The 288,358-nt window shown below is 41.6% G+C and overlaps 4 protein-coding genes across 4 annotated transcripts; 3 read left to right on the top strand and 1 right to left on the bottom strand.

The window, feature by feature from the left end:
• Window positions 1-38,391: 38,391 nt before the first annotated feature.
• On the top strand, window positions 38,392-67,909 carry EDNRA (endothelin receptor type A; the record flags this gene model as incomplete). Its single annotated transcript, XM_084266984.1, has 7 exons — window positions 38,392-38,790; window positions 51,255-51,382; window positions 59,193-59,391; window positions 63,195-63,347; window positions 65,374-65,507; window positions 65,888-65,996; window positions 67,769-67,909. The coding sequence occupies 7 exons, from the start codon at window positions 38,392-38,394 to the stop codon at window positions 67,907-67,909; spliced, it is 1,263 nt and encodes a 420-aa protein (XP_084123110.1).
• A 21,510-nt stretch (window positions 67,910-89,419) lies between these two features.
• Window positions 89,420-100,715, top strand: TMEM184C (transmembrane protein 184C; the record flags this gene model as incomplete). Its single annotated transcript, XM_084266792.1, has 10 exons — window positions 89,420-89,536; window positions 91,647-91,777; window positions 91,875-91,911; window positions 93,803-94,008; window positions 94,708-94,782; window positions 95,663-95,756; window positions 97,075-97,187; window positions 97,811-97,910; window positions 98,396-98,567; window positions 98,929-100,715. 10 exons carry the CDS (start codon window positions 89,420-89,422, stop codon window positions 99,222-99,224), a joined length of 1,341 nt encoding a protein of 446 aa, XP_084122918.1. The 3' UTR covers window positions 99,225-100,715.
• Window positions 100,716-102,533: 1,818 nt separating this feature from the next.
• PRMT9 (protein arginine methyltransferase 9) lies at window positions 102,534-123,521 on the bottom strand. Its single transcript, XM_084267052.1, has 14 exons — window positions 123,501-123,521; window positions 123,054-123,129; window positions 122,337-122,549; window positions 121,140-121,288; window positions 120,034-120,270; window positions 118,946-119,113; window positions 117,216-117,318; window positions 115,856-115,962; window positions 112,841-113,033; window positions 109,063-109,246; window positions 106,481-107,192; window positions 103,646-103,799; window positions 103,074-103,196; window positions 102,534-102,848 (listed from the first exon to the last, which is right to left on the bottom strand). Exons 3-14 carry the CDS (start codon window positions 122,520-122,522, stop codon window positions 102,633-102,635), a joined length of 2,532 nt encoding a protein of 843 aa, XP_084123178.1. The 5' UTR covers window positions 122,523-122,549; window positions 123,054-123,129; window positions 123,501-123,521; the 3' UTR covers window positions 102,534-102,632.
• Window positions 123,522-130,150: 6,629 nt separating this feature from the next.
• Window positions 130,151-287,596, top strand: ARHGAP10 (Rho GTPase activating protein 10; the record flags this gene model as incomplete). The annotated part of the gene is made up of 23 exons (XM_084266799.1): window positions 130,151-130,304; window positions 175,268-175,363; window positions 175,451-175,512; window positions 189,998-190,069; window positions 192,089-192,190; window positions 195,361-195,471; window positions 197,797-197,901; window positions 202,250-202,379; window positions 204,007-204,113; window positions 205,804-205,898; window positions 210,281-210,362; window positions 211,477-211,519; window positions 212,770-212,835; window positions 219,283-219,357; window positions 224,617-224,704; window positions 226,165-226,223; window positions 228,819-228,924; window positions 229,553-229,712; window positions 244,963-245,113; window positions 262,555-262,720; window positions 275,912-276,025; window positions 277,910-278,001; window positions 287,340-287,596. 23 exons carry the CDS (start codon window positions 130,151-130,153, stop codon window positions 287,426-287,428), a joined length of 2,325 nt encoding a protein of 774 aa, XP_084122925.1. The 3' UTR covers window positions 287,429-287,596.
• Window positions 287,597-288,358: the final 762 nt, after the last annotated feature.

The following is a 288,358-nucleotide window of genomic DNA, read 5'->3' as shown; positions in this document are numbered from 1 at the left end:
TATAACAATCTGTTGAAATACAACATCAGGAATGCCTAACTGCTATTATACACCAGCCATAGTTATCAGTACCTCCTTTTCTGAAGGGCAAATCATATGAGGAGCAGCTGAGGGAGCTGAGGATGTTTAGCCTGAAGAAGGGGAGGCTGAGTGGTGACCTTATCACTGCCTACAATTACCTGAAAGGAGGTGTAGAGAGGTGGGTGTTGGTGCCTTCAGCCAGGTGACAGGACAAGGGGAAATGGCCTCAAGCTGCACCAGGGCAGGGTCAGATCAGATGTTAGGAAAAAGTTCTTCACTGAAAGAGCTGTCAGGATGTGGAACAGGCTGCCCAGGGAGGGGGCTGAGTCACCAACCCTGGATGTGTTTACAAAAAGGGTAGATGAGCTACTTAGGGATATGGGTTAGCATATTTCTAAGGACAGAAATGGTTGGACTTGATGATCTTAAAGGTCTTTGGAGGTTTTTCCATACTTTTTCAAACTCCTGGAAGGGGAATCCCTAGCTGTCTTTTTGCATGCATTTTGCAGCAACTGGGCTTTACTTCATCAAAGTTGTCTTATCTCACCATTAGTCTGGTTAACAGGTGATTTTACAGACCCTGTCTGACTCTTCCTCACATTGAAAAGCTCCAGAACTGCAACAGAAAGTTAACTTGTTCTTGTATATGGTTTTTTTTGCATGAATTTTGCTTAAAAAACTCCAAGCAAACAAAAATACCTCAGTGGCTTGTAATCAAAACCAAATGAGTTTGCACAGCAGATAAAGAACAAACAAACCTCAGAAGCAAAGTGTGAAGGCTCTGCTGTTCCTGCCTTACAAATAGGCCCACATTTTACTCCATCAAGATCACTGCTGCTTTTGCAGAGCATAGTTCAGGGAATTTCAGTCACACAGTGACAAGAATCACTATTCACAAATTGAGTTGTGCCAAAAGACAGGAAGGAGGAAGGGAAGACAGGGAGACAGAAGTCTGCTTATTAAGAAAAAAACCCAACATAGCAAGGGAGAATTTTGCTTTGAAACAGTCTTGGAAAAACACTGAGATCCTCAGCAGTTCAGTTAATTCATTTGCTTTAAAGGCAGTAGAATTTCTTTTGAAGAGACTACAAGAAACAAGTGAAAACACCAAGTCAGAGGCTGAATGCAGACCCAAGACACTTCTAGGGTGCATTATGAGGAACAAGGCCAGCAAGTTGAGGGAGGTTCTCCTCCCCTCCTGCTCTGCCCTGGTGAGGCCACAGCTGGAGTGTTGTGTCCAGTTCTGGGCTCCCCAGTTCAAGAAGGGCAAAGAACTACTGGAGAGAGTCCAGAGGAAGGTTATGAGGATTGTTAGGGGACAGGAACATCTCTTGTGTGAGGAAAAGCTAAGAGAGCTGGGGCTGTTTAGCCTGGAGAAGACTGAGAGGGGGTCTCATTGATGCTTATAAATATCTAAAGGGTGGGTGTCTGGAGGATGGGGCCAGACTCTTCTCAGTGGTGCCCAGTGACAGGACAAGGGGCAATGGGCACAAACTGGAACACAGGAAATTCCATCTCAGCATGAGAAAACAACCTCCTTCACTGTAAAGGTGGCAGAGCACTGGGACAGGCTGCCCAGAGAGGCTGTGGAGTCTCTTCTGGAGATGTTCAAGATCCTCCTGGACACAATCCTGTGCAACCAGTTCTAGGTGATCCTGCTTTAGCAGTGGGTTGGACTAGATGACCTCCAGAGGGCCTTGCCAAACCCTCCTGCTCTGTGAATTTCAAGCCAGAAATAAAGCATATTCTGTTTGACTGGTTATTTCTTAAACACTCAGGATAGATTCCAGTTGGAATAACTTTGGGGGTTTTTAAATAAAATATAGCAGGTTTTCTAAAATGCACGCTGTCTTTCAACAAGGAATTAGTTTCTATTAACCTGAAGCAATGTGAGAAGTACCAGAACACAAAGTCCTTATAAACACAAGAGTACAAGAAGCCTTAACCTCCTGATATTGGGGAAGTTTTCCCCTTCTGAAAAATGATCTTGTAGCAGATGTGCCCTGGCCTCAGTACTGGCAGCAATGCTCTGTTTCTGCATCAGATAAGGGAAACAGTAAACAGAAAATCTCTCCCCTTTCCCCACTGGTTTCAGTAGTATGTCAAGCAGCGGCCCCAGCAAGTATTTTCATAAGGTAGAGATACGTGAACCATAACTTAGCTGCAGTGGCCAGCATTTCCCTGTGCTTCAGTGAAGTTTGAAAGAAAAACAAAAAAAAAAAACCCTACCATGTGAAAACTCTCAGAGCAGGTCTGCCTGTGCCCTTCTGCATCGCTCAGCGGATACAAAACTGACTCGATGCTACTGCTGTGCTGCTGTTCCATTGCCAGAGGGGTTCTTGCCAACAATTTCCCCTTACTTCAAAGTTTAGGGGAATTTAAAGGGCAGGATTAGATTTAGATCCAGATGACTGTCTGAACTGAGTCAGGAACAATCTGGAACAAGAGAAAAAAAAGCTGTCTTGTACTTGGAGAACCATGTTACAGCACAGTCTGTTCCACTCTGCAAGGCATCTCTAGCCAATGCAAAATGCTTCTGCCACCTCTCCCCTCTTTTCCTCCATATAAAGTGGCTACTGCTTTAAAATCAATTGTTTCAGTGGGAAGTTTCAGAGTTCTATGCTCACAAATTCATTATGTAGTCTAAGAGAGGTAGGTAATCAACTGAACGATGACATCACCTAAACAGAAGTACACTAACGCTCAAGTCAGGGTTTCTATCCACCTCACCTTGCATTGTACTGTTGGAGAAAGTGCATTCTGGAATGGGGAATGTGTGGAATCTTACTTGTGTCAAAATATGCTCAGAGCTAATGGCTTTACTGTGTTAAAAGACCCCGAAGATAAACAAGTCCTAATAGTCTACTAGGCACAACATTGCTGTATTTGCTGCAGTACCTCTCCAGAAAATGATCTTCTCCAGACTTAACTGCAGACATGCCCAGTGACAGCTACCAGGGCTGGTTTTCAAAGTTCTTTCACGATTTTAAAACTAGGTTTAGTTAAATGGAGGTTCAGGAACGGTTGCAAGAAAAACTGAGCAGAGAGACAACAAAGAGAGAACCTAGGAGAACAGCTGGCAGGTACATGGCACAGTCTAAGCAGCTGCTGTGGGGAAGGCCAGCCAAGGGAGTTGGAGTTTGGCCAGAGCAACACGCTGCCAGGACACCAAGGAACTCGGAAGTGACGGAGCTGAAGTCAAGTGAGCTTGCTGAACGTGTCATGCAGGGCTGCCTCTGTATGAGCAAAGGATTTTCAGTCTTCTGGAAGCAATGAAACTTTTTTGATCTTTGAGATCAAATCAGACCACATTACTGAAGGGTCACTGAAGCAACTCATTACAGCCATTGGCTGTATTTTTACTGGGCGACAATTAAAGCTCATGTTTTCCAAGCTGGTGCTGACCATTTAAAAGAAACAAAGTGACAAAGTAGACTTTAGAAAGATGGAAAACATCTTTTTTTTTTTAATTTTTTAAATCCAGCTGTCACAGAAACATCATTTTGTTTAGCTGGCTAATTTTCAGTAGGAGCTTCCAGGTTTTCTCCAGATTTCTGACAACTATATTTGCCTCACAAAAAATTCTCCCCCTTTTCCAAGAAGCTTTAGGTACAATAGTGTGGAAAATTGATAGTTGGGCATCATTTGTCTTAGACATGTGTAAGGTAACGAAGAACTGTGAAGTCTCCAACTGCAGAACTATTTGCAGCATATGTTCTCTTACTCTAAATTTAAAATGAAATATTTTGATGGCTTGCAATTGAATACAGCATGTAATAGTTAAAACTTTGGTTTGCTACTGGGCACTTGGCCAGCCCTTAGGAGAGCAGTCATGGGTTCGGTTCCCACTAAAGCACAGAGCATCTCCTGAGATTAGAGGTCTATCCATCATGAGCTCATATGAATTTTACATTCCAATTCTCAGAAAAGCATTTTGCTCTCGTTGCTCATTGACCACCCTTTTACCGTATCAGAATAAGATTTCAGTGGTTTATTTCCTAATAATTACAATCTTGGGTTCAAAAGAAGCATCATGTTTTGACTAAAATTTGTATTTGTTACTTTCTGAAGCAGAGGAAGACAGAAAAAGACAACAGAACAACAAACCAAGGAAAAGTATCATGAACTGAGGTTCATACAGTAAATAAAAGCCATCACTCAACACTAGCATCTGCTTTTCCACGTCAACAGCCTCTCTACAGTTGCTGTCTACCCTCTCTTTCCTTCTAAAAGGGATTCCAAATGATTGACTGTAAATCCATGAGACTGATCAGGATTGTTTTGAATCATTTGCTTTTTATTTCAAATAAAACATTCATTTGAGGCACTCAGCATTTCTTCCCAAGTAGAATACTTGGGAAGTGACTCTGTTCTGCAAGTGAGGAAAATGTTCCCTAAGTGATAATTGTTTCCTGGAATGTTTATCAGCCCAAACATCTTTAATGTATTTCAACCAATTTCCTATGCTAAATGATGTATTAGTCTCTGGGAATAAAAAAAAAAAAGTAAGAAAAGTTTTCTGCTCAGGCCTCTGTTAGTCATGCTAAAGAAACAACATTTTTCTTGTTACAATATGGAAATAATTAAAATGTGTGCAAGAATAACTTTCAGTATCATGCAAAAAATCCCTGTATACTTTTTGGCCACACTTTTCATCTCTCCAGTCTTCTCTGGGTTTGCATAAAATCATATTATTGTCCTTATCATCAGTTGTCAAAGTGATATGATCTGCCTTATCAGACTACATGTAGATTAGACACACAGAGAATCACAGAATTGTATCACAGAATTGTAGGGGTTGGAAGGGACCTCAAGAGATCATCGGGTCCAACCCCCAAATACCACTGCTTTTATTGACCAGATGAGGTAAAAAAAAAATAGATTTGAAGAAAAGATGTAGGTATCCAAGAGGGAGTTTAAGCAGAGTTTAGACAGCTAAACTGAGCTCAATCTTCAGAAAGCTTTGTCACTCAAGAGAATAAGCACTGGTAAGCACCTATGTTTTGCTAGCAATCTTACTTAAATACATATGTAGAGGCACCGGTATCTCTCATATTATCCATGTTTTTAAATTAAATATTAGGGGGAAGTTTTTTACAGAGAGAGTGGTGAGGTGCTGGAACAGGCTGCCCCATCCCTGGAGGTGTTCAAGGCCAGGTTGGATGGGGTCGTGGGCAACCTTGTGTAGATCCAGGCCTGGAGGTTGGTGTCCCTGCCTGTGGCAGGGGGTTGGAGCTCTGTGATCCTTGGGGCCCCTTCCAACCCAGACCATTCTATGATTCTATGACTCAAGTCTCAAGTTTAAAATCTGCATTCTTTACCCCATCTCAGAAACCACAGTCCAGCAGATGTGTTTGGAAATGAGCAGTCAACAATAAGTGTAGCCTGGGGACACCTGGATAAAAACTGTAATTCTGAACGATGACAAGTAGTAGAGATCAGTGTGTACAAGACACATTTATCACTGTGCAAGCTCCCAAAAAAGGGAACTTGTGCAGTACAGCTAGGCTGTTTGAGTCAATCTTTGTGAGCTCTATTATCATCCTGCTTAAACTATCATAAATCAAGAGCAAAATTTAAGATAACAGACACATTCAAGTGTAAAAGTGACTAAAATATCTGAGATAAAAATCTAAGAACTATAGCAAGAATGTTGAACCAAACAAAGATTCAAGCTGAAAACTGATCTTTTGAAGTGCTGCTCTCTGCATGCCACTCATTATACCGAAATGCAGCCATTAAAGTGGAGATAAATCAGAATCAAATCTGGGGCTATATGCAAATTGAAATATAACAAGGTCATAAATGTGTATTTGCTTTGTCCACAAACTCTGGAATAGTAGTTATTAAACATTCAATACTTACACAAAATTACCAGGTAACCCATTGATATGCTACCCAGAATGCAGGAGTGTCATATTGCAGCTATAATTAGTCTTTAAAAAAAAAAAATCAGGTCTCATTTGTAAATCACTAATGAATGTGACTTGTCAGTGCTAGGTTAATGCTAGACTTGATAACCTTAGAATCATTTTGGTTGGAAAAGATCTTTATGATAATCTGAGGGAAATTTCTCTCTTCCAAGAATAGGTCGAGTAAGTGGGAAGGGATCCGTGTGACACTTCCAGGTACTTGGTGACATACCCATAATGGGGCTGAAGCATGTTCTGGCTTGACATAAGAAACAACTCTTGTAGCACTTGCCACTGTTTCATTTGCTAAATATAGAGTGGGACAAAAGGACAGTTCAAAGAGAAGAGATAAGAGGGTAAGTGCTCTCTCAGGATGCAGGTTGATGTATGCATTTTCCCTATCTAACTGGGTGCTATGCCTTCCATCCCCCTTCAGAAAATAAACTACAGTTGGAAATCATTTTGTGCTTGCTTTCTTCCTCGTGCTTTCTTCCACCCATCTGCTTTTCTGTTCTTGACATTTACTGAACTCTTCTCCCCCTGAGGCGGCTCCTATTTCTTCCTCTACTACAAAAGAGGTAAATTTCAGCTTCTTGCTGTGGCACAGAGAGGGGAAAGAGGCCAAGGAGCGAAGGTGGTATAAGGAAAACCTCACATTGTTAATGAAAAAGCCATGGATAGGAGAGAATACTGGAGTTGTGATCATTTCTTCTAAGAGAGGCTGCCTGTACAGGTGTAACCCATACATTCAACCTCTGTGTCAATAGCAATGGCAAGGGCAGGAGATAGATATTAGTTCTTCAGGCTGAAAGCTCTGCTTCCTTACACACAAGTAAACTAGATTGTAAGCCATTCCCTATAAACTTCTGCCTTTAGCAGCCAGTTACTCTGTCTGTTCTTTGGGACAATCTATGACTTCCTTTCTTCTATTCTCTATCAAGGTGTCAATTGTTAACCTACCCTAACAGCATTTGTAGTGATGACAAACTGCTTTTAAGCTCTCTGATTTTATTGACACCCTTATTCAAGCCAACCAGTATAAAGAGAGACCTGCTTAGCTGCTTTCTACCACATACCACTAAGACATTAGTAAGGCCTGTGGATACTTACACAGGAGGTGCCTGTGAAGTGAACCTACTCCTCAGTTCTTGGGGGTCACACTTCACAAACAGGCAAAACTTCTAATTCTTGTACCTTATATATACCCCTTTTCCAACTAGCCATAAAACAAGCTTCTCCTTTCAGGTCACACCTGAAAGTCTTGACCAAAAGCCCCCAGCTGACCGTTCCTGGCATCAGCCATTGACTTGGTCTTGCCACATGTCTTCAAAAGCCAAATACCTCCCTACTCCTTCCAGCCCATGCATCCAAAAAAACCCCAGTCATATTCCACAAGCAGTCTGGAGAACCTCCCAGGTCAACAAAATACCCAGAAACTACATAATTACTTCAAGTGCCCTTCATGACTAGCAGCCCCATCCAGACACAGATGCTTTGAAGACCTATCCAAAGATGTGTCTTCATTAAAAAAGCTAAATTCCATCCTTCCTTACTTCTTACATGAGGCGTAGCATCCTCCCCCCATGCAGTCAAGAAGTCACATAAAAAGCTGTTTATAACCCACCTCATACTTTGTACATCATTAGCCACAACCAGCCTGCATACCAGACTTTACAATCCACTTACCCTGTGCTCTTTCCTTCCACAAGCCATGAATGTATGACCCTCCCTCTCTCATGACCTGGAGCTACAAAAGGTCCCACCCAGCCTACGCAGACCTCTGGCACACCGTTCCACCTTCTTAAGGAGTAACAATCTCTATTTTTTAGCAAAACCCAACCTGATTTTCAGCTAGACTTTAGAATCTTATCTAGATTTGACAAAACCAGGAAGCATTAATTCACCCTTGATTTTCTTGCCACTCTTCTGATGCAACAGGGTTTTCTGGGAGATGCTGAACCATATTTAAGAGTGTCAGCAACCGTTCCTCTGACTATTGCTTGCTTTTAGAGTTTGGGGGTTTTAAGTGTTGGGCCACAGGTTCAGGCTGGTACAGGCTGTAAGGATTGATTTTGGCAGAGGAAGGAGTAGGGGAGCAGAGGCAAAAGAATAAGACTTCTCACCATTTCATCATGAGCAGCAGTTGTTGATTGCATGCCTGAAATACAGGGCTGCACACTGATTTGGGCTTAGACTGAGTATTGATGTCAAATCAGTGGGGAATGGGTGGCAAGATCAAAAAAGCCTGCCAGGGTAGGTGTAGCCAGCACACCCACAGGTTTCACAGCCCTTTCCCTGCTATTTCCCCAAAATGGAAACATGGGGGAAATGCATTTTGCTATTAAGGTTGTGTCAAATTGTCAGATGACTTAATCTCTGGTACTGGAATCAATCCCAGGAAAAGGCACCTTGCCTTCCATCCCCACAGATGGGCATTTCTGCTTAGCCAGGCATGTCCTACTTCTGCCAAGCTACATCCAAACTCAGAAGTCAGCAAACATTATCAGCCAGAAGGTATCTGAAAACACTCGTGAAAGACAATTCTTATCTCACCCCTAACCCTGGCCCCATGACTCTTGCTGTCTCTAAAACTAAAGTTTGCAAGATCAAGACCCCAGCAGACTGTTCCACAGAGCAAAGGAGCTGCTCCTGACCTGAAAAGCTAGCAGGAAGCACGTACCAAAAATGCCAGCAAAATTCTTCTGTGGTTTTATTCCTAAAACCTACAAAGAAGTCCACAAAAATGTTTTTGTCATAAGGTAAAGTCAAGAAGATATGTCAAGGGAAGAATAATAATCAAAAGCAACGATCATGAGCAATAAGCTATGGAAACAAAGAATGTTTTTACCTCTGCAGCTAGAGCTGATTGAAGGATATGATCAAATTCATTCCATCACATGGTATCACTGCACTACAGCTTAGATCCAGAATAGCAAAAAAGAAATAAAAGAAAAAAACCAAGAGCAACATATTTGCAATACTGGCTTGCAGTAGATGTAATCATGCAACATCAAGAATCAGATTACAAAAAGAAGTGATCTGCTACTTGGATCTGTTTCTTTAGCTCATGTTTGCTCTGAGGTTTCCCAGCTGGGGGTACTAGGCACCATTCAGCATTTCTCAACTTTATATAGTTTCATGAATATTTCAGTATTAAGAATTTTCTCTGTTGAATTTTTGAAATTTATCCTACAATTATTATATCAAAACAAAACATACTGATTTGCTGTTTTCCCTAATCAGTGTTGTCAGCAAACTTAAAAATCAGATATTCATATTACTTTGTTTACCTGTACGTGGGTTCCTGAACTTTTCTCCTTCTTAGATTATGTCTGTCAGTCAATAGAAAGAGTGTCCCATGCCAGAAGCAGACCTATAATTAGCCTTGCTCTCAAAGTCTTCAGTTTAAGAACACAGTCCTTATATAACCCAGTTTATAAACAAATTGGGGAGTGAGGAATTAGGTTTTTAGAGTTTGTATCTGCACCTTTAAAGTTTCTCCACACACACAATTAAATCTTATAGAATCCAAAAGAACATAGTCAAGAAGAAATCTGAACACAAGTTATGAAAGTAGCTACTGATTTTAGACTCAATGGAAACAGCTGAGGGAGCTGGGCCTCTTGAGCTTGGAGAAGAGGAGACTGAGGGGTGACCTTATTAATATTTATAAATATGCAAAGAGAGAGAGTCAGGAGGATGGAGCCAGGCTCTGCTCAGGGATGGCCAGAGACAGGACAAGGGGCAGCGGGTGCAGCTGGAGCAGAGGAAGTTCCATGTGAATATAAGGAGGAACTTTCTCCCTGTGAGGGTGACAGAGCCCTGGGACAGGCTGCCCAGAGAGGCTGGGGAGTCTCCTTCTCTGGAGACATTCAAACCCTCCTGGATGTGTTCCTGTGGGATTTAGTCTGGGTGATGCTGCTCTGGCAGGGGGGTTGGACTAGGTGATCTTTTGAGGTCCCTTCCTGCTCCTAATGGTCTGTGATTGTGTGAAACCATATTTGTCTATTTTTCTTCACATGAGATACAAGTATCCTGGGGCAGAAGCCCTCTCAGTGAGACACAAAACATCCTCAGGAAATAACATTTCATTTAAGAATGCTTATTAGTGTCTTTAGTCACACATCAAATTACAATAAAAGCTATTCCTGCAACAGTGTTAATTAGTGGACACTTCTTTCTTCCTGCAGTTTCATTTTATATTTTCTAGATGTAAGAAGATTCAAGAAGTTGAGATCATAATTAATAATATGTAAAGTAATTAAAAAGATGCCAGGGAAAGAGGGAGAGGGGGAATTCCTTCACACAAACAACCATTAGAAAACCCTACTTAAAATTCTCACCTTGGTGTTAACCTGAATTACCTCTGCAGATCTAATTCTGAGAGTTCATACTTAAAAAAATAAAGTCAGTCTCATTTTTATTTACTCATATGAAATCAGGCTTGGTGAAAACGTTCCAGCTAGTTAGGCAGCCAAAATTTCATTGCAGTGAGAAGGGATGATCACATACGCGTTCAAGGACAAATCTCATGAAACTTGTGTTTGACAGGAAATTGTACAGGAAGTTAATTTAGAGAGATCAAAATGAGGGTGGTATGTTCCCAGGACCCAGGGCAAGGCAGAAATCTCGCAGCTGAATTTTGTACATATGGTAATTTGATCAGAGTGGCTATAGCAGAGAAAGGGAAGAAACAGTTGATTGAAAATGTAGGAAAAAAAGGAAAATCAGCATGGGAACAAGAATTCAGTATCTCTGGAAATAAGCCAGATCACAAAGTCCCCAAAATCAAAACAAAAGCTACTTTTTACTGTAGTAGGGTCAGAAATACCATATTTTGGGATACATGCATCAGACATCCAGCCACTTAAACTGTAGTATGTGAAGTTGCTATGCCTGTGTTTTTATTTATCCTCTAGACAGTGTACTAAATGCACTCCTGCCCTAACACTGCAAACTAAGACATGGAGCATGAGAGCAAAGCACAGAGAAGACAGCAGACTTGAAGGGAACTATGCCTTTGAAGCTTACTTCATTCGTGTGTGTCCAGCATCAAATTCTTACAAAGAGCTTGTAGCTTTTATATTGTGCATCAGTCCCAATCCCTGTTCCTCTCTTTGCTACACCCTCTGTATTGCCAGGGCACTGATAGAGAGGAATTTTGAAAGTCTGTAGGAAACGTATGTGGGCTGCAGCCTGCAGATCCCACAACCACTGTACACATCCTTTCAGCCAACCATCTGGTGACTTGTGGTAGCGTGAACTTTGATCATAAGTCAAAACAGTTTAGTAACACAAAGTCCAGTGGTGTCCAAGTAAGAGCAGAGAGCAAAGCAGTGATTTGAGCTATAGCACTGCCTTTCTCTGGGAAAATTCAAAAAGTGTTCTTCCATGGATGAAAGAATAAAATCTGGTATTTAATTTTCTGGTTTATATCAAAACCCACATCATCTTATTTTTGATCTTTTAACCAGTTGAAAGCTATAGTGGCTAAATCATAATCTGTTTGAATGGGTTTTCCTTTATTGCTCATAAACACAGGCAACTCAGCTAATACCAGTAGGTGAACTGGAAGTAATTTGAACTCTCACCCATTTGTTCTTTCAGGAGGCACAAAGTCCAACTCTGCCTCTACGTCTCTGTATATTTGTATTAAAGAGAGAGTCTTTGTCTTCAGGGATTCTCCCCAAAGAAACCCAACAGGAAAGAGGAGGAGCAATGAATGGGAACACACAAGAGAAGTTCAATGTTTCCCACACAGCTATAGGATTTCCCTCAGGCTTTACGCAACTTAGACCAAATTCTGCAGTCAGTTACATTTGTAACATCTGACCAATTACTGGCCGTTTGTGGATGCAGGGAAGCAGGATTTGGCACTCTGTTTTTATCACAGGAAAAATAAAAGCAAACTGAGAAAACCAATTAAAAGCCATATTCTTCTAAAGCGACAACAACCACAAATGACAACATACAAAGAATGAGCTCTAGCTTATGTAATTCTTCAAGGACATTTTTAAAACTTCCTGCCACAAACCCATGAGGAATCTATAAAAACCCCAAACCAATCTATCAGAATCTAAACTGAAAGTTAAACATGTCTGCAACCTGAAAGACAAAACAGAATTGGCCCGTGCAGCTTAAAAGAATCCATGAAGTCAGACCTGTAATGAATGAGAGTCCAGGGTGCAGTTCTAGCACAAAACTCTGCCCACCACTGACCACTCAGGACAGTCCCATTGTGGAGGCTGAAGGCTCTCACAGATTTCAGCAGGATGTACAGATAGGAAGACCCAGATCACAAGACAAAAGCGTGAGAAGAGGCAGCTGAAGTCACCTTCTTCCACTCTGCTGGATGATCTCCCCGTTTCCGCGCCCCTGTGAGATACGCGACACCTCTCGTTGCTGGTGACGGGGCTGTATCACGTGGTGTGATGCTTCATCCACTTTGTCCAACATTTTGATAGAATCACAGACTGGTCTGGGTTGGAAGGGACCCCAAGGATCACAGAGTTCCAGCCTCCTGCCACAGGCAGGGACACCAACCTCCAGGCCTGGAGCTACACAAGGTTGCCCAGGGCCCCATCCAACCCGGCCTTGGACACCTCCAGGGATGGGGCATCCCCCATCTCTCTGGGCAGCCTGTTCCAGCCCCTCACCACTCTCTCTGTAAAAACCTTCCCCCTAAGATCTCATCTAATCCTTCCATCCTTTAGCTTTATTCCATTCCCTCTTGTCCTTCCATTATCTACCCTTTTAAAAAGTTGATTCCCCTAATCTATTACCCTAATGTTATTGAAGTGATTTGACTGAAAACATGAGAAAGTCAGTTCTGTGCATGTTTTGCTTTTCATTTGCTGGGCTTTTGCTCTAAACAAACTAAGAAGAAACTCCTTCAGTTTGCCTGACCTAGAAGTGAACAGCCACCCTCCTCCTCATTGTAAGCAGCAGTTCTCCCAGAACCTGCCAGCATTACAAAACAAGCTGTAAATGACTATTCATTAAAGTGCTCCTTAATTTAGGATCTTTGGAAAGTTTCAAACAGTCCACATGCCTACTGAACTGCTTCTAGGAAATTAGAGAAGGCTGAAAGAAGGGAGAAAGAAGTGTCTAAGATGGGGGATTTCAGTGTATTTAAGGTGCATCTGCATCTGCTTTGTTCTCTGTTGCATTCTGGGGCACAGTTTCCCAGCCATTAATACAAATACAGGTTCACAATGACATTCAGTCTTAATTGAGCTGAGCTTATTAACAGGTATGAATGAGAAGCTAAAGCAGACAAGAGTCTACACAGTGCATACAACAGGGATGTGAGATAAACCAAATGTTTCCTCCTCCTCACCATCCTTCTGAGATAACCAGTCAGGCTCCTCATGCCTTGTGGTTCCCATACCTACTTCAACACAACAAAGCAAAAGCAGAAGTCTGACAAGCCAAAAGTGGTCCTCCCACTCTGGTTACTGCTTTGCTTCCTTCCCTGATGTGGGAAACGTGGAGGTTTCTCTGAGTGACAGCCTGCACATGTGGCTTGGCTGCCAGGATGGTACCCACGTACAGTGTGAGGAGGGGAACTGACCACGAACCATAGCAGTGAGCGCGGCTTTTAGGAGTTTATAAAACTGAAAGCAGAGTACTTCAAAGCCCATATCCTGGAGCCATAGCTCAGTGTCACACACACTCAGATTATCCACTGGGTTTCTGACCAAGAAGCCACAGTACAGCCTCATCCCAGCCTTGGATTGGAAACTCCAAAATGCATCTACAGAGACTGATGCCTGGGTGTTTTTTCAGGTTATAAAGACAGCACAGAATCAAAACAAAAGCTCCTCCTACTGATCCAGAACATCAGCCTTCACTGTTCTTTCCCTGAGGCATCAGGAGCACCTTCTTTCTCAAGCATAGTCAGGAACCTCCACATTTGCCTATATTTGTTTAAAACTTTTGTGGAAATCAAAGGGTGAAGAACATGAGTTCTGCTGTTCCCTGTGCTTTAACCCTGTGCTTTAACCCTGTGCCCTGCACCATGTACACACAAGGGCAGGAACTCACTCATCAAGTGACTCCCATGACCTGTATCTCTACAAGCCAGCCAGATTTTGTACATGAGGCACAATAGCCGTGAGTGAGTCACATGGCAAATCACAGCACACTATTGCAGCAACAACTACTACGTGATCATCTCCGAAGGAAAATTGGCCCATCCGGTGCCCAGCTGCCTGTGTAACCACACACACTCACCACCCTGCCCACGTGGTGCAGCTTCCAAAACAGCACTGCACTTGGAATGCAATCACATCCTCAGTTTCGTAACGAGCAATAGTAAGCACAATGTCCTCTGTTACTTTTTCATCCAGAGTGATTAGGGACTTATCAATGCTGCTGTTTCAACATGTTATTTGAACCCAGCTCCCAAGAGAATGCTGTGGGTACTGTAACACAGTATGAGAACCAGTTACAGTTGGGAAATGGTGCTGGAAAAGATACTATTTAATTTGCACTGGTGTTACTTTTCTTTGTGAAATTCACACGCAGTTGCATGGAAGAGGAAAATTCATCTGAATCTGGTTATTTAGTAAGGAAAGCAGCATCATCTTTTCACTCTAATGCCTTGTTTACAGTGTAAAGAGCTTCCAGCTTCCTGAAATGCAAAACCTGAGCTTGATTCATGACAACATCAGGAATAAATCAGCTAAGTTTCATGAGTCACTGATTCTTGGAAGACTCTGCCAGGTATCCATCAGAAAAGTAGATGATAGAATTGCATTCTTGAAATATCCCAGTAGGTCTGAAGATGTTTGTTGTGGCAAAGTCATAATAAAAATTAAAAAAAGAATAATGCTTGGAAACTGGCAGTGATAATTCCAGTAAATCACAAATACAGCTGTCTTAAAACAAGAGTTCCAAAGAGGTGGTTTTAAAACTAACATATATCTGCAAGGAACCAATTACTCATTCACCCTGTCCTACTTTTCCTTGAAAGCTACTGTTTCTACATGGATACTCAATATGACGGGGCTTTTTCTAAAGCATGAGTAAATGGGGAGAAAGAGAGATGTAGGGCTGAAGAACCAGAACTTGAGTTTACAGAGTTTCAGTTAATGATGTAGGATTTTTGGTTTATAGATGCAGATGTTTCTCAATGATTCCTTTGTGTTATTGCCTAACAGTTGGCTTTATATTACATCAGTTCAAGACTACTGTAATAAAAAAGGATAAACCTTGTCTGAATGTCAGGAAACATATTTCATGTTTCTTTATCAGAAGCCCAGTCACTGTGAGCAACAAGAAGTTGGAAAGCTTTGGGCACTTAAATAAGCTTTTAACCACCAGGATGAGCAGAGACTAGCAGTTAGTAAGAAGTCTGGCTTCATCCTTACAAGTGGATAATACAGTGAACGCTTTCTGAACTGAAAGCAGTTAGCATAAATCATTTTGTCCTTCATTCAAATGACAAATTAGAGGCTTAAGCAGCAGCAACTTAGCTGATACCAGTGTAGTAAGGGAAAATTCTTCTGTGTTCAGAGGTTGTATTTGAGCTAGACCTGGTCAGAAAATTTTGATAGAACTTATATTAATTGGAAAAGTACCAAGTACCACCCCCCAAATATTTCAAAGAAGCGTGCTGATTTCAGCAAGAACTCATCTTTACAATAACATTTTTAGAAGTTGTTTCAGCCTCTGCAGGACAATTAATTTTCCAGTGTGAAGTTTTATAAAAGTTACTTATCTTTTCTTTAATTTCCGTAGTGTTCTCCAGCTCTGTCCTTCACAATACAAATGTTCCTTAACTGCTTTAAAAGCAAACACAAAACCCCCTTGTCTTTATTTGCCTTTCAACAGCGTCTCTATATCCCTTCCACATTTTATCACTAGTCTCACTACTTTAAGCTGCTGTTTTGTGCTGTTCTTGAACATGTCCCATATCTTGCTCCTGGCCTCTGGATCACCACTGAGTCATTAACTCCCCAGTGACTCTTGGTGCAGACCTCAGAACCCATACTGTCCTTGTTCTTCACTAACAGTCAGATCCTTCACTTTTTATGCCTCTGCTATTGCGTACTGATTATCCCCTGTTCATTATCCCAGTGTCAACTTCATCTACTGATCAGACATGGATATCTTATCTTACATTTAAAAAACAAAACCCAAGACAACCCACACTGGGCTTGTCCTCATGCTGCCCTTCACACTTAGGTAGAATTCCCCATAAACATCCACAGTTATCTCATAACAGTTTTAAGGCTCTTCTTGCTATGCTCCCCATTAAATTACTAGTGCTTCTAATAAGCTCTCATGCCCTCCTTCCAACCCAGCATCACATTAGCCAATACTGCATCCCAGCATCATGTTAACCAATACTGTTTGATTGTTCCTTTAGGTTCCCTATGTCTAATTACCTACTTTGCCTCTTCTGTGTACTGACATTACAAACTTTAAGTGAGCTTTCCACTCTGTGATTTGTTTACTGCACAGCACAAGCTGACACTAGTTTCTTACTACAAATCACAGAAATATAGTACTACACAACAAGACCAACCAAAAAAGGAGGTGCAGTAAGGAAACACTGAGTTTGGTTTTCAAAACAACGAGCAGGTGAGATTCCTACATCCCGATGGGATTCAGACACCTACATGCTTCCACAGAGGTCATTAGGAATCCATTGTCATCTTTAATGGTCTAGAGAACATTCTGCCAAAATCAGTTTCTCAAGATACAGCTTCTGAAGGACACCACAAAAGATCAGCTGCCTAGTTTTGACTCATGCAGATATTGAGACAGCAGAAAAGAATTTCACAAACAGTAGAGTTACTTCGAACAAGCTCTCCTTGAGTACCAAAGCCAAAACCACACAGTATAGATACTTCAAAATATATTGTTCCCTCTGAACCTTCCCCTTTAAGAAATGTGCAAAAGTTGAAGTGAAAGAAACATGAGAAAAAAACCCAAGAACGTGAGAGAAAGATCGTGAGAGAGGTTACTTCCATAACACTTCTGATCTGCCTGACACAGAGAGGTAATAAAAATTTATAAGCAGCCTGTTCTTGCTCCATTTCCAGGACAAAAACATCTGGATATCTATCCAAAGCTTACTCAGCCTGGATATCTTTTGATCCCAAGTGTCCTATTTCTTTGAAACCAAAGGTATCGTGAAGCACTCAAACACACACACAGTTCCCAGTGCTTTTTGGTGTAGCCTGACCAGAGTCGAATGGGATGAAAACCGGAAGTAACAACCATCCTGGATACAAAACACAAAATCCCCACCCAACCCACCATGGGAAGAGTTAAAACCTCCCCATTTGTAATAAACACATAGTCTATTTATGTAGCTCGGCATGCACACTGTCCTGGGACTGCAAGGCAAACACTGGGTATGAGAACTGGCAGATGATCTTATCAATACACATTGGCAGTTTTTAAAAGTGGGATTTTTTTGCTGTACAAATGAAAGAGAAGAACGTGATATGTTTCCAACCAATGAAAGCCAAAAATGTAAATCAACATTGTCCAGAGAAGAGGATGTAGGAATTTCAGAAGTTCACACATTGGGTGGTTGTAATGTGTCTCAACTGACTAATAATGCTTTGCACATTCCAAGCTTCTTTTGATTTTATAAGATCAAGAAGATCACAGAATCTCAGAATTACAAGGTTGGAAAAGACCTTTAAGATCACCAAGTCCAACCATTCCCATCCTATGCAAAACCAGATATGCTTATGTTCTACAGATACATCTTTGTCTACAATTTAGAGGACGTGGAGTTTAACATTTAAGTGTCACATGATGCATGCAAATCAATTATCGCAATATCAATGAGCTTTTATTATGAAAAAAAGACCCATTCTCCCACTTGCTCTACTAGTACAGAATAAAATACATTAACTGAAGAAAGCATTACTTTATTAGAACTATTATAGAAAGCCTGTTGTATTTTAAGTCAGTAAATCAAAGGTATTCACAGTTCTTGATTTCACGCCATTGGTCAGCATAGTCATATTTTGCTCTGACTCTTAAGGTGCTGAGCTGAAGTTTTCATAGTTACTTTTCCTCATGTTAAGTTCTCCAAGCCAGTATAATAATCATGATAATATGGCCTAAGCTTTAGAGATGCTGAGCACAGATAATTTTTACCTCCAGAGGAATTCTGGAAAGCTCATCCTGTTTGACATTAGGTCATTAAATACCTAATATTACCTTTCACATTCAATTTTAATCGACCATAGCTGAAATTTTGACCTAATTCAATTCAGTTTCATTCAAAATCTATTTGATATCACTGTAAATCCAGATTTAGCACACCTTCACACAATCCACAACTTAACATATGGATTAACATATTGACTGCATTTTCCATTTCAGAGAAATCTTCAGTTCCCACAATCTAGCCACAGACACACACTACTATGTATTATTTACATATTTGTATTTGCTGTGTCTCATACAATTATAAGCTTTCCTAACACTGGATTTATTCAAGGAAGTAAACTGTGAAAGCAATACATTTTCACATGGCATGTCACTTTATAAATACAATGAGAAGCCAAAGGCTACTGAAGGTTGAAAATGATACACCACCATCCAAAGTTTATGTTGTTGACTATAGTCAAACTTTTAAACTGGGGGAGGATTTGGATAACGCTGTTTGGATACCTTCAATTAGCTTTTTCCATACAGAGAAAGCAACAGTTATATAGCCAGCAAACATGGAGTTTGCACACATGCTCACTTTGGTATGCTTGTATTGAAGACTCCAGAGTTTCTACTGCAATAATAAGCTGTTGCTTGAAATTCCAAACATTATTTGCAACAAATATAGTTTGAAATATAAATTACATTTATTTTTGTTAAACACACCTGATAAACAACCAATGACTGTCTGAACATGGTGCTGAGCAAGTAGGGTGGCCCTGCTTGAGCCACAGGTTGTTTCAGACAACCTCCAGAGTTCCTCTCCAAACTCAAGCTTTCTGTGATTCTGCTATTCTGTGTGTCTATGTGTACAGACATGGATATACAAGTATGTATTTTCTTTGGAAATTTAACACTCTGAAGAAGTCCCTCCATGAGAGTCCAAATATTAAAGTCAAAGGGACCTCTCAGTAAAGGAAGAACGCTAAGATGCCAAGAAAAATAGTAAAATCATACACTGTTAAAACACTGCATGAGGAGTAGCAAAGTGAAAGTTACAGGGTTTGCACAGAGATGCAAATTGTTGATAATAAAACCTGTAAGTTCATGTAACTCTTCTTCCAGAGACCCAGCATAGATTGCCAGAAGAATTTCAAGAAACTCTGGTCCCCCAAGGCTTCCAGACCTATTTTTTTTTCATCTCAGTAGGCATATGTTTTAGAAAAGCCTCAAACTTCCACTCACTACCCAAATTCTTAAAGTCTGACATGTAACAATTAATGTAAAATCTGAGCACACAACCCTTTTATCATTTTCCCTGTGATGGTCTTTACAATTGCAAAGCAAAGAAGCATCAAGAAGCTTTTTCAATCAACACTGATTGTGGTAAATATTTTCTTTTTACTATTTTCTTTGTAGGTTTCAGTAAGATCACCTCATGTTTAGCTTCAAGTCTAAAACTTAAATAAACCTAAAGATCATTCTAAAATGGCTTCCCATGTTTTCAGGCTCAAAATGCCACATTTCAACTTAATGTACGCAATTCATGGTTCAGTTCCCTATTATAAGTTAGCCAGAGAAGCCAAAGGATATCATAGGATCAAAGGAAAGGGTAGAGCAACAGAAGAATCGCAACAAAGAATTCTGGACCATGGGTTCTTTCTGAGGCTACTTCTGAGATGCTGGGCTTACCTGCTACTTTTAACAGCTCTGAACATAATCCCTCAATGACAACACTAACACATGTGATGTTATTCACATGCAAGCATTCCTACAGGTTTACTCTGTTCTCTTGCCATCCCTCCATACACAGTTAGCTACCTTTCCATATTCATTTAGAAGTCAGAGACTGGCTGATGTCAGTAAAAGAAAATTAATAACCCCTACCAGCAGTGGTAGAACCAGCACAAAACAGCACTATCAAAGCCAGAAAAGCTTTTGGACTGCCAGAAGTTTGGGATTCATTTGCAAGCCACATTTAATCATCCCATGGTTACATACCTGGCTCTGAGGAAGGTTAGCACCAGTACAGCAACACCACATCTTTGCTTTTTTGCATTAGGCAATTTACTTCTAATCCGTTTTGTGCTGAGCTGAGTTGTCTTCCTGTGACAGACAAGAACAAAAGTGTAAAACTTACAAGAGGTAAGATGCAAATGTAAGGGCACATATATAAGGTAGAAGTACTTTACTGGAGCAGTTTGAACTTACACTGTATGATGGCATAGCATTTGCCCAGTGATGGCTGCTACTTCACCAAGCGTCCCTTCCAATACAGAGCTCATTCTGTCTGTAGAGTTAGTGACAGTTCCCATGGACCTTGAATGCTGTGGGTAGTTACCATCAGAAGGCAAGCACAGGTATCTCCTTGACTGAAAATTAATTGGTAACAAATAAATGGAGGAAACTAATCAGCAGTGGATATACAAAGAAATACTCTTAGTATGCACCATCCCTATTCTATAATGAGGTTGTATTCAGTAGTGAGAAAGCCCAATGCTTCTAATGTAATGTCAGCAAAAGAGTCATAGAATGGTTAAGGTTGGAAGGGACCTAAAAGATCATTTAGTTCCAACCCCCTGCCATGGGCAGGGACACCCTCACTAGACCAGAGTGCCCAAAGCCCCATCCAGCCTGTCCTTGAACCCTACCAAGGGTGGGGCTTCTACAACCTCTCTGGGCACCCTGTGCCAGAGCTTCACCACCCTCATAGTAAAGAATTCCTTCCTAACATCTAACCTAACCCTGCCCTCTTTCACCTTGAAGCCATTGCCCCTTGTCCAGTCGCTGCACTCTCTGGTGAAGAGCCCCTCTCCCACTTCCCTGTAGGACCCCTTCAAGTATTGGTATACTGCAATTAGGTCCCCCTGAAGTCTTCCCTTCTCCAGACTGAACAAGCCCAACTCTCTCAGCTTCTCCTTATAGGAGAGGTGCTCCAGCCCCCAATCATGTTTGTGGCCTCCTCTAGTCCCTGTGACCCTCTAGTAATTGTGACTTTTGGACTTGCTGTTTTTCTGCTGATACAGCTAATGTTCTTAATTCTTCACAGGAAAAGCCATTCCATATATAGCCTTCACTGGAGAGTCACAGAAGCACGGACCTTACGTGCCCTTCTGTTTTTCAGTGTGAAAGTTTTGAAACTTCACATTGGCTCTCAGCCCTCTGTGACTAGGTAGAGAAGTTGAAGGGAATAATCTGTTCTTTAATGAGTTCAAGCAGGAAGACAGTTGGAATTTATTTTAAAGTTAAAACAGGGTAATGAAGTAAAATGGCAATCTGACTTCCTCCACAAAGACATTGGTCTCTAAAAGGCAATTAGAAGACTGCAATTTTTCAGTTATTTGGGGTGAAATTCTAACTTCACTGAGAAACAAAAAGAATTTTCCAAGTGACTTCAAAGTGGTCAGGATTTCATTCCTTATATGCTTCAGATACTTTATTCGAAGGGGGAATAAGCTGTTGAAGTTTAAGAAAATATGCTTCGTTTAGTTAATTTTCAAATGCACCAAGAGGCTGGAAGTACACCAATTCTTAAGCTCTAAGAGGGGAAGAAAACCTTTGAAATGTCACTTTAAAGAGACTGAGCAGACTTTTTATTAAAGGGTCTTATTTGGCAACAACAATTTGCAGCATGCCTTCCCATTCCTCGTTCTCCTCTCATAACTATTATTTATTGCCATTACTGGGATGTGTTCTATAATTGGATTCTGGCACAGATGGGTGGAAAGAGAAAAATCTTTCCAATCTGATTCAAAATAGGTTTTACTTTGTAAACTACACATACAAAGAGTGAAAGATTATCTCTTTGCTCCCCATTTCAACATTTTAGCCTAGGAAGCCTTTAAACCTGTAATTTCTGAAACTGTTTTTGTAAGTTATCTGTGTAATTTGGCATTGGGATAATTTTTTCCCTATTTTTTGGGATAGTTTTCTACTAATGGATTCTGGCTGAACAAGTGGTGTGCTCCTTTCAAGAAATACACTGAACAAAACTTGCCTCTCACCAGTCACACACTCTGCAGTCGAAGCGTGGTACTTTACGGTCAGAGTTCACAGCTGAAAACCAGTCACATTGGTCAGGCATGAATCAGTAACTCTACTTCAGTGTCTATCCAGAAACCACATTGCAGCAGTTAAGAAAAACAATAAGGGAAAATGTAAAAAAAGCTTAATAGTGTAACACAATAACAAGCATAACTAACACCAAAAACCAGACAGCACAAGGAAAAGCTAAACCTTCTCCCTCTGGTTAGATGGTCTGGCACCACTGAAGGACTTTCACAATGGATTGAACATAAGTGGCCAAACTAAAAACTGTCCACACAGTCACATACTCTTCAAAGAGCACAGCTTGGACCTCAGGCTAAGCAGAGCAATACACAGACAAAGGAATAAGGAAGGAAAAAAATAAGGAAAAGTCAAACTACACAAAACAAGAAGCTGGAAACTAACAAAAACTCCAGCTTGTTTCAGGAATTTTTCCTTTCTATAAAGCTCAACCTATAGCAACTGCCAGCACACACTAGTTAATAGCACCAGCTACTTAATAAATCAGAAGAAACTCTGTAGGCTTGGCATAAAAACAATTGTAAACTTTCTTGAGCTTCACAACCCTTCTAGAGTCAGAGCCACCAACTAATGCACTTTTTGTATAAAAATAACTATAAATACTTTTCTTCTCTACCCTTACTTACTTACCACTACCAACCCCCTCCACAAACACAGCCTGCCCAAAGATCCCTTCATTTGTTTCAGACCAACTCAGCTGTTCTAGCTTAAGGCATAAATACAAGCTGGACCAACACCAGGTGGGTTGGCAATGAGATTTGTTAGAAATGGAATAGAAATGTCTTTTCTTAACAAAGAGGTGGGGGATATGTGGTCAATGTCTGATTGGTGACAAGCAAAGGATAGGTGGCATCATCTTAGATCTGGACAACTAAATTCAGAAAATGCCTGTCCACTGCCTACTTTGAACTAGGAGAGAGGAGCTATTTTACTTTGAAGCAGAGAGCAGATGCTGTGTACCAGTTCCTTCTACTAAAAACCCAAAAGAATACCACAAACTTGCAAAAATGTTCCAGTTTCTGTGCAAAGTTATTTTTTTTCTACTGCCAGTCATTTTGAGTCTTATTTTAAAAGCTTAGTTCCAGCTTGTTTTTATTAAGAGGTTGAAAACATCTAACTCAAACATTTTAAAAGCAAAAAAACACCCTAAAATATTTGCTTTCTTTAAAAAAATCACAGCACTGTGCTGAATATGCATCTATAGTGATATTACAAAGATGTATTTTTAAAAAATATAGATACCTTAAATTCCACTGGATGCCTGTGAGTACACAGTGGAGAGGAACAGATATCAGACATATCCGAAAAAGTAGATGTTTAATGAAAGATCTGGTTAAACTGACAGTTCAGCTTTTTAAATGCTTTCCAGGATAAACACATCCCAGGAGTATTTCTCTGAGCATGATTTATCATGTATGCATAAATAAAGAAAATGGCAAAGGACCTGCAACCCTTCAGATAAGTGCATACATATCATGATATGTGTTGTCTTCCAAACAGAAGAGTGGCTTTCAGGATAATCTCAGCCCTCCATTATTTGTAGATAATCTTAGGATTTTAGTTCTCTGAAACTCTAGCATGAACGACAAAGCTTAAAACCTGAGCAGTAAGTATAGTGGTCTGGAAATAGATGACCTAAACCAAGATGCTGTAAATAAGTCACAAGGACTGTCTGTAATGAAGACAACAACAGAGAATTCTTTTCAGAAGTATATGGCTCTAAGAAGCACAGACTTAATCAAAGCAGAAAATAATACACTGCAAGGTGCATCTCTTTGGCAGCAATACCTCAGTAACAGGGCAAAGTGCTGTGTACTTAGGTACAAGTCTTAAAGCACAGCATCCAGCCTTGAGAATACTGTAGGTCATGATAGGGCACATAACCAAGAGAAGTAAGGAAAACGCTCTGAACTTAAATATGCACGAGCAGATTAGAGGATAAGAAGGCACAAAAGAGAGTTGCTTGCTTTGAAGAGCCTTCCTAAGGTGGTGACTGACTGATGAGGTGACTTGTTTAGCAAGGCAAATGGTGTTACCCTCAGGTAGGGTACATATTAGAAGAGAATAATGCTCTCTGTCACTCCCTCTATTTGTCTGCATTTGCAACTGTTCCAAGCACGCTTTACATACAGGAGTCTTGTAAGTTCTCTAAGAAACAAGTTCCCCACTAGACCTTTATGTTTCACATAGGTGATTAAATAAGAGACCAAAAATCTCTGTGCTCTACTAGAAGAAATACAAACCTGATTAGTTAATACCATTTTATATCTAAGATCCTAAGTAAAAAGGAGATTGTCTCCAGAAGTATTATTCATCCACCTTCCTGAGAAGCTGAGATCCTCCCTGAGATACTCTGCCCTGCTGAGACCCCACCTGGAATATTGGGTCCAGTTCTGGGCCCCTCAGTTCAAGAAGGACACAGAACTCCTTGAAAGAGTCTGGTGCAGGGCCACCAAGATGATGAAGGGAGTGGAACCCCTTCCTCATGAGGAGAGGCTGAGGGAGCTGGGGCTCTTGAGCTTGGAGAAGAGGAGACTGAGGGGTGACCTTACTCATGTTATAAATATGTAAAGGGTGAGAGTCAGGAGGCTGGAGTCAGGCTCTGCTCAGGGATGGCCAGAGACAGGACAAGGGGCAGCGGGTGCAGCTGGAGCAGAGGAAGTTCCATGGGAATATAAGGAGGAACTTTCTCCCTGTGAGGGCGACAGAGCCCTGGGACAGGCTGCCCAGAGAGGCTGGGGAGTCTCCTTCTCTGGAGACATTCAAACCCACCTGGATGTGTTCCTGTGGGATGTAGTCTGGGTGATGCTGCTCTGGCAGGGGGGTTGGACTAGGTGATCTTTTGAGGTCCCTTCCAACCCCTTATGGTCTGTGATTCTGTGATACAGTGTAAGATGACAGAACCACCAGGTGACAATGGAGGGCACGGTGTACTATAATGGACCATCCTTCTACAAGGAAATAGCCTGAATCTGAGTCTCAACTTTCCTTTTTTTATATATATTAGTTGCCAAACATATCTGTTCAAACTAGCATTTCTTAATATACCAAGTCATACCAGCCCTCCAGGGCAGAAGGAATTAAACTATCAGTTCCTATTCACCACTAGAAAAACCCTTAGACTTTGTTTCATGTTGAGACACCTCATTAGGGGTGGGTACTTAAATCTACAGACAGCATTATAACAAGTAATGATTAATTAAAAAAAAATTTAAAGCACAACAATTGAGAATTTGAACCCATTAGAAAACTGCAGAGACGAGACATGTGACTATCTGGAGGCAACAATTATTGTTACTATCTCTAGAGAGTACTTGGCCCAGACATGTCTATTAATACCAGACTTATTAGGTCTTGACAGCTTATAGGACATCTGTTTGTTTCATTTCCCTTTAGTCTCGCCAAATGCTAGCAGCGAAAAATCCTACAGAGTTTTCCTACCCCTGCATGACTTGAAAGCCTCTTTTGCATACATGAATTTTGACAATAAACAAGATCTTCTAGTGTTCTGTATCTGATCTGTACGTACAGGCATGTGCATTCAAAGAACTGCAACGGAGGGTAAATTTCTCTCATCTGAGGACATTTATCTAGGACTAAAGGTGCAGTTAACCTTTGTGGTGCTAACCAACATTCTTCAGAGGACCTGGATTTGCTTTTGAATCCCAACTAAAAAAGGTTACAGAGACTAAACTATCTCAGCAGAGGTTTTTCACAAGCAACTCCCTCAAGTGTTCCAGGATATTGCTAAATGCCAAGAAAACATTACAAAATTTCAGAAAACAATACTGAGGCTTTTGATACAGCTTTCCCCTTTTTTCCCCATCTTAACATAAATTGAGAAGACAAAGTCAGGAGGCAGACCCTAATCAAAGTGAAATTCTGTCTATAGGTATAAAGTACAGGTACTAAATTAAACTGGGAGCATTTTTAAGCCCATATTCCAATTGGCTAGACTGTTAGAGTATTTTAAATCTAAATCTGAAAGGCATTTCTTTCCCATATTGTTCATGATTCCTGTAAAGCTTCTATTGTTCTTGGCCATTATTTCAAAAGCAGTAATGTAGATGAGATTTAAACGGCACCAACTGAAAAAAAAATTAGGAGATAGCAACTTGTATATTATAAATCAATCACAGGCAGCTGCTGATGCCTTGATCCAGATATCTTGCTATGAGTATATGCCAAACAGCTGACCGATTTCATTTACAAGAACCCAGCTTTGCCCACTCGTTTGATCTTCACATGGCTGTATAACTAACCTGTATAAATTTTAAAAATAACTTTATCTTTGATTGGAAGCTTCATGTGAAAAATATAATTTCATATATTTAAAATTTTTGCAATTACTAAAAAAAGATTTAGCCTTCCTAAAGCTTTGATTGAGGCCCATTCACAGAGTCGATACCTGGGGGGTTCAGTTCAGTTTAAAGCTTGTTTGGATGCAGATTTAAATCTTTTCATACACAGAAGCCCCCATTTCCAGTAAGAATGTTTTGGATTACAGATTATTTCAGACTCAAAACTTTGCTTTGCAATTATTTTTCAACACTTATTGAATATTTCTCTAGGTTACTACAGCTACTAGTGAATTAATACTCATTAAAAAGTCAGGAAGTACTAAAAAATATGAAAATTAATCAAAATTCTTAACAAGCAGAAATAGCTTTTGCATAAAATTGCTGCAGCCAGTTTCAGATATATTTTGAGATACTCATGCACGATGGCATGTTTCCCTACAACGTACATTAATGAGTAGGAAAGAATTTATGATTGCTCCCTGACAACACAAATAAATGTCTTTCCATTTCTATCAAGAGGTTTACACTCTCTTATGCCAGCACTGATCCAACAGTGCTGTAAGCGTCTCACGACACATCTTAGTTCTGAGTGGGTCTTGAAGAAATATTTGATCACAACATTGATACGTGTGTTTTTAGCATGTTTAGCAACAGTATGCATGTTTTTTGGTATATTCATAATACACCGTTCTAAATACAGAGCTTCCATCGTGCAACAGAGAATGGTACATTCCCACCATCTTAAATCTGACCTAGTTAGAATCCAGCATTATACCATTTACTTGTGGATTAGAAAATATGCCTTATACATCCATAAGGAATTGGAAAGTGTTTTTCCAGATGTTCTTCCCCAAGAAAGTATGATGCAAATTATAAACTCATGAGTTCAAAGAGTATATAAACTGGTATTTGCATGCATTTATTGGGTTTGGTTTTTAACCTACTTCCTGAAAAATTAAATAACACATTAAATCAATTAAGAGTTGATGAAAGTTTGTGACTAGGATAAGTAGTAGTTAAATTTAAAAACTGGATCTTGTTACCTAAAATATATTCTTTTATTTAAGAACTAGCAATGATTTGCATTTGGCTATATTTAGAAGAATTGTCACAGAGAACTAACAGTGTTATTTACCCCACTGCACCCAGGAACTGCATAGGTGTTAATTATTTCTTTTAAATCTATACAAGAACAATAGTCTACAAATTGATAGAAAGGATTCGTTGGACTTTATTCTGTATTTTATGTATGCTCTTGTGGTACTGGTTTTTAACATGACAAAAAAACAAAATTATAAAATCTTAGACCTTATAACTGTTGGACAATATTGGACAGGAAGTGGTGAACAGCAAAATCATCTCTTCTTCATTGTCATTTTGCATTCTGAAAAATCTGGAAGTACTAACTGTGACAAGATTAAAAATGACATGTAATAATACACATATAGTATTAAGATGCCAGTATATTTTAACAGATTATTAATTTATCTTCCCATAAATTCCCTTTATTTGAGAGCACAGAGATTAATTCACAGTGGCTTGACACATACAAATCAGCTCAGTTTGGAGTTATTTTACAAACCAAAGTAAGATTGCTATCACTAGAGAAAGAAATATTTCTGGCCAAGGACAGCAGAACTGAGTTGGGTCTTTTGTCTAAGATACTTGGACTAAGAGACAGAAAATCACTCCCTGTTTTTTTACAGCATGATCTCTCTCTGTCAGGGAGCAACAAGGGCCAGCTGGGGAGCCAGCAAGGCAGTGCCATTGCCAGCCCGAGGATTGACATTCTCCCAGTTTGCTTGTCTGTCTTTGCCCACCGCACTGAATGCTGGCACCATGACTGGGATCAATGGCATATAAGATATAAGATGCTCTCTGAACAAGCTAGAATGGAAACGGAATGAAAAGAGCCGAGACAAGTTGTCTCCCAACCCTCTGAATCCTCAAGACAAGTTCAAATTTCTTGACAGTTCTGGCACTTAGTATCACTGAGTATTGTATTAAAACAGCCAAGTACCAGTAAAACCATTTCCTTTACATAGCATTGAACTTCAAGAAAAACAGAAAGATTCCCAGTGATGAAAGGTGCCTCATGGCACTTCTGTTGTAAGAGAGATTTTTTTGGGAGATTTGATTCTCTTGAATAAATCTATGGTATATTTATGGAAAATGCTCAAAACAGAATTTTGAATTATGATTCTGATCAAAAAGCAGGTTTTCAAAATAGGCTCTTAAAATCAATACGTTACTATTCATTGTGGATCTGTGCACCACTCTTAAGAAGTTACTGATCATTGTAGTTTTGTATCAGTCATGAAGAAAATGCTGGACTTTGTCTAATAAAAAAGTTTAGTAGGGCACTACCCTGGGTTAATTTTTTTTTCATGAGATTACTGAAATTTCTTCACAGTATGAAGTAAAATAAAACCCACAAAACATGTATTTAGGTACCAATTGCAAGGAACCAACTTGAGGCCTGAGTAAGGACTTTCACTTGTCTCTTGACACAGTAACATTCATTTTTGGCTTTTCTTATCTCCATAAAAGAGGGTGGAAGTCATTCCAATGGAAGTTCATATCACAGCAAGGTAATTAAGGTAACTTGCCTAACAAAAACTTCAATCAGTTGTAAGTATCACAATTTAGGTGTTCTTGTGCCTCGTACAAAGGCTGTGACAACACATGATAGCACATCGCTTCCCTACAAGAAGGACATCAAGATGCTTAAGTGTGTCCAGAGAAGGGCTACACAGCTGATGAAAGGTTTAGAAGACAAGTCTTATGAGAAGTGGCTGTGGGAACCGAGATTGTTTAGTCTGGAGGAAAAGGAGACTGAGGGGAGACCTCATCACTCTCTACAAGTAACTAAAAGGTGGTTGCATGAGGTGGGGGTTGGTCTCTTCTCCCTGATAGCTAATGACAGGACAAGGGGAAACGGTCTGAAGTTGCATCAGGGGAAGTTTAGGTTGGATATTAGGAAAAATTTCTTTGCTGAAAGGGTTGTCAGGCATTGGAACAGACTGCCCAGGGAGGTGGTTGAGTCACCATCCCTGGAGGTGTTTAAAGGAAGAGTAGATGTTGTACTTGGTGACATGGTCTAGTGTTGGACTTCACAGGGCTGGATAGATGGTTGGACTCAATGACCTTGAAGGTCTTTTCCAACCAAAACCATTCTATGATTCTCTGATCACACCAATCCTATACCCATAAATCCAATCATATCTAAACATGGGATAGAGGCAACTGTGCTGTTCAACAGACATAATGCTCCATATGCATAAACATAAAATTAGAAGGGTCATTCTTGAATGGTTGGAAGAGTTTTGTCACCAAAATCTAAAGAGCTGTCTGCCTCTTCTTTCTCAAGTATTACAAACCTAGATTATTTTCCATATACAGTGTCTTACTGTTATTGTAGCTACTTAACTGCGTGCTCAGATTTCCAATAAAGAATGTTTCTCTAGATAGCAGACAGGAGTGGTGCAGCCTTTTCCAGAAACCTTAATTATTTGAAAAGCCTTTGTCCTAAAATTGAGTTGCAGGACATTCCTTACATGTATAAATGTGTAGATCTATCACTTAATGATAAACCTGTAAATAGGCCCACGCATATCACTTGTGGCAAGTTAATACGTGGAATACTATATGCTAATCATGAGATGCTGAAAAATGTAAGAATGGGAGTTTGCTCTATCAGAATTAATCTACAAGGAGACCATTCCAATTCAGCTTTAGTTAGGCTAACAAAAATTGGATAACTTAGAAAGATTAGAAATAAGTGAGATGAGTCAGGGGCTTCCACGAAAAACAGCTTCACTGCCGAGTAGCCAATGGAAATAATTTTAATGTTATTAGATTAAGATAAAATGGCATTCTAATACCTCACTATCTCATCTAGATAATTTTATTAGTTCTTAAGATAATAGAAGAAGCCTCTGGCAGCAGAAATGCATTCCTCTATCACAGAACGTGTGATCTGTACAGGCTCCCAACTGCAAATGCAGATTGAAGCTTACTTTGGTGAAGTAATGCAAGTTTTCTCATCCAATATATGCCCTTCCTCTTGAAGTTCTTTAAATTAAAAAAATCTCTTTATATCTGTGCTTCCTTATTCTATTTTTTCTTTAGTATGCATATAACCACTCATTACATAATTTCATTCAGTGCACAATTATGTAACAGGCATCTCCACAGACATCTCTCTACCTCACTGATCTTTAAGTATCATTTCACTACATAGTTAGGGGGTTATGTAAAAATCTTTATCTATTACGATTAAAGACTGGGGGTTTTTTGGAGCATGTTCCTTAAGCTTCCTTAGGTCACAGCTAGTTTCATTGTTGCATGAAACAATGGCCATGAAGAATGAGAACAGCTGAAGATTCCCAAATGCTATCTAAAGTCAAACACTTTGCTGCCTTGGCTTCAGAAGAGAAAAAAATTCTTTATAGCACTAACATTTTAAAAATATACTCTTTTATAAATACTTCAATATTCCACATTATACTTTTGGACAATATCTAACTTGTCATAGAATATTAATTTGCCAGTACTCTTTGTAATGTAGTTTGTTTTCAATTCAATACCATATCGTTTCCCAGTAGAACCAGTATAACTCAAATATTTTGAAATTCTAAAACTCAACTCAAAATACTCTTGATATAATGTAACTTTCATCTGAACCACAGAATTCCCAAATTGCAGAGCCATGAAGATTGGAAGGGACCTTTGGGAATCATTTAGTCCACCCCACTTCTCACAGGGTTGCAGGTTGCTCAGGACTGAATTCATTTGGGGTTTTAATATCTCCAAGGATGGAAACTCTCCAACCTCTCTCAGTAACCTGTTCCACTGTTTGACCATCCTTATAGAGAAAATACCTTTTCCTATGTTTAACTTTAGTATCTTATATTTCACTTTTTCCCCACTGTCCCCTGTTCTGTCACTGAGCACCGCGGAGAGGAGTCTGGTCCTGTCTTCTTTACTGCCTTCCACCAGGTGTTTATACACATTGATAAGATCCTGCCTGTGCCTTGTCTTTTTGAGGCTGAGCAGTCCCAGATCTCTCAGTCTTTCCCCATACAACAGATGCTCCAGTCCCTCAATCATCTCTGTAGTCCCTTGCTTGATGTGCTCCAGTAGATCCACGTTTGTCTTGACACAGCACTCCAGATGTGACTCACTGTGCTGCTTAATGCAGCTGCAGATCCCACTGGCCTCCTTTGCTGCAAGGACACAATTGTTGGCTCAGGGGCAACTTGTTGTCCAGCAGAAAACCAAGATCTTTCTACGCCAACTCCTTTCCATGAGTAGTCTTTTCATGAGTAGCCTTGCAATGACATTGGTCGACTCCCTCAGCACTTGTGGGTGCATTCCCATCAGGTTCTAAGGAACAAGAGCTTGAAAATTAGTTTCCATTTATGGAAGGGGAGACCAACATTGCCTCTCCCAGTAAATCTTTCCTGAAAGGTTCTTGGTTTACGGCATTTAACACCGTAGAGAAACTGCTCCCCAGATGAAGCTAAAGCACTCGGTAATTCAAGGGAATTCACATGTTACCAGTTCTCCAATCTGCACGTGAAGGTCCAGCAACTTCACTTCTTACTAAAACATTTCTATCCTGATTCTGCAAAATTCATATACAGCAAATCCACAGTTCCTAACTAATATTCCCTTTTGGGGTGCAATAGCTCCTGCAGTTGTTCTTATGTTAATTGTTTGGCACCATGGTCTACTTTTTCCTTTAAACTTAAATCCTTTTTCCCTTTTGATTTCATCTCAGTTTCAGGTTTCAACTTCCCATAGTCCAAGGGCAGCAATATTTCAGTGGTTCTAATACAGATACCATTCCAGTTACCAGAATAAATTAATATAGAAGTATTTCCCCCTGTAATTCTCTTTGAGTTATAAATTCATAATAACATAATATTTTCCATTGTTTAGTAAAGGAACCAAAATTACATCAGAAATTAAGTGGAAAAGAGCAAAATAATCAGTTATTTACATATTTAGCCATGAATAGCTCTTCTTTCAGAAAATGGTAGATTATAAACACAACTGACTGTTTATGAAAATACCAATTATAGACAATATCTGTTTTCGATTTTGGTGTTTTGAATCTCAGGAATGCAATTTAGGACTCCATGGGCTGGTGGACATGTGTTCCTATTTCATACCAAATCTGAAGGGATAAGTGGCTTAACAGGTAATACATCTCACTAGAGATTGTTTCAATCAAATAATATTAACTCCTCCAAACACTCCTCTTCTATTGCCTCTGATGCAGAAGTGACACTGCAGATGCAGTTTCCTTAGGCTAGTAACCCTTGCAATAAAGTATTCCTTGCTAATACCTGAAGGTTTCAGGAAAACAAGTAACTTTAAAAAATGTTGAGAGTCTTCTTGAGCATGAATCCAGCTGCAGAACCCAGTTAGCCTTAAAATCAAAGTTTAATGAGTCATTTTGTATATGAGATGAATATATTACCCTTACTCTGAATCTTTGAAGTTGTGCAAGACAAGCTAAGTGGTTTGTTGAAGACATAAACCAGAAAAGGTCAGAGGAAACACTGTGCTGAATCTGGGAGACAGAGTCCTCAGTCAAGACCTCTCCCATAGAAGAATGCACACACGGGACAGCAGTCCTATAATGATGGCCAACGTGTCTCTAATAGCTGAAAATATCTTGGTGTAAAGAACTGTATTGTATCACTCTCCTTAGTAGCTGAGGTCAACCATGTTTGCAACTGCAGTTTTAGGATAATTCATATACAATACCTTTCTTTTCCATGCTACTTTCCCAAACACAGGAAAAAAACCCCAACAAACTAGCAGAAGCAATTAAATAAAACTTGAATTTAACTTAGTTTAAGACAAGAATTTGACTCAGTTTTAGACACTTAAAAGATTAAAGACAGAACAAAAGTCCAATTAATAAATAATCAGCAATATGATAACTAAGAACACAGGACTGAGCAATTCAGCAGTTTCTAATAATTAATACCAGTTATGAGGGTTGGCAATAATAGAAGCATTCACAAAGGTAATAAAGAGCTCTCTTTTTTGACATTTTGAGATAGATCTTTAATAGCATTAGTAAATTGGTTTATTTCATGTAACAGTAAATATAGACTTGCACAGCAGTGTCTGAATATGTGATATAAACTTTCCAAATTAATGAAACTAGGAATTGGAAGGACAAATGTGTGTTTGAATCAGATCAGAAATGTAAATCCTTTGTTTTAACAACTTCCAGTTGTTTAGACATAAAGGTCTAATGATCCAAGGAAAGGAATAGGGTGTAAACGATGTTTAGAGAACACAGGAGGGATTAATGAATTGCATTCAATAAAGCACTCCATAAAGTGCTTTCAATACACTCTTCCTAGGTCTTCAAGAGTTTTTTCAACAAGTTCTCATACAGATGAGTCTTGACAAAGTGAATCACTAATACTATGCATCAACAACCAAATTGTAATGAATTTAAAAAAACTTTTATTAATACACGAGCAATTTAATGGCTAATCAGCATTTATTCAATTGCAGAGCAACTTGAGATTTTGAATTAAACTTTTTTACCTGATTTGCAAGGAGGCAGCTTCTTGTGATTCTCAACCTGAACGTTTGTCACTTCAAAGATCCTGTGCTTTGACACATCACTTAACTGAGATGTGTTCTAGAAGAAAAAATGCTATTTCAGCTCATCCAGATGCTGGGTTTTTTTCCTGTTCAAGATTCCTCTGATGATTTAAAATAATGTCTACAGAAACTGTGGAAAACTCATGAAATTCAAAATGATTTCTTACCTGATTTAGTGCCAGATATTTTAATCCTGCAGGCCACTAGCATCATGGTTTCTATTGTTTTCAGTCTTGTTTTATCCTTTTCAGATCACCTATTTTTATGTCCTATCTAGGAAGACTGCCTTTTTGTATTCAAAAGAAGCCCATGTATGTTCAGAAAATAATGCAGCCAGATGGAAACTTGCCATGAAATGAGGATTCTGAAATGATTCAACAAGGGACTCAAAATTTCTTGACTTTGCTACCAAAAAGGGGTTTTGTAACAATTTCCACTACAGATTGCTCCCTCTGATGCACCGGTATTTATTCATTATGAGAAAAGATTACTACCTCTGAGAGAACTTCCCATTTTTTTCTGCACAAGTTGCTTTGTACCACTACCTTGAGAGAAGAACAGCATTAGGAAACACAGGAATGCCAGAAAAGGCGACATATTTATTAGCATTTTCATTTTGAAAACTAAGAGGTGTTGGCAACATGTGTCCTGGATGGACCACGGAAATTTTCACCCAGGTACAGTCACTTTTTAGGGATCCAGCATTTTTTCATCTGCTAGACATAAAGTTTTACTGATTGCCATGGAAGAATAATGTAATCCTGGGTCAAAACAAAAAGCTGAAGCTATTTTGTCATGAGAATTTTTCCTGCTTGGCTGCTGGCTCCTATGTCGTGTGGTTCACCAGACACACAGCCTTCCTGAGGACCAGACACACAGCCCTTCTGAGCTCCCTCCGGGCTGTTAGCAAGCACTTCGGTCGTGGATTCCCAAGGCTGTTGTTCAGCAGAGCCCGGCGAAGTAGTTCGGCTCAATTTCAGCGAGGAAACAGTTAAAGAGCTCCGTGTTCCCCTGTGCCCGGGAGGCAGCCTTTGTGTTTAACATTGGCAGGGGCTCAGTTTGGGCTGGACGTTTGTTTTAATTGGGGGAGGGGGCAGAAAAGAGGGGACGCTCTGACTTCTTCACTCCGTCTCTTTCCCTTACTGATTCAGCGGAGGTGGAGATTTCCAATCCCACCCAGTCAGAGGCAGGCAGGAGGATCTGGTAAGACTATCCCAGGAAAAAGCCACTCAGAGGAAATTCTCGGCGGCGGCGGCGGCCCCAGCCCCAGCGTGAGCCCGGCGGAGGACGCCCGCCGGGGGTGAGTGCGCGGTCGCTGCTGGCGGAGCCCGGCGGGAGCCGCTGCCCGCTCCCGGGGAGAGCCCGGCCCGGAGCCGCGGGACGCTTTCAGCGCTCCTCCGTACGGCTCCGGGTGATGGTTAGGTGATGCTGCACCTCTCTGTGTGAGTGTGTGTGTGTGTGTGAGTGGGGGAGAGAGAACAAGAGGCGGGCACAAGGCTGCTCGGGTAACTATTATTAAATAAAGTTTAAGGGGATCTCGGTGTTGTCAGATGCTGCAGGGGAGGCTGCGCTCATCTGCCAAGAGCGCGTTGGAATCGATCTTTTGATAGCGTTACAAGGGGAGAAGGTTTTCTTTTGTGTTGGGAGGCGGGCATACAGAGCGCTCGGTGCCTGTGCGGGACTGGGAGGGAGGGAGAGAGGGGGAGAGGGAGGCAACCGAGAGAAATCCGTCTTGTCGGCAGGATTTTCCTGCCCTGGTCAGGTTTATTTGCTCCTGTTTACATCCCGGCTGCCTTTTGGGTGGATTAATCGCCGTTAACTTTTTTTAGCTCGTCTTTAATAGTGGGAACGATTTCATTTCCAGTAGTACGGTCTCTCCCTGTGAATCTCGGCATGGGAATTTTTCCCTGGCTTTAACACCCCGGGGCGAGCCAGGAGTTTTGTTCTCCGCATGTGCGGCTGCTCCCGTAGTGCTACAGGGGCACAGGCACAGCACATGCCTGTGGCCTCCGGATGAGCACCACAGCCTCTCACACCCCGGGGACTCAGGTTACATGTCAAGGAGAATACTGGATTATAAAAAAAATGTTATTAGGGATGCTGGTGTGTTACTTAGACGAGGCGGTTTGCCTGTTACATTCTGTAACAATATAAATACCTCCAAAATATGCACAGAGGAATGAAGGGCTGTCAGGAATCCACAAGGAAACAGCCTGAGAAAATTTTATATTCCCAGGTTTCTAGTTTTGCTTCTTAGGAAGAGTTGCTTCTGGGAGAGGGATGAGGAATTTTCTTCCTAGCTTTGCATGCTGGCTGCAGGATTGTCGTGCTACCACTATGTTCATCTCAGATTTTCACAGGAAAACGTCATTAAACAAGGAGGATAGTAACATAACCAGTAGGGCTGTGGGTTCTGTTCATAGCTGTATCACATTTACTTGGGCAAGTATGAACTTGGGAAAGTCATTTAAGTCATTAGCAATTCAGTTTTTCCATTGGTAAATTGGGGAACAACAGTCACAGCAGATAATAGAAGTACTAATACTTGCCTGTGAAGAGCTACATTCTAGTATTTCTGCTGTTTCTGATATGATTTGGAAAGCCAGAGTGAAAGCGCTTACATCATGCAAACTGTTGCTCACGGCCCTGGGCTACCATCGTAACTGGCATTTTATTAAAGAAGCATTTACTATTTAGTTTATTAACCTTGTGCACAGGAAGGCACAGCTGGTCAGATGCTCATCGCATTTACACCCATAGAAAGGCTCGTAAGGGGGATCCCTGCACTGTGAGGGATGGTTCACTCATGCCAGGCAGGAATACTCAGCATAACATTGCATTTGGTGCTGTGTATATAGGTACAGACACATTTCTGCAGACCACACACAACAGAAGAGGGTAATAGTAGTAAATATTTATGCTGTGGCTGCTCCAGAAGTCCTATCAGTAAATTGTCTCCCACATTCTTTCTCTGGTAAATTTCTTGCTATAAACTCCAATTTAATAGCCCCACAGGGAATGGAATTAGGATTCATTTCTTTTAAAAGGATTCTCCCAAATTGTGAGTCCCTAGAAATGAGAAAGTTATAAATAATTGACTTTCTACTCTGCTTTTGGCAACACTGCAGCACTTTTGTCTTGTTTTGCAGATAGGAGCCATGTAAAAAAATCTTTATCCTAAATTAGAATCATAGAATATATTGAGTTGGAAGGAACCCATAAGGAGCATCAAGTCCAACTCTTGAGGCTTCAAGGCAATGGGCTTCAGAGTGGCCTCCTTGGTTTCCCTGTAAGTAGTATCTATACTCCCTGTGGCAGGGAGCCAGCTGCTGTGATTACACATAGGCAGTTGTACTTACCAGCATCATGCTCTCATGCTTCCCTTCCCATTGGGAAACATCATGAGTAATCACTTAGAATACTAAACCAAATATTTTTTGTCTTTAAAAGAGCTTAAATTTTTAGAATGAACTTTGCTGTGGCTACGTACTGAACAGGATTTGGATTGACATCAGGAAGCAGAGGCTTATGTTTATTACAGTAAAATGACATATAAAGTTTGATGGTCAGAGGTCTACCCTGAGACTATAAAAGTCTTCCTCCAAATATGTAGGGACTTTGGATCTGGTCAAAAATTGAATTTGACATACATGTATTACTTCATGTATTTCATTTCAAATCCAGGCAATTATAAAATCCAAGAAAAATAATATAAAGCCTCATTGTTGGAATATATCAAAAGTACTCAGAAAATTACCAAAATTAGTACCTTTAATTATTAATGCACTTCTGTTACTATACTATAAAAAAAACCCCTTTTCATTTTGGCTAAAATACCATTTGGCAGTGCCAATGTGTTTTCTTGCAAAGAAGCTGTACTTTGCTGGTACACTTTCCTTGCAAGACTGTAGTTTAAAACACAACTTCACCCACCATGTTTTTTCTGTTTATAAACAATTTCTGTCTGAAACTCAGAAGGTTTTAGGGTTGGTTGTTGTTTTTTTTTTTCCAGGATCTTATTTGTATAACTATGAACTACTTTGTGTTTGCATTTTGTCAGACAGTTAATGTGGGTAATGAAGATTTCAGAGGAGCACAGTGATGATAAGCAGGTGCTTATACATGTGTGTGGTAGGAACTGCACATGCAAACACCTTTCCTACGTGAGTAAGAAGGTGTGTTAGTCTCATGTATTATTGATTCCATGTTTCTTCTTTGTTTTTGCTTCCTGCTTCTCTCTGCAGGTGAAGAAGTGAGGAGGAACTCACTGAAATACTGAGAAGTACTCGGTCTCACCGAATTTGCTGTTTTGGGACTTGAGGATGGAAGCCTTGTGTTTAAGAGTTTCCTTGCTGCTGCTCCTTCCAGGATTTGTCCTCAGTGACAGCTCTGACACATACGCTGCCAATCGAAGTGATTTGGGAAACTACCTTTCCACTTTCTCAGGGATGGAATCCAGCATACTCACCACCAGACAGCCCCTGGTGTCCAACCAAACTGTCAAATGCTCCCAGCAGACTAAGATTGCTGAAACTTTTAAATACATTAACACGGTGGTATCTTGTGCTATTTTCATCGTTGGAATGGTTGGGAATGCAACTCTGCTGAGGATCATTTACCAGAACAAGTGTATGAGGAATGGCCCGAATGCACTGATAGCCAGTCTGGCACTAGGAGACCTTATCTATATTGTCATTGATATTCCTATCATTGTGTACAAGGTAGGATGCAACCACAATACATTCTAATTGCTGTTCCCTTACAAGTATGCTGTCTGTTCCTATGGTTAGTTCTTTGTCTATTTAATGCTCTTTTGTCAGGGCATAGCCTGCTTAAGAAAAAATACAGCTCCTATTTTTTCTAGAAAATAACCCTTGCTCTCATGTCTCACCTCCATAAAAATAGGTGCATCTCATTTTAAAGATGCTGTAGCTCTCAGCTCTTCACCAAAGCATGTTCTTGGGCATTTCACAGGAACCTCTCACTTATAATAGCTACTGTAGCTAGCAAAGTAATTTATGAAGGAAGACTTTCTATAAACTGTTCTCTTCCTTGATGGACTCACAGATTTGAACTAGTTGCTGTTTTTGCAGTATCCTATCCTTACTTTGTTTTTGCAGAAAATACTCAGTGGTCTGCAGGCTTCGTGTTATGACTTTGTGGAGAGAGATTATGTCAGTTAAATCAAGCATTAAGGTTTTAATTTACCATTCATTAGCAGCAGATTCTCAAAATTATTCCAGGGTTAGTAAAATCAAGTATATCACAGGACATTTTTGAAATATCTGGATTTGCCAATGTACAGAAAGGATCCTTACCAATTCTTTAATCTGGTATAGTTACCTTGTCACAGGTTTTTTTATTTTCCATTTTAATTAAAACCATAAAGCAGTGGTTTTTCTCATGCAATATATGTTTACCAATGCAACCTGCATGATTCCAGGAAAAGCTCGAATGAACTGAATCCTATTTATATCTCTCTCTGACAATAACTTATCTTAGAAAATTGTCAAAGAGTTTAGTAAGCTTCTCCCTGTATCTTTGTGGATTGCGTACAGGTGTATAGTTGAGAGGATATTACAGTTTTTCTTTCTTTCCCTGTAAAAACTCCAGGTGTTTCTGTTAGTAAATAAAACACTAAGCAATACAATGAAAAAGCCCTAATTCCTCACAGTTTTGGCCCTTAAAGGTTTTAGAGATTTAACTTCTATTTATACGCATTTTAATCAAATAATTTTAATACATAACATTATAATAACCGGTGTCCTGTGGTTTCAAATTGGATTTTAAATGTAAAGAAATGGTGAAGAGACATATTTTCTGTCTATATAACTACTGTCAACCTGCGTTATAATGCAGGTATTGACAGGATAAGATGAATTTGAATTAATTAATGGATTAAGAATATGTATACATATGTAAGTTGCATTTATACAGAGACATATTACCTACAGTAAAATGCAGTACCTGTTTCTGAACTTCCAGTACTTAAACTACAGATAAGTTTTCTCTCTGGGTATAATATAATACGAGTTTGAAACTAGGATAAAGACTGTTAATAATAATACATGGTATTTAATGGAAATTCTCATTCCTGCTTTTCAATATTCTACCTGGAAAATTAAATCATCAATTTGTTAAGATAGCAGATATCAGTAGGGCACTTTGGATTAAAAAATAGATGAGAAAGATTAGCCTCTGCCTGATTTGAGGTCCACCTGTATTCCCTAGCTGTGTGGATGTCTAATGGGACATGGGATTGGGGTTCTGCATGTTTTCTGGACTCATAGCCTGGTCTGCATCTCCCATGACACAATACAGTTTCCTCCCCGATAAATGACCCTGATGCCGTGCTGGATAATCGCGTAGCGCACTGTTCCTACTTCTTGCGGTATTTCTGATAAGAAACTCTAAGGAGAAATGGCAACTCTTCAGAGCTGAGATTGGGAAAGGACAGGTATCTTTATCACACATTTTTTTTCTAACCTTTCAAGAGCTCTGCTGTTTCTTCACAACGAGGAATGGAAATTTGGAATTAATTTCGCCTTTCAGAATTGCCTCTTGATGAGCTTCTGAAATGTCTTTAGAAGTTCAGTTAAAAGTAACAAACAATATTTTTCACATTCCCTTCATTACTTTGCAAGGCTTTTTTTCCTATTAATTTTCTGACACTTCTTTGGCATTCTACAGGTTCACTGGCCTTGCCATACCATATATCTTGAACTGAGCTGTGGTCCTGAGTATCTCTGTACAAATCAAATTGCCATAGCCTATATGAAAGGTTATTTCCACGCTGCAGAGAACTGTTTGATAAAGGCAGGCTGTGAATGAAACCGCAGCCCCTTGACATCAATGTACATCAATTCCCATGTGCAAGAAAGCAGAAGCAAAATTGCATTTACAAGCATAATTCTAGCTTTTAGTAGTACTTTGAGTGCTTGACCATCTAAAATAAATTACTTCAAAATTACCATATACAGCCATCTTCTTGTATAAGCTTAGCTGCATGTACTCTGATACAGGGAAGCATTTATAGCATCTACTAGGGAGCTCTAGTAAGATAAGAAACCCTATTATTATCATTTATAGTGCATTTTTCATATAAAGCATTCAGTATTATGTCTGCTTACATTAGGAGTTGGGTTTAAATTTTGTTAAATGGCATTCCTGTTTGTAGCACTAGCGATCCTAAAATCTGTGGCGCCATTTAGCTCCTCTTGTTGAGTGACATGTTAAAGGTATCCATAGGAAATATCAGGATTTGTAAAAAAAAAGTGGTTTTATTTTAGTTTTAAAGTTAAATTTTGAAGTATTTTACATGCTTAGTTTTGAACTTTATTTTAAATAAATAAATAATTAATGTTGAACCATGCATTATTAGTAGCCTAGGTGTGAAACACTTAATACCTTATAGGTCAGATCTCAATTTTTAGGAGGACAAAACAGATCTGAAATCCGAATTAAACTAAGCAAGCATTCATCTGCATGTTAAAATAATGAACTGTGCAGTACATTGTATAGAACAAAATGTGTGATACTATGTAATTATAATGTAATATCAGAAATTAGTATAATCACTTTCCAGAAACAAAAGTTAGCCTTAACTATTTGAAACTAATTTCAAAAGAGAAGTAGGTAATGTTACTGATACTCAAGCCCATTTTACAAATCCTTAGAAAGAATCAGTTATAAGATGGTAGTAACTGAAAATGTAAGGTCACAGGAGAATTGAGTCTGTCATTCTGTTATGCATTTACAGAATTAACAAAGATGTGATGCTAGGAAAAAAAAAGTTGTGTAGTTTATGTCAGCTGAAGTTATGGTCAGAGGTGTTTGACATTTTTAACCCTTTTTCATGGTGCAGTAGGCTCACAAATCCCCCCCTTACTTTCTCCAGTTACTGTAATTATATAGCAGATCCCCCTCAGCAATTTGTTAAATCAATTGAAATGTGCGTAATATTCACTAGTCTCCTTTGAAGATATTCTGTGTGTATTAAAGCCCCGTCATGCTTAATTACTGCTGGTATATCCACTTGTAATATCAAATCAATATTGAAAATGGTAACAAATTGAGTTTTACAGGAGGGGTGCCAGTTATAAATCCAGCCTTAACAGACCAAACTAAGACAATTTCATTTTCATGTTTATAGGACCTGGACCCAAATAGTTTCCTCTTTACCTAAAACACACCCATCTCAGACATTCAAGATGTTAAAGCTTAAAAATGACTTTGCAGTGAAAAGAAGATCAGGAAATACAACTTTTATGTTTCCTGCTGCTATAGAAGTAGGGTTAAGACACTGAGGAAGAGAGGATTTATTCCTCCTTTTCTAGTGTCAGGTGGCGTAGCACATAGCTGAAAGCTGCTGCATCACCCACGTTACCCATCACTGCCATGTGTACTTGTAACAAACGAGCCACACTTGGATGTGATGCCCAAAAGCTTCTTTAGAGGACTGCTCTCATAAAGAAACCGGTTTTCTAAGGCTACACGTTGGCAGCAGCAGGATATCCACAGCACCACTATTGCCTTGGCTGCACTTTGGAAAGCCCTTACGGCTGCTGCTCTAACTGGCTGAAGTTTAGCAGAGCAGTAGCACGAACAGGTGCTCCCCACAGAAAAAGCTTCTCCATGAGCTCTTTCCTGAGCACATGGAGCAAGAAACACTCTAGGCCAATATTCTCACCTTTGGGATGGCAAAATTCAATTTTTAACTATGTTATTGGGAAGTCCTGAGCTGTCTCTGCTTCCGTTTTTATGCAGTTTAGAGAAAATTGCTTAAATCAGTTTTATTTATTGAAAATTGACCTATATAGGATTGTGTCCTCGTTCCAGGACAGACTGATATTAATTGTATTGTCATACCTCTTATGCTTAACTACTTAACCATTAGTTTGTAAAGAAGTAGATGAAGCAAATTGGTCAGCTTTTAACCTGTTTCCTATTTTACTGGTATAAAGTGAAAGACATCTACTTTGTCTTCAATGAAGGACAAGTTGGCCGAGGCCATTCAAGACATGGACGTTTTTCTACATCAAAGAATATGCCTAAGTATTTGGATCAATCCCTTCTTAATCACAAATTATTTGGCATATCTGGTTACCTTTACTAACAGTATTAGTATTAGACATAAGCAGGGATGATAGTTAAAAACAGGAATGATGCTTTATCCTAATAGAGCAAGTGACAACCACGGTAGTTACAGATTTGATCCAACGGAGTATGAGGCCAAGCCCACAAAGTGTACTTAGAAGAGAAGCCCCTCCTTTAAAAACAAACTTTGTCATATGTGGAACATATATTTGCCAGTGAAGTACCAACACCAGTAGGAAATTCTGAGTCCACCAGCTCAACTGTAGTCTGGCTTTCACTGAATTCTTATCAGTGACTCCAAGAAGCAATGTGCTGGTAGCCCAGAGTGATGCAGAAATCCATATAACTTGCTCAGAATGTGACCAGTTATTTGGGAGTATGTCTCCATGTAGTGATCACACATAAAAGAAATCCAGAGGTAGCTCAGGAATTAACTGCTGAGTCCTGAAAGCAGGACACTTGTAACAGGGAAGGAAGGTCTATCAAGAATCCCTTCTCTCCATTTACAGCCTCCAGCTGCCCAGCAGAAAGTGCTTAAGGTGCACACCAAGGTAGGAGGTACGGAGAGTTTTTTATGTTCTAGGCCTAAGTTCCAGCTCCACTCTGCCTTTAACTAGTGGCTGTACTTTGGGCAGGTGATAGATATGTTCCCTTCAACGCACACCCACTTCCTCCCTCATCTTCAATTCCACTTCTCATCCCTGCCCCTCTCTTCTGTGGATTCATAATACTGTACAGTACCTACAAGCTCCAGGTTTAACAGAATATTTGAGTATGTTCTCTCTCTTTATTCTTTGATCAGCTGAACTCTCCAGACAACAAGGAATTGTTTTTATTGTGCATGTTCTGCAGTAATTTCTCAGCAATCCTGTCACACTTTAGCAACACACAAAAGACAGCACAGCTGGAAGAATAACAAAAACAATTTTTTTTCTCAGAAATTGGAAAAAAAAACACTTTTCAACAAATCACCAGGCACAAAAGCACACCTCACACAGCTCATTTCCCTGAAGAAGTGCAGCACAGCTTGAGAAACAGTCTACCTAAGAGGGTGGGAAGTTAGCCAACACTGTGGAACAGCAAAAAAGAAACTAATCCTACTTTGTAAACAGCAGAAATACCACAGGGGAGATGTCTAGAGTTGTTGGGAATGCTTTACCACTAAGTAGATTTTTATAATAAACGTAAATATTTGAACAAACCTAGGATTTATTTTTTTACCAGTTAGTTGAGACAGAATGTTGTGCTTCCAAAACAAGGCATTTGTTTTCTTGCCTTTCAGGATCTCTTGAAGTATAATCCATTTTCTCTCATGTAAAAACTATACATTCCCTTCCATAGCTGCCAGAGCATGAGAAAAAGACTTTAGGCATTTATGAAGTGGCAGGAGACACTCTGCTACCTCTGCCTTCTCTCAGATGGGCAAAGATAAGCAAGACAGCAGAAGCTGGCGTAGGGCTATTCAGAGGGAGTCTTTTATGGTTCTCATACATCCCCACATAAACAACTTTCCTTCCTTCCTTCCTCCCTCCCTCCCTCCCTCCCTCCCTCCCTCCCTCCCTTCCTTCCTTCCTTCCTTCCTTCCTTCCTTCCTTCCTTCCTTCCTTCCTTCCTTCCTGAAAAAAACAGTCTTTTATCCACCCAAAGTGGAAAAAAAGACAATTCTTGTAGCAAAATTAGGCACATATTTCCTCCAAAGAACAGCTGAAGAGATTTCACGTGCCTTCTTTTACCATGGCAGTGTCATGAATCTAAATTTAAGGAAAAAAACCAAGTGATACCAAAGTTAGCAGAAGCCTGAACTATCATGTCACCATGATATATGCAATATTGGTTTTGTGCCCTGCATTACAAAGTTTAGCCTTGTTCTTTGCTTTACTTTCCCTTTACTCACTGTCCTTCCCAAAGCTGAGGTTTCTCACTCCAGCAGTGGAAAGGGAAGGAATACCTAAAGACAGGCTGTGTTCTCTCTCCTTCATCCTTCCAGCCATCCCTCTTGTCAGCAAAGTGGTGGAGCACAGCTGAGTTACCTATGTGGGATGAGCAACAGCCTGGGGGTCACAACCAAGAAACGGATGAGGACTGTCCTGCAATTCAGTTCTCTTCTTGGATTTATGGGTTGTAAGAAGAAGAGAAAGGCTTGAGAACAGGCAGTGGATTCTTGTCCTATGAAGTTTCATTGGGACAGAAAAGTCACAGAGTCAGAGTACCCCAAGCAGGAGACTCAATCCACCCTTCTTCCTAACTAACCAGTACTACAGATCAGGGACAGGATCAGTCAGAATCATCATCTTTTGTCACGTAATGGACTCGGCTCAGTCAGCAGTACAGACTTTGGAGACTGCTGTGTTCAGTCAGATTTCACCTGGACTTTAACCTAAACACCAAGTACCATATTTGGTCCATGCCCTGAAGCTAACAAGGGCATACAGAATTGTAGAACACACTTTGAGACAGAGCTCTGCCAAGACAAGTCAATGCCTCCTAGAGGAAACTACCCTTAAAACCCAGATGTTCTGACATGACAGCACCAGGGGAAGTTCTCTTGTCTTTCATTCTGGACTATGTTGCAAGCAAGGCAAATCATCCCAGAATACACGTGTTTTGCAACTCCTACTCCATAGTTAGGAGATGCTGGCCACTTATGACATTATCTATATAAATTGAGGGTTGGATTAGATGATGTTGGAGGTCTTTGCCAAACTCAATGATTGTATGATTAAATATAGATCCACAAAAACAGAAGTCACAGAGTAAAGATGGTATTGATGATTGTCCTGCTTGAGACAAAGCAGAAACTTGTGATTGCCAGGGTTGTGCCAGAGTTGTTCCATCAGTATGACTGAGCACTTAAATGCCATGAAACTCCAGAGAGTATCCTGCATGGGGGCAGCATGAGGGACAAGCACTATCTGTGTGAAACACAGTTCAGTTTCCAGGAAACAGATCTTGGGTGTCAGCACAACAATGTTCCTAAGTGGATATAGGAAGAGGAAGGCTTTAGAGCACTAGGGTGAGATCAGAGCAAGAAAAGGCAGGTAGGAAACCTTTGCTTTCAGTGCCATGTGGCAGAAAGAGGACACCTCCTAACATGTAGTTGTTGAAACAAAGCAGTTTTTATAGAGCAGCTCAGAGCTGGTTCATATCCAGCACCTAACCCAGTCCATCTATTTTGGGCTGAGCTCCAGGGTCATCATCTGCCTGTAAACAGCCAGTATCAGCCTAGTATTAGATAAACACCGTGGATGCTCACAGGCATGTACTGCTGGTGAACACTCATGTGGTTGGATTATAACATTCTCCCCTTTGGACTATATATAAATTGCTTGGGATGCACAGTGGGAGTTTATCTGTGTTTTGTCCATCAGCTACCATACTAATGGGGGTTAAAAAATAGTAACAGCAGTAGAATCAAATCAACTGAGTGACATTTAAAAATCATTGCAAAGGAATGTTCTCAGCACTGCTGTCTTGTTTGCTACAAGCTGCAGCGTCAGGGCAGAGGCCATATAAAGCAGCAGAGAAGGGGGGATGCTCAAGGAAGCTGTGGCTGTCTGGTCACTTTACTGAGGTTTTTTTAAGACCCACAGTAGAATCCTGAAATCTTGTTTTCTGATTTCAGTGTACAAATATGCTGTTGACTATACTCTTTTCCCACTCAGGAATTGCACCACAGTTGATCTGTATCTCTTTCTTGCTCCTCTTAAGTGTCAAACTGCACAAGGGGAAAGGTAATTTCCTTTGCCACATGTCTTATTTTGAAATGTCAAAGGCTTTGGGAGTGGGCTTGCAAAAGCACAATCCATTTCAACAACTCATGGAGAACTGGGATGCAAGTTGAGATAATCAGCCTGATTCCTCCTATCCTTGTGCTTTGAGAGAAAACCTAATCTGGTGAAATTTTATATTCATTCTGTTTGTATATTAAAGCATGCAAAAGCACTGGAAGAACAGAGCCTGTAGTCCCAGTTCTTACATTGCACTTAAGTAAATCAGGAGTAATTCAATTAAATTCATGGGCCCATTTTTAATACAAAATAAATGTGTTACTTCCCTCTGAAGTTTCTGTACCCAGCTAGGGCAGAACAGAGGGCAATGGACTTGTTTTGATGTAAAATTAGCAAAACCAAAGACAGGATTGGATTTGCCAACTAAAAATATCTACAGAAGGAAAAACTGGCACCTGATCCAAGAGGAAGTAATGAATGCATAGCAGATGTGGAATGATAATGGAGTATACCCACAGAAGAGATTGAAAAGTTAATCTTAAAAATCAGATAACTTAATTCTGATCCCAGTGATTTTGATTAAAATCAACTTGAAAAGAATGTCTAATGATTTGGTACTGATGTTATTTCAATTAGTGGAAAAGTGTAAGAAACAAAAGGAATAAAATACTTTTAATCTTAAAACAGGAGAGCTTCCTGCGGTGTGGGAAAGATGTGTACATGCTGGAACCATGATAAAGCTTCCCTGTGAGGAGTAATGAGTTAGTGAACCTTTTTCAAGTACAACACTTTTCTTTTTGAAGCTAATATTTGCCTTGTAGTAACAGAGTTTCACAGTCACTACAAAGTGCTTGTTCATTTCCAGGGCTACACGCTACAGCCGCAGTCAGCGCACAGAAATGAATAGGTGGCCACCTTTCAGCTGCCTTTCAAACTGTGGTCTGTAATGATAAATCAGTTCTGGGGCTCTGGTTGGCACGGGGGATTGACAAAAGTCTGCCAAGGCCTCTTGTCCCTGGCAGTACCATTTATAATTTATCCTTCACTCAGCAGCACCTGAAAACTATTCTGATTTTCTCCCAAACCAGACAAGAGTCTGAAGCTGAAATTCCATGTGACTGCAGCTGGTTGGAGAATTACATGGTTTTGGAACATTTTTTCTGCAGCCCCAACATAAACTAAGCCTCATGCAAAAGTTCTAGGCAAAAATATGCTCTGCAAACACTTGTTATAATATTCTGAAAGCCATTCTGCTGGAGAACTGTATTTCATTAAGTCTATAAATACAGATAAAATCAGAGGAACTAATCAACAGTTTACAAGCATAATCTCATTACCTTTGTTACTGAAGGTACTGACAATATTTCAGTCACCAGTCCTAGTGATCCGTTCCATAGCCTTCTGGCACAAAGAGGGGTTTGCTTTCATAAAATACAATTGTCCTAAACTGGAATACCACTGTGAAGGTGCTGACATCTTACCTGCTGTGGTGTTGATGGTAAATAAGATACTTGAGAAAGGGAAGAGTTCCCAGTATCCCAGAAAACAGAACCAGAGCAGATGGAACCACATTTATGTGATATTCTAACACTGACAAGAAATGGGGAGTCTAAAAACTTGGGCTGATCCTATAGCTTATGTTTAGAAATCTTATTTTACTGTTCAGCTAAAGAGAAATAGAAAATCCAGTAAAAATTATGCCTGACAGATAACACCTTTCCTATTTAACAAGTAGTCATGCACAGAAGTTTGCTTCATAGTATTAACAGCCAGTTGGCTGAATTGCTGGAATCTGCCTTGAACTGCAAGTAATCAAATGCCAACATGAATATGGTCCTAGAGAGACAGAGGCAGCATGTAGTACATCGCTGCTTCTAGCATCTTTGAGGTAGTATTCGGGGGGGGGGGGGGGGGGCGGGGGGGAAGGAGCACAAGTGATTTAATATTGTGATGAATGGCTATAAAAGAGAAGGGATGTGAAAAAGCCATATCAGGAATGACTATCAAGAGATGAATTCCTACAAATCTGTCATTCAGTGATAAATATCCTGTGCAGCAAAGTGCTCTGAAAAACTCACGCTGTGCAAAACCAGAAAGGTAACACCTACCTTAACTGAGATAAAGACAGACAGGAATTTTAACTCCCCACAGTTACCACTGCTATTGGTAAAGGTAGTGATTATTAATATGTTTCAATTTAACAGGAGTTTAAATAGAAATAAAATGTTTACCTTCAATACTACAGTCCTGAGCTACAACCAACATTTGTTTTTCTAGTTCTGCAGATAGAATCCACCCACTCTTACTAGCTGAGTGAGTTCCAGAACCCAAGCTTCTACTGAAAAAATTTTCTTGTGATTGCAAAGATAACTTTCAAAACATGAACTGACTGTAAGCAAAGACGTCTGCCCAAGTATGAAGATGGCTTGGCAGAACAGGTCTGCAAGAAATTAATCTTGGAATACAACAATTCAATAGTACAAACTTAGTTCAGTTTTCATGGTAAAAATGCTAAAAATATATTAATCATAGGTGAGAGAACACAACTGCTTTTTGAATGCAGAATGTAAGGGTGCCCATCCATCCCTGCACATTTGTGCAGATGGAAGTATGGTTCCTTGTTCTCTCTTTCCCATTTTGTGCTCACGCCCATGGGCAGCCAGACTGGGGCACATCACATGGACTGTATTTACTGGGAATGCCTGTTGTGCCACCAGCTTATCTCCACCTCATGCGCTTGAAAATAAAACCGTTGTGAAGTTTAAATCTATTTTACTTCTATAAAACATTCCCAGGTCTGGATCTGACTAGATTTTAAAAATCAGCAAAATTGGTCTAGAAACTTTCAAAAGCTTGGGTTTGGCTTATAATTAATTTACACCATCGTGTATCATTTGCTGTCTTCCTCTGAAGCAAATATAAAAAATCTCCAAATTTAGATGGTACCATCAAAATAGTCTGTGTTCTAGCCTTTGTTCTGTAAAGCTTAATATAAATACAATAATATAAATCCTTGCACACTAGTAATAAACATTTCACTATCCAGTAAGACAATTATCATTACTGCCTTTAAAATATGATCCCTCTATATAGGGGACACCCTACTAGGTTACTATCCACTAGGATGTTGACAATGTTATGTATTTTGCTCAAACACTTGATATTTCAATTTAAAATGTAATGCTTTCTATCACACACCCAATTTAACAGAAGTTAAGCATAAGAGCTGCTGGTCTATACCCCGCAAAGAACTCACCTTATCCCTTATTCAGTGTTCTACCCCTCGAGAAGGCTCAGTAGCAGAGATTTAGGGAAGAAGAGTAAAAAAAAAACAGTAGAGTGACTCATTTACCCTTTTGGTGAGAAGGTTTAATGACTGTTTTTCAAAAGAACTGTTCTTGGTGACTGTAAGATCCCTTTCTTGAGTGGAATCGCCCGAGTTACAACTCAGTACCTTGTACAGACTTAAAAATTTTTCACTTACGACATTCAGTTACATTGAATGTGATTTGTCATTTTGCTGCTGGGCACTCAGTAAAAGGAGATCTTCTGTGACTCTGCAGTCACTTGCAGATTTGACTGTCCTGAATAATTTCGTATCCTGCAGTTTGTATCTATACTTGTTCAAAGCTTACAGCTACAAAGGCTACTGTTTACATGCTAATTATTCACAACTATCCACATTAATCCATTTGTTATGTAAATACCTCTTCGGAAACACTGATCTAAACCCCAGAAACTCATTAGCATCTTTCCCGATGGATGCTCTTCCCTTGCCTTGTAGCACAGCCCACATGTATGTATGATGGTAGTCCTTCAAAACATCATATGGAACAAATTATGGATGTACCATACTTTCTCCACACACTTAGGAATTTGGCAGTAAATATTGTCATGAGTTACACAGCGGTACATTTACAATGACAAGAATCCACTTGCGTGCAGCAGGAGAATTTGGCTCTGAGGTATTTCATAATGAACTTGGAGTTACGCTTTTGACTGCTTGGTCCTGGGACATTGTAATTGCAACTGTTTGTGCCAGTGGAGTTAGATTTTCGTTATTCAGTTCTGGTGGCTGAAGAACCATAATAAAAAAAATCTTTTAACACTGCAAGTCACTACTACAACAATACAAGGCCAACACCTAAGTTTAAACTTTCACCTTGTGCTTCTACAGTAGCAGTTACTTCCCTGTGAAGTAACTTCACTGAGTGAAAACATTCACTCAGTTCTAAGGACAATCTTCAGTTATGGTCAAGGTTAAAATGGTGGCTGTGTCTAAGACAAGCAGTAATTGTTATTGTTACATACTTGCTAAGTGCCTGTTTAAATATTCTGATTATTTTATATCTTCTCTTTAGCTCCTTGCTCAGAAGTGGCCATTTGGAGATACTGAATTTGGACAGTTTCTTTGCAAATTCCTTCCCTTTATACAGAAGGCATCGGTGGGAATCACAGTCCTTAATCTCTGTGCCCTTAGTGTGGACAGGTACAGTATATTTTACTCTTTTGACAGGCACTGGCCATGTCCTTGCAGTCTTCCTAAAACTAGGAGCCCTCAGTATAGTGTCCTTAGCAGGCAGTTCCATCTGCAGTATAGATGTAACTTACATTGTTTTTTGATATCCTGGTTATAACAAAGCACCACATCTGTACCTCTACATGTAATATGAAGCCATTGGCTAATTAACTTTACAGGTGCTTAAATGTAATTAAAAGCTCTACTAAAGCATTATTTCAATTGCCTTTACCAGACAAAAATTTATTGGGTTTTGCCTCAATATTTAGACTTATTATATAATTACTGGTTTTATTTTGATAACTTGTATAACTGCTTGAATTTTATTGAAAACACATTGGATACTTGCTTTGATAGTTTGATCAGTGCTCAGGAAGATACATAAACTTTTTGATAGAACAACAGCTAAGATGCTTTTGAACTTTATTTTTTATGGTTTTTTTCTTCATACACATAGGGCAATAGCAGATGTAGTCTTCCCTTTGGTAAAAGATTTTTATATTGGCCCTAACTTTACTTGATAATGTTTTAGAACAAAATATCAGTAATTCTGATACAGAAAATACTGATTATTAATACTCAATGTGTGTAATAGTACAGTGATGCAAAGGTAAAAGAACCTTTAAAATTAATCTTGGTTTGGTTTTACGTAAAAAAGTTTATGTACAAAGTTTGCAATGGATGAGCAATTTAGTAGTATCCATACCTAAGTCCAGTTCCTTATTGGATTTGTTACTCACTAGCTGAAGCCAGAAGGAAAAAAATGTAACACGGGCAAGTGTTCTACTTCAATTTTTTGACTCTGAGAAGTATTAAAACAATTCTATTTCTCAAACAATATCTGCCCAGCATGAAATGCAATCCTATGGACTGCTCTATCAAGCACATATGATTTGTTAGATAAGTTCTGACCAATGCAGTTTCACTGGATGTAGTCATAGAACCATGGAATGCTTTCGGTCCTACTGTAGATACATTTTCACAAATTGGAAGTAACTCAGTCAAAGCTACTTCTTTATATATGCACATAGATATTTTTACAAGCACTGATTTGCTAATCCTCACAACAACCAAATGTTGTTTCCATTTGAGTATAAAGTCTTGTATGGGATGAGACTCAGACGATTTAATTACCTCACCCAGTTTACATGCTTTGCCAAGGACATACTCTTTACCATCTGGTACTACTCTAGTAAATGGTTGCACAGACTGTGTGTTAGAAGCCAGGCTGAGTGAGCTGGTGTTGCTCAACCTGGAGGAGTCCTTATTCTAGCCTTCCAGTAGCTAAAGTGGGCCCACAACTGAGCTGTTTACAGCATTTAGTGATAGGACAAAGGGCAATGGCCTTAAGCTGAAGGAGGGGAGATTTAGATTTGATATTAGGAAAAAACTATTTACTGTCATGGTGTTGAAACACTGGCAGGGCTCAAGGCCAGGTTGGAAGGGGCTTTAGGCAACCTGGGCTAGGGAAGGGTGTCCCTGCCCATGGCAAGGGGTTGGAACGAGATGAACTTTAAGGTCGATTCCAACCCAAACTGTGCCATGATTCTATGATGCATACAGATGTATTCTGATATTGGCAAACATGAAGTGGTAAATCTAGGTTAAACACCACGAAATAGGGATCTGAGAGCACCTTCAATAAATTAAGTCAAGCACTGGGAGTGGCACAGTCACATTAATACAAAATTCCATATCAGCTTATGTTTATGTTTATGTTTTAGTATGGAAAATGAGTAAACATGGAATTGTGTGCTGTCACAGTTGAACTGTTTCTGGTCTACAGAAGAGCTGTTTGTTGGGTTTTTTTCTTGAAAAAAATGTGAAAACCATCTCATTTGTAGTTAGTTTGGTTGTCTATATATGGAGTTGCATTTACCAGTTAGACAGAAAAAGAGAGTCAACTGGTGTAACGAATTCAGAGCTCCATCCCTTTAATAATTGTTCATGGTCCCTCTTGCAGACTACAGCCTTAATTTAGAACAAGATTTTTTTTTTCCTTCAAGGACTGTTCTGTGTGCTAACTACAGCCTATTGTGAAACTCATTACTACTGCCCCTCACACAAAGTGACTTGCCCTGACAGTGTATTAAGGTTTAGCTGAGCATACTTAGGGAGAACAATGTGCACTCACAGTGGAGAGGGCTTTAAGAGGCTCACAGAAAACACCAAACCAGCCATTCACCCAGAGGAAGCTCACATTTGTTTCAGATGCCTCTCAGACATTTTTAAACTCTAGGTCAGACAGTCTGACTATTTTTCCAAACAGTGCCTAACTGTGACTAAGAGGAAGGATATTTCCCTTCCTGAGCTTTTACTCTTGCTTATGTCTTGGGCTTAATGATTTTAATAAAGAAATAGTTTTAAGAAAAAGAGTGAAGATATGGATCTCATTTAATATGTTTACACCATCTTCTTGCCTTCTCTGCATACCAAATTGCACAGAACTCTAATCTCAGGGTAGGCACATTAATCTGGCCCAACTTCCAGTAAATGTATTAGGTAAGTCAAGATTTTACCACTAAAGCAAAGTTCTAAGGGCTTTATTGTATTAAAGGATTTGCAATCAACACTGCTGGCTATCTATAAAATGAAGAACAGCTGTGATGTCTCATAATGAAGATGAATAGATGGGTATCAGCAACAGCAGTGTCATTCAGGAACTGTTCTGACACTGATCTTGAGACTGGGACTGCTTCCTATGCCCTTGACCAAGACTCTTACCTTTTCTGCACTGCTTTTCCCTCTCATAAAGTGCTGATGATACTTGCAGAACAGAGATATGTTATACTAGTGAACCATTTAACCAAATAATTATCTAATGCAGTCAAAAGGAATAGGGAAACAAAAGCATCTATTCTGTAAAACAGCAGAGTGGATTGATAGTCCACAGAAAAGCTCATTATTTAATTTTCATATGCTCCTTGATTTAATTTCATAAGGCCCACAATACCTTTTCTTTTTTAATTCTGATTAGATACCACCAGGGTAAAATTAATCCAAATTGTTCTAAAACCTAATTGGAGCTGTAACAAAAATCACAACTGTGCTGCTTTAGTGAGACCAGTACTGGAAGGGTAACTACAGTTCTAAAGTTATTCTTTCCCAAAGAATGACAAATTCATGAGGAGGGAGTAGAAACACATCAGAAATGATTCAGTGGCCTTACAGATCTCAATTTGTTGCTTATCAGAAATGATACTTAAGAAGCCACTTAGATATAATACATCATCTATATTTCAGTACTTGGGTGTCAGATATACATGGGGTGTTTCGCTTACCAAAGAAAGGTATAAGAATCTACAGAGCAAGGTTTCATCCAGAAAAATTCCAAATGAAAATGAGAGACACATTTTTACAATGAGGGTGATTAACTACAAGAAGAAACCACCAGGGAAAGGTGAAGGTCTCCGGCCCTTAATGTTCTCAGATCAAGACATGTCCTTCTGAATGAAATGCTTTACGAAGTCATAACTAGATAGGCATGTAAAATATTTAATTGTATGTATCTGTGCTTCATGATGTACTACTGATACCATGGCCTTTAATAGTGTGCCTTTCTAAATGTAAGTCACAGGAGGGACTGCAGAAACCATGAAAGCAAGTTGGGATAAATAGCTGAGAATGGGAGAAGAGGGAAGAGGAGAAAACAGGAGAAAGGGCACAACATACTAAGGTTGACAGCACATGGATGAGCTCTAGAAAATGAAAAGTGGGGAGAACAGGAGCCACACGTTAAATAGGAAATGACCTTGAAAAGAAATTAGTGTTTTAGACAAGGTTGGAGACAAAAGAGAAACAAACAGAAAAAGGAAAAGTAAGACAAAATACACACAGAGAGATTTTACATTGGGGAATTAAATGATGCATGTACTTTACATCAGTTCCCTGGCAGGCTTCCTATATTTTCTAAAGATGAGGGAAATAAACCCTGCAGTATTTTCCCACTCCTAATTATGGGAGGTTTGTGGCTAGACAAAGATCCTATATATTGCATAACTCACAGAACACCCACTTGAAAAATTATACTACCACTCTTTTTCAAATCGCTCTTCTAGCAGTGAGTAAAGAGACAGAGTAATTGCAGGTTCATATGCATTCAGCAAACTCTGATCTAATTACTGAGCTTTTGTGTTTTAGCTGAAACCACTCCAAAAAGTCTTCAGCCAATAATCCTTTATCTAATAGTTATTTGAATTGTGAACTGGAAAAAAGTTGCTAATAAAGCACATACATGTGCACTTATATGTTGCACTTCTCATGTGTAAAACAGATGTGACTCAAACTGAAGAGAGAGAAAAATGAAAGAAAGAACTGGATTCACAGTTTACAACCCGTTTCTTGTCACCTACATGGTTGCACAGGTGACACAACATAAACTTTACATTTCTTGAAAGATATCTACAGTCTACAGGCCCTAAGATGCTAAGAACATCATTCAATCAGGGATGAGATAGTCTCATGCACTTGTGCAGCTGATGGGATCAATTGTAAAAGTGCCAGTTAGTAGAAAGTAAACTTCAAATTGATGGTTAAGTTTCCAAAGTTCACAAATATTTGAGTATTTGCATGAAAGGTTATGTTTCTATGGCATTAAAGTCAGAATTTTGTATGTTCTACTACTGCCTCCTTCTTTTCTGATATACCTTGAAGATAATGATGTCTTCAGAAGATGTTTTCATTTGTAATCTGCAAGTGCAAAATGTAGTTTGCTTGAGCATGTTTAAAATCTTTATACATAAATTCCTGTTAAAATGATGGGCTGAGAACCTGTCCATAGCATGCCTGTGAGCGTGCAGTGTATGATACTGCTATAGATACCAGCTGAAGGTTTCTAGCCTGTTTACTGCAAGACTGATGGCATACAAGGCTGTGCCTCTTCCAGCCATGCTCTGTAATAATGCTTTCTGAAGTTTTTGGGAGAGCCTTACGGCCTGATCTCACATTCATGCATCTTCCTTCCACTAATATCGAGGCTACAGGGGATTGAATTCATCAGTCTTCCATCCTGTTAATAGGCACACTTCCAAAATAAAAAAGGGGGTGTGATAGAGGGAATCAGAAGACATTCTCTGTGTATGAATCCCAAATTAGTATCTTGATTAGAGGGGTGAGGATGCCTTTTACTGACCACTGTAGCCTAGGTCCTATATCCCGCAACTAATGTTTCTTCTCATTGGAAACATCATTCTTTCCATCTCAGAAATTCAAAATCCAGTACTTCCTGGTACACTCAAAACATCCCAACCCAGAGTTCTCAACTACTCTTTTCTTTAAACCTGTATTATCCCTGAGTCTTCTAGCCCATGCTGAAACACTGTATTCCTTCCAATCACCTTTCTACTACCTGTGGTGGTTTAGCCCTGGCTGCAGGCCAGACGCCCACCAAAGTCACTCCATCACTCCCCTTTTCAGCTGGACAGGGGAGAAAATATATATTGAGAGGCTCAGGAGTTGAGATAAGGACAGAGAGATCATTCCACAATTAGTATCAACAATGTAATCAGTGGAGATATATATATATATGTTTTGGGGTTTTTTTGAGGGGTAATTTTAAAACCAACAAAAAGAGATTTAAGTTGGGTATTAGGAAAAAATTCTTCCCTATGAGGTGGTAGATCACTGGCACAGGTTGCCCAGAGAGGTGGTGGAGGCCCCATCCCTGGAGACATTCAAGGTCAGGCTTGATGAGGCTCCAAGTGACCTGATCTAGTGAAAATGTCCCTGCTCACTGCAGGGAGGTTGGACTAGATGACCTTCAAAGGTCCCTTCCAACCTAATGCACTCTATGATTCTATATCCAAGTAGTACTGTAATTCCAAATATTTTGGGGAAATAAAATAAGCAGTTTAGAAACTGATAAATCACCAATGACAGAAAGCTCTCCAGCATGCATTTCAGGTTATTAGAAGATCAAAAATAATATTTTATTCTTTTCATAATGTTTAAATAGCACTGTCTCTGCTGAATTGTTGGAAACAACTTGTTTACTACACCTCGGAAGGAACAACCGTTTGTATCAGTACAGGCTGGGGGATGACCTGCTGGAGAAGAGCTCAGTGGAGAAGGCCGTGAGGGTCCTGGCATGACAGGCTGGCCATGAGCCAGCAGTGTGCCCTGGTGGCTAAGACAGCCAATGAGATCCTGGGCTGCATCCGGAGGAGTATAGCCAGCAGGTCAAAGGAGGTGATCCTCCCCCTCTACTCTGCCCTGGTCAGGCCCCACCTGGAGTATTGTGTCCAGTTCTGGGCTCCTTGGTTTAAAAAGGACAGGGATCTCCTGGAGAGAGTCCAAAGAAGGGCCACAAAGATGATTAGGGGCCTGGAACATCTCCCCTGTGAGGATAGGCTGAGTAAGTTGGAACTCTTCAGCCTTGAGAAGACTAAGGGGGGACCTAATTAAAGTCTATAATTATCTGAAGCAGGGGATGCAGGGGGAATCAGCCAGCCCCTTTTCAGTGGTCTGTGGGGACAGGACAAGGGGCAATGGCTGCAAGTTGGAGCACAGGAAGTTCCGCACCAACATGGGGAAGAACTTTTTCCCAGTGAGGGTGACAGAGCCCTGGGACAGGCTGCCCAGGGGGTGTGGATTCTCCTTCTCTGGAGATATTCAAGACCCGTCTGGACGCCAATCTGAGTGACCTGTCCTAGGGAGCTGCTTTGGCAGGGGGGTTGGACCCGATGATCTCTTGAGGTGCCTTCCAACCCCTACAATTCTATGGTTCTATGATTATTGCTAGACCACAGTTAAGTCTGCCACTGAAAAGTTTATTTATGGACTGGTTTGTATTCTGTATTTTATGCCTGTCAGTTTCCTCCAAATAATTTTTGAACCTTTTGAGTAGAGTAGACAGAGAGGTTGAGTTCTCAAAGCTAATAAATTTCTACAAGTTCCTTGAAAATTGTCAGACAAGAGCAGAACAACTCTCTTGGTTTCCTGTCTGGGGAAAAGGCTGCAGCTTGGTAACAAGAATCCTCCAGCATTGGAAGGACAGAGAACATCAAGAGAGGGAAAAGGGAGATATCCATGGGCTGTATTTGAAACTTCTTTAAGAGTTCTCACCTTTTACCAATGTTACAGTTATGAGACACATACACACAGGAACACAGATTTCAATAATTCTACTTTTTACACAGAAACTTGCTATCTAAGGGATAAAGTAGTGGAAAAATACGCTGGTTTTGGCATTAGGCAGACTTCTTCGCCACACACTTCAGTTTCTCATCAGAAAGGTGATGCAGAGGCTGAGGTAGCTGTCAGACAGTCCTAACTAGCACTCAGCTGTAGTCTAAGGCAAATACAGTACATGCTGCATAAACCCAGTATTTTCAGGACTGAATAGTGTAAACAGAACAAATGCATTTTCATTTTATGAAGAGTATTTTCATAGTATTTCATTGCATGGAAGCTGACAGCTTCGGATAGCGCTGCTGTTACAGCTGAGGTAACTGAAGGACATCTCTGGCTTAGATCTATTAGAATGGCTTCTGTGTCTGGAAGCTTTTTTCCCTCTGTTATGTCAGTTCATCTAGTGAAAGATACAGTCTGTCCTCACAAACCTCACCCACTTGAATTAGAAGGCATTAGTGTAGTCCACGTAGCTGATGTGCCCCAGGTGGCTTGATAGCAGGCAGAGCCCCTCGAACAATCAGAAAAAAACCCAAGCAATACAAGTATAAGATGTCAGCTTTAGGATTGTCCTCAATCTATAAAATTGAACCAAAAAATTTGAAATTAAGGAAGAAACTGAAGGTTGGAAAATATTGCCTGTCTCTTTCAGGTACAGAGCAGTTGCGTCCTGGAGCCGTGTTCAGGGAATTGGAATCCCTATGATCACAGCTATTGAAATTTTCTCCATTTGGCTTCTGTCCTTCATACTGGCTATTCCAGAAGCAATTGGTTTTGCTGTGGTACCTTTCAGATACAAGGATGAAGGTTATGTAACCTGTATGCTCAATCCTACAAACAGTTTTATGTTGGTAAGTAACATCTTCTCTTCTTGGAATCCACATAGTATGTAGGCTAGGCAGTTAAGATATGGGATTATGTTATGCTCTTTCATCAATTAAAGTCCAAAATGTATTATAAAGTGTATTGGATCCTTCATGTACAGAGATCTTGTTTTACTTTCAGCCAAAGACACTAAATGGGAATTTTCAACAGTTTTAATTTCTTCACTTCTGAGGATTCTTAATACAGAAATTTCCAATTTTACCTGCTTAAAGTACAATCAAGAGATGAATCAGGTTAGGAAGAGTCTTTGAAAGTATTTTGTTTCTAGGTATAACACCTTGGTGCTCATAACTGTCAAAACTCATGTTTTACCATGATTAGTCATCATTTTGCAAGCAGTAGCCAGCTCTTCTGGCAGATGAAGAAAAGGGTGGGGCCATGCTCTGACATAACTTTTCCTATTCTAAATGCACTTACAAAGTCAAACAGGGAATAATCCCTTCATTTACAAGAAATCATAGCTACAAATCTGACAGACACACATCTCCAATCTAGGAAGCCTGGACCCTGTTAGCTCTCCTATAGGTACAGGAACCCAAGAGCATGAGACACACCAGGCTTCTTTGGCACATTTCATAGCCCTCAGTGCTATTGGGAGTTTAACAGTTGCCAGTACCCACCTGAGCTTGTTCAAAGCATGTCAGGTGAGTAGTCACTATAGAATTAATAGATCTGTACTGCACAGGGGCGGTAGTGATTTTCCACCTGGCCTTAGACATAGAAAATGTGAAAGTGGTATCTTAATTTTTTCTTTGTGGACCCTAAAAGGGGCCAGCCCCCATTCACTCAGCACTAAAAACAGAGTACTATTCCATTTTGTCTCAGAGAAGGCAGATAGTGCAAGGTCTCAAATCTTGAGGGGAACTCCATATTTTTTCCCAGACTACAATATTTCGTGATAGAGCGCAAATTTCTCTCATTTTTAAAAAAATATCTGACAGTTCTCCATTTATTGGATCTGAATGTGGCTGGACTTGGGAAGGATAGGGCAAGATGGAGTTAGGAAATTTAGAAAATAAAATGTGGACAATTAGGTTTTTTCAGATGAACATCCCCAACTTTGGTAGGGTTACATGGACAGCAGGGATTGCAGAAAGAGCAAAAGACAATTGGGAGAGAAGATAAAAGCAACTCCCTAGTCGAAATAATTAATGCAGGTGAAGAAAGAGTATAATTGGCCAGGACTTCATATATGTTTGTTTCTAAACTCTACAAACCTGTAGATACTGTAGCTATAAGAGTATGATTTATGAAATGCACACTGCAGCAGATTTCTCATCTGTAATGGCTGGTTCCCTCCACAACTGTGCCTGGACCATCTTTACTTCCTCTCTCCTTAAGGCAAAGAATAGCTTTCTCATCCCTCTTCTCAAAATCACTACAGTTTAGGTTTTCAGTAGGCACACTAACTTTAATGGTTATTGTTCTGTTCTTAACATGGTAATGAGAATAGCTTGTTTTGGCTTATTAGCAGGAATTAGTATCTTTTACTGGCTCAGCATTATTCACCAGCGCCAAATCTCCCCATGCCAGTTTGATTTTCAAGGAAACAAACCAATATTTGTGTCCAAGCTGAGGGTAAATCTTGGATGTGCCAGTCAAAATGGAGAGTGTTGTGTTTCAATGTGTTGCAAGCAAGTACAAACATGAGATTAAAATGAAAATACCATTTTAACCCTAACTATAGCATTTACTACCACAAACATCACAATAAACAATTACTAAACTTTGGGAAGGATTTATCTTTAGCTTTTGTTTTTAATAGGAGCTTTATCCATGTTTAAAGCTATTCTTGAAAGACTTAACCGATTCATGCTAGACGGTGGTTCCCAGGAGGCTGAGTGCACTAGGAAACTTGCTTAAAATGCACATTTCCTGTAGAAAACCAGTTCCATGTGGGCTTTCAAGGCAAACAAAAGAATGTCTACTTCTCTTACATCAACCCAATATTGTGCTTTGATGCAAGCTTTGTGGAGCTCAGATTCCACAATTAATCGTTTGCAGACGTTTTCCTGGAAGTTGTGTAACTTCACAAAGCCAGGTCCTCATAGAGAACTGACGCGCAGGGCAGGGTTGTGACACAAAATTCTCTGTATGTCTTTTCTTAACTGGCTCAAAAGCTCTCACAAGCTGCTAGATTGGTACAGCAGAAAGTTTGCCTCGTAAACATAGCACAGATTCACACAGTACACATTCTGGTGTGGGACTCAAGTCTGGCTTGGAGAGATTTGCCATGGAAGAGAGAATTGACTCCATGTATTTGTAATCTTTCTTGCTACAGAAGGAGTGGTAATTGGATTTCCCCTTGGTACAAACTCTTCAAGTACAAGGCATATTGTTTTCGGGTTTTGTGCTGGCAGCAGCTCTGCTCCCACTGGGAGAAATTCTGCCCCCAAGGAGACTGCAAGTATGCAGCAGACTGCAGCCCCTCCTTGAGCAGGGATGAGGCTAACAAGGAGGAGGAAACAAGCTCATCAGCACAATTCAAAATGCCCTGTGAGGTGGGGTTGTGGCCTAGATACCAGCAGCATATAATAAATTAGCAAACTCTGGAAGTAGCTAACTGGGTTGGGGCAGAGGGAGAAAGGGCAAAACCCTTTCCTCTTTCTTAATAAATCTACTTTCTAGAGTGGCTAAGCAGATTTAAATACGCACATGATTAAAGACTAGTCTCTATCAATTGCATCAATTTTTTTAATCTTTCAACATTTAGGACTGTTCAGTTTCAAATGTAAACAAGATGCCAAAAGTCTGACTTTCTCATATAATCCTCAGTTATTAGCATTTTGACATTTGGTGTGGGAATTGGGATGTTAGAAGAGCAGCACATCCGCTAGGAATAAACAAGCTTAGGGGAAAGATTATGAGAAAGAAGGTTGCCTTTTACACACATCCATCCAGTGACTAATAACATAGAGACAGGAAGTATTTAAAATGTCGTATTTTAGGGCTCACTTTTTGGCTGGGGAGAAAAGTCTAAACCCACGATATAATATTTTCTCAAGTCTGAAAATATAATTGTCTGCAGGAAAGAGACATTTTAAACATTTTGTCAAAGGTAGTATTTCCCATAATATGTAAGTGTATTAATTTAAACCACAGCTTAAATCACAGCTAACACTTAAAATTACACAGGAAGGTACTGCTACTTTGTCAAGCCCCTCGACGTCCTGTCACGAAAGCAACTGGTGTATGGCAGGCAAAGGGTTAAAAGTAACCGCCCTGCTAGAAGCCACCCATCCACACATCGGACAGACACTTGGGAAGTGGCTCCTCTCTGTCCCAGTACATAAGCAAACCAACCAGCAGTCTTTCCCTGGATAACTAAAGGTGATAAAGCTTGCAAGACATTGTGAATTTTCCTTTTTTGGAATGGGGACAGGAGCCGTAGAGGTAAATGGCATTTCCTGAGACCGGCTTTTAGTAGGATTTGTTATCTCAGACCGGCACCCCCTACATTTTGGGCATACCTTTTTTAGGAAACTGCATTCTAGTTTTTGTGAACGAGTGTAAATGTACAGAAAACACAGCAAAAAAAATTCATTCCAACCCATGGCAGATTGCAACAAAGGTACAGGCAGGTGGCCCACAAGGTAAAATAAGTGTTTACACTGCCAAAATTCCCATTTTGATGTTGGTCCAAACCAGACCAACAATACGAGAGTTTACATAATATGTGAACCAAATGTCATGCTTTCTGAGACCTTCCTGTGGTACTTCCCATTGAATCCTATGAAAATATCTTCTCTTTTATTTACCTTATCTACAGTTTTACAAAGATGCAAAGGATTGGTGGCTGTTTGGTTTCTATTTCTGCATGCCCCTGGCATGTACTGCCATCTTTTATACGCTAATGACTTGTGAAATGTTGAACAGGAGAAACAGCAACTTGCGAATTGCTCTCAGTGAACACCTTAAGCAGGTAAACATTAGTAGCTCCAATGTTTGAAAATACTGTTGTTCTCTTTTTGGGTTTCAAATGTTTCAAAGTGTACATGAACACAGTCAACTGCAGAAATAGAAGGAGAGGATGTAGATTATTTATGACATTAAGGTATTAATTTAAACCTTGAGCACAAGACTAAGATTACTTAGTATAAGAACATGTTGAAGACAGGTCACTCAGAAAACTACCCAGCTTCTTTCTTTTCTTAAGTGCATATGACAGTTGTACTCTTCTGCTCTGTAACCTCAAATCACTCTGGGATCACTGCTTTGAAATTTAACAGCAAAGATTTGCCAAAAAAAATGTTTCTTTTTATTCAGAAAGATATGACTCCATAGTTACTCCCTACTTTTGGCACACTTGGATGTGCAACTTTAGTTTCATGTAAAAAGCCAACTGCAGAATAACCTGGTTTAGAATAGAGTAGGCTTGCTTTTCTGATTGTTGCACTGTTGCAATACCACCACTGTAGCTGCTTTGAAAAGAGCAACAGGAGAATAGTACAAACAAATTATCATAAAGCCACTTATATCTCACTTTTCTGATTTTTAGCACTGCCAGATGTTTAATTCCTAACTGAAATTAGGCCCCTACTGAATTAGTTTAATTCCTAACTGAAGTTTTTCCCCTATGTTCATGTCAGCCCTTCAAATTCTGCTCTTTCTTTCCAATTCCACATTCACAGATTCTACTCCCCACAGCAGTCCCTTCTGTATTAGAGTGAGTTCTTGCAGAGGTTCCTCCTCTGCTGGTCCATTCCAGATCAGGGCAGAGGTGAAAATCGTTCCCTTGTGTAGATCCTCCACTTTTTCCCCTCATCAGGCCCCAGGGCCTTCAACACAGCCCATCCTAGGGTCACACAAGCTACTCCACCCATTAGAACTGGAATGGTATGTACAGGGTGGGGGAATCCACCTTCCAGCTTTCCCATCCAGATGCACAGTGCCCAGCAAGCTACTCTGACTGGTTGTTGGAGGATGGTTTTATGCCAGAGTTTATAAATCCCTCCCTCCTTCCTCTAATATCCAGTCACAATCCTCTTCATATTCTGATAAAAATTGCTATCACAAGAAACAGTAAGAGCCATATTCAGAGCCTAACAAGACGTATGGTACTCACACATTTGACTTGCAATGTTTGTAACTGTTGCATTAGAGTGGCAGAAGGAGTATTCTTACCCCTTTATACGTTTCATGCCTCCCAAACACCACTGGTATGCACTGTCAAAAATCCACTAAAACATCTGTAAATCTCTAGAGCCATATAAAATATCCATTTGGTTGAAATTATTTCCTGACAAAGTATTATGAGATTAAGCTGTAATAGAGATATTTCTAACATTTTGTTTGTAGAGGAACTATTTACTTAAGAACATCAAGATCACATAGCAAAATTAACATACTGTGCAATCTCCCTTTACGTAACATGATGCAGACTAAATACAAAATAATACATCAGGGAGAACTTGGCATCTTGACATGGTTAAACCAGCACATGGTTGAATGGAACTCTTATTGCCTTGGGTTTACAGAGTGCCCCAACGGGAAGAATTAGCTACAAGTACTTTACCAAACAGGTGTGATCCCAGTTTCCCTCACACATGAAAAAGTTTTCTTGTAGGTTATGCATGTTTCTGAAGAAAGAGATTTATCTGAGGGATTGCCAGAAAACTAAGCCAGTGTAGAGGAGCAAGAAGGGCTGGGAAATTAATCAGCTCCAGGAAAGCCCAGCAGTGGATTTTCCTTGGCTAACATCTACAGTGTCATGGCAACAACCTGTATGCTCCAGCTGCTCCAGTCTCAGCGATGAACAGGTTTTCTGTTGAGGATGGCAGATCAAAGACAAGCCCCATAAAAACCAGTTCAAGAACACTAGGTAGTCTAGAAGCTGCACTTTGAGAACCCTTGCATGCTTTATCTAGGTTATATATTTCGCTGCCAACGTTACTATATTAGCCACCAATATGAATTAGGCACTCAGTTATCTTTACTTCTTTTTCTAGCGTCGAGAAGTTGCAAAGACAGTGTTCTGTTTAGTGGTGATCTTTGCTCTTTGCTGGTTCCCTCTCCATCTGAGCCGAATTTTGAAGAAAATGGTATACAATGAAAGAGACCCTGGCAGATGTGAACTGCTCAGGTATTTCATTTTCTGTATTAATTGATAGTTTATACTGAAAAAATACAATGAGTTTATGTGAGAAATGCCACTGTGGTTTTAGAAGAGCAAACTTTTTTTAGTAACTTGTCAGCTGCATCCATTTCCAGGGGTTTCAGGTTTAATGGGATAGCATAATTTCAGTAAATGTTGTATGTCACCATTGCAATCACTTCCCTCTGGTTTTTGTGAACTTCTGTGAGACACGTTATTATTGACCCAGCGTGGTACAAGATAAGGTTTGAGGGCGTTAGATAAGAGAGAATTAGTTCTCCTGGCAGAAGAGATTGTTACCACAGAGCATGGATGTTTCTACAGCATATGAATAGTTTAAATATTTTGCTTTCTCTTTTGTTGCCTAGTTTCTTGCTGCCATTGGACTATATCAGCATCAACCTGGCAACCATGAACTCCTGTATAAACCCAATAGCTCTGTATTTTGTGAGCAAGAAGTTTAAAAACTGTTTCCAGGTAAGATCTCCTTGATAAGATTTTGTGTCCAGTTAATGAAGCGTATTAAATCAGTTAGTTATTATCTATTAGTAGCAGCTGGGAGAAGAGGCATGCAAAGGAATGAAAGATTATAAATCATCTGGTGGCTCACGTAGCACACATACCAAACAGAAAGTGGAACTATCCAGTTTATCTGAAATGCTCAACCAGTAAATAAGTTTGACATAGTCCTCACATGGAAACATGTAAACTGAGATAAACAGGCTCTAGTAAGTGTGATTTATCTGCATGTGACATTTATATGAAATACAATTTGGTTGATAACATATTTCCCACTCTAGATGAAGACATAGAACACACACCTAGGACACTAAGATGCCTGGAGTTAAACAGTCCCATTAATGACTAAAATTTTCAGGCTTGAACACCAAAGCAGGCTGCTGCAAGTGCCTCTGCAAGTACCCATTCACCTAATACAAGCATTACAGGGAGAAAATGCACATTCAGTGGTTAAAAAAAATGGAAAAAGCCTGAAATAGCTTTATCTGCAAAGAAAAACAGAAGATGACAGAACTGTACCACTAAACTTTAAGTCTGTGAACAGGCAACCCAAACTACGGAAAAAATGCAGTAAGTTATTAGAATAGGGACTACCTGTTTGTCTGTCAGCTGCTCACAGTTACAGACCATTTGAAGGGAGGATTTCCACACGATAAATAAGAAGTCAGCTTTGCTTTTTACGGTCCCCTCCTTCATTTGGTAACTGTGGAGAGGATAATATGCCTGAACTTGTCCTCAGGTGAAAGGGAGAAGTAACAGTGAGTACTACCAGGCTGCTCCTCGTATCATTAGTTCATTCTTTCCATTTGTCCTTCCAAATGAAGTTACCATCCAACAATTCTAACTAAAGAATTCTCAGCTATTATTTAATCCTTCCCAGCTTCTCATTATAGTTTACCCTTTCCCTTCTAGTATCAAAGTCATTACTTCAGGTAATCTTTCCATTGTGTATTTCAGTTTCTCACCCTACCTCTGTTACTATTTTACATACCCACCCACAGGTAGATAGCACGTGCATTTTAAATCTGACTTTACCTCTGCAACACTCCCTTCTCACAAAGTTGACAGAAGTCATGGATCTACTTCTATTACTGCCACTGCTCCTCTGAGGCCTTAACGCTTTCCCCTCGAGTAGAATTAGGCACTAGTTTTTGTGAAGGGAGGGGAAGGTAGCTGAAGAATTCTTTCTGCTTCTTTCAGAAGAGACAACTGAACATACCAGCCTGTGAAAAACCTGGGAGTATCTGTGAAAAAAATAACACACCTTAATATAGTAATTGTCCCTTTTCCTGAAAAATTTTCTGTTCTAAGGTGCAAGAAGAGACCTAAGTCACAGGCTGGGGAATTTTCTTCTCTTCTCCTTACATGCTAAGCAGCAAGCTAATCCTTAAGTTTAAAGTGCACTGATAAAGAGGGGGAAAAAAACCAACGCAGCTCGTATTACAATATGTGTTGAGTCTGTCAGTTCTCAATCTCCTCACTTTAGTCAAGAAAATTTCCCTTTCTTAAATAAGAAGCATGGGCTGGGCCTAATTTGCTGCACTTGTGATGTTTAATCACAAGAACTGTTTGCATCCTAGGATAAAAAATTGGCTTGAGTACAGCTATCATTCCCTTCAGCTAGAACTGTCTGTTCGTTTCTGAATGAAAAGTACAGCTGGCAATCTGCACAGAGCTGACAGATTTGTACTAACCTTTTTTATTTTATTTCATTTTATTTTTATTTCCAGTCATGTCTTTGCTGTTGCTGCTCCCAGTCTAAGAGTCTAGTGACTTCAGTGCCCATGAATGGAACAAGCATTCAGTGGAAAAATCAAGAACTAAATAATCACAACACAGATCGAAGCAGCCACAAAGACAGCATAAACTGAAAGTTAAGAACTCTTATACCACTTCAGAATCAAACAGGAAAAAAGAAGAGTCACAACAAAGCTATATCAACAGGAAGCCCAGTGACTGTTCCACAATCAATTCTGACATGTGCACCCTTGTACCTAATTCTAGAGGTGACTGAGTAGATCGACTGGCTATAACTGTGATGTCCTCTGAACTGAGATCCACTGGATGGTAATTCTGTCTCTGAAAATGATATTGATGTGATTATGACACCAAAAAACCTGACTTGAACTACACAAGTGGTTTGCTCTTCTGAACCAAGCAAGAACTGTCCAGTGTCTGCGACTGGTACAATGCAATCTTTTTGCCTGACTGTCACCTAGAATATTTCAGAAGATATCAACATGGAATCTGTCTGTGACAATATTTTCTCTCTGCCCATTTGTCTTTTCAATTCTATTTGTGTGGTGGATATATTCCATGCACCAGTATGTTTTGCATGTTGTTGTTTGTCAGGTTTCTGTTGGAACATGTTTTGGTCCACAACAGTATTTTATTTACTTATGTTACAGTGGTCAGGACGTCAGCTGGGCAGTTCATACTTGTAGCACTTCAGCACTCAAAAATAGGAAGAGACCATTTAAAGTAGCGTCAACGTTTGGCACTTAAGCACAGATTAATACCAAAAAAAGAGGTATTAATAATGCAGTACTATACTGTGTTATTTATTCTATTTCTCTGTACAAAATAAACATAATAAATATAACCAGCAAAAAGAAAGATGCCCCCAGAGGGCACCTTACAATGTTTTTTTAATTAACCTGCCATGTTAATTCTTAAACTATATGAACCTATTAATCTATTTAGACTACAGCTGTGCTAAATCTAAGTCAGTGAGGGTCCGTGGACCAGAGCGAAAGCTGTCCAAAGGGTTCTGAGGATATGGTTGCTAGAATCACAGCAACCATACACAACACCTGTGTCACACATTGTGACCGTGAGGCTACAGTCATAGTGAATTGCAGACCTGTGGAAGTGCAGAACAGTTGGATGTGCATGAGGGTATTTTGTGCCTTATGTTCTTTGTCTTACTCTCACTGTGTTTAAGGATTTTAATGGGGTTTGATAGTTTATTAGAATTGTTAACCATACAAATGCTATGAATAATATATAGAAAATATTGCTTGCATACATGTAAACTGGTGATTTACTTATTATTTCCATTCATTGTGGTTACATGGCAAGAAATTCCTTGTTTGGCTATAAAAATTTTTAATTGGTAGCCTTCCATGAAATAGTGGGATTCAATAGTGTGATGTCATATATAATATGCCTCATGCTCAAATCTGCTATGAAATTTATAGCATCTGTTCTGCCAGGCTAAGAAGCAGTAATTAAAATTCCACAAATTTTTAAACATCTGTTACATTTCCAGGGAAAGATATAATCCTGCATATTTTTATTTATGAGGTCAAAATGCTAGTGCCTACAGTGACTTCCACTGCACAAGTTTCCCAAATGTTTACATCCACACAAACCTTCTAAAGTGTATTAAAAAGAAAAGTTTCTTTAAATTGGTTTATGTATTTTTGTGTGCTTTTGTCTCTGTGACTTACATGTGTGTATAAATACATATAAATTTATGTTCATGTTATAAGCCTAAATACAGTCTTCTGACAGTGCTCTGTAGTAGTGCCTAAGAGCATGTATTGAATGAGACATGGTTGAATTTTATTCAAAACATTTCATCCTCAAACTGTATCACAAAATCATAGTAAAGGAGTAACAGTGCTTTCCTTGAGAAGGTTGAATTACTGAGTCTCTTTCCACCCTGACACCTTCACTGCCTCTTTGACAGAATGTATTGACCAGATGACAAAGGTAAACAGAAAATGGACATGAGGAGTGGATTTAAGTTGTAAATTGCTCCTTTATTTCAAGGCAGGAGAAAGCTTTGTGAGTGTTCCCCTCTTCTGTAATTTATCTGATGATTAGATGAATCAAAAACTTCCTAATATACCAGCAAGTCAATAATCTGATAATTCAGCAACAATCTTTGCTACCTGTTTGCATAAACCAGTGACCAACAGTAGAGACAATACAGGACCAAAACTTTAGGAATCTTCTACCCCCCCAAAAAAACCCCCATCTACCTGCAAAAGTTTCAGACCTGGAAATGGACCATTTTTAGGCTTTATCAGCACTGATACCAACCACGAGTCATGAAAAGATAACAGTTTTCCTTCCAGCATTAACACTTAAACATCTATTGCTTTCAAACCAACAGCTGGCTCTGTTATGTGGCAAAGATAAATACAGATGCACTACACATGCAAAGCATGCTTTAAGAGTTCAGCCGAGATGGAAAACACATCTTCCTACTCCCCAAAGAGATGACTGACCTGAAGTAAAAAGGTGGGGAAAGTATCTAACAGGTGTGAGAGGTGTTTTTTTTAAGAAGTCTTCAGAATGATTTTTGAAAGCTTACTTAGGGATCATGGCCTGCAAAACTAATTGCTGATCCTCATTTCTCCAGCCAGCTGAAGGATAGACAGAGTCTAAATAAGAGTGACAACTGAGGTCTTGGGAGGTCTCAGACTCTTTTGCTCTTTTTTAATTTTCACTCTTTCCACTCACAAACAGAATCACAGAATCACAAGGTTGGAAAAGACCTTTAAGATCATCAAGTCCAATTGTTCCTGTCCTGTGCTAAACCATATCCCTGAGCACCTCATCTACCCTTTTTTTAAACACATCCAGGGATGGTGACTCAACCCCCTCCCTGGGCAGCCTGTTCCAGGCCCTGGCAACTCTTTTATTGAAGAAATTTTTCCTAACATCTGATCTGACCCTGCCCTGGTGCAGCTTTGTGCCATTTCCTCTTGTCCCATCTCCTGTCCCCTGGCTGAAGAGACCATTGCCCACCTCTCTACAACCTCCCTTCAGGTAGTTGTGGGCAGTGAAAAGGTCTCCCCTCAGCCTCCTCTTCTCCAGGCTGAACACCCCCAGCTCCCTCAGCTGCTCCTCATATGATTTGCCCTCCAGCCCCTTCCCCAGCCTGGTTGCCCTTCTCTGGACTCGCTCGAGACCAATCCTAACGACTAAAGGTGTTCTCTTGTGGCCCTCACAGTGAAGGGAGAAACTGTTTCTGTAAAACTTACTACGACACCTTTTACATTATCTCCTATTCTTCACACTGGTAACAGTGAATATTCCTCTTAGTATTGTATCTACCCTCAATTCTGAAAAAGCTTCTTTTCCAAAAGAACTAACAAGTCTTCCACAATCCTGAAATCCAACCAGAATTTTAACCTTTCATTTTCCTGCCACGTCCTGCAAAAGGTGCTCTGGCATTTCTGTATGTGCACCAAAAAACGGTTTAGATGTAGTAGAGATTATCCTCTGCTGTCTCTTCTACATCAGAACAACTTTCCACAAGTATCCTTCTCCTCCCTCTTATTTTATAGATGGTTTTATGTCTGCTGTTTGCATTCCTCTCAGCTGAACCAAGCCTGGCTTTTCTCTACAGCTGACGGGATCTCTATTCTATGAGTTCCAGATTAATTTCTTACACTTTTTTGTAACATCTGTTCATCATAATCAAAATTCATTTAATGACTGTCACTATCATCATTTCTTTAACTGTCACAATCATCATTTTTTGCGGTCTTCACTGTAAAATTTCATAGACTGCTTCGTTTTATAGAGTCTCACAGTTCAAATACTCTACAGTTTTCTTTACTTTTAGCATCCAGTTATTCTCCTTGTTTAAATATGCCTTTTTATATATATTTTTTCAAACTACCCTCTAAACATCTACTGTTTGGTACATTTTACTCTTATTTGCTTCAAAGATGGAGTGTACATAGTTTTTCACTTACATTTAGGATTTTATTTATTTATTTATATGTGAAACTGTCCCTCAGAGCTGACCAGCCAGCTCCTCTGCTTTGGAAAATAGTGACCATGTGGTAGTTCATCATAAATATCACCTGATGGAAATGTGAACTTGGGTCTGTGAACCGAGGCTTATGCAACCCTTATGTCTGAAGAGATTTATTTTGCTTTTAATACAGTCTACCTGTCTGTCCCTCCATCTATAAAAAAAGCTCCTATGAACCCTCTACCCAATTTCAATAAATTTTATGTAACTGTCATCATCATTATGAGGTTACAGAGAATTTCACCAAAACTGCAGGATGGGTAGAAGAACAAGATACTAGTCATGCTCTACACAGAAAATTGCTGAAACAGAGTTTATATGTACTCAAAGAATTCAGAGAGATGTTAGGAACATTATACATGCAGAAAAAGCTTTGATCAGAGCTTGCAACTTGTAAGACATCTGAGAATCAAACCACAACACACAAATTCTTGGAAACCAGTATTTGTAAGTTCCATTGCTTGTGGAATTACTTGCTTTTTTCCTGTTTCTCTCTCATCATTTACATACTTACCACAATCCCGTTACTGTATCATTAGATTCTTGAAGCCTTATGGGTTTCAGTTTGCAAGAAGACATAGTACAAATTCAAATTCTGCTGCATTTGTATGAACAGATTTCTGCTCCAATGTCCCTGAGGCAAAAGCATGCATTTTCATTAGAAGAAACACACTTGGACTGCATGCTAACACTGCCTTGCAAAATGTCTTCCAGACAATCAGTTGGGCAAAGTTTGGCTCAGCAAAGGATTCCTAATTTACACTCCTAACCCTTTCAAAGACTAAATGAAGGCAATTATCTCTAAAATCAGAATAAGAGAAGACACATAAAAAGTTTACAGAACAGAAAGAATTCCCAAGTTGCAGAGGAAAAAAAACATAACAAACCTCAACCAAAACCAGGCATACTTAAAATGTGGCTCTGAAAGAAACACAGATTATCATTAGTCCGAGTGTGGGAAAGGAAGATAAGAACTAAATAAAACAATGTAGGTCATCTTCAGTTTCTCTCAGGAAGCTGAAATTAATTGTCCTCTAGTATCTCATCTAGCATCAGCTTTTTCCCTGCAGAGACCACTGTTTCTGAAATGAACTGTTGTTTGAGTCACAGTTTTGCAGTCTCAAGAGTTACAACAGCCTGCTATTACAAAAAAACTCGACATAATATGTGTTACAAATGATAAAAACAATTTATTCTATTCTTCAGCATCACTCAGAGTAACTGAGTACCTGCAAATTCCTCTTGGTGCTTCATTTGACTTGTGATAGCCCCCAGGAGGATTAATTCCATAACTTTCCCAGGGATTGGAAAACAACACTGATGGTCCTCTAATTTCCTGGCTCCTCCTTTAAGCCCTTCTTGTGAATGGGGCTGATGTTAGCCTTCTTCCAGTCTTCTGAGACACTCCCCCAATCTCCATGACTTCTCAAAGACTATGGAGAGCAGCTTTACAACATCAGCCAACTCTCTTAACACCCTTGGATGGGTATAATGAGGACCCATAAATTTTTAAGGGTCATGCTCCTGCAATAGTTCATCTGTGTTTGCATCAACCTGGATTTTTGTTCCCATGGCCTGGGGCCCAAGAGTGCTGGTAAAGACAGAGGTGAAGAAAGCATTGAGAACCTCTGCCTTATCAGCACTGTTGGTAACTAATTCACCTCTCCTATCTAACAGTGGGCCAATATTATCCTTCTGCTTATTGTTTACGTACCTGAAGAACCCTTTCTTGTAGTTTTTTATATCTCTGGCTAGTTTCAATTAGAGCTGAACTTTTGCTTTTCTGACTGCGTCTCTGCATGCCCTGGGAATTCCCTTGTTTTCAGGGGGTATTTGTCTGCTTTTCCATCCCTGGTATGCTTCTCTTTTGGTTTTGAGCAGACTCAGAAGCTTGCAGTTAAGCCAAGAGGGTCTCTTGCTCTGTCTGCTTCCCTTACCTTCAAAGGGGATGAACTGGTTTTGTGTTTCTAGGAGAGCATTCTTGAAAAACTCCCAGCAGTCGCTAGCTCCTTTATCCTCCATGGAAACTTCCCACGGAATGCCTCCCAACTAAGCTCTGAGCAACCTCAAGTTTGCTCTTCTAAAATCTAAAACCTTAGTCTTTAGTACTAACATTCAGCATGCTCAGCAGGATCCCAAACTCCACAATATTGTGATCAATGCAGCCAAAGCTATCACTAACCAAGCTATTACAAAGCAGGTTTTCTTGGTTTGCGATCGGGAGGTCCAGCAGTGCTTCATTCTTGGTTGGCACATCTAACATTTGCTTGAGGAAGCAGTCCTCTGCATTCCAGGAACTTGATGGATGACATGTGATAAAAGAACCCAAACTGTGACTTTCTTACTTAAAAAGTGTGAGCCATTTAGAGAGGAAGCAGAAACAAACTCCATATAATTTAACTATACCACATAGGATTGTACATTATGATCACCAAGGATGCAAATAGCCCACTGGGCAATCAAATACCAAAATGTTTTAACATAAAAGTGCTTGTTGAAGCAGAAAAGAATGAATATATTCATAACAATCAGAGTTAGTTTCACTTGCAGTGAACAATCCTTACTATAGAATACAGATATTCTGAAAATCCAGAGTATTGTCCTAATTCTGTCCCAAATGTAACTCACACAAGTTATCACACAGATATCAATAGAATGATCGACACTGATGCACCTACTGAATGAGTCCACTGTTCAGGCAGATACTGGAAATGTACAGTTGGCTGGAATATCCTAGCATTAAATATCCCTGACATGCCTCCTGCAATTATGCAGATGAGTTTTACTGAAACAATTCTGGTCTACACTGATATCAACGTGGACATATTATAGTGTGAGCACACATCTCTCAGAAATACAGCAATCCTATGTCAGAGGAATCACAGGATCAATATTTATTACTGCAGGGGATGCAGTATGCTGTATTCCTGAAGAAGTTGAAATATATAAGAGAAAAGTATCTCTGTGGGGGTTTACCCTGCTGAGTCGTACTGAAAACCCTTACAATTCTCTTGATATACAGACCCCTGGGATCTGTCTCCTTTTGGAAAATTTCATCTTCTGTACCTGATTACATATTTAGCTGATCTAAGGATGTATTTTCTAGGCTTTGGGAAAACACAGTTTGCATCAACTAAACACACCCTGAGAACTGTCATGTACATTCATTTCTCCTTTGCAGTTTTGCCATGGGTATGTGATTTCATAAACATTGTTTTGTATGCAAATAAAATAATCAAGGAAAATAATATGGAAAATGTATGACATGAAAAAGAATTAGATGTTACAAGAAAAGGAGCTCTCTGTAACTAAGCCAACGTGACATACTTCTTATCAAACCTCACTTGGTAGTAACAGGTTACTCTTTAGTTATTCTGCTAGTAAATTACAGTAATGCTTCCCTTGAGTTGAAAATCAGAATGCCACACAATGCTTAATTTATTGGATAATCGTTTTTTTCCTGTCGAGTCTCAATACTGGATGCACATAATTAATTTAACATACCCTTTATGTCATACTTCACCACTACTTTGTAGCACCAACTGTCATGCCTAGAACTGGTTAACAAGTCCAGACGTGTTAGCAACAGTGTGTTACAGTGGGTGCCAAGATGGAAAATGGAAAGGATTGACCAACCCAAATAAACAAACAATGCAATTCAAGAACAATTTTGAGCTCACCAGGGAGCTAAAAATTTATTCCAAATGCTGCTTCAACTACGTGTTGCATAAATACTCTAATAATTTTTTCCAAAACTATGCTCTGCAAGCCCATGGCAACATAGGCTGCATAACAAATTTATGAAACATTAAAAATGAAGCCACAGCAGACACCTAGGGGAGGGTGTCAGGACAGTATAAGCATACTGTAACCCTTCACTGGTAGACTGTCCAAGCCTTCACCAAACTGAGGTGCAAATTGGTACGTAATGGGTAAATAATGGGTATTTCACCATGAATTTATCTTTTTGACACATATAATTCATTGGTATTCATAGCATTCATAGGCAATGAGTCCAATGATTTAACTTGCATTGTGTGAGGCCACGATAGGAAATTGCTGTTTGATAATTTCAATATCCTACAGTTCTTAGAGTTGTTCTTTGTTTACCTTACTACTCATGAATTTATAGACTCAGATGTCTTTGCCAGGCTGGCTAGCCTATTCACTCAAAAAATGTCTGAAAGCTGTTCTCTTCCATTGATGATAATCTGCCCTTTTCTGTATTTTCCTGAGTTCTGCCATGATATTTTCAAGATGGAAGAGCTCCAAGACAGACCAGTATGACCTAGATGCAGCAGCACAATCATAATCTACTTTGTTCTTTATCCCTCTATAGTAATTCCTAACACTGTATTTGCACCATCAAAACTTAGCTGATTTCAGTCTTTGAAGATGGAATTTGTAAAATGACTTCTAGAAATCAAAAGAGATTATACTGATGTGATGACCCTTATGAACATGGTCAGTGACACCCTCAGAGAACGTAATTTTGTGAGCTCTAAGTTCTCTTTACAAAAGTCATGTTGATTCAGCCATTAATTCTATTCTTCATTGCAGGTTCCATGGGTTTCCTGAATATAGAATTAGCTTATCAATCTGTAGTTTTAGGCAGAAATCCCTCTCTCACACCCCCTGAGCACATTTGCTATGCACAGTTTTATCTACAGCTAAAAGCTCATTTGAGTTTCTTCGGTATATTTAGGTAAATATTATTTGCAATGGTGATTTGTTACTGGGGTTGGGTTTTTTTTTTCATTTGACCTATAAGCCATCTCAGAATATAAAGGTTTGTTCTTTTATGTTTTCTATAGGCAGATATGTTTGGAAGAATTTGTTCACAACCAGCAATGTCAAATCTGTCCAGTTTGTATTTTGCTAAGTGAACACCTGCCTTCTTCCACAGATACTGTCAGTGGTCCAGTGCTATTTGTCATGCCATCCTGTTTCACATGTGTTACAGCATCTGTGTACTTGAACAGAAATGCATAGTGTTCACAACTGCCTCTACACGCTCCACAATTGCACATGGATTCACATAAATTACTTATTTGGGACTTTGCTTCCTTCTCCCAAATAAAGATATTTCTCCTGGCTTAACTCAGTTTATGAAGTGTACTTGGAATTGTGTCTGGTTTCAGAATACTGCAAAACCATAAAAGTGTACATTTTTGAAGCTGCTGATGTATTTTTTCATTAACTGTATCTGTAACTGTAGCTGAATAAGCTTTCTTTTAAGCTTTCCAAAAGGAATCAGCTTGCCAATGATAAAGCATGGACAGTTTTGTCTACAAAGTGTACTATTGCAGAATCAAAGAAGTAAATAAAAATAGGGTTTTGCAATGGCAGTATGTCATTTTGAAGACAATTACGTGCTCTGTAACAAAACTCACACTGAAATGGATTTAACTGGTGTTTTACATGGTAAACTGGACTCTTGGAAGGCAGTGGAAGCTTTTCCCAAGTAGGCAGGGTAAGGACCAGATACTTAACAGCTAAGTAGCTTTTTGTATCAGATCCTGCCTGAGTGTCTCAGAGCTGAGTTAACCATTTGACTCAAAATTCTGTTTTGAGTTATCTGAAAGCAATTCCCAGCCAAAACCACGGGAGTGCTCACATGCACCTGGGAGTGCTGGCACAGAGAACAGGACCAAGTCTGTTGTAATAATAATCCCCTGATGTGTAAACACTCTGTGTTTATTGATGTACAAGTGCTCTACAAATTAACTGAAAAAATCAAGCTCAGTATTCCAGCCCTACCACTGGAATATCAGCTGTAGCACGCTGACTAGGAGTCTGAGATGACTAATGTGAACCTTTTTGCTGTCACTCTCTCCTTGCCACCTCCTATGGACTTCCTTCAAAATACATCACAAGAATTTTCCTGCTACTTTAGCTTTGAACTACTTCAAGCAAACACAGAACAAACAATATTCCTACCTGGAACATGAAATGGGCTTATGCCAAACTCCAGGTAGCACAGGCATTAGAGGCAAGTGTAGGGGAATAAAAGCAATTATACAGAAAAGCCCCATTTGCAATGGCAGCTGATATTCTTGTTTCTAATGGCAATTAGGGAACACTAAAGTTTGACAAGGTCTAACAGTCCAAAGAAATGCTAATGACTTGTTTAGGGTCACTTTCTCTAGTCTAAAGAGCTGAATTTGGCCATGACTCCTCCAGTGGGTTTCTTCTTCTGGGCAATGTGTCTAAATTCTTTGTAGTTACAAAAGATTTTAATGTGCTTGTAAGTAAATATAAGTATGGTTTAATGCCTGGAAAAATCAAAGCATACTTGAATTAGAATAAGCACATCTGATTTATAAAGCAGTATTAGGAATCAAAGTGTATATTTACACTTACACTGCTATACCAGTGTAAGACAACTGAATTTCTTGCATTTGTAAAAAAAATCAAGGAAAAATATTGCATGGGTTCATTCAGAGGCTAGTTTCTATATTGTAGGTATTCTGGAATCCTGTAGTGAAACCTCTCTTTGGGAATTGTACTACTCTTCTGTCCAGCACTCAGTTTATTAAAGTTTTGTGGGAAAAAAGCTGTTTGGCAGCATCCCAGTCCATAAGGGTCTGAGAAGGATGTGCCAGAAAGACTCGGGAGGCCAAAAAAGCCACTTTAAAATATGGAAAAGCTTTTTCTTTTTTTTTTTTTTTTCCAGAGGCCCAGTTCAGGGGGTTTCAGTCTGTTTCATGGAATTTTCTAAGCTCCAGCACAAAAGCAAGCAATTTGTTACAAGCATACAAAAAGCCTCGAATATCATCATGTTTAAACAACAGTGCTGCTTTAGAAGGAAAGGTTTGGGGTTTATGTTTTTTCATGGCTATTGAAAAAAGTTCTTTTCCCCACTAATAGTTATTTATCTATTTGTAGGTACATAGAAATTCACTTAGTGTGGATAATATCTTCCAATCATGTTACTGTTTACGTGTTGGCAGGGATCAAAGTCTGTTTTCATCTTCACGACTCTACGTTTTTCTTTATACCAACATTCCTCAAAAAGTGAAAGCTTTGCCTTTATGATTTTGTTCCATGAGTGCCCAGTCATATACACAAGCTGTTAAAAATATTTTAGCTAAACATATCCATAAAAGAATAAAAGCCAAATCACGCATGTATTCTGGAAAAAAAAAAAAGTCTATTTACTTTTCCTCCTTTTTAGCAGTCCTTTCAGACACTTAACAGGCCACGTTTCAAAGCATTTGAATTTAAATCACTATAAAATCCCTTTGAATTCATTTGTTTAGAATATTGAGACAGGTACTAGCTTGGCAGAAATAGCAGCTTTGGCAAATCACAGCAGAAGTACACGAGTTTTAGCTGTAATACGTACTGTACAAGAAACCTCTCCAAAAAAAAATCTTCTTCCACTAATACTTGGAGGCCAATTCTGATTTCACTAACATCATACGGATTTTTCCCTTTGACTTCCGATGAAAAAGATCAGGCTCAGACTATATTTTTTAGCCAGTCATTTTAAGAACTTGCCATGAGCACTGAGAGAAATACAGAAGGCAAGCAAGAGAGAAGGGGAGAGAGATTCTGTTCACTCTATCCCATCTTGTGGATCCCTACGGATGAACCCAGGACAGGTGTAGAAAAAGACAAAGCACTGCAGTCCTGTGTGTCATACCACCTGATTCTCATCTTCCTGACCTGCCTAACTAAATCCAGTGCTTAGAGTCTTTATACAGTATATGAAGGAAAGGATTTGCATTTGGCCACAGAAGTTGTATAGGGTGCAGTCTAATATAAGCAGGCGTTTGCTGATGAGCTCTCTATCCTAGGTTCTAGTCCCAACTCCTGCAACTGTTTCTGTGCTCACCCAAGATTGAGTATTTCTCTATTTTCTGTCCAACTTGACAACAGTTCCTTTTTTCTCACCAACGTGCCATAAGTGCAAGACTTAAATGCTGATGGTCAGTATCTTTGGAACATGAAATTGAAGATGGGAGAATCCTTCCAGCACAATCTGCTGCCTGCTGACTAAAGCACGGTCGAAAGGAGGGGTTGAGTCCTTTCAGACAGACAAGGGAATTGAACCTGGATTTCATCCACATTTCTGTCTGTTCTAAGCACTCAGCTACAGTCTGAAGGGAAACAGATTTTTCCACTGTGGGGCCAGCTGCTGCTGCAGGGTCCTGGCTTACTACGTGTTTTCAGAGCTCACCTACTGGACTGCACTCTCCAGGGAGACGTGCAGAGGAATGCATGATGTCCGGACACCTACTGGGCACTAGCCTGAGTTAATTACTTGGCTGCTCAGTCCTATTAAGGCTTAAGTACCTTTGAGAGCATAAAGGAGCGCTGCTGGAGTACTTTATACACCTCAAAATAAAAAATGCCTGAGCTTCCAATCGAACTTAAGTACCTCTAGGGTTACATGGCAGATGTGTAATCATTTCTGGGACTGCGATTTTGACCCAGGACATCTAAATTCCACCTGGCGAGCATCAGGTGTTTATGTCCTTTTCTGGGCCTCATCCCAGATTAGAATAAATTGCTCAGAAATAATCATAGTATCTGCATAATGCTGATTTTCAAAACGATTTATAAATACTAAGTAATTAATCTTCATATTGCCCCTGGACAAATATTTCCATTTTACATATATAAAAAAAAATGTGATAAATTGCCATAGGCTACAACTGAATCAGTAGCAGAATGAGAATGGAGGAATTCCTGGAGCTCAGAATAGAACTTAGTTCATGCCTCTCAGAAGAAAGAAAAGAGAAAATCTTCCTCTTCAGAAGCAAGAGTTGTTATGCTAACATGTTTTAATTGGCCAAGGACATTTTCCTTTAAAGTGGTTTATGTTGTGGGTTGGGGCGGGGTTTTTTCCAAATACACTAAACTGCAGCACTACCTTTCAATTCTGATAGACCATGAGCAACAACTGAGAAAGCATGATCAAAACTTATTTGGAGCAAACCTCAGTTTTTGTGTGGTAGAAGGAATGATTGAAACACTGTATTTAACATTATGCAAGCTTGATGCATCAGTTAGACCATCACTCAGATTAAAGGAAAGGCTTATTAGATCACTTCATCACTGCCAGTAACAGCACTGTCTATACTGCATGAACATTAAAGTATTTTAGGAATCTTTAATGTTCTATACTCCTGCTATGCTGTTAAGATGGAAAATCCAGAAGAAAAAACCCAAGCAAACAAAACCAGAAGTAGGATGCTGAAGAATATCTGTAATTCTAGATATGTGCAAGAATTGTTGCTGGCTTGAAAGGATTGCCAGCTACCAACATCATATTCTTGGCTTGAACAGATAAAGCAGATCCTTCTGTGAGTTATCACATGGCTTATCAATCAGTTCCTACATATGGAACTTAAACAGTATGTTAGCCCCTATAAAGTGGCAAGTGCTGGAAAATCCTAACATAACAACAAATTGTCAACTTGAACAACTTAAGGTCTTACTACAGAGCCCACACCTTGCAATGCTATGAATAATTTCCAGCAATAAGAGTTCAAAAGTTATTCAACAAATCGAATGTGGTGATGGCTGTGACACTGCTTCCGTGTCTCGCTTCAACTACGCCAGCTAAGGATATGTGCATGGTAGGAAAATTTTCCTATCATTGAAATACCCCATTCCTTTCCTTAAAAAAAAAATCAACAAATCTGTAGAAGTACAAAAATTTTGTACTTCTGTTCTGTAATCTCCGAATGAGACTACTAGGGGTTTACATTTTCATCATGATTAGAATTTTTAAACTTGTCTCTTAAACACCAGGGCTTCAATTTTAGGCCGACAGCACATCCTAGTGGTTATTCACACTATTGTACCTTATTCGATTTACACAATACCTCGGTCACAGCTCCGTAAATACTCTTCTGGTATCCCTCAATGCATGCACTGTTCTCCTTTCCTTCTATGGAACACTTAAGCCTGAGGTTGGGATTTAGGAAGCATCAATAAAGATAACATAATTCAGGAACATGGAAAACTTTAAAATTGTTTCAACACATCTGTTAAGCAAAACCATGCTTCTGAATATGGAATATTTTACCTATTTTTCGGCTGAATGTGCAATGAACATGCAATGACCAGTTTGCTTTTGTTTTCCAAACATCTTTGGTTTTACCTCAGTTTCATCTGGCAATTTTAATTTTTAAATATGAGTAAAGGGCTATATGCATTACTAAGTATGTAGCTAGTCAATAAAACTATAAATTTAGCCATCAAAAATGCATCTATTCCAGCATTTTAATGTATTTTTTTGCCAGTCAATTATGCAGCACAATGAGGCAGCTGTCTGTGGAAGCAGGCAACAAGCAAGAAAAAAAATGAAAATAAAAATGCAACTTGACTGTCTTACAACATTTTGTATCAGCCCTATTAAGGGATTTTTTAAATGACTTCTTATGGGGAGGGCTGTGAAAAGGGGAATGCCTACATGGAAAATACTGAAGATATTTGTCCCCAGGTAAGTTCACAATTCTGCAGAGCTGCAAAACCTTCCAGTGTATTTCTCATTCTCTAAAATTACTATATTTATAACTATATCATCTAAGTAGAAAATACAAGGTAACCTGCTTGTTTCTTAAAGGAACAGACCTGTAAATGGAGTACTGTATCCCTCACAGGTTGTATACACTGAGTTGCTTGTGAAAGAGCTGGAAAGAATGTCCATGAGGAGCAGCTAAGGAACTGGGCTTGTCTAATTTGGAGAAAAGAAAGCTAAGGGGCAATGTCATTGCTCTCTCCAACTTGGTGAGGAAAGGCAGAGGGAGATGGATCTCTTCTCCCTGGTATCCAATGATAGGGCAGATTCACAGAATCACAACACAGTGGGGTTGGAAGGGACCTTTGGAGACCATCTAGTCCAACCCCCTTGCCAAAGCAGACTGCATGGCAAAACGTCCAAGCAGGATTTTAATATCTCCAGAGAAGGGGCCTCCACAACCTCTCTGGGCAGCCTGTCCCAGTGCTCTGCCACTCAAAGTGAAGGAGTTTTTTCTCATGTTGAAATGGAACATTCCAGTTTGCACCCACTGCCCCTTTTCCTGTCATTGGGCACCACTGAGAAGAGTCTGGCCCCATCCTCTAGACACCCACCCTTTAGGTGTTTATAAGCACTGATCAGATCCCCTCTCAGCCTCCTCTGATCCAGGGCATGTGGGAATAGTTCCAAGCTGTGCCAGGGGAGGTTCAGACTGCACGCCCACCAAGAGGAAGGTCAAACACCAGAACAGGCTTCCTAGGGAGGTGGTCAATGCCCCAAGCCTGTCAGTGTTTAAGAGGCACTTGGACAATGCACTTTAACTTTTGGTCAGCCCTGAAATGCTCAGACAGTTGGACTAGAAGATTGTTGTGAGTCCATTCCAACTGAAATACTCGATTCTGTTCTATTCCATGTTACTCCATGCTGTTTGCCTGCTTAACATCTGCTTCCAGCTGTGGCAATATTAATCAGAAGGAAGCACATTTCCACAGCAGAAGCTGATTCTGTGAAGGAGGGAAGGTAGTGATCATGGAGCTGACCCTTCTGTGTTCTTCTTCCCTGATATTTAGGTTGACATATTTATTCCCCCTTCTTGAATCACCTTCTATTATTCTAGGGTAATTTTATTCCTTTTGGTATTTTGTTTGTGGTCAAAATGTTTAAAATTGTATTATATGGGAGAACATATTTTCTGCTACTAATACATAGGTTTTCCAAAGGCTCAAAAATCAGAACTCAGTTAAAAGGATCCCTAATTTTTAATTTAGCTTCACAATCATCTGCCTAACTCATGTTCAACATATTATCAGCAATCCTAATGTTTCAATTTAGCTGAGATGAAAACTTGCCCAGAAATAGTCCCTGTACACCACCTACAGGCGAGTCCATCCTTCCCTGTAATGCTGAGGAACAACACATGCAGGTCCCACACACTCTCCTAAGAAGAGGAGTGAAAGAAGTGAGAGGTTCCAGGATCAGAAGCTCTAGCAATCCCAGATGAGTATCCATACTGTGATTTAAAGCTGTAGCTGCAAGGTAACAAAAGTTGACAAAACATTTCTTTGATCACAGCTCACAAACATTTTCTGGATGAGCACTGACAGTGGCTGTAACAGCAGGTACAACCTAAGCTACCATACTGCCTGCTTCTCTACCAGGACAGATCATTTCCTGGGACAATTCACACACCAGAGTTCGGTGTCATATACAAAACCTCAACAAAGGGAGTTCTCAATAAGAATCTGCCAATCTGATTTGTTTGTATGATCTTTGTCAGAGTTGAAAAATTTAATCAAGGAGAAGGTGCTGAGCAGCATCTTACCCACCATATTATTCTGGCATGGTATTTATTCCTGTGATTGCCATCAGGATGGTTGAGGTTGGAGGGGACCTTGGAAGTCATCTTGTCCAAGCCCCCCTGGCTCAAGCAGGGCCACCTAGAGACAGTTGCCTGGGATGATGTCGAGTTAGGTCTTCAGTATCTCCAAAGATGGAGACCCCACAATCTCTCTGAGCAACCTGTTCCAGTCCTCAGTCACTCTCACATTAAATAAATGCTCCCTTAACAAATCATACTAAGTAGTCCATTTTGTTACAGGAAACATCCCAAAAATCTGTGAATTTTAACTTGTCCTTCATCTGGAGCATGGACTTTTAGTCCAATCTTATACCAGCTCAGATACAACTGAATCTAAACATTGGTTGTTCTTTACTGTGAGTCATGGCTGATAAAACTTTGGAAAGGTTTTTATATTACAGAATGCTACATGGAGATCCTTCCTTTGAGAACCAGGTGGCCAGAAGACTTCATAATAATCTTGTTGAATTTCCAAACATTTGGTTTGCTTTGTTTCCATTCTTGCACAGGAATGACTGATGTGCCCTTCTGAGTTGTATATGAAGGTTACTTACATGTGTTTATTTCATGTTCACTACTTCCTTTTACACAGCCCCTGCTGTTACACTGCTTAGTATATTTTGAGGCATCATATGTAAAATAAACGAATAAAACTCTGTCAGTGCTTTGTCAAAGACACATGTCCATTAACCCCACCCACAGCAAGAAGAGCTCTTGTTTTAAAATGCCAAACATCCTAGTGATAGCAGGTAGCTAACAAGTCCCCAGCCAGCTGGCATGCAAAAATCAGAGTAACCATGAAAACAAAGAAGCCACATCTTAAGTTACCACCCAAACTGCTGGGTACAGACGCTTCTGGATCCAAACAACAGGCATTCCCTTCAATGATCATCCACAACAGAAACAAGGAAATGATCAGAATGTGGTGACAGCTTTTCCATAACAAAGATCAATTTCTTAGAACTGATGACAGCCACGTGACAGAAAATTGATGGTAGAAAGAAAAAAATAAATTGAGTTTTTAACTCTCATTGAGTTTTATTAAAATGGAATAAAAATGCACTAGAAAGGTTGCTGATGTGAATAAGCACCAGAGTGGAGTGTGACCTACTCAGCTGTATGCTACTGGATCCGCTCCTCAAAGAGCTGTTGTAATACCACCATGAAACAAGAGGGGACACCTAAGTGGTTTTCACCATGTGAAAAGTTCAGTTTAATCCTTACTGTCCACCCCACAGTGAAATTCTGATCAGGCAAGACGGACAGTTCAGTTATCACTAAGGGTCTGTACCAGCATAATACAAAGTAAGAAGGAAAAATGAGAAAACCTATGAAACTAATGGCATATAAATAAAAATATAATTCATGAATAATATATACCACATAGTTTTCCAACTGCAATTATAAAATACTCTATTTTCTTTGCCATTTTAATTTAGTAAATTATTTATAGGGTTCCATATACTAAGGAATAATCCCAGTTTATTATGTTTTGACATAACTCTCTTTTAAATAAATTTGAAATTCATGAGAGCAGAATGTACATAATGATTGACATCAACAATAATTCACATCAGTCTTTCCAGTAGTGGAGAATGATACTAGTACAGCTGTTATCTCCAAGTTCTGGGAAGTAGATTTGTTACTTTTTTCTCTAATATTAGAAGCCTTAATAGTCAGTGAAGATGAACTGGGTTTGTTTTTTAGCAGTATTTCATGTGTAGCCTCTTGCTGAAAACAAGGAAGCTTGCGTGTGTTCTGGAGGTAGAACTAGTCCCACACCGTGGTGCAAGTTCACTGACAACCTGTAACAACCCCTTTTCTTACGTGTCAATTATGACTTTTTCTCTGCACAATACTTTGAAACACGAACACAACTCTGTGTGTGAGGATGAGATTTCATACAGTTGTTTCCTGAGGAACAAGAATACTTACAATACTCACGAGGATGCTATGTTTTGAGAGCCATATTGTTATTAACTCATATGCATTGCTGTTTTAAAATTGTTTTGGTTTATGAAGCTATTTTAGAAGAAGAATTGGTTCTTGACAATGGACACTTGGCAGAACAAAGACAGAACATGGCCTTGGTTCTCTTAAAAGATGAGTAGTGAATAAGGGGATTTCCTAACAAAAGACTGGAACCTCACAGACCTTTTCTGATCAACACCCAGAATCATTTCTGGGATGTGAAGTGACTTTCAGTAAGAACCTTCAGCAGTGGAGACTGCTGAAACTAATCGATTTCAGTGCTTAATTATATACATTTTCTCTCAGACTTTCAGCACACTTGTGCTATCTACATCAAAAATAACAGAATATAACTCTTTGTAGCAAAGATATACACATTTATCATGTTTCCCTTAAATCTTCCCTAAACACAATTGTTAGAGTCTTTTCTGAAAGTGTCTGCATTTTTAACTTCTGGTCATGCTGGCTGTTTCTCAGCAGACACATCTATCCTTGTTCTCTCTTCTTAGTATCATGCATAGCTAAGCCCTTACCAATGCTAATTAGAACAGTGCCTGTTTCACTTCTTCTATGAAAAATACTTTTATTTACATATTCTAACATTGTTCTGGCATTTTCTAAAGCTGTTTGAACATCACATCACTTGCTCATGTATTGTGACTTGAATTGGTGGAAAACTTGCTTTCCCTCAAAACTGTTAAAATACCTTAGAGTCTTGGATTTTATGGTAAAAAAACCAATCTGCATCTGATTTGTTTTGTAGAAAACTCTCTGAAAGTATTTAAAACAACCTGCATGCAGACATGCATTCCTTTAACCTTTTTTGGAGGGATTTATATGTACTTATTTACAATACATATTTACAATATTGCTTTACATAACAGCTGTGACTGGAGAAGGGTATCCAATTTAATACCCTTGTTACCTTGCTTGCATAAATTCAGACTAGTTTATCAATCCCCTGCAGCATCACAGGCAATCAAAGACAGCAGGGTTGAACAGATTTATTACGTTTTCTAGTCCAATGTTATTCTATGTGAAATATTAATTAAAACCAATCTACAGTGACTGGCCATTTAGCATGCTTGGGATAAGCAGTGTGAGTGAAGTGAGGTGATCCTTTCCTTCAGGAGGGCAGAGAGAAACAATAGTTTGGCTGTTTCCCCTTTACCAGCCTTCATAAAACTTAAAAGAGTGTATTTTGGAGTTTGGAACTTTGACCCTTGACTCAGATTTGGCTGAAACAGGCACAGAGGTTCAAGTTCACTAGAGGGGGTGGTCAGGCCAGTAATCATACAACAAAACTGTGTTAAGCTTTACTTTATAAGACATTGAACTGTAAAGAGACCAGATTGGTTCTGGCAAAGATGTCTGCTTTGGAACCTGAGGCTGGCACACAAAACATCAGAAGACATTAGAAAAAGACTGGATAAAGTCTAAATGATGATTATCCAGTAAGTGCTGAAGAAACCCTGAGTCCACGAACACACTGCAAGAACTTGTATCACAAACAGCCTTAAGAAGCCAGATCTCAACCTGTTACTTGTGGGGAAGTAAAAAAAAACACCACACCAAATGCAAACTGCAAAATCAATTCCCTGAGCAAGAAATTTCCTTTTGCTTTGCATGCATACAATGAAAGTATGCTCTCAGTCATGTCCATAAGAGACAGCAACCATTTTAAAACAAACCCTATGCAGCTTCATTATTTGAATAAAGGACTGCACCACTGGTAACTTAAAAGTGGAAACCCCAGGGAAACACTTGCAGTGCTGAGAATAAGAGGGGTAAAAAAAAAAAAGCAAATCAGGAATTTAGGTAGAGACAAAAGTGAGAAGCCAGCCAGTGTTCCTGGGTACCTGGTACTTCCTCTGGCTTCTTCCAGCATACACTTCTCAGTCGTGCCTGAAACTTGACGCTGCATTTGCCTCCTTCCAGGAATCTACAGCTGCTGCTCCTCTGACGTTTGGCAGAGTTATCACCAGTGGTTCTAACGGAAGTCCTGTGTTTTCTCAGTGACTACTACTGAGTTAACGGGCATTTTAAGTGTCCAAGTGTTAAGATCCTTGAAATTTGATGTATATTTAGCACTGTTCACATGTTCGCTGTTTTTGTGTCACAACCCATTGAAATCGTTACGTGCCTCTCCACGCCAGACTGGACAGAGGCTGAGTCCTGCTGCTAAATCGTAGAGGTTGTGCCTATTAACTTCAATTTCTGCACTGCCTAACTTAAATCTTGCAAAGTCTGGCTCTCCTCAGGGCCCACAGGCCCGGCACAAAGCAGGCTTTCCTCACTCCTTTGCTGTGACATGTGGAACCACTGAAGGTCAGGAGTTGGAAGGGACCTCGAAAGATCATCCAGTCCAACCCCCTGCCAGAGCAGCATCACCCAGACTAAATCCCACAGGAAAACATCCAGGCAGGGTTTGAATGTCTCCAGAGAAGGAGACTCCACAGCCTCTCAGGGCAGCCTGTCCCAGGGCTCTGTCACCCTCACAGGGAGAAAGTTCCTCCTTATGTTCCCATGGAACTTCCTCTGCCTCACGCACGCGGTCCCTGCGGCGGGCACGCCGAAGCGCCTCAGGAGAGGCTGCCCGTTTCCCGCCCGCATGGCTCGCTACTCGTTACTTCTGCCGGGAAAGGGGAGGGAGGTGTGGACAGGGATCTCCCGGGTCGGGTCGGGTCGGCAGGGCTGGGCTCGGGGGGGAACACCCGAGCCGCAGCGCGCTAACGGCCGCCCCCGCGCCCAGCAGCGACCACCGCCATCAACACAGCCTCGCGTCGCGAGCCCGACCCCACCCATCCTCCCGCCCAGAGGCAAAGCGCCAACCCCGCCCTCCCAGCGGGAGCGACCATTGCCGAGGGGAGGGGGGGGGGCAAGGGGTGGGGGAAAGGGAAGGCGGAAGAGACCACCCTTCCGGGGAGGGCACGGCCGCGCCGTTAGCGGCCGCTGTCCCGGGCGCTGTCCCGCGGTGAGCGCGGCAGCCACAATAGGCAGGGCGAGAGGCCAATCGGCGCGGCCGCTGGGGTTGGGGAGGGGCGGCCGGAAGCGCCGCCAGCCGGAAGCGCCTTGGGGGCGTGAGCAGAGGGTGTTGCCGAGCTGCGCCGGGCCCGGAGGCGGTTCGGGACCGGCCGGGGTGGGGAGGGCGGCGGCGGGGCGTGGAGCGGAGCCGGCGGGGTATGTGCGGGCGGCCCCGCCGGTGATGCGCGCCCCGCGGGAGCTGCCGAGCCCGGCGCCGGTGTGAGGAGCGGCGGTGCCGGTGCGCCGGGCGGTGCGGCGGCATCGTTGCGGCCATGCCGTGCACCTGCGGGAACTGGCGGCGCTGGATCCGGCCGCTGGTGGTGCTGCTGTACATCGTGGGGCTGCTGGTGGTGGTGCCGCTCTGCGTGTGGGAGCTGCAGAAGCTGGAGGTGAGGGAGGCGGCGCGGCGGGAGCCCCGCGGCCGGGCCTGGCGGGAGCGGAGCGGGGGGGGTGGGGGGGGCACGGCCGCTGCCTCTGAGGCGGTTTGCGAGGGGAGGAGAGGAGGCGGAGGGGTTCCGCGGTGCTGCCGGCGGTCCATAGGGCTGTGCCGGCACTGGCGAGGGAAGATGGAGCGGGACGGGGTTTCCTTCTCCTTCCGGGTCGGTGGCAGCCCGTGTTCGGGCGGGTGGCACGGCGCTGGAGGGCCCTGGCACGGCGGGTCGGTGCCGGCAGCGGGTCCTGTCTGGCCCGGGCGCTGGAGGCAGCGGGCGGGGAGCCGCTCCTGCCAGCTGCTGACAGGGCGGCACGTCCCGACAGTAACGCCTTTCTGCCAGCTGCTGTCAGGGCAGCGTGTCGCAGCAGTGCTGGGTCCAGCTCTGGGCACCTCACTGCAAGAAGGGCAGCGAGGTCCTGGAGTGAGTGCAGAGAAGGGCAACCAGGCTGGGGAAGGGGCTGGAGGGCAAATCCTCTGAGGAGCAGCTGAGGGAGCTGGGGGTGTTCAGCCTGGAGCAGAGGAGGCTGAGGGGAGACCTTCTCCCCACCTCCACTGCCCTGCCAGGAGGGTGTAGAGAGGCGGGTGATGGTCTCTTCAGCCAGGGGACAGGAGATGGGACGAGGGGGAATGGCACAAAGCTGCCCCAGGGCAGGGTCAGAGCAGATGTTTGTAAAAACATTTTTACTGAAAGAGTTGCCAGGGCCTGGAACAGGCTGCCCAGGGAGGGGGTTGAGTCACCATCCCTGGATGTGTTTAACAGACTGGTAGATGGGGTACTTAGGGATATGGTTTAGCTTGGGATGGGAATGGTTGGACTCGATCGTAAAGGTCTTTTCCAACCTTGTGATTCTGTGACAGTAAGGCATGGACTCCACATGCATGTGGCAGTGCTACTTTCCTCGCAAAAAGTTACATTTTAACCTTAAAATACGTATTTTCGGCTTGTTCTGCTGGGGGTAAGCCTTTTCATGGTATGATTTCAAACACTTCATGATGGTAGATTCTGCCTTGAGTGCATTTTAAATTTCCTCTTTGGAAACCCTGATCTGATGCCTCTGTATGTGTGCATCAGAGAGGTGTCTGACATTTCAGTCATTAAATCTGACGCTGGTGGAGAAACTACTCAGCAGCGGTCTGTGAACTGGAAAGGGACAGAACTGGGATGTTGATGTACAGTGGGAGGTCAGAGTAGATACTGTCAACAAGACAACCCTGAGAAGAGCCTACTGTGTTTCTGGGTTACTGGGATTTAGGATTATTAATACAGTTGTTTTTCAAAGAGCTTTGGTTTAAAATTGTAGCCCTGTCTTTCAGCAGACATGACATGTATATGCACCCATTATCTATTTCACATTGTTAAATCAAAGCTGGTGAAATAGGTTACTGGTTAGAGCTTGGGTTTCAAAGCTAAAAATACTTCAAATCCACAAGCTTTCAGAAACTTTATCGTGAATCATAGAATCACAGACTGGTCTGGGTTGGAAGGGACCCCAAGGATCATAGAGCTCCAACCCCCCTGCCACAGGCAGGGCCACCAACCTCCAGGCCTGGATCTACACAAGGCTGCCCAGGGCCCCATCCAACCTGGCCCTGAACACCTCCAGGGATGGGGCATCTACCACCTCTCTGGGCAGCCTGTTCCAGCACTTCACCACTCTTAAAGTTATAAAGTTTCTGGAACCAAGACGGGTTCCAGACCTAAGGGAAGGAAATGGGTTGTGGCTCTCAGTAAATTAAACACTGAGCATTACTGTGTTCTTGTAGAACATTTTGTGTTTATGGGTGATGTTTGTATTTTGTTTGATGTTTGTTTTTCTGCAAGAGTTCTCATCTTCTGAGTTTTTAAGTTTTACTCCAAGCCACAGCAAGGGAGACTTTGGGATTTTGTGTATTTGAAAAGAAGAGTTAGAAAAACTAAACTTAATATTGGGATGTCTTAAATATGCATCTTAAGACTTTATTCACAGTAACAAAAAAAAAAAGATAAATAATTTTTCTTGCTAGCTATAACTTTAAAGTACTAATACTGAAAATTTGATCTTTTTTTTCTTCTTTTAATTTGCAAGGTTGGGATCCATACCAAGGCATGGTTTATCGCTGGGATATTTCTACTGATGACCATACCCATATCTCTGTGGGGAATACTGCAACACTTAGTCCATTATACTCAACCTGAACTGCAGAAACCAATAATAAGGTAAGATTTCATGTTTTACCTGTGCTACACATGTTGAATTTAATTCAAAGTGAAAATCCTTGTAGTAACATTAAATGTTCTTTTGTTATTGCAACAGGATTCTGTGGATGGTGCCGATTTACAGTTTAGACAGTGTAAGTGTTCTCTTGCTGTTAACAGCTGGATAAAATTCTGTTTGCTGTGGGGGTGAGGGAAAACAGTGTCACAGTTAGCAGAGACAATGCTGCATGGAGAGTTGCAGTCCTAGAAGTTTCTGGGCATTCCTGTTTGTGGAACACATCAGAAGCTTAGCTCTAGCCATATTAAATTCTTGTGGAGCCCGTGGGATCGCTCTTGCTCACCCTTCTTAACGCTGTCCTTGAGTATCCTTTATGAGAGATGTGGGAAGCAAGAGTCTGCTCTTGGTCCTTCCATCTGCAGTGACACTGAACTGGAAACCAGACTGGTCCAAGTACGGTCTCAAACTCCAGTGCCTCACCTTTCTTTCCTGAGTGAGGCTTAGTGCTAACATTCTCTTGGTGTCGCTTCAGGGGCCAAAGGGCAAGATCCCACAAAACCCCCACTTGTGAGTACTTTTATGCAGTAGGTTCTATTTGCTGTATTGATATGGCCAATGTAAATGTCACCCGTGGAGATGACTTCAGCCAGAGCTAAGCAACACACCAGATCTGTGGACTGTACAGGATGTGTGTTTGCATGTTGTCATCACCTCTTGACACTGCAGATATTTCTGATTCCCATGTCAAAACCAGCTTTCCAGGAACTTTTCCTTTGGATTTTCTCTTGAGAGTTTATGAAGCATCACCCTTATGTACGTTCTCTTTTTCTTGTCTTCTTTTTTTTTAAGACTGGGATTTAGAATATCTGAGAGTGGGGAGGAAAACAACATTCCCTGCTTCCTGCAGGGAATATCAACGACCTCAGGGATTGATATTTCAATTTCAAGTACAGAGTTTTCCTTTGGAAGAAAATTACGTGCTAATCATGTGAGCTCTAGACAGGCGTTCGGGGATATTTCTGACATACTGAAATCTTGCCCCAGACCCCTGGATCTTGTGGCCTTTGCTGCATATGTGGCGTCTTCCAAGAGTGCTTAATGTGTTCTTAGTTTATCACAGTACTTGAATTTGAGAAGAGAACCTTCTCAGTTTACTAGATGCAGTGTTACATCTTCCGCAGAGGTGTTGCAGCATCTGTCCTCTCTAATATGTCTGAACTCTGATGAGGAGGACATGAAGCATCTTCCTGTAGTTTTAATAAGGTCAGAGAAGGTACAGTATGTGTGCTGCTACAACCTAGGGAAGCAAAGTAAACTCCAAAGACCTGAATGTATTTAACTCCTCCCTCTCCTTCCTGCCCCCCCAAAAAAAGAACCAACCCAAACAGTAGGACAGGTTTCATGAACGGTGCAACAGCAAAGCCATACTCAAAAATTGAAACCTCTGACAGCTGATCCATAATCACTGTTAAAAAAATAAATAAAAGAATCACTTTTCTGTCTGAAATTCTGGTTTTGACACTATTGCTTTAAGGCTGACCTGTTTTATTCTGTACTTTGCCAGTGTCAGTACAAATATTTACATATTACATAGCAAGAGATACAAACGTTATACCAACAGACTGAAAGCCTAGTTCTCAAACCCATATTGACAATGAATATATGAATTTCAGGGGACAGTTCTATCTTGTCTCCCCCTAACAGGAGTAGGGTATGTGTAGGGAACTCCTTAGTTATGTCTAAACGACAGGCTGAATTGTGTGGTCAGAGATACAGAGCTGTGCTCTCAGCGTGCTTCCATTCGGAGCAGCAGAGATGCAATCTGAAATTCTACTTGTGTTTTTACAGAACGTTATCTTCTAGCTGTAGCATCACCCTCTTATTAGCCAAATGCTTCAAGCCCTGTTTAATTAGTGCCTGCTGCCTGACGAAGTACTGCTTGCTGAATTAGCCAGCCAGTGTTGTCATTGGGATCGCTTTTGTCTTTCTTGCATGTAACCTCCTTTTGTGTACCTCTCTTCTTACAGTGGATAGCTTTGAAATACCCCAACATTGCAATATATGTGGATACGTGTCGAGAATGCTATGAAGCTTATGTCATCTATAATTTTATGGTTTTTCTTTCAAATTACCTAACCAACCGGTACCCAAACCTGGTATTAATAATAGAAGCGAAAGATCAGCAGAGACATCTGCCACCTCTGTGCTGTTGTCCATCGTGGGCTATGGGAGAGTGAGTATATGATGACATCTTAAAATACTAACCTGCACAGTCAGATACAAGCATTTTGTTTTCAGATTTAGCAGCATAGTTGTCCTTTATGGTTTGCACGCTGCTGAAAGCAGCTGCAAACATGTTTTCTCCTAGCTGTGAACCATCCTATCAATCACCCTTGGTTACACGTGTTGATTCAGGTGGTGCTGAAGGAAACTTCCTTCTGTTGGAAAACTGTCCCCTTGAATGTGCTTCCTTTGCTATCATCCAGGATTTGTCAGAAACCTCACATAGAGTCACTGTTAGGCCAGACAGCCTGTTGCCTTTACTTCTGCAGGGCCATATGCCCCTGAACTGTGTGTTTCTGCATGCCTTATCTGCTAGGCATCTCCCATAAGAGATTCTGATAAAGCCGTTTAAAACATAAAAGATGAACTTTGTAAGTCACCCTTAAACATCTGCAGACGTGGGGAAAGCTGCTGACTGGGCTAAATTTTCCCTAGCTAGAAGTGAATCATCGAGTATTTCCTCTTACAGGTCTTTGGTGTATTGCCTGCACACACACTCTATCTATCTTGGCACCTGCAGTTCTGGAAGCAGAGGTAGAAATTACTGTGAAACAAAAATTTAGTTTAGTGAAAGCCCTGAGAACAGGAAATTTCCATGAGTGAATTGTCCTTAAATTCTTGTACAATGAATTTTGTGTTTCTCTTGCAGAGTTTTATTATTTAGATGTAAACTGGGTGTTTTGCAGTACACTGTTGTCAGACCATTTACTACCATTATTGCTTTGTAAGTACACTCATCAATAATTAATACTGATCTTCAGGATGTAATTTTGAGTTAGGCTGGAAAGAATTTTCATACCCTTTGTATTGCATCGAGGCAGTTTGGAAGCAGACTCGTTGTGTTACATGCTAAATGGGCCCTGGCAATTTGAATCAACCTATGATTTCTTTATGGCTTCTTTATAGCAAATGACTATTTGCAGAATTGAAATAATGAATACTTAATGCCTGCTGCTGGAAGCAGTGGGGAGAGAATGTGAGGCACTGTTTATGTGGGAAAGATTTTTATGATACCTTAATTTTTAGAGGTTTTTTTTTTCCCCTCCTTTTCTCACTGGCTTCAACAATTGGGTATTTTTAAAGTCAGGTTTTGTGTCATGTTTTTATTAAGCTTTCAAGCCCGGCTCTGTGCCTTCATACATATCATGTAGCCTGTTGTTGGAAAGGAATAGCAGGCTGTTAGGCTTGATGCTGAAAGCTTAATTTCATGAACCTTGTATTGAGAGACATTACTTTTAATTCTGTGGGACTGAGGAAGAAGCTTCTTCTCACCAAGAATATCCATATAGATATTTACATTAGCTGTAGGTGTTCTAAGAGTTAAAAGCAAACCAGCTGAAAAAGCATTATGTTTAATTGTTGAATGAATTCACCAATGGGATATGTTCACCCTGCATTCAAAGACACTTTTTTTGATGGAAGGTGCAGTATGAAGGTCCTCTGGCATGTGCTGTTGGAAACTGATTCTTGTGCAGACCCCAGTGCCCGTATTTAAGTACCAAAAGAGATGGGGGACTCTAGCAGTTGATTGCTGTAATGAAGATTCAGGTCTTTGAGAAAATGATTGTTTACTACATAATGATTAATTCTAAACACTCTTTCAGAATATGTGAGCTCGTGGGAGTGTATGATGAAGGCAACTTCAGCTTCAACAATGCTTGGACCTACTTGGTTATTCTTAACAACATGTCACAGCTAGTGAGTATCAGGGGTACATCTTCTTGGGGTTTTAAGTCAATGCATCAGTATTATGTGAATCTCTTTATGTGACAGTGTTGATGTCTGGTAATTCTTACACGTAGGATATTACCCATTGTAAGTCAGAGTTACTATCTGTTAAATACTATACATGCAAAATACTGGGAAAAGAGATAATGTGAAACTTGTTATTTCTACTACATCCCACCTCTCTATCCCAAACTTTGATGGGTGTTGTGGCCCAGGCATGCTAGAGCTGCAGGCTTGCCCCTCTGTGGAGGAGATGACCTCACTCACACCTGTAGCTTTCTCACAGCACACACAACAAGCATCAGCAGTGGCTGTGTTTAAAACATATGGAGTTGGGAAGCTGGTGGTAACTACACTGACAGGAAAACATGGGAACTGGGCATGTGGTGCTGAGATTCTGGCCCAAGACTTTGTCTCCTTGGTTTTGCTGCCAAGTGATGTCAGGGTAAGGGTAAGATGTCAGCCCCTAGACTTGAAAATTTCATTTTGGAGGTCAGGGACTACATTGGGTGGCTTGCTGGGAGCACAGAGGAATCATTTCCTGCTTCACCTGGGGCACATGGGCCACTGCAAGAGGAGAGAGCAGCAGCTCTGGCTTCTTGCTGCTTGGCCTTCTAGCCTCCAAGCTTCTTTTTTTTTTCTTGGCAACAGCAGTAGGAGTCAGAACAGTGTGACATTCCAGCCAAAAAGGGGTGTCCTCCTCCCACTGCCACCAGCATGCTTGATGGGTGACCGTTACGGAAGGAGCTGTAACTGCTTTCTGCTGTGACTGCAGTCCTGTCAGCAGTACATACTTATGTGTGTCCTGAGTGATGTGATTGCTTAAAGAAGCTTGGTAAGAGGCCAGGGGAAAGTGTGTGAAAAGAGGAGATCGATTCTTTAGGTTTAATATGCATTAATGTGGTTGCTCAGAGCTGCTGTTATGGAGAAACTTGTTCAGATGTGCCAAGAAGATTGCACTCATGGCCTCACCTCTCATAAAGAGGCAGCACTGCAGCCTGAAGGAACATCTGCTCCTCATGCCACCTTCCCTAGAGATGTGCTTGGCACTGAACAGATTTTATGGGACCTTCCTACGCTTTGCTCTAGTGTGTAGATAGATGACCTCAGTCTCTGTCTGCCAATACAGAGACTGTAATCTCTGTAAGGCAGAGATTCCATAAATCCTTTTTAGCTCTGTATCATACAGTGCTGTATTTTTTTTCACTGAAGGGGATGCAGTAAAAGAACTCCCTCACAAAATAAACAAGGAGTTGAAAGCTTGTCTTTGTTTTCTTTTCCTCCTTAGTTTGCTATGTACTGTCTGGTGCTGTTTTACAAAGTACTGCGTGAAGAACTGAACCCCATCCAACCTGTTGGCAAATTCCTTTGTGTGAAGATGGTTGTTTTTGTTTCTTTCTGGTAAGTGAATTATTTACTTATTCCTTCTCGCTGTCAGGGTGGATTGTAAAGGAGCTGAAGAGGCTGGATCTGTTACTGAGGTTAGAGGCCTCAAAAGATCTACCCATAATCTGGGTGAAGTGATGCGAGAGGATAAGGGTACTTGAGTGAAGCAAGAGCATTGTTTTATAGACTTGCTATTTTGTAAGGTGATTCTCAAGAACAGAATTAGAATCCTTACTTGCAGCTACTTCAAAAAAATTCTTTTTCACTTTTTAAAGTAAAAATTACTTTTTCAAAAGTTAGTCTGTTATTTAAGCATTCCTCATGGTTAGCTGCTAACAAGTGAGTACATTTGACAATCTGAACATCACTTTGCTGGCAGCACCCTGAAAGAGAAGCAACTTGTTCTAATAACTAACTGAACAACAGACTCTTCCTTGGTTGCATTCTCTGTTGGTCTTCAGGACCGTGGGTGATTGACATCTCTCTTTAAGTCTGTTTTCCTCCTCTTTAAATACCTAAAAGGGAAGGTTTTTGTTAGACCTTCCCTATGTATGTATGTATGTACCCTGTTTGCCAGATTTGCTGGCAGGTTTGTTGGCAGTACTGTCGTTACCATCATCATCCTCCTCACTTCCCAGGCAAGCCGTGCTCATTGCGCTGTTGGTGAAGGTTGGAGTTATTTCTGAGAAACACACCTGGGAGTGGCAGAGCGTGGAAGCTGTAGCCACGGGCCTGCAGGTAGGAGCAGACAGTACTTCTGAGGAATGGCTACCTGGAAGATGATTTAGCTGATCTCAAGCAAGTATTGTCATTCTCACTTTAATTAACAGGCTAGACTAGGACTGAATTAATTGTGAGTTAAGTTTTAGCCGGTCACTCCACGTGGGTTTTATGCTCAGCACTTCTCAGTTGGTGTGCTGGGTGGAAGGAAAGTGCCCCAGTTAAATCCTTCTGTTGGATATCCTTGTGTTTCTCCCTGCAAGAACTGATTGCAGAGCTGCTGTTTACGGAATATCCGCTTCCAGCAAGTCAGTCCATCAGGCAAAGACCAACTGTAGCACATATGAAGTGTACATGCCTCTCTGCCTAGAATACCCCACCTCTGGTGTAAGAGGCTGATGCCAGTATCCCAAGCAATTGTGGTCTTTCAGCTTGAGGAGAAACCCAGCAACTCTCTTTCTCCAGGTACAAATGACTAAGCCAGTGTCCCTCTCTCGTTGCAGGATTTTATCATTTGTGTTGAGATGTTCCTGGCTGCTATTGCTCATCACTACAGTTTTTCATACAAACCTTATGTTCAAGAAGCAGAAGAAGGGTCGTGCTTCGACTCTTTCCTTGCCATGTGGGATATTTCTGATTTAAGGGCAGATATATCAGAACAGGTTCGGAATGTCGGTAAGTGACACCGCTACCCCACCGCTCTAGTAAACTGTGTACCAGATCATTCAGCTCCATCCCTAGAGGACTTTGTGGTTTATGTGGCACTTTGTTCTTGACTGATTTGGTTTAGGTTTTAATTTCTCTTTTTAAATAGAGAGGTATTGGGGTAAAATTCAGCAGTGTTGGGTAGGATAGAGGGATGTAATTATTTTTTTTTAATGGAAAGACATCCCTTTATTTACTAAAGCTAACAGTGCCCAGGTAAAACTTAAAAATCAGAGACTCATCTTCTCATTTCACATGCCTGTTTTAGAGTTTAATGTGTTCCAAGACCTTGGCACGCTGCTGAAGGTGTTTTCCTTTGGTGTAATTCTAGGAAGGACGGTTTTGGGCCAGCCAAGGAAAATGTTTTTTGCTGAGGACCATGAACAAAACGAGCACACGAGTTTACTGTCTTCGTCTACTCAAGACCCAATTTCTGATGCTTCTTCCATGCCATCCTCCCCCATGGGTCATTATCAGGGGTTTGGACACACTGTGACGCCTCTCACGACACCGACGACAGTCCCTGCGGTTGATGGTATTTATAACACTTCTGCTTCTACTCGAGATGCTGAGGAGTCACCTGAACTAGAGCACAACTCATCAGAGAAAGCTTTGGATAAAAGTTAGATTGGCCTCTTTGAGCGTGTCGAGTCTGTTATGTACTGTCACATACCTGCCACAGGTGTGCTGTAAACACGTACCAGTAGTGAGGGAAGCTGAGCAGCTGCTGTGTGGACAGGAAGAGGACACGACTGTGACTGACAACTCAGTTCTGAATCTGTAACGGGTGTGAGTACAGGTACCCCATGAATAGAAAACACGCACACTGTACAATTTTCTGCATAAGGTTAAGAATCAAGTCCTTAAACTGCTAAACTCTTACCCATCATGTCAAAGCTACACTGACTTTTATTGATACGAAAGAAACATTGGAAAAAAAACCCCGCTGCACTCTGGTGAAGATGAAGTGGAAGTTCCCAGCAGTGGGAAACCTTAATTTCAGGAATGTATTTCAAGAAGGGAGTAGCAAAAAGGGGTTTGGATTAGCTCTGGGTGTCCTTAGCAATGATGGTAACTTCCATACCCCAGCGCTGAATGCAGTGTGGGCGGAACGGTGACTTGTGTACAGGTGCCACCTTCCCTTTCCTGCAGAGCTAAGTAAACCCCTTCCCTGTTAGAGAGTGTCAGTGAAGAGTCTGTACCAGGAAAGCATTCCCCACTGGCCTCGCTGTAAAATTCCATGCCTGGAACGTAACGGTTGGCATATCTGTCGTCCTTTAGGTCTTTTATGTGCAGAAGAGACAGCCAGAAAGAGGTTTGGATGAATACCTGACCCTGGGCTAGTTTTTTCCCTATCTGTCTAAAACAACGGTTATTACCTTAAAACACATTTTAGTGGGGAGCAGAGAATAAAGGATGTCAAAAAGGAAGTGGAAAACAAATCTGGATTATTTTGGGCTGCAATAAGTTCTTCAACACTAAGGGGTTTTTTAAACTGTTAAAGCAGGGTATCTTGGCGATGTGTCTCTAGTAATTCGTATCCATGAATCTGTGTGTGTGTGTGTGATTGTGTTTGTTTATGCTTCTAGTATAGCCTGGATTCTAATGTAAAAGTTGATTATTTTTTTTAATTTAATTTCATTTCACCACCACTACTCCAAGAAAGGACCTTTGCCAAGGTAAAATTAAGCAGTTAGTCTCACTGGCATCAGGTTCTGGACTGAGAAGTACACTTGGATCAGAACGTTGTTCTGCAAGAACTGACAGACTCGGAGGGGAACTATTTTTATCCCGTTACCAGACTTTTACTCCTGTTGCATGTTTGCAGTTTGATGGAAACCAACTAGAGCCCTGACCTTTTAAGTTTCTTTTCTGGCATTGTTAGCATTTACAGGATAAATGTTTAACTTCTGGCTGTCAGAGTTAACTCATCTTAAGTGCTTTTCTTTGCAGTACTAGTGTGATGTAAATACTGCGCCTTACTCACTAGGCTGCCTGGTTTCTAGTTGGCAACTTACGGTATCCGAACGTAGTGGGAAAGTGCGAATCATAATTCTCATTTTGCCAAGTCATTGCCTTTGTTGTAAATAAGCAATTAAAGATTTTATTTAAACTGTTCACCTTCTTTTGATTTGATTGGCTGCTGAGAGTAATTTAGGGTGTGGAACAGGGGCATGTTTGGTGTAACTTGTGTGAAGAGTTTGTGCTTCAGTATCTTAAGGTTTGTGGTGAAAAGGGGATTCCTGTGGGAACTCATGAAGAATCAGAATGTACTTATCCCTGCCTGATTGGGGGGGATGTGTCTCTTTATCCACCTAACAGCCACCTTCTACAAGGAAATGACTTGGAAAAGTTCTCTGTAGCCACCATTAGAAATAGGGTGATGTCCTGCATGTATCCAGGTAAAACAGGGCAGTAGTAGAAATTGCTGAAGGATGAGAGCTCCTGGAAGCTCCATGGCTGCTGTGCTCTAGCTTTTCAGAAACCTCACAGTGAAGAGTTTTTCCAGTACTTGAAGTCACTTTTGCTTGTGTAAAGCCTAGGTAAGGTACAGAGGAGACTGTACTAGGGGAACAAGTGTGGCTGAGTTGCTTTTCCACGGTGTTTCTGGGAAGCTACCAAGTTATTTTACTATTATTTTTTGTCCCATAGGCCCAATACTCCTGCACTTCTTTCCTGTGAGCAGCTTTTTTTCATTGCAGTAGTTTATAGGATTATACCTTTCCATTAAAGATGGCTCCTGAATTTCTGAAAGAAATAGGGTAGGTGATGTTTAAAGGTTTCTGTTGTCAGAAAACCATCATTTGAAAGCTACTTCACCACTATTCTACGGTGTGACCTATCAAGTATAGATAGGTATAGATTGGTACATTCATTTTTAGCTAGTCTTTCATCGTTACGTTAACCTCACTTGCTCCTCTGTTGTTTTATGCCTCATCCTCTCCCAGCTGTAAAGCTGAAGTCTTGAAGATTAAACATTACTTAACACACTGCTTGAAAAACTGTTTCAGCCTTTTACTTGGATTCAGTGAGTAAGGGTAGAGTATGTCCTTAGTTTTCCTTTCATTACTTTTGCTGTCTTATCAACTGCTAAAAAGCTGAGTACATTGTCAGTGTTGGAAGCAAAACCACAAACTATCAGAGGGAGTTGAACTGAGAGCATCTCTCAACCATCTGACCAAATGGGTCTTGCAGGGGCCAAGATGCTAGGAAAATTATTTGTGGCTGGATCTTTGTACAGGCTCCTGTTAAGGAGACATCACAGAAATGCCTCCTCTAGGCTGAGGAGACAGCACTGACCCTACAAAGAAACCCAGCTACAGAAACAGCTTGGTAACAGCTGCCTTCCTCTCCCTACAGAGGTTAAGGGTTCTGTTGGTCTTCCCTAGGGATATCAGTTGAACAGAAGGAACTTGCTAAGCGCATTGTACCAAAACTTGCTGCTGGAGAAGTAGGCGCAGGAGTACTGTGGTCACTGATGCAGTATTGTAGGCAGCTGTCAGAGTTCAGGATTACCAGGAAGTAGTGAGGGATTCTAAACCACACTACACACCTTGAGTAATACACTTTACAACCTTTTGTAGCTGTACACATTCACACTAACTTGTGATACTGCAACAGGAATGGTGTTACAACCCCCTTCTCAACACGCTTTGGCAACTGCAAAGTGGAACCACAGTCTGAGGGACAAGGATTCTGTCTCAAACAGCCACAGCTCTGTTCTGGGTACAGGCCTCGGGGTGTGTTTCCTCTTACTACAGGTGACAGGGGAGCAAGAGCAGCCTGCCCCACAGCTGCAGTCACTGCAAGGGCTAGCAGTCAGGCCTTAGCTGCAGTGAAGGCAATACTTGCCCTGACTCAGTGGTAAGACACCCATAACAGTGTAACCCCAGAGCCTACAGTTAAACCAACAAACCAGCCTTTCCCAGCAGCAGATAAAGCTTAGACTTTAATATAAATTAACACCAGCAATGGTATGAACAGTCAAGGTATGCACAGGTAATTAACCACAACTCAGTGTGCACGCAGCATTCTTCACCGTTTCACTGTAATGCTGATATTGCTTTTATGGTGCTGAACATCAAGCACAAGTTCATCTCCAACCTGAACGTGAATGGGCTCATCCAGAACAACAGCAGCTTGTTTCCAGTGTGAGGACTCATCAGATGTATTCAAGCTGTGATCTTCATCCAGGTGTAGGTGATACCAGAAGGGAATGGCAGTGACTCGCCCAGACTTACAGATTTGGACCTAAAAGCATTTAATATTAATCAGTTACACCCTTTTCTAGAAGCAGTAAGAAAAAGCCCTTCAAACCATTTCAATCCATTTCAGAGATACCTGCAGACCAGTTAAATTCTGCACTGGAACTTCCAGCCACGGTGAGTAATTAACGAGCAGCTCTGCAGCCCCCATGACCAGCAATTAATGAGCAGGAGTTAAGTGAGCTTCTAACTTTACACGTGCACAACTCACCTTCACTTCTCTGCTGGAGGTGTTCAAGAGAGGGTTCATGAGATCCAGCCGTAAAAGCTCTGCTGGCTTACTCAAGGGTACACATGGTAACGTAGAGAGATCCAAATACACACGAACAGGTACCTAGGGGTATATACCATAACTTCAGGCATCAACAGCCATTCAAAAGAGAAAAATTAAAAGACTTAGTGCAAAGGTTTCTAGGAATTACTGCAATGCCTGTAAGAGACAGACAAAATGCAAAACACAAAACACAGTCTTCTAATCCTTTCTGCAAGGTGAGGGGAGACAAGGTGAAGGAGGAAACTGTAACAGCACAGTTGCTCTGCTGAACAGTAACACTGCATCTTTCTTACTTGGACAGAACTTCTCCCATGCCAGTTCTAAAGCAAATGTTACCCATTTTAGTTTATCTCAAGGCCCCTGTCAGGCCACATAAATAGCTCTTGATAACTTGGACAGTGTGAAAAGGTTTCAGCTCATCAGTTTCCTTGCAGTTCACACTGAAACTAAACAGCCAGACAGCTGCGGGCTTTGGAATTGTGCCTGCACAGCACCCATCAACTTCATACCTTGAACTGGTTGATAAAAGGGGCTATATTAAACCCAAGAGTTGGTTCTGTTCCTTGAACAGCGCTCTCCAGTAGTAGAGAATCTGATTCTACAAGCATCCCATATACCAACACGTACTGTGGGAAAATCTTCCCTCCACTGTGAAGTAAACACCTGCGAAACGAGAAAGATTCCACCTCTGGAGCAATTGTTCAACAGCAAGGAGAGAACTTTAACTACATTGAAGACACACAAACTAGCTCCTTCTCTGAAGTTAAGAGCTCGTAAACATTTCAGTTTGATCCCATTTCACCTGACACCTGTATTGTACAGAAAACCTGTCATGTGATTCAGTGATGTAGATTAAGAGACCATTAATTGATAACAGCTTTAATATAAGGAGAATTTGCACGTTTTGAGAATAGGAAGTGTTTGTGTGGTTTGGATTTTAGTAGGATATGGCTGTAACCATGTCAGCTGTTTCGTTAGAGCAGCTACAAAATTTAACTGTTGACAGTCTTGATAAAAAGGTGAAGAGAGGAGAGTAATAAATAATCACAGAATCATAGGGGTTGGAAGGGACCTCCAGAGATCATCAGCTCCAACCCCCTGCCAAAGCAGGGTCCCTAGGACAGGTCACACAGGGAGATGTCCAGATGGGTCCTCAGTATCTCCAGAGAAGGAGATTCCACACCCCCTGGGCAGCCTGTCCCACGGCTCCCTCACTGTGTAAAAGTTCTTCCACATAATGAGACCAACGACCAATTAAAGAGACAGAGTATGTCTTACTCTCAGCTAAAACAGGTTCCTAACTAGTTTGTGCAGGAATGTGTTTTTGGAACTCTGGAGAAAACCCTAAGAGCATGTGCTGAGAGAGAGGAAGATGTTCAGCTTTTGTCCCTGAAGACCACCAGAAGACCCCCAGAGTGTCACTGAGCATGCTTTGTCTGGGAGGGGTTAATGTAAATTACTTTCTTGTAATAATTTGCATAATTATAATGAATATGTATAGTTGATCTGTATAAATATGATAAATTTGGCATTAAACAGTGCACACAGTAGGAGGAGCGATGCCCTGTGTGCCCAGCGCTGCAGTAAGGGATACCTGCTTCACAGTCACCAAGCCCAGTGAACTTTGATTCCAGCTTGTTGAGGCTGCACATGTAATACTAAAACTAAGAGCAGGCAGTAGTGGAAACAGTGATTTTTAATATTATGTGTTCATAGCACCAACTGGATGAAATGCTCAGTAAAACTGGAAGCCAGGAGGTACCTGCTGTTGGGGAGCACTGGGCAAGGAGGCAGTGTAGCCACAGAGAAAAAACCTGCCGGGGATTTATGTCACCCTTCTCTAAGCATCCAGCTGAAGCTGACAGCAATACAGGAGAGGGCATTTTTTCCTGGAAAAACCCCACTTGAGCCTTGCTTGCTCTCGTGCTACAGACTGTCCTGCAAGCAACACAGTAAGAAGCTTTCATTCAGCATCATGTCAAACACCTTCAACGCGACACAGATTGGTTGAGGTTTCTGGTTCCTATACCATAGGAACCTTTTCCATAGGAAGGGGGCAGCTCTTGGATGTATTTTCATGCCAACAGATTCGAGTCTGCATATGACAAGCAGCAGGATAATTCCCCATTTGTTCTTACAGGAAAGATTATTCAAAACTTGGAAAAGGTAGTGGACTTGAATTGTCTGGAACATTCTGCCATCACGAAGTGAACTGCTCATCCCCAGCACCACACAAGGGTGGTGCTTCACGCTTTTTTGGGAACTCATTTCCATTAGTTTTTCTCTCTGGCTCTGCTTTCCTTCCCACCCTCCTGGCTTTGCTACTGGCTCTCTGTCTGTCTTGACGCCATGTGCTCATCTGGATGTGCACATCCTGGCCTGTATCAGGAACAGCACGGCCAGCGAGACCAGGGAGGGGATCATCCTCCTCTACTCAGCTCTGGTAAGGGTGCATCTCAAGTGCTGTGTTCAGTTTTGGGCCCTCCACTAACAAGAAAGACATCAAGGCTCTGGAGCGTGTCCAGAGAAGGGCAACAAAGCTGGGGAAGGGGCTGGAACATGAGTCTGATGAGAAGTGGCTGAGGGAACTGGGACTAAACAGCCTGGAGAAGAGGAGGCTCAGGGGAGACCTTACCGCTCCCTACAGCTACCTGATGGGAGGCTGTGGTGAGCTGGGGCTCAGCCGCTTCTCACAGACACCCTGTGACAGGACAAGAGGGGGTGGCTGCAAGTTGTGCTGGGGGAGGTTCAGGCTAGAAATTAGGGGAAATTTCTTCTCAGGAGTGGTTGGGCATTGGAACAGGTTGCCCAGGGAGATGGTGGAGTCACTACCCCCTTGAGTATTCAAGGAAAGGTTGGATGAGGTACTCAGGGACATGGTTTAGTGAGTAATAGGGGGACAGTTGGACTAGATTATCCTGAAGGTCTATTCCAACCTTTATGGTTCTAGGATCTTTTAGCAGCACCAGTTTGTTCACACAGCAGTTTGACACATACATGGTCTGGGCTTTTTTCACCTTGCACTAAATCTGCCTCAGGCATTACTAAGATGCTGAGTTATTCTGGAAACTTCTGACAGAGCAAATGGCAAGATCTCCCACTCAAATCCCTGCACACAAAATCACAAGGAAGTCTATGAAAGTGAAGCCTTGATGCTTTTTTGAAGATACACATATACAATGGTCAGACAGAAAGACTCTGGGAGGTTCAATCCCTTTGGCAAAGCAGTTTTTCCTGCTGTACAGAAGCAACATGACCGGAATTTTGCAGCCAGAGAGAATATTTTCCAAACTTTTCAGATAATTACAAAATTCTAGAAATCCTTTGGTCCATTTATACCTTACCTGGATATTGCAGCCTTTTCCATCACCTCCTGCTGGATTAAACCTGATGTCTCTATGACATCCAAGATAATAATACTCCATAGTTTGTCTGATTTGGGTCTTTGCAGCACCACGCTTTCATCTTCTAAGTGGCTGAGCCAAAACTCCAGTGTTTCTTTTGGGAAGTGGTTAGCTTCTGAAATGACACTAAGTGCTGCCTGATGCTGTTCTTTCTCAATAGAACTGTAGGCTCTAACTGGCCCGAGTTTGCCAGCTATAATTGGCAGGATGGAGAAGCCTTCAGACACGTCTAAAATGTACAAAGGGTCAGGAGTCACGTCTGGAGAGCTCTTATTTTGACTCTCTTGGAGGTTCATTCCACCACCATGTCCATCAACATCCATGGACTGCGAGTCCTTACTGGGATTTAATGACGACAGCACTTTGCCCATGGCAGCTCTAAAGCACTCGTGGTACTGTAGGTTGTTCAGCAGGGCTATTTCTGTGGATTCCAGAACACACACTTGACTCTTGCCATCCTGCTTGCTAGTTGTCTGAAGCCCAGCCAGAGCAGTGCATAATTCAGCCTCATTCCCCAAACTCAGAGCATCATCTCTGTCGCCAACGTCCATCCTGCACTCTGAAGCACAAGAAGAAATCTTCTGGATCTTCAAGTAACAGTCTTGGCAGCAAACTTCCATTTTCACAGTATCTCCAGTCTTCACAGAATAATCTTGGCAAAACAGCAAAAAAAAAAAAAAGGGTCATGTCAGTTGCTTTACAGCAAACATCACCTAAACAGCCACACAGTGCTTAAAAACCAAGCATTATCTCATGTTTTCCTTGGCTGTTGCTAGTGTGTATGAAAGAATTGTTCTAGCCCGTAGCCTAGAAGCTGAAGTATCTGACTCCGCAGCAACATTTGCCTGAAACTGTCTCAAAATCCTTTTATTCTCAAGATTAGCCTATGATAAATAGATATTACTTCAAGTGTTCTGTCAGCAGCAAAACAAAACCACGCTGATAAGGAAATTGCTTTTGCTTGAAAATGGTAAATATGAAGTATTTATGTTTTAATACCTGCTGTAGACAAAGAGTGAATAGGGAAAACAACAGCTACAGTTTAGAAAGGGTTATTTATTCAAAACAAATTGTACTGGAACATTTATGGTCTACAACTCAAGATGATCTTTGGATACTCTGCCTGTAAATACACTGATACAGATGAGAATCCCAAACCAGAAGTGTTATAGTTGGACAACCGTTTCTTTCAATGGCAACACAGGCTAGAAGAGCCTTTTTCCTTCCCTGCACTTTCAGCTGAACCAGTCTATGGACAGCTGTCCCAACCATCTGTTGATACTGAACCAGGAGGAGCTGTGGACTCCCTTGAAGGCAGAAAGGTCTTACAGAGAGGTCTGGATAGAGCCCTGGGCAATTGCAAACCAGATACATCCAGCAAGTGCTGGATTCTCTGGCTGGCACAGGGTAACCCTGGTTATACACACTATTCAGGGGATGAGAGGCTGGAGAGCAGCCCCACGGAAAGACAGGTTGGGTTTGGGGGGATGGCAGATTGAGCAGGAGTCAACAGTGTGTCCTGACAGCAGAAAGGGCCAACTGAGTCCTGGCATGAACCAAGCACAGCATCACTGCTCAGCTGAGGGAGGTGCCTGTCCCACACCACACTGGTGTGAGATCACCCCAAGCACTGTGTGCAGCTTGGGGCGCCTCAGGAGGAGGACATACAAGCACTAGAGTGTGTCAGAGGGCAACCAACGTGGTAAAAAGCACCAGGAACAAGACTTCTGAGGAGTGGCTGAGGTCATTTGCTTTGTTCAACTCAGAGAAGAGACAGCTGAGGGGTGACCTCATCGCAGTCTACAACTTCCTCAAGGCAAGGCAGGGAGGGGCAGGTGCTGATCTCCTCTCTCTGGTGACAGCAGCAGGACATGAGGAAATGGAATGAAGCTGCAGCAGGGGAAGTTCTGCTGGGGCATTAGGAGAAGGTTTTTCACCGAGAGAAGGGTGGGCAGTCACTGGAACAGGCTCCCCAAGGAAGTAAGTGGCCACAGCACCAAGCCTGGCAGAGTTCAGGAACATGTGCATGATGCTCTTAGTCATACGATTTAGTTTTAGGTATCCCTGTGAAAAGCAGGGAGTTGGACTTGATGTTCCTTATGGATCCTTCCCAACATCTAAGTTTCCATGAAACAGGAGAATGGAAAATGGGTGAAAAGAGTAGAGGCTGCCTCAAATGACACTGCCACTGTGTGTGCAGGGAGAACTGTTTGAGTCGAGTCCAAAATGGGGCGAAGGGCAGGCAGGAATGTTTAGCTGTGTTTTTGTGACTACAGCAGCTAGTGGGTCCTATCTCACCTGCCCCACCTCCCTTTCAAAAGGGCACATCTTGACTAAGCAGACCCAGTTAGTAGCCCCACAACACATTTAATTCAGTATAGGGGAAAAAAAAAAAACCCTAAACAAAACCCCAGCTTCCTCCCAGATCTTAAGCAGGTCCCTCATCTGCTTTATGCAGAGTCCCAGAAACAACACACGAACCCAAGTTGATGTACTACCAGAAGAAAATCCCCAGGACATACCAAGGAGGCCCTGCACAGGATAGACTGCCTGTTCCCAGCAGGTTTCCTCACTGGGAGCTGTAGATAGAGCGTGCTCATCGTCAAGCTGTAGTACAAACCACACCACAACAGCATCCAGTATTCCTCCTTCAGTGACTGGCAGGCTGAGCTTCCAGGGCTTCCTGGCTGCCAGGCTCTTCAGCTCCTGACCAAAGTGAAAAGAGAAAAAAAGTGAGAGTTTCTTTCCATTAAAAAAAAAGTGTTTTATTACACTCACTGAGTCACTCACATTTCTTCACCAATCCATGAGGGCACCCAACAGAAACCTGAAGTTAACAAGCTGCTGCAGTGCCAATTATCATTAGTACTCACCAGCAGAGGATCTGCCTCCCCCACACAGGAGCAGTCACGCACATGACCAACCCACCAGTGTTAAAGTAAACACAGCTACATCTAAGAACACACATAATTAAAACCTCTGAGAATGGCAAGAAAGGCTTCAGGCTGGCAAGGCCTGTTTTGTGAAAAGGAATAAAAACAGAGCCAGTCTTTTGAGCTGGGTTCAAACCAACACTTAGGCAACACTTCACTTAAAACCAGTGTTCAATTTCTTCTGGAACTACTGTATGTGAGCACTGAATCTGCTTGAGCAGAGGGTTCCTGAAGTCATTACAAAAACCACTGTGGAACACCTCTGAGGGTGTTTTCTCTGCCACCTGGGCTACAGGCTTTGTGTACGTGCCTGACCTCTTACAATTCCACTACTGGGAAGTATTAAGATTTCCCCTAAAGGAATCAAGTTATAAATTCTCCAACACTCCTAAAAAGTTTTTAATGTGTAACAGGAGTTAAGCCTTTTTCCATGTACAATTTGTTTTCCTCAATAATTAACTACTTCTACCAACATTTACAAACAGAAGAGGCCCAGCTCTAACATAAGTAGCTCTGGTGTAAACCAATTAACAGGAGGTCAACCACAAGAGACCAAAGGTTTTCTTAGTCACAACCCCTCTACTTAGCAGCAGCCTTGCCTAAACATTTATCAGCTTCCTGATCTGCTTATGTCAATGTTTGTCCTAAGTTTAAATCTGAAAATACACAGGACAAAAGAAGAGTTCCACTCTAGGAAGACGAGCATCTCTCACACACTGCATTTATTTTTCTCCTCTTTATTGTCAGTCTGTGTTCTCCAAGAGCTGGTCTAACTCTCTTCTCACAGTTGAGAGTCTGCTGAACAACACCCAAGTCAGAATTACTGAGTAAAGTTCATAATGAGATCTCACTGCTCTTCAATAAAAGCACTATGGTGCTAGCCACTTTTTCCATACATTCTCAATTGGAGAAAAGAAAGAGAGCAGTAAACTGAAGCTTTGCTGGCACTTGAAGCCAGACAGCAGGAGCAGAAGCATGTATCTGTTTCTCAGTTCCTCAGAAGTTACAGCTGTTACAGAAGTGTATTTGATATTAAAAATATTCTTCCTGATTATTCCTCAAAAGCAGCAGGCCTGAAGTTCTAATCACTTAAAACCTACTTGAAGGCAATTATTTCAGCTTTCTCCTCTCTCCATATTTGTTCCTCACATTTGTCCACTGCCTAAACCTCTCATTTATGACAACTGCAAAGTCAAAAAGCTCTAGCACATCACAATGGCAATTTATCAACAAGCACAATTAGAGAGACAGCAAAAAATATAAAGCAGGAAGAGGCAGTTTTAAAAAAAGACAAAATAATCTTATGCTATATGTATCCTCTGAATGAGAGAAAAGGTAACTTGCATTAAAAAAAACCCCAAGCCAGTAAACGTGGCTACAAATAGAAGCAAAAACTACAGGAAGAATGTGGCTATCAAGTCCCTGTGTTGTGATCCAGAATTTCTCAAATATTCCACACAGGAACTTCTCATGGAGATCAGAAAGAGCCAATACCTGCAACTGTTGGCAAGGGCTCGGGTGCTTTAGGGCCTGAAAGCCAGTCCGGGTTGTAATTACTGGCTGCTGAGGTAAACACTCACTTCCACTCCCACTGGCACTGATCTGCTGCCAGCAAACACACAGGGGTAGCACCTGGCTGGGTGCAAGTGTCTGCAGCCTCTAATTAAAGCCACATCTCCTCCTCCCGCCTGGGAAAAGCTGAGCTGCTGCTAACAGCAGCAGCAAAGTAACCACCGAAACTCAGCTGATTTGTTTTTAAAACAATGTGACTTCTTATCATTTTTTCTCTGATTTGTACTGATGTCAGTGAAGTCTCCTATGACTCAGCTTGAGAAACACCTTTGTACTTTATCTTAAGTATTTCTTTTTCTCATTTCTGACAATTTAGGTCTGGATAGTATAAGCAGAATAAATGCAACATCCCTCTCACTCTTTGAAATACAAGTTTAGGAAATGGATCTCTGAAATTCCCTTATCAGGGCTAGGTGATTTCATCACTGAATTTCATTCCTTAGTAGTTAATTCTGCTGTCTGTAGGTACAGCAGGGTTTTTTATTCTAACAGGAGCAAAGAGTTTTTCTGTTTCATTTTTTCCAGTTGCACTGATTCAACATCCAGCTGGGGCCATGACAAAACGAAACAAAAACCCATGTTGAAAGGAACCACCAGTGCTTGGAACTGCCATGTTTGCCCAGTGACCAAAGTAACAAACAGTAACCAATTAATCTAAACAAATAAACTGCATTTCTTCCCTTTACTTATGACAGAAATTCTCCATTAGTCTAATGGAAGCTTCAAATGAGGAGTTCTGAAACATGGCTTAAAGAGTAACACTGTTCTTTACTCCTAAACATTATCCTTACATGTCTGCCAGCAGGCAGGTACTTAAGAGTAGGCATCTCAGGTAAGAGTAATAGTTTCTTATTGATGCTAGAAGCAGAAGCAACACTAGGTCACAGAGAGATCACTCCCAGTAGTACACTGCAGAGACATGCTTTATTTCATTTTTAATCTCAGGACATCAGACAAGCCAACTAGGAAAAGCTATTGATGCAGAAACACTGCAATTCCTGGCCAAGCAGTGGCCAAGAATAATTTCATTTATATAACAGAATCTATTTTAAGCTCTGACTCAATGTTAACTCCTCACCACAGGTCAACCAGCAAGAAACACACCAGAGATCAAACGTATTCTCTTCCCAGGTGCTCAGCCCGAGTGGCTGAGGTCCTTGCCTTACAGTTCAGGCCTATGTAGCATACAGATACAAGTGTATTTTTTGCAAAATGCACAAGGTAACACCCTGATCCTTTAGAATGGTGTATTACACAAATACCAGAAGCTACCAGAGGAGCAAACGGGCTGAACAGGGTAAGATAATTTTACCCTTCATCTCGCCTCTGTTAACCCATCAACACTTAGAAACATCTTTATGCCAGAAGTAAACAACATACTTTCTCATTTTGCCTTCAAGCTATTCTTGAAGACTCTAACTTTAGAGGAATAAAGTCAGCTCTACAGCTGCATACATCATTTAAAATGGGTCTATTGCACTCTTCCTCCCCCATCCCTGCGCTGAGGCTGGCAGCAGTTTGATCCTCTGCTGAGCCAGTTTAGTTCCCTAAACTGCATCAAACACAAACTTCCACCTTGAAAAACTCATAGACTGTCATCTGATGAAACACATCCCTGCACAACCAGACAAGTACCAAAACCAGCTGAGGATTTCAGTGCAGCCCAGCTAACTCACACTTGTGAACTGTTCTGAGATGGAACTAGGAAAGCTAAGGAGATACAGTGCTCTCGTTATTCATAAATAATTACTTCCAAAGGACTTAAAACCAAGAAAACCCACCCAAAACAACATACCTGCAGATTGTTGAAATCAACTGTCATGACCTGACAGGGTTCTGTCAGAGGCACATAGCCTCCAGGAACACGGCTGAGCTTCTCAGTGGTGTAAGGTTCGACGGTCTCCTCTGAACCAGCAGAAGCGTATGTTGGGCTACAGAACTGCACTGAACTTGACAGGAGCACCCCAGCAATTTCCTGCATTCCAACTCTAGGAGTAAATGAAAAAAGGGAAGAAATGAAGCTCCAAATAATCTGACCACAAAAACCCAAAGGAAATTCTTCCTAGGCTGGCTATGTACTTTTAAATGTCCAGAGTGTTTAAGAGTAGAAAAACCACCCAAAACAAACCACTATCCCATTCTGTGGGGTTTGAGTTCTGGTCAAAGCAAGTCTAAAGCACAGAAAATGCACACCACGTTGAAGGAGGAGAACTGAATGCTGAAAACTGAGAAAAAGCCCAGTATGTCCTTTACCAAAGGCCAGACTTTTGCCTCCTTGAGTACAACTCCCCGAGTCTTGACAGAGAACTAGAAAGAAGAATATACCCTGTGATAAGAAGAATAAAGCTTTTCTTCTGCTGCTGCATTCGACAGATAATGAAGGGGTTTCTTTTGGGTGAACAGAATAGTCAGAACCAAGACAGATATCAACAAGAAACTGCATGTTTTGAAGCCTCTGACACAACACTTCCATTCTGTGGTATCTTTATCAGGCACATTCTGTGCAGATGAAGGTGGTTTTCATAGTTACACAGCTGCAAAGCATCAGTACTGATTTCCTGGTGGAAAAGCCTCTGACAACTCAGAATGCATGTATCCTCTCTTGTAAGACAGCAGATCAATCAGGTTTCTAGAAACAACCTCATACAAAAAGCTTCCAAGAAGAAATAATGCTGTAACTGCTTTAAAACAATTACTTACATACACTGTCCATCTCTTAAGTGTCAGGACTTAAGATATATTCTCACTTTCAACTTACAAGGCAGGAAGTTACATGAGAAGTCTTGCACAAGCTACACACTATTCTGAACAAGTACATTTGTCTGTGAAGGACTCAATGTCTCCCTTTTAAGTGACAGTTACTAAGCCAAATCACATTCTCACAGTGGCATCTTGAAAGATACCTAGTTCAAGTTTGAAAAGCAGGATGTAGTCTATACTCTGGCATCATCTTAGAAGTTTTCTGGAAGTCTAGATTAATCCTTCGTAAAGAGCTCAACTCTTCTCACAAGTTTGCCAGTTCATTTGTTCTTCTGCAGATAAATACATTTCACATGGATGTGAAACAACCACCCCAAAGAGAGAGGAGAAAGCACTGACTTCAGGAGCAAATGAAAGCTAACCATGATAAAGAAAGAAATTGCACAGCACTGCAGCAAAGTTAGGACCTACAGTCCCAAGCAATGGGTACAAATACCACCAGCTATAGCAAATTAAAATTACAGTTAGCACCAAAGCATCAAATAAAGTTAAAGCAAGAGGTAAACCAGCCTAAAACTTTTGTAAAGTTAACTTGTAAAGTTAACTTAAGATTTGTGATTTGTTTCACATTTCACTATATCCCGGGGGGGTGGGGGGGTGGGGTGGGAGGTGGGGGTGGAACCTGAAACCAATCAGAGCCCAAAAAAAATGCAGCATAACTTAAAACTGCTTAAACAAAGGCACAGAACACAGAGCAGAAGATCAGATCATGCAGAAACAGATGACTGAGATGTACAAGAGTACCAAGAATTGGAGTGAAAGGGGATTCCCTCCCTCAGCAAGATGAATCAGTTAAAAATACTCCTAAGTATACTTCAGAAAAAAACCCAAATACCCAGGTATTCACAGATTTCTGGGGTCTACACCTATACACCTACTTATAACCAATCAAAACAAAAATTAAATCATGATGAAAACCTCAAAGAAAAGCTGTATTCATTGTACAAGACAAAAAAATGCTAGACAACATAAAAAGCATTAGAAAAGAGGTACTTTCACACTATTTCATTAGGCACCCTGATCAGAAGAACACAACCAAAATCCCAAGTTTTGCTGTAGATCATGAATACACTTAGGAAAGTGTGAAGACATACACATCAGAGTAACTCAAGAGATCTGGATAGTTTAAATCTGAGAATAGGCACATAAAGCTTAATAGCATTTGTTAAAATGGACTTTGCTTTCCCGAAGCAAAAAAGGGTATCAAACAATGAAGGCAGGAAGTTTAAAAGTGGTATTTTCCTTCTTCCTCATTTCATTTCAGTCCTGCTACCCACCTGACCTTAAGCTACACTGTTAGAATAGATTATTAATTCAACTATCCAAAGTTATAGCACATTAACTTTCATCCTGTTGAAATGTAAGGAATAGTCAATGTCACATTTCCAGGCAAAAACCATCTTCTAATTGATGCATAATTAACTTCTAAAAGAAAGTTCTTCTATGACCATCTACTACACTGAGAACTTCTGTCTCTTTCTGGCCATTGCCTAGATCTACTGCATAGAAGATAAGAATAAAAATAAATATGAAAATAAGGCATATACAGCCAGAACTGGTCTCAGCAAATAAACCCTCCTGTATGCTGGTTCAGAACTAGGCAAGGCACATGTTCAAAAAGATAATACTAGGTGGGGTTATGAACACTTTGGCTTTAGAAAATTCTGTCCTCATCTTCTGAAAGGGTTAGATCCAGCAGCAGGGTGTGGAGAACAATTCTAAAGAAGGTAAAATAAGGACAAATGACAAAAAGTAAACCAAGAGGCTCCGATACAGTCATTGAGGAGTAATTTTACTATAAAGGAATTAAATTTTATTAACATGTATTAAAAGGTGTGTATCTCAGCATAACTGAAGTGTTTCTGATCCAGAAAGGCTTAACCACAAAGGGGCGGGGAGGGTGAGAACAGAGATGTGTTTAAATCTGTTTCATGAAACAGGTAATCAGACATTCAAAAAATACAGAAAACAGGAAGTGGAAATTCCTCAGTAAAACCCACTGACATCTCTTTCCAAGTAACAAATGTGGGTTCAAACTGTGATCACATACCTGTGATGTCTACGTATCTCTTTGCATTCCACTGCCATTCCAAATATTGTAGCACTTGCAGGAATAACTCTGCCGTAGTCTCCAGTACTGACATCTTGATCTTTAGGCTATGAAAACACAAACATGGAAACATGAACAATGACATGCAATGAGACAGTGACATATTTCTGCCAGTGCTGCAAAGCCAAGGTTACATATGACTGACCCATTCCATGTCACAATCAAAACATCAGGACCAGTAAAAGTTTCTGGCCTGTTGTCATCCCTGTCAACCACTAAAGGAGTTCCTTAAATGTTGTGTGTCAACATATCCATGCATCAGCTTTAGTTTTCAGTCTACTACTTCTTCTGTATAATTTTAAAGTGTGTCTTAATTTGTATTCTGTTAGAATGTATTGAAACATTTGAAGACAGTGAGAATTCACAGAATCGTAGGGGTTGGAAGCGACCTCCAGAGACCATAGAGGGTCCAACCCCCCTGCCAAAACAGGTTCCCTAGGAAAGTGGTCCTAGGGAACCTAGGACCTTTCTTATATGCATAATTCCTATACTTAACACTAGGGGTCATCAGTTTCAGTTCAACGCAGTACAAAAAGCTTTCAGCCAGGTACCTTTTTACAGTTGGAATCAAGACAATATCAAAATAAAAGCAAAAGGCCTTATATTTCATAAGGCCTAAGAGAGGTTTACCCATGTAAGACTCCTTGTCATAACACTTTGCTCAACGTACGTTAGCTAAAATGCAAAATACATGAAGCAAAATCCAAGAGACCTAGTGGAATTCTCCAGTCTTCAAAAATAAGTTCAAAAGTTTGCAGAAATAAGTTATGAGCCTAAGCATGAGGCATATTTACCAAATTGCAATAGACTGATCCCTAGTGGTGTGATAAGAAATAATTCTACCATCATACAGCATTGCCTGCTTACACTGGCACGACTTCCTGATACTAAATGGTATCTCAAAATGAGCAGCTGGCAATTAAACTTACAGAAAGATAGTGCCTTTGAAACACACATATCCCTGTGGTGTCACTTACAAAGAAGGGAAAAAGAAGGAGGAAAAAAAGAGGAATGACCAGTGATCAGAAGCGAGCCATTGTACGCTGGAAGGTGGAACAGGAGCTCACAGAGTGCAACGTGCGCAGCTGCCTCACCGCCCCTCTCACCAAAACCACCTTCACAGAACCAACCCAGACAACTCATTTTAAAACATCAACAGCTAGGAAATACTTACCAGACAACTGCTCCTCGCTCCTGTGTGTGTGAACACATGCACACACACACAAAGATATGGATGAATACCTAACAAACAAATGAGGAATCCCTTTTATACACACACACACACACACACACAACCTACCCTTGGCTGCAAAAGCAGATGTTCCCAAGCATGTATCAAGCTCTCCACAATACCTTCTCCAAACAAACCAGCATCAACTGTTTCTGTGACAACCAAGGAAACTCTAAAGAAGAAAAAAAGACACCATAAAATATTACACACATTCCTGTTAACAACTGTTCTTTTAAACAGAAAACCCCACACCACCAGAGCAATACCAGCACAAAGCAGAACTTTTACCAGCGTTCTGAAGTTTAAATACAGATGGGATATTTCATTCTTCTAACAAAAGACATGTTTTGAATTGTTGTAGTTCAAGTTGCAGATACAAGAGAATAAATATTGAGCAAGAGTTTATCATAGAGCTTCTTTGTTCAGTGTTTATAAATAAACTGCGTGGGAAGAATCTAGCCAAAAGGGGAAGATGTTTCAGGCTGGGCACACAGCCAACGAGACTGCAGAATATGGATCTGCCTAAATCTGGTGCAAGAACATGCATCCATGCACGTGTGTTAAACAGGAATGATAAAGAACAACTGTAATCAAAGCACAGCAAAATTAATATGCAGACTAACAGACCCTAAAATCCTAAATCCCATTGATTTAAACAGTAATAAACATGTGGCCTAAGACACTTCCAGAAGAGTAACACCTTATTTCTGACTGATGACATCATGCACACTAAGATACACATGATCCGTTACTGTAGCTCAGCTGATACAGTTAGACAAGGTTTGACTGGCATCCTAAACCATGGGAGTTTCTTCATTTCAGATCATGAGCCTGTGTCATCATCAGACCCTTCAGTAATCCAAATGTTAGTAATTCAAAGCAAAATGGATTATTTCTTTCCCATGTTTAAACTGCATCACTAGTGGCAGTGAGCTGAAGTGATAAACCAGTCCTTTGCATGTACCCAAACAAACAAAAAGTTCCCTTGGATTTCTACCTCCTAAAAATGTACTGATCCTGCAGAAGCAGCCCTGCTTCAGGGGGCAGTGAGTGAGGAGGAACGGGTAGCATAAAAAGCCTAGATCACAGACACTGAAAGCCATGATATTGATGATGTTCTGATTTGTCGAGAGCAATTCCAAGCTGCTGATTTGTCCCAGTAGCTCTTACTATGCTTCAGAACACAGTACTTGATATTGGAGAAACAAGCTACTTAAATCTTCCAAAGCTCATGGATCTCTGCTATGCAGCCAAATGAGCAGATGAGCACATACAAATAAGAAGCTCAGTACAAACACAAAAATCCTATTCTCACAGGATAACTTTGTCCCTTCCAGTGAAATTTAGTCAATATACAAAGTCTTTCCAGGTGATCCCTGTCTTTTTCCTATCGGGGAGCCCAGAACTGGACACAACACTACAGGTGGGGCCTGACCAGGGCAGAGCAGCAGGGGAGGATCCCCTCCTTTCACCTGCTGGCCAGGCTCTTTTTGATGCACCTGATACCATAGACTAATTTCTCCTTTGCTATTGCTGCAATACAATTGCAAATGCCCCCAAGGTTCCCACTATCAAAGAATTAAACTCCTTAATTTACGACAATGCTGATCCACCATAGAAATTCATACAATCTAAAAACATGTTATTAATTCTGCACTGCTTGATAAAAAACATGAAACACACAGAGAACCTTCTCACATTATGATTAACATCACAGGAAAAGTTATTTGCTGTTTAGGTATTTTCTTTAAATTAAGAGCAAATTAAAAATAGTATCACAGCAGAGCACAGGAACGTACCTTTCAGGTATGTGCTCTGGAATTTCTATATCAAGTGACTTCAAATGCAGAAGTTTGATCTCTCTTTCCATATTGTTTGCTGCCACCACATCACGAGCAAGTTCATACATGGTTTTGGATAATTCACAGCCATAGACAAAAGATGCTCCTGCCTTTTTTGCAAACATACTGAAAAACAAGAATCAGGGGTTTTTTCCATCCAGTTAAAATCACTTTAGGTTAAGGATAACCAGATTTATGAAGTTATATTTTGGTACCTCCCTCGTATTTCTGAGAAACGAGTCGAGTCTAAAAATCATAATTAAGGGAACAAATTGATATCCTCTTGATATGCTATCACAAAGATAAAATAAATTATTTACACACAGAGGTAACAGATGGATACGCCTCAGCTATGCTAAATTCACTCTTTATACTACAGCATTTTCATTCAGTAACTTTCCACACAAAGAAAGCATCTGCATCAAATAGAAAAATGGGTTTCAAAAGTACTACTAGCTACTAACCTCCAGGCTCAGGGACTCCTGAAAGCTTTGTTTGCTTTAGATTTTACCTCAAAAGCATAAAAGTTCACTACAATTCTTCACTAGCAACAAACTAGTGTTAGAATCATAGAATGGTCTGGGTTGGAAGGGACCCCAAGGGTCACAGAGCTCCAACCCCCTGCCACAGGCAGGGACACCAACCTCCAGGCCTGGAGCTACACAAGGTTGCCCAGGGCCCCATCCAACCTGGCCTTGAACAGCTCCAGGGATGGGGCATCCACCACCTCTCTGGGCAGCCTGTTCCAGCCCCTCACCACTCTCTCTGTAAAGAGCTTCCCCCTAATATCTAATCTAAACCTTCCTTCCTTTAGCTTCAATCCATCCCCCTTGTCCTGCCATTGTCTGCCCTTTTAAAAAGTTGATTACAGTCCTGTCTCTCTGCTCCTTTCAGGGATGGGAAGGCTGCAATGAGGTCCCCCCACAGCCTTCTCTTCTCCAGGCTGAACCAGCCCAGCTCCCTCAGCCTCTCTTCGTAGGGGAGCTGCTCCAGCCCTCTGATCATCTCCATGGCCCTCAATATATTTATGTTAAATGTGCAGTTACCTCAAGATTCCTGTTCCTGTTCCAATATCAAGGACAGTTTTGCACCCTGAGTGGACAGCGTTCTCAATTGCTTTCAAGTAAGTAAGATTCCTCTTGGCATCGTTGAGCATAATGAAGTGCCAGCGTTCCACAAGCCAGTTGGCAACACGGTAAAAGTTCTCCTTTGCATCAGCAAAGTCTGGGTTAAGCTTCACTGCTTTATGGAAATACCCAGCTGCTTCATCTCGAAAGCCCATTCTAACAGTAAAAATGACAAAAGAAATATAAAGCTGCCAAGTATCTGTAAGTGCCTGTAATTTGTAAGGTCTTGTATCAGTTAAAAGATGATGGAAATGTTTCCCATTAGTTATGTTGTCTTTAGAAACACTGCTATTACCTTATGAGAAAGAATGATTTGCAGCTCTGTAACAAACCATTTTAATATGCAAACATAGTAAAAAAAGAAAAATAATCACAGAAGGGTGGGGTTGGAAGGGACCTCTGGAGATCATCCAAGCCCCTGCTAAAACTGCATCACCTACAGCAGGTTGCACAGGATCACGTCCCAGTGGGTTTTGAGTATCTCCTGAGGAGACTCCACAACCTCTCAGGGCAGCCTGTCTCAGTGCTCTGCCACCCTCACAGTACAGAATCATAAATCACAGAATGGGTTTGGTTGGAAAAGACCTTCAAGATCATCGAGTCCAACCATCCATCCAGCCCTATAGGTCCAACACTAGACCACGTCACCAAGAACAACATCTACTCTTCTTTTAAACACCTCCAGGGACGGTGACTCAGCCGCCCCCCTGCGTAGCCTGTTCCAGTATCTGACAATCCTTTCAGTAAACAAGTTCCTCCTCATGTTTAGGTGGAATTTCCTACATTCAAGTTTGTCCCTGTTGCCTCTTACCAGCCTGTACATGAGTCTTCCTCTGCTACTACATCCTTTGACAAACTAGAACAGGTCTTACAAGAACTCGCTGTACAGTGTGACAGTGCCAACTCTGCAATCCAGCCTCAGAGATTTTTAGTGAGGAGAAGGCTATAAACACCAGAACTGTTCTGGAACATACTGTAAATCAACATGGGAACCTTAAAAAAACTGAATATACATTACTACAGACCTGAAAAGATGTTCTCCCATACTATTGCATATCACTTCATCATTTGGATACAGTTCAAGTGCTTGCTCATAACAGTTGAACAGATCTTGAATCCGTGCCAGAGAATCTAGCTCTTCTGCCCACTTAAAGAGAGTAAACTGAAATGTTTCCTGGAAAAAAAAAAAAAAACAACAAAAAAATATACCACAAAGTTGCTGACAGTTACCAGAAGCAGAGAACTGAAGATATCTAGAGGCAGTCCAACATGCACCCGAACGCTCACTTAAGCAGCAGCACACAACTGTCTGCTGTCACCCCAAGTTAGTTTGCTCACTTGAAGCAGAAAAAATCTCACAGATATCCATGCAGTTATCAGCACTCAGGAGCACACACATGAATGTGTCCAGAGCTGGGGCCCCCAATACAAGAAAGATGTGGGACTGATGGAGAGGGGTCAGAGGAGCCACAAAGATGATTAGAGGGCTGGAGCAGCTCCCCTGTGGAGAGAGGCTGAGGGAGCTGGGCTGGTTCAGCCTGGAGAAGAGAAGGCTGTGGGGGGACCTCATTGCAGCCTTCCAGTCCCTGAAGGGAGCAGAGAAACAGGAGGGGAATCAACTTTTTAAAAGGGTAGACAATGGCAGGACAAGGGGGAATGGATTGAAGCTGAAGGAAGGAAGGTTTAGATTAGATATTAGGGGGAAGTTCTTTACAGAGAGAGTGGTGAGGGGCTGGAACAGGCTGCCCAGAGAGGTGGTTGATGCCCCGTCCCTGGAGGTGTTCAAGGCCAGGTTGGATGGGGCCCTGGGCAACCTTGTGTAGCTCCAGGCCTGAAGGTTGGTGTCCCTGCCTGTGGCAGGGGGTTGGAGTTCTGTGATCCTTGGGGTCCCTTCCAACCCATGCCATTCCGTGACTCTACAATTCCATAAATGCATGCATACAAGCCAATACTAACAAGGCCCTATTTTTATTGAACTTATTTGACACACATTTACTAAGAGACAAGTGTATCACTTCCCTTTGCATAGGAATACACAGGTTATTAAACAAGTTAACAAAGGCTATTAAACAAGTTCCTGGCTGTCTTTGCTCTTTCTTTCTGCAAAGACTGAACAGGAAAATCAGTTACATGCAACAAGTCAAAAGAAAAAAAACACATCATGAGGCATCAAGAGGAATAATGTAAATAACACTGTTTCAGGTAATTCAAAGAGCACTTACTTTGACACTAGTTTTTAACTCAGGAGCTAGATTTAATACTAGCAGATAGTGAGCATAGGCAGTTCCAAAATCCTGGTCCCCCAGGCAATGCTGAGCACTCTGCAAAGACCTGGAAACCAACTCCCGCCTGCTGGCTTCCCGACCACCTCTATGGGTACAGTGAAGTTTAGCGTTGGAGTTGGGCATTCTGAGGGGTGTAAATACCTCCTGTTCCTAAAAAAAAAATTTGAAAAAAGTTTTTTATACCACGGTCCAAGAAGGTTGCACACAAAGCTGACAGATCAATGAGTAAAGACGTCCTCCCTCCACCCAAGTGCTAAGCATTCAAACTCAGGCTCATCTTCATACCACTGGTAATACCATGAACTTGAAACTGAGCATTCACCACTTAAAAGTCAGGTGTGCATCATGTTTATGTTAGACCAGGTCCTGGAAACAAGTTACCCATCTTCAATTTTTAAAATTAGCTGTTGTAATACCTATTTTACCATGCCTCTGACCAAATAGTTTTGCACACTGGAAGTTTGAACACTCCTAAGTTCATAATCAACCACAAAATCTGAAGGTTAAAACGTTCCCGCTTCAAAAGCAGCATCTCCACAGAGCAAAGACTCCCAGAAAAAGAACAAACGAGCTCATGCAGTTCATTTAAACAGTTGTTGCAATCAACCTGCACAATTTTATGACTGCCTTTCTGGGTTTGCTTTTCATGCTTACCTACACACAAGGGCCTACTCCAGGACTTGCAGGTGGGTCCTAAACCCGACGAGCCCAAACGTTACACGGAGAGGGGCTGCAAAGAAACACGGCACCATCAGGGCCAGGCGGGAGCTTTCTTCCCAAACAGCAGCTACATTTCACGCAAGCACCAGCACTTTACCCAGGGACATGCAAAACCCGGGACGCCGTGCGAACTGGCGGGTTTGGGGGCCCGGGTCTGAGAGGATGAGGGGGCCCGGGGCTCAGAGGACGGGGTGGGGGGCCTGGGGCCGGCTGCGGTCGGAGGGCAGCGCGGCGCCGCCGGAAAACCCCACAGGCCGCTCTACCTCCAGACACCACCCCGCTCGCGGGCGAGCCCCAGCGCCGCTGCCCCAGCGCAAGTGAAGCAGCGGGGTAAGCAGGCAGCTTCCCCAGCAGCAGGCCAGGTGCTCCCCAGGCCATCACCTGCTCCGCGCGGAACGCGGCTCCTAGGGAAGCGAGGCACACAGCGCTGGCCGCCGCCATCTTAGTGCCGGGCAGAAGCCATCGCGCATGCGCAGTGCGGCGTGCGCGGAGCCGGGCGCGAGCGAGCTGCCGGTGCCGCCGCCTTCCCGCGCTGCTGCCTGAGGCGCCTCCCCACCGGTGTGCCGGGCGGCCAGCAGTGCCCGCCCCTAGGCACGGAGCCCCCGCCGAGGAATCGCCCCCTTAAGCTACTCCCGACAGGTCCGGGCCCCGCTCTCCCCCCGCCTCACGGGCTGGAGGTTACGCGTCTCTAACCGACGCGTTCAGAGACTGCAGGGCCCAGAGCGGGGATTAGAAATTATTTTTGCTTAATCTGTTTAATTGGCGACAAGAGGGCGGTCCCGTCCCCTTCCCCCCCTCACTCCCTTCGTACTATTCTGAGGCGTGGGCAGTCACTGACTTCATATTTTATTTTCTTAAGGGAAAAAAAAAGGAGATTTACATGTTTAAGAAGCAAGAGAACAAAGAGAATCCCAGCCACTTAGGCTAGAGCAAAGCTAGTTCTTTGCAAGGTGTCACAGAGGAAGAACTATGCAGCTGACAGCAAATTCATAACTCTATTGGGAAGCAAAAGGCTTGAGAAAAATACAGACAAAACTCTCAGAACAATTTACTTTTAATGCTAATTTAGCTTGTGTCGTGGTTTACCCAGGAGGAAGCTAAAGGGACCACACAGCCCAATCACTCCACACCCCACTTCCCCCACACAATTGGGATGGGGAAAAGGATTGAAAAGAAGGTAAAACTCATGGGTTGAGATAAAACAAGGAAGGTTACAGTAATAATGATAAAAACTATACAAAACAGGTGATACACAGCACAACTGCTTACTGCCCAAATCCAATACTCAGGTAGTTCCTGAGCTGCCCCACCTCCTAGCCAATTCCCCTAGTTATATCAGGAGCATGATGTCATATGGTATAGAATATCCCTCTGGCAAGTCTGGGCCAGCTGCCCTGGCTGTGTCCCCTTCTGGCTTCTTGGGTGCTCCCCTCCTTGTTGGCAGGGCAGTATGAGCCACAAAGTCCTTGACTGCTTGGCCACAACGTCACCATGTTATCAACAGGATTCTCATCCTAAATGCAAAGCACAACCTTGCACCAGCTGCTAGGAAGGAAATTAACTCTTTATCCCAGCTGAAACCAGGTCACTTGTTACTTCTCTGGTGAAACATGGTAAATTGACAAGGAACTGTCTTGCCATTTCTTTACATCTTATATACACACATAGAACAATGGTATTTTCATGGTCCCTGTTCTTTCTCCATCCAATCTATTAAAGCTGGTAATTCAACTCACACGAGCACAGTAGTAGAAGTAACCCACAGAAATGCTAAATCCAGTCCCTCAGCATACAAAGCTGTTCAGACCTGCCCTACAGTTAAGAACTGCCACCTTAAATGTTTAGTAGATGTATTACTGCCCTGTAGTTGTGGTGTTACTAGAATTTAACTTCACTGTTGGTAAGCCCCAAGAATTACAGTTGACAACAACATTGACACCACCAAGTTTTAAGTCATAAACATGTCCTAATTACCTTGGGCCTGTGACTAACAACTCTGCAGCAATTGAGACCATGAGAAGCAAAATTCAGAACTTTGCTCCACATTGTCAGTACTTATCACATTCCCTCACATGCCTACCACACAACTTACCTTCTTCCTCAGCAGAGCCTGGCAGGCTGCCTGCTCCAGGGAACAACCACATATGTAGGGCACTGGGGTGCATATCTTCTCGAAAATGGGCTGAGTTCATTTGGTCTTGTCCTACTTCTGGGACAAGAACAGGCCATGGCATTGTTTACTAATTATGAAGTGTTTGGAAGCTGTTTGTCCTTACTTTCCTTCTCTAAAACACGAATGCAGCTCTTCCAGGCTTTTACAGCTGTGGGTATTGTACATGCCTTCACTTTAGAGAAACAAATGAGTACCGCTTAAAAATTTCAGGCCAACATCTGGAACAAGATGAAAATAGCACATATGGAGGGGAAACATGAGTCTCTATGAGACACAGTGGCAGTTAAAACGTAATCCACAGCAAACTTAATTACTACTCTATTGCATTATAAGAGAGTGGAAGCCTGCAAATGTTTTCAGAGAAGTGACCCAAAAGAAAAAACTGCAAACAACAACCTGAACAACACTAGAATCATCTTCCAGTGGAGGAAAGATACTCTAGGAAAATAGAAAAGAACTGGTAAAGCACTTAGGCCAGATGAAGCCCATGAGCACATGCAAATATTAGCATCAGAAAATAGCTAACATTTCATACATTAACTGAGCTCTAAAGGAGGATGCACTATCTTGAAATCAACTGGCATCAACAAGCACCCAAGCCTTCCTTCAGTTTTGAAAGAAAAGCCATGAACTTTAAATTAGTTTCAGATGGGGAACAAGGTTATCTGAATTTAGCTTAATTATGCTTCCCAGCTAAAGGCTGATAGTACAGGGAAAGAAAAAATATTAGCACCTGTGGGACATGGAAAGAGAGAGAGGTACAGGCAATTATCATGAGTAGACAACCAGGTGTAACAGGAGCTGGACTCCACCAAATAGTCTAAGGAGCCAGTATCCCTGTAGCTCCATGATTCTCTGGACTTGTTCAGCTGTATTTTATTTTTTTTAGCCAGAGCAAATGCCAGATGGATAGCATAAATGCTTTATAATGCCTACTTTTAAGCATAAATTTAGTACTGTGTGCTAATTTGACCCATTTGTGGGAGCTTACTAACAAGCATCAGTTTAAAATCCTCACAGTTTGCAAGAGTCAGTTCAGTTCAAATGCTGGGGGAGGATATTTGTTGACCTCATACTCACAACTTTTTCCTGAAAACTTCAGGAAAACAAAGGTCCATGGAACATAATGTTTACAACACTGAAAAAGCAAACAGCTGCATACTAAAATAATTTGTTGTGCAAAACTCATGCTGTCAAGGAGTGCCAGAAAGGAATGCCCACCTTACCAGACACATGCATGATTGCCATAACATCAAACAGATTGAAAGTAGAATAAATAATGTTGATCTGCATCCTGGGTGGTCAAAGATTAGTCTGTTTCTGTGTGTGCTCACAGTGGGTGAGAGAATGACTCTAGCACCACTTAGGTATGCATAGGGCCCCTGACATCTTGCAAGCCAACAGTGATGACACAGTCATAAGCAAGATGGGAGTTAGAAGGAAACTATAAACCCATGACAGAGGTAAAAGTGCTAAAACAAGAGAAGAAACTACAATGCCTTGGAAGGATGCTGTTGCTAGTAGTGTTTTCAAAAGCTCAACACAGCTGCATGTTGCACACTGGTATTGCTGATACCAATACTCTGTAATAAAATGTTAATAAAAGTGAAAGTGAAATTCACTAATTTCTAACCCTTCTCTCCAAAACCTGCAGTCTGGAGACACAATCAGCCACAGATAGAACACTGCCTTTCATGAAAATCTGGATAGCAAAGTATCAGACAAGAACATCAGGCAGGTAAGAACAAAACCTGTGCTGTGCTGGTGTATGCCTATTGTATAACGTGACTGGAAGAGGGTATTTCCTGGCAGCATGCTTGCAATCAATGCCAAGGGAAAATAACAAAGCAAAGATAAATACACCATGTATGGGCAGACTATTGCCACAGCTTCACATAGTCAACCTATGTCATAGTCTCTGAAAAAAAGACTTCAAGGCAGCAGTAAAATTTGATGAGCTTGAGTAGGAATGGCAGAGAAACGAGTTTTGCAAACTGCTGATATAAAACCACTTCTGAATTAGTAAAGAAAGTACACTTCCTTTTGTTGTTCCTTAGATAGGTAATTGGTGTCCATTTAAATTTAAATTAATGCATTATTATTTCTCCTCAGTCCTCCATTTTTAATTTTTTTTTCTTTTAATCACAATTTTGTTATTTCAGAGTGTGACAATGCTTTGAACTGGTGTGTCATGTTTAGGAAAAGATGTATTTAACAATTTTGATCATAGGAATCCAGTATGTTGTCTGGATACCCATACTGGAAAACCAGCATCAACATAGTAATGAATTTGCTTCCCTGCTTTATTATGTAAGTGCAAGTTAACTCTTTTTATTCCCTAAAAAGCGTGTTATGTGTATGCATTTCTGCTGGAATGCAACTTCTCCTTTTACCTGCATACAACTCAATTACTTTACAACACTTCAGTGGCATTATGATAGAGAAATTACAGTAACTATGAACAAGCAGGAACAATGTTATTCCAGTTTGAGTCCTGATGACAGGGCAAAGTAAACAAACCATTTGTGAAAGGCATACTTACTGGTGAAATGCTGTTCCAGTAATCTAAACAGAAATAAGAATTGTTGGCTATAAACTTAGTATTTTAAAAAAAAACCCAGTCTTTTAAAATGGAGTTTTAAGTAGCATAGTAACTTCTCAGTTAAATAATATAAGAAAATAAATGTCACAGCAGATAATGTGATCTAGCAGTTGGGACACTGGGCTGAAAGACTGAATGTTCATAGTCTCTCTCAACAGCATCCCCTGGCCTGTGGGCCCACACTTGTCCTCAAGACTCCTTTCAGGGACTATGGTCTTCATGTTAAGTCGCCTCTCCCAACTCCTTTCATTACAAGACTGTGTTTTCTTCTTTTCCTCACCTACAAAAACAATGATGACATTATCTTTGCCTTTGATTATGAAATGCTGTGCTTACTCACTTGAGGTCGGTGAGCACTGTTAGGTGGGTAACACACACACCCTGCTCCATTTTCTGAAGCAGACTCTCAAGTGAATAGTTTTAAAAAAAAAAGCACTCAAAATTGAATCCTGTCTGATAACACTGATTCTCCAAACAGGTGTCATTTTAAATGACATCCCTGAAGTGCCCATCTATTTCCATACATGACTTCAGCAGGTCGGTGCCTGTGGGCCCAACAAGGATAGATTTAATTTCATACCAAAGCTTATTGCTTCAAAAGGGGCAGAAAGTAGCACTTGATTTGCAAAAATACAGAAAGTGAAACAGATTGAAGTTACTGCCAAAGACAACATCTAAACATTCATGACTAGAATGCCTAGATGACCCCTGATCACCTAAAAAAGTCCTACCAAATCACTATGAATTGCACTACTATAAACCACTAAATCCAAGAAGTTATAGCCAAGTTACAAATGTAAGTACAATTACAAGCCTTTTCTGGTTTATTCATGAGTTTCCTAAAGTCCTTAACCAAAACAATCTAGCATTCAGCGGTCTTCTCAAGGTCTCACTCTCACTGCACTACTTTTTCATGAAAGCTGTTTGTATTAGCTTATTAAATGAAGCCACAGAGGTAAAGCTGTATCTGCTTTACTCAGTTGTTCAGCAAGGAACACGAGCAGGACAGGGCCCCCTGGGCAATGCCAACCTCTTCTCCTAGCAGACCATCACCATTGAGCAGACACTGGCCCCACAACTCTGGATCACGCAGTCCATGTGCTGCCCTGTGCTTGCTTTACAGAATAACAGAACGCTTTGTGTTGGGTACCTCAAAGATCCAACCCTCCCCCCTCACCATGGGCACGGCAGGTTGCCCAAAGCCCCATCCAACCTGGCCTTAAATGCTTCTAGGGATGAGGCTTCCACAACCTCTCTGGGCACCCTGTGCCAGGGCCTCACCACCCTCTCAGTAGAGAATTTCTTCTTAACATCTAACCTAACCCTGCCCTCTTTCAGCTTGAAGCCATTGCCCCTTGTCCTGCCACTGCACTCTCTGAACAGTCCCTCTCCCACTTTCCTGTAGGGCCCCTTAAAGTATCGGTACACTGCCATTAAGTCACCCAGGAACCTTCTCTTCTCCAGGCTGAGCAAGCCCAGCTCTTGCAGCCTGTCTTCAAAGGGCTGGAGCAGCTCTCCCATGATCATCTTCACGGTTGCCTCTGGACCCGCTCCAGCACCTCTATGTCTTTCCCCATCCTGGGGCCCTGCCTTCCACTGAGAGCCTGCTCTGCCCCTTCCTAGAGCCACGGACGTTTCCGTGAGGTGAATCACCCACCCACTACAGCTCAAACCCCGTGGCCTTCCCCACCCTGTCGTATAGGAACAGGCAACCCGCGGCTTGCCGCGACAAGCCGGTGCGGTGCGGGCTCTCCCACCCACCCGGGCGCCACCGGGGAAGGCTTCGCCTGGCGGCCGGTACGACAGTGCCCACCCGCGCTCCCCGCACAGGGCTGCCTCGCACAGCCCAGGAAGGCAACTCTCTGCCTGACTACAGGCACCCCCACCCCGGCGCCTTATGTAACCACCGCCGCCGCGGGGCGGGAAGGAACGAGCGGGAGGCGGGCCCAGGCGCGGCGGGCCGTCCCTCTCGCTTAGGGCATCGCCCAGCGGTGGCGGCGGGTTCGTGCCTACCCGTCCAAGGGCGCACCGCCCCTTTGTCGCGGGGAGGGGAGGGCAGTCCCGCTCGCCTTTGCCCGCGCCCGCCCGTCCCTGCGGAGAGCTGCCGCCGCTGCTCTCTTTGTGGCAGCGGCTCCCGCCTCACCGCTGCAGGGGACCCTGGCCGCCCGCGGCTCCTCGACCGCCCGGGAGGTCGGTGCTGCTGTGGCGTAGCCGCAGGCGGTTCGCGGGAAGGCGAGCCCCGGCGCAGCGGCAGCCATGGGGCTGCAGCCCCTGGAGTTCAGCGATTGCTACCTGGACAGCCCCGGGTTCAGGGAGCGGGTCAGAGCCCACGAGGCCGAGCTGGAGAAGACCAATAAGTTTATCAAGGAGTTGCTCAAGGATGGGAAAAATCTGATCGCCGCCACCAAAAGTGAGTGAAGGGGTGCGGGGGGGAGACGCCGGGGTCGCTGCGGGGGCGGCTCCCGGCGGCTCGGGGCCCGGGGCTGGCAGCCGAGAGAGGTTTCGGCTTCGAGCTGGAAGCGCTCGCTTTGCTTGCCGTGAGTTTCTCCTCGCTTGGCTTTCTCCAGCTTCTCCTTCGCCAGCCGCGCTGGGGACACGGTTCCTCTCCAGCCCTTCACCGGGGAGAGGGGGATAAGGGGTAGCGGCGGTGGCGCCGGGTAACGCCGCTTCGTGTAACGCCGGTTGCATCTCCCTGTCTCTTGGCCGGGCCCTGGCTCATGTGTTCGGTGGTGCCGAGCCCGGAGCGAGCTACGGCCTTAAACCCGCAGCGAGTGCTCGGTTTGGGGTTTTACCGGTGCGCTGCCAGCTGTGAATTGCCAGTCTCAACATAAGGCTGTAGGTACACCTGCGTTTGTAGTCTGCGAAGAGGCTGCAAAATAACCCCTTTGTGACAATTCGAAGCATGTTCAGGAATTACCAGTTCTGTGGTGACAGCACTAGTTATAAGTTCTCTGTCTTTGGCCCCTTCTGGTGGGACTGTGTTTTTTTTAATTTTACTTGTTGAATATGTGTGTATGTTTGTATGTGTATGGTTAGCCCTGCAGTGGTTTATGTGGGAATTGTGTTGTTTTCCTTGAATGTTAATGCATGTTGTTAACATAGGATTGTGGTAGTGTTTCTTCCATTTAACTTACGGTCTAGGAGTGTAGTCTCACAGGTATCTATTAGGACGATTGACTATGCCAGTTATTCACAGAAAACACTAAGGTTCTCAGGAGTGTGTTGTATCTTTGCTGTCATCGAAAACTTCTGAAGATGGGGAATCAGGCTTTCAAGCTATTTCCCTTTAGCTAAGAGGGATTTGGTCAGTGGTCTGAGCAGTGTAGCTGCCTGAATACGGTGAGGGCTGAAAAATGGAGACAGCTCATTTTTGTGTAAATAAAGAAACATTACTTCCTGGGTTTATCTCTGAGGTGGAAATTACTCTTATCGTTTTTCAGCTGTTTGTAACTTACTATTTGGCCAGTTAACATTCAGTTTTTGGAAACAGTGTTCTTTAAGGATTGTTTGAAATCTGTGACTTGAAGTGTCAGTATAAATCATCTTAACTTGGAATGCAGAGTAGAAAAGCGTCCCTAAACTTGGCTAAGAATGGCAGAGGAACATCATTCCACTCTGCTTCTATTCCTCAAGCATCTAGACAGTATTTCGATAACTGCCCCAAGCTGTTGGCTTCTCATGTATGGCTACATCTACAGAACTCAATTTGAAAGTGTGGTGGTGCAGAAAGCCCAAACTCGAATCAGCCCTGGTGTCCCCAGCAGAATCCTGTGCTGGTAACTTTGGCTTGGTGTGCAGCGCTCGGCGTGCTTAGCCGCGTGTCGTGGGAGCCAAGGGAGCCCCGTGCCAAGCAGAGGCACCTGGGCTGAGAGTAGAGCTTGAGGTTAGCCCATGAGGAATATTTAGAGAAGCTCTCTGACATGCTGCCCCATGTTCGTGTCTAAGCAGTTCCTTCCTTTCTGAGGTGACAACCAGAAGTTTTCTTCTTGAGTTAAGGTGCTGTACATCTAACAAACATCTGTACTTCAGGTTTCTGCAGTTGTGTCTCCTGTTTGAAACGCCCTGCATGACAAGTCTGAAGCTGAGCTGTCTTCCTCTGACACCGGTGAAACTGTGCCACTGTTAAACAGAAGTTAGAAGACAAATGTAACCAGAGAAAACACAAGGAGTTAAAACCCAAACCTCAGTGGCTTGGGTATTGGTCATGTTTTAAGAAGAAAACATTGTCATCTGATTTTTTTTTTTTTTTGAGGAACCTGATTCATTTGCTGGCAGGAAACCAAATGATATTAATATTTGTTCCAAAAACCAAGCTGAAGAAGTGGTTTAGACGCAGAGCTAGCTGGTGAGCTCTGTCAGAACTGCATTTTCTGCACAAAGGCTGGCTTGCTGCGATCTAGAGGATGTGATAATAAAGCAGGGCGTTTTGACAGCTGAGGTGACTCCCTTGTAGGCAACAGTTGATTACGATCTCTGGAAAACTGTTTTAGTCTTTTGAACAAAAAATGGCATCTTGATAATAGCTAAAATATTTCTCTGCTTCTAGAAGCAGTTTAATTACAAAATTTACATCTGTTTTAATTGATACGTGAGCATAATAAGCTTTTCTGGATGGGCTATAAAATACCAAATTTTAAGGTACACTACTCTTAAGTTTGTGGGAAATGAAGTGATTGCAGTAAAGTCTGCTTGCTTTTCCCTCCCTTAGCCCTTTCCTTATTGTAAAGCAGTGATTAACAAAAAGTGTTGTGAGGATTCTTTAAGTATGAATAACTGATGTGATTGAATAGATCCTACTTCCTGCTTAACAGACAGCCTTCTAAGCCACTTTGATGCTGCCTGCACTGGGTTACATCTTGAGAGGTGGCGAGCAGATACTGCCACCACTCCCTCTAATCACAAGAGTCATCAGTGTCTTGCAGGGCGAGATCCACATGATGTGGATCCTCTCTTTGGCTCCTTTCCATTTGTCTCCTCAGTTGTACTGGGAGTGTGTTTTCCACCTAAAACTCAGAAGAATTGATTGGAAAAAAAAAAGAAAAAGGAAAGAAAGAATCTTTTGCATTCTTAAATTGTTGAGTTGCCAGTATGAAACATATTTCAAGCACATCTTTACACTTTAAAGTCTTAGTTGTTTCAAGAATCTGATAGGAAGATAAACAAAACTGACTCAAAGCTGTCCTGTTCCCTATGCGATGGTTTGAATCACTGAGTTGTCTAGCTCAAGCTAAATGTTGAAAGAATGAATAAAAAATAGATGGCTCTTTCTTAAGATGATTAAATATGTTTAAAAGGAGTACAGAAAGGCATTCTTTTTCCACTGTTGGTGATCAGTAAAGACAAGCAGCATACACATATGCCTTTTAAAAGAGAAATATGTGTTTTTCAGGGGATTCCAGTTCAGTTAAACAAGTGAGGATCAAAATAGTTTATAGCTAACTTCTGGATGGAGCTGGTTGTTCTGTTCAGAGAAACTGAATTTAAAGGTGCCTGATTGGAGAATCCTGATTCTGAAATGTGAAATGAACTTGAGAGGTTTAGTTCTGAGCTCTTGAAATCTCTGAGATGGAAATTGTTGGAAGCTAAAGGACACACTGGATAAATACTATGTACTTGCTTCCAAATTCTCACTATATTGGTCCAACTCTTGGTCTCTGGACACGAGTATGAGATTTGTTTGGGATTTCTAAAGATACTTTTTTGGAGGTGAGAGTTTTCCATAAATTTACAGTGGGAGCTGCCACTTCTTGGGACCTTGTGGTGGAATAGGAAGAGGCAATATGAGGTAGGTTTTGGCCCTGGGCATCTCAGCGTGGGAGGTTGCCAAGGAAGCTTGTGAGTGCAGAAATCTGTTCCACGTGTCTGAATTAGAGCATCCCCTTTCTTGGATTTAGGCTCAGATCAGAGCAGAATTATCCAGGCCTGGAGGTTGGTGTCCCTGCCTGTGGCAGGGGTTTGGAACTTTATGGTCCTTGGGGTCCCTTCCAACCCAGACCATTCCATGATTCTATGATTCTGTTTGGATCACTGCAGTGACTTTGTGTTTGGCTGAGAAGGCAGAGAATGGAGAAGCCAGGAAAAGGGAAAAAGTGAGTTCCCTAAGAGACTTGGAAGGGGTGGTCTGTATGCAGTGCCCATCTAAGGGAAGCCTGGACAGAGTTTGGTAGGAAGGGTGGCCCACATGGGCCTCTCTGCTAAAACCTTTCATGGAGTCGGGGTCATCTACTGCCACATGGGCACCACAGTGTTCAAATACTGTTATCACTAGTCCTGGAATGCAGATTAGCCACCTTCCTCCACTTACACCCTGAGAAACTTGCTACTCAGAAGCCCCACTGTGCGTTTTCTACCATGGTGGACCTGTCCCTCATTACGTTGCTGCCTCTGTTTTGGCTGAGAGCAGGATAAATCCTCCTGTGTTCTGAGGTTTTGGGTTGTGAGCCTGGTTCTGTGATGTCTTGGCTGTTCTGTTTGGTACAGCAGAGGAGGAAACCAGACACCTTTTCTCTCCAGTGCCAGTCTCTGCTGGCAGCTCAGTGTGCTCAGGCTTCTGGCAACTTACTTTTTTATTGCTATTTTTGTAATGACAAAATACTGAATTCTCTGAGGTGTTATCATAGAATGACAGAATGCTTTGGGTTGGAAGGGACCTTAAAGATCATCGAGTTCCAACCCCCTGCCCTGGGGGGGTTGGGGTTATTAGTCACTGATCATTTACAAGTTTACCATCAAGGGGTTAAGCAGCCTGGAAATTCTGTTGGCAGTAGGAATAAAGCCATTCCCAGTCCCATCTCTGGAATAGGCCAAGTCTTTGTTTTAACAAAGTCCACTGAAGAACCTAATCCAAACCCAAGACCCAGTCTGATGTCTGAATTGGACAAACCCATATTCTTTTTCTTGGCCAGTTCTCTTAGTGTGTGGTGGTGGTTGACCCTTCAGATACTGGCCGAGGTAGGCTTTGGGAATGACCTTGTGTGGTTATTGTTGCGTAACCACAAAGGCTGTTGTAATCCACATAATAACACCACATAAAAGCCACTCTGATCACTTGGGTTCTTTCTGTTAAGCACAAATTGTCCATTTTTTAAAGCTTTCCTTAGTATAATCTGCACTTAAGAAACCACTTAGCTGAATTTACAGTGTGTGCCAGCTCTCCAAGTCTCAGGAATTTGCTGCAACAGAAACGTTCTACTGACACTCCAGTACATGTTAAAGAAGTAAGGTAAAACAGCTAATACAGGACTCATGAATAACCTCTAGAAAAGAAATTGACATTAACTAAAGATCTGGCAAGAATTCCAAGACCAAGCTTCTTACTTAAGTGGTGGTGGGGGGAAGTGGGAAATGCTGTGAGGGGCCCTTGAGTGAACTTGTGTGCAAAGTTTCCTAAATTGGCAGCGATTAGTTAGGACTTGGAATCATTTGCCTTGAATTCAGTGGGAGCTGTGAATCAGTAAATCTTCATGTTAAGAAAGCCATTTTAGTTTTCATTTAGTACCTGAAAAATGAGCTTTATTTCTTTCATAAAGCATGCTTTGAGTGTGATACCAGTAAGCAAATAAATGCTCAAAGTAAACACCCTGAGATTTAATTTTGAAGTATACACTGCTAGGGCACAGTTTGATTAAAAATTACTGCTAGGGCAGGCTAGATCCTGTATGTAAAGGCTACTGAGTAGTATATACCCTAAACCACCCCACACCTTTCTATTGGAATTCGGCTTAATAATGGCAACATTAGGAAAACAGGGCAAACAGGTACTTTGAGGCCCATCTAATACAACTTTCCCTTAAGAAAAACTGCTTTTAATAACATAATACAACGTTGCTTCCAGGTAATTGCCACAGTTAGTGCCTCATTAACTATGACAGTAGTTTGGTGGGGTTTTTTTGCTTGGAGATAAATTTGTTTCTATATGAAGATTAGGGAAGTACTTTCTTTTAAGAAAATACTCTGCTGAAGTAAAGCATTTATTACTGTGTCAGTACCTATAAAAAGTGTCAAGCTCATTCTGTGGAGGATGCCAGTTTGTCATCTTGAATCATGCCTTTTCAGCTTGGATTACTAACTAGCTCCATTACCTTCTTTGTCCTGTAGATGTTCCACTGTTTGGCTTATGTTCCTCTGTATAGGTTTTGGTGGGGTTTTTTGGTGGGTGGGTTTTTTTTCTGTATTAAAAGTAGAACATTGTGCTAGTGAACGAGATGATGTGATTTCAGAAAATAGGAATTTTCATGAATTGACCTGTGGTAAGAGATGTAATGGGCTGTTGTTGAATTAAATAATTCTGTCTTTTAATCATTTGGGGGGAAATATCTTTTTTTCAGCTTTGGATGAACTGTCTAAGTGGTCACTAAAGAGAACATCAGTCGTTGATGTCATGGTCAGTCTTCAGCACAAAAATAATAGAAATAAGTAGAGTGGGTTGTTATTTTTAGAGAATTTTTAGAGAAGGTGTCTGGTAGAAAAGTTGGAAAGTTCTTTTTTTCCAATACTCTTCTAACGACAAGCCTTTCAGAAACGTGATATTGGGTTTTATGGAATCTGAATCCATTTTAAGGAGTGGGAAAAAAAGGATGGGTTTGCCTTACAGTCTGTAAAGTGCAAACACCTGCTTGCAATTAAATGAAGAAAAATAGACCCACTGCTGAGGCTGTAGGTGCATGCTGTTTAGCCTGGAGTTATCCCATGCTTGCCAGCTCAGCCTCGCACAGATGTTGTGAGCTGTAACAAGCAGAGTTTATGACACCCATACCAGTTCTCAACTCAGTTTAAAATCAACTTCAGAGTCTTTAGTGAGGTAAAACTTCTCTCTGTGATCCATCTGGGTTTTTTTATGGGGGAGGCATCCTGCTCTGAAGGATTACATTTGTTTTTTTACTGAGGGGAGTAGTGTCCAGGCCAGGCACTCTGCCCTCACTGAGGACAGGGAGCACTTGGAAAGGTGTACAAAACCTCTACCTCAGTACTTCTCTCCACCTCTGTTAACTTCAGTGCTTCTGTTTTACAATACCCACTCCAGTCAGTACCACAGCACTTAACATGTTAACTTATAAAAACAGAGGCTTGAGGCAGATAGTCCTCAGCATGGGAATCTTGGCAACACGCCTAATGTTTTGTTGATAGGGTTGGTTGTGGCTTTTTGAGATAATTTTTATGACTTGATTATGTTTGATGGGGTTTCCTTTTGGGTCCAATGCTCCTTTTCTGAGTTTCCAGCCTAGATTTGGTGGTGGTGTTCCGTGACAGCTGTTCTTGAGATGTTTTGAGTGGTTTGATCACCTTTTAAAAGTCTCTGTGTTTTTGAGGTGGCAAACTAAGGCACTTTAAGTAGCTGAATGCTGAGTATAAAATACATGATCAGATGAGCTTGGGCACACGTTGGCAGAGTAGCTTAAGAAACTCCTGCTCAGGGAAGTTAACATCTCTCTCCGCTGGTGGTTGCTGCCACCCACTGTAGTTCTCAGCTTTATATCAGCACGCAAAATCTGTCTCGTTGCTAAGTCAAACCCATCTGCTTTGCCAAGTTTAAACTAAGCCATCACGTTCTGCAGTGAGCTGAGGTAGGCACCTGTGTTCCACCTCAGCAGCTCCTGGGGAGGTTGTGCCCTCTGGGTGTAACTTTGGTAGAAGAGAGGGTAGCTGCAGTGGCTGCAATTTGAAATGCCCTGTGTGGTACATCTGTGATACCTAACCATGTGCTATGGCTAGCAAGGCAGTTATCTCACTAGGAAAGAAGATTCTGGAAAGGCAAGCAAGTCTGTGGCTGGCTTTCTGCTACTCTCAAATTCCTTTTCTAAGCAGACATTTCTCAATGTCATGTTGTCATTTTCCCATACATCCTGGCAGCTATGGACGGAGTTTCTTGCAACCACCCTGTTCTCATAAATGCCTTTTACTCTTTCTGCTCTGGTTTTGTTTCCTCCCCTTGTTCTTTTCCCTCCTCTGTGTTTGCTCATCTTTCAGGATAAAAATAGAGAGAAAACATCCAGGCCCTCAGAAGCAATGTGGCCATCACAGGCCAAGGCCAAATCAGACATTCCTGTAAATCATTCATGCTGGGACTGTCCTTTGTGGGAAAGGAGCAGTGGGAGGGAAAAATAACTACAGAGATGGCAAATTGCAGTGCTATTAAACAGATTATGGTCTTTACTGCCCACACCTTTGTCCTGTCCTGTTGTTGCCCCTTGAGTTGAGGGTACTGGGCAGGTGAGGGTTATTGGCTCATTAGATAGGTCAGAGAGAAGGCTTTGCCTCTCAGTAGATCTGGTTGTTACAGTTTCCCTTCCTTCTCTCCAGCTTTTGTATATACACACCTGGCTGGTTGGGACTGTGTGTCCTTGAAGAGGAAAAAAAAAATTGTATGTTTAATTTGGCAAGGAGAAAGCAGTTATCTTGGGCTGAAACTGAGCAGGACTGTGTATCAGGCCTGGGCTGTGGAGAGTGTTCTGCTGAGTGTGGTGTCCAGGAGTAGATTCTCAAGCCGCTTTGTTGCTGGTGAGTGTTTCTTAGCATTGAAACTTGCCTGTTTCCTCTGTTATGCTGTTGTATGTGGTCTTAGAAACGACAAATGGATTCATGGGGAAGAGTCTGAAGCTTGCAGCATCTCAGCCTTAAGAAAAGTCAGACTGTATTCTGTGAAATGTCAAAAGTTGGGCTCTCTGCCCAAGCAGAGGGTGAGCTCCTTATTTTTGCTTATTTCTCTTAATCTGTGATTTTGTCAGTCATTGGAGTTCCAGGCTTTGAAAAATACTATTATTTGAATGTAAGTGTGATGGGAAAAAAAAAAAAAGTATTTGATAAGGAAACTTGTAGCAGATTTAAATGGAAATAGGATTGCTTAGAAAATGCTTCTTTGCAAGATGGTGGGTTTTTTTTTTAAACAGGTGGAGGGAGCAGGCTGCCAGGTCACCAAGGACTTGAGAAAAAACCTTTAGAAACATCATTTTGGCAGAGGGTCCCTGTTCTTAGAAATCCATCAGGGGGCTGAGTCTGTAGCACATGTGGATTAACAGACTGTGAACCCTGCATAGTTCCAGCCTTTGAAACCCATCAGTGCTCTGAGAACAAAACACAAAACAGTGTCATTTCCATTGTCAGTTCTTTTTTCCTTCTGAAATAGCAGGTTGTGTGCTCTCTTTGCTGAAAAGGCCTGGTCCAAATGACAAGCTCAGTTACAAGCCAAATGACTTTGTTTCTCCAAAGCTTTTTGTCCCTTTGACTCTTGGGCCTGCAAGCTTTTCTGGAACAAAGCTGTCTTTCTTCCAGTCCTCTCTTAACCACTCTTGCTCTGTGGTAATATTACTGTATTTGTATTGTGCCTCATTTTCCTTTATAGATTCAGTCATTTCAATACTCACAGTTTCAGATCTCTGTGGAGCCTCTTGCTTAGCTGTTCCCCTGTTCCAGCAGATTATTCAGCACCTTTCCTAAAGGGGAAAAAAAAACCCTACTTGGATGTATTGTGTCCTGTTAAAATTCTTTTACTTCTAGAAGTAAAATCATCTAATGCCAAAAAGAATCTGGAAACACTGCTCAGTCCCATGGCTGCATTCATTTTTAGATGCAGAACACCTCTGTGTGTCTACCAACACTGTTACTGCTGTTCCTCCAGTGGGGTTCTCTAGGCTTGCCCCTGAAAGGGAAGGCTGCCCTCCTTGAGAGCAGGGAGCTAGCTGGTCAAGCATGACAACTTGTTGTTGGCACCTGTTTCTCTCCTCTTACTGCGGTCTTTTCCTAAGTTTTATGGAGGAATGGGGCCGAGCTCCAGACATTCAGCTCAAGTTGTTATGTGGTTAATATAATGAACTGAAGGAATATCTGTGTTAGACCTTTGAATGCCATGTGTAGGGATTTGGCCTTCTTTCTTTGCTGAGGGCCAAGAGCAAAACTGAAGGAGATTTGAACCTATGTAAGCAGGACACCATGGTTTAAACAGAGCTGAAATGTGTTCTCTGTCTTGGAAATACTCATCAGTTGTGGGTGCCCCCTCCCTGGCAGTGTTCAAGGCCAGGTTGGATGGGGCTTTGGGCAGCATGGTCTAGTGGAGGGTGTCCCTGGCCACGGCAGGGAGGTTGGAACTAGATGGTCTTTGAGGTCCCTTCCAACCCAAACCAGTCTGTGATCCATCTGTTGCAAAACCCAAGCACCTGAGGACTGGTGGCTATTATCTCTAGGCAGTGCTCAAGTAGTGTAACCTTCTCTAAGGGAACTGATGACTGGAAATGCCCTCCTGGAGGGCTGAGATCTAAAGACTGGCAGCTTGGAAGACCCATGAGAAGGATTGTGTCTTTATCTGGCCTGGTAACCATCATGATTGACTTAGCAAAGAATGAGTTCTACTGTGTGTATTTAAGTAGAACTCCTTCAAGCTACTGTTGTAGAGGCAAATTTTATTTTGAAAATATAGATTTGAGACTCAGCAGAAATGATTCTTTGTGGCCACTTTTCTGGAAGTTTTCTTTCTTTTCCTGCCTCCATTATCTACTTTTATATGTCTGTAATTGGAATGTCTCTTAGGTATGAATTTCTCTTAATTACAAAAATACCTTATTTTGGTGCAACATGATTTCTGTGATATATAGGACGTTTTTAATTGCTGCTACAGGTTGCTGTCAGTCTTGAGGATCTTTCTATTCTGAACATGGTTCATGTCTGAGAGGTTAGTGAAATTAGAGGGGGGACATTTTAATCTTTCAAAGAACTAGATTTTTATCTGGAGGTAAGCATAATAAAGTTTACATTTCTCCTCCAAGTCTTGCCTGTATAGATCACTGCTTATTCCTCTTGTAACTAATTTGGGTCTTTTGTAATGTAACAAGAAAAATAGAACATATAGTCATAGAGCTTTTTCTTTGCACGGTTCTGACCAGACACTAAGCGGTGAACAAGTGAGTTAAGTTAATGGAGTGATGGTATGCCTTCATCCCAGGCTTCTTCCCTTAAAGCAAAACTGTTCTGGCCTTTCACATGCAGGGATAATCTTATGGTGTGAACAAAAGAGCATTCTGTGTCTAGAGAACTGACTTTGGGAGCAGCTTTGGGCCACTACATCTTTTTATTGCTTTCCTTCTGTCACTGTTTAAGCCGTTGTCTCAAACTTGGGGCTGTTTGTCTGTAAAGCATATCACAGTTGTTGAAACATCATAGAGAAGTGGTCAGTCACTTCTGTATTACATGAGACTGCAGCCACTGCTCTTTCTCTGTAGTTGTTATTTGAATTGAGCAGTAGTTATAAACCTTCTTTTGTCCTCTTCAAGTAAATTAGCTTAATATAGAAGGAAATATGTGCCCTGTTCTCCTGCAGTCATGTTTTAGACATCTCAGCATGGAGGGCATGGCAGTCTGATCTCAGAAAGCAGCTGTTCTGCCCTTGCCATGCAGAATGTGGAAATTTAGGTCAGTGGTTTGGCTTTTCTGAAGTTTGTAGCGTATGTCAGTCATGTTTTTACAGGAGGTATTAATGTGTGAAGGAAAACTTTAGTATGTCAACCCTTGTTTTATTCCTCTGTGGATATACTGAAATCCTTCAGGTTTGTAAAACTGCTGCAAGCTTGCTTCGTTGAGAAGTAGTTCTTTAAGTGTTTACAAGGAAGATAACTTTGATACCTTCTTAAAAAGTAGTTTGGCATTCTTGCTGTTGATGCATTGAAAAAAATAATAAGGAATTAAGATGTCAGTCAGGAACAATAGCAGCATTGTTTTGGATGGAGCAAGTGACTGGACCACATCAGCAGTTAATCTAATAGCTTGCCGCTTCCCAGACTTCTCTCTGGTACAGAGAAAAATGTCTCTGAGTGGAACTTGACAGTGTTTGTAAGCAACACACAAAACAAACAAGAACCTCTGATGCCCCCAAAACATAAAACAAACCCCAGTCAGTTCTATAAACATTTGTTTCAATTTCAGTCATTTTGTAAATAAAGCTCTCTGTGTTGCTTTCTGTTCTTGTTGTAACAGCTATGATTTGCTCAATAGGCTCTTGAAGGCTTGTGAGCAGACAAAAGGGACCAGATGCTTTTGATGTCTTGGATTTGAAAGTAAATCCTTGTGAAGAGAGAATATGTGTCTTTAAGCACAAAGAGAGTTACCTTTTGAGAGAGGATGCTGATTTTTGTCATGGAAGCTTTTTTCTTCAGACCCGCCTCCCCCCCCCCCCCCCCCCCCCTTCAGTTTCTCTTTTAAATATGGAAAATTCCTGTATTTTAATAGTGGTGAGGAGCTGATCTCAGGTTTCACAAGGATGTTACTGAATGGCCTTATTGAAACATTACTTCCTGGGCACTATTATTAGTGTAGTAGCTGAGAGAGGTATGAGCAGCTGCAGAGTTCTGTTCCGAGTGCTCGGATGGGTGGGTTGGGCTGGCATTCCCAGAATGACACAGAGAGGTGCTGGGGGATGCCAGGAAGGAATTTTGCTTGGAAAATAGCTGACATTACCTCAGTGGGTTGTGCTTCTGTCTCTTCTCTCTCCGTCGCCTTCCTGAGGGGTCTCAGTAGTGTGGCTTTTGAGACGATTCTTGCCATGGCCAGCCACAGATTGCTGCCTCCCTCACCTCATTTCACACCTGTTCTGGTGAAAATTCACTGAGTCTGTGTTTCAATAGTCAAGAGGAGCAGGAGAGGCCCAGTAGCACGGGGTTTTGCACATGCTGGCATGGGGATGTGCTCAGGGTTCCTGAGAGAGTTTGGGATAAAGCTGTTTGGCCAGAACACAGGTTGAGTCAAGTTCTTTTTGAAGTACATGCCTCTAATCCCTTGATTGGCTTTGGAAGAGATATGGTTTAGACTTTTAAAATAATTTTTCCTTTTCTCCCATGCATTTGCCACTCCTCTTTCCTACTCTATAGTAATTTATTAAGCAGGAGTAACTTACTCAGAGGGGTTGTCTGGTGATGGCATTACCACAGGCCCCTGATGTTAGAAGAGGGGAGGTTCTCTGCTGCAAGTTAATGGCAAAACCAAACAGAAGGCTTTTTTTTCTTCTTCACCCAGAGTAAACTGCTGTTCCTCCTAGTTGCATCCCCCTGTGAAAGAACCTCCAGTATTGCTTGAATGTTCACAGAACAATAAGGGAGGAAGAAAACAGGGTTTTTGCAGCCCTAAAAATGGAATACATTGATGTCAGTAACTAGTAACGTTAGGAAAAGACAGTGTGTCAGTTCTCTTCCTAGGAGGGGTGTGGTGGGGATTCTTTGCTTGCTTTTTGAAGTTACTTCTAGTTGCTTTGCTTCCAGAGAGGGACCCATTGCATACTCTGTAGCAGTTTTCTTCAGCCTTCTCAGATGAGGGATTCTCTGTCCTTTTCCAGGAAACAAAGAAATCCATACTGCTTTGTACAACTTTGTAGTATTGCTGTGATGGCCTTAATTTATTGAACATTCTTGAGTGAATTTGCATATTTCTTTTCCTTTTCCCCTATATTTTTTGTTTGTTTAAACCTTTTAGGGTTGGTTTTTGTCAGTCACTTCCCAAATGGTCTTTTGATGCTCTACAGACTATTGCTTCTTTCTGGATCAAAGCCCACAGGAGCATTTTAGTGGTACGTGTAGTGTAGGGAGCTGAGAATTCCTTGGTGTCAGTAAACAGTTTAATTAGGTTTTGGTTGTTACCTTTGGTTATGATGTTTGTCTGTGAGGTGGTTTAATGTTTGTTTGAGGTTTCTTTTAGGATGGTTTTGATTCCAGTAAGATACATAGTTATCATTGTAAGTGGGTAATGGATGTGGTGGGGAGAAATGAGAGTTGTTGCTTTTATCTGTGCACCCTCTGCTGTGTCTAAGTAAAATGAAGTGTGTCTATCTGGCAGTGACCAGTTCTTCTGCATACTGTTAATGATATGAAATAATTAAGGAATTTCCCTTCCACATAAATTCCTGATTTACCCTGTAATCATGCAGTGAACAGCTCGGTGTGGTGGGGAATCTTGATAGCAAAAGGCTCCTTATTTAGACTTGGGGTTATGCGCAGGAAATGTCATTAGGAAAATTAAAGGTGAGTCCCACTAACTTCTCACCAGCCCAGTCACAACCCGTTTTAAATTCTTGGTAATGGCTTCCGGTGTTCTATTTGTAGCACTGGTTTTTTTCTGTCATGTAGAGTGTGTACCATTTAAGATGAGTCTTAAAAATAAACAAACAAACCTCTTAACCTACATAGCACTTAAAAATCCAAAATACGTGAAGCATTTTAGGGTGGCTTTCAACATCCTGGGAAGTAGGCTGGGCTCTGGCTCTGTTTACAGGTGGGTGAAGTGAGAGACCAAGTGATTAGATAAGATTGCACATCAAGTCTTCACTGTAGATGGAGTTAGTAATTAGGAGGCCCTGACATTTAACCTTATTATCTGTGCATTAGAATATTCTGTTTTGTAAGAGAGATGCAGATGTTGGGATTGTACTGTGAATGGTGTGACAGTTTCAGACTACTGCTTCAGTTCCCTAAGCAGTGATCAGAACTGTTTGGGTGTAGGTGCTTGCGGGTTTGAAGATGATGTGTCGTGGTTTAAATGCTTGGTTTTAGCACCCAGTCAAGTTTAAATGTTCCAGCGAGGTGGTGACTGCATCTGCTTGAATCTTTGTACTTTCTGGAATATGAAGGACCTGGGACTGTGCTTACCTTGGTGTCCTGTTAGAGATGGGAACATTTGGGCTTCTGCTGGCCCCCCATCCAGCAGTCAGTTCCGGAATTACATCTTGTTGGGCACTAATCTACAGATGCTGTACTGGCAGAGCCCTACTGCAGGAGGTGGTCCCCTGATTTAATCCTGCCTCCCTGTTCCTGCTGGCCTTGCTCTGCCTCGGATGCAGGTGTAGCCAGCTGCACCCTTCCAAGCTCACTGCCAGTTTTAGGCTCATTTTTCTCCTCTGCCTTTATCAGTGACGCTGCCAACTTAGTCTCTGTCCTCATGGTTACTACTGAGACCAGTCCTAAATTTAGCCCTGTATTTTTCTTTCTGGACTTGTCCTTAGACCTAATTTGGTGACTGCAGCCTTGAGCAGATACAGGCCGAGAAAGGAAGTTTTCCCTGCAGATGCTAACATTCCTCATCTGGCAAACCCTTGCTGAACCCAGCAATAAGTATTCTTTCTGGCTGCTACCCAGCCCTAAAAGCAATTGACTGAATTTTTGGATCTTTCTGTGTCTTGACAGTGGTAACCAATAACAAAAATTATCTGAAAACACTGCAAGTGGATCCTGACTCAAGTCTTGCCCTAACACAAAACAGGTGGCTCCCACTGAATGGAATTCTAAATCTTATGTGTTCAGTTCCAGTGTTTTACATTGATTATTTATGGACAAATGTCTTAAATTTGAGCAGCGTGAATCTTGGGAAACCAGGAGTGAAGATTATAAATTGTGTGTAAGAACAATGTACCTTTTCTTTTTGCCAATGGGAAAGATGATAACCCCAGCTTGCTTCTGATGCTCAGTTTTTTCATGGGCAGCAGTCAGCAAGACAGCTTAAATTTTAAGTTGCTAACAGTCACAGAGTTTTCAGTTGTTAAGGTAACTTGGTATTAGTAACATCACTTGCCTTATAAAGCACTTTCTTAATGTCTGTTACTAATAAGGAGAAGAGAATGGTTGTGCTCCGAGTTGACCTCGACCAAGAATGCAAGAGGACTGTTTGTGCAGAGGTTCCCATCTGCAGATGGGATTTGGTCTGTGAAGCAACACGGATAGCTGGGGAAGGCTCCCCCTGCCCTCAGCCTTGCTGACCTTATATGAGAATGAAAACATCCGAGTGCCTTTCCTCTCCTTTGGTATCCAGATAGCCAATTGTATGTGAGCAATTTGTCTCCTCTGTCTTGCTTGAAGTTTTAAATACAGGAGTAGATAATCATTCTATGTATGTTTTACTGAGAGAAATTAATTTAGGTGGGGAAAACTCTGTTCAGTTACTGATTGTAATTAGAAAATCACCAATTGTCTACCTTAATTCTATATAACCAATGCAACTGCGAATGAGCATTGTTTAAAACTTACCTTACTACTTTGGTCCATAGCTCCCAGGCTGGTCTCTGATATATTTTACCTGGTTTTGGTTTAGGTTGCTGTGATGTAGAAGCAGCAGGGATTGGCTTGTGATGCCTAGGTTTGGTTTTAATTTGCTTCTGTTAGCTAACTCTGCTCTCTAAATATGAGATTGAATTACTTGCTTTGAAAGAGTGGGCTGTGCTGGAGAGAAGCCATCATATGTGGTGAGTTTTGGCCACAGGAACAGAGGGCTACACAAAAGTAGGAATCTGACCTTCTCTTTACATGTTGTTTTTTTAATTCTTTTTTCTTCCTTTCCCCTTTCAAACTTCTGTCTCTTTTTGGCATCCTGGTGCATCTTTACTTTGTTGCATCACCCAAGTTACACGGTACTTTGTGAGCATTCTTGTGGTCAGTAACATGTATTAGCACAAATTGCACTTCCAGCTTTATGTGCACCTGTGAAGAACTAAAGATGAAGGAAGAAACGAACGTTTGAGATTTATGGAGGAGCTGGGCTCACCTAGGCACACGTTTGTGTTCTGGATTGTGATGGGAGAAGTTAGAAAAAGGTTGCTGAGGTTTCCAGGGGAAAAGCTAATGATGCTTTGTGTCTGAGGTTAGATATGATCTCTTGCTGTTAATCCATCCCAAGTCCCTGGTTGATAAAACTGCTGTAAGGGCCAGAGCCTGCCCATGAGAGACTTTGTCCTGTGCTGAAGGATTCTGTGCAAGGTGATGGGCACTGGAACTCCCTCCTCCACCTTTCTTCCATATCCATCCCCCTTTTGGCTTTTGGGACTTCTGCCTGTGGTTTAATGGCATAGTATCTTGGGTGTGATGATAGTTTGTATGCTTAAACGGCTTTCATGCTGTGTGCATTTGAACTTGAGTGTTCCCATGCTAGTGGTATGTCACCTGTCGTTAGCACAGATTGGTTTGCTATTAGATCCCAGATATCAGAGTGTCTCACACAACCTGTATGTGAGGAACCATTGGAGAGCTGGGATTCCCAGCATCTGCTCTTTGTGTCTCCTTGCAGAGTGCTGCTTTGACTGCCTGCTCTGCCTCCTCTCCAAGAAGATGTAGCTTTCATTTCTATCTAAACAATCTTTGGTGTAATCTCTCCTTTCTGGGCACTGAAGCAAAGGAGTTGAAGTATACATTATAGCAGAACTTTACTATTATAAGGTCTCTGGGGAAAGTGGATACTGTGTTTTCCTGTCTTGCATGTATGAGGCTGCAGCATTTATGCACTCTATACTAGACTCTTGCTTAATCAGATGGGCCAGTGTGCTTCCCCTTGAATAACTTTCCTTGTACTCTTCAAGTCAGACACTTATGCTTGAAACATTGCCTGAAAATCTAATTGCTTTGGATGGGTGTTTCAGCCTGAAAACTGTGGTAATGTGAGTAATGTTGTGATCCTGTGAGCTCCTGCTGGGGTTTGTATGTGCGTGTGCGTTGTACCCTGGTATCTGTGTACCTCTCATCCATGTCAGCAAATGAAGAAAACATTGCTAACTGGAAACCCTTGTAATTCAGTCCATATACCTTCTTTGATGTGCTGTCCTTTCCTAGACAAGGTTGTTATTTCAATTGCAGGTTTTAAAGCTGAGGGCTCGTCAAACAGAGAAACCTTCAGAATTGGTTCAGTTAAAGCCAGTATCCCTTCCGTAGCGGTCATCATGTCAACAGGACCTCATACCTTCTATTGTAAACATGATGGGCAGCATTTATTATGCATCATGGGTCACTGAATTGCTGACTCTTAGAGACTTACTAGCCAGAGATTATTAATGTAGAGTAATTTACGGAGAAAAACTGTCAGCAAAACTACAAACCTCAGCTGAGCTGGGTGAGATTTGTTACACAGTGTGGCCTCTGCTAGGACTTTGGCAGGCACACCTTTTTGGAATAATGTGAAAGCCCTTGTCAAACTGTCTCTGGTAATTAGCTCTGACATAGCTAATACCTGGAATACAAGCAGGACAGTCATGTGGCCAAATCATGGCTTGTCAGCAGTGCATGTGTTTGTGTGGAGTTGCTGGTGTTGTTTCTGGGATGGGAGCACTGCATAAAGAACATCTAGAAAAGCTTTGGTAGGTACTTTGTTCTGTGCTGAAATGGAAGATTGTAGCTGCTCTATGCCAAGTGGTTATTTGTATAGTTAAGTGGAGTATGAGTGTTCCTGGCTTGATAAGGAACCATCCTAGGGTGATGTGCAGGCTGTAAAGTACTGCAGACAGGTTGATTTTTGGGAATCTGAGTGTCACGGGAAGTGCCTACGTTGTCAGTCCTTCCCAGTGCTGAGGACAGTCAGGCCCAGCAGCATTTAACCATGGATTTCTTTTGTTTACTGTTGACCTCCAGTGCTCCCCTCTCGTTGTTTTTTTTTTTTTAAGTGGATTATAACGTTGAATTAAGCACCCCTATCACCCAGTATATTCTGTGTGCTGCTGTTGCAACTCAGAAAAAGAAAGCAACTAAAGCATAAGTGTGCAGAAATGTCCCTGTGCTTGACAGCTGAAGCTGTAGATAGCCAAGATCATGTAACTGTCCCATCAGATAAAGGAATTCTCTAGTAACTTGAGTTTTCTACTGGCATTGTTTCTGCATAAGAAATCTACAATGTGCAAATACTGGCTTTAAGTTTAAGAAAAAGAGAATTATTTTCTCTTCCCTTATTGCTTTCCTGTGTTGTGTATGTCAAAATCTTCTCATTTACTGGAAGAAATAAGAAGGTATTTAGCTTGCTAAGAAATGAAAGAGAATTGCTTTAAGGCAATTCAGATGGAAATTATTCATATTGTAAGCAAATTCCTAAGAGAGACACTGAGAAGTACATGATGCAATCTGGAGTAGAGTCTTTTCTCCTTTCCTTTAAAAGAGCTTTGCATGGGTGTGTTTCATTGTTTTCTAGCTTTAAGACTTTATAATTTTAATTTCCCACTATCAGAGGAAATGTCTTTGAGCAGTACTGTGGCAAAAAAAATCTACATGGATGTAGTCAGAAGCAGTTGTGGTTCCTTTCAACCACATGTGGCTGTTTGCTCAAGTTGTCTTCATGATTCCTTCCACTTCTCTTTAATTCGTTTGGCTGTGGCTGCTTCTTGCTGAAATGGAAGTTTACAATTCAAGGAAAAGAAGGGGTTGAAGCAGTGTTTTTCTGAATTACACGTTCCTGCAGGTAGCAGGAATCCTCCAAGTTGAGCCAAACAGCTTTCCATGTTAATGTTTAACTTGGAGCCGCGGAATGGGTTATGCAATCCCTGCAGTTGAATGGAACTTCAAATATAGAAAAAACACAAATAAGAAAGAAAATGTCATGAGCTTGTGACTTGCATTCGAGGCAGTTTCCTTTTTTTCTTTGGTATTTCCAGTTTTCTCAAGCCTTGGACACAAAGACTTGAGACACAACTTGACTATCTGTGACCCTAACCCCTTTGGAAGCACAGGGAAGAGCGAAATCTGTGGATGCTTAAAGCAACTCGCAGCTGATAGATAACCTGCCTCACACCCTGTGCTCAGTGACACAAACCTGGCTGCTGGATCGCTGCAGTGCTCTGGGCAGCCAGAGGTTCCTTGGCTCCGCGGAGCCACAGCCAGCCTGGTGTCCCCGGGGACTCACCGCATCGATGGCGGCAGTAGCGCGGACGCCCGCTCGGCACAGCGCGCTGCATCCCGCAACCCCGGGGCTCAACCCATCCGGCGGGCTCGGCCTCCCGAGTAGCACCACCGCTCCAGCCAGTAAGAGGCTCATCCAGCTTCGATGAAGAAGTGTTAATTCTAGTTTATTGAGTCATCATCCCTGCGTCTGTTTCAAATAAATAGGAGATAAATTAGAACATCGTATTCCATTTGGTTTGGCTCTGTCACAACATATTATTTCAGTTGCCTAACAGGAATTGGTACTGTGAGCGTGTTTGGGTGTCTTGGGGTTTTTTTTTGGGTTTAGTTTCTGTTTTTAATTTTTTTCTCCCTAGCCAGCTCCTTTTTTTTGCTGCCTTCTTTTTGTTTCTATCTTCTTTTGTTTGTTTGTTTGTTTAAAGATCATAAATCAAATTTCTCAGGGAAAGGGAGTTCCTTACTAGAATATAAATGCTAGAAATGAAAAAAATGATACATGACAGTATTAGTACTATAAAAACATAAGAACATTATTTGGACCAGCATCAACACTTTTTTCCCTTGAAGATGGCTGGATATACTGGAAAGTGCTATAAGGTCTCCTGGTTTGTGCCAGTTCATAGCTAGCTAATGAAGAGGGTGAGTAGAATGAAGAGGGAAGCACATTGCCTGATGCCTAGTGAAATTTTGCTCCCCTCAATTAGTTGAATTACATCAGTACTGCAGAACAAGATAACAACATTTAGAGAAGTTCTGTATGTGCTTCAGCTGTAAAAGAAGGTATAGTGAACAACTATGTGACAACAGCTTCTTTCTCTAATGAACAGCTAGTACTTAGAAAATGTTGGAGAAACTTGAGGTGTAGCTGTGAGCAACTTAAACTGTTTCCAGCTCTCACGAGTCCCTATGTTTCTAAAATAAGCCTCTTAATTGGTAACTCTTTAAAGTTTTTAATAAATATTCGCTTACTAATCTCGCATTTGCACAATGTGAATGTGACTTGATAGGCATGCCTTCATGGCATGATGAGGAATTTGGCAGCTGGAGGATTAAACATCTGCTTAGTTGCTTGTGATCTAGGTCAGATAGGAATCTGGTGATCTGGATAATAAACCCCCAAATTGTTGGCAGTTACCACACAGCAAACCTTCACTGTAAATTACAGCTTAGCGTGTCGTGGTCCAACACTATGTAGAAATGACTGTAGAGCTGCAGCATCATCCTTTCTGCTTTGGTTGTGTTATTATAAAGAAGTTTTTAACAAAAAATATTGAAAAATGCTGTTGTGAAATACAGCTAGGAAATGAAACATAATTAAACATGAAGACACTTGCCTTGTGTCCTGATCTTTGGCTGGGGTATACTTAATTTTCACAAGAAGCTGGGAGGGGACACAGCCAGGACAGCTGGCCCAAACTAGCCAAAGGGATATTCCATACCATATGGCATCATGCCTACTATAGGGGGCACGTAAGTAAGAGGGGGTGGTGGGGGTTGGTCAGAAAGGGGGGACTACTTTTCAGGTACAGGCTGTGCATCTGGCTTTGGAGGTGAGCAAATTGCATTGTGTATCCCTGCTTTGTATATTGTGTTGTACTGTAGTGTTGCTTTCCTCCTCTTCTGCTGTCCTAGTAAACTCTCCTTATCCCAATCCATGACTTTTACCTTCTGATTCAGGGCTCCCCAGTTCAAGATGGATGAAGAGCTCCTAGAGGGAGTCCAGGGTAGGGCTACAGACATAATGAGGAGCATCTCTTGGGTGAGGAAAGGCTGGGGCTGTTTAGCCCAGAGAAGACTGAGAGGGGATCTGATCAATACTTACGAATATCCAAAGGGTGGGTGTCTAGAGGATGGGGCCAGACTCTTCTCAGTGGTGCCCAGTGACAGGACAAGGGGCGGTGGGCACAAACTGGAACACAGGAAATTCCATTTCAACATGAGAAAAAGCTTCTTCAGTTTGAGGGTGCCAGAGTACTGGGACAGGCTGCCTACAGAGGCTGTGGAGTCTCCTTCTCTGGGGACATTCACAACCTGCCTGGACATGATCCTGTGCAATCTGCTCTAGGTGATGCTGTTCTGGCAGGGGGTTGAACTAAATGATCTCCAGAGGTCCCTTCCAACCCCCGCTGTTCTGTCATTCCCCTGCCCATCCCACTGAAGGGTAAAGAGTGACCAGTGGTGCTTGGCTGCCAGCTGGGGCTAAACCATGACCCCTCGATACGAAGTTCAGTTACGAGTTTGGTTTGTTTGATGTTTAAAATGAATGAAGAGTACTGATGAGGAAACTACACTTTTTAATATTTAGTTGAAGCTACAGCTTCTTTAACCTTGCTGTATTGAGTCATCAGGGTTAAGATTTATAGTGGTTATCTATTTCTTACAATGGGAGGTCTGATTAAATACTTGTAGTTCTGGCTCCAGGTTGCACTGGGATCATGCTAGTGCTTACATACTGATTTGCCTGAAAGCATACATCCCTCAATCCTGAAAGTGCTTTTTTTTTATAATATAGATGTGGTTTTCAAAGGCTGTAGTTGTGGTTTTGTTTATTTTTTTTCTGGTAAATAAGTAATGCTGTGTTTAACATACAAATACCATAAGTTCTACCCACTGTTCTAAAAATCAGGCATTTGAGATGCATGGGTGTAGTACACTCCAGTGAAACAGCTATGTGTTGTTTTGCTCCCAGTGTACCTGTAGCAGAAGACGTGAGAGTGAGCCGTAGTGGACTGAACAGCTGAGTGTGTTGCTCAGTAATAGACTGTAGCCTGCTGACACCCTGGAGGCTGAGGTGCCTTCCTGGGTCACAGCTGGGGCACAGCCAGGCAATGACTTTGTTAAAGTCTACACATGGGCTGGAATGTAAAACACAGTATCGTGAGCCCTGTGCTTTTGCTTGGTTCATGAAGCCAGCTTTCCTAGTTCAGTGCAAGTTACACCAGGGTACTTGGTAGGACATGCTGGTAGACACACATTCATTGCTTTAATTTTTGTTTTATTTTCTCAGCGTGTTTCTCTGGCTTGAAATCATTGCTCCCTGGGCCTTCAGAATTCCCGCCTAACCATAGCTGTCTTGAGCTTGGGATGCTCCAACTGTGACATGTCTGTAGAAGCTAGGCAGGAAGTTTTCATATATGAGTATGCAGAGAGACCTTGCCATATGCAGGGTGTAGGTATGTTTTGATTTCAGAAGAAGGTATGGCCCACTGTGGTGCCAGGGCTGCAGCCATACAAGCCATGCACAGTCATGTGGTGTGTGCACGTGACAGCAGCATGCATGGCACTTGCCAGATGCAGAGCTGCTACAAATGATGTCATCAGAGTTATCCTTTGAGTATATATTGCAGTGGGTTCATCACTTTCCTTTAACCAACAGCATGTGAGACTTACTTCATGTCTGAATCCAGTTTTCCTTGTAACACTGCCACACCAGTTTGCTTTTGTGGCTATTCAAAACAATGTGTGGAGCAGTACTTTGCTGCTTCCACATGTGCTGCATGTCCTTGGTGGTCCTGTGCAGGATTTGCACAAGCCCTGGGATTGCTGTTCACTTCTTGGTCCCATGTTTAGTTGTGGGCTTACATGTGTGCATGAGGGAAGCAGCAGAACCAAAGGCAGTGCTGCAGGTTGATGGGGGACTTCAGTTATGGCTGCTGAATGTGCTATTTTTTAGGAATTACATATTCACTGTTTCTAATACACAGTCTTTCTTGGGAAATAAAGCCTGTTGGTGTACGTGGTTTGTGTCACAAAAGAGTGCTTCAGTTCTGTTGGTGTTTAAAAAACCAAAAAGTTCTTTTTGAATCTGTTTGCACACATCATTTCCTAATGATACTAGTGGGGATGGGAATGATGGATGTACAGACTTTTGGGACATGTCTTATGAAGTATTGATTTGGGGTGTTATCCAAATAATAACTTTTTTGCCAGTATTTTTTAGCCACTTACACCTTTTGAGAAGTGAATTCTGTGTTTCAAACTGGTTTGGTTTTTATTTGCTTACATGAAAAGCACTATCAGGTTTTCCCTGATCTACTTTTGGAAATATTTGGGGAACCCAGTCAGCAAGGTTTTCTTTCTGTTTGTAGGCCTTTTCCCAGCTCAGATACTCAGCAGTCACATGTACAGGGGTTATCAACCTGGTTTGAACTTTGTTTTGGCTTTTGAATGTGTTAAGTGCTCCAGGATCAACAAGACAGCAGTTAATGAAATACAGGTCATCAGCTGGCTGTGTGAGGGAAAATGTAGTTCATGTTACTTCATGACGTGGAAGCAAGGGGGCTGGCTGGACTTTAGACAGTGTCCATCATGACATCCTTGTCTCTAAATTGGAGAGGCATGGATTCCACAGATGGACCACTCAGTGGATAAGGAACTGGCTGGATGGCCTCACCCAAAGAGTTGTGGCCAATGGCTCCATGTCCACGTGGAGGTCTCTGACAAGTGGTGTTCCTCAGAGGTCAGTACTGGGACTGGCACTGTTCAGGGTCTTTGTGGGTGACATGGACTGTGGGATCGAGTGCAGCCTCAGCGAGTTTGCTGGTGACACCAAGCTGTGTGGTGAGATGGACACACTGGAGGGAAGGGATGCCATCCAGAGGGACCTTGGCAGGCTGGAGAGATGGGCCCATGCAAACTGCATGAAGTTCAGCAAGGCCAAGGGCAAGGTCCTGCCTGTGGGTCAGCACAATCCCAAACACAGCTACAGGCTGGGCAGAGAATGGTTTGAAGCAGCTCTGAGGAGAAGGATTTAGGAGTGCTGATTGATGACCAGCTCAGTGTGAGCAGTGGTCTGTGCTAGCAGCTTAGAAGGCCAAGCATGTCCTAGGCTGCATGAAGAACAGTGTAGCCAGCAGGCTGAGGGAGGTGGTTCTTCCCCTCTGCTCTCATGAGACCCCACCTGGAGTACTGTCCAACTCTGGGGTCCCAAGTACAGGAAAGACATGGAGCTGTTGGAGTGAGTCCAGAGGAGGGCTACAAAGATGATCAAGGGCCTGGAGCACCTCTCCTATGAAGACAGGCTGCAAGAGCTGGGCTTGTTCAGCCTGGAGAAGAGAAGGCTTCAGTGAGACCTAATTACGGACTACCAATACTTAAAGGAGTTTTACAGGGAAGTGGGAGAGGGGCTGTTCACCAGGGAGTGCAGGGACAGGACAAGGGGCAATGGCTTCAAGCTGAGAGAGAGCAGGGTTAGGTTAGATGTTAGGAAGAAACTCTTTACTGTGAGGGTGGTGAGGCCCTGGCACAGGGTGCCCAGGGAGGCTGTGGAAGCCCCATCTCTGGAGGCATTTAAGGCCAGGTTAGATGGGGCTTTGGGCAACCTGGTCTAGTGAGGGGGTGGAACTAGATGATCTCTGAGATCCCTTCCAACCCAAAGCATTGTATGATTCTATGACTTTGTGCGATGCTCTTGTGAGCTGCTAGCCTGCTTTCACCTGAATGAATGGTGGAGGAAGGGAGGAAATTCAGTAGTCTTTTGTGTTTGGTGATGCAAGTGTAGTTCAAGATGCCATTCAGTGCAGCACTTGTGAGCAGTGTCTCTTTGATACCCTAGCATGAGTAACTGCTCCTCATGGTGAGGAGGCGTTTCCCAGTGTCATGAAACTGAAACAAACCAAAAGAGTTCCCAGTTCTTTAGCACACAAGCACTTTGCTGGGCAACATCCTTGTGACTGAAGTATTCTTATGATTCTGTGGTAATGCTGAGGTAGTGACATAAAGTGTAATTCATCCCAGTACTCTGGAGTGTGTGATGAAACAGGTTATGGAACTGGAAAAAGTGAGGTTACCAAGTGTTCTGTGGTGAGTTCATTCCAGTCCTTTGACCTGTGCATATTGCAATTGGGGTCATAAGGGTCTGCTTTAAGCATGTTGATGACAGGTTGGCCATGAGCCAGCAGTGTGCCCTGGTGGTTAAGAGAGCCAATGGGATCCTGGGGTGCATCTGGAGAAGAATAGCCAACAGGTCAAAGGAGGTGATCCTCCCCCTCTACTCTGCCCTGGTCAGGCCCCACCTGGAGTATTGTGTCCAGTTCTGGGCTCCTTGGTTTAAAAAGGACAGGGATCTCCTGGAGAGAGTCCAAAGAAGGACCACGAAGATGATTAGGGGCCTGGAACATCTCCCCTATCAGGAAAGGTTGAGTAAGTTGGGACTCTTCAGCCTTGAGAAGACTAAGGGGGGACCTAATTAAAGTCTATAATTATCTTAAGCAGGGGATGCAGGGGGAATCAGCCAGCCCCTTTTCAGTGGTCTGTGGGGATAGGACAAGGGGCAATGGCTGCAAGTTGGAGCACAGGAAGTTCCGCACCAACATGCGGAAGAACTTTGTCACAGTGAGGGTGACAGAGCCCTGGGACAGGCTGCCCAGGGAGGTGGTGGAGTCTCCATCTCTGGAGAGATTCAAGACCCGTCTGGACGCCCATCTGAGTGACCTGTCCTAGGGAGCTGCTTTGGCAGGGGGGTTGGACCCGATGATCTCTTGAGGTCCCTTCCAACCCCTACAATTCTATGATTCAATTCTATGATTCTATGTTTATATAATCAATAGATTACATTGAGTATCCCACAATTCATTTATATACAATTAAAACTTGCCACCTATATATTGAGTCAGGCAGATACTCCCCACATTTGTGCCTGCATTCTGCCTTCATTTTTCTTTATTCTTCCCTGTTCCCCTTGAACTAATTTTGAAATTTCTCCGAGTAGTCAGAACACAGGACTGTTTCTTCTATTCATTGAAAGGCTCTGTTCCTTCCTCTACCTTTGTTGATACCTAAAAAAACGCTTGTAGACATGTAAGCTAGAAGATCCAAACAAAATATCTGTGTCTTAGCTATGTATCTTACCAGTTATTCCTGGTGTAGATGCAAATATCCTGACTTTGGGGGAATGAGTTGGGGAAAAATACACAACCAACACAAGAAGTGACTGTCAGATTTTACAGCAGATCTCTTGCTTCTGGGGAGCTGGAGTCATAATGCTGGAATGGAGCATTTTATTATTGACCAGCAAAGGCCCTTCCTTGATACCCATTCCCCAACAGTCATGTGTGTTTTCTCATCTTACTCTCAGTCAATATATAAAATAAAAAGGTCCATAGGTGTGAGGGAGTTTGTGTAGAACTGGGGTTGATGCATTTCTCTTAGTTGGAAAATCCTGCTCCTGAAATAGCATTGCAGAACACTTCTGTCATAACATGAGGTGAAGAAGTCTGTGCATATTGGATTTTTCCTCCATGGAGTTTGTACCACACAACAAACCTTCCCCTTTCCACACACTGCTGTTTGTTTTGTGTCAACCCTCAAAGCTTCTCACGGACTTTGCCTTTTGGGTAGAGAGGCAGGTGAATTATAATTTCATGGAGTCTCCATGAACCACATCTCAACAGGTTTGGCAGGCTACTAGAGGTCCAGTGGGCTGCAGTTGGAGAATCCCAAGCGTAGGGCAGGCATACATCTCTAAAGCTTTATCAGGCAGTTGAATCCCGATCAAAAGCACCAATCTGAAAGCAAAGCAGCCTTAGCTGCTGAAGCTAATCATCATTAAAGGCTTAGTGCTCTCTGTTACGCAGCTCCCAACTGATCCTGCCTGAGAGTTTTGGGTCAGCGTGGCCTTTGTGTATGCAGAACAGGGAGGAAAAAAGCCACTACACTATTGTAATTTTTCTAAAATGCAGGTAACCCCAAATCATCATAAGTACTAGTAAGAGCAGATACAAATGTACTGTGGCTGTATTAGGGGCCTGGTCTGTGCTGCTGAGCCCCACTGAGCTCCTTCCTCTGCCTCTTTCCTCCCATTCCAGCGTCTGGAGGTGCTACTTGTGTGACTGCTCTCCTGCTCAGCTGTAAGAGGCTCTCTTTTGCCTGCCTGCAAACTTTCCCCAGTGAAGCCTCTGAGAAGAGCTGAGGAGTTTTGCATAGACAATCTGTGAAGCAGGCAAGATGCTGTGGCCTGTGGCTCTTGATACTGTTTCATGCTGGGCATACAGCAATGGAACAGGTTGGAACAGCCTAGACCTTCAAGGAGTGCTTTTCACTGTGTTGTGTTTGTAGGCTGTGTGTCTGCATTGAATCTTGTTCTTTTAAGCCACAGACAAGTCCCAGTTTAAATGGGCAGAGTAGGAAATGGTGGTGTGAGTCTGACTAGTGAATGTAGAGCCTCCTGATGCTCAAGGATCCAGTTTATTTTGAAATACCGCTGCGGGTGTGTTAACATGGGGGTTCTTTTCCCCTGCTTGAACAATAATATTAGTATAAAACATGGACATGAGAAAAACTGCAGAAGGCAGAAACACATTGAGGATCTTTTTTGGTGCTAACTGGGACTAGAAAATGAGATTGACAAGGAATGTGTTAGTGGCCAGCTTTCTGCAACATTCACAAAGACCTTTTGTTTGAGAGGAGCAGAAGGAAAAGCAAGAAGCTATGAACTGCTACGTTTTTGTCTTCAGTTTTGGTCTCAAGTTTCATTTCTTCAAGGGACCTGAGCATACTTGACATTCAAAAGCATCTCTCATTAGTTCATCCTAACACAAAAATGTTGCATTAGATGACATGACCTGGTAGGGCTGTTGTTAGTGCTGGCACAGTGTGTGAGGTTGTTCGCTGTGGTTCTGAGGACCAGTTGTGGGGGTGATGTCTGTCTTGGCAATCTGCCAGCAGTTCACAGACCCCAATTTGTTAAAGCTTTCTGATTCATGTCATTATCCTAGAATCCTTAAGTTTGGGAAAGTCCTCTAAGATCCAGTCCAAGCGTCAACCCACGTTACTAAACCATGTCCCAAATTTAGGACTAGGTCAGAAGTTCCCGCTTCCTACAGAAATCAACAAGTGTCTTTGCAGATGGAAAACACAGTCACTGAACACTTGAGGGTTTCCAGGTTTTTTCTGCTTTATTTCCAAATGTATCATGTTAAATGAGGCTAGCTCTTCGTTACACAGACTTTTTAGTGACTTTTATGTTTGGCTTTTTTTTCATGGACGTTTTATTGGTAGCATAATCCCACAGCTACAAAGCAGCAGTGCAGCATGAGAGACAAAACTGGGATTCCTGACTTCTGCCTTTTGTGGGAAACAAGCTGTGAATTATACAAAATAAGGTTTGAGCAAATGAAAGTGTATGTGATTTGTCTTGTGATAGACACTTTCACAAGGAAACTACTGCCAGCTTTTCGAAAGCTTGCTGTGGGACACCTGCTTCACAATACTCTAATTAGGTTCAATTTTTAAATACATGTGTGTTGAATAGCTCTTGAGCACCCTGCTGTTGCAGGACTGGACTTAATGTGGCAGAGCACTGGTGTTACTGCTCTTTAACAGCAATGTATAGCTGTTGCTCCAAGTGTTTGGAAGTTTCCTTTCTCATAAAGGTGGTGTCCTAAACACACAAAGTAAATTGTTCCCAAAACTAAAAAAAATGATTGTCATAGATTCTTCTAGTAAGCTGTCTGAAGTTGCCTGTGAGGAATACCAGCAGGATTTTGGGAACAGGCTTTGTCTTTTGAAAAGTGGAGTCTGCTATGAGTTGTGGCTGGATCCAGGATATTGCGTTCATTCAAGGTGGAAGGAATAGACTTTTCCAATCTGTGCTAATAGATAGCTATCTTTCATTAAGGAGACCAGCTATGAATTCCTGGTGGATCTGCTGTTGTTTCATTTTGGGTTTGTTAATGTGGAAAGCAGGATGTCCAGCCAGGCTGTCTGTGTAGCTGTCTGCACAACGAATGCCTCTCTTGTGGGTGCATTTAAACCAAAGGTGTTTGGGTTACAGTGACACTTGGAAAGGCAGGGTAGGGTTAAATCCCTAGTTTGTATTCTATGTCCCAGATGATCACCTTGATAGCTGTTGTCTGGTGAGCAGGACTGGGCATGGCTGTGGTGAGACAGGGGACCAAAACCTGAGGGAATGCTTTTATGCCTGTTGTTACGATTGCTGTTTCCCTAGCTACAGAACTCCTTCAAGTTGTTGTAGTAATGCTTTGAGTTTTACCTCTCGAAGGAGAGGAGAACAATACCAGTATTTCAGTTCCCTAGGACAAGAGAGATGCTTTCCATCAGAAAAGCAGCTTTTGATATTACATCTTTTTTAATACTATATTAGGTAGCTAAAGAAGAGAAAATACTGATTTCTACTTAAAACCGATGCTGTCCCGTGACTTGATTTAGCTGAGTAATCACTGTGCTGGCAGTCTTTGAATGCATGGAAAATCCATGCCTCTTCCATGTCAGCCTGAGTTGTAGGTTTGCATTCTGCCTTGAGTGTGGGAAGGAACATGCTGCCAAAGGAGGCAAAATGAAAGGTTTAATTTAGGGAAATACCTATCTTAAATTGTCCAATAACTCTGCCACTCCCATATCTGTCAAAACATGGGGATAATTTTAGGGTGTTCTCCACTGCTCAAATGACTCTTATCTCATAGTTAATTTGTCTGTGTTAATAGGGAACTTTGATAAGTATTTGTTAAAGGGTTTGGGTTTGCATCGGGAGTCGGTGTAGTATGAAACTTAGTAGAAATCCAGGGGTGTTAGATTGTGTTAGGAAAGAATTTTTCACTTAGAAGTCAAAGGGAGAGGACCAAAAAATTAAAACCAAGTATCTGCCTCATCATCAGGTTCAGGTTCTTTTTAATTTTTATAAGTAACTCTGTAGCAACATTAACCACTCTTCTATTAACCTATGTACTTCTGTGTGCTTTCAGGAATATGTAATTCACCTCCTTTGTGCTTTTGAGAATATATATCCTGTTCTGCCTCTGTGGCCCTTCTTGTCACTTGTGCTAATTAGAAAGCTTTGAAAAAGGACAAAGGAGTTTATTTTACCATCCAGGCTAATTCCTGTTTTATTTTAAATGATGTTCTCCCATCTAATCTGTTCTTCTTGAAAAAAAAGAGTCCTAAAAATAAAGAAATAAAATCAATCTCCCTAAAATAGAGAGGCTGCAAATTGTTACATGTGGTAACCACAGTGTCCCAGCCAGGGTGTTGTGATTCAAGTCCCTGAAGTTTGTCTTAAATGTGGCTTTGCTAGGTTAGGTCTTTCTCCTGCACCTGCCTTTTGCACGTTGGAGCCGCATGATCCTATTGTGGTTACGCTGGGATTTCTGGATTGTAGGCTCTTGGAATATGGTCAGTTTATCTTGCTAATCCTTTTTCCTCTGGAGACTTGAGAATCTGGGACTCAAAGTGACTTTGCTTTCAGAAACAAAATGTTTAGTTTGGAAAGGCCTGTGATATACTGAAGAAAGGTTTAAAAAAAACCCCAAAACTTAAGTGCATGTTTTTTGTTAACAGCCTGTGATTATTGACTTTGCAGAGGTCAGTAGTTTCCACATAGCAGTCTTGTCATCTACATTTTCCTTTCAAAAGATAAAGGCTGGCTGGTCACTTTAGGCAGAAACTCTGTTGATTTGCCTCAGACTAGAGATTGGAAAGTATTTAAGCACCATCTCTTTAATGGGACCCACAGAAAACTAATTGTTTAGTTATTATTTTAAAGACAGTTTACAAAAGAACCCCTTTCACTGAAATCTCTGCCAAACAAATTGCTTTCTTGTTGATTTTGTACTCTAAATGCGTAAACTGAGGTGAAACACATGGTGGTTGGGTAAGTTGGATGTTGATTTTAACTGGTAAAAATTTTCCATTTTTTGGGGGGTAACATTTGGAGAAGGCAGAAGGTGGGACAAAGAAAGGACAGCTACATAGCCTTCCCTGTCAGCGTGGCAAAATACAGACCTAGCCAGGCAATTATACCCCACAGCTGTCATAATATTTCACATATTATGCTTTTTTTTTCTTCCAATTTTTCTTTGTTGTTGTTTGGTGTCCAGGATTGTTAGCTAATTGCTTTCCTTTCTTCCATCATTTTGGCTGTTTTCTGTTTGCTTGCAAGCTTGATGTGTGAATAAATAATCTGATTTAAAAGGCATGCACATTTAAAGTTTTGTGAGCAGCCAGGACAGTCTGTACTAGTGAGTGCTAAAGCTTGAGCTATAAAGCCAGTACAGCTGGAGTGCAGAATGATAGACATGCAGTGTTTATCCTACAATCTCGAGTTGAATAATTAACATATGTTACTGATGAATATTCAGCGCTCAGTCTGCAGTCAGACAGACCACCCTTTTATCCTGGGTGCTGTCTGAGCCCAGTCAGATAATACATTTTTGTGATTTTTCCTAAGATATCAGAGAGAAAGAATTGTAAAATCTCCTGGCTTTCATCCCCAAACCTCACAAAGTGCTGCTGCACAAAATGCTTTAGTAATACGATACGTTGCAGTGTTGTGTTGTTTCCTTGATAACCACAATCAGTGTTGCAGTACTAAAGCACATACAGTCGGAGTACACAGGGTAGCAGTAATATCTTCATATGTGTAATTTCAGCATAATGTTTCATGTGATGAGTTTTGGTAAATAAAGTGCTAATTGTTACTTCATACCTTTCCAGAACAAATCCATTCACACAGAATCACAAGGTTGGAAAAGATCAAGATCGAGTCCAACCGTTCCCATCCTATGCTAAACCATATCCCTAAGTACCTCATCTACCCTTGTTTTAAACACATCCAGGGATGGTGACTCAGCCCCCTCCCTGGGCAGCCTGTTCCAGGCCCTGACAACTCTTTCAGTGAAAATTTTTTTCCTAACATCTAACCTGACCCTGCCCTGGTGCAGCTTTGTGCCATTCCCCCGTAACAACTACCTGGAAGGAGGTTATAGAGAGGTGGGTGTTGGTCTTCTCCAAGTAACAAATGACAGGACAAGAGGAAATAAACTCAAGTTGTACCAGGGGAGGTTTAAAGTGGATGTCAGGAAAAATTTCCCCACTGATTATTGCAACAGGCTGCTCAGGTTGAGTCATTATCCCTGCAGGTATTTAGATGTAGCACTTAGAGACACGATGGACTTGGTAGTGTTAGGCTTATGGTTGAACTCCATGATCCTGAAGGTCTTTTCCAACAGAAATGATTCTGTGATTCTATACCTTAGATTGTCACTGTCCAAACAGCTCCTCATTTGAGCTGTTAGGCTGGTAGAATGGACTTTCTTTTTTTTTTTCCATTTTGTCTTGTTTTGGAGACAGGAATTCATACTTTGATTTTTAATTTGGCAACATTTGTGGGTAGTTGTAGGTCAGCTTTAGTCTCACTCCCCTTTTGTCCACTTCTTACTCTGAGTATGTCAGGGCTAACAAGGCAGCATTGTGAATCCTTTGGCTGATGATAAGCAGGGTAAGTACTCGAGTATAAACTGTTGTTGGTTGAGTCCAGGGAAGAAAGACACAGCAACAAGTATCAAGAGGCAAATTGCGTTATAAACAAATTCTCCAAAGCTTAGTAATAACTAAACCCCAGAAATGGCAATAGAAACTTCACAAATCCAAGTATTTTATAAAACTCTGGAAATGCTGGCTTGCTCTTTTTCCCCCTTCAGCTTCCATCAGTGAGACTCAAACGCTACTGAACCAGCTATTGAACTTCTGTGCTCCTGCTCTGTTCTGTGGCGTGTTCCTCATCTTCAAAGTGGTGAGGAGAGTCGCTTCCGCTGCGGCGCCGGCAGCGCTGTCTGAGGGAGGTTGTGAAGACACTTGTGGTGGTGTTGAATTATGCAAGAAACTGCATTATCTTATCTCATGTCTTGTGAGCACATCTTATGTCAGAATTGCAGAGTGCATAGTAATGCAGCTGAAACAGTTAAGTTATGGAAAAATAAAACTATATATAGTGCTTTGGCTCTGAAATGATGCATATTGTGCTCCTCTGGAAACAAAGCCAGCTTGACTTGCCTCTGAACTTGAGAGAGTAAATTTCAGCTAATTCTTGTGTCAAAGTGTAAAGGATGTAAGTAGTCTGAAAAAGAGTCTTAACATACTGGTTAAGTCTTCCTTTCGTTTGAAAATGATGAAATATGAAAGCTGCATCAGAAGATGGAACAGTGGCTTTGTTTCTTGCTTGTAAGTTATGTTGGTGTAGCTGTGTAGGGTTGCAAGATGCTTCTTTCACACCTTATACTTGTCATGAGGATGTCGTGGTTGCTCTTGTAAGGACATGCTATCCTCTGCACCACAGTTGCTACCAGCTGTTTTTTCTGTCAAAACTTGGTGGTTTCATTTCACTTCTGTTTCTGTAGCTACAGCAAAGTTATTCTTGACCTCTGCCATCCTCGGGGTTCTGCCGTGGTCACCCCATCCTTACTGATGCTGAAGATTGACCCCGACTTACCTACAGTGGACAAATAAGTTTATACCTCAATAAAAGGAGTTGGATGCAAATCCTGCCAGAATTCCTCCCTTCTTTATTTTGAGTTTGATTTGTGTATGTAGAAATGTACTAAATTGGCAAGCGTTTCCCAAAATGTGCTCACACTCTCACCTTTTAACAAGTAAATAAGAAAATAAATAGCCCAAAGTTTGGGCACTTGGCCATTAGTTCACACACAATCACGAAGTTGGAAAAGACCTTTAAAGATCATCAAGTCCAACCATTCCTGTCCTGTGCTAAACCATATCCCTGAGCACCTCATCTACCCTTTTTTTCAAACACATCCAGGGATGGTGACTCAACCCCCTCCCTGGGCAGCCTGTTTCAGGCCCTGACAACTCTTTCAGGGAAGAACTCTTCCCTCACATCTGCTCTGACCCTGCCCTGATGCAGCTTTGTGCCATCTCCCCTTGTCCCATCTCCTGTTACTCGGCTGAAGAGACCATCTCCCACCTCTCTGCACCCTCCTGTCAGGTAGTTGTAGGTGGTGATAAGGTCTCCCTTCCTTTTCTCCAGGCTGAACATCCCCAGAATTCTTGAACTGTAGATCTCAGGAACTGTTTGTCCAGTTCCTCATTGTGTTTTCCTCTGTCCTCTCCCACTTGAATACTGTTGCACTTGGGAAAATGACACTGTACTATCTCAAATCTTTCTTAACCTCCTGGAAGAAGTTTGCTTAATTTTCATGACTCAGGAGGAGAAGAACTGATGATAATGTAACTTTATGTTCTGAACTTTTTACAGTCTTACTGATGACAAAGTATTTGGGAGCCGTTTCGTGTAACACGCTAATGATAGGTGTGCAGGTGTACTGACTGCGTGTTTGGACATGTTTTGTTGTGGAGAAATCACAGTATCTTGCAATTTTGATTTCCTTGTGGGTTGTCGACGTATGTAAATGTTCAGACAGGCAGGAATGCCACATGAGTGACAATGTTTTCAGATACCTGCCATTTTGAAGAGTGAAATCTGTGTGAATGATGAGCGTTTCCCCCAAAGTTTCTCATGTTTAATGTTGCCATTTCTGTAGACTTGATATGCAGCTTCATAAAATATTTCAAACCACCAGCTGATCAACATGTGCTTTTAGAGATGATAAAAGTACTTGATTTTGTCATTCAGTAGGGAGGGGGCTACCACCTCTCCTTATGTTTTGGCTTCCCACTTCCCATTCTGTACCCTTCAGGTACTGGAAGGCTGCAGGGGGACCTCATTGGAGCCTTCCAGTCCCTGAAGGGAGCAGAGAAACAGGAGGGGAACCGACTTTTTTAAAGGGTAGATGATGACAGGACAAGGGGGAATGGATTGAAGCTAAAGGAGGGAAGGTTTAGAAGAGATATTAGGGGGAAGTTCCTTACAGAGTGGTGAGGGGCTGGAACAGGCTGCCCAGAGAGGTGGTGGATGCCCTATCCCTGGGGGTGTTCAAGGCCAGGTTGGATGGGGCCCTGGGCCTGGAGGTTTGTGTCCCTGCCTGTGGCAGGGGTATTGGAACTCTATGATCCTTGGGGTCCCTTCTAACCCAGACCAGTCTATGATTCTGGAGTTACTGTCTGACTTCTCATGAGAAGCATGAACACTGGCATTGTTTGCAGGTGGCTGGATCTAAGCAGGTAGAGAGCTCTGCCTGGGAAAAGGCCTTTATCGCATGAACTCCTGTTCAGGACTCATTTGGCTATAAACTGTTGGGGAAGGTTGGGTTTCTCCCCCCATATTTCCCCCTTGCACTGCTTGCTGCTGTGGACTATTTCATTTAAGATGAGCTGCAAATGGCTAATGCTTCATAGTCCATACTCAGAGTACAGATTTGATTATGTGGGTTGTCCCTCAGCCACAAAACTCTTAAGTTGGAGAATATAATGGTGAAATTGAGCTTCTACCCAACAGTGAACTGGTATTGTCTTTTGAAAGCTATATTTCAACACAGTATTTTCTGTTTCATGTAAACATTATAGTTACTGTGTGGGAAATATGCAATACTCCAGAATTGAAACATTCAGAATGCTGATCTTGGATAAATATCTGTACAATAAACACATTTTTTCCTGTAACTACTTTCTCTTTTACACAATTTCCTGGTTTAGGAGAAAGTTTTTAGTGATGTAGCCTAATTTTTCATCCTTAAGCAATATGGTCTTCTGATTTCTTGCTGCTGAACACCCTTGCAAAGCGTCTTTGAGACATCAGTAGCTTCATTAAGGATATAAATGTTTGTGAAACAGGAGCATTGTCATCCTACAGGATAAATACGAGTAATGAAATAAAATCAGCACAGGAAGGTCTTCAAATTGGTGTAGTGTTTGACAAAAATTTGAATTGAGGAGTGTGGCCTCTGAAATTGATGTTTCACTCAGTCATCAGAGTTCTCTTGTGAAAGAGTTAAGTTGGTGTTAAATTTCTGCTAGAAAATTCCTTACTAGAAGTGTAATGTCACCTTCTGAATTCAGACATCTTTACACATCACAGTCCTGATCACTGGAAAGAAATGTTTCCATCTCACATTTTCTAATGAAGTCACTTTTGGAAGACAATCCACAGGTCTGTGCTACATAGAGCTGAAGGTATTGTGGAATGCTTTACTGTTGAAAGCCTGATGGTGCAACCATATTCTGTATTCAAACAGTTGCTGGATTGATGTAGAGTTTTCTTTTGGGAACAAATTACAAACATAACATCAGTGTCCATCTTGCTACTATTTGGTGCAGTATGATATGGGGAAACCAGTGCAGCTAATCCTGAACAGCTAGTTTTCATCTCTGGGAACTCTGTGAATTTGGTGGGGTGCCCTCAGAGTTTTCTGCATTGCAAATCTGTTGTTCTTAGTTTCTAATTACTACTTCTTTTGGTCTGTTTTGTTGTCAGAAACATGGTGGTGGTAAGGATCAGGGAAATGGTTATGATTCCTTTGAAGGCAAAATATCTTTGTGGTACTCCACAGTAACTTCCTTCACAGTTGCCTTCAGTAGAGTCTTTAGGATACAGGTTTTATGTCAGGGTGCTTGCAGGAATGTTTCTCCACCCCTGAAGCAGTGAATTTATTGGCAGGGTTGTAGCTTGTCTTTTTCTTTCACCAGTTGTAATTTATGTTGAGTTCCTGAAGATCAGAACCGAAAAACTGTCACCACCTGAGCTGGCAGAGGGGGTGCACTCTTTGTAGGAGCTGATGGAGATGCTCTAGAAGTGCCTTAACCTCTGCTGAGACACAGATACTTGGTGTGCTGTTTTGCCTAATGCCTGTCATGGAAAGAGGAAAATTCCCTTGGTAGGGTGGAGTAGGGCTGGCTTGCTGGCTTCCAAGATCCAGCTGAAAAGGCAAATAACTAGAGCCCTAAGAAGGTGTGGTACAGCCAAGGGACAGGACCAGCCTGATTTGGCAGTCTGCCCTTACCCACATAAGATGCTAAATTGCCATTTTTCATTTATGGCAATTAGCCTGTTAGTGTTCTTGATGTGGGGAAACATGGAGTCTGTGCTTTCAGGGTTAGAAAGTGGAGAAATGAGCTAACTCTGCTTTTACTGATAAAGTGGGAGAACTAGAGAAGGTAGATAAAGTGATCAGTGTTTTATGTTCTCATGCTGCATGCTTTTTGCAGGAGCAAACAGTGGCTGGAGGTTATGGCATTTAACAGTTTGCATAACTGTGAAAACAGAAGTCTGCTCTGCTAAACCCTGTAAGCTTTCTTGCCTCCTTCCCAGAAAGAACAGTGGCACCTAGACTATGGGATTATGCATTTGGAAGGAGGAGAGTCATAAAATATGACAGGATTAACCTGGAAAATAGAAATCTTGCAAAAAAAATTGAGTGGTTCTACCTCTTGGGGAGGTCAGTACATCACTGCCACGCCATTTACATGTGGCTTGTTCAGAACAAATTCCGTTTTTACTTGTCACATAGTTAGGCCACAATTAGTGACCTTAACATGTGCTAAAAGAGGGACCAGGGAATGGCAAACACTGTGAAAGAAATGTTTAAGACCAGTCAGTTCTAAACAGAGGCACTGTTCTGAAGAATGACACTCATTTCCCCAAATTGAGGTTTTTTTCTCTTAAATCAGACAATCAAAGCACACACCCTGCTTTTCTTTTTTGCCTTCCAGGTGTTCATTTACTGTTGTCATTAGTTGAGGAAAGTCAGGACAATATCTGTGCTTTCAGTGTAACAGGAGGAGGACATTGATTCCTGTCTGTGAAGAGTTAAAAATTCCAGTAGAGACCAAGATTCCTAAAACTGTTATTAATGTCTTGTTCTTACATATAAATGGCCTTAGGGTTGTTTGGTATTCATTTTACTCTTGTCATTTCTTTTTTTCTCTTTGCTAAAATGCAAAGAAGCTTTTCATTATTATTATTTGGTAAGAAAACCCCTTTTATATTAAAATTTGAAAGGCCTTTTTTTTGCTGCTCTTTGCCAGCTCTTCCTCTTTTTCATTGTGTTTTGAGACTTTCAGCTCCCATTTGTGTGGGCAGGTGTGTGTGTGTGTGTGGGCTTGGTCCAGGGTAACTTTATTCTGACACTGAATTTCTGAGGGTTTTTAAGGAAAGAATAAAACACACCTGAACTTGGGTAGGATTGGTGTGGATTTGTCTCAGACCTGAGTGAAGGAATGTGGAGGCTGCAAAGCTGTCAACTGCTGTGGCTGGAGAGGTCCAGCCTTTGGGCCCACAGGAGCAGGATGCCTGGATGAATTAAACTGAACTGGTGAGAGGTTGTGGGTTTTCTTATTTGTTTTAAAGGTGTGGGATGGTCCAAATACGCTCACTGGTGGGGAGGGAAGTTGATCTACTTGACGAGTCAGTAATGAGTTGATGTTTAATCCTCATACCTGAATTTGCTAAGCTTTCAGAGACTCAGGAGTTGCTGTGGCTAACGGGACATTGTCAAAAAACTGGGCTCCAGAAATCTTTTGGTCTTGGAACTTGATTTCTGTTCTGGTTTTAGAGGGGAATGAATAGCTTTTTATTTTTGTTTTATTGTAATTGTCTTCTGTTTTGATGATTCTTTCAATATAGTTAGCAGGTAAAACGAGTACTAAAAAGTTTATTTGTTTTTAGGGAGTTGGAACATATTATGTTCCTGCTCTTTAGAACCTGCCACATGACTTGCATCTGCTAAATTGATAAGTAAATCCTGTTTATCCACCTTCCTAAGGTAATAACTAAATCCTGTTCATGTTCTCAGTGTGGACTATTACATTAGAATCATTGTTCACTTTGCTAAAGGGGATGTGGAAGAGAAACATGAAGTTGCTTTTATAAGCGTTGAGTTAGTACAAAACATGTGAGTCTGTGTTGCAGCTCTTGGACAACCCATTTTAAGTACTGTGTTTCTCTGAAGCTACCCTGTTAGTTCCTGCAAGGGAGATTGATGCCTGGGAAGAGGGGAGAGGCTGATTCTCGCTCAGCTTGTCCTTGCCTGTCCCACAATGGTGTGTATCTTGTCTGGTCTTGGCCTACTCCAAGGCAAATAGATTGAGAAGTCTATTCCCAGGCCATAATGCAGTAGCATAGCTTAAACATGAACTTGGTAATTAAATCTAAGTGTTTGTTAACCTTTTAACTTTTGGAGGAGAATGTTGTTGAACAAGACCAGAGCACTTTTAACCCCTGTTTGGTGAAGCCTCTAGAAATATGTCATTCCTGGAGCATATCTGTTAGTGGCAGTGAGATTTGTAGCCAGGGATGAGGAGTGGCGATGTAACTTCAGTTCTTGGAGAATGATCTTGATGCAGCAAGAGTGAAACTTGATGTAGAAGTCTGTATTTTGCTGTAGAAGAACAGTAACACTAATATAAAGGTCTCTTGGGAGCAGATAATTCTCCTGTCGTGCAGAAGAGATCTTAGGAGGCAGTGTTGCCTTGCCTCATGCAGGAGTTGGAGTTCAGGTGGCTAATGCTGAAGCTAGTACTGATCTTAGGGAGAAGAGAGCAATTGGAGGCTGGCGCTGGAAGGGAGGCCTGGCCACTGCCTAGCAACTAATGGTGTCCTGTTGGCTCAGCTCAGCCTAGATAAGGAACAAAAGTATTTTCCTCTAAATCCTAATGGAAAAATATAAAGGCATTTGTGTGGGGCACAGGCAGTGTGTCTGGCACAGGATGAGCTGGCAGGAGACTGTTACTGAAGTGTTCGAGAGCAGAGTGGGGGAGCTGCCAGCTGCTCCCATTTCTTCTGGTGGGTATTTACATTCAAAGTATTTACATTCAAAAATGAAAAAAATACATTGTACTGATAGGAACGTGAGCAAAGCCCTTATGTGCCTCCCTTCTCTCTTTGGAATTCATAGAATGATCTGGATTGGAAGGGACCCCAGGGACCACAGAGTTCCAGCCCTGCTGCCACAGGCAGGCCTAGAGCTACACAAGGTTGCCCAGGGCCCCATCCAACCTGGCCTTGAACACCCCCAGGGATGGGGCACCCACCCCCTCTCTGGGCAGCCTGTTCCAGCCCCTCACCACTATCTCTATAAAGAACATCCCCCTAAGATCTAATCTAAACCTTCCCTCCTTTAGCTTCAATCCATCCCCCTTGTCCTGCCATTGTCTGCCCTTTTTAAAAGATGATTCCCCTCCTGTTTCTCTGCTCCCTGCAGCTCCCTCAAGCTCTCGTCATGGGGAGGTGCTCCAGCCCTTTAATCATCATTGTGGCCTCCTCTGACCCCTCTCCAACAGTCCCACATCTTTCTTTTATTGGGGGCCCCAGCTCTGGACACAGGACTCCAGCTGGGGCCTCAGGAGGGCAGAGTAGAGAGGGACAATCACCTCCCTGTCCCTGCTGCCACCCCTCTTCTGATGGAGCCCAGGATACCATTGGCCTTGCGAGCTGCAAGAGCCACAGCTGGCTCATGTTAAATTTCTCATCCACCATGACAACCAGGTCCTTCTCAGCAGGGCTGCTCTCAAGGAGCTCTTCTTCTAGTCTGTATCTTTGTCTGGGATTCCTCTGGCCCAGGTGCAAGACCTGACACTTTGCAGTCTTGATCCTCATTAGTTTCACCCAGGCCCACCTTTCCAGCCTGTCTGGATCCCTCTGGATGGCTCCTTTCCTTCTGTTGTGTCAACCACACCACTCAGCTTTCTGTTTAGACTTTTGGTCAAAACATCTAGCAGATGCTTGGGGTTTTTTTACTCTTTTAAGAAAGTGAGTCTTTGAAATGACTTTGCCATGTGGGTTCACCAGGATTACATTTTACTCGGGAAAGAGTTTTAGGTTTTGGTTGATATTTAAACGCTCTTTGAGCTGGAACACCCGTTCCTCCCTTTAAATGATAGTAGCACCTTTCAACAAGCAACAACCCTATTGCTGCTTCCTCTCTCTATTTGGTGGTACTGCATAGAATTTGGAAATTAAAGGGAATAAACCAATGACTTTCCAGTCCCTAAATTCCGTGGTTTTTCAGTAGGTCACAGCATTATCCAGTGTAACTGGCTGTGCTGCTTGATACATGCTGTACCCACGTACCGTCTTATTCTAACGTGTGTAGCTGGAATCCAGGTCTGTTTATGGTCTGTTATACAGCACATACTGGTCTTGCAAGCTTTAATGCTGATGTGGAATAACACTGAGATGTATCTGTCAGCGCCAGCCAAATAATTTTGCTGTAGTACAGGTCTTCTGACACAGGATGGATGAGAGTCAAGTTACGTTTATGAAATATCGAATTTGAGCAGCAATACTCAGCACTTAAATTGTAATGTAATAGTATAGTACTTATTATAATATTGGCATCTAGTTTGATTTTATAGAGTTTTATAAATCCCTGTAGTTATGTGAGTAACTCTGTGTGTACTGTAGGATACGTGGAGTTTATCAGGGTAAAGGCTGGAGCAGTTACGTGGTCGCTGCCCCACGAGCAGAAGGTTTGACTGCAAACTGTCTGCAGTGTCTTCTCCTGGCCACAGTTTGTCAGACAGTGAGAGCTCCAACCAGGGCTATGCTATCTTTTTTAGTCTAGCCACCATCCTGGTAATTCTTCCTGTGCTGTAGCAGGACGAGTTCAGTATTCTTCCTCTGGACTTTTCAGAAAGTTTTCCTTCTGTTTCTACTCGGTTTTGTTTCTTTTTGTTCAGCAAGAGGCAGACCAGAGGCTCCTCCTTTCCTGAGAAAAGCTGGGCCCAGTGGATCTGTCTGGCAAGGTGCTACGTTTGTGTTAGACCAGTGCTATTTCAGCGTAGGGAATGAAAACACAATGTGACCTTAAACATAAATTTAGCCAAAACCAAGATTGATGGATGATTTATAAATACTGGAGGATGAATCTTGTAGTTAGCATCTGCTGACTAAGCAGGATTAAAAATCTCTTTACTTTGGCAGCAGTTAGGAGACTGAGCTTTCCAGCAGCCTATTGAACCAAAGGACTGGAGTTTTCTTCCCACAGTCAGGAGGTTTGCTTCTTTCCAGTTACATCTTTCATCATGTGACGGGCTTTTGTTTTGCTCCAGTGACTTCTCACCTCTGAAAGTGTCAGGTTCCTAAAATCTGTAAGGAAGTCTCTTCCTGTTTCATTGTCTTTTTCTTCTTCAGTAGTCGGGTATCTGTGGCTTTTCTTGACCCATCACATCATTCTTCTGTGTCCCAAACCTACCAATCTCCCCATAACCCTTGATGCTTTCCAAAATTTTTAGGAACAGGTCTTTAAACTTTCAAGAGATGATTTGTGGAAAGACATTGCAGAAATTTAATGTGTCTTTGTACCTTTAATACAGGAACTCTACAAATCTAACTTTGTTACGTTTAAAAGGTTACTTTTCCAACCACCTACTCATCCCTCTGGTCAGTAATTTCCAATCCCTTAGTAGATACAGCAGAGAAATGCATGGATGTGACTTTCTGATCCTGTGAGAAGCTCAGTGTTCAGATTCAGCCTCGTCTCAACTTGGTTGACATTGTTGGACTCTGCACTGAAGGAGTCGTGACATGGGTGCAGGATTTGTCTGCTGTCACTGTCACCAAAGGAGGTGGCTTTTGGCAGACAGGTGGGATGTGCAGCCATGCAGGAGGTGGTTTCACTCAGCTCCAGAAAGGCTCATCAAAGCCCGTAGCCCACTGGTATTTCAGTACCCTTTCAGCCTGTGAAGGAGAAAGGGTGGTGATGTGTGTGTGTGTGGTGCTGTGTGCCTTCTCCTAACATGTACCCTGCTCAGTGTTACTTGAATGTTTCACCTCTACAAGTGAGGGAAAAGGTAATAAACAATTCCTTCCTCTAGCATGGGACTAGCTCTCATGTGACAGGGCTTTGGTAGGGGATTATCGGATTCAAGGAAAAGGAAATAAATTTGGGAGAGTGTGTGTTGTTGGACCTATTCTTCCATAAATAAACTTTTTCAGCCTTGTGTTGTGGCCTTGTTCATGAATCAGCATCACTTTATATGTTGGAGAAACTTTGTTATTTTCCATTTTAAGCCTTTCACAGCTGGCAGAATTCTTCCTTTGCTGTCTGCTTTGTGAACAGCCTTTTATCCCACAAGGCGTTTGGGCTAAAACACTCATGTTTCCTTTCTCATGGTAATTACATTCCATTTTCTTTCAACTTTCTCTTCCTTCTTCCTTCAGCTCTTGTGTAGCATCCTTCTGCTTCACGTGTTGAAGGGTGTGTGTACAGACTTCAGAAGTAGTTGCAAAAGGGAGGTGAGTACCTGGCAGGGTAGCATGACAGGGAACAGCGCCGTTACACAATAGGTGAGGAAAGGACTAATGAGAAATGGATGAAGAGAAAGGTATGTGGAATGGCAAGGAGCAGAAAGCAGGGGGGGGTGTTTCCATTTTAGGTTATGTCTTGCTGTTTGTAGACTATTGGCCACATATCCTCTTATATAGCTGCACTGAACTTCAGTGCAGCATTGTATGTCACAGTTTTACTTGACTAAGACACTTGAGAAAGTATATGATGTGTTGGATGCAGAACCTATCATAAAAATTGTTAAAAAACCCAAACAGTTAAAACCCAAACTCTCCCCCTCCCCAAAATAAGAACAAAAAAAGCAGCACACATTTGCAGTCCTTTAGTTCCAGTTAATATTAAAGAACAAAATGCTTAGCTGGTCCATTAAGAGTTGTTCTTAGCCCTTCAGAACTGCATGTGATAAGAAGAAGATTATAGATTAACTAAATATTTCAAATTGCCCTTAAACTTGGCTGACAAAGAAAATGTGAGTAAAACCTTTACTGCTGGGCAGGAGTGCACCAGGACGTGCATCCTCTTTTTCCATTGAGCAATTCCCTCCTTCCAGAACTCGTGACATTTCCAACCTGTGCATGTCAGCACAACAGAAAAGTGTGTGCACACCGCTTGCTTACAGCTTTACAGGTCTTAAAGAGGGGGGGTTATAATGATGATATTGTGGCTGACTGTGGAGTCTGATTACTTCCTGAGGGATGTTCGGATGCAGCACTGTGACCCCAAATTGCCAAACACTCAATAGGTAAAAATGGGGTTGAAGAAAATGTTTTGGGAATATTACAAAACAGCTGTTAGACAAAATGAGTTCTACTGCTGTGCATTTAGGGTAACTAATTTTTAGTTTAGTTAAACTCCATGGAGTTTCCGGTTCCAGTGCAACAATTCTTTTAAATTTGGTTTATGTATAAGCATTTCATAAGAGTTTTCTCTGCAAAACATATACATGTGCTGACAAATATACTAGTGAATTGAGGTTAGTAGAGTAAGGGAGCTGGTGCAACTTACTCTGTGTGTTTTGTCTTAAACTTCTCTACTGATGGGTCTGTTTGTATGGCCTGTGCTCTAAACTGTGGTACAGGAAGTGTGAGAGTAGGTCTGATTCCATACACATGGTTGCTCTTGTCTGTTACTGTATAGCCTTGTGTAAAGAAAGCTGTGTGACATATTCCCAGCGTGGCCAACAGGTCGAAGGAGGTGATCTTCCCCCTCTACTCTGTCCTGGTCAGGCCCCACCTGGAGTTATTGTGTCCAGTTCTGGGCTCCCTGGTATAAAAGAGACAGGGATCTCCTGGAGAGAGTCCAGCGGAGGCTGCGAAGGGGATGAAGGGCCTGGAGCATCTCCCCTGTGAGGAAAGGCTGAGTGAGCTGGGGCTGTTCAGCCTGTTGAAAAGAAGCCTGAGAGGGGATCTGATCAATGGGGATCAATAGCTGAAGGGTGGGACACAGGGGGACATGGCCAGCCTCTTCTCAGGGTCTGTGGGGACAGGACAAGGGCCGATGGCCTCAAGTTGGAGCAGGGGAAGTTCCGCCCCAATGTGGGGAAGAACTTCTTCCCAATGAGGGTGAGGGAGCCCTGGGACAGGCTGCCCAGGGGGTGTGGAGTCTCCTTCTCTGGAGAGATTCCAGCCCCGTCTGGACACCGACCTGTGTGACCTGTCCTAGGGACCCTGCTTTGGCAGAGGGCTGGACCCCATGGTCTCTGGGGGTCCCTTCCAAGCCCTACAATTCTCTGATTCCCAGATGAGATCAGAAGAGGGTTAGACAATATTTGATGTCATATAATGTCCTTAGACAGACTTGTGTTAAGAGTGTCTTGTGTTTTTTTTTCCTTACAGACCTTTCAGCAGCCCAGAAAAAATTTGCCCATTCTCTGAGAGACTTCAAATTTGAATTCATTGGTGATGCAGAGACAGATGATGAAAAAGGCATAGGTAGGTAAGAAGTGACCTGTAAGTGGATCTATTTTGCCATGCTATCCTGCAAGGTAATTAGACTGTCTTTCTGGCTTTGTATTACAGATGCATCGCTTCATGAGTTCTCAAACTTCTTAAGAAATCTGGAAGAACAAAGAGAAATTTTGGTGAGTTGCAAGCAAAACTTTAAAAAAGCTGTACATAGAGCAAAGACTGAGATGAAAGTCAGTTGAGGCTGTTTGCTGCTTCATTAACCACCAGGGTGTGGATATCAGTAACTTAACAGTGAAAGCTCTGGTGCAGCCTCTGATCCTCATGACTAGAGTTATGGACAGCACTTGATTCTTCTTGAAGAAGACAGACAGATAACTATGACTTGATTTGAAATGGTAGTGCCCTGATAAATTATGGCTGGGGCAAATGGAAATCCATCAAGGTTGCTTACCATTTACAGCAAAAAGCAAGAGGAAAGACTTAATACTGGAGCAGGACAGCCAGGGTTGGGAGGTTGCCCAGATTTGGACCCAGGATCTCTGTGGATCCAGCCTCAAATGGATCCCTGAACTTGGGATGCAGTCTGCTGGCTGGAGGCAGTAGCAGACCTATAAACCTTTTCTTCATAGGTGAGCTTTCTGGTGGAGGGTTGCATCTGCAAACAGTTGCTGTGTTGTAGAAGGGAGAGTTCTTCACTCTTGTGCCTGTAATTGTGTTTTAGTGCAACCTGGCTTGGGTTGGCTGCACATAGACAGAGGCCTGAGAGCTCTGCAATGATTTTCTGAAGGGTTTCTTTCTGGATGGTACCATGGGTCTCCTCTGCAGTTGTGTGTCCAGCTTTTCTTTTGAAGGGTTGATTCATAGAGCAGATGGTGTGTCTGCAGTTTTGTTCTGAGTGTGGTCAGGCCCTGCATCTAGGAAATGCTCTTAGATCTGCCTACATAGAAATGATGTTCCTCAGTACTTGCCATGTGATTATATCTTTATTCCTGGAAGTCAGTGACCACTTGGCATCATTGAGAGGAAACTGAGACTAATCTGTGCTCCTCTCTGTCAGAAACTGTGCCTGCTGTGTAGGAGTATGTAGATAAGCCAGAAAAGAATTTGTGAATGACTTTTTTCTTTTTCAAAACATTTATTTTCTATGGTAGTTCTGAGCCCAGGAGAAGTCATGGTTCCTTCAGTGTGCCATCCAATATGTTGTTTTGATGTGGTACCACATTTAGGTCAGAATTAGAGTCCTTGTGGTTCCTTCTGCACTCCTGAAGAACACTGTCTTTACATAAATACAGACAATTTTTCAGTATCTTGAGTTCTTTTCCAAGTTTAGGGAGTTGCTCAAGCATGTTTGAACACTTTTGCTTTTTGTAATTCCGAAATACAGCCTTTACTCTGCTTTTTCCTGTCATCCATCGCTGTATTTTATTTTGATGAAGTTGTATACATCTAATTAGCAAAAATCTTGGGGAAGTTTTACAATTAAAAAATACTTTATAGCCTATCACATTATTTTTCCATACTTAATACCGATGCAGGAGGTTGTTCAGAGTCCAGTGCTGTAGAGTAAACCACTTCCATTTTTCAGACAAAATGCCAGAAATCAGTATTACTTTTTTTTTTGGGTGTATGATGTCCATGCTTACACAGAAGGTATTATCACACTAACAGCTAATTAATATCAATGTCTTGATAAGAAAAGGATGAAACACAGTATTTGTTAGAACAGTGATAGTTTGATGAAAAACTGGGGAGTATAAAATACTGTGGGGCAAATATTTAATTCCAAGTAGAAACAGAACATCTTCTCTGGGTCACCAAATGCTTGGCCTTTTCATTGCATCTGCAGTCTTGCAAATGTCATGTTTCTTTTCCAGAGTGAGTGAATGTAACAGTGGCCATAAGTCTCTGAGAACATGATTGTGTGGTGACTGGTAAAGGTGATGTTCACTGACTGCTGCTCAGTGGGTCCTCAATGGATGTTTTAACAGCTGCAGGAGCTCTCCTGATACTCCTGTGGGCGTATTGGGGCATGTTGCACTCTTGGAAGTTGGGAATTGGGTCAGGGATCCAAAGGCTTTCCATTATGATGCAAAGTATAGCAGGATTTATATATTATTTTTTTCTTTATTGAACACTATTCCCCTTTACCATTTTGAAGATGACCAGGAGGTTTCAGACTGCTGGCTTCAGTTTCAGTGTAGAATTGCAGGTAACGTTCAGTCGCACAAAGTGTAATTAATCAGCAATTACAGAACTGAGGGCATTTCAGGTGCAGTTTAACTTTTAGATATTTGACAAAAGGGGTTATTTTATTCACAGACATTGTAAATGAAAGAAATTTGCACTTAAAATACATTCTAAACTGAAAATAAATACTCATCCCCTATGCTTCTCAGGGTTTTCTGACAGTATTGCTTGTGGTGGATCCAGAATCTGTAAAACTTTCTATTAACATTTACCACAGGTGCACTTGTTTGGTTATCATTTGTCTGGTGAATATTTATTTGGTGGATATTTCATAATTTCATTCAGATGTTAGGGGCTTGCACTTCATGGTTTTACCATTTCTCCCATCTCCTTCAAAGGCTGCTGGAATTATATCCCAGCTGTCAAAGGATCTAGTTGCTCATGAAGAGGGAAATGGGCATTAATCCAAGCATTTCACTGAAATTAATCTGGAGTAGCCAAGAGAAAAACAAATTATGTTTTTCCATACAGTGTAGCTTGGTGATGTTCCCCAGGGCAGATCATAAATAGGCCATTTTGTCCTTGAGAATATTCTGGAAATGATTTTTACATGTGGAGGATGAATGGAGTTGTAGGACTTCAACGTTCTGCTCCTTTGATATTACAGAAGTGTCCCAGGATAAAAGGCAACTTCACAAGGCTGGTAGGAAAGGGTAGGGCAGGAACAAACACCCACATAGCGGTGCTGAGAAGCTCTGTCCCATACCCCTTGCTGGGGATAGCACCAAACCTCCCTCCCTGCCCCAGTTCTCTTGACTGGGTCAAAGCAGGTTTGATTCTTGAGATGGGCTCAGAAGAACAGGCTTCACTGCCTGTCCTTATTGAAGCTGTGGTGGTGAGCTGTGGTGGTGAGCAATTCAGTGCTACCTGGTAGGTACTGATCACCTGTGGTTGCTCTTCATTTCCTCCTTCACCTTCCTTTTGACCACCTTCATACCTCCCTTCCTCCCTCCCTCCCTCCCAGCCTTCTCCCAAACCACCAGCCTGTCCCTAATTAGTTTTCCCTCTTGGTTCCAACTTTGCTAAACCATACCCAGATTGGGTAGTGCTTGTATTGTTCCCTCAGTAATCTCAGCAGTACTTGGCACTAGCGGTGCGGTCACCCTGATGTGCTGGCTGTGCCTGCTTCCCCTCCCTGGAATTACTCCATCCTGCCCTTTAGCTGCTTCTAGAGTTCACCTGTTTCTCACATAACTCTCCCTTAACCGTGCTGGAAGTCCAGTCAGCCCTCATGGCATTGTCTGTAACTCTTGTTAGCGTCTCTCACTGGTACAGCCAGTGTCCAGCAATCTCTCAGGTCTGTCTAGCTGTGTCTCATGTCCCTTTCAGTCCCTCCTATGCCAGGATTGAGCCTGCAGCCCTCCTGTAGCCTGCAGCAGGGTCCTGTATACCTAGGTGATCCTTCATGAGTGCTGGTCAGACCTATGCTTTCAAAACATTCCTAAGAACTTCTCTAGTATTACTCCAGTATTTCTTCTTCCTTTTTTTTTTGTTTTCACCCATCCTAAATGTCCTTCACTACACAATAATCTGTGAATTTAGGGGGAAACCTCTACAATGGGCACAGAGTAAAACTGATCACTGTTCCTTCATAGTGATATTTTCACTGTTACCCTTTCAGAGTGGTGTTTCACATGGGCATTTTTTCCTTACTCAATCCAGTTACATGGAGTTTAGACCATCTCTCTGGTGTCAAAATTACTTGTAATCCTGCTTTCTGAAGGCACTAGCATTTTATCTTGAGTTTAGGTCACTGGTGAAGTTACTGGTACCAAAAACTGGATAATGCAGGAAACTTGTACTTTCCTATACAATGCTTGAAACATCCTCTCACCAGAACAGGTATTTTAAGGGGTAACTCTGCGACCAGGGTGTTGTTTTCTCATCCTTCACATGGTTTATTTGTTAAACCAGGTCCCAGTTGTCTTTTGAGAATGTCACGTGGGTTGGATTGAAAACTTGGTTGAAGGGATTGACTACTGTGCTGATCTCAGAAAGGAAAATAGTTGTTCTTAACAAATTCAAAGTAGCTTTTAATGTCCTGTAGTGTGTTCTGGGATGTTTGAGTTGTTAGAGCAGGACTGTAACTTGCTCAGTTCCTGCTTTCTCTTCCTCACTTCTAAGTTGTTACTGTGTTTGCTCTTCTGCCATCATCTGAGACCTTGCTGCTTCTCCCTTTAGTTTGCTGAGTTCCTCAACTACTCTAAATCACAGCCCCTTCAGACTTGGCTGCAATTAATTCTTCAGTTGCATAATGTAAGAGCACATCTAATTGTTTTGAAGAAATTCCTGGTCTCCATGACATCCAATCCCGACCCCCCCTTGTTGGATGGCTTACTATAATTAACTGAGATTTTTTTCCTTTGTGATTATTAAAATCTGCCATTATCTTAGAGTTAATTGTTTTAACTCTTTCCAGCTAAATAATTGTTTTATGGCTTCCTTTCTGCTTTCTGAAATACATATTAAGAACCCCTTTTCTTTAGGGTTTTCTTTACCCCTTCCCAAATAAACACGCTTTGGCTTTAGCCCTTCTACTTGTTCCCAAGTACTTGAGTATTTCATTTTTGCTCCATCACATTTCTGTATAGGATTTCTGATGCAATTATATTCACCTGTTGCTTGTCATTTCCCAAAGGCAATAAAAACTTACTACTTACTGCTTCACTTTGATACTGTCTCTTCTATATCCTGCTATGGTATTGGCACATAGTCCTTTGGATATCTTTGGAAGAAACATGATATGTAGTTGTTGGGGTTTTTTTACACTACCCTTCCCACCCCCATTTTTCAACCCCCTTGTTTCAAAAAAGAAAGGCTGCTGTTCTCATGCCACAGGTATCTTTGCAGTCCTGGCCTCTCAAAAAAATCCTTTTGCATTTGTTGTCGGTTTTACCAGATTGCCAGCAACAAATTCAAAATAGCTTCTCTCTCAGTGTGTTTTTCTGAAAGCAGAATGATTCCCAGCATGTATCAGGAAGATGAGAAATGGTTTCCCTATGGATTTTTAGAGAAATACCTTCATGTAATCCTTATTCTATTATTCTTCTACCTCTTAAGAGAAAAAAAAAAAGGGGGGGAAAAAAAGAGGGGGAGAGGTTTCCCAGTTGTGGTTTCCCAAGCTAAAAGGAGTTGTTAAGGTTCAAAGGCATACACTCAAAAGGTTAAAGATAGACTTGAACTAATCTGTGCAAATATGTACTTATGCATACCTTTTATCCTGAAGTATTTAAGAGCATGGGTATTTCTTTCACAGGTTAAGTGCTCACTTAACATACAATGTTAATGAGTAGCTTTCTATTACCTTTTGTTAAGTGACTTTGCATTTGGTTTACACTGTTCTTACTCTCCTGGAAGATACTGGTATTAATTTTTCTGGGCTTCTCTTTGGTCTTCTGCACATGGAATCATAGCATCACTTAGGTTGGAAGAGATCTTTAAGATCATTGAGTCCAACCACAGCCTAACCTACACTAGTCCACCTCTAGATCACGTCCTCCAGCACAACATCTGCATGCATTTTAAGCACCTCCAGGGAAGGTGACTCCACCACCTCCATGGGCAGCCAATATTTGACTACCCTTTCAGTAAAGAAATTTTTCCTGATATGTAACCTAAATCTCCCCTGGTGCAATTTGAAACCACGTCCTATCACTTGTTACCTGAGAGAGGAGGCCAATCCCCACCTCTCTACACCTTCCTTGCAGGTAGTTGTAGAGAGTGATAAGGTCTCCCCTCAGCCTCCTTCTCTTAAGACTAAAAAGCCCCAGCTCCCTGAGCTGTTCCTCATAGGACTTTGCTCCAAACCCTTCACCAGCTTTGCTGCCCTTCTCTGGACATGCACCAGCATCTCCATGTCCTTCCTGGGCTGAGGGGCCCAAACCTGGACACAGCACTCGAGGTGTGGCCTCACCAGTGCTGAGCACAACGGAACAATCCCTTCCCTACTCCTGCTGGTTACACTGTTCCTGATACAGGCCAGGATGCTGTTGGCCTTGGCCAGCTGGGCACACTGCCATGGGTGTTTCAGGGTTCGTAAATCTTTATCTTCACAGTGATCTGAATAAATTGGCATGAAGGAGCATTAAGAGTTGGTGGTGTTACATGCCACAGCTCCATATGGTCAGATCCTGTGAAGGCCACTGATGGTGCAGACTGGTAAATGTATCTGCCAAGTGGAAAAGCCATTAACTGCTGACCACTTCTGGAAAACCAGGCTGCTAGCAGCACTCTGAGCGTTGCAGATGCACGTTGCTTTGTGAGTTACATATGAACTTGCACACTGACCTATAAAATAGAGATGACTGTTGTCTATACAGTTGGGAAAAACCCATACAGAGCCAATTCTGGGTGTGTTTTTCTCACCTCTGATTGAGAGTAGCTGAAAAGCTCTGTTGTCACAAGCTGCTGCTTCCAGATAATTTCGTGGCCTCACATGCATCAACATGCAGACCAACAACTTGCTAGAGAATATTCATTCTGTTATTTCATTAATGGGAAATGTTTGGAATTTGCATTGTAAAACTGTCCCCAGTTTGGCTTTTGCTGGTGGTTAATAACACCACTGTTTCTTGTGGAGGACAGCGCTGACAATAATGGAGTGCTTCATTCTTGACTGAACACTGAAGCTGTTGTTTGCTCTTGAATTCCTTGCCTTTCAACAGCATCTTTCTGCTCAGTGATGAGCTTTGCCATGAACACAGAAAACGGGCACTGTACCACTTCCTTTCCTAAGCAGCCTTTTTGCTTTGTCAGGATCTTTATTTGACCTCTTGTTTCAAAGCATGGACTAGCAGTGATCCTCTGCTTGCACAGGACCAGTGCTCTGGTGTGTCATGCTGTTCAGCTCCTGTGTGTTGGGCTTGTGAAGGGGAGGTCTGTCTGTCTTTGGAGGAGTTACCCACAGCTTTCCCCTACTTCAGATAGGATAATTTAATTATCTCTTTTAAAAAAAATAAAGAATTTGTTTGTATTGTCTGCTTCTAATGCCAATTAATTTTTGAAGCCAGCAGGTTCATGGCAAGTGAATAAATGCAGACAGTCTTTCAGAGCAGAGCACAGCACAGCAGATAGGCATGTTTAGCTGTCTGTCATTTGGATCCTTCATAAACTTCCACTGAACAGGAAATAACTTTTGGCTAGAGGGGGGAGACTCAGGAATCCTGTTAGTCTGTTCTTTGTAAGCCAAAGCTGCTGCTTTTGCAAGAGCTAGAAAGTGCAAAGCAGAGCAGTCTGCCTGCAGCATCGCTTGTGGGACAGGGGACTAGTGGTCTAGGAAATTCTCTCTGGAACAGTTTGAGAAAGGGTTTGATAAGACAATGACAACTGAGAGGGAGATGATTTGTTTTATTACAGGTGCCTCCTGGCATCTCAGAAATGTACAAAATGGATTTTATCCAACACAGATGTGTCTGTCTGCCTGACTCTTTTGTTACCAGATGGCTTCCTCCACAGCAAATGAATGCAGTGGAATGGACATCACTTTTTTTTGTATCTTCTGCATGCATACAAAGACACACAAGTATTAATGTGCTATATGGCTACCTTAAAAATCCTCCTAAAATCCAGGAAGCCCAAACAACTGCATTTGTAATCCCCATGTGTGGCTGAGGGCTTTTTATTATTTAAAATGCTGAAGCTAAAGAGAAAACTCTGGAGAGTGAGAAAATCCAGACTCTTTTACAAGAAGAAAACCTGCATTTGAAAGCAAACAAACGAGTTTTGGGTGTGGATTGCCCTGACTGCAATCACCAGCGCTCCAGTAAAGTACAAAACCAGCGCTGGGAAGTGGTTAGGGAGATAGGGCACACTATCTGCAGGGCATACTGGCAGGAGAGTTGGCTGGGCAGGTAACTGGGAGCATATCTGTGTGACTGTAAGAGCAAATGGTGTTCTCGTGGGAAAAGCAGCAATGGAGATGAAGGCTTCACCAGGAACGTCTGATGTCCTCAGCAGTGGAACTGTATCTGCAGAGTTACCTAACTCAGGGTTTCGGGCACAGATCTTCATGGTTTGAGAAGTTTCAGTAACAAATCATGGCCATGAGCCAGCAGTGTGCCCTGGTGGCTAAGAGAGCCAATGGGATCCTGGGGTGCATCCGGAGGAGTATAGCCAGCAGGTCAAAGGAGGTGATCCTCCCCCTCTACTCTGCCCTGGTCAGGCCCCACCTGGAGTATTGTGTCCAGTTCTGGGCTCCTTGGTTTACAAAGGACAGGGATCTCCTGGAGAGAGTGCAAAGAAGGGCCACGAAGATGATTAGGGGCCTGGAACATCTCCCCTGTGAGGATAGGCTGAGTAAGCTGGGACTCTTCAGCCTTGAGAAGACTAAGGGGGGACCTAATTAAAGTCTATAATTATCTGAAGCAGGGGATGCAGGGGGAATCAGCCAGCCCCTTTTCAGTGGTCTGTGGGGATAGGACAAGGGGCAATGGCTGCAAGTTGGAGCACAGGAAGTTCCGCACCAACATGGGGAAGAACTTTTTCCCAGTGAGGGTGACAGAGCCCTGGGACAGGCTGCCCAGGGAGGTGGTGGAGTCTCCATCTCTGGAGAGATTCAAGACCCGTCTGGATGCCAATCTGAGTGACCTGTCCTAGGGAGCTGCTTTGGCAGGGGGGTTGGACCCGATGATCTCTTGAGGTCCCTTCCAACCTCCAAAAATTCTATGATTCTATGAAATCGCTGTGCAAAGCAGTGATTCCCTTTCCCCCAGCACTGAAGGTGTCAGAATCAGCTTTTTATTAGCTTGAATGTTGCAATTTCCTAGGAAAAACACGTAAGAGCTAGAGCCTCTGTAAGTGGGAGGGCAGCTCTAAGTAGTAAATCTCTTTATTAGAGAGTAAATGTCTTTATTTAGCAGCACTGTTAACTACTTTGCTATTGAATCACTGCTAGGTATGTCTTCCTTCCCATGTTCTCTGTTGCACTTAGTAGGTCAAAACTTCCTTCCCAGATCCAGTTATATGGACAGCTGCTCAGTTACATGAGCTCTGACCTACTGCCTGGCGGGTTCCATCTTTGCTTTGAGGGGAGAAACACTCCTGCTCCCATCTACAAAGAAATGTCTCAGTTTTATGCTCTGGGAAACTCTTTTCTGTTTGGTATCAAGAATTGAATATGAGCCAGCAGTGTGCCCAGGTGGCCAGGAAGGCCAATGTCATCCTGGCCTATATCAAAAATAGTGTGGCCAGTAGGTCTAGGGAAGGGATTGTGTCCCTGTACTCGGCATTGGTGAGGCTGCACCTCGAGTGCTGGGTCCAGTTCTGGGCTCCTCACCATAAGAAGGACATTGAGGTTCTGGAGCAATTCCAGAGAAGGTCAGCCAGGCTGGGGAAGGGGCTGGAGGGCAAATCCTCTGGGGAGCAGCTGAGGGAGCTGGGGGTGTTCAGCCTGGAGAAGAGGAGGCTGAGGGGAGACCTTATCACCACCTACAACTACCTGAAGGGAGGTTGTAGAGAGGTGGGCGATGGTTTCTTCAGCCAGGTGACAGGAGATGGGACAAGGGGAAATGGCATGAAGCTGTGCCAGGGCAGGGTTAGATTAGATGTGAGGGAGAAAATTCTTCCCTGAAAGAGTTGTCAGGGCCTGGAACAGGCTGCCCAGAGATGTGGTTGAGTCCCCACCCCTGTGTGTGTTTAACAGGCGGGTAGATGAGGTGCTCAGGGATATGGTTTAGCACAGGACAGGGATGGTTGGACTTGATGATCTTAAAGGTCTTTTCCAACCTTGTGATTCTGTGAGTTGGGAGCTCAGCACTCTGGTGTCGCTGTGTGGTCTGCAGCAGGGTGTGTTCTGAGGGCTTCGCTGGGTTTTTCCTTCCCAGTAAACCTGCCCCATATGGGAGAACACTGAGAGCCGGAGTGGAGCGGAGCCAGTGTGCATCTTAACTTCACTGAGTTGAGGATGAGTAATAGGTAATTTCCAGTTGATCCCGTAAAAGCTGAGATCAGAGGACATTTTTAGGATGCAATGGAGGCCGCTGCTGTGTTTGTCTAACAAGTAAAAGAGATTTTGATTGACCTAGGTTGGTGTAGCCTTTGCAGCCACAGACGCTGGACTGAGCTTTGGGCACCTCTTGAGGGTTGATACTCCTTCACAATAGATGCTTACAGCCTTCCTCCTCTGCAAGACAAGCCTGGTTGTGCCCTCAGGGGGAGTGGGAACTTGGAGACATGGCTTCTGCCTACTGTAGGAGGGTGAGGAAGCATGAAGAACACTGAATGCTAGTGGATGGTGCTGTCTGTTGGGTTCCATTGTATAGGAGGAGGTGTTTGTTTCTCCCTAAACAGCTATTCCCACCTTCCCTTAGAAGGGATGGCTAAAAGGCCTGGAACTGATTGCTGAGTTACTTGTTGGAGCTTGTTGCTTTGACCAATGGCTGTAAATGCTCTTTTCTTTATGAGCTGCTTTAGGAAATGTTGGTTTGGGCACCTTAAACTGTGAGCAGTTCCTTACTTTTGAGGAATGTGGAGCTGGAAAAGTCAGGATTATCACCATTCTCTGCCTGAGCAGATGGAGTCCTCTAAAGGCAGCTGAAATCAGAAGGTATAGACAAAGCTGAAAGCCTGCTTTAAAATGATGTTTAAGATGTTGGAAATGTTGGATACTGTGATCTTCTGAGGTGATGACAACAATGACTTTATTGCTCCTACTGCCAGGTGTAAGTTTAAGGTAATTCTTTGACTTTTCCATAGGTGCAGCAAACAGAAGAGGAATACCACAAGCAGCTTCAGTGTCTGCTTGAGGCCCGTGTGTGCACTGGGTTAAACACTTCTGAAAGCGCTCCTGAGGCTTTGACATTCATAAAGCATGTTCAGTTACTGTTACCTGAGACATGGCCTCTTCATATTGATTCATTTATAACTTACACCTGCCATAGTTTGCCTCTCAGATTTTAAAATTGAGTATATGCATATTTTCAGGTAAGGTTTGAGTAAACCAGAGATAGAAAGAAAATAATGGAGGTTTTTTTGCACTCTTCAAATAATACATTCCTGTCATTATAGTCACCCAGAGGTCAGAGAAAGAGAAGTAGAGGGACGAAATTAAGATTCAAGACAGAAGTTGAAAGAGGAAGGAATGTGTAATTTGTTATTAATAAATATTGAACTTAACTCCCTAATACAACTTTTCTTGGAAATTATACATTTGACGTGATCCTAGTTGTTAAGAAACAGCATGAGTGATAATGACAAGTAGAGTCAAGTGATCCTTAGCTTATTTCCTCACACTTGGGGAATTTGACATTTCTTGGATACTGATCTATAATCCATGGTTAAAAAACAACAACAAATAAGTGTTTTTTTGAGTTTCCAAGATACAAATACATGAAAGAATAGTAGTGGAAGCAGTGGTTTTGTCATGCAGCTGCAACCACTGGGTTTGAAGTATAGGAAAGCAGTGTGAATGCCTCACAATTAAATCTAGTATTGTGCATACTTTAATTAGGAGCTTTTAAATTTCAGCACATGAGAAGAACAGCTCTGTAATTCAGTGTTAAAATTACCAGCTGTGTCTTGGTTGGCAGTTTGTATTTGTACACATGAAAACTCACACAGGTGCTTGTTTCAGTGAGGAGGGAGTAGTCCTCTTACATTTTTATGTGTGGATCTCCTGTGAAGCTCCATGAGAATGACCAAGGATCTACAAAATCCCACTTCACCACAGAATACTCAAGAGCATCGTTGTTTAACCTGGACACAGAAAGCAAGGGGGATGGGAAACTATAAATACCTGCATGGCAGGCAAGATTCTGCTGGAGAGGCATCTGCTAACAAAAGCCTAAGCTATGCAAAATGCTTTTTTTTGGAAGGAGAGGAGGTTTGTTCTTCTTTTAATGAAAGAATTACTGGCATATTATAGTACTGGTAAGTGTTGGCAGTCACTGAGGGAACATCCCGTTTTGATTTAAAGATTATTTTGTGCTTCAAACAAATTCCTGTAGAGGTTCCCATGGTTAATGCTGCACAGGAGTGTAGCAGACCAAGAGATTTGCAGCCAGACCTGCTGGTTTATAAACCACAACCTTTACTGTGTGTGGTGGATGGTTTTTTTTTTATTTTATTTTGAGGTGTATTTGGGAGGGGGGAAAGCCTGACAAAATGAGAAAAACTCGAGTATCCTCAGAACTGCCCAGGGGACTCCTGGTACCTGCTTGAGTAGTTAGGATCACAGAATCATAGGGGTTGGAAGGGACCTCCAGAGATCATCAGGTCCAACCCCCTGCCAAAGCAGGGTCCCTAGGACAGGTCACACAGGTTGGCGTCCAGATGGGGCTGGAATCTCTCCAGAGAAGGAGACTCCACACCCCCTGGGCAGCCTATCCCAGGGCTCCCTCACCCTCACTGGGAAGAAGTTCTTCCCCAGATTGGGGTGGAACTTCCCGGGCTCCAACTTGAGGCCATCGGCCCTTGTCCTGTCCCACAGACACTGAGAAGAGGCTGCCCATGTCCCCCTGCATCCCATACTTCAGATATTTATAAACATTAATAAGGTCCCCCCCTTAGTCTTCTTTTCTCAAGGCTGAACAGCCCCAGCTCACTCAGCCTTTCTTCACAGGGGAGATGCTCCAGGCCCTTCATCATCTTCGTAGCCTCCTCTGGACTCTCTGCGTGCACAGGCTGCCACGTGGGCTAAATCCTTCTGAGAACCACAGTTCAGCTCCTGTTTGGGCATTTCACTGCCCTGGCTTTTCTGGTGGGAGTGGAGGTAGCTCAGGGAACAATGGTTTTCCAGCCACCAAGGTCATTCCCAGTGCTTTGGGATGGACTCTTCAGGAAATCTCTGCTGGGCTGGAGATGTGGCAGAAGTTGCTCTGTTGTCCTTCCCCCCACCCCCAGCTCGACCCAGAGGTCTCCTGTGTCGCGGTTGCCCGGTGCTGCTGTACCCTTTTCAGAGACAAAATTGTCGGGTTTGATTTTGGTTTTGCTCCCATCAAGGGTGCACCAAAAGGTGCTTGAAGTGTTTTTTAGAAATAGATTCGGAAAGAAAAAGTTTGGGCCACAAGTGCTCTGAAGTTAGGACGTGTCTGTTGTGTGGATGACTCTGCAACATGCAGTTTAGCCCAGACTTGCCAGATCTTTGGGTTTCCAGTTAGCCACAGAGGTTAGCATGCTGCAGTGGCTGCTTAAAGGTCTGGGTTGCCCTGGTTACAGTGACTTGGCAGGATGACTCCTGCAGTAATCCCTGCATGGCCCCAGGGATGGGTGGGAGGAGACAGGGCTGTTCAGATTTGTGTTGTGCCAAATCTGTAACGCATCCCTCTTGTGTTTTATGATAGGAGCTCTCAGAAGTGTTCCCCAAGGCTAGTTTAAGCCTGCAATGTTTTACCTGAAAGTTTTCATGTTTGAAGGGGGGGTTGTGGGTGGTGAGGGAAGAAAGAGAAAGCCTTCCATTGTATCTAAGGTGGGCTTCCAGCGAGCTCTGCCTGCACTCCAGGAAGCTCAGCCCCATGTCTGTGCTAAGCCCAGTTCTGGGCACAGTTTGCTCTGTAGGTTTTAGGACTGAGACCAAAAGTATCCCATCTGCTCCTCCACACCTCCAAGGCTCTTGCTATTGTTTCTGTGATGCTGTTGTGTTCAAGAACTTACAACCTTTGCTGAAATTTCAAACACTATTTAAGTTTCAAGTCTTGTTTGCACCAAACCCTACCCTGTATCCTCTCCAATGACATTTCAGGTGAACTAGAAGCTGTGTTTGCTGACCAGGTATAATAAGCAAAAGTTTTCTGTCTTATAATGGCATATTGTGTCCTTCATCTTTCTCTTCAGTATGACTATGGTGCCATTTATCCTAGGTGTGCTGGTGGATGCTCACCCAGTCAACTGAACTTGTATCTTGACTTCACTCCTGATTTTATAACTCAGGTTAAATTACAGTTTTCTTAATGTACTTAAATATTTGGAAATAAAAATATCAAATGGTTAATGACTTTACCCATGTGTTAAACGATTATTGTCATTATTATTACTTATTCCTGAGGAGTCTATTCTCCAGTTGTCTTCAGTGTTTCTTGTAATAATTGTTGTATCCCCAGGTGAATGTTGTTTTCCTCGTGTTCAGTCTTTGAGACCACCAACCTGATCTGGAAGACTGGCACAAGTAATACTGTGGCAGTTTGGCTGCAGCCTGTAGATTTCTGCATTTGTTTTAGATTTAGTTTTTCTGAAAGTGGATTGAAAGAAGGGATAGAAAGTTTGAAAGCTTGAATGAACTGAGAGATGTGATTGTGTGTGTGTGTGGTGTGTGTGTGTTAGGACTTCAGTCCTACCTTGTATGGTTCTACTTTATTTTATCCCAGACCTTGCTTGTTCTTTTCTTTTCATTGCTGAAGCTAAAGTGACTTGTCAGCCCAGGTACAGAAACCTAACCTATGTGCATTTTTTTAATTATTACTTTTGTTTTTTATTCTTTAGGCACTCAGTGTTACTGAAACTCTGATCAAACCTTTGGAAAGATTTAGGAAAGAGCAGCTAGGAGCTGTAAAGGTTTGTTCCTCCTTGCATTTATCATGTTTGTTTAATTTATCTACTTGGATGGGCTTGCAGTAATGGCATGTATTTGGCAGAGAGATAGTGTTGTTTATATTTCATGCATTCACACTTTTTTTTGGTCTACTTTGAGGATTTGCTCAGAAACAAATGGAAAGTATCTTTCACAAAGAGAACAATGTGTCCTTTCCCTTCCTTCCCTCCTTCCCATGCCATGTCTCCTGTGTGGGATAGGACCAAGCCAGCTAACAGCCTTCCTCTTCTGCTTTGTATTTCAGCACAACTGAAGGCTAAAAAACATTGACAACCCAAAGGAGCTCTTTCATCCATCCACATGCTTTTAACTGTATTTTAGCAACATTCAAAGTGAAATTTGCTTTTTTGTTGTGTTTTGTTTTGAATAAATAACTCATTGCCTCTGTATGAGTTGAAAATAGTGTGATGGAGAAGCTAAAGGCAAGATCTCATTCACAAATTTTTTATATTTTTCATGAAGAAGTTCAGTAATTTTTAAAGGTTGTCACTGTGATGTGTATATTTAAAAAAAAGGCAAAGTAAACAGCATGTATTAAATAGCAACTAGCTTTGTGCAAAAGTAACAAGGACAAATTTGGCCTCTTTCTGCCTGTCTACTTTAATTTTTCCATTGAAAAATTGAAATGCTTATTCAAGGAAAAAAAAAGGATGAAAGAAAAGAAAAGGAAAGAAAAAATCCCAGCTGTTTAACACAGTTTTCTGCTGCAAAACTCAGTTCAAACATTTTTAAACTACCACTCTGTAGGTGTTTTATTTTATAATTTCATGACTTCATCAGCTGTGATATTTCATAGCCAAAGTAACGTTTCAGTTCTGAGAGCACTGTACATTTTGACTTTAGCAGCAATGATTAACATATTCAGAATATGAGTGCAGTGTCCATGAATGGAAAATGCTCTGTTGGTCATAAACCAGTACAGATTCACAGTACAATGAGCGTTGTGTAATTTTATGGGCTTCTGAGAAGCCCATCAGACATCCCAACCAACAATAAAAACTTGGTCTGTAGTGTAGGGAGTCTTCCAAGGAAAAAGAGAGTTTGTTCTAAATGTAAATTCTAAATTGCCATAGCAGCAGCTGTAATGAATGGATTGTTTCAACAGCCTTTTGGGTGGTAAAGAACGAGGCCATTTCAACAGCTCCCAGTGCTTTAAATTATATCACACAGAATCATTAAGGTTGGAAAAGACCTCCAGGATCATCCAGTCCAACTGACCCCCTAACACCTATATTACTTAGGGATGTGGTTTTGCAAGTACCTCATCCAGCCTTTCCTTGGACACCCCGAGGGACCTGGGCAGCCCGTTCCAAAGTCCAACCACTCTGAGGATAAATTTCTCCTCATTTCTAACCTGAACCTCCCCCAGCACAACTTGCAGCCATCCCCTCTTGTCCTGTCACTTGTTATCTGCGAGAAGAGGCTGAGCCCCAGCTCACCACAACCTCCTTTCAGGTAGATGTGGAGTGCAGTAAAGTCTCCCCTGAGCCTCCTCTTCTCCAGACCAAACAGTCTCAGTTCCCTCAGCTGTCCCTCATCAGTCTTGTGTTCCAGCCCCTTCCCCAGCTTTGTTGCCCTTCTCTGGACACGCTCCAGGCCCTCAATGTCTTTGTAGTGAGGGGTCTAAAACTGAACACAGCATTTGAGGTATGGCCTCACCAGAGCTCAGTACTGGGGGATGATCATCTCCCTGGTCCTGCTGCCTACATCATTCCTGATGCAGGCCAGGATGCCATTGGCCACCTTGGCCACCTGGGCACACTGCTGGCTCATGTTCAGGTGAGTATCAATGTGGCTTCATGTCAAGGTTGCCTTGAAATTAATTCTTAAAATGAGTTGGAAACATACTTTTCCTTAGTTAGTGGAGCTATAATAGTTTGTTTCTCTCTATTTCTGATTAATTATAATATTAAAACAAGACAGAAGTAGGTTTTTAATACATTTTTATATTTAGATGGATGTCATTTTGTTTCTGTGCCTAGGAGGAAAAGAAGAAGTTTGATAAAGAGACAGAGAAGAACTACAGTCTGCTAGAAAAGCATTTGAATTTATCAGCTAAGAAGAAAGAGCTACAATTGCAAGAGGTATTGTGGCTTCTCTTTCTTATGGAACCTAAAGGCATTTGAGTCAGTAAATATGTTTTATGCAAATGCAAACCCAGTAGTGGAAGAGAAATTCTTACCTACTGGAAATACTGGTGAGAAAATTGGTGTTTGCTTAACTTAGTGGTGCACTCCTGATGTTTTCTGAATCCAGAGCTTTACTTGGTGTGTTCATAAAACACTGAACATCACGTTAATTTTTAAAAATATAATTAAGGGAATCATAAGTTGTAAGTATATTGTGGAAAAACTGCATTTCTTAGGAGGTTTTACCATACACATAATTTGCATTGCATTGTAAGTGTTGACTATGTGTCCTGTGTCAATGCTTAGTGCAATGCACAGCTCGACTTCCTGAAGGAAGTGGGTTTGTGCCTTTTTTTTTTTTTCTTTTTTCATGTTTTGAAGATCTGGGGTTTGTTTTGTTCTGTTTTTTTTTTTTTCCCTAAGCAATGCTACAAAAAAGTTTGTTGACAATTTGTAACTTAAAACCAGATCTGTTTTGCCTGGCATTCCTTCTGTCCCTGTGGGTTTATTATCATCCTTATTTGTCATAGCTTTTATTTTTGGAGCCACAGCAAATAGTACGTGAGAAGACAGTAGAGAAATCTTGTAGAGACTTGCTGGAGGCATAAGGGTGGTTTCTGGTTTGGTTTTTTCTCCCCAGAGAAATGTAATTATGTCAGAATTATTAATGTTTACTCTATAAATACCTTGTATCATGAAGCACTTTATATTTTCCTCAGAAACAGTTCTTCTCCCTGCCTTCTACATCACCCCAAATAATCTATGCTATTCTTCATAAGAAATGGTTAATATAACTGACAAGTTAGCTAGAACCTTAGGAAGTCTTAATTCTTCTTCACCATCACTAGGATGTTACTTCTCCATACTGTGTCTGCAACAGAGGTGCTCATGTGCACAAACAAGTGTCTTTTGGGGAGTGGAGCTGTCCTGGTGATGTCAGTGAGCATCACACCTGTGTCAGGACCTGCCCTTGCACCAATGCAACTTGATGCCAAAAAAAGAGAAAGTATTAATTCTGATCTCCTGATGATATAGAGAACCACATTTCCAAGTATGAAAGGAGACCTGACCTCAATAGAAAAATACAAAATGCCTGCAAGAGGCATTTGGAAGCTGTATTAAATACAGTCTGACGTTTTAAAGCACGTGTAAGACTAGAATGAGCAAATAGATTTGTTTTACCTGTCCTTCAAAGTTTCAGGAACAAAAAATGTGATATTTTTCAGTCAGGCTTTTCCATTTGTGCATTTAATTTTGGAGTAGAAACACATAGGCAGTTAAAAATAGGACTTGCAGCGTGTTGTGGGAGTGCTGAAATAGGGAAAACTTCCTTGCCTAAGCTTAGAAAGTAGGTGTATGTGGTTACATGGGAGCTTCCTAACTTAGTGTTTTGTGTGGCTAGTTGTGTTGATTCCTGACTGGAGTAAATAGAGGATGCAGGTATAAATTTGACAAAAAATTGATTAAAAACATGCCATGAGTGTCTTACTTTAACAGAGCCTTTCATGCTCTTAGTGGAGGGGTGTTCCTGAGATTTCACTGAGGCATGGTACTTCTCTTGTTTCTGTATTTCTTTACAGTGCAGGAGGGAGTCAGCTTGCAGGGGGTGTGGGGCAGCTCTTGTCTCCAAAAACTGAGGAGAGATGTGATTATTTACAGGGGAATTGGGAGGAGTTAAAGAAATAGCTGCTTTGGGTACTCTATTCTTGGGGGAGGGAGGAGAGGCAACCAAAACGATTAACAGCCAGAAAACAAAGCAGAGAGACAGAAACCAGCTTATGTGGGGCTTTGGTGTATGTAGAGCACTTACTGTCTGATAGCCAGATGTCCTAGTAGACCCATTCACAGCTGCTCTTCAGTGCATGTGTGTCCTGATAGGAGCTTTGACTCAATTCCTATTGAATTGAGTTTACAGGATGCATGAAAATGCTTTGGTTGAAACACATTTTCTTACTGATGTGCATACAGGTGCTTTATTTTTTTAATGGTATTTGTTGTTATACCCCTTTAACTGCTGACAGATTTCCAGCACTGAGGAGATAAGCAAAGTAGGTCTTAAGGCAGAACTGTCTTAAAGCTAATTTGACTTATCCTCTTAAAGCATAGCACTCAGTGTTCTGCCCTAAGGATGTAATCTCAGTATTTACAAGACAGTGTATCATAATAAGTCAGGTCCTTTCACCTAACCCTTTCTCCCTTCCCTTTTGTAACTGAATGTAGAACTGTTTGGTATTATCACATGGCCAAAGACTAAGTGTTAATCATTTAGAATATCCCTTTGTAGCCTTTTTTTTAACGTATTTTAATAACAGTTTCTGTTACTCAGTACTTGAAGTTTCATAGTTTAATCAGGGCACATGTACCTTAAGTAATAACTTAATGAAATAATACCTACGTGATAGAAAGCTCAATATTTATGTGTGGATGAATGGCAGCTGAAATATGACTGTACACCACCAACGTGGTGTTGGCATTTCAGCAAAGCTGAGCTAAAAAACAGTTGAGGCTAGTAAAGCTGAATTTTTAAATATTTGATGTGCTGTGGAAATCTGTGAAGTGTCTGACCAACAAGTTAACTTTTTAAAAATTGCTTTTCTTGCCAGTCAGAGGGAGCACAATTATGGGATGGGTACAGTAGCATTCTGTCTATTTACACTGGTTATTTGGGTTATGAAGTAAAGGTTCCAGTACCAGCAAAGTGGTTTTAAACAATAACATCATTTTCTTCCTTAGTTTGACTTGTAGAGATGATTCCCCCCTTTTCTAATGGAAGATGTTGATAGCCCCCCTCTCTGGGCAGGCACATTTCAGTGTTATTAAAGCACTGCACAAGTACCTGCTCCAGTGTGTTTGGCTTGGCTTGGATTCCACAGTAAAGAAGCTTCAAGTGATGTTACTGGAATATTTCTAAAAATGTAGCCTAATGATTCAAAGCAACTTATCTAGTAAAAGGGGAATTGCTGCTGCCATTTAAAAGTAAATAAATGAGCTGTGTTTGTAAAGGAACAAATCCCAGTCTGGAGCAAATCATCTTATCACTTGCCACTTGTATGCTATACATGTGTCATTTGTAAAGCTGTCTGCAGAATGTCTCTGAAACTTCATTAGCTGTATTCTGTGTGCAGGCAGATAACCAAGTGGAGCTGAATAGAAAACACTTCTATGACCTGTCCCTGGAGTATGTGTGCAAGTTGCAGGAGATACAGGAGCGGAAGACATTTGAGTGTGTGGAACCTGTAAGTACCAGTGAATTCGCTGTCATTCATGAGAGATGGAGGAAGAGTGCAGTTGGACAAGAACTGAGGAGCTCCCTTTTTTTGGAAGACTTATGCAGTTATGTGAGTTAAGAGAACTTGTGCAAATTCCTAGTGCAGTCGCACTCAGCCAGGCATCTCAAAGCCTACACCTCAGTCACTGCGGTTTATTGAGTCTGTTGATGTTCATTATCAGAAAATGTGTGAAACATCCTATTGTACTGTGGAAACCTCCATTTATGGTGTAATTTGGAAGAGAGGATTCAAGATGATGTTTTGGAGGTTGCACTTACTGTGTTTGTTTTCTTTTATTAACTGCTGAAACGTTATTTCTGACTAATGCAAGGAATTGTGTTTTCTTTATGAAGGTTGCCCTTAGATGCCTGTTAGGGAAGGAGTACAGATATGAACTATGAGGGTGCTGCTGGCTTAAAGCTCATTATTAAGTAGACTGATATGTTTGATTTTGGTTGCAGTTGAATTTGTGCAGAAATCAATGGGTTCCACTAAATTTTACTGAAAATCATACGTGTACTGACCAGACTCGAGTCTCTGAGAAGAGCCTATTGTATAATTTTCTGAAGTGTACAATTACCTTTGTGGTATCATAGAATAATAGAATGGTCAGGGCTGGAAGAGACCTCAAAGATCATCAGGTTCCAACCCCCTGCCATGGGCAGGGACACCTCTCACCAGATCAACCAACCCTATCCAACCGAGCCTTCAACACCTTCAGGGAGGATGCAGCTACCACCTCTCTGAGCAACCCTTTTCAGTGCCTCCTTACCATCCTGTTCAGTGCCTCAGTAGTATATAAATTGTGCATATATTAGAAATATGTATTATATTATATATATTGTATAAATGCAACTTTATAAAACAACAAGAGAACAGGAAGTGTAGTGCTGAGATAGTGGGAGGATGGATTGTACAAGTGTCTTCCATTCACTTGTGCTCTGAAGTCTGTGCTTTTGGGCCAAGACTGTCCTTTTACTCTGATACAGTTATTTTAATGGAATAATGAAAAAAAGTCCTGAGTGACCCTCATCAAATTAGTTGGTCATTATGCAGTTAAGGAGAGTTGTATATTTTAATATAGCTTATTCCCATATGAAAAAAAAAAAAAGTGAAATCCTTAGGTGGGAATAGATTGCTTTAAATATATTAGCATGTTTCAAGGAATGAGAAAATGCTGTGAAAAAATGGTTGTGTGGGATTTTTTTGTTGTTGATGTGGTGCTGGATTTTTTTGGTTTTAGGGATTTTTTGATTATTTTCCAGTTTTTAATATTTTCTTTCTAATCCTAGTTTTGGTTTCAGTTCTTTTGTTTTAAACCATTTGAGGTTTCCTCAGAGCCAGACAAGAGTAATGAATCTTCGAATTATGTTTGTGAAACAAGTCCCTTTCTCTTTTCTGAAAGCTCCTTCTGGATGGGGCTCACTTTTATGTTGCTCAGTTTGTATTTGAACTTTACACTGGGGTAGTAAACTGAAATGATTTAGTACCAAATTGTTATCCCCTTTCATAATATTTTAAATTCATGTGGATTTTTTTTTCCCATTTTTGAAGATGGTTTGTTTGCATATGACTTCAGACTATATTAAATATCTTTGTTGGTTTGCTTGATTAGAGAGAGCTGTTCTTCCCTCTGGAAGCTTCCCTTCAACAACCTGAACCTAACAGGAGAGGTAGGCAGTGCTGCACCTCACCCTGTTTCCAGTACAGTGGAACTTGTTCATTCTAAACCCAAACACTGCAGCCAGAAGCTGCTGCATGGATGTCTGGGGCTTCTGGCAGCAGCCAGATCTCTAAACAAAAAGCAGTTGATGGATCGAGTTACTGGAGGGAAAGCTGCTTTCTTTAAACAAACCAGTTGACTCTCATGAGTTATCTCAGTGTGGTCATTAGCAGGGAGGGGAATGACCAGGAAAATGGTGCCTAAAAGGCAGAATGGTCTTACTATCTCCTTGTCCAAAATATTTGTGCCAGACATCACTGATATTGGAGCAGCTGTAGGAAAACATCATATATGAAAGTTTGGGAGATGGGCAACATACATTTCCTGTGGTGAATATCAGAGATTGGTTGTGACATTCCAGAGACAGGACCACCCAAAAATGTCTATATACATAGCTGATAATCTGACTCTCAATAGTTATTCATAAATTGTAGGCATTAGTGGAAATATGTTTAGAAATAATCATTTTGTCATCTCTCATCTTTCAGTAAAGGCTGTGTGCAGCAATCATATGCTGGTAGATGGAGCTTTTAATTCTAACAAGTCTTTTCTTTCCTTTTGTATTTCAGGTGCTCTCATTTTTTCAGGGCTTGTTCACTTTCTATCACCAAGGATATGAACTCGCTGAAGACTTCAATCATTACAAAACGGCCCTGCAGATAAACATACAAAATGTAAGTAGAGGTCGATATCTGCACCGATTCTGATTTTTTGAGTAAAGTCACAGGCTGAAGTTACTCCGGGTCCGGTGTCTGTATTGCCAGTGCTTTCCTGTATTGCCTGCGAACCTTGGGGATATAGTGCCATCTCCTGGCTAACAAACCACATCACTGAACAAATCCCCTCGGTTCCAGTAGGAAGTTCTTCATTTCCAATACTCCTCTGCAAAACAAACGCAAAGTGGAGGTCTCCCGTTCTTTTTTTCCAGTTTCTTAGAGACATAGCCCAAGGATTATCACTGAAAGAGGTTAAACCTGAATGAAGTCTATTAAAAGGGTACAGGTAATGACATGCCAGTGATCTCAGTGGTTTTGGTGTGTTTGAAATTGAGTATGTGGTGGCTGTGTTGGAGGGTCATTGCTTGTTAGGGCTACACTGTCCATAGCTAAGAAAAGGAAAGAAAAATAGCTGGGGTTATAATTTTTTGGGGGGTTTTGGGGGGGGTGGGTGTTTTTTTTGTTTGATTGGGTTTGGGGTTTTTTGTTGGTTGGTTGGTTTTGGGGGTTTTTTTTTGGCATCTCTGCTGACATTGTGACTTGGAGTTTCTGTTTATCTTGAAGAAGCCTTTTTAGGCATGAGCATCCCTGTTGGTTTGGAGTGGAGGAGACTGGGTGTATTTAACAAAACAGTGTGCTCCTCAAGGGCAGGCTAACCAGAGCCCACCACTAGCTAGTGTAACCCTCACATTGAACTGCCTGGTGTGGTCTGCTCCAGACTGGGAGAGCAGGAAGCAAGGTGACAGAGTGAAGCAACGGGACTGGCAGAGTCACTGGTCAGATGGTCTGTTTGCTTCCTTAAGATTTGTTGGAAATAAGACTGGCTCAGAGGACCTTGGATGTGCCAGAGGCCTCTTGGCATGCAACAAACCATGTACCTTACTGTGAACGACCAATTCATGTTGGTGTGCCTGTTTTGTTGACCTCTAAGTGCACCCAGAATTAAGACACAGAAACTACTTTGTGGAGGGTACAGTCTATTTTTAGAAATGGCTTAACTAGCCAGGGAGGCAGGAATGCAGCAGAGAGGATTACGGTTGTTGTAACACAGAGTGACATGATTCATGTGTCGTACCCTTCCTGTAATTTTCTTCCCATATGTTGAAGCATCAAGTTTCCTTTTGAGCTGTTGTTTGGTTTGGAAAGGGAAACTGAGGAGTGGTAACTTCATAAGCAGGCTTTGGTGGCAGAATTCAGTGCTTCTGGAGGAAATTCCAGTGTGTGTGCTTAGCTCGACAGTGAGGAGCAGCACGGAGCTGCAGTGGATAGAGGGGAGCTGATGCAAAACCAGCAAGGAATGAAACTTGAGAGGGATGCTGTGATACAGTTTGGAAGAGCTGGATTTGGGATTACAGATAGAAAAGTGCCAGTGAAGTGATCTGAAGAAGTAATGACCAGTAAGAAAGGAACCCAACCTCAACAGCTGCATTTTCAGTTGACTGAATGGCAGTACAGTGTGCCCTGGGAAACCCCAAAGAGATTGGGCATCACAGCTCAGGTTTTATTAATAGATAGAAAGAATGGCCTGGATTCAAAGAGCTATGCAGAGAGAGGAGGCAAGGCTTAAGGGCTATCTGAGGTAAGAGGAGAATAGGAGGAGGCATTTGAAAAGATCATGAGAGGACATGGCACATTCTGTGCTGTGTTGAAGATGAACAAGACATCCCAAAGGAAAAAGGAACTGGGGCTTGGATGTGGTACAGCTGAACTGCTGGCAGAACCCTAGGCTGACATGTTAGGAAGTGAAGGGTACAAGATCCAGTACAGAGACCCTAGCTGGAAAAGGAAAGGGATTTGAGAGTTGCCAGTAAAGCTCTAGGAACTACCTTGCCTTTCATTGAGGTTGTTTTTATTTTGGGAATTAGGCTGTGGATTTCCTCTCCACACCCTGCCCCAGACTCTGCCTCCCCCTCACTCCCCTGCCAAAGGAAAGGAAAGGAGGAAAGGAAAGGAAAGGAGAGGAAAGGAAAAAAACCCCAACACCCCAGCCTTGTATCCCAAACTCCAGTAAGCTGATTCTGTCTTTTCCTGTACAAGTCCTGCATCTCCCAGCTAGATTCCCCCCACACTCCTGGGACTTTTCTTGTCTCTGTGCTGTACCAAACCCAATGCAAGGATTCTTGCAGCCTTAACCATGCTCTCCTGCCCTGCATTCACACCTGGCTTTCCCTGGGAAGAGGAGGCTGAGCCATGCTGGTGCAGCTGCTGTGGTCAACCCCTGGTTAAGCTTGGCTTTGTCACAATACAAAGGGACATATAAATTTTCTTGGGGTGTCTGGAGTCCCCTATTCCTCGGGCACAGACTTGGATTTGTGATCACTGCAGAGCCAAGACAGAGATCCTGGCAGGATCATTTAAAACAATGGGCCTTGGGACAGTCAGTGTTCAGACAGGAAGATTTAGGTATGAGCAGTCTGTCACTATCAGTTTTCTTGCCTCTGTCCTGAGTACAGAGTATATTTTTCATGCAGCTCTTTAGGAAATTATCAAAAGAAACTTAGAAAGTTGCTTGGAGCCTTGGAAATGGGTTTATGTGCAGAATCCAACTCAATTTGTGAGCAGATGTGAGCTGGAGTTGAGATGCTGGATATGAGGAGGGTTCAGAGCAGTTGCTTTGCCTGGAGATAAGGCAGTAGTTGTTCGTAGTCATCACCTAAAGAGTATTTCCAGCTTTCCTCTAAAACATGTTGGTGTATGTGGCTGCTCTGACCACTTGCATGAGCTGTGTCCACGAATAAACTCCTTCCAAGCATAAATCTGGAATCTACAGGTACAGATGGGCAGTCAGGAGCATGGTGTGTATTAACTCTCTATACACAAGAGTGACCACTTGTTGTGATATGTTTGTCAGTGTGTGCAACTGTATGTTTGTCCTGGGGAAAATAATAAAGGAGTGGGGCAGCATTTTCAGCAGCTCATCCATTTTCAGAAAATTAAGAGTGCTCTTAAAAACCAACAAGACATGTAAGCATGCATCTGTGAGTATGTTCTTTCCTTATAACTCATAGAATCACACAGAATCATTAAGGTTGGAAAAGTCCTCCAAGACCATCTAGTCCAACTGTCCCCCTACCACCTGTATTACTCACTAAACCGTGTCCCTGAGTACCTCATCCAACCTTTCCCTGAACACCCTGAGGAACGGTGACTCTAACACCTCCCTGGGCAACCCATTCCAACGTCAACCACTCCTTCTGAGAAGAAATTTCTCCTTGTTTCTCACCCAGCACAACCTGCAGCCATCCCCTCTTGTCCTGTCGCTGGTTATTTGTGAGAAGAGACTGACCCCCAGCTCACCACAACCTCCTTTCAGGTAGATGTGGAGTGCAGTAAAGTCTCCCCTGAGCCTCCTCTTCTCCAGACCAAACAGTGTCAGCTCCCTCAGCCACTCCTCATCAGTCTTGTGTTCCAGCCCCTTCCCCAGCTTTGTTGCCCTTCTCTGGACACGCTCCAGGCCCTCAATGTCTTTGTACCAACTGGGGAAAATGCCAGTTTGGAATTTAAATGTTTGTTTTCAGGTTGTGCAGTTTGTGCAGGTGGGTACATGGAGAAAAATGGGTATTGCCATGATTGTTTTGGTGGTGTTACTTGTTCTTTGGCCAGTTTCCATTGCTACTCAGACTGTGCTGAAGAGTTTCTTATGTCAAGTGTCCTGCTCTATTATTTTCCGTTGTCCTGTTGTCTAATGTATTGATGATGTGGTTACTGTTTGATCATTTTTATTAATATTCTAATAGCCATTTCTCTTGCAGCTGCTTGTGTTGGACTAAGAGACATTCAGAAAGAATAATCAACTGGACTTTTTTTCCTTGTCTTCTTTGCATGCTTCTGTTTGTGTGTGATCAAAACATTTGCTGTGTGTATAGTTTCAACAAGTATACATTGTTGGTGACATTCCTGTCGCTTTTTTCTCAATAACCACAGAAAATCCTGCCCTTCCTGATAATTAGTAAGAATCTCATGAATTAAGCTAACATCTGTAGTAATATTTTTATTCAAGAAAACTTGAATATTCAAATCAAATAATTTTACACTCAGTATTTCACTTCTGAACTGGTCAGTGCACTGTTTTAGGTATCTACCCTGGCAATCTTTGTATGTTTTCTACCATTACCACAGTTCATATCTAAACCATGCTTGAATTTTGGAGAACATTGGAAAACTTGAAGAGTAAATGTAGGTGGAAATTTGCACTGACCATCCTGAATTAGCCTGAATTATTCTCTAATTTTATAAATAGTTATTCTAACTCCTGTCTGCCAGGAAGATTAAGTCTTTCTTCCATTCTCTTGCTGTCTTGTTTTAGATACGAAATCGTTTTGAAGGAACAAGGTCAGAAGTAGAGGAGCTCATGAACAAGATCAGAAGAAATCCTCAGGAACACAAAAGAGCAAATCACTTTACAATGGAAGGCTACCTCTATGTGCAGGAAAAACGTAAGGTGTATTTTTATATTCCAGTAGTGCCCATGTTGTGCATACAGACAAGTCTCTCCAGGGGTAATGTGAGGATGCAAAGAATTTATAGTTAATTAAACAGACTAATCAGAGTAAATGTTCTAAGTCTCTAATGACAGTGTTGCTGTGGCTCATGAAAAGAGCAAAGGTGCCTGAATTTGGCAAAGTTTTATTTGACCAAAGGGTGGATGTCATGGGTTTTTTTTAATCCTTTACTCATGACCTTCCCTAGAACTGTCAGTCATTTGTAGTCAGACACAAGTTGTCAAATTAACCTCTCAAAATTGGGCTAGTTTAGCATAATGAAATTGACTCTTTTTTCCTTGGTTCAGTGATGCACTTTTATTACCTGATTGTAACCATAGGGTCAAATAAAGCTGGCTATGTGCTGAGAGCTAGTGTTGAAAATCTTGCTGCGAAGGTGTATGTCACACAAATCATATCCTGTCAATACTCTGAACAACTACAAATCTTTCTCTCTCTAGTAAGAAAGGCAAATATGAGGCAGAGCTCTTACCACTCAAGGAATGACCACAAAGTAAATTTTTTTTTAGTAGGTATTTTGCATAAAGCTCTTTCTTAGATGTGTGCCCTTGTGGAAGGTTTCTTTTGCTTACGCTAAGGAAAGATTTTTGCTTTTATGATATTAAATTGATTCCTGCTTAAGTAAAGACTTCTGTAAAATGTTCCACATATTGAAGACTCTACAACATTCTTGATGGAAATGTTGGTATTACAATGTTCAGAAATGAGTTTTGAGAGAACTAGCAGTAAAAAATGAGAGGAAAATGTTATTTTGTGGGATCAGTTCACTGGTCTTGGTCATGATGAGCTTTAGAATCAGCTGAAAAGACTCAGAAGAGGGGGATATGTCTGAAGCTGAGTTGGGGAGGAGCATGACAGTGAGACCTTCCATGGTAGGAACAGTGAAGTGCTCATGTCAGCTTGAGCCACTCATGGAGGGCTCCCCTGATATTCTGGGACAGGGTCCTTCAAAAGAGATGATTCCTTTGAAGACCTTTTAATTTTATTATTTTATTTATTAAAAAAAGTAAATTAATAGAAGTGAGGAGATGCAGAGGGTCAGAACCCCAAGTTTTAACAGTTAGTGTTAAGGTGCAGGTCCCAGCAATGCAGTCTGCTGTAGGCTGGGTTCTCCAGTGGATTCTGTGTAGTAATAGTGTTAAAATTTAGTCAGCAGATAATGTAGAGATTGCCACACAGTTAATCTGCAGTTACTTAGCTTCAAGTTACCAAATGTAAAACTAGGTTTTCAGGTTCAGCCTAAATCAAGTTTCCAATGAGTATTTATTTTACAGGGAAAGATTATTTAGTCTGTCATAGTGTGATAAAGAGATGTTAACAATTCGTTCCACTTCTCATGAAGCATGAGTCTGGAATACTACATATTGCCAGTTTTTAGCACTGTAAGTGCTGCTTAACATTTGTATTCCTTTGTGTAAGGATCTTAATGGAGTGTGGAAAAACAAAGGTATGAGTTATGAGGAATTAAGCAGGACTCTTCAGTATTGTTTTGGAAATCAGGCAAAGAAGAAGCACAAACTGGAAAAAGTACTTGCTACTTAACACCTCTTGTTTTATGCAGGGCCTGCTCCCTTTGGCTCCAGTTGGGTGAAGCACTACTGCACGTATAGGAAGGAGACAAAGAAGTTCACCATGGTCCCATTTGAACACAGATCAGGAGGGAAAGCTGTAAGTATATTTTTGTATTGTACTCTTATACTTGCCCTGTGTTGAGGCCAGAGGATGTCTCAGATAAGGCGTGTCAAGTACTTTTCCTCTACAGGGGGGTTGGAACTAGATGATCTTTGACATCTCTTCCAACCCAAACCAGTGTGTCATTCTATACCTCCTATCTCACCTCTCCCCCTTTTTTTCTCATGCAATTCAGTCTGGCATTTAAGGACATTAACCTAAAGTAATCGTTGGATTAATAGTTAAGAATTCTGCAGATTTTTCATTTGGTTCCTTTTAGAAGACCAGAGAACAGGGACAGGTAACATGCAGTGTTTCACCATTTAAAATCTGGTTAATCCATGGGGCATTTAACTTGTTAAAATATAAATCAGGAAAATATAATAGAATTGGAAATTTCTTTCTTACATGCTCCAGTCAGCTTTTTCTTTCAGAGATGTAAATACTCGAAGAGGGACAAGAAAAGAGGATTTTAATAGGAGTGTAATTTGTACTGTCAACCGAATGTAATTTCAGGTATCTTTGATAACATCTGAAATATTCAAGACCCAAGACTCTGTTGTTCTTTCAATGGCTTTAATTCCTATTGAAATAGTTGGGAATTGAGGGCACTCAGCACCTTCAGAGATGATGCATTAAATGAATGCATTAATATGGATGAAATGCATTTTGTTGCAAGGAAAAAGGGTATCCAGAGCTGGAAAATAATGCTTGAGTCAGTATTCCTGTAAATGCAGCACTCTGCCCTGGCTTCAGATTTGGTTAGAAAATCACGTTCTAGGAATTTTATCAGGGTATTACTTCACATTAGTTCAGGCAGAGGGGAGCTGACTTTCATGATGTTGAGGGCTTGTGTATATTTACAAATATATTGAATTTGGAAGAATCTTTCAAAAGATCTGCCATACTGCAAATTAGTGGCATTTGGCTTCCTTAATCATTTCAGTACCTCTACGAATTTTTTATCCTGATTTACTCTAATTATAATAAGCCACTTTAGTTAACATGGTCTGTGTGTAAGCATTCAGCATTCTAAAACACTTATGAAGCCATTTTTTCTGTATTAAAAGATCTCCTGTTTTGAAGCCCACAATGCAATTACTCCTTTGGTGACAACCTCCTGTGACTGGAGATCTTGAGGAAGACAAGAAATAATTAAAATGTGCAGTTAATCCTGATTAAATCCAGTACAACTCATGCAGCATTCACAGATAAATTTATTTGATTTCTGAATACTTAAGGGTAAAATATGATCCAACTGCTGGTTGGTCTTGAAGAAAGGACTGGTTCTGTAGGACAGATAGTAAAGATCACTTACTTTTTTCTAGTTACTGTAGCAATAAATAGTCTTTATGGAAAATGGAAGGAGGCTCTTATGCTCATTGTGTGCTTATGTCATAACACATGCAAAACCTTGATAGCAGAATGTTTTTGTTAGTTTATCTTACTGTGGTACTACATCATGGTGTAAAATACCTGCCAAAATGGACTCCATGTTTTTGTATTTGTGTCCCATAAATAACCACAGAATTTGTGTTGTTGTGCAGAGACCTGAACCGGAACCCTGAACAAATTCTTCTGCAGGTGTCTTACCTTTATTTTAATGTAAATTTATCTTGTTCTGTGTAGCTGGCTTACTGAAGCTTTCAATTACTGGGTGAAGCACATAAAACCTTTCTTTTCACAGGGTGATGAGGAACTCTTCATCCTCACCTATTGTACCAAAAGAAACATAGACACTACGGACAGGCGGTTCTGTTTCGACTTGGAAGCTTCAGACCGGTAAGCTTGAGAAACACACCAGAAAGGACTCTCTATCAGTAACAGTTAATGTAACTGTTGGGTTATCTTCTGCTCCCTCAGACTGCCAATCATAGAATCATAGAATTTCCTGAGTTGGAAGGGGCCTATAAAGATCATCAAATCCAACTCCTGGCTGCACACAGGGCCAGCCAAGAAGGAGAGCTCACCAAATGCCATTTTAGACACACATGCCCACATATTTGCACATGTAGGTTGTAAGGATGTACACACAATCAAACTACAAGGCGTTGTGTGCTACTTCTAACTTGAAATACACAACCCCAGTGGGAAACAGTCACTGAGGGAGCAAGCCACCACTGACAGGGCTCCCTGTTATTTGTCTTAGTTGCATGCTGCAGAAGCAGTGAGAATCTAAACTGAGATGTAGACATTGTCTGAGCTCATGTATATGGAAAGCACAGAAAGCATTAGAGCAACTGTTATGAATGGCTGTGACTGTAGCGAAGAACCATGGCTTAAATTGAGGTACATGTCACTGTAGTGAAAGGCTGCAGACCCAGTAAAAATTCATAGTCATGACCATATTGCATCACAGGCCTGTTTTCTGAAATGCTACATTCCTGAGTTTATGCTTGATTCTCAGGTTGAAAATAAATCATTGGGATTTCTGTGGCTAGTGTAATCCAGTGCATCTTCACTATTGTTGCCACTGCCTTTTTGAAACACTACTGTTCTGTTGGTTTATTTTAAAAGACAAGAATTGCTTATTTATTTTGCTAAAAGGCTCTTTAAATATGATCAATACTGCTTTTTGTCAGTATTGTAGTATTCCTTTGTTTATGAAGGTGAGAGAATCCAGCTTAACACGATACTGCAAATAAATATGGCCACGTAATGCCACGTTTTTTGGCACAGATGGTAACTGTGCAGAACATTAAATGCTGGATAGAACTTAGTGGACAATTGATGAGTTTTACATCCATCCCTCCTGTGCTGTTTTTAGCCAATATATTTGCTCTTTACTTACATCAAGTAATTCCATTGTCACTTAGCATATTGTAGGTCTTCAGGTTTTATAGGCTTTTGGGTTATTTTTTCCTCATCAGATTCATAGTGCCCATACTGCAGCATGGCCAGTGCTGCCACACCTGACTGACCAATGGTCACTAATGGTCTGCAGATACATCTGTGATAAGGAACATATATATATGTACACAGTCTTAGGTCAGAGGTCATGCCTAACCTCTGTGGCCAGTCTGACTGGGCTCCCTACCTCATGCCTGTTCCTGTAACAAGCAATGGGTGATGGAACACGAAGCTACCACTGTGTCTGAGAACTTCCAGCTCAGGTAGCAGGTGGGAAGATACCTGTTTACAGCTCAGGTGGCATTTGTGACAAGTCTACAGCATGGTTTGAACTTGCATTGTGATTTGAGGGGATTGAGCTTAACTCTTCTAACATTGTGTCCCAATAGTAGGAAAGGGAGTAGAGATCTAAGGTCTTGACATCAGCTCCTCTCAGGTCAGTGTATTGTTCGGTGTAAGTAACAGATTTCAAACTGAGTCTGATAAAGTAGCTAAAAAAGTACCGTGAGAAGTGTCAGTCTACCCCCCTCTGTGTGTCATCTGCTCAATAGGGTATCTGGAGTTAAACAGAGATGGATGGAGAGCAGTGTTTCCTTGATCCTGCAAAACAATTTTTCATTCTCTTTTCTGGGAAAAGTCTAATCCATCTTTCTGTCCAGATATAATAGACACAACTGGTCCACTGTGACCTTGATATCAGACATTTTTCTTTTAATAATATATGTGTGTAGTACTGAGATGTTCCCATGGAGATTAGTTCTGTGCTGCAGGCCATTAGCTTGTTTCCTTGGTATCAGTTCAGGGCACACTTATCCCTCTGCTTGTCCAAGTTAAAAAATAACATACAGATTGACAGTTGGTCGTGGGGATTTCTTTGTTCCTGTGCTGTGGAAAGAGGCAAGATTGCAAAATTTTAGGAAGGACTTTTCAATAGCGCACGCTCAGCCTTGTGTGTGACTGGAGCACAGTCTGGAGCTGGCTGAATGTTTATGGATTTTTCTTTTCTGAAAAGAAAGCTGAAATGATTCTGTTTTCTTTAAATTCCAATACTTACAAATTTCAGCTCTGAGGGTGCTAAGATCCTGCCTGAATCTTTGGAAAGTGACTTTTTTTCTGCTTCTAGCACTCCCATCATGTTTCATTCTAGGTGACTGGTGGTAAGTGTAGGGAAATGTAAATCTTTCAAAACCAGCAGAGGTCTTATGAGGTAGGAAAAATACTTTCTCTTGATACAGAGCATTATCCTTCTGAAATACTACTCAGGTTTTAATTTTACTGACACAGGACAAAGAGGAGGGAAGGATTTGTCTCTTTTGGCTTTAATTTGAAAACAAATAATACTTTGTGCAGCATAACAGCTTGCATATATCTCTTGGATACCTCAACAGTTATAATTTCAGTGAAAAGGAGGAAAGTTTGCCCTGCATAATAGTAACATATTTGGGTTTACTTTTAACTAGTAAAAGAAAGTAGACAAATCAGCATGTTTGGTCTTTTAATTATTTTAGCTAATTACTAAGGCTTTTTTTTTCTACTGAGTGATCAAATTTGCCTGCTTCTGATGGTCTTGGGTCTGTGCTACTTGCAGACCAGTTTGCTTTGAAAAAAGCTGGTATGGCATGACAAGCTGCTTTGCTTACTGTTATTCCTGATGCCAGCATGAGCTTGTTTTAGTCATAAAGGCAAGGTTTCCCTCACCTGCCCTGAGAGCTCAATGTCTGTCACAGAATCACAAGGTTGGAAAAGACCTTTTAAGATCGAGTCCAATCGTTCCTGTCCTGTGCTAAACCATATCCCTGAGCACCTCATCTACCCTTTTTTTAAACACATCCAGGGATGGTGATGCAACCCCCTCCCTGGGCAGCCTGTTCCAGGCCCTGACAACTCCTTCAGGGAAGAACTTTCCCCTCACATCTAATCTGACCCTGCCCTGGTGCAGCTTTGTGCCATTTCCCCTCGTCCCATCTCCTGTTACTCGGCTGAAGACACCATCTCCCACCTCTCTACACCCTCCCTTCAGGTAGTTGTAGGTGGTGATAAGGTCTCCCCTCAGCCTCCTCTTCTCCAGGCTGAACACCCCCAGCTCCCTCAGCTGCCCCTCAGAGGATTTGCCCTCCAGCCCCTTCCCCAGCCTGGTTGCCCTTCTCTGGACTCGCTCCAGGACCTCCATGTCCTTCTGATGGTGAGGAGCCCAGAACTGGACCCAGCAATGCCCAGTACAGGGGCACAATCACCTCCTGGTGACCTACTGGTCACACTATTTTTGATACAAGCCAGGATGCCATTGGCTTTCCTGGCCACCTGGGCACACTGCTGCCTCATATCACTGGGCATCACTGAGAATAGATGGAGGTTCCATTTTTACAGCTAATAGCCTCCTTGCTTTAACTAATCAAAAGAGAGCAGTTTGCTTTATGGCTGCCATTTTCCAAAGTTACAGTTCGGTCTTCTGAGTTTAGATGGGATTGCTGGAGCATGTGGATTTGTGCAGGTGTTCTTTGTGCTCTTGTTTATAGGTAACTTTTTCCCTTATAGCTATTTTGTTTCTTGAAGATATATTTAATACAAAAGAGAAGAGAATATTATGAGTTAATTCTCAATTTCTCTCCATCCCTATGTAATCAGGATTATAAATTTGCAGAAATATTGGCAGGCTGAATATATTGATAGTTTTTTGTAATTGGCATTAAAATAAGTACTAAATAACCTGTTGTTCTTTTAACTCTCTGCTTTGTATGTGATGCACACAATTACTCATTTTTTGTTTCCTGTTATATTAAATATAAACACAGGTTTCTGTTGAGGTCGTTCACTTACCCCTACATCCCAGAGTTGTCCATCCCTGCCTTTTAGAAAACTTAGAATAGTGGAGGTTTTTTAATGAGATTCTGTGTTATGACTTGATTATGTTTTTTAAGTTATTTATTGGAACACTGTAATCATTGTTACTGTTCACATTGAATAATTTAACAAAAGCCACTTTTTATGTAACAGCACAGCAATGCAAGAGTGAGGTTATTTAGAATTTACAGAACTTTGTAACTCCCAGCAAGTGATGGAATCAACAAGCTATCAACAATGAACTATTTAGAATTAATGGTTTGCAGATTACATTCACTTCCCTTTTTCCTCTCTGATTATTTCTTACTGTGTTATCATTTCTATGCCTTTTATTTTAAAGATGAGCAGTGTACAGTATTTAAGACTGACTTTAGCACAGTCAGCTTTTGCTTGTAGTTGAAATTATACTTTGACAAGGCAGTGTTTTAGTTGCTGGTGGATACAGTTACTCTGTGTGGTTGGTACTTTTGCAGGCCTGGAGTTCCTGTGACCATGCAGGCGTTTTCTGAGGAGGACAGGAAGCTGTGGATGGAAGCCTTGGATGGAAAAGAAGCTGTAAGTGACATTTTTTCATGTTCATTTATAGTGTAATGTAGAAAGTCTCTCACTTCTTGCTTCCAAGATCCCAATTATACTTTAATAAACTGGGATTATGTAGTTTGCAAAATGATAGATTCAATGAAGAAAGAATAAAAGTGAAAGAAAACTCAGGAGAGATGAGTAACTCGATAAAGTAGATAACTGTTAACGGTGATATGAGGTATTTCTCATTGTAATGACAGCATCAGGTTTTATAAATGGTTTCCCATCACAACAATGATATTGGTATTCTAGAAAATGTCTGGTATAAGCATGTCCACTTAGCCTTATGCTGACAGACTGCATTCCAGTGGCAAGACTTGCTCAAGTTAGTTACATGGTATTATTATTATTTTAAACCAGATCAGAAAATCCCTGTCAGTGGGAACAAGGTTGTACTTGAATTTGCCTAATTTCCCGTTCACATCAGGATTTGGGGCTGAACTGCAATACTGAAACACACTGCAGACTGTTCTTACAATTGTAAATATTATATTGGCCTTTGGGGCCCAAACTGTTGGGGTTTTCTAGGCAGTGACACAAGCACATGTCTGTGCCCCATGGCTGGCTACTGAAGATTTTAGCAGTAGGTTTTATTGACATCATTGTTCTAAAAATCTTGTTTCCTCTGCAGAGGTGTTTATTGCCATCACACCTCGTCTAAGCTGGACTCCCCAGTAAGCTTATCACTTCTGGGAATGGGTTGTAATTCCCAGGATTCATCAGAGCAGTTCACAATGATGTGAGTGAACTTGAACTGTGGGAAATTAACCTGCAGAGAAAGCGTAGGAATGTGAAGTAGTAAATGGCAGTTAATTTCAGTGGCTATAACTAACATTCTTCTCTCCCCAAGAAACTCTTATTTGTTGAGAATTTTTTTAAAATGTCAGTCCTTAAAAAGTGCAATTATTTCCTTTCTGAGGGGGCACAGAGCTCTGGTCCTACTGTTAGAGAAGTTGTCATTAGAGGTGATATGTTTTAACTGTAAACAGCTGTATTTGTGCCTACTGGGCATTAAGATTGGGCTTGTCTTGTTTCTGATCTTAATTCTTTAAAATAATTCATGTCTTTTTACTGTTTTTTGTGTTAGCTGTTCATCAATTTGAATAGAGCCAATGCAAAACAAGAGGGAAGTAAGTATTTGAATTACCATTAAAGCTGATTTTTGTTAACATTTTGCAATTGAGTAAGACAAAGGGATATATTTTGGTTTTAAACTTGAGTTCTGAATATACTTTTGTAGATTTTGTAACTAATGGGTTTTCACAGTAATGCAGATTAGTATGTACATAGGAATTGTAGGACTGGGCATAAGCTAGAGAAACAGTTGGGTTTTGCCAATTAATGCTTGAAGTTAACTCAAAAATGATTTATTTATATGTGAATACATCACAGTGTCTTAAATCCAGATTGAGTGTACACATCTGTTAGAATGCACAAGTGTGATTTTACAAACAACCATTGCTGAACATAAAGGTCACCAAAAACCTGGATGTGTTTGTTTAAAATGTAAACCATAATAGAGAAGTAGAAGAGATGGCTTTCTTTTAGATGACATTAGGTTTCTTCTGTTAGCAAAGTATATGAGTGAAAAGTTATCCTTCTTGCATTACCAGGCAATTTTCTTGCTTTTTAAAATTTGTAATAAATTGCTGGTTAAAGCTGGGTCTTGCTGTTATTAAAAGAAGTTTTTCCACAGATTTTTATTTTCATGGCTCTAGACCAGGTTCCCAGGAGCAAGAGGGCCAGATGTTTGGGGGAAGGGTGGTTTTTGCACAGCTTTTAAATGAAGTTTTGATGGGAAGAAAAAGAATAAGATAGGAACAGCAAAGAACAGCTGAGATCCAGCATTTGCCCTGTTAATGCATCTGCTTTTATGTAGCCAGATCATTAACTGCTGTGAAGTGATACATGTGTGTCCTGCATCTTTAGTGTGGGATTTTTTTGGCTTAGGGTAGGACTCACTAAAAGCCCTGCTGTTGGTGATTATGGCTTTTTCATCCTAAGTGCTTCCTTGCCCTGTTTGGTTACCTCTCTCAGATGTTGTCAGTGGTGCAGTAAGTATCGTTAAGCTCCGGTTTGCATCCGCTGACACACGCACCTAATCAGAGATCCCATTCTTCAAAGGCTGCTGCTGGCAACACATTCAGTGAAGCCACTGCCACCAGAATAAGCCTGTACTTGGGCTAGGTGGGGTTCTGAAGGAGAGGGAAATTTCTCTAGGAAAAATTAAGATGTGTTCCTGTTTCAGGGTATGTACAGCTTTGCCTGTATTTAGGATATTTACTGCTGTGCAATTAAGTCCAGCCTTATTTTTTTCAGTGAAAGACACAATTGTAATGGTGCTTTAAAACTTTTCAGACTTTTTTTTTTTCCCTTTTAGGTGCACAGTTGGATAAAATAGGTTTCACTGTCATCAAAAAGTGCATCAGTGCTGTTGAAACACGAGGTAATGATCAATCCAACCTTGTTTGTGGAGGGGGTGGAGCTGCAGGTCTGCTCTTCAAAGGAAGCCTGTGTGATCTAGTCTCCTGTAGATCTCTGGGAAAGACTTAATCTGTAGATATTGCACTGATGACACTGACCAGGGCTGGAGTTTCTTTCTGTCCAGTCCCAGCCCCTTACATGCATTGCTTTGCCTCCAGTGTGTTTTTAAGAAGTTCTTGGAAGGGGATAACAGCACCTCACTTGGCAAGGAAGCCACAATTGTGTACAACAGCTGAGAAAAAAACCCTGCATCTTGTAAGCAGTTTCTGTATCTTTGCTTTGCTGTTGGATCAACCTAAATAATTTTAGCATTTCATTTGTGGGCTTGGGATGGAGTTTTTGTGCTTAGTCACTTAAGACAGAAGAACAGGAGCTGAGCAGGCAAAGGAGTAACAAAAAGTGAAGTACTTCTGGTGGAATTAGTCTCATGCCAGAGGCAGGGATGCTGTCAGGCTTACTACTGACCTGACAACGTGTGCTTGCAGCCCAGAGAGCCAAGTGTATCCTGGGCTGCACCAAAAGAAGCGTGAACAGCGGACCCAAGGAGGTGATCCTTCTGCTCTCCTCTGCTCTGGTGAGACCCCACCAGCACTGCTGTGTTCAGCTCTGGGGTCCCCAGGACATGACAGACACCGAGCTGCTTGAGGGAATCCAGAGGAGGGCCACAGGAATGATCAGAGATCTGGAGCACCTCTCCTGTGAGGACAGGCTGAGAGAGTTGGGCTTGTTCAGCCTGGAGAAGAGAAGGTTTCAGGGAGATCTTATAGCGACCTTCCAGTACCTGGAGGGGCTATAGGAAAGCTGAAGGGGGACTGTTTGTAAGGGCATGGAATGATAGGACAAAGGGGAATGGCTTTAAACTTAAGGAAGGTAGATTTAAACTGGTATTAGGTTTGGTATGTTTCTTATAAAGAGATGTTGAAATTTCTCTGTGTGAATGTCCTGGTTTCAGCTAGGGTAAAATTGATTTTCACAAGGAGCCAGGACAGGTGACCCAGTGTTTTTCTCCTAAATTGTTGACTTCCTTCCCATTCCCAAAGGGGACATACAATATTTCAGGAGTTACATCTTTTTCTTTAGCATTGCACAGGGCAGAATATTTCTATCTTTCTTTGCATCACAGTCCAGCTTAAATAAGATATCTGAACAGAAGAATGGGTTGGTTGTGCTTCACAGAATCACAGAATAATAGAGGTTGGAAGAGACCTGAAGAGATCATCAGGTCCAACCCCCCTGCCAAAGCAGGTTCTTTCCTGTCAGTACAGGGTCTTACTTAAAAATAGTGTCTTCCCTGTATGCACTTACTGTATAGTGCTGTGAGTAAGACTGAGCAGCCCTTCTGATACTGAGAATTTAGCATTTAAACAGCAAGAAGCATCTGAAATCCTTTTTCTCTTGGAGTCTTAGAGCAGTCCTGTCTGATGCATTAAAGGTACAGATTAGACCATAGTCTGTCTGGTGTTACTTTTGTTCTTTCTGTTCTTTCAGATACTTTTTATAGGGGTTTACCTGCCTCATCATTTTGAAATTTTGGTTATGTGTGTTTGCAATCTTAATATTTTGGCTGGGTAACACTGCAGATAAAGCTGGCACCGTGCAAATAAGTTGCCTTCACAGCAAAACCCTGCTTTGATATAGACCAGATCTTCTCTTTGCATCAGATGACACAGATTTTATGAGTTAGATGCTGCACCACTTCTTCTGGCTGTGGGTGGATCAGTTAAACAGAGTCCACTCTGTCCTTTCAGGCTTGATTTAGGGGTATGTAAGAAGTTGTAAAATATGTGTGTAACCCCACCTACTATTGTTGTTCAGCCCAGACAATAAGGTTGCCTGGGTTAGAAGCATGTGTGTCCCCCAGTTGGGATCTGCCCTGAAGCATACTTGGCAGAGAACTGAAGTTACCAAAGTTAGCTGCGGTATTTCCTCTCCTGGGAGACCTTGCAGCTCCACTATCCCCTGTGCACAGCTTTCATGAGACCTGCTGTCAACTGAGTGTTGTCTGGTAACTGCCACCAATCAAAATGACTTTTATCTGTTAATTCTGTTTTGGCAAGTACTTAACAAAACAAAACAAAAAGGTCCATATTCAATAATCCCTTACTTTCCCAGGGCTTCAAGAATGGGTTTAGGTGAGCTATTACCTTCCAGGAACTCAGCAATCCACCTAGCTCTGTTCCAATGAGCCTGATTTATCCATTGCATTGCAAGCACTTGTTAAAGATTTTCTCTTTACTGATTCTGAACTTTACATCAACTGCATATATAAAGAAAAAAACTAAGCCTGACAAACAAAATCCTGATTTCATCTTAGCAGCTAGCTGAAGCATTCCTAAAGGATCAGGTTTTGTTTTCTGCAGAACCTGCAGGACCTTCTGCTGATGTCTGACGAGCTAAACAAATGGAGGACCAGGAGAACATTCACTTGTTTGCTGCAGGAGTTTGGCCAAATAGTTTTGTGTTGAAGCAAATCCATCTCTCAGGCTGCAGATTTTATACCTATACTTGTTCTTAAAAATTTTTTTACTTGATTATTTTTTTTTTCACTTGAATGATAACACATCAAAGGCAAGTTATGTTCAGCAGAAGAAAACAGGACAGATGCCTCTTCAGAGACTGTGCTTGTGTGCCATGTTTTAATCTCTTTTAATCATAATGGGTGTGAGGTTGGCGTGGGTGTAAAGAGAGGACAGTCTAGTGTGGGTGGAAACTGAGAATAGTCTTGTCATGTCATAGCAGAAAAAGTCTGGTATTCAGAGAGAGAGGAGCATAACAGAGATATTGAACAAAAACTTGTCAATGGCTGGATAATTTTTTTCTCAGTTATGTTCTGTTTTATAAAGCCAAGAAGGAAATTATTTGCTCTGAATGAATAGAATCAGAGGCAGTGTCTTGGTTAAAATGCATGTGAGCTTCTGATTCAGTGCTGCCTGGTAAGACATTGGCTGTGCTTTACCTGGTAGGAGACACCGAGGCATCGAGACGTGCAGCCTGTCTCTCACATGCTGAGCATGATGCTGGTTGGATGTGAACCCGTGTTTTGCCTCTGAGAGAACATTTTGGGATTCTGTTTGGAGTATTTTATTTACAATTCTGTACTGAGGCTAATACAACAGGGTAAAAGCTTACAGAAACATCAAAGAGCTGTTTGCTCTGGTAGCAAAGACTCTGTGCATGTTTGGGTGTGCAAGCAGTTGGCTGTACCTTCTGTGAGGGTGTCCTAGGTAAGTGTTTGCTGGAGCAATGTTTGTCTTTATTTTAGAGCTCCCGGAGCTGCTAATCTGAGCTGCAGAGAGAGATGGCAGCATTGAGCTGTTCGTCCAGTCTCCTGCTCTGAGGAGTGGAGATCTGAGGAGGAAGTAGAATACCTTTTCATGTAAAAGAAAAATATAATAAATCTGGCATTACCTTGAATTTAGAGTGACACTCGTGTGGCTGTTTCTGACCTCTGGAGTTGGATAGAAAAAGTTGTATTTGCAGCTAGATTGTTGTCTGTGTCAGGCACAGGTACAGCGCCAGCCGCAGAGTGAGCTCCCCGACACACCTTGCCTGTACCAATGGGATAAGTGACAATTACTCACACTACCTCATTTTTCTAAGTGTACCTATATACCAGATTCCCTCCTCAGACAGCCCAGCATCTTGAGGTAACATAAATATGAAGGGGCTTTACTGCTCAAAGCTGCCAATAGCGACTGGTTGAGCCGGCAGACGCAGCGTCTGAACCCTTCAGCGTCTCAGGCGGTGGTAGCTCTTCCTTTGCACTGACTCATCTTGTCAATTGTGTTCTGTAAATGCCAAGCCTTACCAGGCTTGGATGTGCTGAAGAGCTGAAGAGCTGAAATGTGCAGAGCAAATCACAAGTAGTGTTGTTTCAAACCAGGTTTGTATGTTTGAAACAAAGCATAACTGAAAGGTGTGTTTAAAGGTATTTAAAAACTAGGTTGGAATATTAATACCCCTCCTTGCTTCTAGATGTCTGCTAGCAATTTGCCATGCTTTTTTCAGGTTGATGAATTTGAAACTGATCAATTATCTGATAATTGCTATCACAGCCTCATGGTTATTGCTGGTGCATTGTCTTAGTTTCAATAATGCCATAATTTTCAGAGACTTTTGCGTATCATATCTATTTTAATATTGAGCAGTAGTTTCTGTGGTTTGACCTTCATTATTTTTAAGCCTGTAAACATATGTTTGGGGTCACCACAGTTTGGTTCCCCTTAGTTTTAATGTTAGAAGCACAGGAAGTCATGAAACAACTTCTGAGATAAGCAAAAGCTGAACTGCATTTGCCTGCGACACTATTTCTTCAGCTTTAACTTCTTGCATACGATGCAGAAGGCATCTTCTGTGGTACTAAAAGTAGTGGAGGACATTGTATAAAAAATGTGTGATGTGTTTTGGCAGAGCATTAAAAAGCTTGGTGTTACTTTTGAACCAGAATCTTTTTGGATACGTCCTGAGAAATTTGAAGTAAAAAATAATTGCTGCTCTTGGGACCGTTTCCTACTGCATCCTTGTTTAGAATCAATCAAGGACTATGCTTATTTTTTTTTTAATGTTGGCAGACTAAGTGGTGTATAGCATGCTATCACACTGTTTGTTGGAAAACTTGCTTGGTTGGGTGGATATCTTCATATTTTGAGAAGAATAGTGTTGTGGCCACATAGCTGTTTTCTGTGGTTCTTTCTTTTGCACACCGCTGAGCTGTGAGCATACTCTAGAGCTGAGGTTTCTGATGACCACAGATGAAATAATGAGATCTGGCTTATTCTGTTAACTTGAGCCAGCTCTGAACATGACATCTAGCTTAAGACTCAGCATGATTAGAGTGGTGTCTGCATCCTGGGAAAAGCAAAGGGCCAGTTTTGCTCAGGTGGAGGAACCCAGAGAAGTAGCAGCTGCTGCCATAGCCAGTCAGCTTCCCACTGGGACAAAGGATGGAGCAGTGCTGACAGGGAGGAGTTCAGCAGGCTCTCAGAAATCTGGGATGGCAGAGAGGAGGCTGCAGATTGTGAGGGAAGAAGGAAAAGATGTCACAAGGCTAGACAGGAGGAGGTGGTAGGAAATGTGAAGTTCTCTCCACTATATTGAGAATTATTGCTGTGTATTTGTGTCTGACAGTAATTCATTAAAAGACTGATTTTTTTACATATTTCTTACGTATTTGTGAAGAAATGTTTTCTCATATGACTGGTTTTAATTTCCCTTCTCTGTGTTGGAATGGTTTGATATTGAAACTGGGAATTCTCTGCAAGTCTTCCTTTGTTAAAGGAGATTTTGAATAAGAATACCACACAGTCTGTTGTTTAAAAAGATTTCCTTGGAGTAGAAACACAGGTATTTTGTGACATTTTCTACTCTTCCATGCCAATATGAATACCAAGGTGTTGTTTGTAGATGGCCTCTCAAACATCTTTGTCAGCTTCAGGACTGTAATATTTTATCTCCCACTGTATGGGCTCTGAAACAATACAGCAGGCAAATACATACCTTTTTACTTTCCTGCCACTTATCTCCCAACCTTTTTTCCTTTGATTTATAGCCATAGTTCTACTACCCTGGGGATAAAACTGGATTTGGTGAAGGAAGGCTAAAGCAGGGGAAGAAAAGGGGTAAAGAAGTGAATATGTGTGAGAGGATGGGAGGGCACAGAGGAATGATAGGAAAAGGGGTTCAGTGTCCACAGGAAATGAGAGCAGGGGACTGAAAATACTATGCCTGTTATGACTTCTCTATTCATCTCAAGCAGAAACCCAGAAGTACTGATTTTGGTAAGCTGTGGTGCTGCCTCTGGGCATGACTACTGTGTGGACCACAGTGGGTTGGAATGAGGCCTCGTATCTTAAATGAGAAGCATTTACCAACTTGAAAAAGCATCAGTTCTGAGGACTGGGAATAGGCTCAAGTTTTTCTTTATTTTATCCAAACTCTTTGTCAGCCACATATTTGGAAAAAAAAAGCAAAATTATGTTTATTAAGGAAATCTTAATTTAGCCTTTGTTGGTTCAGTTCTTGCATTATTAGAATGTGGATGCTAATGTATCCAAAATGTCACTTAAAAAAGCTGAAAACCAAACTGTGATTTTTTTTGTTTGTTTGTTTGTTTGTTTTTCAAGCAAAGGTTTGTCCCTGTTTGTTTCTACTCCCAGTTTCTGAAACAGAATTGAGGTATATGAAACCTTTATCAAAACATAATGTGAACTTACCTTAAAAAGGCAGAAGAACAAAAGGATTCTTGCAATACTTTATTTATAACGTTGTTCTCATGACTGTGTTAATGCTATGTAGTCTGTCTGTCTTTGAGGAGAATTTGTTGCCTGGGGAAAAGTTTTGATGCTAAATTTGACTGTGGTTGATTTTCTGCCTTTGTTTTTATTCTTTTCTCTCTCCTTTTGCGCAATAGGTATAAATGACCAAGGACTGTACCGAGTTGTGGGGGTGAGTTCAAAGGTCCAGAGACTTCTGAGTTTGTTGATGGGTATGCCTCTTTTACACTAATTTTTTCAATATATTATTTTGTATTGTTTTACTGTCAATATTTAGTTCTAAAATCATCTGCCTGTAGTTGGCCTCTGTATGGGCCAAATCTAGGTTGCTTTAGTCCAGGCAAATAATTCCCATATCATTGTAAATTCCCCTGGTTTAGTAAGTCTGAGATTAGTTAGTAGGAATAAACTGAGAGCTGCTGTAGGACATGTAGGAACAAATCATGGTCTTTCTGCAAGGTTGATAGAAGTGGGATAAACCAGCCTAAATTGAAGAGTCTGATCAGAAAATCCAAAAGTACTAAATTGAAGAAAGTTCAAAGCTTATTATTTCATTGAAGTTTTCACCTTTCTTCTCCCTTGTCTAAGATGTGCAGGTGTACATGCCCATGCCTGTCTTGGGTTAATCACTGTGCAAAATAAGACATTTAGTTTAATCCTACTGGCAAAGAGCTCTTTGGTTTAAGAGGAGGAATATAATATACGTATTAATAATAACTGTGTGCCAAGGCGGGAGACAGATGGAGAAAGGATTTGTTTTTATAAACTTAGTAGTATAGCTCTTGTATGTGGGTAACTTCTCAGAGGCTCTCATACCTAGTTAACCATACATAGCTCTTAAGGTTTTTGTTGGGTTTTTTTTGATTCATGAAATTATTTGCAGAAACTTTTTTTTTCCCCTTTTCTTTTGGGAAATTTTGATGCATCTTTAATCCCAGTAACTGTAGTTCTCTTGCTGCACTGTGGTCCCCAGGGAAGGAAAAGAAAAAAGAAAAGAAAGAAAGAAAGTACTGGCACCTGGATGAAATCCCTCATCTGCCCGATACCTCTCACCAAAGTAGTAGCCATGACTGCAAGATGTGCCGTGTTTCCCAATTTCTTGTCCTGAGCACTGACAGTACATGCAGTCAGACAAGACCACTGGGATTAGTTCATTTTTATAGAGCTTCCAAACCTGTCACTTGACAGCAAAGGTCTGATTCTCAGGGATTCATTGGTATGCAAAGAAGCTTGTTTGCAGTTTGCACCAGGCTCTTCTCCAGAACCATGCATGCTCCATCTGTGCTGATAACACAGTGTTCTTTGGCACTGCAAACTGGAGGAAGCCAGAAAGTGAATTCATTTCATTACCCCAGACATTATGTGAATGACAAAGCGCTTTTATATTATATGCTGCTGTCAGTTCAGTGCCACCTGTATGACTTTTTCTTTTCCTTCCTTTATTTTTTCAAACAGGCTGTCTCTTCAGAAATGATAAGACATCAGGCTTGAGGACCTGCATGTCATATCAATCTGTCATAATGACCTTGCTAAATATTAATTTATGGTAGCTTAATCAGTATTAACAGCACCCTGAAGTTCTCCATTAGTGCACATAAACCTGCCTGTGTCTTTAAAGTATTGTAGCAGAAGACTCTGTGGAAATATGAACTGAGATTAATACAAATACCTGATCTATAACAGATCCTCATGGTGGTTGGAGTTAGCCTCAATAAACAGTAACCATCTTTAGCCATTGACCATAGGAAGAAGGAAGTGTTATCACTCAGAGAGTCTCAATTAAATATGTTTGATATCCTAAGATGTTTTCCAGTTTTGTACTTACAGGCTTAGCCTGGGCGTGCAGGTCTGGCAGGCAAATTTTCCTCTTTGCCATTAGTGGTATCCAAATTAAATAGACTCAGGTTGCCAGTGGTTCAGTAGCAGCTGGAAGAGTTTACTGGGGATTCCGGCATCTGCTTTCAGTTATTTTTTTTAAAATTAGAAACATTTTTTGTCATTCCCAAGATTCATGTATTTATTTGAAGTAGTAAGAATCCAGTGGTACCAAGACAAGGCAAAAGAATGAACAGAAAAAAGTTAGGGTGCAAGCAGCTGCTCTTTTTCTGATGGTTTGTTGAAAGCGATCCCATCTGTGCTCTTTATCTGTCTGTCCTCAGAGAAGAATAAAGAGGGTGTCTTTTTGATATGCAGTGGTACAGAGAATTTAAAATGACTGATTAATCTTTAATCCTTTGTTTCTGGGTATACTCTTGGATACCCTTTTATATGAAAGATCTTTTCAGAATCAGAAAAAAAAAACCCTCATATTAACTTTCTGTGTTTTAAAATGTTTGATAAGATTTCAAAGTATTTTAATCTACCTGTCATTGACCATGAAGTTCACAGTCTGAAAGGCCCAAACCACAAAAACAGTCTTCCAAATGGCAACCAGGGACATACTAGTGTGTAGTTTTATCTCTTATCCAGAACATTTTCTATAGAATTAAGGGAAGTACATTGGCAGTCAGGAGAGTACGAGAAGACCGATATGTACTTTTCTAATACTATGAATCCCAGATTTTCAGCTTTAATGTAAAAGCCTACTGAAACACAGTCTTCTGTAAAATGAGCTCAGCAATTAAATATAAAATTCTGCTTAAAGAAAAATATACTAATTTTACAATTTAATTAGTTCAAATTACTTGCAGCTATCATGGTGCTGTAGTGATCTATTTTGCGGCGATAGGCTTGTCTAAATTTAAGTGAGGCAATTGCTGAGGAAAACACTCTGTGGTTTAAGGGAGAATGCTGAATTAATCTGGTATCTCATTGTAAGCAGGGATACAGAGCTAGGACTTCCAGTGTTATGGGAATCTTACAAGCAATTCAGAGCTCCTTGCCAGGAGGCTCAGTTCTTGAACTGCGTCACGGACCAATTCTTGTTTGATCCATGTTCTAGACCTGACGTGGCGCATTTCATCCGAGCTGCCTACCTAGACTTCATACAAACTACTGGGTAAGGCAGTGTTCATACAGAGCCTTGCCCATGGTAAAGGGACTGCTAAGGACTTGGGGTTTCTACTCATGAGTTCAGGTTGGATATCTGATATGCCTGGCGTGAAAAATGCCAGACATTGCATGCTGCAGGAGCACATTTTCAGGTACCTTTGCAGAACGATTGCGCTGAATTCCCTGTTATTTTATGTACAGTATGCCTACACTCCTACAGGAGACTTACTGCATAGGAAAGCAGAGTCAGTCTCCTCCTAACCTAGTTTGGTGAACTGGACTGTTTTTATAAACTCCAGCTCCCTTATTGTCAGGAAGATTTGCATAAAATTTAGAGCTGTTCTGTCAAGAGCTGTTCCAGAAATGTGCACGGTTATTTTTATATGCGTAAAGTTGCCATTCAGTGCACAGTGGCTGCTATGTGAACAAGTAGCAGTAAAACTAGCAGAGTCACTTTTGAAATCCTGGTTGAATTTCCAGTTCATCTAAAGGCCTGAGATGTTTGAAACAGAGGGGAAACATGGAGTGGGAACACTCAAATACCTGGGGCTGTGTAGGGCAGCTGTCAAACCAAAAATGGAGAAAAAAAAGTCATTGAGTCTTGGTGGCTTCTGTGGTCAAAATAGGCATTATTTGGACTCAAATTTTATTTTGTTTTGGTTCTCTCCCCCACCCCACCCACCCCCACCCCCCGCAACAGATAATGAAATATTTTGGCAATACCTTCTATTTTGTTTTTCTATTTTAAGAGGTTTGCTTTGGGATTCATACACTTGTTGTTTTCTCCCCCAAATTCATCAGCAAATTTCACATAACTGATTGCATCCTCTGACTGTAAAGAAGGTTGATGATTATGAAGCAGTTTATTTAAAAACTGGATATTACATCGTGGTTTAATAACAAAATCCCCATAGATTTCACTAGTATCTGATGTGATGGCAGATTTTATTTAATTAATTCAGTAGAAAGGTTTTCTTCTCAAGAACAAAAAAAGGAGAATTTGAACACAGAAACAGCTAGCCTGCTAAAAAGAGGAAAAAAGAATTTTTTTTCCTAAGGCAATCCTGAGTATTTTGGGTGGTGGTTGGCTAGTAACAATTTGGTAGAAAACGTTATCTGACTTGTATTTTAAAATGAGATTTAAATAATTGATATAATGAGGGAGAATATTCAGTTACGGAAATAATTGCTTGGCACAGCCTTTAGAACAGAATTATTTAGTCCCAGTAAAAGGACTTGCACCTTTAATCAGGGATCCTAATTTGATTTTTTAAATGTATCTGTCGTTTGTCTGACAAGGGAAGTAACAAATGAATTCTGAACTGGATGAACTGGTCAACACGTAACCTGTGTCAGCTGCTGCAGTAGTTTACTGTAGCGATTGACGGAAACGTGTAGCGGTAACAACAACAACAACAGACACTGAAGCTCTTGAAGTAACCAAATACATGGGGCTGGTTTGGCCATACATGTGTGATCTCCTTGTGGCAGCTACTGCTTCCTGTTTTGAGGCCAAAAGGGTCTTTTTGATTGCATCCCAGTGTGCTGTGATGTTTTCATCATTCTGTCAAAAAATATTGCACCTGGTGGGTCGTTCAGACATAGGACAGTTCACTTTGATCTGCCTTGTTATAAGACTCTACCAGATAACCTGGTGAAAGATGGGAGGAGTTCTGTGAACCTGCCAAATGGTCAAGCAAGTGGTTTTTCCCTTTGGCTAAAACTGATGAAGTAAGGAGAACGTTCAGGACATCCTGGAGAGGAGAGTCCCTTTTCTACTTTTGAAGCACCTCTTACAGTTCTGCACACGCCAAGGAGGGTCCTACTGCACTTTGGCTGTTTTCATCATCAGTCCAACAGTTTACAAAGAAAAGTATTGAAAGATTTGGTTAAGCATTGGACCGAGTTGCCCAGGGAGGTGGTGGAGTCACTGTCCCTCGGGGTGTTCAAGGAAAGGCTGGATGAGGTACTCAGGGGCATGGTTTAGTGAGTAATAGAGGTGTTATGGGGTCGGGTGGACTAGATGATCTTGGAGGTCTTTTCCAACCTTAATATTTCCTAGGATTCTATGAATTTGTGAAGGTGTACAAGGTGTACGTGAGTTTTAAATAATGATAGAAAAGAGGAAAAGATGTTATGTTTAGTTAGTCTTTTTTCTAAACTTTTTTTTACATCTTCTGTGTTTGTGTATGTCTTCCTGATTAATTAAAGGTGTGAAAATAGCAATTGCTATGAGATCTTTTTCCCCTGAGACTTTTAATCCTTCATTAAAGAAAAAAAATTAATAATAAATACTTAAAAAAAAAGTTTTAATAAAGAGGTTTGGATATTACATCTGCTTAGTATTAATTAATAGTGAGGACATACTACTTATGTGTTTATGTGAGCTATTATATAATGATTGAATTCAGTGTGTTGCTGTTCATGTATTGATTTAGAATTCACTTTTTTCATGTCTTCTCTTTCTGATTATTTTCTAGATGCAAAAACCTGCAATGAGGTTGACCTGGAAAACTCTGTAGACTGGGAAGTGAAGACAATTACTAGTGCTCTGAAGCAGTATCTACGGTAAACTTGTCTCTCATTTATTTATTTCTTAGACTGTGAATTCTCTATTCTAGTTTTCCTGAGCAGTGTGTTATTGTACTCACTTTTCCTGTATTTTTGAATAGAGGTTCATTTTATGCAAATGCCATGTTTGTAACTTGTCTTGGCGGGAAGCAAAATAATTTAGCGACACTGATACTCATGTTCATATGAGAGAAGCCCCAAAACATTTTAGATTTAGATATCTAAGTGTTTCACTGACAGTTGAGAAACCTGAATGGTTCCCTTTTTGTGTCTTAGCATGGTAGAATGAAAAGGGAAAAAGGTTATGAAATTTTATTATTCTCCTCTTTTCCTTCTGACCCTTGTTCTGATGTTCCAGGTGCAATACTAAAGATATTTTTTGCATTAAAAGTAAGAATTTGAGATGTGTTCTCTGTTCAAACTGCTTGACCAATTCCCAATCAAGATACATTACTAAATGGTGTGAGAACATAGAACTTTTGTGTATACTGCATAGTGTAACACAGAGAAAGTATTTTTTATCTGCTGGTTTTATTAAATAAAGTAGTACTTTATTACTCCATTAATTAAATATTAAATTAATTAAACATTAAATTAACTAAACATCAATTATCAGTATTTGATACACTAGAAATATAATTAATAATTTAAATTTAGGGAATTATTTAATTTAAATTATTTTATTATTATTTATTAAATGAAGTATTATTTATTAAATAAAGTATTATACTCTCAAAGAATGCTGAAGAAACATTATCAAGATAAAAGGCTTTCTTATGGAGTTTAGGAAAGAAGAATAACAAAAAAGTAGGAAAAAAGAAGTGCACATGATGAAGAATTTCCCACCTATAGTATATGGGATCCAGGTGTTTACCCAAATATGTCACAGTCATTAGTAAAATGAATTTAATAAACAAAGGCTCTGACTCTGATGTTTTAACTCCAATTTTCAATTATTTAGTACATTTTCCATTGGTGACCTAAGATTTTCAATTTCAATTTTTCCATTTGGAATGAAATTTAGTGTTTGACTTGTGTTCAGCAAACTTAACTGATTTAGGACCTCCTTTTCTTTGCAGTAAGACATTGACTTGTGATTCCTAGTATCTTAAAAACATTAACAAAGAATTAAGTAGTGTATGTGTACAGTCTTCATCTGAGAAACAGTCTCAGTGTTGTAATGTGGAAAGGGGCCTTTGATAGACTGGAGGCATCTCTTTACCTCCTGGAAGGTGAAGGGACATATTTAGTAATTTTTTTTACTACCAGGATCAGGATACTACCAGAGATGCCACTCTCCATTAGCACTAGGAATCGCTGAATTCAAGGGCCAGGGGAGCAAGGGTTGCCTCCAGTGTGAGGACTATACTAATGAACGTTAAAAAGATTTCCTGCTTAGTGTAAATATGGATAGAAAAGAACATAGCTCAATTTATTATGTCATCCTTGTTTTACAGAAGCCTTCCAGAGCCACTGATGACGTACGAGTTGCACGGAGAATTCATCGTTCCTGCCAGTAAATACATCGCTGTAGTTCAAGTAGAACCCTTTCCTTACAGTTCTGTTGTGGCTGTAAATGCCATTTCAGGAAAATTCCTCAAGCCAGCAAAAATAAAGGAAGAACAAATACTAGATGTTTTAAAAATGCATAGTTTGTACCCAGTGTTCAGTTCTAGCCTGTGCCATGTGTGACATATCTAATGACAGCGAAGCTTGTGATGGATAGCACAGCACAATTGTTACTTGTATTGAAAAACTTTTTGCTAGACATTATAAACATTCATTCTTCTTATCTTAATTATGTAATGATAAACATCTACTTAGATCGTGTTGGCCTTCTATTCCTTCCATTTAAAAAGAGCATAAAGCTTAGTAAAAGAAAAGACACTAATTCAGGCTCATTTGAATCCTTAAAGCACAGCTGCCTGACCCTTGTTTTCAGTGCCTTGTTAGCTCTGTACCCAGGCTGTTTTGAATGTTCCTCCATGTAGTAGTAGAAAAAAAGGAAAGAGCAGGCTAGATCTCACCATTGCAATTCAAATACAGACTTGGGGAAGACATAGCAGCATTTGTACTTTAGCTGTATGATATCTAATGTACATGGAACTGTTTTGGAAGAGGATGGAGGGAAACTGTGTCAGAAAATTTTTTGGCAAACTATCAAAGAGATATTTAGCTGATTTTTTTTTTCCCCAGCCTGTAGCACTTCTGGCAAACTGTAGAAGGCAAAATTAAAACAAACTTTGAGACAATTGCTTTATCTTCTTTGGATTGCTATAATGACTTTCCAGGACTACAGAATGTGTTCACTTGTAGTCTTTAATTCCAAATGAGAATTAGCCCATGAAATTCATTGCCAAAAGCACATCTGAGAGGCCAAGTGCTTAAACAAAATTCAGCATACTTACCTAGATGGTGAGTCTGCCCGTTTGTATTGGAAAGTGTTAAAATAATTTCTTGATCTATGAAGTTTTGCCAGCAGTTTCTCACTTTATTTTCCTTTCTCTGCTTTATGGTCTCTTTCAGTGAAGGAATTCAGATGAAGTTATGTGTTTTAAATAGTACAGCATTCCTAAGTAGTAAACAATTTTGTACAGGGGGTTGATTCTATGTAGCAGAGAGGGAAATTTAATCAACGTTGCAGATCTGAGTTACAGTATACTTAAAAATAGGTGGTCAGTGCTGCTTCCTATGTTGGCTATAAAAAACCATCAACACCGGGAATAGTAAGGAATATCCTTTTCTCTGAAACTATTGAGGGGGGGAAGCCAAAATTAAAAGGTTCTCCTTCCCATTTTCTTCATGTATATCAGTGAAGATTGAAACTACATAAGCATTGATTATATCCTGTGCTAAAGTTGCTTTAGCCATTCTTTAATTAGAGTTTGTGATTTCACATATATGTAGAACAGCCTTGCTTTAAAGAAAGCTTTTGTTTTCCTGTTGGAATTTTGGTTAGCTGACCTGAAGCTAAACATCTTGCATTTTGGTAGCCTTTTTTTCTTCCAATCAGTGCAGGGATCTTCAAGGCAAAAGAATGCAAAGACCCCAAACCCTAAAGTCTGTAGCAATATGCAGAGAAAAAAAGATGTGTAGCAGTATGCACTGAGGAAATATGGTGGTGGTTTATATGAAATACACTGAACAAAGCTGCCTCAGAGTAAAACGAGGCCTGATGAGTGGTCCTGGTATCAAAACTTCATGTATTCAGAGTAGGTTCTAAATTTTTCTCTTTATGTACGTCGTACTTAGTGTTATTCTATACAAGGGAAATACCTCCGCTTCTCTCATTGTGAGCTGTAATGTTGTGATTTAATACAACTTTGAGAAATAGGAAGAAGGGTTATTTTCATCATGTATAGATTCTTGTTTTCATCTGTGTACTAGTGAAACCTTTAGGGGGCAAAATAATTCAATTTGACGTGCAACACACAAAAATAAAGCCCCCCTTGCTTATTTTTACTTTATTTCTGTACTGTACTGGAGAAGGATGCTGTTGTTAGTCAGGGCCCTTTATCATCATAATCTCACTCAGTAGGTCTTCTGCATGATTATTCTTCTGTGTCTTCAGAAGTCGTTAGACTTTCTCTTTCTGAGGACATGAGTCTTCTGCATGTGTTGTCTTATACGGTTTCCAGTGCAAGGCAGCTTAAGTGCAATATCATTAGCTGCACAGTACGAACAAAACTGGATTCTAATGCTGAGCCAAATCAGCTAATGATGCTAAAATGTCAAGTGGTACAGTTCCACTCCGTGGCACCCAGTAACATCACTCCTCACCTGCAGTATATTCGTAAGCAGATGAGTCCAATACAGCAAAACAATCACTACATCTGTCAGGTTTTTAAAAATAGATGAACAAAGGCATCCTTTTGCAGGTGGGTTGAAAGATGAGTTCACAAAATAAGCAAATAAGTGGATAATTCTAGAATAAGATTACTTGTGAAAACAAAGCACATATGTTCAATATTGCTATGTTTGGATATACATAGCTGGTGAAGCAGAGCATGTGCAGTATGTTTCCGTGCAGGGGTGGGAGAAGCTTTGTGTTTCTTTGGATTTTATTTCATTTTTATTTTTTGAGCTAGTTATTTATCTCTTTGTCCCATAGAAAGTGGGAGCCCTGAGTCTCGAGTTAATGCCATTCACTTCTTGGTCCACAAACTACCAGAAAAGAACAAAGAGATGCTGGAAATTTTGGTGAAACATTTAGCAAAGTAAGTGTTGTGTTACGACCCCCTTTCCTACTTTGTCAGAACTCTTGTCCTTACCTTCATTTAACTCCAAAGGGCCTTAGTTGAGTGTGGCTGGAGCTGAAGCCCATCTCAGTGCTGTCACACACGATACCAAGAAACAAACGTGCAAAAGCAGACAAGACATTTGACTCATGCTGTGTGGATTTTGGAGGGAAAGGCAGAAATCTAATCCCTTAATGAAGCCATATAAGTATTTACTTTAGCAGTCCTGCCAGCAGTTGAGGGTTTGATTGAAGTGAGAAAGGGAACATTATACTTTCTTTTCACAAATTCTGGCAAAGTGAATAGTGGAGATCTGTTAGCAAATTTAAGTTGGTTTCACACTTGCCCTGGTCCAAGGCTAAGTGCATTTTATACATTTAAGTTCACTAAGGGATTGCTTTTGTTTTTAAATTGCCAGTGGAAGAATGGTTTTTCTGTTTTTCAGAATTAAGTAAGACTTTATTTGAAGGAACTTTGCACAAAACAAACTTCTGAAACATAGATTAAGGAAATGTAATGTTTTCATTTGTAGACTGCAGTTTCCAACAGTAATGGAAAATTTTCATAACCTATTTCCTGTTTTTTCCTTCAATTCTTTTCAAAAAAGTGTTTCAAATCATGCCAGGAAGAATCTAATGACTGTGGCCAATCTAGGGGTAGTATTTGGACCAACCTTAATGAGGCCACAGGAAGAAACTGTAGCAGCCATCATGGACCTGAAGTTTCAGAACATCGTTGTCGAAATCCTGATAGAAAATCATGAGAAGGTAAGCTTCCACACCTCTCCACTTTCTGAGAGCTGTCTAAACAATCTGCTAGCCTTAATGGGTACTGTTGGGTTAAGTATGATGTTACAAATAGCTTAATTCTAAAGAGTATACTCTGTGTACAGTACGCTTTTGGCTAATTTTACTTGGTAAGTATTCCTGTTTGGAGGTAAACTGACATATCAGAATGCATATTTCCAGACAATAGTAGTGCTTTTGTGTGTGTGTAGTACACAAATAGATTTTCATTATGATATTTATGGGTTTTTTTCTGAGCAAAAGCGATAGAGGACTGGAAAAGAGAAAGCCCAAGCTCAGGTTTTAGCTCTTCCACTAAGTGTTTTGACCTAAATGAGTTGTTCTGTGTCTTCATTTCTCTCAGAGTTCACAGAGTAAAAAGAAGATGTTACCATATTCTGAATTTTATAGGTAAATGCATTATGAGTGTTGTTTTCAGCTGAATGTATGTTATTTTAAGCCTTCATGTTTGAGGTAATAGTGAAAATAGAAGTTGTTGCTGCTGTGGCAGCTGCCAGTTCCTAAGATGCCATACACATACAAAGTACTGGCCAGAACATCACTGCTTGTAATCTGGGGTCTGAAATAAAAAATAAAAAAAAAAAAAAGAAAAAAGGGTTGTTTTTTTTTTAAAAAAAGTCATCCTTTACTGGTCTCTTTGTTTGGGTGCTCCTTTGGGAATCCCTTGTGTCTAAGCTGACCTCTGGAAGTGGATGTTTGAGGTACTTTGCTTGTACCGGGAGGATGGGCAGCATCTCCCTCACTCTTATTGTCAAAAAAAGTGCTTTGGAAAAATTCCAGGATGTGATTTTTTTCCTCCCTTCTTCCTTAAGCACTGCAAGCATTGAAGTAGTTATTTCTTTTAAAGGTTAACAGTGTTGAAATTGGCTAAGTCAAGTCTTATCTACTCTAAATAATACCTTTCTCAAGTTTTTCTGACAGTGTAATTACGCTGCCTCCCTGAATGCTACGGGCTGGGCAAAGCTTCTGTTGGCATAGCTGTATCCACATGGTGGGTTTTGTTGGCTTAGTTGACTTAGGGTGTGATGCTGCCCTCACACACGCACTGAGCAGATATGGGACTGTTCTCTTGGAAAAATACTGTGCTGCAGATGTGGCTCAAGTTCTAAGTGATAAATATCCCAAGTGTTGTAAGACTTTATAAATGATGGTAAACCTTGCAATAAGCTCATGATTTTGAAGCTCTTGCAGTGACCACGTGGATTTAAGAAAGAGGAGAGTGAGGGAGCAGAGCCAGGGTGTTCGAAATAACACATGGAGGTTGAGATTGAGTTATGCTTATTCAGATCACTAGATCACCACAGATCAGCACCATCTTATTCTTATGCCAGCTCAGTCATGTGACTTTGAAAACTGGACATCAGTTTAATCTTTGAAACATTAGTTGTAGTGGGCTTTCTTGCTCTTCTGAAAATGTGGAGAAGCAGGGGATGGGAAGTACATCAAAATGACATGGCATCGTTTTCCACAATTCCTTGTTTTTATGCCTTCTTTAGAACTAGAAAGCTATAATTTTGAAGGGATTTCTGTTATTTCACTGTCATTTCTAACAGTGAACTTGCCATCAGTGGTCTGTCTGTAGCAACCTCTCCCATGCTAGAGCTGCTTCAAAGATGGAAGGAAGCCCCAAGCGTGACCTCTGTCTATTTATAGCGAAGGCAGCAGAGAGGTGTGTGTGTTAAAGCATTACAAAAATTCTGTAGTCAAATTGAATATGTTGCTTTTACAAGTGAGCCTTCTTCATTTAGGACAGACCAAGGATCTACTGTTAATGGCAGGCAGGCTTATTGTCAGTCTAACGTTCATTTTATTTTGTTGGTTTGAATTTATGTGTGTTTCAGATTTTGAGAGTCTTGAGCTAGGTATCTTTATTTATAGCCCTAGTGAGATCTTAGGAAACATCACCAGCTGTGGGTTAAAATACTTTCAAATCTTTCATTTAGCCACTACTCTGCTAATTTTAACAGCTTCTGCTAATAGAAGTGAAGTTTGGGATTGTAGAAACGTGGTGGAGTCAAGATGGAGTTTTGTTGACATGAACAAAGTTGAAGCAACACTCTGCACTTCATGCATGTGTAATTTATGGCTCTGAGAAACTGCAAAAAGCCATTTCTTTTTTCCCTATAGCAAATGAAGTGCCTAACAAACTCCCAAACTGTAAAAGCAATAGCCATCAACATTTCTGCTTTAAATACAGTAATTTGGTAGGGAAAATGGTAAAAAATTGTGATGATTCCTCAAATATTTTAAAATTCCATCAATGTTCCTTATGTCTTGTGTGGATAGCTTTATTGAAGGAGATATGCAATTCATTTCTAGGAGGAGACATAATTAATTAGGTTACTAACATTGAAATCCTGGTGCAGTCATTACCCTATCGCCACTGCTGAGTCCTAATTAGAGAATTTCTATGCAATTTATGTGTGGAAATCTGGATACGAGGGCTTGCCCTGAGATAAGAATACCATGTTTGGTGCATAAGCTGTTTTGTTTCCAAAGCTTTGTTGACATGTACCTTATCTTTTGCTAGCTAGAAACCAGTCAGTACCACTTTCACCTTGTTTACACGCTGCATATGTACTTCAAGCCATGGCTGGGAACCAGTTACAGTATGCTCAGGAGGGTGTGTTTTGGTGAGACTTTAGTGCTGGAACTAGTAGTCTGTGTTGCCTGATGTGTCCCTTAACTGGCATTAGAACTGCACAATGATTAAGACTGTAAGGGGGATATGAAGAGCATTAGGGAAATAATTGTTTCGCTTTTGTTCTTGTGAGTTATGGATGAGTCTCTTCCAGGCACAGTATTTCTCAGTGTCCAGTCAGAAGATGAGCCGTAGAAGCAGATCTCTGTTTTGAAAGAGGAAGGGAAAGCTCAACCCAAGCAGGTAACAGACCCTCAGAATGACTTACTGTAGAAGTGAGGCCAGTCCAGAGGGAAATAAGACCTGTGAATTGTCTTGCTGCTGTCATGTGGCTCTAGGGGAAGGCCAGCCAGCTATTCTGGACGAAGTTAGAGCAAGTGCAGGCTTGATATGAAATGGCCTCTCTGTAGTTTTGCCTGGAATTGCCAAGTTTTGTGCTGCTTGGGCTGTGTGCACCAACACTCTTGTTTCTATTTGCTTTGCACGCCTTTAAGGTCAGTGTCATTTCGTACTTGGCTGTCTTGTCCCCTTCTCCCTTGCTGTCTCTGTCTGGTCTCCCTTGATTTCCATGGCCCTTCACTGAAGAAACATCAAGAAATTAATGTGTTTGTCTCATTGTTGTGATCATCTTGCTTTGAAGCTGTACCTTTCTTACTGTTAGGTAACAAACTCAAGGGCTGACTACAGCTGTGCTTGTACAATGCCTGGAAAAAATCTTTGCTTGGCCTTTAGGCCATCCTCTGGTGAAAAACAGCGGCCACCTTCAACCCCTCAAAAATGTTGGGTTCTCCTCCTCCCCTAACTGAGTTTCAAGGGCATAAATTAAATTATCTTCCCAGTGGTTTCATGGACTTGAAATCTTTTAACATCTCATCTCTTCTGGTCTTTCTGACTTGTGGCGAGGAAAAAGGGGCAGTCCACAGCAGCACCAAGAGCATGCACGTGTTCGTCTTTGTTTGTTACAGTGTTTTGGTGTCTCACTGGAATGAATGTCACTATTCAAAGGCCTTATTTATTTGCCATTTAGAGATGCCTCAGTGGTAATGTGAGCCGTTTTGGTTTCTCAATTCCCTGAACATTATTTTAAGAGGGAAAAGGAGAAAAAAAAAAAGTTTAAAAAAAGAAGTCTAAGAAATGAAAGAAGATGAGGGAGGAGGTTGGAATAAAAATCTCAGTGGGACTGGAATATTTAAACCAGTATATGGGGGAGGAAAGAATAGTGAGTACAAATACCAAGATTGCAAAAACAGAAAGAAGATGAAAATTAGAGCAAAAGAAATTCAGAAGAAAAAAGGAGAAGAGCTAGACAGAAGTCCCTTGTGGAGACTTGGAAGCCAGAGTCTGCTGAAAGGGAACAGACATGGTAAAAGATAGCTTTTTCTAGAATTCAGCAACCTGTGGGCAAAATTATCTCAAAGGTGTTCATTCCAAAAAACTCATCGTTCCTGTAGAGATGACAGATACTGTTTTCACTTGTTTCCTGTATTAATCTTTTTATAAAGGGCAAAGATTTTACATATTTCAGACAAAACATCTCTGCCTTTTAGCTTTGTTTTGTTCAAAACGGTTTTATGGAGAAATCTTTCTTTAATGAAATATAAATGCTTTAATTTTTCTTACTTTAGGCACTCTTACACTTTTTATTAAACTAAAGGGAAGAATTTAATACTATTGAGCTCTTAAGCCAACATCAACTTCATGTGGTAGTGCTTGGAAAATCTTTAGTCTTAAAACATATTGCAGTGCATAATACGTGCTGCATGCTTGAGACAGAAGAAATGGAAGCAGGTGAAAGTCAGTTGTGGATGAAGTGTTACACTCAGGTGCAGATAGCAATCGCTGCCTGTTTAAAGCAGGGCTGCTGCAGTTAAGTGCTTTATAGAATCACAGAATCATAGGGGTTGGAAGGGACCTCGAGAGATCATGGGGTCCAACCCCCCTGCCAAAGCAGCTCCCCAGCTCATATTGCACAGATAGGCATCCAGATGGGTCTTGAAGGAGACTCCACACCCCCTGGGCAGCCTGTCCCAGGGCTCCCTCACCCTCACTGTGTAAAAGTTCTTCCACATGTTGGTGCGGAACTTCCTATACGCTAACCTGCAGCCATTGCCCCTTGGCCTGTCTCCACAGAGCACTGAAAAGGGGCTGGCCATTTCCCCCTGCATCCCATACTTCAGATATTTATAAACATTAATAAGGTCCCCCCTTAGTCTTCTTTTCTCAAGGCTGAACAGTCCCAGCTCACTCAGCCTGTCCTCATAGTGGAGATGCTCCAAGCCCCTAATCATCTTCATAGCCCTTGTTACAGTGTCACTGCCATAATCTAAACCAAAACATTTCTCTGACAGCACTGCAGATCTTTTGTAGCTCTGGTAAAGGAACGTATGAGAAAGACTAAAGAAGAGCTTGTTCCAGCTTTCGTGTTGCTTTGCCTTTGGCTGCAATGGAGGACCAAGAAGCAGCGCATTGTAATTGTGGTTTGCTGTGGTGTAGCGATTTGAAACCTCCCCAAGCCGAGTATTTCTCATGTTGACAAACGTTTGACTAGATGGGGGGAAAAAATTACATGAAGGCATCTCCATTAAAGCAGAATTTGTGAAGAAACACAGGGGCTTCAGTTCAGGAAAGTATTCACCCTGTGCTTAACTTTAAACATGTAACTAATCAGAAGTGTCATTGAAACTATTCCTGTGCTTAATTCAGATTACACGCCTTAATGTTTGGCTGAGTCTGAAGCAGTGAGGGCAGTAGGCACGACAAAGAAGTGCACCGTGGCTTCTGGTAGGAGTCACAGCAGCTCTTCTGTTCCACTGTGCTGCGTCCTTTCTCTGCTCTGTGGCTAGCATTCCATGTGAGACACGCACACATGCTGGAGTAAACTGACTGCAAATCTTGTTTTTCTTTGTGTACACGACTACGGTTTTCTAAATCTTAATGTAGTTTGCTCGTAGTAAGAAGACTGTATATCAAATCCCTACTCACGTTTGTGACTGTAGCTGGTGACATTAAAAGGAACAGAGTCTGGATCAATACCTGGATTGGTGTGCTGTTAGACTGCTCCAAAAAGAAACAAAACAAGTACTGTGAGTAACCGTTTTAGACTAAGAAAGAAAATCAAAACCAAAGTCCTGTTCTCAGGCTTATAAGTGGTCTGCTGAGACGTTGCACTGTGAGTGCGTGGTACATACAAATAATATGGACACAGACTTCTGCCTTCTTGATTTGCATACTTATTTCCAGTTAATTTGGGGAAATTTTCCTCAACTTTACGTGACATTTCCAAGCGATACGGATATCATCTGCTGCTGCCCGCAGGCCATGTTCCTAAGTAAGTAAACAGAAATGATGACAGGGGGGTGGAATTCACTTGACTAGTATTCAGTCTTGATGGTCAGGATGCTTGTGTTTGTGGAGCAGGAGGCAAGGGAGAGGTCCTTCTGGAGAATGCTAAAATGGATGTTCTTAAATAAAATTTTATTAGAAAAAATTTACTTTGAAATGCTGCGGGGGGGCGGGGGGGACACAGAAGACAAAGTTGTTGCACTCTTGATGAGTTAAAAATGTCAACTCTTACGCAGAAGCTGTGTGACATAAGAGTTAAACTTTATTGTGGCTTCCAATGGTAACTTTTTTTCCCCTTTATATTGGCTAAACTGACCTGAATGCCATCCTATCTGATCATGGGTCTGTTAGCAGATGCCATGGTCATTGCTAATAGGTCATAGTGCAATATGTGCTTGTGGTTTTGTACGTACTCTTCGGAATGCTGGTAAGCTTTTGCCTTACCAGAGGTGTCAGTGTCATTCAAACCCCTTAACAGATTTTTGAATAAACAAGATGTGGCAGTCAGCTGATAATGCTTTTCTTTCCAATATTGTCTGTGTGCACTAACGAAGCATCAGTGCTTCATTGCAGAGGGTGCTGAACATACGCATGAGAAATGTTCTATACCTCCAAAAACTATACAGATAGAAAAGTATTTAAACAGCAACAAAGAGCAGAAAATATTGTACAAATCCATAATGATATCAATACTTGTAGTGGCGGCAGGGAAATCTGTGGAGAAGAACATACTGGTGAAGCTGGATGGTTGGCTACAGTTGGAACAGTGTGATTTGCAAAGGTTGTGATACTTCCTTCTGATGCTTTGTACAATACCAATGTGTGGCAGAGGTCAGATGTCGACTGTTATTCTCAACATATAATTATTTATGTTTCTGTTCAGAAATTTAATAGAAGACTAGGTGTGACATACTTATTTGTCTTTGTGTATGTGGAAATGTTTATATGTGTGTATTTCTTACAAAAGAAAGGGAGATCATGTTTACTTGTGGTGTGTTTGCCCACGGTGGTTGCTGGCTCCTGACTGAGGTTTCTAAGTGCCACCTTTTACCTACTTGGGGCTTCTCACACTCTTTGCAAGAGAAAGTACATGCAAACATTCTCCTCCTGCATTATTTTCCACTTAGTAACTAGAAATATGTTACGCTTTAGAAAGGTAGGTAATTAGACTAAATAATCTTTTAATTTGAAGGCTTTTTGCTTTTTACTGTTTTAATTTCCTGTAACTAAACAAGATACCCAAAGCTATTATGTGGAGCTGTAACAGGGAAGGACAACCATTTCAAAACACTCCCCTTGGGGTGAATCTGCTGTTTCTGCTGGTGCGGTGGACAAGTGTGTGGGTATCTCAGGCCTGGCGTGTGGTTAACTCTCTCACTTCCCTCAGTGAGTAGAACAGATTGGTTGGTAGCAGTGAATGGGCTGCTGTGGGGAGCGTTCTCATGAATTGTTAAAAGCCGGAGTGAGATGTGATACGGTGGAAGCTGCAGCCTTTGTATCGGGAGGGCTACTTTTAGAAGGGCTGAGTCAGCCAACTCGCAAGCGATCAAAGGACACAAGTTTTTAACCTTGGCTCGTTTTATTTTTTCTTCTTTCATCCTTTCACAGCTGTCCTCCAGACAGTAAAGCCATGTTTTACAGGCTATGTTTAGTTTCTTCATTTAAGTTCAAAAGCAAACTGCAGGGCTCAAAGTACCAGGCCGAACGAGGGGCTCTTGGGGCCTACAGATATATCAGGTTTGTGTGAAAATCCCCTCGGTTCTTTTGTCACTCTCAGAGTTTGCAGTTTGGGCCCAGCTCTAGTTCCTTTTACATTAAGAGGAGCAGAGAGCAGAGATTCCAATTTTAGTGTGAGATTGAGACTCGCAGTGTCCGCAAATCCCTAAAAACAGTGTTTCATCTGGTTATTGGTAGTCAGGCTGCTAGGCAGATGGTCTCAGCGAATGATATCTTTGCAATGAAGAAAGGGCTGTCTTGGGTGGATTTATTTATTTATTTCTAGGGCTTTGTGGTTTGGCTTGCAGCCAAGGATGTTTCCTGTTTCTAGTTTTGACTTCTACCCCTTTACTTCTCAGGCCGCATCCTTTCTTGCACTGTAACTAGAGTGTGCCAGGAAACACCAAGAGCATTACTTGATGCTTTCTGGTTGGTGGCCCACTAGATGCTTAGCTTCAGGTGTCTTTTCAACTCTTGCTCTGCTCCCTGCCCCCAAATATAATGACTGTGAATATTGTATGAAGATGTTTTGTGGTTTGTAGCAGAATTCAAGCCTTGAAATCGAAAGCCTCAGAGAATCTGCATCCTGTGCAGTCTCATAGAGGCCAGTGCACAGCAAATCATGTTTTACAGTGTGTAGATGCTGGAGTGCAAAAGTCAGGATAATTACTCTGAGGCAGGCACACCTTTCTTGGAGTGCACATGATGGTAACCTTGGGGAGGGAAGCTGAGGTTTCTAATGAAGCTGTTGATAATTTTTATCAAAGATTTTTTATATTTTTTAAAAAAAACTAATATGATTTTTAGAAATCAACATTATCACGTTTTGTACACTGAACACAGATTCTGGTTGGATGCCAAGAATTTCTAGTGCATTCATTTTATATTTGTCAAATCATGCGTATGACAACCAGAAGAAATGGATCTTATTGTCTAAACCCAGAAATGAAGCTGGTTGATCTAACATTGTCCATAATAAAGTAAAATGTAAAAATGAAGAAACTACACTAACAAAAGATCATTTCCTAATGATTTCAATACAGTAATAAATTTACAGAATTGTTTGAATTGGTACAGAAATCAGTTTTGAATTCTTTTTTTTGTCCTAGCACTCCAGAAAGTTGATCTGTTATAATTTCTATTATGATTAAAGTTTTAATAGCTCCAGTTAGCTTCTGCAACCCCTTCAAACAGGAAAAAAAAATAAATCTAGAACTGTTCATCTGATTGAATGTGTTTTTACTGTTAAAAACTGGATTACAATTAGTGTACAATTAGTGGTTAGTGGTTACAATTAGTGGCTGAGCTACCACAATGTGTTTTTAAGATGCTTATTTTCACCTTGTGCTTCCTGAAATGTTTGTATTTACAGTAAAATTATAACCTGACATAAAAGGCATTACATTGCAAACATAAAGCAAGAGAGAATGACAAAAAGAGTGGCACAACCACTGCTTTCATTATTGTAAGAGGAAAAAAGCATAGAAAGTCCATTGGGGTAAGAGCACACTGGGAACCACTAAGGGAGTTGGCGTTTTTGGGGTGGGGTTTTTTGAGCATTTTTATCACTAATATACATACGTGGGCTTTGTTTTTGGAGAGGCTGCTGGATCTAACCTGAATTGGGTTTGCATTACATTGAAAAGAAGCTACATGAAGGAAAAACTGTAGTGCTGGTGAGTTTCTTTTGCACTGTCCTGTTAGCTGCTAATTTATAAATTATTCTTTGATCAGCATCTATTATAGCCAATTGTCATGGAAGTGCTAGGAGTACAATGGCCATGAAGGGTGGGGTGGTATTTGTGGTCATGGTGGATGTGTGTTCAGTAAACATTAGTTGAATCATCTTGGGGGGCAGTTGGTGGGGGTTTTTTTATATACCAGCTGCAAATCAAGTATGTATTGAAACGAATTCACCGACAGAATAACTTCTGCTGATGTTCTTGTCTTGAGAAATAGTGTCCTCTAAAAACTATGGCTGCAGTAGTGGAGGTTATAGCTGAATTTCAAAGAATTCTGGAATGACCTTGCAGGTTCTGGTCTCCTTTGCATTAGATGGTGACTTTTGGGACTCTGATTCTTGTTCGTGTATTAAAAGGAAATAGATGCATGTTCTGTGTGGTAGGTATTATGGGAATGAATGAAGGTTTTGTCTTGCAACAAAATCGTGGGACAGCTTTAAGCTGTTAATGATTTTTTATAAGTTTATTCTCATTAGCTCTATTACTAAGCCTCCAGGTTTTTTTTTCTCCCCTCTTTTTCATCCCACTCTGTCCTTACTGTTTGCCTCCCACTGATTTTTAGAGGAAATTTTAATTACCCCAGTGATACAAAGCAGACAGAGATGACCTGATGTCTGGGTCTTCTCCTAAAGTGATTCCTGGCAAACATACTGAAATTCATTAATTAGTTCTGCTTGAGACCAGAAAGAACAGATTAGTATTCTCTTGTAGCAGCAGAATCTAATCTACGTTTCCATGTACAACCATACATCTAGTCATAAACTCGTGGAATAGGCCAAGTTAAATCCTCCCAGCCATAGGTTTTTTTGAATTTCTAAAATCAGCTCTAGTAGGAGCTCAGGATCTAGAGTCCAACACTGTTGTTGCAGATTAAGGGGAATCTGGCAAAATTCCTTGGGCTGCTGCCATGTGGATCTGCTGGTAGAATGCAGTATGATAATAATTTGAGTTTGGCTCATTACTCTCAAGAAATGCTTCCACAGACTTTGTGGGACACAGTTTCAGGAGCTGGAGTGGTTGTATGTAGGGATGGTCTTGGGCTCACTGCTCTAGGCAGACCTGTTATTAGCGGTGTATGTCCAAGATGGTTTGTGGTTTGTTTAGCCCTGTAACATGCCCATTTTGTACTGTTGCACAGAGAGAAATAGGTCAAACATACCAGTGTTTTAAATAGCTTGACAAGACACTCATCTTTTCAGTCATAACTTACACACTGTAAGCTTGAAGAGTGATCACAGCTTAAGTGCACCTTTAAATTCTGCTTTCATGTAAGATCAGACCTAAACAACCATGTAAAATACTGGACTAACTGGGATAGGACTGAAAGTCGGGTTTTTTACTTGATTAAGTTCTGAGTGCTACATGTGTTAGTCTTCTCCCCTATGTAAATTGTTTGACTTAGCTTCTGAGTTTGTCCCCAAGTAGGTCAATAGCAGGATGCCAGTGCTTTTGAGAAATAAATTCCAGAGAACTGATAGTCTATAAATCTGAGGCAGTTTGGCCACGGGCTCAGAAACTGTGTAACACCAGATGTGACTGCAAAGTCCTTAACCTTTGAGGTTAATTTAGTAGGTTTTTATTGCTGCTTGATTCTTGAATGAGGTAATTCAGTGAGTGGACTTCATTCTTGTCTTTATGTAGGCATTAGTCTAAGCTGTGGTGACTTCTGCAGTCCAGATGAGTGGCGCTGGTTTTTACTTTTCCTTGAAGCCAGGCTTTTTTTGGAATAGCAAGAAATCTTATAAAATTGCATGTTCCAACCCTTTTCTCCCATGGGAGGGTTTCCATCCGATTGGATATGTGTGGTTGTATCCGACAGCAACAGCTTGCAGTGCAAGATGTTCTGAAACCCAGTCAGGTGTGGTCCCATGCTGTTGTGCAAGCCTGAGCTGGAGAATGTGGGTACCATCTCAGGTACTCCCATGGTGTGGGCATGATTTTGAATCTGTCTTCTGTCCATACTCAGTGTGCTTCTGACAACAGGTCACTCACAGCAGGTGCCTTTTATTAGCCAGGAAAGGTATTCCTCAGCAGCCTTTAAATAATTAATAAGTCTGGAAGAAAATTTGAACAAAACCAAACCCCAAGAAGACCTCTGCTCCCCAAAACTGAGATAAGACATGCCTCCCCCCCACCCCCAGTCTCAGGCAGACATTCAAGCATGGCTGTCAGTGTAGCACATTTCCATTAAGCCATGATGAAAAGTACTTGTCTAAGTGAAAATAAAACGAGGAAGAGAGGCTGAATTCCATATGTGTGCTTCTTAGGGCACAGGTTGACCCCCTGCTTGCTTTTTAGATGCTCACCTTTACTAAACTGGGGTATGAGCTGTAGCTTTGGCCTGCAACAGAATGAGATTTCTGCTGCTATAAAACCAGGTCTAGTTATAGATGGGCTGTGCTGGATTTTATTTTCTCACTGAAAAGACAAGATAATACCAAAGTGGGGAAGAACAGAAAGTAGAGTTGCTTGAAAGAGCAAAAATGACCCAAATATACATTATTATTTTTTTGTTTTTGGTGCAACACGTGAGGGCAGGATGTTTCCTGTGTGTTTTATATCAAATAAGAGCAGTGGCTGTGCCTGTGTGTGTGTTTTGGGGTTTTCTTGTTTGGTTGGTTCTGTGTGTCTCATTCCTGCAGGGCAAGTTGTGATACTTGATGATTTCATTGCTGAGTATGACGGTCTTGATTTGCTCTGCATGGGTAAATTTGCTCTCCAGATAATCAGGAGGTTGCATTTCCTAGTTCCTATCTAAATACTTCTTTCAGAAGAGGTCTTGAGTGTAAGCACAAGGGGAAAAGCGCTGCAGCCTGTAACGTTGCATCAGAGGAACGTGGGAGTGAGAGGATGGAGTTTGTTGGAGCCTTGCCCCAGTCCCAGTGTAGAGAGCAGGTGTCCTTTTGTCACCCAGGAGCTCTTGGGCAATATACTACTTACTGACCTTATCCATGAAGTAAAACTTCTTGTAATAGTGGAGTGGAAAGGGAGTTGAGAGCAGAGCGAGCTGAGATGGGCGCCAGGCCTGATGTCCACTTGAGTGTTTTGTGTGCAGAGGGGTTTTGGATGGCTTGCCATCAAAACAATGTGGAAGTGAAGGTGATGTGCTTGTTCCAACGGTGAGAGAGGGCTCAGTGCCCCTGGCTTTTGTTTTACTGGGGGAGAGAAAGCTAGCTTGTGACTACCTGCCACTGGCATTGCTATGAAGTTAGCCAGCATGTGCTGGTGTGCTGCTGTTTGAAGTGTGACTTCACTGCTTTCTCATTATTTCTCCTGCTTAATGTATGGGGCACATTGATTGCCCCATAAACATAGAGCAAACCACCAAACATTTTTTTCACATGGTTTAGCTTCTTGTGATTAGAAACTTACTTGGGTTCATACATGACCAATTCATCATCCTGTTTTCCCATCTGGCACTGAGCATCATTGAGCAAGGATCTCCTTCATGGGTTTTCACTTGTGTTTTGCTTTTGTGACTCTGTTTCTCGTGCTGGTAGTTTTAGAAGGGTTGTTAAAATATTTGTGAGAGACAAGGAAAACATGCTGCAACCTGTGCAAGTCACCCAGTGCAAGAAAGCTCATCTCTTCCAAAGTATTCCTGGGGAATACTTGTTCTTCTCACCAACCTTAATTTCGGTGGAGTTGCATGGATCAGGCTGTGCAAATAAACACAGCTGTGGAATGTGACATAGTAAACAACATGCTGAAACCTCTCGGCGTAGAGTTATTTACTGGGGAGCCCAAATACAGCACTTAGTGCATAGAAAAGATGGTATTTAAAGTTTTGGTACTTTTGAATCTTTCAGAAGCAAATATTTATCCCTCCAACTGCTCAATCCAGCCTTGTGCTTACACATAAGGGGGCAGTGTGGTACTGTTAGCCAAGTGCCACGGAGGTGCGGATTAGATTTCATTGTTACATATTGCATCATGTTTGGAGAAATGGCTTTAGCACTCTGAGCACAATTAGAGCTTTGTCACGGTCTGAGGGTGCTGCCGTGTCTGCTCTGGGGAGAACCAAGTTGGACTGTTGCCTTTTTTCTTTATAAACATTTTGTTTTTGGAGAGTTCCTTGCACTATTATTGGCACTCGCTCGTCATCCCTTGCTCATAGGCATGTGAAGGAGTGGGAGCCAGTTTTCTTAACACTGGTCTGGGAAGTTCAAATTACATCATTTTACCTCCCCCACAGCAGCATTCAGTTATTGGGAAGGAAGGTAACTTTTTCACTGGGGTGTTCATTTGCACACCACATACAGGCTTCCAGCTGAGCCCCGTTTTGGCTGTGTATGATCATTCTTCCACAGTTTTCATGGAAAATTGTGTTTCTCGTTGTTTTATACCACCACAGTCTTCTACCTGCTAGTGCAAGAGTGATGATTAAGCAGCTACAAGCCAGTGTATATGTGGGTTCTTGGGTCATCTTATTCCTACATAGGTTAATATTCAGAGTTAACAGGCTGGGATATGGTGGCATGTAGAGTTTTGTATACTTGTGATGTCTTGAGAGCCTCACCACAGCCTTCTCCTCACCTGTAGAGTAGCCTGGCTGGGTTTTAGCTTCACGCTGCACCTGACATGTGCTGTAACAATCTAAAGATCGGTTATCTTTGGCATCTCTTTATATCTTCTGCATGAATTTCTACTTCATATCAAGCTTCTCCTTCAAAGATTCAGTTCGAGTCTCCTCTCTATAATATCTCCTATACAAATACGTGGCACTATGAAGTTGCAGAGTAAAAGAACACCATAGACTGCTTCATTATGTCTCCTTATATTGCTGCATTGCCCTGCTGTAAAGTGCTGTACAGACAGAGGGCTTTTCCTGTATGGCTGCTGTTTGTGTCTGTCTTTATCTGCTGGTTGTCTTTGATGAAATGCATATTAAGCTAAGTTGTTCATGTGAGTCTGCCGCGCTGGCAAGTAAAAGGCTGCTGCTAAATTGTACATCAGCACACTGATAATTTTCTAGGAGTAAATCAGCATCGTTAGATGGTACTTTGTATGTGACAGTTAAAGTAGAAATCCTCTCAGGTTGAGCAAATCTGCATTGCTGGTTAATCTGGAGAGAAATGACATAGTGCTTTGCATGGAGAGGCGATAAGCTAATGGTCGTGACTCAAAAGATAAAGTGATAACCAGAGACACAATCCTTTTCATACCCATCTTTGTGAATATCTTAATTTAATATAAATGTGACTCAATATGCAATAATTAACTGAAAAAATTCTCACATGGTTTGTTACTATGGTATCTTTCGCACAAAATCCCTCCCATCAAAATTTTTCCCTTGCTGTCTTCAAAAGTCTGTTTGTTTGTTTTATTAAAATGGCTGATATTATGGGATATCACATGTTTTGAAAATGAAAATGGGCATTTGTGTGAAATTATAGGTCCTAACTAAAACTATACAGCTTTCTGATTACTGGTTCATAAAGTTGGTATCCTCCTTTTTCTCCTTCCCCTTTCCTCCATCATAGCTGGCACGTGTGGCTGCAAATATATTGCCTTTGGATTAACTGATTTGTAGGTTGCTTAATGTGTAGACAGTGCTCTTGCTTATTTTCATATTATATTTATTTATTTCTTTAAAAAGCACTCATAAAAGACCCACAGCATACTCCCAAACTTGAAGGAATGGATTTTTGGCTCCTGCCTCCTTTGAATGGAATCCAAAACAAATGTTGTTTGATAATGGTTTACAGTTGCATTGCACAGGTTGCTCTTTGTGATAAATAATTAACACCCTTTGTGTTCTTGATTGCAGATTTTCAAAACCCTGCCTGATGCCACTTTCCCTGAGCCAATCTCTGTGTCAGTATCTCCTCCAAATGCCCCACCAAGGCAATCAAGAAGACAAGGACCACGTATTAAGAGGCCTCTGGCTGTGTACAATCTCTGTCTTGAGCTGGATGATGGTAAGATGTTTAGTAATATTTCCAGTCTTTGCCACAGATGAGCTGTGTATCCTATCTGCAGTAGATGTTTTCATTTCATGGTTCGTTTGTATATGTGTGTGCATGCACATGCACGCTTTTTAATTGCTCTGCAACATGTAAAGAAGCAAGGAGAGTACAGAGAAAGGAGAGCATAGAGAGTACCATCCTGTGGCATACATTTCAAAATAGGATGAACTGTCTTAAATATGCTTTTTCCCCTCTAAAAAGAAGCAGCTCTTCTTTTTTTTTTTTCTTTGGGAAAATCTCTTTGACCTCTACTGAAAATTGCACAGCCATAAGATAAATGGAGAGAGAACTAAAATTAAAGCAAATCTTTATGAGAAGAGCTAATGCACTCTACAGTTAAATTCATCTGGATTAAAGGCTCAGGTCACCGCTGCACTGGAGAATACTACTACTTCACTTGAATCTTCAATACCTTGATGTAACTAGCACTAATACCTGTAAACTTGCCTTGAAAAGCAGAAAGCAAAAAATCTTGCTTTTGTGTGGAGTCTGCAGTAGCAACACACCAGTGAGAGAAAGGGTGTATTAGAACATCTTATATATTCTGACTGTTGGCCAGAAACATAATCATTTTCCTGAAATCTTATTGCTTGGGGATATGTACTGAGAAGGCAAGTCAGGGCTCATTTTGTGTTACAGATTTTCTCCACCCTATTCCCTTTCTCCCTCCTAATGTTGTTAGTCAATTGTCTTTTCACATGAAGAATCATGGGATTAGAGCACAAAGTCCAGTTATCAGCAGCTGGAAACAAACAGGAAGATTCCGAACTCGCGCAGCAGTGTGAGATTCACTGATGAACTGGCATTAAATTAGTGGCCAACAGTGGTTGATTTCTGAAGGAAGGGGCACAAATACCTACAGCAGCTGTCAAGTGAGGGTTTTAGAAATAATCTCAGGACTGTTTATTGTCTGAAAGCCAGCTCTATGAAGAGAAATTCAGCATGCCTTGTCTCAGGGTTAGTTCACCAGAGATACATGTAATCTCTGTGCCTTTCTCGCATCAAATGTGAGACTAAATGCCTTGACTAGAAACTACTTAAGGTGCATCTGCTTAAAAACTTTAAGCTGTGTTAATTGGAATAATATGCTCTAAAAAACTAAGAAAGCTCTTGAGCTGTGTCTGCAATAATAAATTTATCTCATTTGAAAAACAAAACAAAATTGAAGCCACTCACAGACTTGTTTACATCTCATTTTGAATGTGAATCTCAGCAGGTTGAAAGTACCACCACAACATCTTCAATCCCATGCTGCAGGGTGTTCACTAAGGACCTGACTTTCACCCTGATACAACCGACTGGATTGTTTTTATTCTGGGATCCAACAAACCCAGTGTTACTGCTAAAAACTGTTACAAATGCTCATTTTTTCCTAAATACAGTCCATATTTTTTGTCTAATTCTGACATCTCAACAAAGAGGAGAACTGGGGTTGTTAAAGGCTGTAATTGTTACATGTCACACAAAAACCTGGTGCTTCTCTGGGAGTTCTAGTGTAGTGAACAGCAGAATAACTCAATATGTAATTACTCGTGGTAGAACTGTGGTGAAATCTGAATTGCTGCAAGGGAAGTTGCAGTTCCAGGATGGATGGCACCAAGTTTCAGTGGGATCTTAAAAAAAATCTTCTGTAGTGTCTCCAGGTGTTACTGAAGGTAGAGGTATTCTCAGCCTGTTGTTGCTAGAACCTGGCTGTTGGTAGGTCCCTAGTACATGCTTAATACTTCAATAAACATGTGTTTGGCCAGAGGGCTGTGGCAGTGAGGTATTCAGCAGTTATACAATGGCTTTTGCCACGTGGGCAGTATACATGGCAGTACAGTACCTTGAGCCCATTTGCGTCACTGTGTTATCTGAGGAACTCCCCCAATGGATGCAGTGTGCATAAATCAACTGGGCTTATTAATTATCTAGTCACTGAATAGAGCTCAGTGCCTCCAAATGCACGCTGTGGCCTACTGTTGCTTTGTTTTTTGGAGAGGGGGGAAAGGAATAAAAGTGAGCCTGGGCTTTGTTCCATATTTACCTAGTTTCTTGGCTAACAAATGCATGTTTTATAACTGCTCTTTGGAAGATTTTATCCTGTGTGTGTTTTTAACAGGAAATTAAACATTAAACCCCTTCCCTCCCCCCTCTTTATTCACAATGGCATGAGTTAAGCACCAGGCATAAGCCAGTGTTTTGTATTTCCTGGATATTGCAAAAATTATCATAATTTTGTTTTATACCAAGTAGCTGATACATATTTATATGTAAATCTATCTGTAGACAAATAGATCTCTAAAGTTACTGTAATTAAATAGAAATATTTTCTGTGCCTTGAAATGAGAAGCATGTTGGAGAGAAAATCTCCTGGTGCTGGAAAACTTCTTGAGCGTGTTTCTTTTAGGATTGTTATGCAAACCAGGAAATTGTTAGAAAAGCGGAAACAAGTCTTTAACTATCAGCTGCTCCAGGGAGTTAACAGGCTTCAGAATCTCGAATTGGAAATGCAGGGTTTGGGCCAGCTTTTCTTTTTAAAAGCACGTTTACAGTCGGGAAGCCTCAGACTGCATACAAAATGTATGCAGCAACCACCCAGCAAGGGCTGTAAGTGACATAAATATTGATAGATATAATAGCTGAAAGAACACACACCATGCTTGATAAAAATCTTTATTTTGCCTTCTAGTAATGAGTTCTGATAGTGCATAGATTTTCCTTGTACATGGCAATTAGATGATTAAAGTTATTTGCAAACAATTCAAGTATTATATTTACTACCGTAAGGATCTTCATTTCCTGAAAGCAAACTGAAGCCACAGATGATACTGTCTGTTTTTCTTTCAACTTCTTTCTTCTGTGGTAAGCCAGTTACTAAATTTTCACTGTGAAGTTTTTCAACATCTCAGACTCTCAAGTAGAAGTAGACTTAATGAGGAACTCTGAGCTACTTTCATACGTGGCCTAAACTCAAACTTCTTGTTTCAGCAAAATGCAGATTTGTCTGAGATTTACATTAGGATCATTTCCAGAGTTTTCTTGCTTTCTAAAATGAAGACATGGGATTTGGTTTGGATTTTCCTTTCTTTTTCTAGAAGTAGGTTCCCCCCCCTCCCCCTTCTACTATCTGAATGAATTTGAGAGTGAATTAAGTAGCAGTGCAGAAACTCCTGTGGCTTACAACCTCAGCTATGTACAAACGACTTTGCATTCTCTCTCTGTGTCTCTGTGCAGAGAGAAGCCTGTTAGCTACAACAGGGAGTTGTTTATCCTGTATCTTCTAAAAATGTCGAGTATTTTCTATTTGGACTGTCAGTGTCTATCGGAAGAGATCTCTGTTTATATTTATTTGAGGGCAATGCAGTAACAGTTTTATTCCCTCCCAATTTTATTTTAATTTTTATATCCTTTTGTCATCTTGTAGCAAAATGAACAACAATTTTCTTTGTTTCGTTTAATCTTTTTCTGTGCCAGAGACCTACAGATTATTAAACTATTTTGCAGTGCTGCTAGAGCAACATGGCAAGAAAAGGCCAGTGTAAGGTAGGGACTATAATGTGGTCCACCCCAGATGAACAGAGAGTCAGCATGAGTTGCATAAATCACACCTGCAGTCAAGAAATGGGTCTTGCGTGGCAATTTGTCCAACTACAGAGGAACATCTGTTCTAAACAAACCTAAACATACTTCTTAAGCCACAGTGCTTGCTGATACCTTATTCTATCTGGATACGCTCTAGGTGTCAGAATTTCTTGTGGGTACATATATAGCACACTGGGATCATATTAGGGTCGTCTTTGTTTTGTTTTTGAGGTGTTTGTCTCCTATGCCCCCCACTCTGGAACTCGTGAGGCTTGTGGGGTGTTTGTGGTAGCTTCCTGCTGCTGCTGTAAACTAAATATTATATTTATAGTGCTTTAGAAACCAGACTCTTGTGTAGAATTCCAATGGAAAGAAACCTTAGAACTGCTATTTAACTCTTTAAAACTTTGTGCTAACTTGTATTATCCTCTCAAGTACTTAGGAAAGCCAAAGAATGAATGGTATGTTAGCACTGAATAGCTCTTTTTGATCGGTGTGTGGGAACTGGAGTGAGACAGTCTTAACTTGGGTGATAAATTAATTTGTATGAACTACAGTGACATTCAATTAAATTACTTCATCAAAGTAAAACGTGATACGTGTAAAGGTTACATAACTTCCATACAGTGCTCCCTCTTCATCCTCTCCTCTATCCCTTCCTGTCCCCCAAATATAAGTAAAAAAACCCCCCATAAACGTAATTTTGAATTACTGAACAAAAAACCTGGATGTCAGAGGAAGCCTTGGATTTATAATAAGGAGACTGGTCCTCAGGGCTGGAACAGCCCAGAGCTGCAAGGTTGCAGGTGTGAAGCCTGGCCTTGAACTCTTTCTATTTCTGAATCTGCTGCTTGGAAGTGTTTCTGTAACCTGGCACATAGTAGGGGAAATGGAAAGAAAAGCAGCTACATAGGCATATCAAAAAGCCATAAGGGCTTGCAACACTTGCTTACAAAGCTATTGTTAACAGCTGAGCAGAACACACAGTTATGCTGTTACAAAATGGGTGCACCAGTATTAGTTGTGAGGGGAAGATGGGGATGATTGCTGTTTGCTGTGTGGAATTTAAGATAGTTTGTATTTCACCTTGCTGCAAGAATAGTTCCTGCAATTGTATGTGGTCTCTAACAGCGTTTTCCCACCTGATGGCTCTGACTGGGATGAGTGCAATACAAAGTAAAAGACTTTTTGAGCTTCTGCCAGTAAAGGTGAAGCTTTTCTTTGGTGATAACGAGTATGTGTAGGGTCTGAGTTTCCTTTAAGATAATCGACTTCTGCTCAGTAAGCTTTGGTACTTATTTTCTTGGAGATATGGAATAATTTTGGTCTGTGCTTTGTATACACAATCTACATTGTATGGCCATTGTTAGAGTGGTGAGTAATTTACTTGCTACAGCCTACTTGCTGCACAGTTATTGGAAATCAAATTTGGCTGTTATAATGTAGTAAACAACTCCTCTAACTTTTACTTCTTTTCATATTACGTGGGTCAAATCTTCACGGTTGGTGTGAGAATTGCTTTGGTATCATTGCCAGTGCTTGTTTGCTTTCAGCATGTGAAATCTAGAGGCTGCAGAAATGTCTGGAATAAACACATCCACATGTGCATGCACACATCAGGAGTCAGAGGTATAGGGAAAGGGAATAACGATAGATGTAAAGCTAAAATCTGAATTTAAAGAAGGAATGGGGAGTTCAGGAGAAAGGGTCAGTCTTTCCTTGAGGCCAGGTATTATTAAAAATCTCTGATCTTCTGTAATAATCCATCATGTCTTTAATTCTCTACCTCCTGCACCCAGACGTGCAAGGGCACATAATGCTGTAGGAAGGCCAATTTGGCACGCTAAGAGCCATTAATCCCAGGCATTGGAAGTCACTGACGTATCCTTCCTGCATGCCAGCTGTGCCCTGGCCAGCCTCTGTTAGCTGAAAGTAAATGTTCTCACCCAGCACAACAGAGTGTAAGTAGGACGAAGACTTGAAGGTGTTCAGCTCCTCAGTCAGTGTCCTGTGGATGAGAGTGTGCAGGTCACTGAATAAGGTGGCTCCTCACGTGGGCTGCTTTTGCTCCCCTTCACTGAGGACACGGATAGGAGAGAAGATCTTGGAGGGGGGAGGTGGCAGTGAACTTTTTGGAGGGCTGATACCTGAGTTAGAAACTATGATTCCTCATCCTGTTTTACTCCTGTTCTGTCAAGTGTTTTTATTTTGGTCAGAAGAAACGTATTCTTGTTCTTCCATTAGCTTCTGGAAGTCTTTGTCCTATTTGCTTTTTTTTTTTCCCCCTTTTATTTTCTGTTTTCTTCTTTTGAAAGCTGCACTTAGTGCAAGGTGAATTGCACTATTTATCACTCTGTTACGTCCCAGCTGTACTCACAACTTGCTCACCCAACAGGGAGACTGAAGAAGTGCTTAGGAGATACCATGGAGAAGTAATAGTGGTGGGACTAGCTTGCCTAGGATTGCAGTCCCATCTAAGAGTGCTTGACTGTACTCCAAGTGAATTAGCCTCGGAGACCACAATAGTGGGAATCTGGGAGAAAGAAGATGCACGATGCCTGGCAAGTTTGGTTATCCCACTGAGCAAGTGGGTTTCTGTTGTTGGGTAACCAGTGCAAAGTCAATTCATCTGTCTCCCTGGCCAGTAGCACTGCTCGGTGCCCCTGTGCACTGCACAAACTCCTTGATCCATCTCTACAGCCTCCCTTTTCACAGTGCAGCTGAGTCCAACCCTGGGCTCTCACCAGATGTGGAAAATAAAATAAAAAAATAACAAAAAATTGTGTTTGCAGACATCGAACCCCGGCTGTCAGAGGCATGGGTAGTGGTAGGAGAATCCAGATTTGGAAGAAAATGTTGACTTACGTTCAGCAAAATCTGTCATCCTAATTGCTGCCTTTTAAGTCATCAACTGTGAGATTAGGAGGTTCCTCAACAAATGTGTCACATGGATGCACAGTTAAAGCAGCTGATAAAACTTCCTTATGGGCTGCTTAGCTTGTTTTCAGTTGTCTTTTAATAAGTCATCCTGCTTCACAAGCCCTCTGTTAAAGTCACTGTTATGGCAAAAGGAGAGGATGAATCTAGGTGATCCTGCTCTGGCAGAGTGGTTGGACATCTTTCGAGGTCCCTTACAACTCCTTCTGTGTGATTCTCTCTGTCTGTGTGTGTGTGTGAAAGAAATGAGGAAAGAGGCACAGCCAAGTGTCAGCAGTGTGCTGAAATGTTTCAGAGTGGCTTTCTGCAAGAGACCCATCGTGTGCATAATGTGAGAGCAGTTAGTCTCTGTGATATGTAGGGGTTGGTCACTTCTCTCTGGTGGCAAGTGATAGGATGAGAAGGAATGGCTTAGAATTGTACCAGGGGAGATTCAGGTCAGATATCAGGAAGAATTTCCTTACCGAAAGGGTTGTCAGGCATTGGAACAGGCTGCCCAGGGAGGTGGTGGAGTCACCATCCCTGGAGGTATTTAAAAGGCATGTAGATGAAGTCCTTAAGAAATGGTCTAGAGGTGGGCTAGTCAGGGTTAGGCTGTGGTTGGACTCAATGATCTAAAGGTTCTCTTCTGTGATGCCATGATTATCCATACCCATCAGCTTCATGCTACCTTTCAAAACACATGCAGGAATTCGGTCTCCATGCCAGCTATTTCTTTTTCCTCCCAGACAATTTACACAACTATTAGCTGACCACATTTTTTTCCCTAGATAAAGACCATCTTTGATATGTTTTTCAAATGTCTGCATGTCCAAGCACGTGTATCTTAGGCAAAAAAGCAGCTTTCCTCTAGACTGGTTGTAGAATTATTGGTAAGAAACTTCTCCTTTCAATAAGTCATGGAGAGTAATTGGAAGTGATGAGGTAAGGTAAATAGCAAGAGAACAGGAGATAACAGCATGATATTGTCTCTGACAGCTCAGGAAGAGAGATTTTTTCACACCTTACCTTTTGGGGTTGGGAGGACCCTTCCAGAGACATTTTCCAGTTGATCAGTGGCTGAATTGCCAACACACCAGAAAAGGAAACATGGAAGAATATTTTCCTGGACTTTGGAGTTTTTGATGCCCTTTAAGAAGTGCTGCTGAATCAGGGAGCGTTAAGCCCTGATTAAAACATTGTACCCCTTTCTGATTTGTTTTGGTTTTTCACAGTTCTCATTCTCATTGATTAGACCAGAGCTGTTCTGTTGATGGGTTTCAGTACAGGTCTGGACTGTAGGTAAGTGTTGCCTGGACTTATGGAAACCCAGAACACCCAGTGCTGCCACAGAACTATGAAAGCTGTGGGACAATCCATTTCTCTTACTACTTGTCAGAGTTTTGAAGAAGTAGCTTCAGTTCACCACTGCTTTTTTTCTGCCATGAAATTAATGTGTGGCATCTGACCAGCCTGGTAAGACTCGAGGTCATGTGTGGTTTCCTGCCAAGGAAGCTCTGGTAAAAAATGACTCATTCTTGAGTTTAGATACTGCTCTTGTTACCACTGTATACACAAATCAAAAGAGGACCCCCTCTGCATGTTTGTATCTGATTTCTGTTGTGTTTCCAAATTTAATTATGCCATATAAATTAACACCCCAACTTTGATTCCACAAGTCAACCTTTAACTGTTTTTCCACAGCTGGAGGAATAAATTGGAATTCTTCACTCAGTTTAGTTGTAGCTGTCTCAGCAAAAGGCTTACCTACAATTCTATGAGTCTTTGGGACTTTATTGATGAAAATAGTAACCCAAGCAATATTTTTCCTGAATTTTGAGAGAGAACCTGCAGAGGAGGAGATATTTATTGAAGTAATTGCTTGCTGTTACAGGTTAAGCACATGTCAAGAAAGGTGCTTGTTTAAAATTGAACTTTGCACTTCAGAAATAAATAAATAAAAGTACTAAAAAGGAGGAGGGCAGGGGAATGGTCCCAGAACCCCACTTCTCCCTAAGTAACTTGCACATGAGCACGCTTCCTTTTCCTAGCCCCAAGTCTGACACCCACTTTTCTGGCTGCCCTTCTTGAATTGCATCAGTCAGTCTTGAGGCAAATTCCTTCTAGTGCAGCAGCTTCCTCCTTTTTCTGACATCTCTGAATCACGATGGAGTTGGGAAAAACAATCTAGAGGAAGGCTACTTTTTTTTTATTGCCTAAAGATACACGTGCTTGGACATGCAGACCTTTGAAAAACATATCAAAGTTGGCCTTTATCTAAGGGGAAAAAAATGTGGTCAGCCAATAGTTGTGTAAATTGTCTGGGAGGAAAAAGAAATAGCTGGCTTGGAGATAGGATTCTTCCTGCATGTGTTTTGAAAGGTAGCCTGAAGCTGATGGGTATGTGGGCCGTCTGCTGTCCCATTTGCTCCATGAAAGCTCTGTTGGGTTTAGGGTGTTGTATGAGTTTGTGATGTCTGAATTTATGTAAGAACCGTCTGCTAAGGCAGTCGTGTGGTGTGAAGGATTTGCTACACAATGAGGATAATGAATACTTATTGATAACAAAATGGGGTAGAATAAAGCTTGTTTTTCTGAGTGTTTACAGGAATCCGACCTCCAAAGCACCCGGTATTCGGGAACAGTGAAATGAAAAACGCTCTTGTTTGGTTTTAGCATTCTCTATGGTTATTTTTAACCAAATAATAGAGCATCATTAGTTTGCTTTTATGTGATTTCACCTTAGTTTTACGCCTTCATTGGCAGCGTGGGCAGTGGGATTGAGTGCATGCAGAGCAGACGTGCTGACATCACCACGCTGTGAGGTGTGGTTGACATGCTGGGAGGATGGGGTGCCATGTGGGCCTCTAAACTGTGCTGAAGCTCAGCAAAGCCAAGTGTAAGGTCCTGCCACATGGGCTGATGCAATGCCAAGCACAACAGGCTGGACCGAGAATGCAACAAGAGCAGCCCAGAGGAGAAGGACTTGGGGGTGTTGGTTGATGAAAAGCTCAACAGGAGCTGGCACTGTGTGCTTACAGCCCAGAAAGCCAACTGTGTTCTGGGCTGCTTCAAAGCCAGCATGACCAGCAGGTCAAAGTGATTCTGCCCCTCTGCTCTGGTGAGACCCCACCTGCAGTACTGTGTCCAGCTCTGGGGTACCCAGTACAGGAAAGACATGGAGCTACTGGAGCAAGTCCAGAGGAGGCCATGAAGAAGATCAGAGGGCTGGAGCACCTCTCCTGTGAAGACAAGCTGAGAAAGTTGAGCTTGTTCAGCCTGGAGAAAAGAAGGCTCCATTGAGACTTTATTGCAGCCTTCCAGTACCCAAAGGGGCTGCAGGAAAGCTGGAGAGGGACTGTTTGCAAGGGCATGGAGTGACAGAACAAGGGGGAATGGCTTTAAACTTAAGGAAGGTAGATTTAGACTAGATATTAGGAAGAAATTCTTCTCTGTGAGGGTGGTGATGCCCTGGCACATGGTGCCCAGAGAAGCTGTGGCTGCCCCTGGATCCCTGGTGGGGTTTAAGGCCAGGCTGGATGGGGCTTTGGGTACTCTGGGCTAGTGGAGAGTGTCCCTGCCCATGGCAGGGGATTGTAACTAGATGGTCCTTGAGGTCCCTCCCAACCCAAACCAGTCTGGGATTCTATAGCTTGGAAACTTGTGTGTTTAAATAGCACAATTTCTGTAGTCTGGAGGTGAGTAATAAACATTTCCATTGACCAGTTGCAGTGATTTGTGCTCAGGAACAGATGATGTGACGTCATTGATTCAGAAAGCTTTACACATTTAAGGAAGCAGAAGAATATCTGGGTTCACCTGGTGCTTGGCATGATTACCACAGGATGATTTGTATGGTAAATAGTGAACAAAGGATGCAGCCCTGCATCTAGGAAAGGACAATCTTGAGTGCAGAGTCCTCTGATTGGTCTGTCACATAAAGCTTTCTCCACTAAAATGACTTCCAGCTTTCCAGGAATGGCTGACAACTTTCCAGAGTGATTGTTGCTTGGTATCATGGGATCACTTCAAGTTATACTCACAGTGTGAGACAACTTATCTTCAGTTATGCTTTTCATGTCTGTTTTCTGTGAATGCTGAAGCTCTAGCACATGGAACTGAGCTCTTGCTTGGCAGAGGGTATTTATGATACTCATTTATTTTCTGTCCTTGATCTGTGAGATTCCTATTAAAATGAAAACACAGTGCATACCCACAAATTACCATGAGAGCAAAGCTACTTTCTACTTGGTTAAACTTCTGTATTGTTGTGGGAAGTTAGCTATTTATGGTGAGTGAATGTTTGTTATCTTCAAGCTGGATGCAGCTGTGATGCTGATGAGGGAGGATGAGTGGCTGCACAGTGCTGCAGCTGCTGCTTCCCCATTTTGTGATGCAGTAAATGTCAGGCTTAAAGGTGGTAGTAGGGATTTTGCAGCATCTTTAATTTACTGTCCTCAGTAATTCTCCCCATCACCCCTTTTCTACAACTAGACCTGTGTGACTTTGTCAAAGTGGAACATGACGTACCTTTTATCCTCTTACTTTGCTACAATCTGTGTATCCCATGAGCACTTCAAACACAGAAGATACTTTTGTTCTGCCCATGGTGTGTATCTCAATAGAAACTGTCATATAATCACAGAATCATAGACTGGTCTGGGTTGGAAGGGACCCCAAGGATCAGAGTTCCAATCCTCTGCCACAGGCAGGGCCACCAACCTCCAGGCCTGGAGCTACACAAGGCTGCCCAGGGGCCCATCCAACCTGGCCTTGAACAGCTCCAGGGATGGGGCATCCACCCTCTCTCTGGGCAGCCTGTTCCAGCCCCTCACGACTCTCTCTGTAAAAAACTTCCCCCTAATATCTAATTTAAACCTTCCTTCCTTTAGCTTCAATCCATTCCCCCTTGTCCTGCCATGTCTGCCCTTTTAAAAAGTTGATTCCCCTTCTTCATTTACTCCAGAGATGTTCGCTTTCATAAACTCTTTTCACCCCTTAGCTACCCTTTAACTATAGCAGTTGTTGCTAAAGATTAGTCTGTTAATAGTAAAGTCTGTAATTCTTTAGTTTACTTGAATGGAAGTTGGAAGAAAACTCCACAAGTGATTGCTCAAGCAGGTGATAGTGTTAGTTCCCTGGTTTTCATAGTTTTTATTACAAATGTTTTTTCTTATTTAGAGTTCTTGGAGTAAAGTATCTGGTTATTGATGCTGCCAAAGTATTTATTTTTTTTTTCAACTTTGGATGCCAATGAAAAATATTCTTAGACCAGCCAGATGGAAAAAAAGAGGAAAAAAAAAAGGCAACTGGAAGGGATGTCATGCTCAATTAGGTAGAAGCTGAGTTTAGAATTATGGTACAGAGGGTCTGAGAGCCTTTACTATCTGAGGCTCATCCAGGCAGAAGGGAAAAGGAATTGATGGCTGTGTATTTGCTAGAGAGAAGTTAGATGGGGTAAGTCTTGGTCTATATAGGTACTTTCTTACCTTCTGGGGATATTTCATTATGAGAAAGAGTGACACAAGGCAGGGAAGTGGGGGAGGAGACTGGAAACCAGATGGGAAGTAGCACCAGCTAAACACAACCCCTAAATGCCTGGGATCAACCTAAGCTATCTTATTTTCTAGTTAGTGCTGCTCTGAACCCTGAACAGCCATAAAGGCAAAGCACACATATCTCTTGCAAAGGCACAGTGAAAGCTCAAAGGCTTGGATGAGTGTTGTGATTAGAGCAGTGAAACAAGAAGATAATTTAAATGACAGTTTAAAAGGATCTGAGCAGTCAAAAAAAATTTAAATAGTATGCAAAAAGTGGTGAGAATGTGAAACAAGTTTTAACTGTGTTGAGAGTAAAATTGGATTTTACACCTATTTGTGTAGGATGAGGAGATGAATCGTAGAAGCAGCTGGGTTGGATCTCTGGAAGGATGGCCAAGCTTGAAGGCTGAAGGCAGCCAGAGGCTTCCCACAAATAAGAGAAGATGAAGAGTTGATGGCTGGAGCGCTGACAAAAATTTATGAGATGTCATAGAGACTTACTGCTTTTATCCTGAGAACCCTCCTGTCCTTCATCTGTTCTGGCACTCTTTGGCACCCATAGATAATAAGGAAAGGGGAGAGAAAAGAGAGGGGAATCAACACTTTTAGGGAGAGAAAATGAAGGCACCAGCAACACCAAACTGGTGTGTTCAAGGAATGATAGGAAGGAGCTTTAAAAGAAATCAGATCTTCCCTATTTTATAGTGTAAGAGTTCATTAGAATTCAAGTGGTAGAAATAAGAATGGGAAGTTTCTGGAGCTCCTCTTGTAAAGAAGCTGTCAGACCAATGTGGCAGTCAGCCTTTTCATAGAATTGGGAAACCCAGCAATGCTGCTCACTGGAGAGCAGTGTTGGAGGTAAGGAGGAGCAAGAGGAGAGAAACAGTAACAATATTAGACTATCAACATTAGAGAGCCCCCGAATTTTGAGGTACAATGAAACCCATAAAGCTGATTGAATTCCAGCAGTGTTCTTAGCACACCCCATAACAAACAAACCATGTCAAAACTTTAAAGGCTTTTTAATCTCTGGCAGGTTAGGATCTTTACTGGCTCTGCAAAGCAAAATGCATGAAAAGGGTGTGGGGGATAAAATAGGAACTAGCTAGAAGTCAGTATTTGTCACAAGTTTTGAAGAGTTTTTAAAAAGAACTTAGCTATGAACATTGATGTGGGATTTATAATCAGCAGGAGCAAGCAGAAATCCTCACAGGTCAGCCTGTTGCAAGGTGAATATTGTGAATAATGTGAAGCTGTCTGACTTGTCCTGGAACAGTGTTCTGGTCCTGGGGTCACATAGCTTGGCAATGTAAATTTTTAAAATGTCTTGTAGCGTGCTGAAGGAGGTTGAAGGAACTGGAGGAATGCCAGGGTAGTAGCAGTATTTAGAAAGGCTGATGCAAATCTGTGATGATATAATTACAGGGACAGTGTTAGAAGGAATTGCAAACAGTGACAATGGCAGTTAGGTGGAGTTGTGGTCGTGTGCTGGGCTGCACCTCTTTAGACTAAATAAGCTCAGTTGTGTTGAGAAATAAGTTTACAGATATTAGAGGAAAAACATAGCCCATAGCTACAGAATGGAGTACTACATCCTTAAAAACAGTGATTCTAAGTAAGCAAAAAAGTGCTGGCCTTGGATGTACAAACGGGGGGTTGATGAGGAAGTGGTGGAATTAACGCCCAACATGGCACTCGTGGGGCCACAACAAAAAAACAGTGAATTCAGATCTGATGAATAGTGTTCAGAAAGAACTCTGGGAGGCTGTGACAGGTTTATAAAACAGGTGCAGAATCCCTTCCAGTAACAGAGTCGGTGTTAGGCTTACAAAGGAGATCGCTTGAATACCTTCACGCAGCACAAAAAAGGGAGAGGAGATGTGCTGTAATTATTAGCAATGGGTCATGCCTGAAAATAAAGCCCAACAAAGAGAAGGTGTGTGCATTAATTAGTGGGTGGTAATTAGCAGAATTGATTCTCCATTACCTTCATCATCTGCTGATGCCTCCAAACAAAGACTCTTTGGAAAGATAAGTTTGGCCCAACATGAGATGGGCATTAATCAGCGGCAGGTTATTAATAGATAGGTAGATACATGGCAGAGGCCGTTGAGCTGTACAGGAGTCACCATGACTTCTGAAGTTAGCTGAGTCTCTTGTCCCTGGCATACAGGGTGTAATCTTCATGCTGTTGGAATTAGAGCAATGACACTGTGTTTTGAAGAGTTACATTTTGAACATATATTGGTTTTAATCATGACAGTGTGCTAGATGATCATTAGCCATCTGTTTTTGCAGTTAGACAGAATTGCCTTTTCCTGAATAAAGGTATTGTTTTATTTTATAAAACCACGTAATTATAACCATTAGAAACATGTAAAGTATCTCTGGAAATGTTTTTGGAGTGTCTTCACTGAATCCCATAGAATTTTGAAGGCGTTTTCCTGTTTAAACAACCCGATCTGTTTTTGCTGTTCCAAACTCGATCTTGAGAGTGCGGCACAGCATCGACCGTGAGAAAACACTGGCTCAGGAAGGAAGGGAAGGAAGAAGTAAAACCTGAGGAAAGATTTAACACCGAGTTTCATTTATGATAATGTCAAATGCAATTGCCTGTGTACTGCAGCCTCCAACATATGCTCTACTCTGCATGACTGAAGTGTTTAGTATTTTTGTACTTTTTCTATGTGATCTGAGAAACAATCCAGCATAAACCCCTCTGCTTTCTGTAGAGGGAGACGCTGAGTTGGTCATATTCACAGAATCATAGGGCTTGGAAGGGACCTTGAGAGATCATCGGGTCCAACCCCCCCCGCCAAAGCAGGGTCCCCAGCTCATATTGCACAGGTCGGCGTCCAGACGGGGCTGGAATATCTCCAGAGAAGGAGACTCCACAACCTCCCTGGGCAGCCTGTCTCAGGGCTCCCTCACCCTCAAACATTCATAATGTTAAAGAACAGATTAATATTCTTTCCAACTGCTGCTTAAATAATATTAAGTGAATGGTTGAAGCAAACATGGCTTTCCAATGTGATGTGTATGGTTTGATAATCTGGATTGCATTAACACCACTACTTTGAAAAGAAATTATGATGAATTAAAAGGATTTAAGTCTATTTAGTTTTAAGGAATTCTGTTCATTTATAAAGTGAAATTGCAGTATTACTGTCTGGTCTCTTAGCTGCTTATCATTGTCACACGTACATCTGCAAATGAGATGTAATTAATGAGTTTTCCTTGACACTCCTGCTGCTCTCATGTCGTGTCATGTAAAGGGTGGCATCATGGCCTGGGTGCTGTGAGGAGGTGCGAGGTGAGCAGGATTGGGCTGGAGCGTGACTCACTCAGGTTAGCGTTCTCCTCCTCAGAGCTTGTCATACTTCGTTGCTACGTCCTGATTTAGATCCTTAAATTAGCAGCTGCTTTATGGAGAAATTTCCAGCTGATCATTGTATAATTTTTAGTGGTTTTAGTTGTGTGTCATTTCACTCTCTAGGGAAGTTGTTCTCTGGGAGTTGCTGGGAGGGGGTGAGAATGACATGGCTGGGGAAGTGGGTGAGTGCATTCTGAGCCTTTCTGCTTTTGAAGCAGAAGGAATTGAACTGGTTGAGTCAGTAATAAAGTTGTGAGAAGGATTTTGTCCAGTGAAGGCAGCTTTTTGTTGTCCATGGTTCACTGTTGTTGCAATTTTTAGTTAAGGGGAAAAAGAAAATAAGTTTCAAGAGTTCTTTTTAGCTCGATGGAGTAGAGTGAAGCTCAGTTGTTTGCTGTGCAGGTTCTGATTAATTTAGAATTAGAAAGTAATGTTTTGCAGGACTTTGTCTTGTATATGCTGTATATAGGAGATAGAACTTGTCAGGCAAACAGGATATTTTATACTGATTTGTATTGATTCTGTGATTGGGATGCTGTGTTCATATTTTCAATGGAGCTGAAGGAGCAGAACTCTTACCCAGGAGACTGGGGTCAGTGGTACCGAACCCTCTCTAGAGAGGCTTTTGTGATGAGGTTACTTAGCAGGGCTGGGCCTGTATTCATGAGTGCTGGTGGGAGTAGGATGGACAGAGGAGGAAAGGAGAGGATGACCCTTACTACTGTTAAATGTTAATACTGTGAAAACGGCCCCATTTGAGACTGCGGGCTTGGCTGTGCTGGACACTTTAATGGTTACAATCATCCTGATCTTTACAATCATCTTTTAGCCTGAAGAAGAGGAAGAAGAAGAGGAGGCTGAGGGGAGACCTATCACTGCCTACAACTACCTGACAGGAGGTTGTAGAGAGGTGGGCAATGGTCTCTTCAGCCAGGTGACAGGAGATGGGACAAGGGGAAATGGCCTCAAGCTGCATCAGGGCAGGGTCAGCTCAGATGTCAGAAAATGTTTTCACTGAAAGAGTTGTCAGGGCCTGGAACAGGCTGCCCAGGGAGGGGGTTGAGTCACTGACCCTGGATCTGTTAACAAAAAGGGTAGATGAGGTACTTGGGAATATAGTTTAGCACAGGGCAGAAATGGTTGGACTTGATAATCTTAAAGGTCTTTTCCAGCCTTGTAGTTCTGTGATTCTGTGATCTTCATTTCATACACCTCCTTTAGAACTTATAAAATGTACAGCTGATGTTTAAATAAAAATGTAAGAGGTAAAGCTATGTGGGTGAAGGTTTGCTTTTCAGTAAGGAGCGTGCTGTTTGCCTAGATGTGGCAGGGGAGTGCTGTGACACATTGGTAACCTTTTCTTACTGGCCATGAGAGAGGAACTGTTTTCCTTTAAGGTTCTCCTAAACAATCGTGTCTGAATGATATTCCATGAATACAAATAACTGAATACAGTGAGTTCTCTTAAAAGTAACACCATTAAAAAGGAATCATAAAAGTAATGTTCTTGGGTACTGCGTGTTTGTTAGAGCTCTTCTGCTTATTCTGACCTTTCTAAATGTCATTGTTTCATGTGTGATAGGATTGTGGTACTTGAGAGTGATCATTTCCTGAAATGTGTATTATATTATTTTTAGAGACTGTGCTTTTAGAAATATGCACAAATGTGTGTGGCCTCAACTATTTTGTTATCTGAAGTAATGCATTTGTCTAAAAATAATACCCCAAAGTGTAGCCTTTCATGTACAAAAACCACATGTTGAAAAGGGGACCAGGGATGCGTTGTGTTGTGAGGATGATCTGGTGATAATGATGGGGGAAACTCTGCAGTGATACCAGTTGGGAAAATGCTGGGGGATTGCTTGTCCTCCAAAATGTCCTGTGAAGGTGGGAATATAAGGTTTCTTCTCATATATTTCAGGAAACTGTTACCAAATCAACTTCTTTGGTTTATGAGAAGATCATTTTAGTATCCTCCTGACTTGTGCTCTCTTCTCTAGCTGACAGTCACAGCCTTCCCAGAGAAGACACCCCAACTGGGAGCATGGATTCTCTTTCTTCCCAGTCTCCACCACCTGTCTTCTCTAGTAGCCCCCCTGGGCTCCTGGACGGAAACCACCTTATTATGGACAGCGGAGATCCTGCAGGCTGGACAACAACAAATACGTGAGTAACCTGAATATTAAGCAATGATTTTTCCACTAGTACAATTGTGTGTATAAAGCACACTTCCCTTTTTCCTTTTGTGGTGAGTGATTTTTAGAAATTACATATAATAGTGTTTGTTTTCTTCTGCCACAAAAAGGTATGTGTTTTTATATTGTGGTGGAGCTTAGAGGCTAGTCCAATCTTTGTAGTAAAGAAATGTTGTTGTTCTACAGAAACTCAGTGTATTTTACTACAACCTGTTAGAAAATTTTCAATGTTTTTTATTTAGGCAATGAATATCTAAGGCATGATGTACTACCCTAGTTTTATTTTAAGCCAGTGTTAAACTACACTTAGGGGCAGGGCTATTAAGATTTAGTGCCAAACTTTGGGTTTGGATAAATATACTGTAATGAGAGTGTGCTTGGATGCTGTTTTCTAAGAATGTTGTAGTTGTTAATCTCTTCTTAACAAATGAAATGCCTGTTTTTCAATGAAAGTGCAGCCTGTAGCTCTCTGTAGGTGTGTGGTTTTTCAGCGTGACTTCAGTTTAGCAAGAACTGACATAACAATGTAAATCCTATCCCTGTAATACGTGTTAAGAACTTGATCTTAACAATCAGAACTTGAACTTGAATCCTCTGGTTTGCTATTCATACAAACTTCAACATATCAAGGCAAAATTTTCCAGCCTTCAGTGCCAAGAAGATGGAAGGAGCAGATCTGGAGAAGAGATTTGTTACGGAGATTTTCCATACTGGCATTCTGAGTAGCCCCATTCTGTTGATGAGGCAGGCATGTAAAATATATTGTCAGGTTTATATAATGTATGAGAATATATACATAGCCATACAATGGGCTTGTGTTTCTGTATGCACACTCAAATAATTAGCTGCTGATTAGTGTACTTACGAGAAAATGCTGTTCTAGCTAATATGTACTGAAAGAATTCCAACTTTATAGGTATTTTGCACAGGTGTCAGATTAGATATTAAATATTAGAAATTTTTTTTTTACTGAAAGAGTTGTCAGGGCCTGGAACAGGCTGCCCAGGGAGGGGGTCGAGTCACCTCAGGGTAGATGAGGTACTTAGGGAAATTGTTTAGCATAGGATGGGAACGGTTGGACTTGGTGATCTTAAAGGTCTTTTCCAACATTGTGATTCTGTGATTCTTCAGTAGAGGACTGAAGTTACTCTTTCCTTATCCCCTTGTGCTGTCCACTTGTAGTGGGTAGGATTAACACTAAGTTGTATTTGACACGTGCGTTTGGAAACAGCACTTAACCAGTTTTGTTTGGAAGGGAAAAAAAAGAGTGCATGGTGTGTGCCTCTAGATTATTTGTCAAAGCCTTTCCACTCACCTGTCTGTGAAGTTTGCTGAAGAGCTACCTGCATAACAAGCCTGTTCAGTGACACAGAGTAGTCTGTGAATGGTACATCCTTTCTTTCCTCTACTGTCTCGTTCAAAACTGGCTTCTCTTTCCCTTCTAGTTCTGACTCAGAGGGCCTTGCCTTAACAAAAGAAACAAACCAACAAAAAAAACCCCTGAAACAAACCCAGCACACAACCCAAAGAACCAAACTTCAACTAAACAAAATAAAACCAAACCCCAAACCGATGCTGTTGTATTGATGGCAAAGTTAGATGTCAGCAGCAGAGAATGTGCTTGGTGGTCTTCAGAGGGAAGGGCAGTGCTTGACTTGCCATGATGTAGCTGTGGTAGTGCTCTCAGCTCCAGGAAATGTCACACTGGCTGTTGAGCTCTGGTTTGGTCATAGACTATTCTCATAAACTGGACTGTGCTAGAATTAGGTGGAGTCCAATCCTTTCTGTTCATATAGGATTTCAAAATGTTTTGTATTTTGTGCCAAATTGGAACAAAACCAATTTGAAGTCTCAGTGTCCTCTCTATAAATGGTATTGCAGGTCTTCTCTGAGCTACAGTAAATACCATGCAGAGTCTAGGGGAGATGGAAATACAAGAGGATCCGGTTTCTCAAGTTTCTGCTGATGTTTCTAACACATGGGTGTTGCTTGTAAGAGATCGATCACTATGGAGTTATGTAGTCAACAAGGTGATGGTGACTTCTTTGTTGTAGAAGAGTTGCTTTCATAGTTTCCCCAGGGAGAGACGTTGCATTGTGGGTCAAGATAAGTCAGATATCCCAAGGTTAGTTTTTATCAGTGGTTTGCTTTAAGCCAGAACACGTGATGGATAGGAAGAATGCTTTTTGTGGTATTTGTTTTCAAGAAAGGAAAAGCTTGTTTTTTCCTGAATGATAGCTGTTGTTACCATGATGTTTCCTGTCAGTTTGTTGTGATCCATGCCCTTTCCTTGTCCCACCTTTAAAAACAAAAGGAGCTACAGCTTCCAGCATGGTGAGAGGAGCACCAAATGAAGGCAAATACACCTCTTGGCTGGCACTAGGAGGGGACTGTATGGCCAGAGAGGTGAAAGAAGCTAAGAGAACAAGGGCTATACCATTAATTTGAAATGTCTCACAAAGCCCTGACTGCTCAATTGTCATGTCAGTATTTAAAGATGTACTATGCATACGGTGTAACTGGAAGGTGATGTTTCACATATGTGCCATTCTGAAGCCCCGCTAAACTGTTGGTTTTCATGTCTGTAAGTGTGTGTCTGCCTGATGCTAGATTTTCTTTGAAAGTGCTGTGTGGATCAGACATATGCCCTGTGTTGTTATGTAGTGCTGTAGGGGTGAGTAGAGGTTGGGTGGTGGTTGGCTCTTAGTGTCCATGTCAGGGGTGGTTCTCAGTGGAGACTTAAATTTGCTGTTCTAAAATAATCTTGCACCCTAAATTTTTGCAACCTTTTTCCTGAAGATATTTTTAACTTCACACTTTCATCTAGAGCCAAATACTAAAAATAAATGCATTTTCTTTTTAGATACACTCTATGGGAGAACATAGAGAGCTTCTTTCCCGTCAGTTGCAAAGTTAAGGAGTAGTTTTTGTAGACACAGGATTCAAACTCCAGATAGCCCAGGATGGGCAAATTACCTTTTCTGCTTGATAGAGGACCATGCCATAAACATGTATGGTTTGAAAATCCCTTCTAACCAGGGATGCTTAAATCTCAGGCATAAACTGGTAATTATGGTAGTGAGCTGGTTAGAGTATTTCCTCCCTTGTAGTGCTCTCCACTGGTGAGGGCATTTTGTTCCCATTAAGGCAGAGCAGCAATGGCAATCTCAGCTGAATGTTAACCAAAGCATTTGCATTCTTTTTTTCCTCTCTGCTGTGACTGTCTGTACACACTTACCCTCAAGCTACAGGATTAACCTTGTACAGCCATCAGTCTTCTTCAGGTTGCAGTGGAACCAGTCAAAGTCCGTTTTACTCTGGCATAGCTCCAGGTGGTTACTGTCTCTCTCAGGAAAGCATGTTTCAGACTGTTTTGGGACTAATGCTGGTATAGTTTCACCAGCAGTGCATTCTCAAAATGCTCATTATTTCCCTCAAAGCTACAGTTGGTTCAGGGGCAGGGGTGAAGAGTTTTTGGCATGTGTCAGAAACGGTAGGTCCAGGCAAGTGGTTGTGACCCTGTACTTGGTGTTGGTGAGGCTGCACCTTGAGTGCTGCGTTCAGTTTTGGGCCCCTCACTGTACGAAAGACATGGAGCGAGTCCAGAGAAGGGCAACCAGGCTGATGAAGGGGCTGGAGAGCAACCTTGTGTGGAGCGAGTGAGGGAGCTGGGGGTGTTCAGCCTGGAGAGGAGGAGGCTGAGGGGAGACCTTATCACTGCCTACAACTACCTGAAAGGAGGTTGTAGAGAGGTGGGAGATGGTCTCTTCACCCAAGCTGCACCAGGGCAGGGTCAGATTGGACATTAGGAAAAAATTCTTCACCAAAAGGGCTATTGGGCACTGGAACAGGCTGCCCAGGGGGAGGGGGTTGAGTCCCCACCCCTGGTTGTTTAAGAGATGATCAGGGATATGGTTTAGCATAGGACAGGAATGGTTGGACTTGATGATCTTGAAGGTGTTTTCCAACCTCATGATTCTGTAACCAGTCAAACTCCCAACCATCTTCCAGTCCTCCTTTTCTCTTCCCCAGCTAGTGCACGTGGATCTGGCTTGTGGGGTTGGTGGCATTTGTTTCTATCACATTTTTGGTGAAGACTGTAAACCAGCTTAATTAATTCCCTTTATCCAACTCATACTTGAGCCACACAGAGAGTTATGGCAGAGGTTCAGTGAAATACTTTATAGTGGCACATCACAGCCAAGAAGAGTCCACAGAGCATTAGTGTGAAGCATGTAATGCAGTGAGGTTCATCAGTCTTCCCTTCTATGTGCAGTTGGAAGCAGGTGATGCATGCTTTGATTTTCACCCTGTTATAGTATGGCTTTCCACATGCAAACAGTCTATAGATGCAGCAATAGCTAATCTAGGTATACACCTGTGTGTAATAAATGTATCTAAGCAAGTAAAGGTACAGTGGAGGTTAGAGTCTGTAAAAGAACACATTTTTCATTAATGACCTCTTGTAGTGAAGGAAAAGATACAGTATCAGACACAAAGTGATGTTACTCATTTAAAAAAGGGCAAGAGAAACATTTTTTGTGGCAGTTGTGGTTTGATGATATTATTTTCTATTTGATGATAGTATTTACTATTTGATGATAGTATTTATTATTTGGCTTTGGTTACCTATATGGAAAGTGTTTTTTCTGCTTTATTATGCATTAGAAGCTACTACTTTTGTGGATAGTTTTGGGCTTTTTAACATTTCTGACTAGCCTACTCCATGCCAAAAAAGGTGATTATGGTAGCCAGTGTCTCTTCCTTGAGAAGTAGAAGCATATCATGCCTTAAACCATAGGACTTTGTACTTGAATCCATCTAAATTTCTGGGTTCTGCTACAGATTTTCTTCAGAGAAAATATTACTTATTCTGTTTTGGCTGAATGGTTTACACATACTCTGTTCCCAATGCTTTTTGATTTTCTGCATCTGTGTATGGCTTGGGCATGCCCTACTTCCATCTCCTTCCAATTTCTGCACCTCTGATTCTGCTCTAAGGTGTTACCTTTTTATGTCTAGGTAAGCTGTGGGACTCTCTTCCTCCCATGTCTGGTCCCATCTGTGTCTCCATGCTAGTATCACTAACTGTTCTTTTGCCTGAGGTCCTGCTTTGATGAGAGGTCCTTCCCTGCAGATGCAGAGCTTGTTTCTTCTCATCCCAGGAGAAGGGGTCATAAGGCAGCTAGTTTCTATTATCTTAGAGGGAAAGGAGATCGTACCTAATGCTGGTTTTGAGAGTGCTGAATTGCCTTAATTCAGCTACCTGCAATAAGTCTGGAATTTCACAGTAAGGACTATTTTTTCTCATTTTGACCTTCAGTAATCAGAATGCTGATGTTCATCCAGCTCCTCACTGACTTCCCAGTGGGCCAGAACCGTTCACTGATACGAGGTGTCTCTAGCTCAGCCTTTCCCGAGTGTGGGCTGTGACTGCAGCTCACCTCCAATGGATTCCTGTGGGTTTCCCTTATCAGGATGACTGATTCCTTGACAGGTGGATTACAAGTCACGTCCTAAACCACTGTGGACTCCTTCAGATCTGTTTTCACTTGACCTTGGGGTGAACCATAAAAGCTGAATGCTTGTTATTCCCTGGACTCAGTATGTGTTGTAATTAATCTTTCTGAGGATCTTTTTCTGATAAGGAGTGATGTGTTACTGTAACTGGCCCATTGTCATGAGATCTGTTTGTGCTTGCAGGACAATGCCCAGTGCCAGGGTTTGTCTACAGAGCTTACCAACCTCCCCCCTCACAGCACTGGGTTTTCAGAATTGAGTCAGAGCCTTCCCTTTTGGTTGGAACTCCCCTACGTTATCTGCATGATCTCTTCATTCAGATCATGGAAACTAATGTCTTGTTCTTCAGCTGGAGAGTTCATTTTTTTAAATCTTAGACTTCAGAGTCTCAGGGTTTCACAGGGAGCTGGAACATGGTGACTTTGGATGGTTGTTCTGGGTGGAGTCATGGTGCAGGATGTGGAGTAGCCTTCCTCAAGATGATGATACTGTCTGAGTATCTGTTTAGAATCATAGAATGACTTAGGTTGGAAGAGACCTTTAAGATCATCCAGTCCAACCACAGCCTAACCTAGACTAGTCCACCTCTAGACCATGTCCTCAAGCATAACATTTGCATGCCTTTTAAGTACCTCCAGGGATGGTGACCCGGACACTTCCCTGGGCAGCCTGTTCCAATGCCTGACAACCCTTTAAGTAAAGAAATTCTTCCTGATATCTAACCTGAATCTCCCCTAGGGCAATTTGAAACCATTTCCTGTCATCCTATTGCTTGTTACCTGAGAGGAGAGACTGAGCCACACCTCTCTACACCCTCCTTGCAGGTAGCTGTAGAGAGTGATAAGGTCTCTCTCAGACTCCTTCTCTTAAGACTAAAAAGCCCCAGTTCCCTCAGCTTTTCCTCACAGGACTGGTGTTCCAAACCCTTCACCAGCTTTGCTGTCCTTCTCTGGACATGCTCCAGCATCTCCATGTCCTTCCTGGACTGAGGGGCCCAAACCTGGACACAGCACTCGAGGTGTGGCCTCACCAGTGCTGAGCACAATGGAACAATCCCTTCCCTACTCCTGCTAGTTACACTGTTCCTGATACAGGCCAGGATGCTGTTGGCCTTGGCCACCTGGACACACTTTACCTTGCCTCCTTCTTTTTTCCTGTCTAAACCTTCGGGATTTTGCAGCTGGAGGGAATGGAAAGCATCCTGTCCCTCAAACCGAGTGTCTGTATGAATGGGGGTGCCTGGCTCGTTAATGCAGTTTTCAAACTGAATCCCACCTTTAATGCTGCTGTAGGAGCATGTAAGATACAGCCCTGTCAGTCCAAACACTGAAGATCCTCAAAACCCAGAGGAGAAACAAAAGCACCAATGTAAATGGCTTTTAAGGAACGTGCAGGTTTCCATTGGCAGGTGAAAGAATCCAGTCTTTCACTTCTTTAGCTGTTCTTTAGCTGTTCTGCTACCCAGCTCAATGGTAAATATGTGCTTTGCTATGGGCATCCTTTTTGGGTTTTTAATATCCACAGAGGCTTTTGAAGTGATGATGAGAGCCATGCTCTGCAGCATCCTGAGCACTTCCAGGGTTTTTGTGACCAGGCTGGGAAGCAGCTACTCATTCTTCAAGAGATGTCAGACTGTTCAAATTCCCAGTGAGCAAACCGATGTTAAAAGAGCCATCAGATGGCAAGGGAGGGCAGAAATAGCAGTGTAACAGGAGCCTTGGAGATAGTTATTAATTTTGTTTGACTGCTGAATGAGTCCCCATCACCCTTGTTATATCTACATCAGTAGAAAGCATCTACAGTCTCCTTAAAATTGGAACAGTGTCTTTTCCTACTTTCTGGCAGTGGTGTGGGCGTGCAATTTTAGATAAAGGAGTGACTTCAGTTTCAGTGTCTTGTAAACTTTTGATAATCCCACATGTCATCGTGTTACTGTACTCAAAGAAGATGCTTCCCCAGCTGCAGGAGGCACAGGCCAGGTAGGTAGCAGCGCTCTTCGCTCACTGTGCTGATTTTGCAGTTAGTTTTTGTTTCAGCTGCCACCTCTCCAGTGACTCAGCAGTTTGAGAGCTGGGTTTAGCCGAGCAGGCACTTCTTTTTGTAGCCTTTCGTTATGCAAGCAGAGCAGCAGCCCTCACTTTGCAGCTCCTTTCAGACAGGGATAATCTAACTTAGTCATGTGGTCCATAGCGAGCAGGCTCTGCCATCTCCTTGTCCCCAGTGGCTTAGGCAGCTGGGCTCCACAGCAGCACTGCTGTGCTCAGGCTGGTGAGAGATGTGGATGCAGCCACTCTGATGAGCTAAAGTTTTGGGGTTTTGGGGTTGTTTTTTTCCCCTTCCTCTTTTTTTTCTGTGCACAATTCCAAGGAACACAGCCCCCTCCTATGTGTTTATTTTCTGAGAGGCCTGGTGAAATGCTGTAAGCCTCAAGATGTACATACTTGATTTTTGCTTGGTCTGAATTATCATTTTAAAAAGCTTTAACTTAGGACAGCTGCTGTAGATGTTAACTTCGGATTTCCCAGCCTGTTGTGAATGATGATTGCACTGATGTGTTAGCTGCTTCACTGAGACTTCACAATCCAAGTTTAACAAAGCTCTGTTTCAGAGAGGGCTGACAGGCTCTGTATAAATGAGGGTTCAGGAATGTTGTGTATGTTTTGTATTTTGGGGGTGGAGTTTCTCTGCAGAGGGATGAGGAAATTGTGTTCTGTTTTGTTTCCAGCTTTGCTGCAGCTATGGCAATTCCTAAAACTTTGTCCATGGATTTGCCTTGCTCCTCAGCCTCACCAAGGCACTGGGGTGTTAGTGTGCCAGGAAGATCATTGGCTGGTGGGGGGGTATTGGAATGCACATGGAATCAGCAATAGCTGACACCTTTTGATATACTGTGTTGCCTTTATAATGAAACCTTTGAAGAACACTTCCATTGAGTTTGTCAGCCAGACACTGTGATACGACAGCCGTGGGGCTGCCAAACTCCTCTGTGAGGAAAAAAAAAAATCCCCTTTTTCTTCTCAAGAGTTGCAGTGTGGATTCTTTTTGCAGAATCTCTTCCTCACTCTCAAGATAAGAGGCTGCTCTTTAGCTGTGTTACCTTAGGAACCAGCCAGATAAACATCCAATAAAATCTTGTTTTCAGGAGTTTGTTTCTGAATATCACTACAGAAATCTCTAGCTTATTTTCAGTAAGGCCATTTCCCCCCCACACCCTCTTCACCCAACATTGACTATGCCAAACAATTGCATTTTTTTTTAGGGATCCTTATATCAGGCTTTTTCCCCCACCCCTCACCACAGGAACTGCATTGCATTCTTTTTAGCATTTAGCAGAAAGGATTTCTTCAACATACCTTCTTAAAGTTGAGATGTTGTATGATAAGCTATGCAGTGCTGTCTAATATATCATCATCTTGATAAACAAGGTGTGCCAAGCTTTGTAGCAAGGTAACTTTGCTATCACAAGAATTTTTAAAGGAAAGAAAATAAAAATCCAGCAGTTTTTTTGCTCACACACCACAGTATTGGAACTGATTTTTCCCACTGAGTAAACCCTTCTGTTTCAATGATAAAATTAAGTGGTTCCAGAGATAGCTTAGTACAGTAAATAAAAAAAAAACAAACCCAAGCCTAAAATTCTAGAATGACTTAACATTTAAAGTTATTAATATTCTTTTTTTTTCATCATCATCATCTTCTTAACACTGTGAAGCTGTAGCAATTGAAAAATGGCTCTGGATCCTGGAGCACCATCTCTTGCTTAGTAACCCAGAGTCAGGTGAATTCAGGAGCTGTGCTGCAGAACTTCTGCTATGGCTGAATTGTATTCAGGGAACTCATCAGAAGGTGAGGAACAGCCCAGCACTCCATGTACCTGCACTTCTGGAGCATGTTTCCACTAGAATTGTTGGGCTGGCTGAGAATTTGTAGAAAACCTGCCAGTTTTTATATGCTTTTATGTAATGTTATGTAGTAAAGGGCAGTCTGATCATACTAGTGGATAGCTTACTCTTCTTGTTGAGTCTTTGTAACTCAAGAAATAAACATGCCATGACATGGATCTGAACATTTCATTTCATCTCCTGTTTCTTGATTTGCACACCTTTTTTTTTGTTTTGCTTTGTTTTGTTTTTTTTCTTCTTTCCTCTCCCAGGCTGGGTGAGAAAGCACCTGGTATTTATTCCCAAGTATAGAATATGTCCCTTCCAACACAGTATATTCTACGATTCTCTGAGCTATGCACTAGAGAAGACCACTTGGTAGAACGTTCATGAGTCGTGATTCATTTGCATCAGAGACATTGTAATACTCTTTCAGCAACGTACTTGGAATATTATTTGTCTATTTTCCCTAGTTTTATGGTTTCAGAAATAAACCTGACACCAATCTTAATGTTGGAATTCATTTGAATTGAATAAATAGGAGCACAAGGAAAATGTTTTTTTTTTTCCTTCAAATATCAGGATTGTTTTAATTATCATAGTTTAGCCTATGCAAATAGGATATTTTTTTAAACTCTCTGTTGAAAATCCTCTACCCTAGGTTCACCTTCTGCATTACTGAGTTAAAAGGGAATTCTGCACATACACATCATGTGCAGCATCAGGGAGTAACAATCTATTTTCTAGGAAACTTTATAAACTTTATGGTAGAAATCTCTTGAGAAATCCTTTCTCCTCACTATTTAGAGCAAGCAACACAAATGTTTGTGTTTTATTTTTCTTCTCTGAATGAAGTAGTTTTTAACTTAAAGTTTTTGTTTTACCTGAGGAAGGTTTTTCAATGTTTAGATGAAGATAGGAGTAAGAGGACAAGTTCAAGAAAAGGTAAACCCCAAAATTACGTGGGTGCTGATCTTCAAATGTATGTTATTATTGGAAGATGTAAATAATTGTGTACTGGAAGATTCAGAAGTGTTGAAGTAGATTAGATGGCCTCTTCTCAAAGTCAAGCATGAAATATGTTTCTAGTCAGCACAACCCAGCTTCTCATTCAGTATACTGCATATGATTCCTTCCTTTATTTGGTAAATCTGATAGGTTTAAAGACAGAGCATGTTTTAATAAACCCTTCTGGTTATGATTCCAGCACATTTAAGTTTAATTTTTTTTAGTGGAATTAGCTGCAGAATGCTGTTCTCCTACACTGTGAATTCCAGTTTTCATCCAAATGCTGCTGACAAGGATCCAAAGGAAAAAGTATTGCCTTGTTAAATAAGGAATGTGCCATTCACCATTTTACAATGTTCTAAATTTAAGAATTAATAATCAAAATAAATGTCAGCTTAACTATGCAATTACTGGAATGACTGTGAGGTACATTGGCTAGAAAAATCCTTTGTAAAACTTGAATGTGGTTGCAAACCATGTTAGGCAAACCCGTGACAGTGATCCCATTTCCTCTAGAAATTAAATATCCCAGTGCAAAGAAGATTAAAATCAGGTATATAAGTTAGATTTCCTGCTTTCTTTTATTCATTTACCATCCTAACTGGGGTGATTGTTGATCCCTTTCTTGCATGTGGTCAATCCACCTTGATTAGGTGTGCATTTATACCCCCACAACAACCTTCCTCATGGGCTTCCTAGCTATTGGTGGGACTTTGCAGCTTTATGCTATCTAACAGCTTAATCATGGGATCAGATGAAGTTATAAATGCTGCATTGTGGAGTCTGTGCTGCCGAGTGAGGATTCCTGTGTGAAAGCTCTGCGTGAGTTATTTTAATTCTGTTTCTCCTTAGAAACTTCTTTAAGTCCAGTTCTGTGTTCCAAAGATACACTGACATTAAATGTTTGGACTGTGTATTGTTTTGTCCATGCAGTGGAAGCAAGCCTTCCAGTGCTGGAACCCTTCAGTTCCTTAATGTGTAAAATTGGGAACATCCTTTATGCTGAGGAGGACTTGGTGTGTTTTTCAGTGACTAATGAAAGTTTTAATTTTGGCTGCTGTTTCTTCTCCTCTTGTGGCCACTATATATGTTCAGCCATTAATTTAATACATATTTGTACAGTGTGTTTGTGAGGGCAGCCACTGAGGCAGGATCTGCACAGTTAGAATCACAGAATCACAGGGGTTGGAAGGGACCTCAAGAGATCATCGGGTTCAACCCCCCTGCCAAAGCAGCTCCCTAGGACAGGCCGCACAGGGAGGCCTCCAGATGGGTCTTGAATATTGCCACAGATGGAGACTCCACCACCTCCCCGGGCAGCCTGTCCAAGGGCTCTGTCACCCTCACTGTGTAAAAGTTCCGCATGTTGGTGTGGAACTTCCTATGCTCTAACCTGCAGCCATTGCCCCTTGTCCTGTCTCTGCAGACCACTGAAAGGAGGCTGGCCGTTTCCCCTGCATCCCACACTTCATATATTTATAAACATTAATGAGGTCCCCCCTTAGTCTTATTTTCTCAAGGCTGAACAGTCCCAGCTCACTCAGCCTTTCCTCACAGAGGAGATGCTCCAGGCCCTTACTCATCTTTGTAGCACTCCTCTGGACTCTTTCCAGGACATCCTTGTCTATTTTATACCAGGGAGTCCAGAACTGGACACAATACTCTAGGTAGGGCCTGACCAGGGCAGAGTACAGGGGAGGATCACCTCCTTCGACCTGCTGCCACACTCCTCTTGATGCACCCCAGGAGCCCAAAAGGCGAATGAGAGATCTCAATCCAGAGCCCACATCGTGATCCCAGTGTTGTAATAACTGCAGCCTCCTTTGAAATCTTCCCTGTTGTACATGCCTTAGTACAGTGCTGAGGAGGTTTTTAAATAGATTCATCAAAACTTGTAAAGGCAATGTGGCAGCTCAAATAATAGCCTGCTATATGCAGTTTCATTGTATCTTGTCTTTATTAGAGAAGGAGAAGTGGAATTTTGTCCTTTTATTGGCTGTGTCATACAGCTCAGGTAATTTCTCTTAGCTTAGGGCATGGAGGAGAAACACTTTTTTGTACTGGGCACTGGTGAGGCTGCACCTCGAGTGCTGGGTCCAGTTCTGGGCTCTTCACCAAAAGAAGGACATTGAGGTCCTGGAGCAAGTCCAGAGAAGGGCAGCCAGGCTGGGGAAGGGGCTGGAGGGGAAATCGTATGAGGAACAGCTGAGGGAGCTGGGGGGGTTCAGCCTGGAGTAGGGGAGACCTTCTCACCACCTACAACTACCTGACAGGAGGGTGCAGAGAGGTGGGTGGTGGTCTCTTCAGCCAGGGGACGGGTGATAGAACAAGGGGAATGGCCTCAAGCTGCACCAGGGCAGGGGCAGATTAGATGTTAGAAAAAATTTTTTTACTTGAAAGAGTTGTGGGGCTGTGGAACAGGCTGCCCAGGCTTGAGTCATCTTCCCTGGATGTGTTTAAAGAAAGGGTAGATGAGGTGCTCAGGGATATGGTTTAGCATAGGACAGGAATGTCTGGAGTTGATGATCTTAAAGGTCTTTTCCAATCTTGTTATTCTGTGATATTCTGTGTTATACTCTGTGAGGAAATGCAGAATCATATGATGGCAACGTCTGCAAAACCAGCTCGACCTTATTAATGGGTTTGATTTTGAGGATCTAGCTGTTTATCTAGTTGCAAAGATTCAAACATTCTGGTATGAAAAGAAATTTGAATAATTTTATTAATTCTGCTTTGAATGTATTTCCTCTTAGTCCTGGTCAAAGCCACCCATCGATGGCCTCATGGATGAACACTAACAACTCGGCTATAGCGCCCGCTTTCTTCTTCCCCAACCCTGCTGCAGGGAGTGACAGTGCAGTGGAAAGGTATGATGGACCTTCAGCTTCTGTCAGTTACATATTTGCCTTCCTTTTTTCTGTGTATTTTAAAAACCAGCTAATTCATATCTTCTGCAGTCTGTGAAAGATAATCTCAAATCAAGAAATGCAACGTTAGCGATTTTGACGGAATAAAATAACTGTCTACTTTGTCCTATTTTTCCCTTGAACACCTTCCAAGAACACTGTCTTGAGCACCTAGATTGAGTCAGTGGCTTGGTGGTTAATGCAAGCAGGCTTTGATTTGGGTGGTCAATTCTTAGCATCTCTCTATTGCAGTGATTCTCTTACAGTGGCTTTTAAAATACAGATTGTTTTCTATAGCCACCCATGTGAAATTTAAGTTTCCCAACCCAGCCATCTTACCTCTGAAAGACTTTCCCACCTGTCTCTGTGGTTTTATGCTTTTCTTTCACTCTGGCCTTCATTCCTTCCATCCTATTTCTGCTCCCTTCCAAGATGTTGTCCATCTTTTGAAGTCTTTTCACTTTTTGCTTTAGAGGTCTTCACCTTGTTTGCTTTTTCCTTCAAGTTGTGTAATATATTTGCTGTTGTAATTGAAGCAGGTGGGTGTGCTCATAATTTCTTTCCTACACTTGGTAACAAAATTCCACTTCTCTGGTCACGTTTTGCACCAGAACTGCGTTGTCTATTTGACTGCAAGTACTTTGGGGCAGGGCAGGGAGAATCTTTTCCAATGTTTTATGTATAGTTATTGTTGCCTTGGCCCAACAAAAAAATGATTTAATGGTGTGGGTGCTGTGTCTAAACAAAGCATCATTGGGCAGCAGCAAACTGTCAGTTCTCAACGGCGTGATTAAATAAGACGTGCCAAAAATACTTATGTATTCCAAGATCTCTGCTGATGGTACTCAAAGAATTGAAATACTTTGGACAAATTCAGATTGCTGGCTTATTGCTGAGTATCCTGACAGTACCTCTAAAAGGCTCCCTTAAATGCTAGAAGAAATCTTTCTTTGTTTAGGACAAACCAGCATCTTCAGTACTCTCATAATTTTGTATTGTAAATAAATTAAAAAGAGAGTTTGGTACTGAGATACTGAAAAACTGGCCTGCAAGATTCATGGGGAAATGTTTCATAAGATATTGTGTCCAGTTGTGGGCTCCCTGGCATAAAAAAGACAGGGGTGTCCTGGGAAGAGTCCAGAGGAGGGCTACAAAGAAGAGTAAGGGCCTGGAGCATCTCCGCTAAGAGGAAAGGCTGAGTGAGCTGGGGCTGTTCAGCCTAGAGAAAAGAAGACTAAGGGGGGACCTTATTAATGTTTATAAATATCTGAAGTATGGGATGCAGGGGGAAATGGCCAGCCTCTTTTCAGTGCTCTGTGGAGACAGAACAAGGGGCAATGGCTGCAGGTTAGAGCATAGGAAGTTCCACACCAAAATGCAGAACAACTTTTACACAGTGAGGGTGAGGGAGCCCTGGGACAGAGTCTCCTTCTCTGGAGAGATTCCAGCCCTGTCTGGATACCTATCTGTGCAGTATGAGCTGGGGAGCTGCTTTGGCAGGGGGCTTGGACCTGATGATCTCTCGTGGTCCCTTCCAACCCCTACTGTTCTATGATTCTATGGTTCTGTGATATAACAATGATTAGTGTATAAATAAAGCATCTCGTGCTTTGCCTACGATTGATTTCATTGCTGATTAGCACTTGGCAAAAATTTTAACTGGAGATGAAAGTAGAGTTTAGCTGTCATAAAAATAAGTGGGTTTGAATTATAAGCCTGTAATGATGCATGTGAGATTGCCTTTAAAGTTTTAGTCATCTCCTAACAGGAATGTGGAGGGAATGGTTGAGAGAGTGTCTTCACAAGAGTAAAAGATGACTGTAATTCATAATTTCTATTTTTCAGTGTTGCCCCCCGAAAAGCAAGAGCAGTTTATCCATGTGAAGCAGAACACAGCTCTGAACTATCATTTGAGACAGGAGAGATTTTTGAAGATGGTAAGTACAGCTCAAGTAAACATAAAGCAAGGAAAACCAAATTGACAAAACTGCTAAAATGGCTTCGGATAAAAATACAAGCTTCTCTGCTGCTTTGCCAGTGTTGCTTATGGCACACAGTTGGTGACGTAGAAGCTTCTTAGTGTATACTTAGTGCTCTGAGGCAATGCCTTTGATTTCTGGTGGGTACACTCATTTGATTGGTTTAATTTTTCAACAGCACTTAAATGTGTTGCAGAATAACGAGGTTATTCAGCAATAGGTGAAAAACACGTTGGCCTATGAAACTGTATTTTTTAAAAACGTGAGCTATTGCTGTAAAATGACATATATGGACTTTCACTTAAAGAAAAAAAAAAATCTGATTAAGGATTTTCAAGCAAGCAGAGCTCCAGGTAAATAGGGGATCACTGTGGGAAGGAAAGGGAGTGTTTGCTTTTCGGATCAAGGTGTGCCTTAGTGGTGTGTATGTGTTGTTAGTTGTATGTGTATGTCATCAATATTCACTGAGGTGCAGAACAGAGGCCTGTGTTTGAAGATTTCTCTGGACCCCAATATAGTGTTGTCTGTCAACATCCAGAAAGGGATTCCTGTGCTCAAGCCTGTGTTGCTCTCAGTGAACCTCCATGGTTCTACTCCTACTCTACTCAACAGCTGCGCAGGGGCTTAGTCTTTAAGCTCTATGGCAGTGACTACTGCAATGTGAACTGTGAAGATGCAGGAGATGACATTAGGGCATAGTTCCTGCCTATCACAAGGAAATTCCTATTATAAGAAAGAGATGGTATGGAATGGCTCAACAGAGCCTGCACAAAGTCAGCAACTCTTGTTACTCAAATGCAGTTTAATAGTTCTAGGCAGAAATTGATTCGGCACAGTAAGGCTGTTGGTTGTTGCAAAACCTTGATAAAAATTTACATTCATAATAAAACCCAGAAAACTCTTAAATTTGTCCAAATGTTCATCCAAGTTTTATGCAAAGAGATCTGAGATTTAGATCCCTAAGAACCTGGTGAGTTCTGAGACCAGTATTGCAGTTTTTCGGTGTGTCTAGAGGCAGAGGGGCAGTAAGGGGGATACTGGTCTCTAAAGGATGTGGAAACGCTGCAGTGACGCCTGTTCTCCTCCCTTGTCAGCTTTTAACATGCTGCCAGGTCTGAAATCTGATAGACACTTTCCAGAGGGAGAGTGGTATTTAATCCTGCATGACCAAACACACCATGGGGATGTGCTGCCCAGCCATCCAAACACCGCATGTGAGAGTCTTTGGTTGGATGTCCAGTAAAGGAGGAATCTTCCAAATTCCCAATTTACATCCAGCAGGAAAATGAGAACAGTACACAGTCTAAACCAGCTGGAAAACATCAACCTGCAGGCACTGAAAAGCGAACTAAGCATGTCTTGTATTTCCCCAAATGCACCCTGTTAACTCTGTTAATACTGGATCAAAAGTGTGGGGGGGAAAGTTTTTCTCATAAATGAAAATCTTTTCAGTCTGTGCTCCCCAGCTCCTGTAGAACTTCCTAATTCGTTTAATGAACTGAAACAAATGGGAAGCTCAGCAGAATCTTCCCCCTGCCTCCCTTTGTGATACTTAGGTTAAAGCAGACAGAGCTTAGGACAGTCCTGTCCTCTGCCTCCTCCCAAACCCATAAATAGTAAGCGTGGTCCAGGCTTAGTTCTCATTTTGTGCAGCATAAGGTGCTCTGGGGTCCCCACTAAGTTCTTCCCTAGTAGCACCTGCTTTACAAACTCATACTTGGCGTTTCCCATTCAAGCTGCCTTGCAGGCAAATCACGTCTGAATCAAGTTAGGTGGGGAACCTTTTAAAGATAAATTAGCTAAATGATTGCTCTTTTTAAAATCTCCAACACCAGTTATTTTAATTTAAGTTTTTTAAAACATGACTGATGGGGATCTTCAGCAGACGTGAAACTGTGTACAGGAAAAAAAAGATCTGGTGCATGGGGAAAAGGTCTGATGCTTAGAAGGAGAGGCATTTCTCATGCAGAACAGCAAGGGTTGCTCTCCTGGTGTTTTTTTTCATGGGATAAGAAAGTCTTTCAAGAAGCAGCTGCTTCTGAGTTGTGCATTTGTATGAGAGCAATGTTAAGGTATTCTTTTTTGTGGTCAAAGACATCTCCAGAAGTCAACAGCAAAGCTACTATGGTTTTGGTGCATTACAGCCTCACTTGAGTTTTTCAGCTTAGAGTTGCATTGTCCAAGAACAAGTATGGAATTTGACTCCTTGGCAGCTGTGGAGAAATGTTTCAACTGTAAAAGTCTTTTTCCATATCATCATACAAATAAGGTTGGAAGCTTGGGAGAAGGTTACGTGTGTTGCAGTTTGAAAACCAAATTGTAGATTTCCAGTGGGAAAGATCACATTTCCTTAAACACATTGGTTTTGATTAATTCCACCGTATCCTGGCTGTTTTATAAGCATTGCCCTTGTCCTTCAGGGCTGTCAGCCTAAGGTAGGCTGTGGATTGGCAGAAAAAGGAAGAGAGCATGCGGGTAATTAAGCAGTGACTGTAATAACTTAATGGTCATTCTGTAATGGCTCCCAGTGGGTTATGTCATGGAGGGCTCTGCCAGTATAGGAAGGTATTGCCATTAAAAGCACAGCCCAGTCTCTGCATTTGAAACCCCTGAAATGCCTTCACACAGGCTGTTTCTTTTTGGGCTGGGCACCCTCGTGTCTGTGCTGGGATTGGATTCCAGTGAATCAATTCAGGTTCTTTAGTTACTCAATTTAAATTCCCATATGCCCTAATAAAGCCCCCAAATGAAGAATTAAAGTAATAATACATCAATTCTGCAGCTCCACCAATAACCTTAACTATCAAAGTGACAATGCATCAATCAAGTTGACATACAGCTAGTATCAACCATTAAAGTAACTGTTAAATTAATGTCTGCTAAAAAGTGCTGCTTCCATTAGTGAAGGTTTTATCCGTCTCTCCTTTCTCCACCCTGCCTGTCTCACTTTTCTAATCCTCTCTCTTTCACCTCTCAGTGTTTGTTGAGGATTTTTCCATTCTCCCCCCTCATCTTCCCTGCTTTGTTTCCTTCTCTTTTTCATTTCCCTTTCCTGTTCTTCTGGTTTGTCTCTCTTGGTCCATGGATGTTGATAGCAAGCAGATCTTTCTTCCCTTTTATTATCCTGGATTAATCTTTCTGGCTGCTCTAGACTGTGACAGGATAATGGCATTCAGGGAAGTACAGGCTTGCACCTGTCATAGCTGCCAAATGTAATGTTGATGCAAGAAGGTAAGAGTTCAGCCTTTACTCCCCTTTCCATTTCCTTTTTCTAAACGGGGGAAAATACCTGTTTGTGTCTCAAGCTGATGGGGTTACACTTACTAATATTTAAAATTAAGCTTTACATCACCTGATAACAATCTGTGTAGCATCTGAGCATTTGCATATTCAGGTGGTTTCAATATTGCTCATAAGTTGACCTACCCTGAATCCTGCAGCCTTTTCCATTAAAGTGTCATAGAATGTAAACACTAAGGTGCCATCTGGTAAATTAAAAAGAAAAGGCAATTTTTTCTACATAATTGACTTACCTAAGAAAATTAATAATATAATCTGAACAGTATCCACTGGATTTTATTTTTTTTTAAATATTCAATTCCATTTACCTTAGGCTGTGCCAACATTTTTATTTCCCAGTTGCTACAGGCTGTGTTACTGGCAACACCTAACAATATATTTCAAGTGGTTAGAGGCACCACTTGAAGAGTTTGCACCTGGATAAGGGCACGTACTGGAAGAAGCAGGGAATGATCTGAGATTGTGAGGCACATATGCTGTCTGCATCTTTTTGTTGTTGTTATTGAAGCAGATATTCCCAATAATCATGGAAAGAATAATCAGATTGCCTGGCATGGAAGCCTTGCCAGCCTTGGAGCAAAGTGTTATTCAATTTCTGGTTCTCGAAAGAGACTGCTCAGAAGTTGGTAAATGGGAATCTCACCAGGGAGAAGTGGTTTAGATAGGGTAAAAGGTGTTTGCACAACAAAATTCCTTGGCAGTATTGCTAGCAGGAAAGCTTCCTGCAGACGTATCAAGATAGCTCTCATACACATTTTAAATTCAGGGTTCAGGAGAGAGGAAATATGGGGGAAACTACGGAAGATTTCAGTATAGGTGTTTTCCTCGGGAAAGCTGTGGCACGATCGTCCCTACCAAGCATAGTAGGAACACAAAAGCCATGTTCACATAGCTCTTGGCATCCTTCTCTGTCTTTCCTAGTGGAGCAAAGCACCAGCTTTAGTTGATGTCCCTGACTTTGACTCCAAGGTCCTCTCTTCCCTCTTATTTGTGCTGTGGATTCTGGACTGGCTGTCTTCATGCTACTGAAAAATGAAGAATTTGCATCAAGGAGAAGCAGCACTCCTGAAATGCTGTGTTGTGCTGTGTGTGCAAATACATCTTTGGTTGAGGCTAAAATGAGGACAAAGCAAATTCTTTCACCTGTGGATGTCAGAGCACTTGCAAACATACGTGTATTTTAATCCTCTCCGTTTTATGCCTGGGGAAACCGAGTGTACAGGCTGTGGTCAGATGTTCTCCTTTTCAGATACCCCCATGCCATTTGGAGGTAGTTACCTCACACTGCTGAGGGAAGGTTCAATCATTTCACCAAAAACAGTACAGGGTGAGCACTACCATGTTCCTACTGGCTTTACTAGAGGCTTTAAAGAGTCACCAAACATAGTTTGTTCTTCAACAGGGTGACTTTGCTCCTGCCAACAGTGTTGTGGAAGCAGAGCTCTCTGGAAGATAAATGTTGATGTGGAAGATGTTTAAACTGGTGCGTTTTATCTTGTAGTTGGTGTGTGTGGGACTGTCAGAGGTGTTCAGCTGTTGGGTGGGACTGGAATCAAGCCAGGAGAGAGACCCTAAGTCTCAGTGTCTACCCACAGGTCACCAAGTTGTAACGTGGGGAACTTGGCAGCAATGCAGCCGGCCAACAACTCCCATCTAGAGTGAGTCAAGTGGTTCTTTGAGCACTCCCTCTATTCCTGACATCAATTAGGTCTCCACCAGCTCTAATGGGAGCTTAGACACTTCTGTATAGGGAAGTCTGGGTCTGCTGGCTGGATGCCACCTCGCTAACGTGTCATGGTCTCTCAGTGTGTCTGCTTCCGTTCACAAGCCTGAGCCCTTACAGGCAGACTGTTTGATTGCAGTCACACAGCAAGCCTTTAGCAAATCAGGAAGGAAGACCCTTTGACTCCTAGCCCTGTGTCCTGTCCACGGGATAATTCTGCTTCTCACACCATACTCAAGGGAAATGTCAAGTTTTTACATTCAAATTCCATGCTCACCTGAAGCACGCTAAATGTTTGTGTGTTTCTGTGGTCAACTGGACCCATGGGGGTTGCTCCAAAAACCCACAGGGATCTCTAAACACAGAGAGCTTGCAAGCAACATTTTGTTGTTGCTTTAATTTAATTTCTAGCAGAAAAGTTACCCAGCACAATTGAGTTCTGTGGAAGTGCATTCTGGTGGTGCAGTCTAAAAGCATGAGACTTCTGTTGCCCACAAAATGAAATCCTCATTTTATGTAGCTCGTTGGGGTAACTATGGTAAAATAGTCCCATCAGAAAGGGGGGGGCCTTTTGTGCAAAGCACCATGCAGGTTGGATTGCTTCCCCTGCTTCTGTTTCCTCCTGAAACAGTTAGTTTCCATGAATGTGTGGACATCAGTGTGACCACTGTCTGGTTCAGTCCTGCTGGTGCTTGTGGCATATAGGCAGTGGGCTAATACCACGGTGGAAATGTTTCATTTGTAGTCAAGACCCTCAAAACATTTTTGCTGCCGAAGCAGAACAAGGTCTGCTGATAGCCCTGGGCCTCCAGGCTCCCACCTTTGCTGCTACTGCCACTGCCCTAAGAGGTGATTGCTTTTGGTGGTGGCTCTTTGATTAGTCTTACTGTACAGGCTTGCTGTCTGCTAGTTAAACCTCGCTGAGAATGTTCCACTTTTAGTTCTCTGCTCCGTATCTTTTACACTATGAGTATTTTCCCCTCCCATCCCTAGCCAAGACTTAGTCCTGCGGGGTGCTTGGTCCCATAGTGAGTTGCAGTTTTAAGACCAAATGTGTGGTTTCTGCAGCAAGGTATTTTTAAATGAGGCAGGCCTGAGAAAGTGCTAAGAACTGTAACCGTTGGCGGAGAAGAAATGACAGAAAGGGGACACTTTGGAACAGCCACTCTTGAGCAGGGTAGTTTTTCAGAAATAGCCTGTGTCCTGGGTTTGAGAGGAGCTGTGCACGATAGCAAAATGGCTTTTCTCTGGTAATTTTCTTTTTTTTATTATTTTAAATGAATGCTCTTCTACACTAAACTTTGGAAATGGATTAGCAAAGAAAACGGGATCATTGGAGCTTAAAGCAGCTTTACGTTTGGACAGCTTCCCCATTCATGTCACCCTCCTACAGCAGTCAGGGATGTACGTGGGTATCTTAACCCTTCCTGTGTAAGGAAGGAGTCTTACCTGATGTGACAGTTGCCACCACTGCTGAATATTAAGGATTATTTGAGGGCTAATCTCAGTGCTAATTCTTTGTTCAGTCTTCATAAAGCCTACAAGAAACTTCTGCTAACAAAACCCAAGGCCCTGGGCTGTGTACTGTACATGTGGGATGTTCAGTTCCCAAGTACTGAGCTCAGTTGTGCCACCCTTGTCTGGTCTGACGCCTTGCTCCAAGAGGGACATTGAGGTCCTGGAGCGAGTCCAGAGAAGGGCAGCCAGGCTGGGGAAGGGGCTGGAGGGCAAATCCTATGAGGAGCAGCTGAGGGAGCTGGGGGTGTTCAGCCTGGAGAAGAGGAGGCTGAGGGGAGATCTTCTCACCACCTACAACTACCTGAAAGGATGTTGTAGAGAGGTGGGTGATGGTCTCTTCAACCAGGTGACAGGACAAGGGGAAATGGCACAAAGCTGCACCAGGGCAGGGTCAAAGTAGATGTTAGGAAAAAGTTCTTCCCTGAAAGAGTTGTGGGGATGTGGAACAGGCTGCCCAGGGAGAGGGTTGAGTCACCATTCCTGGATGTGTTTAAAAACGGGTAGATGAGGTACTTAGGGATAGATATGATTTTGCATAGGACAGGGACGGTTGGGCTTGATGATCTTTAAGGTCTTTTCCAACCTTGTGATTTTGTCTTCTGGAGTGAAAATGGGTTTTCTCACACAAATCCAATTGCTGGGCTGTTGCGTGTGATATCTGAAGGTGCTGCAGAGTGCAGAGTTCACTGTTATGTTACCAAACATAAAAAGAAGAAGAAAATCTCTTTGGAAATTTGCTGCTGTTGAGCCAAGAGATTCAGCACAGTTTGAGCATTTGTTCCCTGGGATGAATTTTTGGTTAATTTAAATGTGATCCTCTCAGGTGAGGGCTGTCCCCAATTTGAAGAGTTCTCACACTCACTTGCCAGCGATAATCTGTCCTCCCCCTAATGTAAATCAAGGTTGAGCTCCAGAGCACAAGTGGAGATTTCCTCCTTCCTGGTTCCCTAGCTGTTTTTCTTCTTAATCTGTCAGTTTTTGGGAGTTTGTTTCCTGTAATACAGATGCTGTCAGTAGGCACGGGGAGACTTTGGGGAGAGGTTTGGCTGCCCGCTTGGGCTGCTGGCATCTTTGCTGGAAAGGGTAGAACTGCAGCCAGCCCCTGCGGTGGAGCTTCTGGAGGGAGGTTGGTGGTGGTGTCAGCCATGCAGTTTCACATGCATCCCTACTCTGTAATTGTGGAATTAGAAATGACAAAGGGAGAGGAGGGCCTGCTAATTACTAATAGCAATGTAAGTTACTGTGTGTGCAGAGATCCTACAAGGTAATTTTCTATGTGTGGTGGGGTTCTTTTTTTTTTTTTTTCCCCTTTGAAATATTCTATCAAGCAAATTAATTATAAATATAAACCCAGCCTTTTTGATCCGAATCTAAACTCTCTGCATCACTGGAAAGCAGATTTGTTTTCTGGATTCCTGGGAAAGGTACAGCTGCTGTTTAAGCCGTGGTTTCTGAGCACAGCCTCTAGCTTCACTGTCTGGCAATAATAGGACACAAGGAGAGGAGAAAAAAAAAAAACAACCCAAACTAGGGGAAAGTATGTTCAAGTGCTCAAATTTAGAGCCTTTACAATGCTTTGGAAAGTGCGACTTAACATGTTGCGCTCGCTTAACTGTTACTTCCCGGATTTGTAGAAGGCTACAAATATCACATTCCCCAACGTGTTAATGTGTTTTAAATAAAGCACTGACATGGCTGGCAGCATGCTGCAGCGTTTGTCTGATCTCTTCCCTAAATAATGTCTGTCTCAGAAGCACTGTGAGGATAAATTAATACGGCAGAGAATATCCTAGGTTGCTAAAAGTGTGGGATTTTGCCGTCACTTAGGTAAGTATTTACCTGTCTCGTATTCTTACGGGAAATCGAATCGGGGAATTTGAGGACAATTTTAGTCTGTTTTCTAAAGAAATGAGGCTTATGCTTCCTTTTTTTTAGTCAAAATAGATATAGGGAGCCAGATTTCATCAATTCTCTTGCTTGAAGGATAACTTGTGGGGCTTTTAGAGTCTGAGCACCGAGGAAGTGTTTCTCATTTTAGATTCATGGATACTCTTGTATAAACTTTGGGATCAGCAGCAGTAAGCATGTAGGATGGCAATAAGGAACAAGGCATATTGTTCAAGCCCTTCCTTCATGTTTGGTGAATAGCATTATGATTTGAATTTCAGAGAGCACATTTAACCAGATAAATGATTCAGAATCCATTGGTGTCTTCCAACAGCAGCTCTACTCTGCGAAGAGATGATGCTCGGAGCGAGATCTGTCTCGTTTCCGTTCCCCGTGTAATCCTTTACATGCTTTTTGTGCTGAGTAAGGTCCTCTGCCATCTTTCTGTGGCTCTGAGCTTCTGGATTCATCACCTCTGCTCAAAACAGGGTTTTGGTTTTCCTTTGCCCCCAGCTACTGAAACACTTTCCCAATGCCTGATACCAATTCTGACTTCCTCCCAAAGGCATCCAGATTTTCTACTTTATAACTCCCTCCTAAGTTCCATGAACTGTTTCCTTAACAAAGTCTCCTGCACCTAAAAGCTATTTCACCACGTATGCTTTGCAGGAGATACAGTTTAAGCACCTATATTCTGCAAGTATTTCAGTGAAGTTAATCATCCTCTTCATAGCCAGGTTCTTAAATGGGTCATTGCAGAAGACTGGAAGTTTTTATGGATGCTTTGCCTGATGTTACGGAGCTGAAGCTAAAAGTGCTAACTCGAGCATAAAAAGATGCTGTAATTTTATTTCCTTTTCTTTTGCAGTGCAATTTTCCAGAGAACCAGGATGGCTAGAAGGCACACTAAATGGCAAAAGAGGACTTATTCCACAAAACTATGTTGAGTTTTTATAGCTCCGTGCATTGAACGCCAAGAAGGTGTACATGGTATCCATGGATTCTTGTTAATAGTCACTTCTCTCTACTTTCATGACTGCTTTTAATCAACGAAGAACCTCACTGGGGGTTGAAGATCCTGATCTGTGTTAAAGACATTCTGTGTTGCCAAATTAGAATTGCAAAAAAAAAAATAGATTCTTAAAGAAGGGTTGGAATGGGGAGGGGATGGACCAGAAATGGGGGTGGAGCATAGGTTAATTTTTTTAATGGGGTGGGCTTTTTGAGATGTAAAGAACGATAGTGCTATGTCTGTTTGCAAGATAAGCAGCATTTTAAGTCAAATATTTGGTTGATCTGTGTCTCTTATCAGTTGAAGATGATTTTTATGAACTTAGTGTCCTGGAGATTATGCACAGGTAACCAGCATTTTTCACAGAATATTATTTGGGTTTGGAAAATACTGTTGGATAAAAAAAATGTATCATACTGATAATTAAATTATATTTTAAAGAGTAGACACTACAGAACAGGCACTAGTAAGTAAAGTAACAGGTATCAAGACATGACATTGTTCAAATGTCTTCAGAGAACACATTTGTTTATGTTGTGTGTACGATTTCAGTTATTTTATAAAGATAAGACACATGAACTTCAGGTTCTTCCCATACACCATGATTCCTTCGGTACTCGACATACCGCTTGTAAATACAATAAAACATTGTTTGCTGTTTGACCTCAGTCATCCCAATGTTGGAGAATATTTTGCTCTGGTTCTGCGAGCTGTGATGTGAAATAATTATTGGCAGCTGTAGGCAGTCAGCCTCAAGCAGGCTCCAAAATGCAGGGGGAACTCACCCCATGTAAAATAGGCAGGTCTGGAAGCTCGACCGAAAAGGGAAAGAGAATCTCTGACTGTGATCCCCATGCATCTTGGAGGCATCTTGC

Source organism: Gallinula chloropus (assembly GCF_964237585.1).
Source record: "Gallinula chloropus genome assembly, chromosome: 7".
Lineage (NCBI taxonomy): Eukaryota > Metazoa > Chordata > Aves > Gruiformes > Rallidae > Gallinula > Gallinula chloropus.
Note: the sequence above shows the minus strand (reverse complement) of the source record. Positions and strands in the feature narration are given on the sequence as shown.

Bases quoted from the DNA above. Each gene is read 5' to 3' on its own strand.
- PRMT9 (XM_084267052.1), bottom strand. From the start codon at position 122,522: ATGCCCAACTCCAACGCTAAACTTCACTGTACCCATAGAGGTGGTCGG. The intron at 121,289-122,336 runs GTAAGTGCTCTT...TTTTTTTTCCAG, and splicing joins AGTTAAAAACTAGTGTCAAA to GAAACATTTCAGTTTACTCT. The intron at 107,193-109,062 runs GTATGTCCTGGG...TGTTTTGCCAAG, and splicing joins TCCTGTGCAGGGCCTCCTTG to ATTATTCTGTGAAGACTGGA.